The following is a 288,358-nucleotide window of genomic DNA, read 5'->3' as shown; positions in this document are numbered from 1 at the left end:
GATAATACCAGAAAAATGCTTCATCCGTCAGAATTGCAAAATAAATTAGTAGCAAAAAAACGTTCATCGACGATGTTGGACATTTTGGTTGGGAAAACGATTTGTATTTCTAATTAGCTAAAGATTTTTCAAATTATGTTACGCTTTCATTAAAAAAATTATAAACAAATCCAATTCTTGGTAAACCAAAAAGGCGCACAACTCAATTTCGGCGCCCCTCTCGAACCGGCGCCCCGGGCAATTGCCCGGGTTGCCCGGCCCTTGAGCCGCCCCTGGGGACACTTGAATGCCCGGGGTATTTACCTAAATTCCCTTTCTTTTCTTTCTATTGTCCATTCAACTTTCTCTCAATTTCCGCTCCCTTCCTCCCGAATCTATCTTATTGAGTAAACAAATTGATTTTGAAAGTTTTTTTTTCTGAAAAAAAAAAACAATAAAACAAATTTCTAGAGATAAAGAAAATTCATAAATTCAAATATGTGGTCTCTTAATTATAAATATGTGGCTCTTTTAATATAAATATGTGGCCCCTCTCAGAGATGCAGGGGGGGCTAAAGCCCACTTCAGCCCACCCTTAGCGCCGCTACTGAGACGAAAGTCGACCAATTTCGAACGAGATGACAACGACAAAGGCACGCAAATTAAAACAAACGTTTCTACGATAGGCTAGAAAATTCTTGCAGTAGGCCTAATATTTATTCAATGAATCGATTATGTTCTTTTGATTCCTCTAAGAATTCGTGATTCAGCTGCATGATTCCGTGATTCGACTAAGATTCCACTATTCGTAAGTGATTCTGAAATTTTTGTTATTTTTCTATTGAACTCTCGAAACAACGCTCCGATTCCGGTGATTCGGAATAAGTTAATCTACGCCTGTACAAGCTTGGATGAATAAGGAAGCTTGGACCACTTTAATAAACCATTTTTTCCAAGCCTGTAACATACATTCAAAAATTGGGCGGGAAACTTTCGGAGGCACAGAGTGACAGCGCTATCTAGATTAGATTGGTGGCGAACTAAAATTAACGAGTCTCTTGCCATCTATCAGTTATAAAAAATAATTGGTACGCCTGCCATCTGTGGCCAGCGATGCCAGACGTACGATAATTATCGTACACGTACGCGAATTCCGTTTCAGGTACGATGTACGATGTAAAATGTATTATCGTACGCGAAAGTACGATAATTTTGTCTATATTTTCCAAATTATTTTTACGCTGTTACAACACCACATATGATAAAATTAGGAGTAGAAAAGGCTTGGGCATATAATCGTGTTTCTTCTGCCGTTGCCGTTATTTTCTACGCGCGCAGTGAAGGATGGAGCCTGCAGGGGAAAATTCCATATGTCTATCGCGAACTCTTTCCCCATCTAGAAGCCGAATGCCGAAGAACTCCCAGAATACCTAGCGCTTTAGCTGACCCCTATGAAACGGTAATGTACGGATATTTCCGAAACGTGGCGCCACTTACACGCGCCTACCGGATACCAAAGGCTTATGGGTAATGCTTTGGCTTACACATCGCCCCACCAAATTCCCCAACTTCCATGCTTGGATCTTTATCCGGACTATTTTATTTGAGCAACGGTAAGTTAATCATATATAACGTCATAGAAGCCGTTTAAGAAGTAAAACATTTATTTAGATAATTAAACCAATAAGATAAACGTTATATTATTAGTTATTTTAACAATAACATTAAAATATACATTTACAATGCAAATCTCGACGAGCCTACGCCTAGAACGTTAGGCCGGCTTTAGTGTTCGCTAGGCCACGTGCAAGTTACCCTATAGAGGTAGAAAGTTTTATTTTTTGAAAAATTTAAAAATGTCACCCCAAAAATTTCGCACCTACTAATTTTCAATTTTTTTTCGAATAATTCCACTGGTCGTGAGTTTGAAACTTTCATACAAATCTGGTCTAGATGGAATCGAAACTCCAGTTCTATTATCTAATATTCGAGAGGGAACCTCTTCTAAATATTTTCCGTAATTTTTACTTGGCATGAGGTCGTCAGAGAACGTAGCGATTACTTTTTCTTAATGAAAAAAAAAATACAGTCATGATGGTCCTGTATGGGCAAACCTATGGAGTGGCGTCAACGTGGCCAGCCTCTTTGAACACTTAGAGCACCAATCGAAACTCCTGGTAGTGCCTTTCCTTTTAACAATGTTGAACGTGGACCACATATTATAGGTTAATTTACAGCCGAGTTCACACTATAAACTTAATTTGGACACTTTCGAATAGGCCAAGCTTAAAGGGCTCCACCGGCGTTTGTATTTCGTCAGTTTCCCGCGAATTACGGACATAGGGAAAGCTTCGACACGTCGTCTGCTACCTGATTTTCTGGGTGAATTTTTCAAACACCGGTCAGTGGGTGCCTGCACCAGTGTGAGAAATAAGGCACTATCACAGGCCAATCGCCCTGGTGACCACTTTATTAATTCAAAGTTTTTTCCCTTCAAGATTTTAGTTCATTATAAAAATTCTATATTAATCCCTAAAATTGTTTGGTCTTTGCTTCTATGCTGTGTGCTTGGCCTTATGTCAATTGTGTGTATGCATGGTTGACTAGGGGAGTCTGTCTACTCTACATTATAGAAGAAGCGAATGTAGCAGTAAGCAAAAAGAAATATAAACAGTCTCTCTCTCAGTAGGCTTGTTCGGGTCGGGTCTATAGCACATATTGTCAAGAATAGGTAATTTGACCATAAATTATGAAAGCCTGATTTTGCAAGGTTAAAAGTGGTAACTGGCCACAGGTCCAGTTTTAAAAAAATCGATATTTCTCACCCTGGACTGCACGATTTTACTACGCATACGCCCTCTTTTAGCTACAGTAAGAGCTAGCGTATAAGCAGACGTTACTGACAATCAAAGTTTTAAAACTTTCGCGGAAATATATGAAAATATATTTTTATCCGTTGAAATAACTTACTTTATTATTACAATACAATAAAGAAAAGCATTCACTACCCGATTTACGCATTTTCCATTCTAGCAGACGCTACACACCCAAGAAGTGATATGAAACCTTCAGCGCCACCTAGAACCGTTTCGGTTGCGAGCTACGCCATATACCTAGTGTACGATAATTTTTCATTATGTACGATATTTTTACAAAGTTCGTACGATAATTCATTTTGAGGCTTCTGGCAACGCTGTCTGTGGCTCTTTTTTGTCATGTTTTAGTTAATAATGGCTGACGCACGAGGGAAATAATTTTGTAACTCCTCCGTAACATCCCAGATGGTAAAATCTTTCTGAATTACTTTTCCTATTACCATCCATTAGTCATAATATTGCATTTCAGTCTGCTTTATTCAACTTTCAAAGCCTTCTAAGTGTGGTTCTCTTGTTAATTTGCACTTGCACCTACGTTAGGGCTATGACTCCGAGCCTAATTGATCGAAATAAGACTGGGTAAGAAACAGCAGCATTTGACATAACCTATTGTATTAATTTTTTGTATTATCTCAGATTTCTCGGTATATTTTGGAAATGTGCCAGAATTGGTTAGTAATTTTAATAGTCAATTTTAAATAAATTTTTTAATCATTCTTTCTGTAGGTGAAAGAAAAAGCCCTTATGTAGCTTTGTGTTGTTTTGCAATGGCATTTTCAGTTCTATTCTGGTTATGAAACTTTTTTGTTAACTTCAGTAACTTCCATTATGTGTATTAACAGATTAAAACGTATTTTCAGTACATTAAATTTATTAAATTACTTGCGACACTTTGTTAAATAATTTTTATCACAGGAAAATTTTTGTGCAAAGAAAAATCGAACTCTGGTTTATCCTAGAAATGAAAAACAATTATCTAAAGCTCTAAAGAAGTTTTAAAAAATACCTACTTTAGTTTGCTTTTTGTGTCCACTAAGAAGTAATTTAACCACTACAAAATTGGTTTTGGCCACTTTCATTAATGATGATATCTGAATAATATTTGTTATCATAATTTTGTTTTCAATATCCAAATGAAAAAAATACCAAAACCAACTTACTTCTTCAGTATGTTCTGAAATTGTTTCCAAAAGAACGCGAGCATGTTGAAAGCATTTGCAAGCTGCCACAAATAAATCTTCAGAAGATGGTCTTGGCATATATCGATTAAAATCAGTCATCTCTCGGTATTGGGTGTACTGGACTGGTGGTGGTGTGATTACGTTGCTAAATGGAGAAAATCTATGCTCATAACGAACGTGTTCATTATCAAATTCAACGTGAGGCCTCTGAATTTTGCCTTCCAAACCAAAACCAGCAACAGCCTACAAGGTTAAAACCAAATATAACATAAGAAACGAATCATACATAATTTAGAAATTTTTAAGTCAGGGTTGCCACAGTTTTTTCACAATCATATTCCCTGAACATCTCCGGAGATTTTCCCTGACTTATTTTGTATCAAGGTTTTGTTTTTTTTTAACCAATATTTTAGCAAAAGTTTCCTAAGCTATTTGCTACCGAAATTAAATTCCCTGACATTTTCCTGATTTTTATACCCATATTCAAATTCCCTGACTTTTCCAGGAATTCCAGATACCATGGCAACCCTGTAAGTTTAAAATAACCCACCTTATAATATCCTCCACAAAGATTTTGGAGGGCTTGGTTCAAAAGAAGTTCCCGACTGTGGGGTCTTCCTTTTTTTTTCTTTTTGTTCTTTTTTGTATTTCTACCTTTAACCTGTTGTTCTTTAAAACATAACTGTTTCTAAAACGAACAGTTTGATATAAAAATTGCAATGACAAATATACCTATTCTGGATTCTTGCTCCATTAGGAAATTGTCAGCCCTTGTTAAGGCTGACACGAGCCATCCATAAAGAAATTCATATAAATACCTATAGGACATGAAAATATAAAACAATTAACATTTTCTATTTGACTACACTCAAGATCACCCTGATAAACATTTTACGTTTCATTCATATGTACTTCAATAGATTTTATAGTTTCTTTAACTGCTCACACTCACTCGGAGATAGAAAAACTGATCCGCTAATTTTGACAGATCAACAAATCGCGATCGAGTTTTTTCGGGGTTTCTTTACAGCTTGAGAATAAAGTGCATATATCTTTAAAACATATGTCCCCTTTTTCTCAATAAGGACGGGATCAATAATGATGAAGTTAGAGAGTGAGTGTCAAAAATTCAAATGGAAAAAACAATATATAAATAATTGTAAATTTTCTGGTTTTTAAAAACCAATGAAATTGATTTGATAAACCTCTAGCGCCTTTCTCAAAAAATTTCTCATTATTATTCAAATACTAAAAAATGGTATATATTCCCAGTGGCGGACTGGGTCTAATATTTCGGGCTGCCAGAAGACAAAGGGCCCCAGCTTTAACAACTATAACGCTATCATGTTTGAGGGGCCCACTTCATGAACAGTCCGTGGGGCCCAACTGCCATCGGGCAGGTTCATTCTATGGCCAGTCCGTGGGGCCCAACTGCCATCGGGCAGGTTCATTCTATGGCCAGTCCGCCACTGTATATTCCTAATTAAACAAGTATTTGTAATTTGGTTTGTATGGATTGATGATTGAAAAGATTTAAATCAATTAATTAAAAAAAATATTTGATTAAATCTGACAACCATGATTTTTAAACCGCATTGGACTTACCAAAAAACGTAGGTATATTCGTGAGTAGAGTATAGCTCCAGTTCAAATCCTGACAAAACATATTGAATCATGATTTTTAGTGTATGATAAAGAATCCATGTCCCAAAACAGGCTAAATGTGGGAAGGGATTGTCCATTTTTAAAGAAATATTGTGTAGGAAGGCATCGACTTTATCAGCCTAAAAATTTTAATAAAATTATAAAAATATGATTTTAATTTTTTTCCACTGAATTGTTTAAAGCCGTACCTCGTCTTGAAGGATGGCAAAATCTTCTAATAAATGGGCTAGTTTGTCCCTTTGTCGGGCTCGGTTATGTCCGTAAATTTGCAAAAGGTCGCTATAAGGCCGAACGCAATGATTGAGGAAGGTTTCTACGTATTCTTTAGCTTGAGCATTTAAAAGTAATGGGGATCTAAGAGCATCAATACCGCAATTTATCATTTTCTTTTAAATACCACAAAAGAAAGTATTACATCATACTTGCTCATAAGAACGGGAGGTTTGATAAAAGCTTTGATAGCTTCACGAAGAACGTCAACCATTTTGGGACTTTGAGACTGATACAACAGCTTAAACAAAAAAAAATCATCAGCCAAAGATTAAAACTATGCAAAGGAGATTTAAGTATAACCTGCAAAACTGATCGTGAAAGTACACACGGACACGTTTTACTGAATTCCGTGAAGAAATCCTAAAAAAAATGATGTTATTTACAAAACTTCCAGCAAAATATCAGCACACCAACGCACGTCCGATTTTTTTAATTTGGATACTTTAGACGATACTGAACAAATATTTCTATGTCAAAATTATTTTGCGGAAATGAAAATTTGCAGAGATATTAATTTTGTCTGAATTAAGGGCTTCAAAAGTCGCATGATGACTTAGGCCTAAGGTGGTGCCTTGGGTATTAGCCTAGCTAATTATTAAAGGTAAGTGTGCGTTTGTTTGTTTGTGTTATGAAGGATTTAAAAGTCATGGTGAAATTAGTATTTAGTAAAATTGTATAAAAGAGACACGATACTTCATGACTTCTCGACCTAGAGGACATATTACTAAGAAAAAATATAAAATATTTGGTCCCCAGCCCAATATTGCACAAAACATAAAATTTCGTGTATCCTACTACACCACAAATGGAAAAGTAAAGCTAGAAAACTTATCTATTTTTATTTCCGCAAAATAATTTTGACACAGAAATGTTCAGTATCATCTAAAGTATCCACATGCGTTGGTGTGTTGATATTCACACAAACTTCCTTTCAAGAAGTCAAAATGAACTTACCAGAGCGGAATGAAAAGATGTGCATTCCGTGACATTACCAATATGAATTAATTTAAAAACCAAGCATTCTAAATACTGCGTAGACTCCTTTCTTGTTTTAATTTTAGTATAGCGGGGAAATGTTGGAGGTAATAGACGTTGATTTACGAGAGGCTCAAAGCCCATTATCGTTGGATAATCAGCTTGCAAAAAAAAAATTAAATAAATTTAAAAACATTTAATATTTTCAGAAATACAAATACTCAAAAGATACCTCTATTAGAACTTTCTATTGAAGCATCCGGTTGGATACCAAGTTCAATGGTACGACTTATAACTGGAAGTAGTTCTAAGCAATGATTCAGGTGAGTTTCTGCTTCTTCTATTCCAGCACTCTACAAGTTAAAACGTCTTGTTAATAAAAACCTGTCATTTCCGTTTACAAAATTGTGTAAATGCCTTTTTTTTGTTAAGTAATAGAAATGCTTGGTACAATAACCGACAAAATTTAATTCTTGAAAAGACTGCCAGTGAACCCTCGTGCTAGATTTAGAAATATAAAATTTTATTTTTTAAATAATGAAATTAACTAAAATGAAAAAAAATTACCTCGAGTTGTTCATCTAATTCTTGCTCTTCTCCCGGTCGAGCTCTGGTGTTTTTCACCTTCCTTTGTAAGTCTTCCTCAACTTCCCTCATCATACCAGCTGACCTAACATCTGTGACAGTATCAGCTAACGTGTAACCATACATTACTGGTTGACAATCTTCCTAAAATTTTAAATATCTTTCATACTAGAAATAATTATCTTAAAATTGGTTTATACCTCTTCAAAAACGCTAGCTTTGTTCACAAATTCTCTAATAACTTCAATCAGCTTCAAAACACAAATACTGAATGCTTTCAAGACTCTGTCTTCAATAAGCAGGGGTTTGTGCAAATAGAGATTCGTAAACACCGTTTGAGCTAATGAATGACCTTCTAGCCATGTAACCTGAAATTAGATATAGAATAAGTCAAATTAACAAGAAATATGTTATTACAAAACTTACTAGGCAAGCCAAAGTAGCATCAATTATTCCAATACGTTCCTCTGTGGTTAAATCATTGATTTTCAGCTTTCCAGCTTTAAGTGCTTGCTCAAAATTTTGAATCTTCTTATTACCCCGATTGCACATCATACCAGCATCCATTTTGGGATCCATCATTTCAATTGCGGACATTGCTTCGTAAAGTCCAAATCTAAGAAAAAAACCATATTTCATTCATCAGTACCTTTTAATAATACAATACATTTCACAAATTACTTACGTTTCCTCGTTCAAGAGCTCACCGAGATTAAGTTCTTTTGGGGAAAAAAAAAGGAAAACACAAGAGTTTAATTATCAGTTATAATACAAATCATTATGATTTTGGGACCACAATAAATAATACGAACCCTCAGTGGCTTTGAAAAAGTCTTGGGTTATTTCCATCCAGTCATAATTTTCGTTGTTAGAATTCATTTTAAATTAAAATATTTTTATTACACCAACTAGTTATAAATTCATTGAAAATTTATAGCGAGCGTTAGAGCAGACGATAGCGTTCCGCAACATGTGTGGCAGGCTGAGAAATAAGGATTTTTTTTAAACTGGACCTGTGGCCAAAGTATTCGTCATTATTCAATTTGACCAAAGATAATTTAAACTCGTACCCTAGATTCGAAATCACTCTCTCGCGCATTGCCGATAGCGTTTACCAACTTCCCGCTGGAACTCAGAAAAAATTCGCTCCATGGTTTGCGCCTTACCGAAACCGATGGAGCCCGATTTTTCTGAGGTCACGTGCCGGAAAAGGGTAAACGCTTCGTAACAAAGTTACAAAACCGTCAATGGGAAAGCTCTCAGTATTCGAATCTAGGGTACGAGTTTAAATTATCCTCTTCAGTGAATATTTCGGCTTTGTTCCCATTTCCTCTAAAATGAAAAGCTCGGTTCTTACTTCCGTTCAAATAACGCAGCAGTTTCTTCAATCCCATCCAGTGTTCGTTGGAAGGTTTTTGGTTAAATAAACTCATATACGTTGAGGCGAAAGCCAAATCCGGTCTCGTAAGGTTGGTTAAATATAGCAGGCTTCCAGTAACGTGTCTGTAGAACGACACCCTTTCTTCATATAGTTCTTGACTGTCTTCGCAATTAGTGTATTTTGTGCCGAGACAAACTGGTGTGGCCGCACTTTTCGAATTAAGCATCCACATTTCTTTAAGTAGTTCGGTCGTATAAGATCGAGTTTGGTCCAACGAATATACATCTTCGGTTTTTTAACTCTCATTGATAAGATATTTCATTCGTTCGATTTCTTCGTCCAGAGAACTTCGTCATCAAAATAGGTCCATCGTTATGAAACACCTGATTGCTAATAGTCACACGGATCCGCGCGAGAGCTCTTGAATAATTCACTGTATAATTGACTGACGACTAGATTGGTGTAAGCCATAAATACTCTTTCGTAGTCTGTGAATGTCCTCCTTCTTTTCTAGTTCTTGACTAGTTGGTACATTTGGAAACGTTTTACTTAATTCCCTTACCAAAATGGGAGTCTTACTTTAGTCGCCAATTAGTCTCAATGTAGGATTAAGGAGTAAGCATAAAAAACTGATACCAGAATTGTGGGTCCCAAATAAAATCTATTTTAGTCTCAATAAAAGAGTTTTATTATTATATATTTAAATGAAACTCATTTTAGTCTCAGTTAGGAAGACTCATTTCTGGAGACTTGAAAGAAACTTAATTGAGAGTTGATTATGAGTTACAATATTATATTAAAATAAGAGTCATTTAAGACTTCACTTTAGTCTCATATTTGAAGACTCATATTTGGGGACTTGAAAGAGACTTAATTGAGAGTTTACTATGGGTTAGAATTTTAGATAAAAATAAGAGTCATTTAAGACTTCACTTAAGTCTCATATTTGAAGACTCATATTTGGGGACTTGAAAGGGACTTAATTGAGAGTTTACTATGGGTTACATATATTAGATAAAAATAAGAGTCATTTAAGACTTCACTTAAGTCTCATATGGGGAGATTCATTTCTGGGGACTTGAAAGATACATAATTGAGAGTTGCTTAGAGGTAACAATTTGAAGTTAAACTAAAAGTAATCGTAAATTTCATGTTAAACTTTCGACTGGATCCTCTTATCTAGCTATTTTGGTAGTGTTATCTAAAATGAGTTTCGCTCAGGTGCCGCGCAATTGATATAAATATATGTACATTAGTCCAAACAATACACCAAATATTTCATATGATCTACTGTACTATACTTTTAAATTATACTTTTAAAATTATATTGTAGTAAAGTCCAAACAATGGAACTCATCATGAGTTCAACTATAATGACCCCTTAAGATTAATGGTAATGGATTTGCAACTTGAATCTTGAAGCTTGGTTACAAAATTGTCATACGGGATTGGCTGGCTATATTTGGTTAAGCTAAACTTACTTGAAACCCTCACATACTTAAAATTAAAATTTTTGTTATAAAATAAGTTTCAAAATTTTAAGTCTATTTACTAAATAATATACTTGAAATTCTTCAAATTGGATATTTCATTTCAAGTATAATTAATTTTAAGTATGAGTGTGTAAAACAACTGAACTGGGTCAAAAATAGCCTATCATCTAGCGCCATCCTTGAAGTCTGGAGATTTTAAAACTTGCAATCCAGCATGGCCGCTGAACAAAGTAGTCATTTTGATTCAGTATTTGAGTATCCAGATAGAGGGTCATTATAAAATAAGATATTTAGAAAATAATTTTATTTCTTTAAAGGACACCCGAGCGTAAAAACTACCAGCTATATAGCGATCGCCATGCAATAATTGTGAAGAATTTCGCTATAGATTGCAGTGGACTGCTCACATACAGAGCACCCTGGATGTATATTAGTTTTACTGATATCGGTAAATTTCCAATTACAGCTAGAGTTCTTTTACCAAAATCGTGACTGTCACTTTTAAACTTAAAGGGAATATAACCTCAGGTATTTGGTGTGGAACACCAACGTTTGCAGCTCTAGCCGCTCTGGCCTTGGCTTTAGAAATGTTTGGCGCCACTGTACAGGGTAATTTAAAAAAATGAAGGGGTTTTCCATAAAGATTGCTTTGCAGGTTATATTCCCTTTAAAAAGGTTTTATTTAAAACTGCTACAGTTCCAAATGCAGCCTCAAATCAGATTTAAAGGGAATATAACCTCTGGTATTTCTGTCGCCCTCCAAAGGTTCCAATATCGTCCGCTGCCTCCCATGGCTTTTCACACCGGCGGCGCTGATAATCGCTGATTGTGAAGGGAATAAAGAAAATTGATGGGGTCTTCCATAAAGAACGCGTTGGAGGTTCTATTCCCTTTAAATGAAGTCTTAAATGTGTTTATTCTTGCATACTTATTTAAAACTTGATTTTACAATATTTTTGCACCGTAATTAAGACTCATTTTCTTAGAATAAAGATGAATTAAATCTGATTTGAGACTGTATTTGGAACTGTGGCAGCTTTAAATAAACCTTTTTTAAGTTTAAAAGTGACAGTCACGATTTTGGTAAGGGTTCTTCCGACAATTCCTCGAAGTAAATAGGCACTTCCATCTAGGAGCAACAAACACAAGGAGAACGCAGCTAGCCTTTTAACACGCTAACGAAGGGTTGTGTACGAATTTCATTGGACGAGCGTCACGAGCCTTTACGTTGAACGTTTTAGGGGTGGGGGGAAGACAATTTCCGAATTTTCCCCTTCCGACGGCAGCAGGCGCTAAAGCATCTAGCCAATGAAAAACGTACACAAGAAAATCCACGACTTTTGACGGGTTACGTTCTCCTTGGGGGGTGTTGTGTTTGTTGCTCCTAGCTTTCATAGACACCTCCTCCAAGTTATGGATTTTCTAATTCCGGTCGGCCGCGATGCCGAATATCTATTTTCATCTGCACTACTGGCGCGTAGGTTGTTCATAATCCAGTCCGGGTCTTTTTGCATTACCCAAAGTAGCATAAATCCCAAATGTGTGTCAGAACGGTATAGAAGTTAATGAGAGTTTGTCGCAAAGTAGAAAAGGGAAACGAAGGGGGGGGGGTCAGAAAATACGTCATGGAAATCGAGGTACTCCCGCGGCGCCAAGTGAGGAGTTTTAGAAATTATGTCTAAAGTCGAGTAAATAGAAGAGAGAAAATTGCGTCAGACTATAGACTAAATATAATGTTTCTAGTACTATTCCAACTAGTAGGTTATGTAGTCTATAGTGCGACTAGGTCTCACTAGAAATTTTAATAGGCACGACAAACTTTTGGGTTTTATGCTACTTTTGGTATTTACCCAACGCTACTAGTCTCGCTCGGTATCCAAACCCAGACGTTTTTTGTAAGTGTAAAAAAAAACATAACGTTACGATGTTTTTTCCCCCAAGGTTATGTCAGTTAAGAATCTGCCTTGTTTTTTTATTGTACAGTATTATACTCGCCTGGAGCTCTTAAATCTTGTGTCACTTGGGTTCACGTAGCAGCTCACTACACTACTTTCATATTTTAGTGATTGTATCTGGTCATTTCATCAACTCAGCTGGTTATTGAAATTGAAAACCTCAATAGGTTATGAGCCTAGCAGGCTTCCACAGCGCAACTTGATGTCTTGACGTGAGATCACTGGATTCTTGTTACTGATTGCGACTCCTGCCTAGCTGTATCCTGAGTGCAATGGATGGTTTGCTACGACACGACGTTGAGAAGCTGATTGGTCCCGATAACTGGAGGAGCTGGAAGCGGCAAATCATTGACATATTATGATCCGAGATGTCTTCGACGTCGTCACTGGTGACAGAGTGGAACCGTTAGTTCAATTTCCTTTGGAAGCCGAATCAACGGTCACTTACGCCATGAGAAGAAAAAATTCAACGTAGCATTCAGTACATCCCGTACGGTCATCTGGTCAACCCTGTCGAAAAAGATCCAGGATATGATCACGAATTGCGACACGCCGTAGGAGATGTGGGACAAGATAAACCTGTCTTGATAGAGCTAGATAGTGCTGAAAGCAGGCAAATTATTCCAAGTGCGTCAGGTAGACTACGAACCAATCAAGTGCTGGAATATAGACAGGTCAGGCTTGCCCTTGACCGCTCTATTGAGGAAAGACTGTTCTACAAATTTCAACTATGGAAGAATAAACGTTTCACTAACTGTTTAAAATTTACTTGTTGAAGGTTGATTTATAGAAATCTCGACGGAAAGATTAATATTGACGATAAAGGTGTACTGGTTCAAGACGACTTAGGACCATTATTAATACAAAGACAAGGGATAAATTTAAAAAAATTCAAATTTATTAAGTGAAGCTATTACGATTCATTGAACACTGGCTATTTACAAATATTAATTAATATTTATATACTAAATTTAAAAAACAATATTTTATCTTCGTCAAACATAAAAAACTACAATGTCAAACACTAACAGAGTGAAGTCGCAGAGCGCCCCGTCAACGTTGGACAGTTGTGGAGTTGAGTCAAACCACGCTCCCCAGAGATTGCCCCCGGGAAGTCAAAAGACAGCAACATTGCCGCACTCGAATGTGCCACCGTTCCTGCCTTCGGGGAACCAGGTTCGGTAGACCGACAAATCACCCCGACCTCTGATTTAACCGTCTTCCATGGATCCCGAAGACGGTTTCACAAGGTAAATAGAGTTCTCTAAAGTTTTGTAACCTGAACATGCAAGTGTCCTCGCCAGAAAAGTGGATGGAAGTTACCACAACAATTGTTGCTAATAAATTGGACTTTCTTTGCCTGTCAGAAACGCATTTGACATTTGAGGGACGGCAATTTACCACCTACGCTTTCTGGTTTATCGTGGTTTGGTGTAAATCGAGTGGGTACCGTGAAAAAGGGCGGTGGACTTGGAGCTAACATCTCCCACTACAAAATTCTGCAGCTATTTATTTTGTACTGAGTCCTTGTATTTTTTTGTACATAAAATTTGTGTTGAGTCGAGGACTCAAAACGAGTGAGCCGCCTAGTATTTATTCCGAGCCCTAGTCTGAGCCGAGGCCTAAACGAATTGTTTAGGCAAGAAGAGCCCGAGATGAGCCCAAATTTGTTAACTTAAGAAAATTGAGCTCGAGACGAGACGAGGGAAAAAATGAAAAACAAATGAGACCGTGGTGAGTCCACAAGGAAAATAAAGCCTAACACGAGTCCGAGACGAGCCGTTTCAAATCCGGTCGTTTTTCCCGAGTCTGAGCTGAGCCTGTACAATATTTTTCCTTAAATTGAGCCAGAGACGAGCACTTAAGCGTTTGCGTAAAGATTTTGAGATGAGCCCGAGTACAAAGCTGTTAAGGATATGGTGGCTAGGAAAAGAAAGACAGTCAATAAGCGAATTGAGAACGATATTGCTAAGTCGGGAAAATCAATGGGAAAAATTTTTTGGAAATATTTGTCTAGGCTTCGGAAAAGTCCTTCTTCTATGGCGTCTAAGAAAACGGGGCTTTCGTGGAAAAACTTTACGAGAAACAAGCAATGATTTCGCGTATACAAGAATACATATCTGACTTGGAATACGACCTGTTGAACCGCTCTGTTGGTGCTTCGACCGCGAGGAATCCTGAGTCGAAAGAACCAAGGAGTTTGAAGGATCAGTTTAAAAGTTACAACGTGGGAAAGCTGCGGGTATTGATGGAATGTATGGTGAAAGCATCTTGTGGCTTGGTCCTCTGGCGTTAAATGGTCTCTGCTATATTTATAATGACTTTAAAGAGTCTGGAGACATCCCCGTCGATTTGAAGGTTTGCCGAGTTAGTCTTATCCATAAGGGAAAAGCCAAACCGGAAGACGAGTTGGAATCTTACAGGCCAATAGCAGTGACGGACCCGGATGTTTTGACCCCGCCGTTTTGACCCCAGTTGTTTCGCCCCCACCGTTTTGACCCGAGGACAGTTCGGCCCCGACCCTTTCGACCCCGACCACTTTGACCCAAGCTTTAATTTTCTTATCTTCTTATTTTAGGTTTTTTATTTTCAGGGATATTCTTTTTTAGGTATTTTTTTTTTAATTTTTGAGGTATATAAATAGTTGAAATTATTTCGATTTAGTCAGTGTTAAATGGAGGTCATTAAGTCTAAGCGGGGTGAAGTTAAGTTGTCTATCTCGATTCCCGAGGATTTTCGGCGATACCAGTTTGGTCCTAAAAGTTATGAGAATTTTCTTTTGGTTGACACCGGTGAAGGTGACACCCATCGTATTTTGATTTTCGGCCGCGAGTCTAATCTGAACTGGAGTCATTTGATGAAAGAGCTCTACGTCGATGGTACTTTCCGAATAGCGCCACTTCTATTTTCCCAAGTGTACGTCATAATGAGTGAAAGAGGAGGTTTCGTATTTCCAGTACTTTATATCCTGCTGCCAAATAAGAGGGAGGAAACTTATAGACGAATGTTCCAACTCATCAGAGAGTTGTGGCCCTCTCTACAACCATCTTCAATATCAACTGATTTCGAACAAGCCGTGCTGAATGCTATGCGTGATAGCTTTCCCGAAGCTCAACTTTTAGATGTCTATTTCATTTTGTCAAAAATATGCGGAAGAAACTATCTAATGAAGGGGTCATCGGACTTTACAATACTGATGCGGAGTTTGCACTTTCAGCACGACAAATCGTTTCTTTGGCCTTTGTTCCGCTTGATTCAATCGAAAAAGCCTTCGATGAACTTTCTGAAGATATGAGGGAAGATTTACAACCAGTTCTTGACTGGTTCGAAGACAGTTACATGGGTCGTACAAAATTTACGAATCGCAGTATGGATTTCTTTATGGTCATAGGATTGAAGGGTATCGCTTGAGGAACAGACCACTATTTTGTGGATTATTGGATTTAGAAAAGACGTATGATAGCGTTCGGCTTCCTCAATTATGGCAAACCTTGAGCGGTCTAGGCGTTGGAGATGAAATGATTGGAAAGTTGAAGCAACTGTAAAATGGCGCCACCAGCATATATATATCGCCAGGGTCTGTATTTTGGAGGTGCAAAATAGAAAGTTTTGATTTATGGAAAAGAAGCTACCAGTGATAAGTTCTTTCTACATAATGTACCAATTAATGATACCACAGAGTATACGTGCCTTAGCGTCCTCTTCTCTACGGTAGGAGACAACTAAATTCATGACCGCGAAAGGGAGTTGAGCCTAAAGTCCCCGCGGTTAAGATGGGCGGTGAAAAATCTGGTTAGCAACTCTTACAATAAGTACTCCGTGGGTCGTACTTTGTGGAAAACCATTGCTGTCCCTGCGGTGACTTATGCCAAAGAGAAGCGGGTCGTAATGACTTATCGGCGGGACCCTTTTCGGCTAATGCGGCTGTTCTGGGAGAAATGGGTTGAAGCCCAATGAAGGATCGTGAAGCGCTAAGCAAATTAAAGTGTTTAGGATGCCTTCTACTGCTACCGGCCCACATGCTTCCTGGTATAGTGTTCAGAAGCCTCCGACAGGCTGGAATTAGAACAAAGTTCCTTAAGAGAGTAGATCAGTTGTATAGAATCTATGGAAAGGGTACCCAGAGGGAAGCATCGGCATCAGAACATCAATGGAGCGTCACTGTAACGAAGGAGGTTCGGGATGCTGTGGAAAGACTATGGATAAATGAAGTTGCTGCAAAAAGTAGCATTTTGGTGCATAAAACGAAGATTTAGTGGCTTATTGTTTGACCCACGTTCAGGTGCTCTTCCAACCAGCCTGCGCCAATCCGAACTCCTGAATAATATCTCACCTTCGTTCAAATTGTGCGATATGATTTGGAGGATATCCGACTCATTCTACTAGATTGTCCTTCTTTAGATATAAAGGAAGACATCGTTGAATGGCGAGCACTTAACTATACGAAATCTACTGAGAAATTGTTAGGCTTCACCACCGACGATGTCGATGTTATCCAAGCTAAGACCATCCTTGGTCTATGGAAACGTGCTAAGGACACGTGGCGTCGCGATAACTTATAGCGCTTGTAAATTACAAATATATTCTACTATGAAATTTTATACGTAATATGTATTGTCTGAGCTCAATTCCTAAAAGTTGAGCCGCCCTGCTACTAAAGGGCTTTTTTGTACAAGACTAAGAATAAATCTTTAATCTTTAAATTCGGCCACTACCAACTTAATTAATCAATTAGTTGGTAGTGATTCTGCAGTGTTTTACAAAGTTTTATTTGTTTGTAGCTATTTTTGACTGTGCTTTCAATAAAAAATATTGAAAGTTAATAAGTTAAATTCTAAGAAAATATAAATGTCGAGATTTAAAGTTTGTGAGTATTTCAGTAATATAGAATAGATAGAAATTACATCCAAGGCTTAACTTTTGTTGTATTGATTATAGGCAATTAACTTTATAGCGTTTTCCATTTGACTGCCCTAGATCACTCTGATCAACGTTTTATGTTCCATTTGCGTGCTCGGATCTGCTTCAATCAAATTTCTCGAATTCCATTTCCTGTTATCGGGTGCTCCGAGATCGCCCAAAACCGATCTGCCGATTTCGACAGATCAACGGATCGAAGTTGAGATCGTATAAAATTTTTGCGTGTTCCTTTTAGATTTTTGGGCAAAATGGCAGACTAACCGGAAAAAAATTCAAATTACTAGCAGACGGAAAACAACAACGCGCGAGAATATGTTAATAGAGGTTCCATTTGCGGTTTTAATCTAGTCGATTGAGGCGAGATCTATAACGTCAGAGACAGATTGGAAAACGCTATTAGATTTTTAACAGCCAGGGGACTCGAGAGCTGTGGAAAAAAAAAACAGGTGAGAATATTCGTTCTAGAAGAGAGAATACAAAAGATATGACCGGTTAGGTCGGAGTCCGTAACCAAGAGAGTTAGTCCATTGTCCCGACGTCCCTTATATAGCGGGCCCCTCGGATGACGCTACCGGTCTCCAATCTAATTGGCTGGAGAAGACAACCTGCCAAAAATATTTGCGGACTCACTGTGGTGCAATAGTAAGCGTCACCGGTAACTTTACCCCGCTCTTAACCCTTCGGGTCAGAGGTCGCCACTTTCGGAGAATTCCAAAGGTGGACGACGCGAGCGAGGATGAGTCATCCCTACCTTCCCCAGCAGCGATGGCCCAAAACACGAGATAACTCTCAGAAGTAAAGGGAAATACTGTTAGGGACAAAGCCTACATTTGCGGATGCAAATGCGGGCTTTACAACAGCCAGTATACCACTCTGGGACGAAGGCCCCATGATTTACTGACTGTATTCCTAATTCTCCAAATAACTTTTGACCCATCTTGATAAAATAATCAAGATGTGGTTTCCATATTAATTTACCATCAAGGATGACACCGAGGTATTTCACCTCGGTTCTTTCCACTAGGTTAGTTCCAAATAAGGAAATACCATTGAACGATCCCTGGATCCTTTTACGAGTAAATGGGACCAGGACCGTCTTGCTAGGATTAACCGTGAGGATGACCTCTTTGCACCAGCATTCGACTTATGGCAGAGCCCTCCTCATTACATCCTTAACTGTCTTTGGGAATTTCATAGTGACAATGATGGCAATATCATCGGCGTAACCGAAACAGTGACGTCCCCCCTATTCAGCCTCCACGTGAGCTCATCTACTACCAGGCACCACAACAGGGGAGAGACCCCCCCCCCCCCCACCTGTGGGCTGGTGGAGATCATTAGGGAGTCATAGAGCAGGGAGGACATCACTTTTTGGTCTGTCAACATGGCTTTGATCCAAAGGCACAATGTGTCATTGACACCAAACCTCTTGGCCACCCTAATTATGACTGCGCTACAGACCTTATCAAAGGCCCCTAGCTTCGATATCAAGAAAAACCACTAACATATGATTTCCTTGAACCCAATTGCCTTTTCGAGGCAGTTGCTTTATGCCATGAAGGTTGGTATCGATAGACCTGAATTTCTGATAGGCAACTGGAGTTTGAGAGATAACCTCCTCTCTAATTTAGCTGTCCGCCAGCTTTTCCAAAATTTTTAAGAGAAAAGTGGTAAGACTAATTGGTCTAAACGCCTTCGCCTCAAGGTAACTTGACTTACCGGGCTTGGGTATGAATATGGCCCGAGACAGTATCCAAGTGCTTGGTATATACCCTAGGGCAATACAAGCCCTTATAACAAATATATAAACCATTAATAACTTTTTATTAAATATCATGGTCAAGCGGTTTTGGTTAGGCTTAAGGTAGGAAATATTCTTAAATAAGTGAGCGTATTGTTGAAAACGGAAATTGGTGTTTCCAAATAAAGGATGGTTTTTCCCTTTTACGCTGGTTCCCCGAAATCAATTCAAACCAACGTCAGAAATAGAGTTTTTAAATTACCGTAATTTAGAAAATCAGTAAATTACGCGGAAATTTACCGTGTTGCGGTAAATTACCGTAATTTTCTTTTTTAAAAAAAAGGTTTTTTTACTATTCAAATAAGGAATACAAAGAAGAAACGCGTTTGTCGGGTATAATACATTTTATAAATTACCACAATAGGTTATAAATGCCCAAAAATGTTCAATTATCTTAATTTTGAGATGCATTATCAGTATCATCATATTCCTCAGGGTACTCACTATCGTTTTCATCCTCGTCAGATTCATCGATAGTTAATTGAACCGGTATAAACAGGGCTAGACATAAGTATTCTTCCTATTAACCTTATCAAACTATTCTAACACGGCCTTCGACTCCATGGAAATTCGCAACTAAAACGAATCTAGGTGGCGCAGCGGACAGCGGTGTGTAGCTCTTCGAGTTAGTGCGTTACGCGGTTTACGCCTACGATCTCGTGTTTGCTGGATTGAAATTACATTATTAAACGACACAAAAATACACTAAAACGCGAATAACGTTAGGTTTTGAGTTTTGTAATCTTGTGCGACGTACTTTAGGTACATTTTAGCCCGAAAGATCAAAGAAAATTGAGAAACAGTGAAACACGAATACGATGGTAAATTACCATTTTCGTAATTTACCTGAGAAAATTGTAAATTACTGTTACCAGGGTAATTTACCGCGTAAATTACCAGGGTAAATTACCGATTCGTATCTCTAGTTAGAAACCTCGCACCTTCCCGAAATTTTCCATCGCGTGGTGCAACGGGCTCGACCCAAAACTTTCCTCAATACGTCAATGGGCCCCATTCTTTAGTCTCTGCTGTCTAGTCCAAACCTGAATCTGTTGGACATGCTCCTACGATTTAGAAGACGTTGAATTAGAATCATGGCTGATGTGGAAAAAGCATTCCTACAGATTTCGCTGGACCCGAAAGACTGAGACTTCATCCGCTTTCTTTGGATAGCAAACTTTCCTGATCAGGAGAAGCCGTGATTCATTCACTACCGCATGAAAAGAGTCCTCTTCGAAGTCACTTCAAGTCCGTTCCTACTAACAGCCACGCCCCAGTTGCGATCAACTACAAGAATAGTATCCAGAAATATGCGCCACTCTTCGTAACACGCTCTACGTAGATGAACTTGTCGTACAAAGACAGTCACGAGAAATCATGAGATTCCAAAGAAGTTATGGCCATATTGAGCAAAGAGAAGCAAGAGGAGCAGGTTGAGATGACTTCCAAAAAACTAAGCTCGTCACTAAAGGTTCTTAGAATTACCTGTCATTCTGAAAGTTATACCTTCTCCTTCGACATATCATGGTCGCTGAAATTCTTAACACAGGAGAAAGATACTAGAAGAGGACTACTACAAGTGGCGGCAAGAATTTTCCAACCCATTGGTCTACTAGCACCATTTGCCATAGTTATCAAGTGTCTCTTTCAAAGGCTCTGGAGGGAAGGAGTGGAATGGGACGATAAATTGCTACCGGAAATCAAGTGGAATGGGATCAATGCTGCATAGATTTACCGAACCTGCGAAATCTGTCTATCCCAAGGTGGTTCTTCGTTAACTCCGAAAGTCAAGTTTCCACAACCGAAATCTATGCGTTCTGCGATGCTAACAAAAAAAGCATACGTGGCTGTAACCTACCTACGTTATCACACAGATTCCGGAAGCTATGGAGTTTTAATCATCTCGTCGAAAACCAAAGTTTGACCTTTGAAGAAATTGAGTTTTCCGAGACTCGAGCTCATTGCAGCTCTCATCGGTGCTCAACTGTTGAGGCACACACTTACAAGGAGACGACCCGAGGTGATAATCACCGATTTTGTTCAAACTCGGGTATAATGTACACCTCCATGTAACTTGAAAAACTAGCAAGGGAAAAGTTGCGACGGGCTTTCGTTTTGCCTTGGCAACCGAAAACGTTTTTGACAACATGATTTGGAATTATTTCCATTGAAAATAACATGGGAATCTGAAAGATTTTAAGGATTCCCCAATTGACCAAATTGCATTTAAACTTGATTAAATTTTATTTTTAAAATCAATTTAAATGTATTTTTAACGTTTTTGAAATATTCAAAATTTTCATTTTTTAAAAGGTTTCACAGGGCCCTTAAAATCCTTCAGATTCCCATGTTATTTTCAATGGAAAAATTCCAAATCATGTTGTCAAAAACATTTTCGGTTGCCATGGCAAAACGAAAGCCCGTCGCAACTTTTCCCTTGCTAGTTTTTCAAGTTACATGGAGGTGTACATTATACCCGAGTTTGAACAAAATCGGTGATTATCACCTCGGGTCGTCTCCTTGTTAGTCTTTGAAGGCAAGAAAACTATATATCGTTGTTGGTTCGATTCTGAAATAGTCCTGTACTGGCTCCGAGGTCAAATAGTCTTGTATTGGTTCCGAGGTCAAATAGTCTTGTACTGGCCAGTGGCGCCGATCCCATGGGGGCGGCGGGGCCGAAGCCCTCATTGGGAAAAATCAATGGGGGCAGAGCCCCCATTGGTAAAACTGCCGAGGTTAAAGTCCATTTACTCCGTAGCATCCGTAGCAAGAAAGTGTTGCTAGCAGCCTCATTGCAAGTTTATTAGTGAGCTTCGGCCCCCATTGGAAAAAAAAGCGATCGGCGCCACTGGTACTGGCTCCGAGGTCAAATAGTCCTGAACTGGCTCCGAGGTCAAATAGTCCTGAACTGGCTCCGAGGTCAAATAGTCCTGTACTGGAATCACATCATACGGTGTATCGTCATGGCAGGATTACAGGGCTGCCAGCCCACCCTAAAGCTGAAAATTAATGGCCAATTTCAGTGCGCAAAAAAGAGCGAAAAGAGAGTTGCGCTTATTTTACCGCTCAAATAAGAGCGGAAAGATTATTTTACCGCTCAAAAAAGAGCGGAAAGAGAGGAACGCTTATTTTACCTCTCAAAAATGCATGAGCGTGAGCGGATATTATGCTAGCGAGTGCGAGCGGCTCTTGGACGAAAATGCCCAACACTGCTGTAACGTACTCTTTTAATGTATAATTATTTATATGTATGTAGTTGCGACACATCACCCCCAGAGTCAGTGAAGGATAATAATAATAATAATAATAATAATAATAATCAGCTAGGCTAATACCCAAGGCACCACGTTAGGCCTAAGTCATCAAGCGACTTTTAAAGCCAATAATTCAGGGGGCCGGGTTACAATGCGTAGGAGGGTGGTGGCAAACATATTATTTTGATAATTTTTAAGATAGTTAGCTTTCATAAAAGTACGATCAACGTTAGAGCAAAATGTATGTTTTATCCCAGTACCACTCGCTCGGCTCAACGAATGCAATATCAAATCTTTTAAAAAATTTGAGAGTAAGTGGCAAGAAAACTCTATTGATAGTAAGCCCGGACTAGCGACGCGCGAACGTAGAACGCTAACCGATCGGCCGTGACTTCTTTTAACAAATAGACTATACTAAGTTTTGTCCACTTTTGACCGCTGATACTGGACAAACTAGGAGCTAGGGAAAAATGGCAATGGACAATTTTGCTCCTTTGATCAATCTTAAAAACATGTTTCAAAAATACAAATCGATTAATACTACTTTGCAGAATAAAATATATAGTTAATAAAATGTCATTATCTACTTTAAATTATTGATAACTTAAGTTTACCGCCTTTCATTTTATGTAAAGAAGTGGATATAAACAAACTATCCTGGTTTTAGTTTATTCTGAAATGTATAAGAGAAAGGAATCAGACGCCAATGTTACTATACAAGGTTCTTTGTGATCTAAATATGTTCTTCGTCTTGCTTGGTGGTGTCAGCAGTCTAAATAGTAGCATTTTTAAATCGTCTTTAAATCGCGGAAACGTTTTCCGGAATTGAATTTTTGTTTACTGATTTTACATAAAAAGTCGCTTAAAATAGTTCAGTGCGTTTTTATTCCCTTTAAGCCAAACAGGAATCCATACCTCTACTGGGAATGCTTATCGCGGCAGATTTTCTTCTCGATGTGGCTGACGTTTTTTTTTGACGTCACTATGTTTGCTTAACAAACAACAACGTGAGAGAGGAGCGCGCGCAGAAGGGATTTTTTCTCTTGAAGGCGGGGCTAAAGCCGTCATAGTGACCTTACCGTACGAGATACGGCAGGATAAGCATTCCAAGTAGAGGTACGGATTCCTGGCCAAAATAGTTTAAAATGGAAGCTCTGAAAGCTTCAATCAAAATGTAATCAACTGGGGGGCGATTCTGTAAAAATTCAAATGGGAATTCGATCTCGATACCCTATACTATGTCGAAATCGACTTCGACAATTTGCATTGATTTATGCTTATTCGAAATCTTTACCGAGTACCATTCGTCGAGATCTCAAAGTTCGAAATCTAGTTTTCGATCAAAAATTGGATTTCGAATCTTTACAGAATAGGCCCCCTGGTACCTAAAAATTACGACAGGGACGTGCTTTTCAGAAGTGTGGGAAGCCCCCTCACCAATAATTTTGGCAAGTTGACTTTTTTAGAAACCATAGTTATTTTCAAGAAAAATTCGGAGAAACATTTCGACTCGGAAATATTAGCATAGAAATGATGAGTTAGAAATTAAATTAAATTTAATATAATATAATATCAAGAATGTATTGAAGTTACTAAGAATATTGAACTACAGCCTTTGTAGCTTAAATTCGTCTGCTTTCCCATTCAAGTTTGCTATATGGTATGACCTTGAATGCCCCTTAAATGCAGACGAACTTTCTCCACAAAAGCTGTGAGGATGGTACCAAGGGTTAATGCTATGCTGAAATATTCTTAGTAACTTCAATACATTCTTCAGGGTTGCCACAAAATTTTGAGATTCAAATTCCCTGACTATTCCCTGTTTTAAGAGATTTCCCCTGACTTTTTAAGGCCAAATTTTTATTTTATATTTGACTTTTATCAGAAGTTAATAAATTTTAATGAACTTATAATTCAGTAATAAGGTTATTGCAATGTTGAAAAAATTAGCCAAACTTTCAAGGAAATAAATAATAGTCATAGAATTGGTCATAGATCTGGTCTAAAAAATAACCTTAAAAAAGTGCCAAGATAAAATTTAATTCCCTGACTTTTTACAAATTCTAAAAAATCCCTTACATTTCCCTGACTTTTTAGGTCCATTCTTAAATTCCCTGACATTTCCCTGACTTTTTAGGTCCATTCTTAAATTCCCTGACATTTTCCTGACTTTTTAGGTCCATTCTTAAATTCCCTGACTTTTCCCTGATTTTCCTGTTTTCCCTGACGTGTAGCAACCCTGTTCTTGATAATATAATATAGAAAAAGCAGTTTTGTGGTATTCTGTAACCTGTTTTTATGAGCTTTAATTTAATTTAATTACATTTAATGTTGTGTAAATAAATAAAACACATTCCTAGAATATATACTTTCAAAGAAATTTTAATGGTTAATTAGAGGAACATACATAAATAGATGAATAAAATTAATTGAGCAATTTATTACACGAGAAACGTACTGACAAAAATATGGGGCGTCCCCTTGGGGGATAACGGTGGCGCTATCATCAACAGTTTCAGTCAGTTGGCAGAACAAGATCCAGTTGGCAAAACTTGAGATTTTTATATATTTTTAAAAATTTTGCGTATAGTGGGCAAAGTATTTCACAAATTTAGTAAACAACACTATTAAGGAGAGACACTGAACCATAAAATCTTTATAATTAATTAAACAGATATTTAAATTTAGTATTTCTTATCTAGAACAAGTGTGGCTTATCCACAGACCCCCATTAAGTAATGACCAGTATTCATACTTGGATTCAAAGTATGAACGAGGCTTACCTAATATCTATTAATACACTTCGAAAATAGGTATAATTATATTTTAATTAGCTATCGCGTTTCGGAAATGGACTCTTTGCGGCGAATTTGGCAGATTTGGGGGACACCGTTGATGCGTAGGGTAATCTGGAACGATTTTGTTTTCTACATGATGAACATAAATATCAAAAGATCTCATTCTCAATTTGTAGTTAAGTTGAGGGACCGAAAGTCTCGTTTTGGGGGGCTTCCTCGGTTTCAAACGGAGTAGAGGAAGTTGTTCCGAGAATCGGATGACGGAGACGACGATGAGGAAGACGAAGACGAAGCTCCCGTGAAAATGGATGAAATCCCCGTACCGATTCCTTGAACCGAAGAAATCAGACTAGCAGTACCGGTTCCGATGCCGCTGGGTGACGCGATTTGCGGGAGGAACCTAACCGGGACAAAAATCGTGGAATTAGTACGGAATTCGCTCCAGATTTTAGGTCGCCTCGAAGAGCCGAGGAAAGAAACGCGAAAACTCACCTGGAGCACATGCCGTACATGGGTGGCATTAAAGGCACGCACGTCGTGTTGCAACAGTACGCCTCGTTGGCGTATTGGGAACCAAACACACGCATAAGCATCGGAATGCACTGTCCAAAAATAAATACGGATGAGTGATAATGACGACGCAAATAGACCGATTCGAGAATTTGTTCACATTTAGAGCGAAACCCTTAGATGTTTGATATTAAAGGTTTTATTTAAAATTATACCTTGGAACGTTTCGGCTTCCCTAACACTCAAAAACACTTCTTCCGATTCCTTTCTCGACTAGAAAACGCGTAACGTACTCTACGCATGCGCGAAGGGGTCACAAGAAACAGGAGACCATTTCTTCAGTTTTTTAAACATGGACGCACCTTGTCATAACTTTGCACTTCCGCAGAGCTAGGAGCAACAAACACAGCACCCCACACAAGGAGAACGCAACCCGTCAAAAGTCGTGCATTTTCTTGCGTACAGTTTTCATTGGTTAGACCCTTTAGCGCATGCTGCCGTTGGAGGGGAAAATTCCCCCTTTCCGTAAAACGTTCAGCGTAAAGGCTCGTTAAATGAAATTTGTACACCACACTGCGTTAGCGTGTTTAAAGGCTAGCTGCATTCTCCTTGTGTTTGTTGCTCATAGGCGCAGAATGAGTTACGCTCCGGAGAAGCTATATTAGCTTTTACTATTTTTGAAATATGGACGCTCCATGTCATAACTTTACAGTGAGTTACGCGTATTTTTCCCGATAGAGGGATAGGAAGAAAAGTGTTGCTTACTGAAGAAATTCCGAGAAATTCACTGGCACCGAAACATTAGTCCAAGTTTATTTATTTATACTTAGGAAGAATGACCAGGTTTTTAACGGTTTTTAGTTTAAAAATTTCGACATTGGATTGTTGACGCCATCTAGTAACATTTCTGTGATTTAGAAATCTACCTCTAGTGGCGTTACCCCGTGAAAGGATCTTATACTTTTCCTTCGTTCTATACACTCTTTTACGCGCGTCTTTCCCCCCATCAAGGACCCTCCCACGATTTGCTCCACAGGCAGCTGCCATAGACGTACTGCACGTAGCTCTACCGTGGAAAGTTCTTTCCCCCAAAACCCGTTCTCTCGCGTGTAGCACGGTAATGGCGACTCCCAGGAAATACGCGCGTAAAAGAATCTATAGAAAGTAGAAGCTTCCGTCGTTCTATAGATAGTAGAAGCTCTTACCAAATCCCCGGACTTGAGGCAAGCGGGTTTCTTCAAGCCATTCGTGGCGCGGTTACTTTGAGACCAAACCATCACGAACAGGCAGGTTGCGACGATTGCCCTGAACAGCATTTTGATTTCTGTTTGGTATAGAAAAGTAAACAATTAATAAACAATTACCACTTCCTAAGTCGAGATGTACAAGCTAACGAAATTGCCTAATTCTAAAATTCGTTATAAAGTGTCAAATACTAGGTTGTTTCTGGCGACCCTATTTTTCAACAAATGCGACTGATATTAAAATCTCGACACCTTTATGTAGATATTCCACGAGCTAAAAAACGTACTTAATTTTGTTATAACACGATTGTGGATTCGCAAAGACTCGCTCGTTATAAACTGTAACCTATAGTATGTCTAAGACCACAGAAAGAAGTGTAAAATTTAGGCTTCGTTACGGCACTGTTCCTCAACAATTTATATTCACGGTTACAATCAAATCTTTTACAATGCCTACGTAGATAATAAACTTTTAGATTCACATGTTTTTCTCAGAGCTCTTCGGTTTCTCCTTTCCATAAAATCTTGTTGAGGTAAAGGGCAATACTAAGGGTAGGGAGCTGTTGGTATGAAGGGCTTTCTATTATCGTAACTGATTATTATTTAATAAAATACATACTCTAAGCCTCTAACATCGGGAAAATAAATTTCTGAGTTTAAATACATCCTTTAAAGTTAGAACGACGATTTTTTTAAACTAACGAAATAATTTATTCTTAGTAAATATTTGTACGCTGTGTAGATTTACATTTAAATTTGGTAATGCGTCTAACTTTACTGAAATTTTAATTTTAATTTTAGCACTTAAATACGAGATTCAAACTGTTTAAAATTAAAACGCGCGACCCGGGTTTTGATTCCCCAATATCGCGCTAAAAATAATTTGAATTTGGGGTTAATTCCAACTTGAAATTGAAGGACGGGTGCTACTTTTGAAGCTCGTTTTACGAGTTACAATAAGGTTATCCCGGGGATCAATTTGATTAAGAAATGAAAGATAGAGAAAAAATCGAAAGCTTACGTGATTTAGGACCTTATTTAGTAAACGTCCGTCAACGTGTTTGGGTGGATGCGGAGGCGGCAATGAAGCCCGGAACAAAAAGCGAGCGAAACGCGCTGGCCAAATCGACAACGTTTGCTTGTAAAGTAGACAGGTGAATCCGTGACGAAGAACCTTGAGCGAATGAAGCGTTCACCGGGACACCGCCTCCGTTTTTACTTCCTTACTCGCCCCACACTCCGACAACACGGATTCGCCATCCCGAAATGAGTTCAGGGCCGCAAACTTGAAATAACACCGGCGCTCCGGAGAATGGGTCATTGGCCTGCCCCCCCCCCCCCCCACACCCCCCTTACTACCTGCCGAACTACATTTTTTGACGACTACCCCTCCCCTCCGTGTCTCTGTCTAATTTTCGTTACGCGGTTTCCTTCCCCCGGGGCCAAACTAAGCTAAAGTTCGACATTTAGTACCTCACACCCTAGCGTTAAATTTGGGGCTTCGAGGGAAATCTGCGATTCGCCAGTATGTTGTAATTTATTTTTCAAAAATAGGAAGAGGAATCCACTGATCTCCCGAAGATATTCCGGAGAAATCTTGACCTGGATTCGATTTACGGGAATTTATTTATTGGAAAATTTATCAAGCATTTTCACAATCCGCTTTCCCATGCCGATAAATTTGTTTTTTGTACGTCCATCTCTCTAATTCAGTGGTAATTTTATCCAGGGCTGGACATAAGGCACTAGTCACGGCATTTGACTACTCCTACTAGAATAAATGCTCTGACTACTAAAATTAATCTAAATCTGGGGGCTCACTAGTCAATTTGACTAGTAACTACTAAAATAAATTAAGATCCTAGGCTCATTAGTCCGGCTGACTACTAAAAAAATTTCCTTATGTCCAACCCACTTTTATCCAAACTATTTAATTAAAGTTTAAGCAGCCGACATTACAGACTGTAACAGTCAGATTTTTGCGTTTCGTCCACGTAACTTTGACAATGAAGTATAGAAACAGAAACGTAACTAGGCTTGAGGGAAAGACCCTGGTCAGGGGTAAAATGTTAATTTCAAAGAAAGCGTACAAGTTGATGTTAAGAACTAATTATGAGGATTAATATTGCACGGTGAAGGTGTATATTAGTGTCTACTAATTAATTTATGACACAAAATGTGGAAGTAAACAATATTTAAATATTAACCAGCTAAGCTAATACCCAAGGCACCACCTTAGGCCTAAGTCATCAAGCGACTTTTAAAGCCATTAATTCAGGTGGCCGGGTTATATAAGAAATTACCTGGTTTTATATCGTAACGTGAATTTTGACTATAGCAAGGAACCAGAACATGGACAGTGTCAATTTTACCGATTTTACCGTAATTTACATAACTTTCTTCATTAACCTTTATAACCCTACCAGTTTGAACGATGAATTAAACATATTTTGTGGTAAAACTATCGCTTAACTTGTTTTAGTGTGGTTATTTCATAAAAGTATGGACTTAATATACAAGATACACTTAATTAACACGTTTTGGTAATTGTGTATACCCACATGTCCTTGACATCTTGTTTGCATGGTTTTACCTCAACCCTCGTTCGTGGAAACACATTAGCGGGTTCCATAGAAGTCTAAAAGTGACGTTTTAGTTTTTTTTTTTAAATTTCCATATCGTAAACAAAAATACAAAATGCTTTTTTCAAATTTCCTTTTTCATTAAATAGGCCGCCTAACTAGTCCTAGATCTACCTCGTATGAATGCTACGATACCGCAGTGGTAAATATTTTCCCGTTCCGGTTTAAAGAGTTTAAATGAATAATAATAACAATGGCTAATTGTATTTGTGTAATAATTTTAACGGCTATGTTCGAATTTGCGTTCATCCTGTGAATTCTCTATATATGTAACAATACTTTTTTGTTAAATTGAAAAACCCGACTAAAATACTAATTCAAATTCTAAAATAATAAAACAATCAATAATAATTTTAACTTGACCGAAAGGAAAATGATTACTTTCAAAAGCCCGATTATAACTTTAGAGCTGGCACGTCAAAATTCGCGTTTTATTCATTTTTATTATTATCACAATTAAGATCTAGAATCAATTTCCAGTTAACCTAGCGCGTTTGAACTCTGAAACATTTGAATAATGAATTCAAACCTACCATAGTGCGCCCTCGAATACGCGAAGTGTGTCAATACGCCACTGCGTCAAATAGAGGTCGCGACATTCCTACAACAGGAACAAGGTCGATCTTACGTAATACATCGAACAAGTTCAAAGTCGCCGCTTAAACAATTGGAAGAGGGCTACACTCTCTAAGAAACGCGATGTTTTCTAATCATTCGTTACAAATTGGAGCACTAGTGACTCGATAGACTAGGAAGAGAGAGGAGACGCCGCTCAAATTAGTTCAGATACGGAACGGGAATCTCTCGTTCGTTAATTAAAGCGAATGTCTGTCGGAAAAGACTCCCTATGAAGGATGTCCCAAATTCGACTGATTTATACGTCACTGATTCCGGCTTCTTACAGAAAAAAATCTAGGCTACGAGAAATCCGATATGCGAAAATGACTTATTCTCTTTCTAGATTTATTTTACAGCATTGTCGACCTTGACTGTCGAAATGTACAAACAGACTCGGTAGACAAAGATAATCAAAAGAGACCGTAGCTTCGCGTAACCTATTAAGCCAGTGTTTGGTCCCGCAAATTTCGCGGAACCCTCTTCTAATCGGATGTCCAAGTGACGGTGTTTGTTATCATCCGCGAGGCAAACGTATTCGGGCCATCAAAGGTACTCGGTAACCGCGTTCTCACGCTCCTTAAGCGATTTAGATTACCCACGAAGATGACCTAAACAAAATAGGCCATTCTCTATTCTCGCGCCATCTGTTAACGTTTGAGATGTTAAATCGACTTTATATTTTTCCGGTATTCTATAAACATTTTATTTTGATAACTGGGATTTAGTTGAATCTATTGAGCTAGCCTGGTGGAATATGTTTAACAATTGATGCGGAAAGATTCTCACTTAGCCAAACGATGGTAGAAGCTCGTAATTAGATTTCAAACAAGTTTCAAAAGTTTATTATGCACAAAACTAAATACTTTAGAGGTGCCTTTTTCACACCTAAATGTTTTATTTGCGTTTTTTAGAAGTATGTTACAGAATTACACCAAACAGCGTACAGCAAAGAAATGTATATCAATTGACGTATTGCTTAAAGTCAAATCAAATCAAATATTTTATTTTAAATTTGGTTTTGTGACAATGGCATTAGAGGGCCAAGTCATCACGCGACTTATAACCCTCAGCATTTTTGTAGAACTCTAGCATTAGTTATCTTGTTCCAGTACAAAACAAACAACTTTGAAATTGCCTGATTTTACTTTAACGATAAAGATGAACTCACGCGAAATTTAAGACCAAATTGTCTACTTACCCGATGTGGTTATCACCGATTTTGTTGAAACTCGGGGGTTAGGTAGACCTTATGGTAGTATGAAATTTGTCAAAGGGGAAATTTGCAATGGGCTTTAGTTTTCCCATGGCAACCCAAAATGATTTTGATCTCAAAACAAAAAAATCTCCTTTTAAAAAAGCATGGGATTTTCTCGGTTTCACAGGGTACTTATTTACTTAAAAATATTGAAAAAATAAAATTTTCAAATTTTACCCAAAAAGATGAATTTGACGTATTTTGGGTAAAATTGATCAAGGAGTTTGGGTAAAATTGATCCATTTTGGTTAAATTTTAACAAAATTTGGGTAACCGGGAAAATTCCATGCTTTTTAAATGGAGATGTCAAAAACATTTTGGGTTGTCATAGGAAAACTTTGGCAATTTTCATATTACCATAAGGTCTACCTAACCCCCGAGTTTCAACATAATCGGTGATAACCACCTCGGGTAGTATCCTTGTAAGTAGACCATGTTGTCTTAAATTTCGCGTCAGTTCATCTTTATCATTAAAGTAAAATTAGGTAATTTCGAAGTTGTTTGTTTTGTACTGGAACAAGATAACTAATGCTAGAGTTCTGCAAAAATGCTGAGGACTATAAGTCGCGTGATGACTTGGCCCTCTAATGCCATTGTCACAAAACCAAATTTAAAATAAAATATTTGATTTGATTTGACTTTAAGCAATACGTCAATTGATATACCTTTCTTTGCTGTACGCTGTTTGGTGTAATTCTGTAACATACTTCTAAAAAACGCCAATAAAACATTTAGGTGTGAAAAAGGCACCTCTAAAGTATTTAGTTTTGTGCATAATAAACTGTGTGGTGTAATTCTGTACCATACTTTTAGTTAGTTGTCTAAAAACTTTATCTTCTCTTGGATAATGTCATTTACCAATCTATAAATTTCAGACATTGGGTATCCAATCTTGAAAATATTCAATGTAAAAGTCAATGCCAAACTTATTGATAACCGAGGAAAAACAAATGTTGTTTTTCCCATTAACGGACGTTAGCACAATTCAAGGATTAACGCAAAAGATAACGAATTCGGTATAAAATGGGGAGAGAAATGACATTTTAACACATTCCATTGATAGATTCGACAACTTAACGTCTCCAAAGGTAAGCAATTAGGCGTCAATTAAAAATTAATTTAGAACCTTAATTACTAACGAACTTTTTCACGCGTGGTTTTTACGGTCAACAGATGAAGAGTGCATTGTGTTTTCTGGTGCTGGCTTGTATGGTGTGCCTGATCGCATCCGCCGTTGTGGACCAGAATGCCCTAGAGGCGGCTAAGAACATCCTCATGTCCCCGAGGTGTTCCGAAATTGGAGAGCCCGTAAGTAATTAGAGTAAAGGCAATACCAAAATTTATCCGTCGCGAATTAAATCGGGAACGAGGCTTAAGGGATCGGTCTCAAAATTGAATTTTATTTATGTATTGTTCCTGTATTATTTCTCTCCATAGTGTTTGCGTTTTGGTGATCTGCATTGTTGTTTCGGTTCGTGCCGCCTTACCGGTTCAATGGGAGTCTGCACCTTATAAACATTTATAAATTGTCCATTCCCTTTAGTGAAAATAAATTATTGAATTTTATCTCGACTCTTAATTAACCTAATTAGTTAGATAATATAAAACGGTGATTGTCAAAATATATTTTGCATCCGTGTATTATAAACCTCATCTGCGTAGACGAAACGCTACAATACCAGGTTACATTGATGGTCATATTTAAATTTGAATCAAGAAATCGAATCCAAGTTCCTATTCAATAATTGAATAGAATTTTGTCGAAATAAGCACTAAATTAGTTTGCGGCGTATGTGTGAACTATTTAATCATGTCTATATAATTTGTTTAGGTTTATAGGGCCTTTGAAGGAAGTATAAAATTTATTAATTTAACATTTGTGCCACTTGGTTTATTAGACTTTAGGGGTAACTGACGTTAGTTCAAAGGTTAAAACAAGTCGTAGTTCGTGTTAGCAGACGATGTTTCAATTAAGAATATAATCCTAAAAAATAACCAAATGGATTAAAGGAATATTAAACTTCGGTTGATAAGGGAAGAGGCAAATGATTTTTGTTACTAGGAAACCACTTTTTATAGGTTCGTTGAAGCAGAATCTACTGCGATTGCGTAGTACTATTTTATCATGGAATAATATTATAGTGTGAAAGTAGTATTGTATCGTAGATTTCATTTCAAACTTGGGTCATCATACTCCATGGTCCTTTCCTACTAACGAAACCCCCTGTCTTCGCTCCATTTGTCTACTGATGTTGCATTTCCTTTTAAAGGGAGTATAACCTTTTCAGGAATTTGGGGCAATACATAATTATCTCCCCTCAATTTTCTAACCACTTGTTATACGTAGTGTGAAATACAGTGGTTTTTGAGGAATTATCCCACTAAAAGTATCCCCGCTTTGGTAGTGTGTAACAAAATAAATACACATTCCCAAATATATTAGGAAAAATAAAACTTCCCAAAAATATTGAAAACCAAACATTCCAAATATACTCTAAATGGCTCTTGGAAAATTTCGAACATTTTGTATTCATTTCTTTTATGTTAAAAATTGACAAAGGCTGGTGATACCCCGAGCTGGTTTATCCTGTAGATATGCTACGCGTTCCTCGAATTTCACAGTGTTGCGAAATTTGGAAACCACACATCGCTTTCACTGGAATGTGTGACGTCGGAGGTTTTTTTCCGACCACGCTGACCAGGCCCAATATCCGACCCCAATTTGGAGGGGGCGAAAAACGAAGAAGACCGTTTTTCGGTTGTTAAACACTTGTTCGAGGGCCCTCTCTACAAAAAGCAGTTTTTCTGACCGGCTGAAGGCTCCTGCCTCCTTGTCCAATGCTTCAGACAACTCTCCGGCACCGTACTTTAAATAATAAAGTACGCGCTAAATAAATAAACTATGCGGAAAATTAAGTACGCGCTCGGTCACTGTTTTCACCGATCGCGGCTATTGTGACCTGATCCACCATTATCAACGAACTGGATGCTGACGCTACGAGCTGATGAACTCCAAGCCGCCGTATGCTGTTTTGTTTATGAAGACGACCAACGATAAAACCGTCGACGGTGTCGTAAGTGAAAAACGTATTTTAAAAGGGGTAAACCAGCCTTCGCGAAATTGAACTATTAGTTTATATTAATTGAGCCCATTGATTGTTGTTTACGCGAAATATTTGTTTTATGTTATTTAGTATTAATTTCATTTGTCTTAACTAATTGATAATTTCCCAATGTATATAATTTTATCCATTCATTAAATATTTTCCTACCGAGACCAACCCGTATTTAATTTTGATTATTTTTAATGATGACACTAAGCAATTAACTTTAAGTTTATCTTCCCCTAGACAACTGATTTATTATCTTTACAATTATTATTCCCTAGTTTTATAAACATGCTAAAGAAAGTGTCTCAAGTGCTTTAATTTCTCATATCTACTAGAACGCCTTTCGTGAATCTAAAACCACGTACATCATTATTAAGAAATTATATTTGAATAAATGTCCAAACTATAATTAAAATAATTAATTTATAGCTCAGATATTGTTGTTTATATGTTAATTAAGGGTGCATTTAAAAAATAAACACTAAATATGAAACAATAAAGGCTTCAAGTGAGAAAACCTCTTCACGGCGGGCTGGCTTCCTTTAATAGAAGAATTGGGTGTTTATACTATCGTTCTAGACCCTCCCAAACTAGGAGGGTTCTACTCCTTTTAATGGACAGTGTATTTACGTCTAAATTTATCTGTCATACAGTGCCTTCGTTTTGGGACTCTGAATTGATGCGATGGTAGCTGCGTAACAATGAGAGGAAACTTCGGAACTTGCCAATAAAACTGTCATTACCTCTTTTAAATTCGTAACGCGTTGTTTTGTATTTATGTCAATCATATTTATATTTCACGCAATTTATTGCAAATAAACGTTTAATAAAACACACTTTTTATTTAAACTAATTCGGCTTATTTTCTGTTTAAAAATCGTCAATTTTTCCCCGTTTATAATTATATCTCAAAAATTAACATTTGCAAAGTCTTTACACATTTTTGGAGGACTTCAGACATAAAATTTATTTATTTATATGTCACACGATAAGTAATTATTAAAAATATTATTCGTGGATCATAATTCTTCATGGATTTATGGTTACACAAGGAGAACGCAACACGTCAAAAGTCGTGCATTTTTTTGCATTTAGACGTTTTAGTGCCTACTGCCGTCGAAAGGGAAAAATTCGGAAATTATCTTCCCTCCCGCCCGTAAAACGTTCAGTGTAAAGGTTCGTCCAATAAAATTTGTACACAACATTGCTTTAGCGTGTTTAAAGGCCAAATCGTTATCCTTGTGTTTGTTGCTCCTAGGGTACACTAACTGAAACTAAATACAAAATAAGGGGTTAAGTTCAAACTCACTAATAAGCTATAAAAATGAACTTTCAAAAGCTCGATTTGGGGTGCTGGTTCCAATGGACGATAGTTTCTCGTCGAAATAAGGCAGAATCTGTAAAATATTACCACCAGGTGGGGTAAGAACTACCTAAGCATCGTGATGTATTGTTAGAGTATAGAAGTGTTGAAACTGTAATAAATACTGTAAACGCATAATCTGTAAGGCGCCATAGATATCGAAATCTATGATTTAAAAAGATAATTTTAAATAATTTTATGAAATAATTAATGGTCTAAATTGTAAATGTTCTCTGAAATTATTTAAAATGATTACAAATTTAATTTAACGAAACAAAACAAGCCCGATCCATTTATCTTGAGCTATTCTTACTAAAAAAATTATTTAAAAATTGTCAAAATGTTACTTCTCCGAGGGGACTATGTCGCCTAGGAGAGTTTTATAATCACCGTGTCTGTCTGTCTGTCTGTGTGTCAGTCTGTGTGCTGCGAACGCGTTACCGGGGCAAAGTCGAAAAACCGTGTTGGCAGTTTAAAGGTTGGCAAAACCAGCGTGTGACGGTGAGCGTTAACGGATAAATTTGCGGTTGGGTTGGGTTTGGTTTTTTTTTCGTTAACGCTCACCGTCGCGACGGTTGCAATTCGGTTTTAATAGTAGAGTAGTCTTAGGATGAAAAAGCACCTTAGTAGGGTATTCCTAGGATGAAAATAGCACCCTAGTAGGCTATTCCTAGGATGAAAATAGCACCTTAGTAGAGTAGTCTTAGGATGAAAAAGCACCTTAGTAGGGTATTCCTAGGATGAAAATAGCACCCTAGTAGGCTATTCCTAGGATGAAAATAGCAGCTTAGTAGAGTAGTCTTAGGATGAAAAAGCACCTTAGTAGGGTATTCCTAGGATGAAAATAGCACCCTAGTAGGCTATTCCTAGGATGAAAATAGCACCTTAGTAGAGTAGTCTTAGGATGAAAAAGCACCTTAGTAGGGTATTCCTAGGATGAAAATAGCACCCTAGTAGGCTATTCCTAGGATGAAAATAGCACCTTAGTAGAGTAGTCTTAGGATGAAAAAGCACCTTAGTAGGGTATTCCTAGAATGAAAATAGCACCCTAGTAGGCTATTCCTAGGATGAAAATAGCACCTTAGTAGAGTAGTCTTAGGATGAAAAAGCACCTTAGTAGGGTATTCCTAGGATGAAAATAGCACCCTAGTAGGATATTCCTAGGATGAAAATAGCACCTTAGTAGAGTAGTCTTAGGATGAAAATAGCACCTTAGTAGAGTAGTCTTAGGATGAAAATAGCACCTTAGTAGGGTATTCCTAGGATGAAAATAGCACATTAGTAGAGTAGTCTTAGGATGAAAAAAGCACCTTAGTAGATTATTCCTAGGATGAAAAAGCACCTTAGTAGGGTATTCCTATGATGAAAATAGCACCCTAGTAGGCTATTCCTAGGATGAAAATAGCACCTTAGTAGAGTAGTCTTAGGATGAAAAAGCACCTTAGTAGGCTATTCCTAGGATGAAAATAGCACCTTAGTAGAGTAGTCTTAGGATGAAAATAGCACCCTAGTAGGGTATTCCTAGGATGAAAATAGCACCTTAGTAGAGTAGTGTTAGGATGAAAATAGCACCTTAGTAGGGTATTCCTAGGATGAAAATAGCACCTTAGTAGAGTATTCCTAGGATGAAAATAGCACCTTAGTAGGGTAATACTAGGATGAAAATAGCACCTTAGAAGGGTATTCCTAGGATGAAAATAGCACCCTAGTAGGCTATTCCTAGGATGAAAATAGCACCTTAGTAGAGTAGTCTTAGGATGAAAAAGCACCTTAGTAGGGTATTCCTACGATGAAAATAGCACCCTAGTAGGCTATTCCTAGGATGAAAATAGCACCTTAGTAGAGTAGTCTTAGGATGAAAAAGCACCTTAGTAGGGTATTCCTAGGATGAAAATAGCACCCTAGTAGGCTATTCCTAGGATCAAAATAGCACCTTAGTAGAGTAGTCTTAGGATGAAAAAAGCACCTTAGTAGATTATTCCTAGGATGAAAAAGCACCCTAGTAGGCTATTCCTAGGATGAAAATAGCACCTTAGTAGAGTAGTCTTAGGATGAAAAAGCACCTTAGTAGGGTATTCCTAGGATGAAAATAGCACCCTAGTAGGCTATTCCTAGGATGAAAATAGCACCTTAGTAGAGTAGTCTTAGGATGAAAAAGCACCTTAGTAGGGTATTCCTAGGATGAAAATAGCACCTTAGTAGGGTATTCCTAGAATGAAAATAGCACCTTAGTAGAGTAGTGTTAGGATGAAAATAGCACCTTAGTAGGGTATTCCTAGGATGAAAATAGCACCTTAGTAGAGTATTCCTAGGATGAAAATAGCACCTTAGTAGGGTAATACTAGGATGAAAATAGCACCTTAGAAGGGTATTCCTAGGATGAAAATAGCACATTAGTAGAGTAGTCTTAGGATGAAAAAAGCACCTTAGTAGATTATTCCTAGGATGAAAAAGCACCTTAGTAGGGTATTCCTAGGATGAAAATAGCACCCTAGTAGGCTTTTCCTAGGATTAAAATAGCACCTTAGTAGAGTAGTCTTAGGATGAAAAAGCACCTTAGTAGGGTATTCCTAGGATGAAAATAGCACCCTAGTAGGCTATTCCTAGGATGAAAATAGCACCTTAGTAGAGTAGTCTTAGGATGAAAAAGCACCTTAGTAGGATATTCCTAGGATGAAAATAGCACCTTAGTAGGGTATTCCTAGGATGAAAATAGCACCTTAGTAGAGTAGTGTTAGGATGAAAATAGCACCTTAGTAGGGTATTCCTAGGATGAAAATAGCACCTTAGTAGAGTATTCCTAGGATGAAAATAGCACCTTAGTAGGGTAATACTAGGATGAAAATAGCACCTTAGAAGGGTATTCCTAGGATGAAAATAGTACCTTAGTAGAGTAGTCTTAGGATGAAAAAAGTACCTTAGAAGGGTATTCCTAGGATGAAAATAGCACCTTAGTAGAGTAGTCCTCGGATTCACCTTAGAATTAGTAGAGCCTAACTAAGGTTAATCAAAGAATTCACCTTAGAATTAGTAGAGCCTCCCAAAGGTTAATCAAAGAATTCACCTTAGAATTAGTAGAGCCTCCCAAAGGTTAATCGAAGAATTAACCTTAGAATTAGTAGAACTTCCCAAAGGTTAATCAAAGAATTCATCTTAGAATTAGTAGAACCTCCCAAAGGTTAATCAAATAATTCACCTTAGAATTAGTAGAACCTCCCAAAGGTTAATCAAAGAATTCATCTTAAATTAGTAGAACCTCCCAAAGGTTAATCGAAGAATTCATCTTAGAATTAGTGGAACCTTCCAAAGGTTAATCGAAGAATTCATCTTAGAATTAGTAGAACCTTCCTATGATTAATCAAAGAATTCACCTTAGAATTAGTAGAACTTCCCAAAGATTAATCAAAGAATTCACCTTAGAATTGGTAGAACCTCTGAAAGATTAATAAAAAAATTCACCTTAGAATTAGTAGAACCTTCCTATGATTAATCAAAGAATTCACCTTAGAATTAGTAGAACCTCCCAAAGGTTAATCGAAGAATTCATCTTAGAATTAGTAGAACCTCCCAAAGGTTAATTGAAGAATTAACCTTAGAATTAGTAGAACTTCCCAAAGGTTAATCAAAGAATTCATCTTAGAATTAGTAGAACCTCCCAAAGGTTAATCAAAGAATTCACCTTAGAATTAGTAGAACCTCCCAAAGTTTAATCAAAGAATTCATCTTAGAATTAGTGGAGCCTCCCAAAGGTTAATCAAAGAATTTACCTTAGAATTAGTAGAACCTCCCAAAGATTAATCAAGGAATTCACCTTATAAGTAGTAGAACCTTCCTATGATTAATCAAAGAATTCACCTTAGAATTAGTAGAACCTTCCTATGATTAATCAATGAATTCACCTTAGAATTAGTAGAACCTCCCAAAGATTAATCAAAGAATTCACCTTAGAATTAGTAGAACCTCCGAAAGATTAATAAAAAAATTCACCTTAGAATTAGTAAAACCTTCCTATGATTAATCAAAGAATTCACCTTAGAATTAGTAGAACCTCCCAAAGATTAATCAAAGAATTCACCTTAGAATTAGTAGAACCTTCCTATGATTAATCAATGAATTCACCTTAGAATTAGTAGAGTCTTCCTAAGGTTATGATATTACACTCTAGAATAGGACGAGGATTTATTATGGCGTGCTAATTATACCTTTTCTAGGTATGCTGGTAGGTTGGGGCTATGGTTTGGAAGTCATTTGAAAGTAAAAACCTGCAACTAAAAGCTAAGATAGGATAAATGTTTGCTATGGTGGTTTCTTACAAAATTCTAATTCCGTGGGCTTTTATTAAATAGAATAAGAATTGCCCTAATCAAAACGGGGATTATTCTGCGTTAATTGTTCTTACTTTCTTACGGCTTAGTTCTCACTAAAACCTAAAATTTTACGTTTTAGTTTTGGAACTCTAAATTGCTAAAGGCAGCTGCTTCGGAACTTATCAATAAAACTTTTAATTCGTAACGCGCTGTTTTGTATTTAGGTCAATCATATCATAAGTGTATGAGAAAAGTATTGATCTTCATATACTGCTGATGTTAATCACTTGAAACACACACTCCCGCTGATTTTCCACAATGAATTTGGGAGAAAAACATAGTGCGGTGCGAAATAATATGATATAGCAAGTTTGTAAAGCTATTGGAAAATGATTTAATTAGTGCATATTTATTTGAAGGTTTATTTTAACTTGTATACTTGTTTCATTTTTATAATAATCAGCTAGGCTAATACCCAAGGCACCACCTTAGGTATAAATCATCAAGCGACTTTTAAAGCCATTAATTCGGGTTACAATGCGTAGGAAGCCCTTACACCAAGCGAGCCAACAGCTCCCTACACTATAACTATTACCTTTAACCTCAAAAAGTTTTTATGGAAGGGGAAACCGAAGAGCTGAGGGGAAACCTCTTAAAGCAGAGTGGAGAGAATTAACTTGCAAACTCAACGCAGAAGATACAAGCTAAGATCGAACCCGGCTCCTCTTGCTGCTAGGCGAAAGTGCTAACCACTCCACCACCCCACCTTTTTGGCTTAGATGGTATGATATGGTTACTTATCTCGTAAGATATATATTGAACTATCACCTTATTTATGTTGTTCAACGAATTTATTATTTTGCCACTAACAAGGAGACGACCCGAGGTTATTTTCGACAATTTTGATTAAATTCGGGGGATAATTAAACCTTTATGTTACTTGAAATTTCCGAAAGGAAAAGTTTCGATGGGCTTTAGTTTTGCCATGGCAACCAAAATTTTATTTGATAATTTAAAACCTATTTTTCCATATGGAAACTAACATGAAGAAATCGCTGGTTTTGATTTAATTTTTTTTAAATATTTAGCGTTTACCAATTTTACTTCCATAACCAAAAATTTTTAAATTTAGTAACATTTACCTAATTTACACATTTTAATAATATTTACAGAAATGAACAGGCATTTACCCATTTTTACCATGTTAATTAATATAATCAAATTTACTGGTATTTAGCGAATTTGCTTATTTTCCCCCAAATTGGTTGTCATGGCAAAACTATAGCCCTGTTCCTTATGAAAAATTTCGAGTTACATAAAAGTCTACTTATCCCCCAAATTTAAAGTTTAATAGAAGTTAGTAGTGATTGGCGAGTGATATCTTGGTTTAGCACCTACACCCTATAACAGACGGAAATCCCGAGGGAATAGTCACTCGTAAATATTTTGTACACCTGATTTTCGTAAAATATTCAGTGATTTATCATAATCTTTCGGTGATTTAATAACAATCAGCTAGGCTAATACCCAAGGCACCACCTTAGGCCTAAGTCATCAAGTGACTTTTAAAGCCATTAATTCAGGTGGCCGGGTTACAATGCGTAGGAGGGTGGTGGCAAGCCCTGCATGCCACGCGAGCCAACAGCTCCCTACACTCACTATTACCGTTAACCTCAACAAGTTTTTATGGAAGGGGAAACCGAAGAACTCGGGGGAAAACCCCTTAAACCAGTGGTGGAAAAACTTTAAAACTCAACGCAGAAGGAGTAGTTCCGAGTTCTCACCCAGTGCCACAAGCTAGGATCGAACCCGGCTCGTCTTGCTGCGAGGCGAAACTGCTAACCCTACGCCACCCTACCCCACCCCACCTATTGCAGCGTTTACTCACAATTTTTCAGTGATTTTCGGTGATAATTTTAAGCGAATTCCCGTGATAACTATATGATTTGTACACCTGATTACTTAAGTGACTACCGCCTCGGGAAATCCCAATGTTAATAAGCTTCTCGGGTTGGCCGCTAGGTGGCTCTCTGTAAAGTGACAAGACTAATTCGTTGAAACTCGCTCAAAGTACAATCGAATTCAATAATTTAATATTTCGAAATTAAATTAGCTTTTTTTGCTCTGCCGAATGCTACAGAAATAAGCAAGCACGCGGCTATCGGCCAACTATTGTTATTCCCAAAGTGAGGGTGAAGAAATTTAACGAGAGTGGGGCGTAGGTGATGGGGTACAAACATCGATACACGACCAGGGATAGAGCAACGCTCCTGGGGATGGAAAAATACCCAAATATTGAAGTTTAGTAAACTAATGGATTTATAATGAAGCTGGGGTCATCTCGCCCGTACTGGGAACTTATTTTTACCACTAAAAGACTCTGGCAGTTGCATTGGCGAACTCCGCAGTTTTGGGGGTTGTAAAACGGGCGAAACTAGCGTCATCTATCGGCTTTTCGGGAAAGTGGCCGATGAGAGACAAATTTCCGCTGTCGAGCTTTGATTAATGAGAAGTCAATGGCGATGCCGGAATCTAGATATTCACCCTGCGTCAACGAAACTATCTACGAAGTAAAGTACAACAAAAACGGTTGCGGCTTGGTTGAACGAAAGAGTCGAGGGCGACGGATCACTAGACAGACAACTTCAGCCATCCGCTTGTTGTACACCGAATCTATAATAACATCTCCAGCCACGTTGATCCTTGTCCCCGATATGGGAATTCAGTCTACGTTATTTATTGGGAAAGAAACGTACGTTCGTTGTTAAAAAAAAGAGTTGAAAAGTATGGAGAAAATTTGGGGAACATTCTGGAATTTATAAGAAAGTTTTTGAAACTTTATTATGGGGAAACTCTGTCACATTTCCTGCCGACAGATGGCGTAAGGATTCCCTTAACATCGGGATCTATTGTGAGAGTAATGATCAAATTGTCTCTAACCAGATGCGAGTAAGAGCCTTTTAATGAATTCATATCTCAAATAAACAAATTAAAAGTATGAGTTGTGACGGGTTTAAAAATGTTGAAACTGTAATAAATAATATAAAAACATAATCTATAAATATCGAGAAACATTGGTGAAGTGTTACTAAAAACACTAATTTTAAATAATTTCTATAAAATAACAATTATTTGAAATGAGCCTGAGCTGGTTTGATTAATTTAATTTTTTTTAAATAACTTTTTAGGTTAATTAAAAAAATTATCCGAACAAAAATAATCCCCCGAGTTTGAACAAAGTAAGTAGCGCACCTTAAAATTAATTTAAATGGGTTGAAGCTTGTTGAAGTGTAATCCGGGTGACTCACTGAAGTAGGTTACAGCAGCGGTATGCATCCGAACCAAGAACCCTTCAAACGCTAATAAAATGGCTCATGGGGGGCAGCTAATAATAATAAGCTAGGCTAAAACCCAAGGTACCACACTAGGCCCAAGCCATCGAGCGACTTTTAATGCCTATAAACAGGTGGCCGGGTTACAATGCGTGGGTGGGTGGTGGCAAGCCCTTCATGCCACGCGAGCCAACAGCTCTCTACACTTATTATTACCGTAAAACTCTACAAGTTTTTATAGGAAGGGAAACTGAAGAACTCGGGGAAAACCCCTTTTAACAAGTGGGGAGAGAACTTGCAAACTCAACGCGGGAGGAGTGGTTCCGAGTTTTCACGAAGAGACACAAGCTAGGATCGAACCCGGTTCCCCTTGCTGCGAGGCGAAAGTGTCAACCACTCCGCCACCCCACGAGCTACCACGCAGGGCCCCGGGAAAACAATGATATCGGACCATACGAGAAGCTTTTGGGGTTAAACATGAGATAGGAATCTGCAACACGCAGTGGCGCACCCAGGCCTCCAGAACATACGGATTTACATAGTATTATTTTACTTAATACTTTCATCTCAGCCTTCCACAAGCTAGCGGGTCCCCCTTCAATTAATTTCTGGGCCACAGACAGCACGGGGGGGGGGGCATAATGCGCGGGCCCTGGTTATTCGAATCAGGCTGCAACCCTGTAACTGAGTGGCAAGCGGCAGATGCACCATCGTTAAAGAAAAACAAGACCAGAGACAGTGGTCAAAAAGTACAACTAGGCGGCTTTTCCGAAACGTGGGCGGCCTTTGGCGGGGTGGCCTCTTTCAGAGTGATGAACATTTAAAACGGGGGTGTCATTTCGTAAATTGGGTGCTATAAAACGACAAAGGGGAGAGCGCACGTGCGGACGACGCGAAAACCGGGCAAAGAAAAGACCTCCTCGAGAATTAATAATAATTTAGAGGGAACATTTTTGAAAAGGAGAAATTATTTTTCAGCCCAGAAACCATCAAAAGACGCGAGTTTTATACCTAAAAGACCTCGAAACTGGACACGACGGGTGGCGGCGGTGGTGGTGGTCTATAATAGGGACGCGGGAGAGCGAGTCTTGCCTGGTTTCTTTCAGAAAGGGGTTCGCCCCGGAGTAGGCCCAACGAAGGGGGTTATAAAGAAAACTGTTATAAATGACCGAACGACCAGAATTATTCTTTCAATGGAATTAATCCAATTAAAGGGATTCCAAAGTTTTGGGATGCGGGGGATGGCAAATCTATGGTGGGAGACAACAAACCGTGTAGAACCGCCTCCCTAAGAAATATTTTTGGCCGCCGACTTCTCCAATGGACGCGGCTTTTGTTAAAGGGAGGGTTACTATCTCTCTGCCCCCCCCCCCTCCGATAATCGTTCTTATTAAAATAATACAAAGGAAAGAGGGATAGAACTATTCGCCTCCCCCAAACCCCTCGAGTCCACCAGTTTTAGCCCAAAGACGGAAAAAGGGTGAAATTTAAGTTCAAACGAGTTAGTTCAACCCACCCTGCCTCTCCAGTTTAAAATTTATCCGTTAATGAAAGTTTTGTTTTTGTTTTTTGAAGAAACAAATTGAGAATGGGGTAAAAAATTAAAGAAATAGCTCGTTTTATTAGCTTTGGTCCTCTGGATCATTTAGCTCAACAGCTTTTTCCGATGGTTTCGAATTATTTTGGGATTCGTCTTTTCATAAGATTAACATCCTGTATCAAAAAGTCGCCATACTTTCCCGGAGTAAAATATTGGTTTTTTTCCGAATAGTTTATATTAGGCAATTTTTGAAATTTACATAAAGACTATAGGGTGTATTCTCGTGACGTCTTCATCGCTGTAGTGGAAGGCTAGTGTCATCCCCCTTTCCCCCATAACTATCTGCCTTAGAGCAATGGCCGCCATCTTCTCGTGAATTCCACCCATACCATTTTTAAAGGCCGATAAGTTTGGCCATGGAATTTGTCGAACTAATTGGCAGTTAATTAAACTATTTGAATTAACTATTTGAAATTCAGCCAATGAAATTAAGTGGGAACTTTGCTTTCTACATAATATTTCAGACAAATAATTTTGACTGGCTAAGCCAAAGTTATAAATTTCTTATAGAAAACATTATACCAGACGACGAACAAAAATGTGTTAAATTCCATTCGAAGAACCCAAATATATATAAACGCTTTGTTTGGTGGAAAATTAATTAAACTTCGGTTTCTCTAAGTTATTAATTTCGCTTCAATTAATTAAACTTAGGTTTCTCTAAGTTCTTAATTTTGCTTTAATTAAATAAACTTAGTTTTCTCTAAGTTATTAGTATTGCTTCAATGAATTAAACTTAGGTTTCTCTAAGTTATTAGTATTGTTTCAATGAATTAAAGTTAGGTTTCTCTAATTTATTAGTATTGCTTCAATGAATTAAAGTTAGGTTTCTCTAAGTTATTAGTATTGCTTCAATTAAATAAACGTAGGTTTCTCTAAGTTATTAGTATTGTTTCAATGAATTAAAGTTAGGTTTCTCTAATTTATTAGTATTGCTTCAATGAATTAAACTTAGGTTTCTCTAAGTTATTAGTATTGCTTCAATTAAATAAACGTAGGTTTCTCTAAGTTATTAGTATTGTTTCAATGAATTAAAGTTAGGTTTCTCTAATTTATTAGTATTGTTTCAATGAATTAAAGTTAGGTTTCTCTAATTTATTAGTATTGCTTCAATGAATTAAAGTTAGGTTTCTCTAAGTTATTAGTATTGCTTCAATGAATTAAAGTTAGGTTTCTCTAAGTTATTAGTATTGCTTCAATGAATTAAAGTTAGGTTTCTCTAAGTTATTAGTATTGCTTCAATGAATTAAAGTTAGGTTTCTCTAAGTTATTAGTATTGCTTCAATGAATTAAAGTTAGGTTTCTCTAATTTATTAGTATTGCTTCAATGAATTAAAGTTAGGTTTCTCTAAGTTATTAGTATTGCTTCAATTAAATAAACGTAGGTTTCTCTAAGTTATTAGTATTGTTTCAATGAATTAAAGTTAGGTTTCTCTAAGTTATTAGTATTGCTTCAATGAATTAAAGTTAGGTTTCTCTAATTTATTAGTATTGCTTCAATGAATTAAAGTTAGGTTTCTCTAATTTATTAGTATTGCTTCAATGAATTAAAGTTAGGTTTCTCTAATTTATTAGTATTGCTTCAATGAATTAAAGTTAGGTTTCTCTAATTTATTAGTATTGCTTCAATGAATTAAAGTTAGGTTTCTCTAAGTTATTAGTATTGCTTCAATGAATTAAAGTTAGGTTTCTCTAATTTATTAGTATTGCTTCAATGAATTAAAGTTAGGTTTCTCTAAGTTATTAGTATTGCTTCAATGAATTAAAGTTAGGTTTCTCTAATTTATTAGTATTGCTTCAATTAAATAAACGTAGGTTTCTCTAAGTTATTAGTATTGCTTCAATTAAATAAACGTAGGTTTCTCTAAGTTATTAGTATTGTTTCAATGAATTAAAGTTAGGTTTCTCTAATTTATTAGTATTGCTTCAATGAATTAAAGTTAGGTTTCTCTAAGTTATTAGTATTGCTTCAATTAAATAAACGTAGGTTTCTCTAAGTTATTAGTATTGCTTCAATGAATTAAAGTTAGGTTTCTCTAATTTATTAGTATTGCTTCAATGAATTAAAGTTAGGTTTCTCTAAGTTATTAGTATTGCTTCAATGAATTAAAGTTAGGTTTCTCTAAGTTATTAGTATTGCTTCAATGAATTAAAGTTAGGTTTCTCTAAGTTATTAGTATTGCTTCAATGAATTAAAGTTAGGTTTCTCTAATTTATTAGTATTGCTTCAATGAATTAAAGTTAGGTTTCTCTAAGTTATTATTTTTGCTTTAATTAATTTAAAAGCAGTTTCTGGTATAACGATTATATCTAGTTCTATTGGAATTAAAATGATATGAAGGTGTTTGGTGGTAAATTGGAGTTATTATTTAATAATTTAAGCAGTGGACCCATATTAAATTGGTACTTAGTTTCTGGTAAGTATAATATAAATAATATGGGAGTCACTAATATGCTTATATTATAAAAATAAATCTATTTAAGTCAGAATGAAAAAATTACTAAGCCTAATATAAAATTAATAAATCAAGAGTTTAAATTTTATATTTCTGTGTTTTTAGTAGACGTGTTAACGCTTGCTGAGGGAGGAATAAAATATAAAATACTTGACCCATAGCAGACCATTGAAATATAATATATTTGGGAACTTGTACAGATTAAATGGTCAAAAAGTTCACTTTTACTCGAAAAAGGTGATAAAATTATTTTTATGGGAAAGCTATCTTAATTTATTCATCACACATTTATTTCTGTAATTAAAATAAAATTATCTATCGCTTGAGACGATATCGTTCACTTTTAGAAGAATTATTCTCGAAAAACAGGGTTATTATGCGTTTCCCCCAAAACTAGAATTTTTTATGTATTTAATTTTGACGTACTAAGACTCGTTTGAGACCTCTGTTCACCTGATATGAACATTATTTAATTGTCAAATATTTTTCTAATTTAATACTATTTGATTTTAGTTTACCAAGAAGTTTAATTAATAAATCAGACTTTTTTAACCTAATATTATTTATTTTTAGTTTAATTAATAATTTAGTCTTAAAATTGCAAACCGGTTACGGATAGTCGGTTAAATTGTAACCAATCTAGTACTGACAAAATACGACAACGAATTTCAGTTGTCAAAGTTACCCAATGAGCTACTAAACCTTAAGTAAGTTTGACAACGCTTTAAGGTGTTGAGAGCCATTTTAGTAGTAGCCTAAGGCAGGCCTGGTGGTAGTCACCGCTCTATTTCGACGGGACGTCAAGGGATAGTTCCAAGGAAAGGCGCTAGAAGGCGCCAGCGTCGCTAAATTCCAATAACGGCACTGCCGGGAAGTAAGAGACAGACGCGGTACGTATAAAACAAGTCAGCAAGAAGAAAGTAGGAAATTTCGTGGGGTACAGATTCTCTCTCGTGTAAGCCAACGTAATTAAATCTTTCATCGTTTTGGAGCGTCGGGGAAACCTAAAATCCTTCCTTACAGGAATACAGAGACTAGAAAGGGAGGGGGCAGGGGGGGGGGGAAGGACGCGAAAAAATTGTTACGGATCTTTTATATCGCGCTAAACACGCGCTTTATTAGGCCCCGTCTTGAAAAATGAATATGGCCTTAAATTAAGTAGACGGGCCTTGTCAGTCGCTTTTTGTACACGCTATGGAATGCGGGCGGTCGGGTGGGCGGACGACGAAGGTGGTACCGGGATGAGGGTTCGTATACCGCCCTTCTTTGGCGCTGGCAAAAAGTCCCGTCGGGAGAGAGAGAGAGAAGATGAAATTAAATGTCAATCCGATCTGAAAGGGGTTAAGGAAGGGACGCTAATAAGAAAGGAACGAAAGAAAAATAGCAATCCAATGGAAGGGCGCTGGCGTCCACAAAAACCACCCGTTGAGATTTAGGGGCCGGGATTCCTCGCAAAAAGAAGCGACAACAGAAGTCGCGTTTACCGGGAGAAGGATGAGGCCGAGGGAATAACGTCTGCCTTTTTGGGGATTTTTGAGACACACTCGGACCGAGGGAGGGGGTGTTTCTGGCGTTGACAGCGATGTAGTGTGTCGCTGTCATCTTGATAGCGGCGTAATTCTTGGCCTAACACTTTAATTAATTGCTTATGAGAGAATTCGTCGCCGGGGCTTTTATAACGGCGTTCAGTCAGAATGGGAAGCGGAATGGACGCTGCTTCTTCCGCTAGAGGGCGGCCGGGATAAGAATGGCAGCGCGTAATGAGCAGCCAGTGACCCTTAAGTCCAAAAAGCGGGAAGAGGGAGCCCGGCCGAGGGTGGGCGGGTTTGGATGAACGAGAATAGCCGAGCGATGAAATTGTCTCTTCTTTCGTTCCCTGTTTGGGTTAAGACGTCGAGATTAAGACGCACCGGCGAGCAATCCCTTTGTCAGACAACTCTGAAAGACGCGTTCCTTGGCCGCGCGCCCTTTCGGATTGGACAATAAGCTCAGCCCCTGGAAAAGCGACTTCCACGCTTAGCCATTTCCCGAAACCGCAAGCTCCCCCCCCCCCCTCCCTCCCGGATCTCAAAAACAGAAAACACTCCACCCACTCGGGACGTTCCACTGACGTCGCTAATTTATTTCGTTTATTTCGCTTTTTCGGACACGGTCGTCCAAACTGACCTACGAAACAAAATGGTTTTAATTTATTATTCATAACGCGTTTTTCCCGTCGTTCGGTGCTATTTAATAATTAAAGTAAGTATATTCTACATTTGAAAAATATTCATAGTGGGGTGGCGGAGTGGTTAGCGCTTTCGCCTCGCAGCAAGAGGAGTCGGGTTTGATCCCAGCTTGTGGCACTGTGTGAAAACTCGGAACTACTCCTTCCGCGTTGAGTTTGCAAGTTCTCTCCCAATTGGTTAAAGTGGATTTCCCTCTAGTTCTTCGGTTTCCCCTTTCCATAAAGACTTGTTGAGGTAATAATAATAAACAGCTAGGCTAATATCTAAGGCACCACCTATAACAGACGGAAATCCCGAGGGGATAGTCACTCGTAAATATTTTGTACACCTGATTTTCGTAAAATATTCAGTGATTTATCATAATCTTTCGGTGATTTAATAACAATCAGCTAGGCTAATACCCAAGGCACCACCTTAGGCCTAAGTCATCAAGCGACTTTTAAAGCCTTTAATTCAGGTGACCGGGTTACAATGCATAGGAGGGTGGTGGCAAGCCCTTCATGCCACGCGAGCAACAACTCCCTACCCTAACTATTACCTTTAACCTCAACAAGTTTTATGAAACCAAAAAACTCGGGGGAAAACCCCTTAAACAACTCAACGCGGAAGTAGTTTCTCCGAGTTTTCACCCAGTACCACAAGCTGGGATCGAACCCGGCTGCGAGGCGAAAGTGCCAACCACACAGCCACCCCAGGTTAACGGTAATAGACAGTATAGGAAGCAGGGTTGGACATAAGGAACTAGTCACGGCATTTTAATACTAAAATAAATGCTATGACTACTAAAATTAATTGAAATCTGCGGGCTCACTAGTCAAATTAACTAGTGAAAAATTTACCTAAATATTCCTAAATCATGGCGAATAAGGCGTATCATAAATTCATCATTCATCAATCCCATTTTATTTAAAAAAATTGTGATCGGCCAGTCATGTAACTCAAGTGATAATAAATTCTTATTTTAATTCTGACGGGTCAAGCAAAATGTTTTTATACCCCCTTTTTACCCCCTAGTCAGTGACTACTAAAATTAAGTAAGATAGGATGCTCACTAGTCAGACTGACTACTAAAAAATATCCTCATGTCCAACCCTGGCAGAAAGCTGTTAGCTCGCGTGGCATGAATGGCTTGTCACCACCTTCGTACGCATTGCAACCCGGCCACCTGTTTAAAGGCATTATAAGTCGCTAGATGACTTGGGCCTAAGGTGGTGCCTTGGGTAGTAGCCTAGCTGATTATTATTTAAATATTTAAATGCTATTTTCTACCTCATTTTGTGTCGTCAGAAACTCGGGATGATTGGCGCTAGTTATTTTAAAAATAATTCTGGTTAAAAAACAATTTTTATTTTTGGTTCTGATTACCTGTAACGTAACTAACTAACTAAATTTCTCCTGCTAAAACCAGTCGCGGAAATGTTAAATTAAGTGAACCACTTTAAATTAATAAATCCATTTCACATTGCAAAAAGTGCAAAAAAGATAAGAGGGTTAAATCACGAGACCACCTAACCAAAGAAGGACTCGCATCCACCTCGAAAAAAGTTGCCTCGAAAGCGATGCGGCTTAGTTTTTTATATATTTAATTTTATTTTACGAAATTAAAATAAAAAAGTCGTGCGTGAGCTAGCTTCCACAATAAATGTTTTATTGTCGCGCGTGCTGGCCTTTGTACCTTTAAAACTGCCTCTACTTGCCGTGAGATGGCGCGCTCTTAAAAAAGCGGCATCACATTCGAGACATACAAAAATTTAAAGTACTACCTAGGACTCTAGGAGGATGGAAATTATGGGATATACTGGGTAGGTAGGCTTGGAAACCATTGAACCTAATACAATATAGACATCTAGCGGAAAAAGTTTGAACTTAAGAAAATATTTTCGTCTGCTAGTTGTTGGTACGCCACGTGTTTCTATAGTTTTTACAATGAAACAAGGAAAAACGTTCAATTTAATTTTCCAAGAACATAACTATACCGATTTTTCCAAAAGTAAAAAGAGACAAATAATGGTAAATATATATATATTGTTTAATTAGAGATTACAATATTTTGCTAGTACAACCAAACATTCAGCTTCCTCCACTAATTAAAATAAATTTCCACTACTTAACCTAAGAAAAACCAGTTACTACTTCTTATTTCGAACGTCTAGCAGACAAAATTATATGTACACGCATATATGTTAATTTAATAACACTGCCTGCCGTAAGATGGCGCTACAGGCTTAGGTTAAAGGTTTTGCTCGAGCTACAGTTTTCCATTCTAGGATACTGGTCATTCGTATTCCTAGCTACTACCAGTGATACATGTCCCTCTTCGGGTATGTGGTCTGTGGTTTAAGCAAGTTGCAACTCCAAAGAAAACCACTTGGATGCTTTTCGGTAACGCGCTACAAACATACAAGTATCGCCCACTATCGCTGCAGCAGCCCAAAATATTTTAATTATACCAACCTACAAAGAACATATTTGATTAAATTATTTAAAAATACTTAATCAACTACAATATATATTGTTAAAGGCCTGCAAATTTTTATATTTTAAATCTTTTCAGTTCAATTAAAAATATTTTATTTTAATTTACTAAAGAAAATTAACTCCATATTAAATAAGAAAGAAAGTAATAAACGACTTTTAAGTCAAATTAACAGTAGTAGTTATCTCAATCAGTCGTACCCAACACTTAAGGTCGAAATCACTGCCGAAATGTTTTTATACGAGTGTATACACTTTGCACGTTCCAAAGTTGAGAAACGTGCAGTTACGAGCAAGTGGAAAATCATTTTGAAATTTCACTCCACAGATGTTTAGCGTACGCTGGTGTAGGGTGGATCAGATAGGCAACGCTATGTTCGTGACATCTAGGAGAAACAAACAGCAGGAGAACGCAGCTAACCTTTAAACACGGTAACGCAGTGTTGTGTACAAATTTCATTGGACGAGCCTTTAGGCTGAACGTTTTACGGAAAAGGGGGAAGACAATTTCCGAATTTTTCCCTTCCGACGGCAGCAGGCGCTAAAGCGTCTAACCAATGAAAATATGAAAGCTGTTTGCTCGTTCAAAATTCTCTCTTCACAACAGCTGAAAGTTTCAACCGAAATTCAAAAGTCGTCTACTATTTCTTCATATATTTAGTTGACGGGTATTAAGGCAGATGGCGCTATATTTCCTAAGCTCGAAGGCCATACAAAACTTACTTTTATTATAAATTTTAATTACTTGAATTTTTACAAATTCTTAAAATTAACTAACTTTTTCCTGAACTGTAGCAACCCGGCCTACCTTCCAGGCAGGGTTGGGCTATGGGGCAAATAATGATAAACCCAGGACATGACTCTGGTACCTAAACGTACTCAATTGGTCGTCCACCAAAAGATACAGGCCACCATATTAGGGGGGGGGGGGAAGGAGCAAATACATAGTTTGCACCAAAGGGAGGGGCCTATGGTCTCCAAGGAAACTGGGAGGGCGATCAAAAATTCAAACCATTTCGCGCGTAGCTACTAAATAGGTAGCCATTTTGTTGGTAATCTCGTCAAAGCTACAAAACGTATTAGATTTATGCTTTAAAATTTTAAATGGGCCCAAACAAAGCTTGATAAGATTCTAAGGCCGGGTTATTTAAATAAAATATCAAATTACGACAGAAATATCTACGAAACGAAGTTGACAAAGCTTATCAAAGTTAGGTCTTTGCGGTCATCCTTTTTACAATTACCTTCGCTATCGAATAAAATAAACAATTTTCGCTCTCCGTTGGTAATTGAACTACTCGAACAATTTTTAACCAGGCAGATAACCATTTTTAACGTGAAACTAATTTCATAATCATTTGAAAATAATTAAAATCCGCAAACAGACGATTGAAACTGTTAACCCTCCCGTTTTACTAAGAAATCTACACCGGCAAAATGGCGGCATAGAACCGTCCATTCTTGCTCAAATTAAATTATTATTCTTGGTTCTTATATCTATACTTGGAACTGCGTCATTGATGACGTAGGGATGCAAACTATGTATAAAATAAAATTGGGAGCAAAATCCAGCAGAAATTTCCGGTTTCCCGAACGCCATCTTATGTTGACTAAGTCGGAATTCGGAAATAAGTGGCGGTTGATATTCAAAAATCCTGCCATATTGGTCCTTCATTTTTATATTAATTTTAACGATTCTAGGAAAGTATATGTTTAATATTATATAATTATATATATTATACTAATTATGAACTTAGTACGTATAACAATAAGTACTTACATTAATAACCACACTAGATATGATAACCGTGAATAAATATTCCAGGATATTTACTGCGACGACCACGTGTTTTATTTTTGAAAACTGTCCCTAAAATATTTGACCCCAAAATGACGTTTTTCCCAATGGGGGGCAATAGTGGTCGGGTGTTAGCGCTGTTGGACGCGTTCTTCGCATAGAGTCATGTCCTGGATTTATCATTAATTGGCCATTGGCCCAGGGTTAGACGAATAATCTACCAAGTCTGAATCTAGAATGCGCACTTTTACAGCAGTGCCGTTTGTAACGCCACGGTGTCCGATATCGGAAGGATTTCCAACCAAATATTAAACACGTGCCCAATAAAACGACGTTAGGCCTAATATCTTTACTTCGTTGGAGCATGGGCCAAATAATGATAAATCCAGGACATGACTCTGGTACCTTCACGCGTACTAAATCGGCCGTCCACTAAAAGACACAGGCGGCCATTTTAGTAGGGGGGAAAAGGAGGAAAAATAAAAAAAAATTGAGGGCAAAATCAAGCAAGTTTCCGGTTTCCCGAACGCCATCTAGTGATGACTGAGTCGGAATTCGGAAATAAGTGGCGGTTGTAATTCGAAAATCTTGCCATATTTGGCCCCTCATTTTTTGAAAAATTTTAATGGTTCTAGGAAAGTATATGTTTAATATTAAATAATTATATATATTATACTAATTATGAACTTAGTACGTATAAAAATAAGTACTTACTTTAATAAAAACACTATATATGATAACTGTGAATAAATATTCCAGGATATTTACTACGACGACCACGTGTATTATTTTTGAAAACTGTCCCTAAAAAATTTGCCCCCAAAATGACGTAGGTCCGCGATCGCGCGTTTTTCCCAATAGGGGGCAATAGTGATCGGGTGTTAGCGCTGTCGGACGGGTTTTTCGCATAGAGTCATGTCCTGGATTTATCATTATTTGGCCCATGGTTGGAGCTAGGAGCAACAAACACAAGGAGAACGCAGCTAGCCTTTAAACACGCTAACGCATTGTTGTGCACAAATTTCATTGGACGAGCCTTTACGCTGAACGTTTTACGGGTGGGGGAGAAGACAATTTCTGCAAGAAAATGCACGCCTTTTGGCGGTTTGCGTTCTCCTCGTGTGGGGTGTTGTGTTTGTTGCTCCTAGGTTGGAGCATTATATTTTCTGGAAATATATCTCATAGGCAAATGGAGGAATAAATAAATCTACTTTTGAAATGCCTTTGTGGACGAATACACTTCAAGAAATATATTAATTTTATATACGGTTTACAATAAATATTTTATTTAAAATAGTGTTGTTAATTTTCGGGAAAAATAAAATGCGGAAAAATTTCCAGAAAATTTTCCGAATAGCGGAAAATTTTCCGCCAATCGGAAAAGTAAACAATTGAGACTGAAATTACTTTTTATCGATATAAATTGTCTAATATCCGTAAACATACTACAAAACATTAATAGTGTTACATTGTTAATCAGTTTAAACTAGTCTAGATGTTTAATTTTACTTTCAGATTCGAAAAAATGAGGCGAAAAGGCCGCTTTATTTAAATTTGCAAACAAAATATTAGACTAATCATGGAATGAAACCCTTTTTTTATTTTTTCGGAAAAATACGGAAAATTTTCCGGAAAAAAGGCCTCGGTCATTTTCCGGAAAAATTTCCGACTTACAACACTAATTTTTATTTTAAAACTTATGTTTATTATCTGAATAATTTGATCGCTTCTCAGAGCCTAACACGAAGTGATATTTTCACACGCAAAATAATTATTGAATTCGCTCGAAAAAATGCAACGTTTCAACGATTTTCTCGGTAGGAGCGCTCGCGGACGATGCCATTTGAAGAATGGATTATTTTCCTTATTATTCGGATCCAGTAGTTTATTCGTCCAAAAATTAACAACCACATGAGCTCCTAAGCTAGGACCTACTCAGCCTATAGACTATGAAAGCTTGCGGAGTTCGCTAAATGCATTATGGAAGTTCGCGACCAAATTTGAAGGGCAAAAAAGCATTTTAAAATGTTAAAAATCGAACATTTAAAATTAAGGTTGTGGTGTCGATAGATGGCGACTAATTCTATGCAACTTGCCTATTGGTTAATGCTTGAACACTTTACACATGCAACGTATAAATTCGAAGACGAACATTTACAACGAGAAGCAGTTCTTACTTAGACGTTATCTTCATTTAGAGACAGAGCCACGAGACGCTAGGGACATCTTTCGGTCGTATTTATAACTACTATGGCGGGAATACAAAAATCTATACTTTGTAAGGTCAGTTCTAATATGGATGTTTTTGGTATAAGATTATCAGCGTATTAATAATATTAGTTATTTAATTTCGGAATAATAGACGGGTTAAGCAACCCCTCTAAAACGTGTACGTGAAAACTTATAGGAGTGTCTATTATAGATAAATACTTTCAGAATAGCTGTATCCAGGCAATAAGGGAAAAGCTGGTACATATTCCCGGGCCCGTTTGGCCTGCGTGAGCCCGCGTATGGCTTCATCGTAAGTCTGTTCAGAGGGGTAGCCTTGGGGGCCCAGGAGGCCCCCGAAACGTTTGGTTGTATGTACAATTGTGTTTCCACCGACCCAAAATTCTGACTACGCTACTGACAAGGGGAGTACCAGAGGGGTTTATTGCTGATTTTATTAAAAGTCGGGCATAATGTAGACCTATATGAGATATGAAATTTCCCAAAAGGAGACGTTGCACTACCCATTCGTTTGCCATGGCAACCGAAAATGTTTTTGACCACTTAAAACAAAAATAATACAATTTTACCGCAAAAATATTCCAATTTACCCAAACTTTATGAAATTTACCTAAATGTGGTCCAAATTACCCATTTCGTGATTTTCAAATTCTTAAAAATTTCGTAGGATCCTGTAAAACCGAGAAAATCCCATGCTTTTTTAAATGGAGATTTTTTTTGTTTTAAGTGGTCAAAAACATTTTCGGTTACCATGGCAAATGGAATGGGCAGTGCAACGTCTCCTTTTAGGAAATCTCATGTCTCATATGGGTCTACTTCGAATAAAATCGGCAATAAACCAGTGGCGTAGCCAGGGGGGGCACAGGGGGCACATGCCCCCCCGAAACGTATGGTCATACGTACAAATATTTTTATTTTTTTACTTTTTTTCAATGGCGTGCCCCCCCCCCCCCGAAACAAAATCCTGGCTACGCTACTGCAATTAACAGCTCGCGTACTCTCCTTGTGAGTCTATTAACCAATAAGTAAATCTTAAAGGGGAACGGCCAAGCTTATCCAAATATGGCTTTATTTCCGTATCAAAAGATTAACAAGACGTTCAATATACTAACACGTACCTTTTTGTCTTGAAAAAATAGCTTGTGGCCCAAAAAGTTGAAACGAAAAATAACGCCAGGTGTTTGGGTTTGAGCAGGGCCGGACTTAGAGATCCTGGGCCCATAGGCAGATAAGGAGTCTGGGCCCCCTTTACTCTGCATTTACTCTTATCCCTGGAACTAGGCTGTGCCTGAGTTTCACTGATTCAGCGTAGAAGTCTGAGCTCTAAGGTTATATTACTAAATAAAAGCTCTTAACAATCGTCGACTAAATATGCGATAATTATGCAACATTGCGATTTAAGGCTGCGTCCGTAAACTGTCAGGCAGAAAGTTTGGTAATTTTAAAACAAAATCTTCTACCTAGAAAATTCTCCAATATAAATTACGATTGATATTATAGATTTATGACTTCGAATACAGTAATTACGGTCACTGGAGGGCCCCTTCCAAGGATGGGCCCCTAGGCCACGGCCTAGGTTGGCCTAGGCGGAAATACGGCACTGGGTTTGAGTTTTCGCCGCCATCTTAGGGGCTGCCGCCAGCGCCCCTAACCCCGTATGAGCGATTTGCGAACTATCCTAACTTTTAAAATCGCGCAATTTAGGCTTAGGTCTCTTATAACTGGAACGCGCCGCGTGTGCAAAACAAATTTTTCGCGTCTTCAGCAGCGCGCGCTTTTACGTTGTTTTTCTGTCTCACCGACTTCTTACCAGGTGTCGCGGCGGACGCGCGCTTTTCAATTTCCCGAAATTTCTTTTTTTTTTAAATTAACACTCAATATTTTTTGATGCGGTTTTCGCCAAAAATTTTAGTTTTTAATGGGCTATAGGGCTATCTAACTGGTTAAAGCTTGGCCGTTCCCCTTTAAATATGTTCACTAAAAATATGGGTAATAAATATTTGAAACATCAGTTTTATAGAAAAAGCAATATTTTTATTTTTTCACAAATTTGGCCATTTTCGGGGCTTTCCTCGGCCCAAAATTCTTTGGTAACGCAGAGTACATTTGGCAAAGAGTATTATTACGTAAACAAACGCTTAATAATGTTTTATTTTATTTTGCATCATTTTCTTCTTCCGTTCCGCCGCGGTCAATATCCGAACCAACAATTTCGGTTCAACTTTCGTAATTTCCGTCTCCGAAATAAAAATGAATATGTACAATGTTTGGCACAATGAATTCTTAACTGGGCTTATTCTCAATTTTTTTTATACATATATTCGAGGTCTTTTTTTATATTTAATTATTTTTTTTATTTTAGTATACATTTTTCGAAATTTTTTTTACTTTGGGAGACAAAGACAATATGTGACAGTTCACTACTGGAAAACCTTCGGAACGAATTTTGAAACGAAATTTCGAAATATTTTGGGGAAAAACAGCCGAAAGCTCTATATTTTTAAAGGACACTGTCAATTGGCGAAAATAATTAAAATTAAGCGATAGATATATTGACTAAATAAATTAGAAAAAAAATTGCACATTCAAAAATTGAAAGTTATATATAGTTTGGATCCAATTTAGAAAAAGAGAGAGATAAGGGGTTCTAAGGTTTGTTCAATTTCTATAACATTATATTTCGTTAAAATTTAATATTATGGCACAGTTTTTTTTCATCAGGTAATTTGTTTTTTTCGTAAAGTCTACGAGATTTAGGCACAGTACGCGCATTCCACGCAACTCTTTTTGTAAATCGACACATATTACGAAAAGGAATTTTTATCTTTTGTTTTATTTTGTTTTGGCTAAGAATATTTTTTTTCCTATATTTCGTTGGAAGACGCGACGTAAAACTTACATTCGCTAAAATGTAAAATAAATTGATCGGGTTTATACGAAGGGAGAGAATGGATGATTAATTTCGACTCTAATTGGGGGTTTCTTATATTCGAAATTTATCCGTATTTTTTTGGATTTTACGTGGAAGAATAATTTTGTTTTCTAAATTTGGAAAAAGGTTTCATCACAGACCATATAGAGAAATTTTATTTTATAGATTTAAAATTCTTGGGTTTTCGGAAAAAAAAGTGTGGGGCGAGAAGTTTACGTAGAGATATAAGTTTTAGATCATATAAAATTTAAAAAGGAGAACTACGATACACGACTGACTAGCGGTACTCAATTTGAAAGGCTGACCGATGAGCGATAAAGCCTACAATATAAAGTAGAAGTTAAATTAAAACCAAAATTAACTTTCCCTATAGCGTGTTCTTCGCAAATATATTTTTAGAAATAGACAATAAAATCTATAGTTAGAGGAATTTTGCGGTGAAACTAAAAATAAATTCGTTGATTCGATAATATTTCTACTTCGTAATGTCGTTGTTACGGATTTACAAAATTGTTCCTATTTATTTATAGGAAATAAAATCTTTGGCTCGAAAACAATATCGGTTTTATCTTAATTAATAGAATCTGTTTAGTTTAAGGTTCCCCGGACGAGATTCTTATCGGGGTACAATAAAATGTTACACTTGAAAAACAAAATTAAAGAAATAAAAATGAAGCCGTTTGTGCTTACATCAATTCAGCATAGGTTTTGCCAAAACAATTTTAGCTCATATGATAAAAATAGTATATATATATATATATTTATGTATTTGAAGAGAGAAAAAAAATGGTGTAAAAATAATTTCTTTTTAAAAATTAAAGCCTTTAAATAATGATTTAGGAACCAATAATTGTTTTTAAAGTATATTTGGTTTTAAAGCGAAAGCGGCGACAAAATTAAGGTTAGCTATATTTAACTGGTATAAAGAAAATATAACATGTAGGTAAGAGTTAATTTGACAAAATAAAAGTAACGAAACCATTTCTTATTAAGGCGTGAAAAAAAATATTCGCTGCATCTTTTTATCTGTTTTTTTTTTATAAGTTATATATAAATTTGTTCCTTTTTTGTATTTTAAGAGCATTATATATAATAGTGAGAAATGTATCCCAGACACTTAGATATATATGTTTATATAAATCAAGAAATATATAAAAATCTCCCACGAAACAACGAGAGAAAATTCATCGAGGAGTGACCGAAGTGTCTCCATCTAGAGTTCGTTTTTGTCATCGACGAGAATGTATACATATTTTTGAATTTTATTGTATCGCTTTCTTTGGCGTTAATTTCTAGCGAGAATGTTGTGTTTGGGGAAAAGGGGAGCGCGTTTCAAAAATCGATCATTTGTGGACGTAATCGAGTAGAAACTCCGATTAACCGAAAAGAAGAGAACGCGCCGTTTCATTCCCTGTAAGGCTTGCAGTAGCTGTACCGATGGTTCATGTGCTGACTGTACGAGCCCGAGTGCGAGAACCGCTTGAGGCATTTTTGACACTGGAAAGGCTTCTCGCCGCTGTGCAGCCGCTTGTGCTCCGTCAAATGGTGTTTGTGCTTGAACGCCTTGTTGCACACGTCACATTTGTGCGGACGCTGGCCTGCATTCGACAAAAATACATTCACTCATTATTTACACTCTGGCGGCAATCAAAAAGCGCCAATGCCACACTAGCATCTTAATAAAAATCAGCTAGGCACCACCTTAGGCCCAAGTCATCTAGCGACTTTTAATGCCTTTAAATCAGGTGGCTGGATTACAATGAGGGTGGTGGCAAGACCTTCACGCTAGCCACATCTCTACAGGATGTTTCAAAAGGTTATGCAAAACTTTTAAGAAGTTGTAGTGGGTGGAGTTGAGAAGTATGCCTGTTTTTCCCCCATTTTCCTACGATGAGCTAAAAGAGCGGCAGAGAGCTTCAGTGTGTGGCCTCTGGAAGTAAGCTGCAACAAACGCTAAACCAAGCATCAGGGAAACGCGAACATTAAGGTTTGGGTTGGTGTGATAGGTAAAAAAGGACTTTGCAAACAAATAGAGTTAGTATTTAAAGTCCTTGCTGCTTGGGTTTGCGCTTGTTGCAGCCTACTTCCAGGGGCTAGTAGGCCACACTTTGAAGCTCTCTGGCGCTCTTTTAACTCATCGAAGGAAAATGGGAAACAAACAAGCATACTTCTCAACTCACCCCCTACAACTCCTTAACATTTTTGCATAACCTTTTGAAACACCCTGTATAACTCAATAGGTGGTTTTTTTTTTCGCCTGTTCTGGGTTTTTTGAGCAGGTTAAAAAGTGTAGCCATATGACGTCATTTTACTACAATTCTGTCTTGACGAAAAAAACGAGTTGGAGTAGAAAGAGAGTTTTTAAAGGTTAAAGGTTATTAATAAAAAGTTTCCCATCATATTTTCGTGAAACGAAATTTAAGCAGACGACAAAACTAGATTACTCCCTCTACACCTCCTTTCGAGAAGGAGTAAAAAGTGTAACCCTAATACTCCGGAACAAGCGAACAAAATTCGGGACAGGGTAAATCTTACTCCGAGAACAGGCGAATAAAACGTTTTAGGGTAAAAAGTTTACACTTTTTGTCCCCGGACAAGCGAAAAAAAACACCTAATAACGACGTAAGCGGTTGAATTTTTATTTTCGCTAGTTTCGGGATTTCGGAGTAGGATAAGAAGAGTAAGGCTATGACGTCATTTTACTCCGATTCTGTGGTGGCGAATAGTTTGAGTCGGAGTAAAAACGTTTTTCCAAAATGGCTGCCTGTGTTCTTTCCAGCGGATAAATTCTGGCTAGCAGACGACAAAATCCGATTTACTCATGTACACCTCCTTTTCAGAAGGAGTAAAAAGAGTAGCCCTAATACTCCGGAACAAGCGAATAGATTATGTGGCGGAGTAATTCTCGTAATACGTTTTAAATAGTACACTTTTAGTCCGAGAACAGGCGAAAAGAAACCACCTACTATCAACGAGTTTTTATGGAAAGGGGAAAACGAAGAGCTCTGGGAAAGCCCCTCTAACTCAACGCTGCGATCGAACCCGGCTCCTTTTGCTAACTACTCTACCACCAATTTTTCCCCGCGTTAAGGTAGTTTCACTAACATTGTAAGATAAAAACGCCAAAACGGTAAGGGTCGAAGAAAAAAAATATTAGGCCTATTACAATATTTTTTTATGTTTTCGACCTAATGAAAACCAGCTCTTAATGGTGGTTGTTCGACTAAATTTTCACAGATGGCGCTGTGTAGTTTGATTTAAAAAGTTATCGTATAAGACACGGTGAGGATATCGCTTGAAAACAGTTTCTATAGCCGAATTAAACTAGAGTTTAAGATCAATAGTGGCCGTGGTTGATGCTTGCTACTTTTTTTAGAAATGACCGATTGGACAGCGAATGGGATCAACCAATCCGAGAATAATCATTTCTACTTCCTTCATCCTTAAAACATCTAAATATCTAAACTTAAAAAGCAATTTCCGAGAAATAAACCTACTACAGGGAGAAAAAGCTATGAAAATAGGAACATAATTTAAACAATGCTACGCTATTTAAGCAGTAGTGATCGTAAATTGCTAAAGCTACAGTTCCTATTCTTTAGACAAAAGTCAAAAATTGTTTTTGGATATATTTAATAATTAAGAATCGCCAAACTAACTTACCGGAGTGTTCGTATTTGTGTCTGGCCAAAGAACTCTGTTTGCTGAAGGTTTTGTCGCACTGGTCACAACCGTAAGCTCCTTCTTCGGATTCCGCTTTACCCGCCGTCGAAGAAGATTTCCAGAGTTTCCGTCTCTTGGCGTTGACCGCCGACGGCGAAAGCTGACCATCGTAGGCTTCGGAATTGTCATCCAGTGGGCTACCGCTTTCGTCCATCTCGTTTTCCTGATAAAATATTGAACAAAATCGAAGAAATAGAAATTAGATTGGAAAGATGGGAATAATTTTTTCGAGAACAATAGAAAGAAAGGTGAAAAAGCGTACCTTCCAAATTCTTTTGTAGAGTTTTTTTGGTCCGCACGATTCCTCGTACTCTCCCAGAATGGGCGACGCGCTGGACTTGTTCCCGTTCCTGAGATCGTCGGGACTTTCGGAACCTTCTCGACTGGCGATGTCGCTACAAGAGGGCGGTCTCGGGCCCATGTCGTCGTGATTGTAGCCGTAACTAGCCACGTCCATCGCCCCTCGCAAACTATCGGTCGCCATCGCTCGATGGTAGCTTTGGTAGTCGATAGCCAGTTGACCAACGCCGTTGCGTCCCATATCTTGGAAAGACGAATCGTTGGTAGAATGACTGTCGCTGTCCGATAACTTGGGGGACGTCGAGCCTCTTCCGCCGCCGTAATGAAGGTGGTTGTTGTTGTTATTCGGACTAAATAGTTGACCGTAAATGCCCAGAGGAGCGTTATGAGGGCTGGCTATCAGACCGGCTCTTTGAAGTCTCTGGGTCAGCGTGTCCGCGTCTTTCAGTAGAAAGGAAGACGAAGACACGTTTCCGAATTTCTCGCCATCCCTGTTCGAATGACAATAAAAAATATTAAGAAAGTCATTAAAACTAACGATTGGTGGTAAAAGTAACGACCTTTTGGTAGTCCGGTCCGCCGTCCTCGGGGATGAAGACGACTCTTTGAACGGCGTTGAGATTCGAGATGATTTGTGGCTCAAGTTGAGGGCTTCACCTTCGCGCGAGTCCGGCGACGTGACCGTCGAAGTGGAAGCCGGCGAATAGAGACTGGACACTTTCTTCGTCTTGACGGAGAGGTCGAGCGGCTGTTCGGCCATTTCCGCAAAGTCCATTTCGACGCGGCGCGGGAATCGAAGCGACGGAGATTCTAACGGCGGAAGGGCGACGTGCGCCGACGGAGGGTTTCCGTTTTTAGTTTCACCGAACGTCAAGGTACTGTGCGGTCCGAAGGGTTTGTAAACAGGCACGTGCAGCGGGCTTTGCCCTTCGTTGACGTTGGCTCGCCTCTCTTTGGCGCGGGCCTCGTGGAACCACGCGTGAATGACCTTCAACGGGTAGCCCAAGTCCCTGGCCATTTTGATCACTTCGCATTTCTTGGGTCGAGGGTTCGCGTAGAAGATTGTTCGAAGGTATCTCTGGCTTTCCTCGTTCATATTGAGGTTGGCGAACTCTTTGGACTCGGAGAGAAGGTCTTCCTCTTCGGGGCCGCTGGTGGCGTCGCTACACGGCGATTTCCTCAGCGTCAATTCGTCCTCGCGCTTGTCGTCCATAAGATCTTTGACGAAACCGGCCAAATGTTCTCGGTTGCGTTTGCAAAGATAGCGTTCGTGTTGGTGAAGCTCGATTTTGCCGTCGCACAGTTCCTGGCAATGTCGGCAGCGATCTTCGCCTACCTCCGAAACCCGTTTCTCGTCTTCGCTCTCGTTTCCGCTTTCGCCGTTGCCGAGAATGTGTCCTCCTCCGGTTTTGCCAGCCGCCAGGATGGAAGGGGCGCTCAACAGTTCCGGCAATATTCCATTCTTGGACGATTTGACGCTTTGCTGTTTCGTGACGGTAGCGTCGACTATTTCCAAAATGCGCTTAACGGCGTTCATGCCCGGACCCTCGGACGCCGACGGGCCGGGGCTGCGCGAACATTCGGGCGGTTCCACTTTGACCACGACTCGCTCGGTTTCTTCGGCGGGGATTTCGGCCGCTCGTTGAGAATCGCGCGTCGACGGGCGGCTCGGATGCGGAGACTGAAATTCTTTGGACGGTCCGTGCGAGCCGTTGCTCCGCTGGCTTTTCCCCAACCCGTGAAGTCCGGAATGCTGATGGACGTCGGACGAGCCGACGAGGTTCGAGAAGTCTCTGCCCGACGAAAGCGCGTCTCTCAGGGACAGATGGCTCAAATGCGGGATTTGCAATAGCGTCGAGACGTCGGGGAAAGGTATGTAGGGCGGCGGGACCATGGCGTTTTGGAAATGACTGGCCAGCAGCGTTTGGATGTTCAGGCTGTAAGCGGCCGCGGCTTCGGCAGAGAAACCTTGAACGCCGGCTAAATTTAAAGAGCTGGTCGACGGATGCAACGCGCTTTGGCCGGATGACTGGCGGGAACTTACCAAGTCCAGAGTGTTTGGAAAGGCCGAGTAACGATCGTGACTCGGTAAATACCCGACCGAATTGGCCAAAGAGTTCAAGTTGGAGGCTTCGCCGTTGTTTCTTTCGGACAAACTGGCCGAGCCGTATTTCGGAATAATGGGTCGAAAGGCGGCGTTGGCCGAGTTCTGCTGAACGTTGTTCAAGTGGTGACTGACCGTGTTGGGGTTCGTTGCCCCGCGACCTCTGCCATTCTTCAAGTCGATTTTGCGCACCTGCCAACGTTAAAACAAAATCTAATTAGGGTTGCCAAGAACCAGCCAGACTGGTTTAAACCAATCCATTTTAAAAAAAAAATCCGTGGTTTAAGCTACTTTTTTTTATTTAAAAAATATTGAGAAATGAATTATAAATATTTTAAATTTTAAATACTATTTATTTCAAATAAAAAATTCAGAATATAATATTCTGCATTTTCTATTCCAAAACGAGACTAAAACTTTACCTTCACTTTTTGTCATTTGCTACGTCGTCTCACGAAGTAATGAGGGCTAGATATAAGCAATTGGGGGATCTTAAATTTCATTTTGCGCGTGAAAATACACCGCCATGTTAGGGTATAAAAGCGGGTAAATAAGTCTGCTATACCTCACCATGTAAAGGTACTGTCACGCGCAAAAACGTCATTTTAAAATTTGAGCATTTTCGAAGAAATGAGGGCTAGATATAAGCAATTCGAGCATGGTCGATTTTAACTATACTGGATTTTTAAGTAGGTTTTTTTCCAACCCTGAATCTAATACTCACTCACATGTCACAAAAATTCTAATTGATACAGAATGGAGATTATAGCGTATACGAGATAGAAGATTCGTTCATAGGATATTAAGTGGTTTCTTTCGACCGTTCTAGGATTTCGGAGTGGCCCTAATACTCCACCAAATAAGGGAATAGTTTATGGGGCAAAGTAATTCCCGGAACAAGTGGCTAAAGCATTTTAGGCTAAAAAGAGTACACTTTTAGTCCGAGAACAGGCGAAAAGAAACTGAGTGGTTCATTTAAATTAAAGGAATATTTTTCAGCATCGAAACTTAGTTAAAACTCATTTAAAATTTAATTTCCTAATTACTTGAAGAAAACCAGTTGCTAATCAAGTACTCGATAACACGACTCGTTAAAAATTTCCCCTTAATCAAGTACTCGATTAGTCGACTCGACTTCCATTGTACTCGACTCGAATACTCGATGAAAAAATATTTCGTACTCGATACCCGACTCGATTGCCTAAAACCACTACTCGCACAGCTCTAGAAGCCACCTATTAGAGGTAGAATTTTAAATAGGCAAAGTGATAAATAATAATAATAATCAGCAAGGCTAAAATCCAAGGCACCATTTTAGGACCAAGTCATCTAGTGACTTTTAATGCTATTAATTCAGATGATGTGTTTTTTGTGGATAATTTTCCCCAAGTTATTATTATTATTATCAATTTAATTTATTGGTGCATTTTCGTGGTTTTACGGATATAAATAAGGTATGCTACACCTCCCAAATCCACATAAGTTAAGAAGAAACTTGCGCGTGGTGGGGACACAATTAAATTACTTTAATAGTAGCCTTCGTAAAGGCAGTATTACCTAATAAGTTGAACATATTTTTTAAATAAATCAGTATTCATTGCCTTAATCCCTAAATGTTTAAATGGGCGCCATCTAGTATCAATAAAATCGTGAAAATCGAACCTCTAAGGGCTTCTTTGTATGCGTTTGTTTGGGGCGAAATGAATTTGGTCTACGGGCACGAATAGGCGAACGTGACGTACCTTGAGGTTGACGACTAGGCACTTTTTGCTGGTCATGTGAGAGGAGTAGGACCCGGAATGGGAGAACCTCTTCTGGCAGTTGGGGCAGGCGAACGGCTTCTCCCCGCTGTGGATGCGGATGTGCTCCTTGAGGTGGTGCTTGAACTTGAAGGCCTTCCCGCATTCCGGACACTTGAACTTCCTGAGGACGGCGCTTTCGTCGTGGCTGATCATGTGTCGCTGTAGACGGTAGACGTTGGCAAAGCTCTTATTGCACACCTGGCACGACTGTTGTAGCCGCGCAGGGTGGTGTTTTGGGGGGTCGAGAGTGAGTGGGGGGACCCGGGTCAAAGTGTTTCGAAGGTGCAAAAGTGAGAGAAAGAAACGGGGTTCGAGAAAGGACGGAGGAGGAAGAAGGGTTAAGAAACCAAGGTTAAGTTTGGATCACAGGAGGACATAGTGCCACGGTGCGACAGATACGACTACCATCTCGGGGTTAAAAGGCTCGTGTGCAAAGCGTGCGAATGAAGTAAAAGGTTTCGTGCCGGTACGATAGCTACCTTGTTTATACGGTAAAGCTATTAAATCTCGCGCGGTTGCGATATGAAAGGGTCTCTTAATATACATCTTGTTTCAATTTAAACTTGGTCAGTGTAAGTTTAAATTGAAACAATAGTAGGTAGGCCTCGGCTAGTTAAATAGATAAATAAGCGATTCTCAATTAACAGAAACGTTTGAAGCGTTTAATTTCTCTCTCGAAAATATAAATATCTGCAGGCAAAGTTAACAAACAAGAGAGAGATAAATGCCGTAATCATGCTAAAATAGCATCCGGCGGAAAGGTTTCGAAAAAGAGGGGAAGATCGTGAAAGAGGGAGTGGAGCGCGCGAAACGGTGCTACTATAGGTATAGGTATTTGTTGTCGAAATGACAGACTCACCTGATTGGCGCCGGTGACAAATTGATGGGTGAGTTCGTGCTTCTCCAGTTGGTCCTGATGAGCGAAGCCGGCGTTGCACTTGCTGCACACGAAAGTGGCGGCGGAAGGCAGCCCCAGCGGTGGCGGCGCGCTGGGCCCGCGCTCGAGAGAAGAGGCCTCGGGCCCTCTGGGCGGCGGGGCGACGGGCGTCGAGGGCGCAGCTGCGGGGAAGCCGGCGAGCGTCGGCGGAGGAGGCAGAGTCGCTCCGGCCAGAGAGTTCGGAGCGGGCGCGGCGGGCGGGAGAGGCCTGGGATGCTGCGTTCTCGCCGTGAGAGACGGTGAGAAGTGACTCTCTCCCTCTAGGTGGAGCTGACGGTGTTCGCGGACGAGGTGATCCCGCAGGCACTGGATAGAAAGGGGCCCCTCGAAGACGCGCGAACAATGAGGGCACTTCAACACGTAGTCCAATGGAGATTCTGCCACGGGGAGAAAAGAGAGATAACACTTTTTAAAAACTTTCCGACAATTTTAAGGGTCGCGCGGGTGGCCCCTAGATGACATATTGAAACGCTACAACAAACCCGATTAAAGAAATTAACTTTTCGGGAAATTTTACACTTTCGAAATCATTTTAAAAACCCCAAGAACGGACCTTATTAATACGCTAATTTTGCGTCGAACGAGGAAAAAATATGATAAACGAAATCCAATTTTAATATCAGAAGCTTATAAGGGCGGAAAATTACTAGAGAAATGTCATCTTATGGGATAAAAAACGTTGAAAGATGCTGTATTTGGTAATTTAATTAATTCGTTAGACCAAGTTTGAAAACAGATGCTGGAGAAAGTTCTCATTGAGGAACTTTAATGGGAAAGATAGGACACTTATTTGGCTTCCGAAATGTACTCAGGTGCCTCAAAGGTAACTAATTAAAAGGGATGGAATGAGGAAACCTCAAAATATACGTCGAGCTCTTACAAGTACGGTGACTGTTGCTCAGGTGAATACGACGACCTGATTGGTAGTTTTTCGAAAGCATATTTTTGTCGAAATGGTATAATGGGAAATTACATATTAACTGTCACTGAATTGGCGCAAGTCAACCGTGTGTGGTGTATTTACACAACTTTACTTTACGAATTGCAGGTAGATAATTTGATTAAACGTATTAATTAATCAGTATTTTGACCACAAAAAAATAAGTAAAAACCAGAGCTTGTTATGTTATCCTAGAACTTCTAGAGACTGTAGGAAATAATCTTATGATTCTTATATATTTTACCTTTTCCGACTAGATTAGTTGTCACTAGAATTAAATTTAAATATAAAGGTATTAAAATTAATTAATTTATTATAAATAAAATTTAAAGGTATTAATCAATTATAAATAAAATTTAAAGGTATTAATCAATTATAAATAAAATTTAAAGGCATTAAAATTAATTTATATAATTAATTAATAAATTTTAAATCAAATTGAAAGGTATTAAAATTAATTAAATTATTTAATTAATCAATTTTAAATAAAATTTAAAGGTATTAAAATTAATTTATATAATTAATAAATTATAAATCAAATTGAAAGGTATAAAAATTAATTTATTTATTTAATTAATCAATTTTAATTAAAATTTAAAGGTATTAATCAATTATAAATAAAATTTAAAGGTATAAAAATTAATTTATATAATTAATAAATTATAAATCAAATTGAAAGGTATAAAAATTAATTAATTTATTTAATTAATCAATTACATTAAATTTAGCATAATTAAATTTATTTATATTAGCCTAAATAAATACATTCAATTTAGCATATTTAAATTTATTTATAATTATTTAATCTAATAAAAATAAATATAAATTTGATTAATTAAATATGTGAAATTTAGCAATGATAAATAAAATTGAAATGTATTAAAATTTATGTATTTAATTAATCAATTTGAAAAAATAATAGTTCTAATAATAAAAGTATCGTGTTAAGAAAAAATATCAAAACCAGTCCCCCGACAGATGGCGTTACGTGAAAATCGCGACTCGTTCGTTCTTGGTAAAATAAATAGGTTCCTGGTGGAAGCCTATCTCGAATCGAAATTTCCCTGGAATAGTCTGATGGAAGCTAGATAGGCATCTTTTAAAAGTTGCAGTCTGAGCCGTCATTCCTTCTCCATAAATTCTACGCGGTTAAACAGATTTCGCGCCCGGCTTAAGCTTGTCGGCGCCAGGTAAGAGGGCGCGCTATAAAGAGGCTCCGGGATGGAGGAGCAAAGCGTTTATTTGGAAAGCAACCGACCTCTCGGAAGAGAGGACGCTCAATCTTCCAAATTAGATCGCCACCTTCCCTCTCTCTCTCGCACCTGGAGCGAGGTAATAAACTCTCTGGCACTGAGAGCTCTTGCTCCACCACCTCTCTCTCTCTCTCTCTGACTCTCTGGCGAAAGGATGAGGATCTTTTAGCCGTAAACGATGATAGAGTGGAGCTAAAGCGCTCTCTGGCGGTCGGGAAAAGAATTAAGACGCCGGCGCTGCGGCTCTCGGAAACAAATATTCACAACTCGGAGAAAACGTTTAATCTTAATTTATCTATTTTAATAACGAGCATTAGGTTTAAAGCGGCGAGAATCGCGCGTAAAGTTTTCCCAAATCCGGACTATTTATTACGACTGGGTGCGCGCGCAACTTCTAATTTCATTGAGAGTATTTAAACTTTCGGAGTACTCAACTTCCACTTTCAGCAATAAAATATGGAACGATATTTCAAGTAGGAACTAGGGAATTGTAGGTACGAGCCCCGTAATTTAACTTCTCCCTGAACATCGGATCATCGCGTGTGGAACACTTCTACAGGCGTATATACCTCTTATGGGAAATTATCTTTATATTCTTCGATATGAAATTGAGGAGTATGAATATTATCGGAGAAGATAAAGTAGTCATATGACCTTAAACCAAAATTGATATAAATATAAGTTTAAGTTATTCTTATATATTTATTTTGATTATTCTCAAATTTTTATTGCAGTTTATAATTTAATTTTTATTGCAGTTTTTTTTAAATTTTTATTGCAGTTTATAATTTAATTTTTATTGCCGTTTATAATTTAATTTTTATTGCCGTTTATAATTTAATTTTTATTGCAGTTTATAATTTAATTTTTATTGCCGTTTATAATTTAATTTTTATTGCCGTTTATAATTTAATTTTTATTGACGTTTATAATTTAATTTTTATTGCAGTTTATAATTTAATTTTTATTGCAGTTTATAATTTAATTTTTATTGCAGTTTTTTTTAAATTTTTATTGCAGTTTATAATTTAATTTTTATTGCCGTTTATAATTTAATTTTTATTGCCGTTTATAAGTTAATTTTTATTGCTGTTTATAAGTTAATGATTATTGCTGTTTATGAGTTAATGTTTATTGCTGTTTATGAGTTAATGTTTATTGCAGTTTATAAGTTAATGTTTATTGCAGTTTATAAGTTAATGTTTATTGCTGTTTATAAGTTAATGTTTATTGCTGTTTATAAGTTAATGTTTATTGCTGTTTATAAGTTAATGTTTATTTTAGTTACTCTTAAATGTTAATTTGTTTATTCTTTATTGAATTTTATTTTTATTATTAATTAATGCTTATTGTTTGGTATTTTAAAACGTTTATTTCGGTTATTCTCAATCGTTTATTTCGCTAATTTTCAAATGTTTATTTCGGTAATTCTCAAATATTTATGTCGGTTATTCTCAAATATTTATGTCGGTTATTCTCAAATATTTATGTCGGTTATTCTCAAATATTTATGTCGGTTATTCTTAAATATTTATTTCGGTTATTCTTAAATATTTATTTCGGTAATTCTTAAATATTTATTTCGGTAATTTTCAAATGTTTATTTCGGTTACTAATGTTTATTTTGGTTATCCTTAATTGTTTACTTTCCGAACATTAAATCTCTGAGTATAAGCCATATTTTACAGTATGAACTAGATCTCCGGCTGGACATTTACAAGCGAATAAATTCTTCTCATCCCTGGCAGAAACTAGTTGAATAGGCCTTGGTTACTCGTCGTGCAGCCCCGGGGGACCGTCCAGAAGACCCAGTAAACAGTCTAATAGCGCAGTATTCTTTCGCGTCTTCGTTTTATCCCGACTGTTGAGGAGCTTATACGTATGGACTTCTGGAAACCACGACGTACACTGCGATTCCGATATTAGAACTATAGGACACGCGGTAGGTATTAGAGAAAGCTCGCTCTCGGTCCGTAGCCTACTTCCCGCCTTTGACGGCGTTAGTTCCAATAACGGAAACTGAGTTTAGAATCGAGAGGGGGTTCGGCAAATATCCAGCGGGTGTATTCTAGTCACGAGGGCTTCTCTGTTTAGCGCGCAGTTCCTGAAATGGGGCTTCGGCCGCCAGTCGTAAAAATGGACTGACCAAATTTCACTCTTCGCTATCACGCGGCGTATCAAAGCGGGTCATAAAAGAAACCCCCCCCCCCCCCATAACGGACATTCATTGGGTATGCACCCTGATACGGACGTAATATAAACCGACCCAGTCTAATATCTAACGACCGACTCGCTCTCTTAAATTAATTTATTTCCATATCAATTAAACAACGTTAAACAATGATAATATGTTTTAAGTTAATAAGTTGTAATTTTCCCGAAAATGACCGAGGCCTTTTTCTGGAAAAGTTTCCCTTTTTTTCCCCGAGAAAAATAAAAACAAGTTTTCATTCCATGATTAGTCTAATAAGGTTGACAAATTTAAATAAAGCGGAATTTTCGCCTCATTTTTTCGAATCTAAAAGTAAAACTAAACCTCTAGACTAGCTTTAAACTGATTAACAATGTAACACTATTAATATTTTGTTGTATGTTTACTGTTATTAGATATTTTACATCGATAAAAAGTTAAAAACATTAAAAAGTAATATTTTCCGATTTGCGGAATTCGGAAAGTTTCTGGAAATCTTTCCGCATTTTATTATTCCGGAAAATTAACAACACTCCAATTAATCTTTCTTATCATTCGGATTTGAACGTAAAAAAAATCGACGTGAGTTGATAGGAAGGCGACTATCGGTTTCTGGTTGGGTTCTCCTACTTTTATCGGGAGGGGGAAAGAGCGCCAAATAGAGAAAGACCGTCTACCTTGAACTATTCACAAAGGTGTCTCGTCGATTGGAAGGTGGGGGACTATCGGCGGCAAAGAAGAACTTCACTCTAGGACACGGAGAAAGAGAGATTGGCCGATTCTTTTGTTCGATAAATTTTCACCTTTAAAAAGCGGGAGACTTTGAAATCGCCCCCGACGAGATATATATATTCTTCGTCGGTATATCGCGCCTATAGGCCGGTCTTTTGTTGGAATTGTCACGCGGGGCGCCCCTGGTTGGTGGGCTTCCTCTTCGGGAGACCTTTATAGAGGGCGCCACGGAAGAAAAGGGGAAGCCGGCGGCTGGAAATCAGCTCTCGGCTGATTAAACTATACACGACGGAGTCCTTTGTTGTAGATCTTCCGGACTGGAGACTCCTTATAGCTTTCTTTCTGGCGGAACACGGAGACATCGCGCGAAGGGAAAACTTCTTCCACTCGATTTAAGGTTACCTCGGGGAAACTTTTAAAACGAGAGCCCCGAGATCTCCTCCTATTAAAGGTTTTCTATTTGTTTTCCTTCTTAGGATCACCTCAACGATTCGGAAGGTATAAAACCACCAACCCACTCTCCTCTCTACGTTCTCGGAAGGAGGCTATCACCGCGCGAGGCATAACTGAACTATAATAACGTAAAGCGCGGGTTTTAAAGGCGATATAGTTCCGGCTCTCGGTTTGGAAGAGACGCGATGATCGAGAGAAATGAAGGTTTTGTTTGGATGGTCATTGAGAACGCAGGCGTCGTCATCTTAGGGCCAAACGAATCGCCACTTTCCGTTATTAGGGCGAAGCGAAACCCTTCGTATAAGAACCGCGTAACTGACACGTATCAGTATTAGTCACTGCCGTTAGCAGTAAGTTGACCAAGTTTTGGTCTTATAGAAAAGATACATTTCGTAAGGGAGGGGAGTAGAACGCGTCAAATGTCTCAAATACCAACAAGGGGCCATTTTTACGGGCCAAAGAGTACTTATACCCCTTTCCCGCAAAGAGGCGATTGTTGCCTGGGGAGGCGAAACGGACGTTTATTAATAAGGATGGAGAGAGAAGCTCGAACGACGGAGAGAGAGAGACAAAACAGGGAGACAGAACCGAAAACTCCTTATTCCACTTTCGAGGGTTACAAATACGTGAGCTACTCGGTTAACGACGATTAGGAGTCGAGAATGGCTCGGAAGCGGACGAAGAGTATAAGAGACGAAGGGATTTTATGGAACGAGTTACGGTGGAGCGTCCTCCTCCCAGCAAGCAAAACATCTTGGAAAGCTTGAACAGTCATCTTTTCCCTCACTACACCCAGAGAGAGGACCGCTAAAAGTCATATTTCAAGGCGAAGAGAAACTTTCTCGTCCGGTATAAAAGGGGCATTTATCCATCGGGAAACGTTGGTCCCCGAAAGGGCGGAAAGTACCAGCCCGAAACCCTGACAACGACGCTAAGAAGCGTTATCCATAATTATATATTATCCCGCAGTTTCTCTATCCGAGACGCCCTCACCAAGTCCCCGAGAACCCCCGAAAAAGGTAATCATTTATAGCGGACCGTTCTCCTCCCTTATATCAAGGTCTCTCGGTTCCCAAGTTGATCATCTCGAGTTTTAATAATAAAAAGTACCCGCGATCCCCAACGCCACCTATAGGTCTAATTTAATAAGACGAAGTAAGCCTTTGCCATTCTCTTAAACCATATTTCACTAGGAAAATAAATACACGGTTACCCGAGGCAAAAGTTCATTAGAAAACAGACCCTTGTTAGCGGGGGAAGTATACCTAACAGGCGGAAAATTTTGCGCAGTCAAAGGACACGATACCATTTTTGTCGAAAAATAGTTTTAATACGACAAAATTAATTTAGAGAGGAAAAATACGTTGAATTGTCTTTAAAAGAGTTGGTAGCCAACCTTGATAAGCCCTTTGTGTTAAATTGTTTGTTAGAATTAGCGGGAATATACTTGGTAAGGAGTTATTAAAGATTGAAACCATTTTAACCGAAATATATAATATTTTTTGAAGAGATATTTAAAGATAGTATTTTCTTAATTGAATTAAAATTAAGAGATATTTAAAGATAATATTTTCTTAATTGAATTAAAATTAAGAGATATTTTAAGATAATATTTTCTTAATTGATTTAAAATTAAGAGATATTTGAAGATAATATTTTCTTAATTGATTTAAAATTAAGAGATATTTAAAGATAATATTTTCTTAATTGAATTAAAATTAAGAGATATTTAAAGATAATATTTTCTTAATTGAATTAAAATTAAGAGATATTTAAAGATAATATTTTCTTAATTGAATTAAAATTAAGAGATCTTTAAAGATAATATTTTCTTAATTGAATTAAAATTAAGAGATATTTAAAGATAATATTTTCTTAATTGAATTAAAATTAAGAGATATTTAAAGATAATATTTTCTAATGGAATTAAAATTAAGAGATATTTAAAGATAATATTTTCTTAATGGAATTAAAATTAAGAGATATTTAAAGATAATATTTTCTTAATGTAATTAAAATTAAGAGATATTTATAGATAATATTTTCTTAGTTGAATTAAAATTAAGAGATATTTATAGATAATATTTTCTTAGTTGAATTAAAATTAAGAGATATTTATAGATAATATTTTCTTAGTTGAATTAAAATTAAGAGATATTTATAGATAATATTTTCTTAGTTGAATTAAAATTAAGAGATATTTATAGATAATATTTTCTAAATTTAATTATAATAAGGACAATCAGCTAGGCCCAACTCATCTAGCGACTTCATGCCACGCGAAACAAAAGCTCCCTTCAAGTTGTTTTTATGATAAGGGGAAACCGAACAATCGTATACTAGCACCAGTTATTTCTAGCGCTTGATAATCCTGATGGCGGAAAAGTGAAATTAGATCATGGAACTTTTAAAGGGGAACGGCCAAGCTTTTCCAAATATGGCCTTATTTCCGTATCAAAAGATTAACAAGACGTTCAATATACTAACACGTACCTTTTTTGTCTTGAAAAAATAGCTTTGGCCCAAAAAGTTGAAACGAAAAATAACGCCAGGTGTTTGGGTTTGAATTTTCGCCGCCATCTTAGGGGCTGCCGCCAGCGCCCCTAACCACGTATGAGCGATTTGCGAACTATCCTAACTTTTAAAATCGCGCATTTAGGCTTATTTCTCTTATAACTGGAACGCGCCGCGCGTGCGAAACAAATTTTTCGCGTCTTCAGCAGCGCGCGCTTTTACGTGGTTTTTCTGTCTCACCAGGTGTCGCGGCGGACGCGCGCTTTTCAATTTCCCGAAATTTCTTTATTTTATTAAAAATTAACCATTCAATATTTTTTGATGCGGTTTTCGCCATAAATTTTAGTTTTTAATGGGCTATAGGGCTATCTAACTGGTTAAAGCTTAACCGTTACCCTTTAAGGAAATTTAGGGATTCCAAAAAAAAAAAGATTTGAAAGGCTGATTTACATCCTCTGTGTCCGTTTAAACAGGTTATCTCGATACAAAAATCACAGAGCGATTCCTCCCCAAGAACGGCAAACGCTAAAAAAATCCTTTCCTTAATTAAAATTCTACTATCACCAGGGATTAGTTGGCTCCCCCCAGTCGCGGAGGACAGAGGATCTCTAACATTTACTATTACGCTGATAAAAAAGGTACACGTACGTGGCACTTTCGTAACGGAAGGGACGTTCTCCTGGTGGAAGGGAAGTAAGCATACGTTCGAGAGTTTCGAAGAACTGTTCTAAGCGGAGAGGGGGAGAGCCAGCCGCGTAATAGCGTTTAAAGCGAGAGGACGCAAAAAAATGCCAATTTTCCGGAGCGATGCTTTTCTGTTGAATCCTTTTAATTAATGAATCGTCCCGAGCGCTTCATTTTTTGACATTGTGACTCGCAAACGAACGCTACGAGAGGGCGACACCAGTTAGTGCTCCCCGCGACCCAAAAAAAACTACGAAGCTACAAAAAAAAACCCCTCCCATCGGGGGTACGACCCGAAAACGCGTAAATTTTTCTTTCGCTAATAATTCCGTAATGAATTTTTCAGTGGAAAATTTTTAATTTATCTCCGTATATTTTAATATAATTTCCGAGCACGCCACTAGCTCGGAACAGATGTTGAAACTCGGTAATTTTTAATTAAAATTTGCTACGCTACTCTTCCGAATTCCGCTGGTATAGACGGTGCAATTAGATGTTACACTTAGTAGTAGTTGCGAGCGTAGAGGAGGGGGGGTTGAAAACCTGTCTATCCCTCCCCCCGGTAAAGAGTATGTGTATACGTTATTGATATTACAACCCCGCCGTCTCGCGCGCGATTTCCCGCCCCCCCCGACTTCTTCCCCCTCTGCCCTCCGAGCGAGAAGAGAAATGCCCAGAAGGTGCCAATGTATCTGTTGGACCAGAATTGGAATGTCCAGAGATTCGGGAGGACAGGATATCGCCGGAGAGGTATTCCGCTAACCTGTCAATTTCTCGGCGACGACGACAATCGTACAGAAGCGCCGTTAGCGTCAAACGACGGAACTAAAGCTACACCCGTTTTGCTTGTCTCGCGAGGTCAAAATTGTCAACATCTTTCGTCTCGGGGAATCAGGTGCGTTGATGCCCGACAGTTATTATCATTTCATTCCCACCCCCCCTTCCGATTTGATCCGAGGCGAAAGGGGGGGGGGATGGGAAAAAATTCGATACAGGCTATAAGGCGTTATAACGAGAATGTCAAAGGCATCTGGGCTCCCTCAATGACAGACTAATATAACAAGACCAGATACGTGGCGCGCGCCGCCGCACGGACAAGTTCTTCCGTTAACCTGTTTAACATCGGCGCTCGTCGCCAAGACTTTTATTAACCATTTATTGCTTTGAATTTCTGACATAAACATCCGAGCAACGTCTGCCCCGAAAGTTATTGCTTAAAAACATAGCGACATCTATCGACTATCAATAGAACCGTTCCGAGAATCGACTCTTAAGAAATAGGAAAATCTATATAACATCCAATTTACAGAGTAACAAAATATTAAGATGTTTTCAATGAATTACATAATTTGGTATTCATTGAAAATAGGCGGTATCAACTATACGCGACTGACGTGAACGGGTACAAGGGTTTATACCGGGGGCGGATAAATAATAAGGGTCACTTTAAAAATAGGGTAAGCTAGGCCGATGTTACCACCGAAATTTTAGGAAAATAATTTATGTTAAAAATAAGGTAAAATAGGAACCAAATAGGGATCAATGTTAAAAAAAATGAAATTATTATTTGAATTAATTTATCTCAAAAGAAAAATTTTTTTGGTGTTTAGCTATCACAAAAAGTGACTTGTATACTGACTTGTAACTAATTTTTGATAATTTTGTTAACTGAAATTTAACAGAGAGTAGCAGCATCCACCAACCTATCCTGTGTCAACGGCGCTTTGGATACCGTCCCTAACTAAACCAATCCACTTATGTAAGGCCGTAAAAAATGTGGAGTTCAAAAGACGTTAAAATACCAGCGCGATACTCTCTTATCTAGAGCGAGCTTTTCGTGGCGTACAGAGAGATTATTTCGGAGAAGGTTTTTCTCCGTCGGTTTCAAAGTGAGCGAACTTGAAACTTGATCATGACGCCATAATACTCTCGGGAGGACTCCAATTACGAAGCATTCTGCCAATCAACATTCTTCTTCGGATATCCCCGAGAACCACCTAAGAGGGCTAAGGGAGAATGTAGTTCTACCCGGAGGAACAGCAAAATAGTACGAGCCAGATATAAGGACAAACCAGTAGGAACGAAGCCGCGGAATACAAGGTATACTGGAACCAGACAACGAGTCTCTCTTCTGTCAGCTCTCTCTCTCTATTGCCGCGGAGGAGAGAAAGTACTTGGCCAGGAGGATAGTTGTAAGCTTGACCACCGGAAACACGGGAAAGGTGGGTCTCCCGTAATTACTACCTTTGCTTTACAAGCAACGACGAAAAGAGTGGTCACCTCCTTCAACCTTCTCCGCTCAAGTCGCTTTCTCGTCTTGCTCGAAGATAATAGGGGCACTGTTACGACTGCAGCCAAGGACCAAATAAGCTGACTCCTGTCGAAGTTTCACCCGACAGGTCTTGTTCGCAGCTATAGGGGACATTTGCCGAGCTTCTAAAATGAATGCTCTAAAATCATGACTGAAAATTGGACCAGAATAAATGATAAAAGTGGATAGGCAATGAAGATACATTTATCGAAATTTTTAAGATTCTTAGTCGATGGAATCACCTTATTATAAAGAAGGTACCTAAGAATATGGCAGCTAGGAGCAACAAACACAACACCCTACACAAGGAGAACGCAACCCGTCAAAAGTCGTAGATTTTCTTGCGTACGTTTTTCATTGGCTGGACGCTTTAGCGCCTGCTGCCGTTGGAAGGGGAAAATTCGGAATTTGTCTTCCCCCCCCGCCCGTAAAACGTTCAGCGTAAAGGCTCGTGACGCTCGTCCAATGAAATTCGTACACAACCCTTCGTTAGCGTGTTTAAAGGCTAGCTGCGTTCTCCTTGTGTCAAATTCGAATATTTACTGGTGAAATTTCATCGGCTTTTATGACACCACGTATACATATGGCGAATGCAGACGTTTATGGTAAGGGTCACTAAAATTCGAAATCAGACGTAAATACACCAAGTACGGGAAGATGGGTTTAAAATCTCCGTTTCAACGCATTCTTAGGTACCTGAATATATTATTGTTAATACCTTAACGAAAGATTTTTCCGTATAACTACAGCCAGTGTCAATAAAAATCTGAGAATTGTAACGTTTTAATGCGAACGTGAAAAGCTTTTCGGAGAGTTGTTCATTGATAGAGTCGAGTCTGCACCATGGCTGTTCGACTGCGCGCGCGGGGGTGTATTAGTAAAAAAGAACAAAGAAAGAGCGTAGTTTCCGCGCTCACGACAGCGGAAAGCACTCTGGCTTGGGCGGAGCCCGGGACGCGGAAAAAGCCTCACCGCTAAGCGCACCACGGGGGTAAGAACACGCGAGCAGAGAAAAAGAGCCAATCCACTTTCCCCCCCTCTTTATCCGGCCAGCACGGTAAGACAAGGAACCGCGGTCGCTTTTTCTTCCCACAGGCGCCGTAAAAGGTATAAATGCAGGTACATTACCAGCGGAAAAACTGCAGAATATACTGGCCCCGAGAAAATATGTCTGGAAAAACTTTGTCGTGTTTTCGCGGCAGCAAAGTTTGGAGAGAAGCGCCGTTTAAAAGCTTTCAATTCGGAACAATCTCGTTCCATCTCCGCGATCGCCCGCACGAACAAGATTTATTAAATTGAAAACGTTAGTAACGAAAATTGAAGTGAGACAACCATTGTCGAGGTTTTCTTTGGGAGGCCCCCCCGAGACCGTACTTCTTAAAAAGGTAAAGAGGGTTATAGGAACTTTCAAAGTAACTTTTTACTTTGCCACTATAATACTAAAGAATAGGGCTTAAACCGTCATAGAATGGATATTGCTTTTAAAATGGAACCGTTGGAAGACGATCCGAACTTAAATAGGCCAAAAATAGGTGAAGCGCCTGAATACCAGCTATACACGCGGTGCATCGGGACTTTTCGGTTAGTTTACATTTAGGGGTAAAACTCGATATAGACGACGTTTTGTCAATTTTTGTAGGTTTAATAATATTATTTTTGTTATCTATGAGCGAATAGTTTTAATGACGTCATTACATTGAGTAAAATTAGAACGGATAACAGAGTTCCAGTCTGTGTTCCAACATTTACTCCCAAAATATTTTTTTCAAATAAACCCTAAGATTTGCATAAATCCGGTTTGAAATGAAATTCAAATTGTTAAAAGGATTTTAAGGCACCACACGAGAAAAATATATTACACCAAAATGAAAGAGCTCTACTAGAATTAGAACTATTTTAATTTATACTCATAGCTATAAATTCAGCTTTAAGAGTTGCAGTCTCTAACTAAATTTGGAGATGTTTTAAGGCCATCAAATACTTCGAATACCAGAGGTATATAATATCTATAACAAAAGAAGTATTGATCTTACTTTACACACAGGCTTCCGTTGATTTTTCAACATTCAATTCGGGAAAAAAACCAGTTTACTTTTTACACTTTTCAACATTAGGCGGAATATTGTGCCTATTGAAATCTATCTCAAGCACTCAACATTCTACGCATTGTAACCCGACCACCTGATTTAAAAGGCTGATTATTATTATTATAATTATTTTTATAGCACGGATTGAGACTAATTTCGTAAGAAAAATACTACGAACTTCTCCGTGATATTTCGTTATAGGCAAATACACCACAAATAAGCAATGATAGTCCCGAGTCGCGGAAGCAATATGAAAGAGAAATGGTTGGGCGATTTACGGTCTTATAAGAAGTGGCTATTTACGTAAAATCTCCGCACGTTCGAGGCAGGCTCTACCAACTATATTAAAAAAGGTAATTTGAAAAGAAGATATTAAACCGCCGAGACCGTACGGACCAAATATTCGTACCCCCTGGACAAAAAAATAGGAAAATAAGAAAATTATAAATTCGTCTCATGTCTTAGAGGAACGGTAGTGGGCCCCGACTGTATACCTTTTGGGGTCGGTCGGCACCCCTGCTTAAAATGCAACACCGGAGACGAGTCCTAATGGGATTTACGACTCCGGTCGCCGCGACACACTATTTCTACCATCAAATCTTCCGCGGTGGCACCGGCAGATGGCGGGTCGAGTCAGGGCGGGGGAAAACTTTATACGCTCGGTGGTAAAAGCACGTCAGTGAAAAAACCTGCCAGGGAAGCCCACCTTTTTAAAACGGCCGCTCTACGTTCAACGCGCGCATCCGCGGCTAAAATATGCAAATTGCATTTGCAGTATACTTTACGATTTTTCGGTTTAAACGCCTTTTATATTTTATAGCAGTTTTCACGTATAACTCCGCGGAGGCACTAACTATACGAAAAGAGAGAAAGAGTTTCAATATATTAAAGAAAATGGACTTTACAAAATTTACTCTAAATTATACGGAGAGAGGTTTACGTGTCTGTTAATTTCGTGTTGGGGAAAATATCTTATAATTTGGTGGTTGAGAAGTAAAAAAATTCAAAAAATTGAGAAATATCAGAAGTAAATGAACCGAAGTTATCGAAATAGCGCTCACAATCGGAGGGCGTTTTCCTAACGAAAATCGAGTAAAATAAAATCTAATTTCCATCCCCGTCTTTTAACGCGATAAAGTGCACTTGGGAATTGTGGGTATAGCTATTTCTATGTATAAAAAATGCTTTCATAAAAACAAAAACTTTTATTTTCGGTCTAAGAGCGCGCACTATTTCAAATTGGAGGTAAAAATGTAACTTCATAAGGAAAACGCCTCTAACATGGGGAGTAAAGCAGTCTGATAACTTCGGTTCATTTACTTCTGGAAATATATAATGTTTATTTTTTATTCGTTATCAAATTGCTAGTGTCGTTCTGGCTGCAGACAGAAGCAATTTGTTGGTAGTGTTTTCTACTAAAAGATGATAAATAATTTGGGAAAAATTAGGGAATTTTGTCACGATAAATATAGGGTAAAAATAGGGAGCGAATGTCTAAAAATAGGAATTGATTTTAAAAACAAGAAATACAAAAACATTTCGGAAAGAATTGATCACGTTTTCACCAACTTAACTTATGGTCGTTTTGTTTAATAGGAACAAATTCAGTTTTTCAATAGTTTCGTTTTGAGGCCGAGTCTTAGAATTTGCTCAGTGTCTCAATTTTACCAAACTTGTGGCGCCACCTTGTGTACTAAATTATAACTGCGGTGTATCGGTACGCCCCAGCTTTGAATAGAAGGTGAAAAATATTTAAATAAATGGTGCTTATCTTTGGATATATTGAAAATAGGGTTCTTTAGGGAACAAATTTCGGGTTATAGGATTTGAATTAGGTACGTTGAAGAAAATTAAGGGATTTTAGGTATTATCGGGAAGTTTATTTGTGGACAGCACCTTGAATTCAATAGGGACTTTTAGGTATTATCGGGAAGTTTATTTATGGATAGCACCTTGAATTAATTAGGGACTTTTAGGTATTATCGGAAAGTTTATTTGTGGACAGCACCTTGAATTAAATTAGGGACTTTTAGGTATTATCGGGAAGTTTATTTATGGATAGCACCTTGAATTAATTAGGGACTTTTAGGTATTATCGGAAAGTTTATTTGTGGACAGCACCTTGAATTAAATTAGGGACTTTTAGGTATTATCGGGAAGTTTATTTATGGAAAGCACCTTGAATTAAATAGGGACTTTTAGTGTTCTAGAGAGTAGGAACGTTTGGGATTCCAAGGAATCTGGACGGAAAATAGGAACCATTAGGTATTTTAGTGATCGGGTGGAATCGCTTCATATTATAAGAATTTTCATAGCGAAATAAAATTAGAATCGCCTCGCATCTCCAGACCTAAGTCCCTTCAAGTTGTAAAAGTAACAAAAAAGCCAATCAAGTAACCTTCGATATTTAACTAAAATATATATATATATATATATATTAGAGGTGCAAGAAGGCGTCACCAGGTTTTAATAAATACGAAATAAATCTATCGAATATCGGGTTTTCCGGAGAGCATTACGGAGACGGCGGGAAAAACATTTCGGTCGGAAATCGATGGGAGTTGACCTCACCTGATCAAAAAAGCGTCTCTGGGTGAAGGCAGCCAGCAGTGACAGGCCAGACAGACCTTCGACCCTACCTTCCTATACGCACCGGGAAAAAGTCGACATTTGGCGCTCGAGAAATACTTCTTTTCGTCATTAAACTACGGCGCCAGTGGGCCAGTAGCGAACCACCGTACCCCGCGCCCCCCATACGTATCCGCCACCGTAAGCCATCTGACGAGGAGACTACCCGAGGTGATAATCACTGATTTTGTGGAAACTAGGTGGGTATGTAGACCTTATGGTAACATGAAATTTCACCAAGGGAAAAGTTGGCATTAGTTTTGCCATGGCAACCGAAAATGCTTTTGACAACACAGTACGTATATTTTCTCATTGACACTAACATGGGAATCTGAGCGCTTCTAAGGGTCCCCCTGTGAAAATTTTCAAAAACTAAAAAATAGATCAAAATTGACAAATTAAATTAATTTTATGATATTTTGGTCAGTTTGATCAAAATATGTAAAAATTGATCAGAATCGGTAAAAATGGAGAAAAGCGAAATATAAAAATAAAAAGTTGTATTTACCAACTAATCGCCAAATCGACGGTAATAAATGAATTGTATCAAAATTAATAAAATAGAATTTAGTTGTTTGAATTTGATCAAAATTAATAACTTTAATTAGAATTATTATTATTATATTTTAGAAGTGCTCAGATTCGCATGTTATTTTCAATGGGAAAATATACATACTGTGTTGTCAAAAACATTTTCGGTTGCCATGGCAAAACTAATGCCCATTGCAACTTTTCCCTTGGTGAAATTTCATGTTACCATAAGGTCTACATACCCACCTAGTTTCAACCAAATCGGTGATTATCACCTCGGGTAGTCTCCTCCTTCAGAGTTCCCCAAAGACCCCGAGTCTCTACAACTCCGTTCTCCAGTTTCCCGAATAGGCGATACTATAAAGTAAATTTGGTATTAACCAGCTTGTTAAAATGGGAAAACAAAATCACGTGACTACCTTTTCACTGCCAACTTCAATTCGGTGACTCGTGTTCATAGTTGACCGTGCGACGTTAAAGTAAAATTATTCCTTCCAGATACTGCAGACAGCTAATTAACTTACACTTTTCTATTACAAAATGTTTTAAATAATAAAAATAAATAGATAATTTAGACGAATCGATCAAAATTTAAACCACCATTAGCAAAATAAAATAAATAAAAGTTCGTATTTCTTAGGATAGATGGCGCTCCACAAAGTCACGTGACTACCATCTATTCAGCCCCCTGGACTTTATAGTTTCGCCTATTGGAGAAAGAAATATATTTTTCCGCGGAATAGAGAGATATACGTACGAGTGGTCAATTCGGTAATGTATCTTTAATAAAGGAACAAAACACGTCTCTTCGCGGGTCATTCGTCAAAGCGCGCCCGGGGCTAAATCATACTCCAGCGCGATATACCTGTCTCTTCCGCTAGATGGAGTTAGAAAAAGGGCGGCTCTGAGCTCCGAAGCAGGAAGGCCACCAAATCCCCGAGTTTCCGACGTTTCGCTGCATAATTCAAGGGAGTCGAAGACTACGGGGATAAAGCTCGATCTCTCACTCATTCCAGCTCCCTCCCTCCTTGTCCGCGGACATCAGTCGTCCCTTTCATCAATCGAGGAGAAAAACAACCTTAGATACCCTCGAGTTATTCCTTTGACAGATATTTGACCATCATTTTGTCCTTACTAACGCGTCTCTTCGCGGAAGACAAAAAGAAGAATTACAAATCCTCGATTGATTTGTTCGTTTCCGTCTTTATATCTACGGATTGAAAAATGGGCAAATTTTGACGGCCATCTCTTACGCGAAAACAAAATAAAAGAGCCAAGATAAACAACTCGGGGACTCCCCCCCCCCCCCCGTTTCGGGCCGATCAAAGTCGCTGTTTAGTCTTTAGTTGGCTTTAAGAAATCCAAAGTGACGCTTAGAAACTCGTTAACGGTAACGGGCGTTTGTCCAATCTCTCCCGGAAACCTTTCGGGCCCGCTAAAGGTGTCAGACACTTCTCCCGACGACCGACAAGCCAAAAGCAGCGACATAGGCCTAGGGCTAAAAAATAGACGAACCTTCTTTTCGGGGAGAGGGCGACCTATATTGGCGTATCCATGGTCGAGCCCGCGAGTTTGAATCCGGGGGACGTCTCTCCGAGAGAGATAGCCGGTGTTTACCTGTCAGCCCGGCGGCGCTTCGATCGTCGATCAAGCTCTTCCCCGGCCGCGTTCTCCGAGCAAACAATGGAGGAACGTCATTTACAGGTAATTGCCGCAATTTCGGGATCACCTGAGTATTGAAGTCAGCCCTCCCCCAGCAGTGGCGCCATCTCTTATCGCTGGTTTCCGAGGCGCCGTCACTTCCTGGAAGGGGGCTTCTCTTTTCTACGCGGACACCCTATCATCCCCGCTTATACCTCTTTTTGCAGTAGCCGTCAAAGTGGGCGAGGGTTGATGCTGCCGCCTGGAGAGGGTCGTCATGGCAACGCGCGAGGCAGCCGCTTATTATCGTCTATTGAGAATCTTCGGCTTTCGGCCCGTTATAGATTTGACGTAGGAAAAAGGGGCTTCCAGAAAAGAGTGATTAATAAGGTATACTCCGTCGCCGCCGCCGAGCTGAGGTGGGAGGCGCGCGGGTGGCTGCTACGGTTATCCGAAGAGGGGTAAAAATAGGACGAACAACCGCCCAACGCCGGAGACTGCGGCGCAATACGCTATTCGTACCGACTCTTAGACAAAGATAAATCGAAAGAGACACGGCTTAGATTAATCGATAGATCCGGAATCGAAGTCAAACAAAAATTGCCACCTTTATCTGCAAGATTTATTTTCGCACGTCGACGTTCGCTAATAATTACGCCGAGAAAGATCGGAGCGCCATCTAACGCGCGTCTTCGCACCTCGTCGTGACGGGTTAAAGACAAAGCCTTTTTCTTCTTCGGAAGGGTCGCGAGAAATGCTTCGTATAAATTCAATTCCGGATCGCGCGACACGCTATTCAAATATTATTCCATTTCCCTCCGATCACTATCTCTCGCGACACAAACAGAAGGTGCGAACTGATTTTTCAATATCTTTCCGTATACGTAAATATTCGACTTATCTTTGGCACCCAAAACTATTGGTAATTTAAATTTAAATATTATACGGACGGAGATAAATATACTGACTATCGCGATGTCTATACAGGGTGTTTCAAAAGGTTATGCAAAATTTTTAAGGAGTAAGTTGAGAAGTACGCCTGTTTTTCCCCATTTTCCTACGATGAGTGAAAAGAGCGCTAGAGAGCTTCAAAGTGTGGCCTACTAATCCCTGGAAGTAGGCTGTAACAAGCGCAAAACCAAGCAGCAGGGACTTTAAATACCGTTTGTTTACTTTTTTACGAGTTGTAGGGGGTGAGTTGAGAAGTATGCCTGTTTTTCCCCATTTTCCTACGAAGAGTGAAAAGAGCGCCAGAGAGCTTCAAAGTGTGGCCTACTGGAAGGCTGTAACAAGCGCAAAACCAAGCAGCAGGGACTTTAAATACTGTTTAAGTTTACTTTTTTACGCTGGTTACCTCGATTTGTTTACAAAGTCCTTTTTTACCTATCACACGAACCCAAACCTTAATGTTCACGTTTCCCTGCGGCTTGGTTTTGCGCTTGTTGCAGTCTACTTCCAGGGGCTAGTAGGCCACACTTTGAAGCTCTCTGGCGCTCTTTTAACTCCTCGTTGGAAAATGGTAAAAACAGGCATACCTCTCAACTCACCCCCTACAACTCCTTCAAATTTTTGCATAAGCGTTTGAAACACCCTGTATAGATATACGATTTAAATTTACTCGGAAGACTCGAAAACTAACCCTTGCTATGTAAATTATAAGTACCGTATGCCATATTATTTAGAGCGTAATTGGTATAGATAAAACGAAACAATAGCGCAGGATTTTTTGTACGGCTCGTGGGTTCTTGCGCTAGGATTTGGCCATCCCCGAGTGGGAATCCTGGCCGGGAGTCGGGGATTTAACACGTGCATAATTGATCATCGGAGGCTCCCAGTTCCATCCCACGCGGGAAGGGGGACTTAATACCTTGGCGGGGCTCGCCTCGCTACCTTAGCTTCCCTTCACTTATCACGGGGCTTACGCTGACCTACATCGCTTTTTTTAGCCAGCAGCGTCAGAAGCTCAACCGGCGAACGTTGTTTACGCAAAGCTCCCCTACTTAATTACGAGTGACGTTCTTAATAGTTAAATCTCCCCGAAATGACTGAAAATGAGCGGGCCTCCCTTTTTACCCCGATAAGCCGTTCTACTACCACAAACGATACTTTTTGCTGGTGACACACGAAAAAATTCGCATAATCTAGAGCTGATTCTGAGATTCTCAGATCAATATTCTCAGAACAATATTCTCAGAACAATATTCTCAGAACAATATTCTCAGAACAATATTCTCAGAACAATATTCTCAGAACAATATTCTCAGAACAATATTCTCAGATCAATATTCTCAGATCAATATTCTCAGATCAATATTCTCAGATACCGATATTTATAGACCGATATTTACCGACCGATAATTTCAGGCAGATATTAATCGATAACGATATTTAGAATCATGATATTAATAATCAGCTATGTTTAGTCTCATTAAGCGACTTTATAGGCCATTAATTCAGGTGGTCGGATTAAAACGCGTAGGAGGGTGGTGGCTAGCCCTTCATGCCACGTGAGCCAACAGCTCTCTACACTAACTATTACCGTTAACCTCCTCAATAAGTTTTTGTGGAAATGGGAACCGAAGTACTCGAGGGAAAACATATTTACCAGTAGGGAGAGAACTTGCAAAGTCAACGCGGAAGGAGTTGTTCCGAGTTTTCACCTTGTGCCAAAAAGCTGGGATCGAACCCGGCTCCTCTCGCTGCGATACCGATGTATATATTACGAATTCCAATGTAAACCTATCTTTATATTTCTTTTAATCAAAATTTTATCGGTACAGATATTTCGCCGATACCGATATAGTGAAAAGCGATGCTAATCGATACCGATATTTAACCAGTACTGATTTAATTCAGCGATAGCATTTTGTTAAATAATAGTAAAAATATAAACTATATCATACATCGAATCTATTTTCTTTATTATAGTTTATTTATAGATAACTATCCATAATATCATACACACAAAACTAGTGCTCGGAATGTTTATTCATTATCCACAAATTTTCCGATTTATTTAAAAAACGTTGGTAAAAAGAATATCATTTTAACTTATTTAATTAGGTTTTTTACGTAACCAAGCATTTATTTGAATAAAAGTGGTATTTATTTAAATAATTGTTTGTTTTATTTAAATAATTGTTTGTTTTATTTAAATAATTGTTTGTTTTATTTAAATAATTGTTTGTTTTATTTAAATAATTGGCTTATTCACTTTCGATTATTTAAACATTTTACAATTTTTATTAAACTATTGGTTATTTAAATAAATATTATTAAAATATCGCCGAGCTTATTTTATCATGGATAAAAATTAATCGAATGCCGAGCACTACACAAAACTTCTTAATCATAGTGATAACCGACATTAATATATTATTATAGAGATAGAAACTTCGTGGTTTATAAATGGTTACTTTTAAAATTATTTTATTTTAAATAAACGTAACCATTTATAAATCATGACGTATCTGTTTCTACAATAATACTATAAGAATATCGATAAAACTTAATCAGTATCATCAGGAGGGTATAAATTTTGGCTAAATAAATTACTATTTGCAGAGTGCAGATTAAATAGACAAGATTATTCCTTCGAGTTCTTTCTACATGTCACATCGAGAAGGCGTACTGGATTAGAATACAATGATACTTTGATATTCTTCGGTGCTCGCGTTGTCTAATTGGGCCGGGTGAAAGTGCCTAACAAAGAGAAGAAAAATATGGGTGCTATAGAAAACGGACTTTCTAGTTCGTCCCGCCTAATTTGCCGGCAACATTCATAATTTATAAAGCAATAGAGGCGGGTTTTTTCAGTCTTCGAAAGCTCTTTTGACAACATTCCAGCCTTCAAAAGGACCAACGCTCTTTTAATATAGAATTTTACTCGACATAACAAAAAAAGACAAGAATGGATAGAAAAAATATCACCCTTCCAAGTTCCCCGCGTTTTCCCCTCCTCAGCCCTGGCTTCCGGCTCGTACGTAGTCGTACAAAAGGGCTTACTCGTAATTAAATGCAATTTTTATACCCTCGAATTCTAATATATTCTTTACCGAGCGTGTACGCGACGTATAAAAATAGCCCCCCTGTTTTTTTCCTCCTTCGCAAAGGGTATAAATGATAGGGTAAAAACGAGGGTGCACCCTGGCTCGTAGCCCCAGGCTCGAGTTCGGAACTTCGGGACGAAGATACTGTTCGCTTGAAAAATGAAATTAGCGGATAAGGGGAGGGAATGTGTACAGTATATTGCAATTACTTTCCGGTCGCCTTCGTTATGAGCATCAACAGAATCGGCCTCGTGTGGAGGTATGCTATAGCCATACATTTCTTTCTCAATTATTTATCGTTGAATTAAAAATTGGGCTGTATTAGAAACTTAGATAGCGAGGCGAAAAACGAATGGGTTTTAAGGTGGTTTAAGGCGCAATAAATGAAAAGATTAGTTAAAGGGTGCTTCGGTATAATATTTCCGTAGAAAATAGTTCTATGAGAACTATTTCCGTAGAAAATAGTTCTATGAGAACTTGTTTCACACGGATAATACAATAAGTGGACCCAAAAATTAGCGATTCTTATGAACCTTGCGATATTAAAAAGGTTACCATCATAATCGCCAAGTATACTGAGCTAAACCATAGAAAAGTAGTGGTTCCTAGCTAATTATTATTATTATTATTATTATTTATATACTTTAACTGTGTAGAAGGATAAAGTAAAAATTTAATTATGAAATGAAGTAGAAATAGTGAAGCTCAAAAACCAATATTTTCAAAAACATATCAAATACTTTGGGAGAGATTTCTAGTTAAATGCAAGTAGACATGTAAAATAATTTATACATAATAATTTCAACGTTTTAAGTTGTTTTTTCGCCTACAAGGTTTATCCAAGGTGACCAGGGAAAGAATTTGAAAATTTTATAGGAAAAATTGGAATTTTAGAGGATAATTATAGGAAAATCAGGAAATAAAATAAGCGAATCATAGGAAAATATAGGAAACTAAATAGGCGAATTATAGGAAAATATAGGAAATAAAATAGGCGAATTATAGGAAAATATAGGAAATAAAAAAGGCGAATTATAGGAAAATATAGGAAACTAAAAAGGCCAATTATAGGAAAATATAGGAAACTAAAAAGGCCAATTATAGGAAAATATAGGACATTAAATAGGAATATATATAAGAAAATAAAAAGGTAATTATTACATATCGGTATACTTTGACTCTAATCACCTAGAATGATATTTTTTGTACACTGCTTTCTTGCATTATTGGATCACATAGCGGATTTACAAAGCCCGCGCATTCAAGATTTTGTTCGAAAGCGGCAATGTTTTCACTAGATATTTTATGACACGTACAAAATTATTCTTTCATTTTCAAAAGACCGTGAAATTATAGGAAAATATAGGAAAATGGGTGAAAATAAAGGAATTTATACGAAGGCATTAAAAATATAGGAAAATATAGGAAGTCTGGCCACCCGGTTTATCGGACCTCGTATAATCTGAAAGTTCAGTTTTTCCTGGAAAGTTGTTCTTTTTTCCACTTTTTCCGCGTTGCTTTAAGTATATATTTGATAAAGTTTCGAGTCGGATGTTTAATCCCCACGCTCTCGACACCAAATTAGAGAGCAACGCGTGGGGAGAGGCGTCGAAGAGAGTTCTAGACCAGACGTGAGTAGCTTACGCAAGCCCAACCGCGCACGACAACGTCAAAAATACATAATACGCTGGGCGGAGAAGCCGAACTACCTGAAGAAGGTGGTTCTCTCTCTACTACCTTTAGCCATAGCGGATCGAAGGGGGTGGCGTGGCTAGCGTTAGCTTCTACGTGATCTCCTACCCCCCCCCCCTTGCTTCGCCCCAAAGAGAGAGAGATAAGATAAAAAATTCCTACATAATGTTATTTGCTTCGTAACTTACGCCGAAGGGACTTGTTCGGATCTACAGCAACCCTTTCACCCAGTGTTACCTAAATGTCACATTTTTAGAATAAAGTCCATGTCAGTGGCATAAAGTGGCAAATATGGCCAAAAGTGGCAAATATGGCAAAAAGTGACAAATAGTGACTAATAATCAATAAATGCATTTAAATGATGTAAATAATATCTTTCAGAGATGTAGCATCACTTACATGTGAGATAATGTTTCAGTTTTTCACAAAAGAACCATTAAAAACACCTTAAAGATATATAGCAGACGAATTCAAACTCAGGAAAAATCGTTGAAAAATAGCCAAAAGAAATTACTAGATTGGGCTATAATTGAGTATCTAGCCCAAAACCTGACAACTAATACAGTATATTTGTCTAAAAAAGCACAAATATATTTTTCCTTTCGTATGTTTTTTTATTTTTATTAAAATTTATTATTTCCCACTTTTTGGCATATTAGCCAGTAAAAGTATTATTCGCCATGTCGGTATTTACCACTTTTTGCCACATTATTTGACACCTGACATTTACCACTTCGGAACACTGTTTCACCGCAGTTGCCCGTCGTCAATCATCACGAATTGTCTTTGTAATATTTCCGACTAAATTTTCTTAAGAACACTAATTATAAATTAAGGTGTCATTTTTAAACGAACGAGTCTTATTATATAGATTATTTAACATTAATTTTTAAAATATTCGATTTATTAACGGTTGATTTTAGGTTAAGAACTATTTCCTAGTGTGGTTAATTTTCCGGATAATTTTTCGAATTGCGAAAACTTTTCCGCAAATTGGCAAATAAAAATTCAAACATAAAATACTTTTAATTTAACTTTTATCGATATAAAATGTCTAATATCAATAAACATACTAAAAAACATTAATAGTGTTACATTGTTAATCAGATTAAACTAGTCTAGAGGTTTAGTTTTACATTTATATTCGAAAAAATGAGGCGAAAATGCCGCTTTATTTAAATTTGTAAACATTATATTAGACTAATCATGGAATGGAAACTTTTTCTTATTATTTTCGGAAAAATACGGAAAATTTTCCGGGGAAAAGACCTCGGTCATTTTCTGGAAAATTTTCCAACTTACAACACTAGTATTTCCTAACCTTTTCGTTGAATTTTCAAAGGGTTTAAAAAAATCAAAAAACATATTTACATTAACTTAAAATTTTAAGTATTATTTGAATTAAGCAAGTGAAAACTGTTGACAAGGAATATTTGAAAAGGTACGAGAGGTTTTATTTTAAATTTCTTTTAAAAGTTCATCAAGATTTGTAACTTGGCTAAACCTTTCGAGTAGAATCAGTGAGAACGGGCTGAAAAAATATTGACGTCTCATTTTTCTGTAACACTAACTCGAGGTTCGAGCGAGGATGTATGGAGCAAAAAAAAAAGAAAGCTAACGATTCTATATATATTTTGGTATAGAAAGAGGTTCGAGCAGTCACCCCCGGGGAAAGAGAAGGACTACCTGCACGCCGGAATACCGATTACCTGGCTTCCGAAAACGAGTTGTATGGGCTCGGTGATACGGGGAAGGAAGGTTTTGCATTCCTTTCGCAAAGGCAACAAATATAGGGAAGAGGAAAAAAAGCTCTATACTGAGGAGGGATTGGCCCCTAATCCTATTCGCAGTCAGCGAGGAGAATTGGACGTATACGAAGCGATAGTTACCTCGGGGGTCAATCCATACAGAACCGTTTGATTACGATATATCTTCCGTTATCCTAAGATATTTATTACGCAAATACATCTCATTAAATGGAATAGTCACTGATAAACGTTCCTCAATGCAAAAATTTCGCCAAAATTAGTTACAAGATGTTCGGATGGAAAATATGGAATGCGAATCTTAAAGTGAGATCCCTGTAGGTATAAGGTAAGGTTCTTTTCTTGAGAGAGAGAGAGAGAGAGAGAGAGAGAGAGAGAGAGAGAGAGAGAATGAAGGTGTTATGAAAGAAAAGGGGCCAAATCCGCTTCCTCTATTTCCTTTTGGAATATATAAAAAATATGAGTGTGGGGGTACGGGCTATAAGCCGTCTATTTACGGATTCCTTTGGACGCGACTATCCGAGTATTATATCGAAAGAAGAGACGCTCCACAGAGAGAGAGATTCTCTTCCAAAACGAAAAGACGATCTATAAAGGCGAGGGCGAGAGTGAGACGAGAGGGAAAAAACTTTGCGGTCAAGGTAAGAAGTTGCCAAAAAGCCTGGAAGGTAAGAGGAAGTGCCGACGAAATAGGAGAGACTTTACGGGGAGGGCCTAACGTTGTTACGATCGTATTGAGTATTGCGGCGGCGGCCGAGAAGCTTATACTTTCGAAGGTAGAGGGCGCTACCTTAGAGCCGGATTCCCGCTAGAAAGATGGCTAAAAAAGGCCCGAGAGTTTCTTTATAGGGACGACGTGGAGCCCTGATTGCAAGGTCTCCCGAGACCGCTTCCATCGCCTCCCCCACCGCCCTATGGCGCCTCCTGTAGTGGATTGTTGCAGTGGTCCTCCCCCATTTATTTTCTCTACCGCCAAATTCGTACGTGAGAGGGATTCTTTGGGCAACGCACCTGAGGACGTGACTCGATTTCGAGTGGGGTTTCCAGCCCCTCTTCCCCGAAACTACACTCTCTATATCTTCTCGTCGTATTCTTAAATCAAGTTTAACGTCCTTAATCTCGAAAGACCTTTCGTCTGCGCTTATTTATAGAGTACATCAAGTTGTTAATTAGGGTTTCGGACAATGTCGCAATTTCGTGACTTTGCGATTACGCGGGGTAAGTTGGTCGCTTCTTATCAAAAGTATATAGTATACATTAAACGATAGAAGTATTGGTCTACCTAAGATGATAATGTTATTCGCGCTTAGCAGGATCTCGTTCTTTTCAAGACAAGACGTGCGTGGAGAAAAAAAATATCTGGTGATTTCCTAAAATTATGGCGTAGGATTTTTTTTTTAAATTAAGTAAATATCTTTAAAGGTCTAGGATTTCTTCCCGCCACGCAAATATCCTGGTGGTAGGCCAACGTGTTCTGCGGTTTCCCTACCACCAGGATATTTGCGTGGCGGGAAGAAAACTTAAAGGAAAACCGGCAGAAGAAATCCTAGGCCTTTAAGCAATTTAATTTCTATATTTTACATCGTTATGTGTCGCGCTGACGTGTATGCATTCGTGGGTTGGCGGGATTATTGTAGTAATAATATTAATACTAATAATTAGTGTTGTTAGTCGGAAAATATTCCGTATTTTTCAGAAAACAATAAAAAAAGTTTTCATTCATGATTAGTCTAATATTGTTTACAAATTTAAATAAAGCGGCATTTTCGCCTCATTTTTTCGAATCTGAAAGTAAAACTAAACCTCTAGACTAGTTTAAACTGATTAACAATGTAACACTATTAATGTTTTATAGTATTTTTACTAATATTAGACATTTTATATCGATAAAAAGTTAAAAACTTTAAAAAGTAATTCATGTTTAAATTTTTTACTTTTCCGATTTGTGAAAAATTTAATTTTTCCCGAAAAATTAACAACACTAATAAAAATCAGCTAGGCTAATACCGACCACCTTAGGCCCAAGTCATGTAGCGACTTTTAATTAATTCATGTGGCCGGGTTACAATGCGTAGGAGGGTGGTGGCATGCCCTTCATGCTATCAGAGCCAACAGCTCCCTACACTCCATATTACCGTTAACCTCAGCAAGTTTTTATGGAAAGGAGAAACCGAAGAAATCGGGGGAAACCCCTTTAACCAGTGGATAGAGAACTTGCAAACTAACGGGACAAATGTCCACTTTTGATAACCTATGAATGCACTAATAAAGATACGAAGTGATCAGTTCTAAAATAATAGTCTAAAATACCGAGTGAGCATAAACCTAGAAATTAAAATAAGAATTATACGCGGGACGGTGTGGGCGATTTATCGAATGAACAGGGTGAACATATCTGATGGCAGAAACAATGGTGATATTTGGGAAAATGAAAAAGGACCCCCACTAAATTATCCGCGAAAAGCGAACGTTGCGGAGAAAAAAGGAGCGTGTCGATTTTGGGCCTTATCGCGAACATTAATCTGCAAATGACTGTCCAGGTATTGTTCGTCCGTACCGCTTCGTGTATATAGAGATCGACTACGCCGATTTAGGAACCATTTTATCCCCCTGGGGAGATTTAGCCCCATCCCGAAAGAGTTTAGAGAAAGTAAAAAATTGCTCCGGAACAATGAATGAATTTTTTTAAGCGGCGCGCGCGTGCGGCGTTAATTCGATTAGAAAAAAAACCCGTTAAATAACGAAAAGGAATTTTTTAATAGAAGTCTCGTCTCGACAATAGATTCGGGGTGGAAAAAAAAATTGATTCGTTTTTGTTCTTAGACACCTATACGTTAAGTCGATTAAAAACGGGATAAAAAAAGCAAATGAGGGCGAGATAGGGGTTCCAGTCGGAGGGGAGAATTGAAAAAAATGTGAATTAATGATACGGAAACGCTACCGTACTTCGATATACATTTAAGCGATCTAGGCTCATTTGTCGGTTACCTGGTAGCGTTCGTTACACCGAACACTCCACCTGCCTCTTCAAAAAGAGACGCTTAAGTTAGGCTGATTTTTATTTGGTATTGTTCGCTATTTTCAGTCCTACCGCGATGCTTGCTTTTCGCAGATCATGAACAATACTTCGATTATAATCTTTATGTTGTAGAATCTTTAATATATTTAGAAATATCTTATGGTGATGAAAAAAATTACCGGATTTAAAATATTTAGAAAATGATGTTGGAATAACTGAAAAATCATTTAGATATTTAAAATATCTTGAGATTGAAGAAAACAATGCACCAGTATCCTTAACTGTATAGAACCACTATTGTTTATATCGAAATCTAAGTAAAATCTTCAAATTTATCGAGATACGTCACAGAGCACAACATTTTTTAGTAAAACAGCAATTCACAGGTTTGTGGGGTCTTTCACGGGTCATACCCGTGGGAAATTGTTGATAAATATTATTATAGCTGTTTAATTTTAATATTTTAACTTATTTTTGTCCCAACGAAAATATAAGAATGAAAATTATTCAATTTCAATATTCGAAACTAAACTTTGGTCGTAAAACCGGTCGTTTTGCAAAAGTTGTCCAAAAATGGTGGATTTATTTTTCCATTGTCAATCCGTGTTGGGTATTTTTTTAAATTGTTGGCAAGTATGAATGTGTATATTAAAAAATTTCCGTTAACATTACATAAAACAATATAATTAGTATAATACATAATATTTTTAAAAAATATTTACATGGTTATCAAAAGTAATACGCTTTAAGTAACCTTTAATGGGAAATTAACCCACATTGGAATCCGTGTCGAGTTTGCGGAAAAAAATGTTTAATTTTTATATCCTAGAGGAAACTTTTCTCGTAGGGCTGATACTCAGTGTTAGCCTAAATTTTAGTGCAAATTGTGACTAACCACTTTGAAAATAGTGACCAAAAAAGCAAAAAGTAACTAAAAATAAACAGTGTATTGAAGTAAAACTCGCAGCATTTGTAATAGTAACTTTCTTTTTCTAAAAGTAGTGTTTTCTTATATTTTCTCAAACATATTAGTAATTAAATTAAAAGGGTAGAAATAATATATTAAATATCCTATTTAAAAATAGAGTTATGATATATTTGAGTTAAATTAACAATTTTTGCTAGATTATTAGTAACGTTCCCTATGAAATTTCACTCTGAAAAATATTTTTTGTTGAGAAAACCTGCCAAATTTTAACAAAGGTGACGTTTAGTGACCAAATTTGAAAAAAAGTGTCCTTTAGTGACCAAATTTGAAAAAAGGTGTCTTTTAGTGACCAAATTTGAAAAAAGTGTCTTTTAGCGACCAAATTTGAAAAAAGTGTCTTTTAGCGACCAAATTTGAAAAAAGTGATTTTTAGTGACCAAATTTTAACAAAAGTGTCTTTTAGTGACCAAATTTTAACAAAAGTGTCTTTTAGTGACCAAATTTTAACAAAAGTGACTTTTAGTTAAAAGTATCAGCCCTGAGATATATTAAAAATTAATCCCCAAAAATTGGAAACACATTTAGATAAAAGTCTACTAAAAGCAACCGAAAGATACCTCTCATTTACGATAATTTCATTAGGTGGTTATCCAGGTTTATTTGAGAGAAAATCTGATTCGCGGTAAGACCCCTAAATAAACGTAATTTGGAGGAATTGGCGAAGAAGCGCTCGGCGAGGCGACAGATTGAAACCGACCCTCGAGAATCTCGACTAATCTCTTACGCTTTGGATATCTTTAAATTCGATACCGGAAACTCGGCAATTACCAGTCTCAAGAAGAGAGAGACGTGAGTGGCGGAGTTACAAGGCGGAGGGTTTGAATATCTCGCCAGGTTTATATCGCTTTTCAATTATAGAGATTTGGGCGGCTGCAACTACCACCCAAGAGAGAGAGAGACTACGCAAGGGAAAACGAAAAGCTCCCGTGGTTAGATAAAAGATAATAACGGTTCAAACCGGCCCGAACGATACTCGCGAAAGGCAACCGTGTTTCCAGGAGCGCGCTTATCGAGAGAGCATCAGTCATTTCCTTGTGAATGATTTAAATTGATGACTAACAGCTCCCTAGTCTGGTTAATTACTGGGGGAAGGCAGTGGCGCGCGTCCCCCCAAACACGGCAACCTTCCTCCGCCTTCGAAAACTCTTCGGCAAGAGTCGCTCTCAGAAAATAATAGGAAGTTTCGATGGGGAATTCGTGTATAATTTCTGTTACGCTACTTTTAAATTCTAAAAGTGCGAGGGCGCTATATACCGGGTTCGTAAGGGTGGGAGGTGGACGGGGGGGTTTTGTAAAACTTGGTTCTTCGATGCCCCCTCGTATCAGTTCACCCCTTCGTTTATACGCTTCAACGGCCTTTTAAAAATAGCCCGCGAGAAAACGGAGATATAGTTTCGGAGAAGGTGTTATTATAGACGGCGTGGCCGCCTGCTAAATATATCCCGTTAATAAGAGGTTGTCCACCGGGAAAGAGTTCCGAACGGATACAGGTATCCCCATTTGTATAATATTTTAGAAATCTCCGAAAGTGGACATTCTTGTATCGCGGAGAGAAAAGGACTTTCATAAAACCTTTAGCGCTGTTCCGGAGAAAGCGGCTTATACGAATAAGTTAAGATGTAGTGGACTCTCGAGAATATAGGGAATCGGACGCTCCGAATTTCAACGCTCCTGAAGAAGAACACCTTCGATTTATCGGAGCCATTTCTAATGGAAAGGTTCGCGAATAAAAATACGGGGGAAAGTTGTAAACCGCTCCAACATACCGGTTCTTGTCCTTACCCTAAAGTCAAAGGCTTAAGAGGAGAAAGCTCGCAAATTGGCCAGCAAATCAACAAGAACGTATTTAAATAACTAAGAACATTCGGATCTAATTTGGGGGTCCGCTAAGCTTTAACAATTCTCTCAAAGTCTCCATTTTCCCCAGTTTTATCGTGCCATCTAGTATCGGTCGTTGGAACAATTTATTTTTCCTTTTAAAGAACAATTTAACTATTAATAATATTTATATATGTAATAATATATATTTATTAATAATAACACCCAAGACACAACCTTAGACCCAAGTCATCTATCGACTTTTAATACCATTAATTCAGGTGACCCATAGATATATGAAATATCATAGATCACTTACGCTGCACACGGGCCCGTGGGAAGAACACGGAAGAGACCGCTAGCAGAAGACCCATATTTTCTGGATGCGCTACGTAATAGTGCCATCTATCGGTGACCAAAATTAGTATTTGAAAAAAAAACGCGGTAGCTTAGTTAGGCCTAATAATGTTGATAGCCCTAGAGTAAAGTGTAGTTGAAGTCACCAGGGGCGTACCGAAGAGAGTACGTTGGGGGGGGGGGAGGTAAGGGAAATTTGCCAAGTAAAAAACAAAGTTTGTCAAGTCGTCTAAGTTTGGATTGTTACGGTAGATTTCAATTTAAATGTTTTATTAAAATTATTATATTTCCTGAAACCACGACTACAGAACGCGCCTATGTCATTCTAGCGGTACTATTCCCAATTCAATGGCGAAAACGGTTCGGCGTCTAGTTATAGTGAGTAAAACATTTGCGTACTCTCTTTATATATAAAGCGAGATTCACGAAGAAGAAAAAAGAGATTGAACGATGCTACAGCAATTTAAAAACCCCATCAAATCCGCTTACTATTTTCTCGTCGTGTATCCCGCTGTAGTAGAAAATAGATACATTTCATCCTGACGAATACTAGTTGTTGTTTAACTGAACTGCTTTGAATAACTGGAATGGTTCATACCCAAATATAACATAAGCAATTCAAACACTTAGTACCGAAATATTAACGTAAGAACAACCGACACTGTATCACACGTTATCTTTACCCAACGCAACTTTAGGAATATTGGCTTGTAAAATTTTCACTTTCCTAAAGAATATCACCATAATATTCACGACTTACCTAATCTACCCTAAGTAAAGAAAAACTGTAACATCTCCTATAGAAATTAAAACTAGGTATTTTTATAAATTTTATACAGATTGCCAAATTTAACGTAGAAAATTAACACTGAAATAATAACGAACAACCGATATTCTCTATCACGCGTCGATCTGCCTCTCAATTTTATAAGGTGCTGAAGGAAAGATGACTATTGAAAAAGCTTTTACCACAAGGCTGAACTAAAGTTCCGACACACTAGCTGCCTAGCATAGAAATCCGGTCTTGTAAGTTATACATAAGGAGAAGCAACTACATAGAAATCTCAAACATAGTTAATGACTTTAGGGAAGTCAATTGCTGGGAAATTCTAAATGATTTGTTGCAACATCGTTTACAATCGATTTAGTAGTTTTTTATTTAACAAACTTGTTTCATAATTTTCATTTTGCCAAGTCCACCTTGATTTGGGGGGGGAGCCTACCCCCCTGGTCCCCCCCAAAGGTACGTCCATGGAAGTCACGTGTCATTTCTTTTGCTTTTGGCGGAAAGATGGCGCTAAACGTAGCGCATATAGAAAGGGGAAACACTTTTAACAAGTGAGGAGACAACTTGCTAAACCAACGCGAAAGTTGTTTACCCAATGCCACCTAGGAGCAACAAACACAAAAACACAGCTAGCTTTTAAACATGCTAACACAGTGTTGTGTACGAATTTCATTGGACGAGCCTTTACGCTGAACGTTTTACGGTCGGGGGAAGACAATTTCCGAATTTTCCCCTTCCGATGGCAGCAGGCGCTAAAGCGTCTAACCAATGAAAAATGTACGCCAGAAAATCCACGACTTTTGACGGGTTGCGATCTCCTTGTGTGGGGTGGTGTGTTTGTTGCTCCTAGGTGCCATAAACCGTGATCGTACCCGGCAACTCTTGCTGCGAGGCGAAAATGCTAGCCAAAAATAACACAAACATTGGCACATTCTCAATTACCGCGTCAAGCACGAAAATTATAACAAGTCCCCGACAGATGTCGTTGTCCATGCTTCGTACGTCCTCGGTGTACCTAAATACGTTCTTTCTAAGACCGATACTTTTAAAGGCACTTATGATTTTACGAATAATAATTAACGTCTGAGATTTGCAGACCTTTAATGAGAAACTTTAATTTATCTTCACCGATTCTCGCGGCTTTCAAAATTGCGTAAAAAGGCTAATTTCGTGCGAAAAGAAGAATAATATATCTGAGCGGGTTAGCGAGATTAAAGGGAGATGGCGCGCAACAATGGTTCCGCCATCCGAAAAATGGAGAAGAGAAAGATACAGCCGCCGTAACCGTAATAAGACGAAATAGGGGGAGACAATCCCGCGCGACCAAGGCCTACTTGAAGCTAAAATTAAGTGACGATTACCGGGGAGGGAAGTAGGATGGAAGAGGCTGAGAAGACGCACGCTCGGATGCTTCATTACAACCGCAAAAAAGACGCGGATGAAAAGAAACGAACATTCAGATACATCCAGCCAAAAAACAGTCGACAAGGGATGCGTCTCGGATAAAAAAGGAGGCCCAAGAGCAGCGGGATGATGAGGAGGATGAGGAGAGAGAGAGGAACATTTTTGAGGGCGGCGGCGCAATACATTGTCACTCGTGATAACAAAATAGACAAAAAATGTCCCCTCCATTGCGGTTAAGATTGGTAGGGAAAAAAATTAGGAACGAGGCGTGTCAACGCTGCTTCGCGGTAATGAGCTATGAACCGACCAATTTCTAGGACATTTCTTTACAACCGCGGAGAAAAATTGGGGGCTCGCGATATGTAGCGAGAGATGGCGCTGGGGCGGAGAAATGTAATACGATGAACATGTCAAAAAGTTGAATAGGAAAAAAGTCATTACCGCTAATACAGCTGGGCGAATAATGCAGCCATAAAAACGCTTACGCCACACTCCCCAAAATAAAGTTTCTGAATATATTCGAATTCAGAGCGCGGAAGGAAATGGTAGAATGACGCGAATTTTAACCTATTCTTCTCGGGTTTGTTTCACTCCATTGAAATTTTCTATAGTTAGCGACTTCACTTCCACTTTTCTTTGTTCAATTCTCAGCTGCTAAGACTGAAAAGGTCACTCTTAAAAACCGCGAATTTTTATTAATTCTATTTCTTTGTCAAGGCTTGACGCCTTTTGCTCATTTTTCAAACGTATATTTGGTTCTTTCTTGTTGAGTTACTACATCTGCCTGGGTTGAAAATAGTAAGACTCAAACAATTAAATTTCTTTGAGATTTTTTTTAAAATAAAGTTACTGTATTTTTACTGATTTTAGAACCATTTACGTATTTGAAATCGAAACAACCGTGTAAATTAACTTCTGCTTTCTAAATTTCCTGCTTTCTAAATTTTCTAAATTGGATTTTATGTATTATACGTATGCAAAAAGGTTTTGCAAATATTTTAAGGAGTTGTAGGGGGCGAGTTGAGAAGTATGCTTGTTTTTTCCCCATTTTCCTACGATGAGTTAAAAGAGCGCCAGAGAGCTTCAAAGTGTGGCCTACTAGCCCCTGGAAGTAGTCTGCAACAAGCAAAACCAAGCAGCAGGGACTTTAAATACTGTTTAAGTTGACTTTTTTACGCAGGTTACCTCGATTTGTTTACAAAGTCCTTCTTTACCTATCACACCAAAGCCTAATGTTCGCGTTTCCCTGCTGCTTGGTTTTGCGCTTTTTGCAGCCTACTTCCAGGGGCTAGTAGGCCACACTTTGAAGCTCTCTAAAGCTCTTAACTCATCGTAGGAAAATGGGGGAAAAATAGGCATACTTCTCAACTCACCCCCTACAACTCCTTAAAAGTTTTACATAACCTTTTAAAACACCCTATATATTGTAAATAGCCAATTCTTTTAGTTTTAATATTTGTTTTTTGTTCTAAAATTTGCCAACGATAGTTTAGAAATTATGTTTCAGTAAATTTTATTAGTTTTTTAAATGTTATATAGCGTACTCGTTGGCCTTTCTATAAAGTAACATTGGCCTTCTTGTTTATATGTATCGGGCGCGTCACTCGTGACGTAGAAGTGACGTTTCACTATGATAGCCAATTAAAATTCGACGAGTCGCCCTTTTAATAAAGATCTAAACTTCAAAACTGAATTGAATTCCTATACGTATCTCGTGACGAAACCGATACATTAAAACAAGTTCGGCAAGCGTAATGACTTTATAGAAAGGCTTAGTAATGGTTTCCACCCGGATCTAAAACGGATTTGTAAATTTACAAAAAGCGAATAAATATTCATTCTTTCAATTTCTAGTGGAATAGTTTTACGGGGGCGCGTAGTACGTCAAATTCTCCGTTTGTACAAATAACAATTCGAAATACCTACTATGTTTTTCCTACTACCAAACCAACTGAGTGGCGGATTGTAAAAAAGGACAAGTTTCAAAAATGGTATGACGGCCAATTTAAAGAACTTATAAACAAGGAACCAGCCAACATTTGGCAGTAAGCGCTGACGTTTATTTCGCACCAAAGACTGGACTTAAAAATAAATTTGGAACATTGAAAAAAATGTAAAAAGAAGATTGAGTAGGCGAAGGAAGTGGGAGGCCAGGGGAAACAAAAAAAAAGGAAATCAAAAGGTCGATAAAATCATCTGTTGTCCCCGGCCGACTAGCCGGGTCAGACGAACCAATGAAACGGCTAAGCAAACCCGACTGTCAATACGATAGAGGGGGGGGGTATACGGGGGAGAGAAAGACGACTAGAGATAAACTCAGACCACCGCGACGGAGACAGCGGAGGAGGTAAAGTCTACGAGCACTTTTGACTTTGCCATTTAGTTATACACTATAGCTAGTATAGGCATTCTGAAGGTTTGTTCCGAAAGTAAATCCATACGAAAGCGGAGTTTAGAAAACGATAAAGCGGTTGCATTCCTCCGACGGCGAAGATCCCGATAATGTTCACCCCAGCTTCCGGGACCGACTCGATTGCGACATTTTTATAGATAATCCAATTGGAATATTTTGTCACACCAAGTCGAGCGGGTTGTCACTCGTAAACCTTTTGTACACATGATCAATTATTTTTCAGTGGTTTCCGTGACTTTAAGTTATTTCTGTGATTTCTGTTATTTCCAGTAACGTATCACAATGTTTCTCCGATTTACAGTAATGCGTCACAATTTATCTGTGATTTCAACTGTTTTATCACAATTTCTGATTTCCAGTAACGTATCACAATTTGTCTGTGATTTCCAGTAATGTATCAAAATTTATCTGTGATTTTAATTAATTTATCACAATTTGAGATTTCCAGTGATTGGTCACAATTTATCTAGGATTTCCAGTAATGTATCACAATTTAGCTGTGATTTTAAATAATTTATCACAATTTATCTGAGATTTCCAATGATTTGTCACAATGTATCTGTGATTTCCAGTAATGTATCACAATTTATCTGTGATTTCCAGTAATGTATCACAATTTATCTGTGATTTCCAGTAATGTATCACAATTTATCTGTGATTTCCAGTAATGTATCACAATTTATCTGTGATTTCCAGTAACGTATCACAATTTATCTGTGATTTAAAGTAATGAATCACAATATAATCTGTGATTTAAATTAATTAATCACAATTTATCTGCGATTAAAAGTAATTAATCATAATTTATCTGCGATTTAAAGTAATGAATCACAATTTTATCTGCGATTTGAAGTAATTAATCACAATTAATCTGTGATTTAAAGTAATTAATCACAATGAATCTGCGATTTAAAGTAATTAATCACAATGAATCTGCGATTTAAAGTAATTAATCACAATGAATCTGCGATTTAAAGTAATTAATCAGAATTTATCTTCGATTTAAAGTAATTAATCACAATTTATCTGTTATTTCCACTGGTTTATCACAAGTTATCGGTTATTTCCACTGGTTTATCACAATTTTATTTCTATCAAAATTTCAACGATCTCCAATGATTTTATAAGCGACTTCCCGTGATTACTTAAGGTTTTTACACCTATTTAAATGACTAACCCTCGCGCAGACTTCAGACATTTAATAGTGAAAACATTCAAGTGAAATTTTGAGTTTGTTTGGTTCGAGTTATGACACAACAAAGATGATATAGGAGGGAGTACGGGGTGCAAGCGTGGGCAAAAGGATTTTGGTCAAACAAAATTGATATTCCGGGCGGTGTAATGGAATGAAAGATGGGAGAGAGTTACCATAGCGACAAGCAATCGAATCTCAATCTGTAAAGACAGCATCCTCCCAGATTTACGTGCTCGGATTTATTCTCGGTACACACGTACCGCGTGCGCCATTGCCACCCCCCTCAGCCCCGCCTACGCCGAAGTGTACCGCAACATGGCGCTGCAATAGGCGAAAATGATATTTACGGTCGCGGTAAAAACATCAGGAAGTGACAGACGGGGTTCAGCTTATCACTCTATACCCTGGAGGTGTAAAGGGCAAACGGAATGTTCGAATTAGTATTATTTTGTTTAGGCTCATCCAATAAATAAGTAAACGAGAAAATTAAACATATTGGAACGAGTAACTCAATCCGCGTATCTGTGGATTTTCAAAACACTTTTAAGGCGAAAAATAGTTCGTGGCGCAATACGTATTATAAGTTACTTTTAAATCTAATAGATAAGGAAAAGAGTTTATAAATTGCTAAATATCTCTAATTGTAACTTTTTCATTTTACATTGCCAAGTGGAGTAATAAATGTGTAAATTTTAAGCCGTAATACGGTGTGTCCACATACGCATTTTTGGCGGGAAATTCGCGTCCAATGAAAATGGAAGATTCCTCTCGAGCTTGCAAAGGTCATTTTTATGACACGACGAATTGTCAAATTTACGGTAGATAAGAATAATTATATTCGGAAATTCCAAGAAATCCGACAGGAAACCCGAAATCCAACTTAAATTTCTTACGAAATCTCGAAATCCGTAAATCCGACAGAAAATCTCGAAATCGGGCCAGAAATCCCGAAATTGGAAAATCACGAAATTCGACGTGAAATCTTGAAATCAAGAGAGAAATCGAGAAATCCTGAAATCCGACGTGAAATCCTGAAATCCAACGTGAAATCTTGAAATCAAGAGAGAAATCGACAAATACCGAAATCCGACGTGAAATCCTGAAATCCAGAGAAATCGAGAAATCCCGAAATTCGACGTGAAATCTTGAAATCCAGAGAAATACGAGAAATCCAATAAGATATCCGACAATAAATTCGGAACAAAAGTTCAGTAATCCGAAATTCAACAAGAAATCTTGAAATCCAGCGTAAAATCGCGGATTTCAAAATCCAGTACAAATTTTTGGTGAATGTCTGACCACTCCAGGAAACTGGGAGTACCGCGGTAATGGATGGGAATGAAATTGAAATTCGTTTAGGGAATGGTCCAATGGATGAAAAAGATAATTTTGTAGTTCGGGAATGGTCGGGAATGGAAAAGTTAATTTTGGAGTTCGGGAATGGTCGGGAATGGAACAGTTAGTTTTGAGTTCGGGAATGGTCGGGAATGGAACAGTTAATTTTGGAGTTCGGGAATGGTAATACTTCCTTTTTCGAGGTATCGTAACAAATATACAAACAATGTCGGCACTAGAAAATAAAACGTGTTCGGTCGTGGAGCACGTAGAACGAACGTTAAAGGGCAAGAGCTCTATTTCTTTTTTCGGGCTGCCAGCGACGCCATAAACCAATTCGAGGCAACTAGCCGATTCTTATTTATGGAACTTGGCCGTTAGTTCTATTTACCCAGCGCAGGGTTTAAGCCTATTTCTCCCTAACAACCGGCAGCGCCCCCCCGCGGAATATACGGAAAAGTAGAGCGAGCCACAATCGACCAATCAAAAGTCACTTTAGATAGGCGTCTAGCTGGCGCCGCCGCTCGCTCTTTTGAAGGTGCACCGGAAATTGGAAAGAAAAAAATCCTTCCCCTACTTTAAGAAAAGACGCCTTCGCTTACGAGGTGTCCCTTCTGATTTCTTATCCCCCCTGTCCCTGTCCCTACCCTCCCTCTCTTCTTATACACCCTTGCTCTCTCTACGAAACGTCTTCGGAAACCCAAGAGCCGACCGCGTTCCCATGGTAACCGTTCCTTCTCTATAAGCGATGTTTCTTTTCCGGTTCCTGCTCTATAGGTGCAAAAACTTTGCCGGGTCACGTTCCCACTGAGTTTCCCTTATCTACGAACGTAGGAGTGAAAAGAGTAGACATACAAACGCGATATTTGTGATCGTGGGCTTTTAAAATTAATTTGCAATCGATACTTTTTATTAAAATTAAAAATAAAACGCCATCATTATTGGCTTTAATAAATTATTATTCTTAATTAGACACATATTAAAAGTATACTTTTGCGCCGCTTACTTTCATTATCAAAAATTTTCAATACGGACTTGGCAACATGATGTCACGCCGTACCTACCAAGGCCATATTCCTATATATTTTCCATTTCCCGAGATCCGCCACAACTATTTTAGAATTCCATAAATAAAACACCATTATTGGCATGGATAAAACACTATTATTTCCATAAATAAATTATTATTATTTTTAATTAAAGATATGTTAAAACATAATAGACGCTTAAATAAAACCCGTTCAGAGATTTGCCTAGAAGTAGAAATATACAAAGAGCCAGGACATACTTGCAAAAGCGTTGTATTTTAAAGCACGGTGCTTAATATTTCAATGTAGAAAAGGCTCGTTCAATAAACTTAAGCCTTACAGATAAAACTAACATAATTTGACCGATTTAAAAATTAAGTTTTTGCGCGTGACAGTACCTTTACATTGTGAGGTATAGCAGGCTTATTTATCCGCTTTTATACCCTAACATTGCGGCGTATATGAATTTTAAGATCTCCCAATATGTGAATATTTTATTCCCTTATAGAGTAATATCGGCGTGACGTATGTCGACGTCACCCATGCTTTTTCCTATAGATACAAAACTGCCCTAAAAATGGCGGCCATAGCCCAAAGTAGAGGTCGGCGGAACGAATAAATTAACAGGCAAAATTTGGATTAACCATAAAAAGTTTGGTTAACTGTTTTTTATGAACGAATAAACAACGATTTAACATGTAAAAATTATCAGTTTTTCGTATATTTTTTGGATAATACGCGGTTATTAGAGGTCGGCGTTTGAATAAGAAATTATATGATTGTTTATATTTATCCATAACCGAGAATTATTCAGAAATATTCGAAAAAAATGATTAATTTTGCATGTTAAATCGTTGTTTAATCGTATAATTTATTCGTATAAATCAAATAATACTAATTTTAAAGATTAATTGAAATTTTTGCGATTAATTTATTTGTTCCGCCGACCTCTAGCGGTTATGAATAAAGATAAATAATTGTATAATTTCTTATTCAAACGCCAATCTCTAGCCCAAAGCTACAGACTCTCTACAGAGCGATACTACTCTATGGGGATTAAAGTTATTGTACCGACTAGTTTAATTATCAAGAGATAAATATTTGTAATTTCCGAAAATCATCACAGGCAATTATTTTCGAAGGGCACGTAAGAATGAAAATGATTCGAGTGTGAACGGGATCGGAACCTTAGTAGAGTCACGAAGTTACACGTGATGGCAAGGAAAGCGGTTCACTTTATAGAAGCGAGGCGGATTGAGGGGAGGGTCTCTCTCTTCCTAAAGGTGGCCATGTCGGTTATGATGGATAGCTGGCTATTTGCAGCTCCCCGAAGAACAGAGTCAGCTACTTTTATCGGTAGCTGCAGTAGATAGTACTGGATCAGTTCGCACACAGCGTGGTAAGCCAAAGGGAATTGCGTATATTTGAAAGCTACCAGGAAGGTTCGGAGTTAACAGAGGAAGTGTTTCGGACCAGGATGGGATGAAAAATAAGTTGGGTTTTATAAGAAAGGGTAATAACTGTGACAATTAATGGCTCAGGCCTAAAATGGTGTCTTGTTTATTATCCTAGCTGATTATCTAGGAGCAACAAACACAAGAAAAACGCAACTAGCCTTTAAACATGCTAACACAGTGTTCTGTACAAATTTCATTGGGCGAGCCTTTACGCTGTGCTGAACGTTTATGGAAAGGGGGAATACAATTTCCGAATTTCCCCCTTCCGACGTCAGCAGACGCTAAAGCATCTAACCAATGAAAAATGTACACACAGAAGATGCACTACTTTTGCCAGTTTGCGTTCTCCTTGTGTGTGGTGCTGTGTTTGTTGATCCTAGCTGGTTATTATTATTAATATTAAAGTGATCCCAGAAAAAATAATCTCAGATCAATTTTTTATCGGGCAATATCTGATGTTAATAATAAACAGCTAGGCTAAAACCCTTGGCACCACCTAAGGCCCAAGTCATCATGCGACTTTTAATTCCATTAATTCAGTAGGCCGGGTAACAATGCGTAGGAGGGTGGTGGCAAGCCCTTCATGCCACGCAAGCCAACAACTCCCTACACTCACTATTATCTCTACAAATTTTTATCGTTACGCAGCCTTACTCTATATTAACTTGGAAATATTATCGTCGATAATATGGGTATGAATGGAATTATTCAGGACAAAAAACTCCGTGGAAGGATTAACTCTCTCAACAAAGCATGTTTTTTTCGCGGTAAACATCACTGTAGATTATAATTCATTTAAAGACATATATGTTCGCTATTCTTGATCAAATTAATTTGTTCTAAGACGTAGTAAAACACGCGTATCGCGAGTCCATCTAAACAACGTTCGACCCACGCATTATCAAATCCGCAAAACTATGCGCGATATATTTTCGTGAATTATTTTAAATTTAACTCAATCCAGGCTAAATTATGTTTAAAGCGAGGAAGCGGAAGGCGATTGCTAGTAATAAGATTAATAATAAATACAAGACAATCACTTTAAACTCGTTAAAAGCCACTCTTAAATCAAACAATTTCTGCAAACGCTTCATTACCCTTTTCGGATTTGGGGAGGAAGTAAGAGAGGCCGAGAGGAAGAGAAATTCGTCGGAAGAGGATGCAGCGTAGAGGGTCGCCGGGGGGGGGGGGGGGGGGGCTGCGAAAATAACGGGGGTCAAATCCGATTTAAAACCGGTGGGGGAGATTTAAACCCACCCATGTCCCCCCCTCCCATATTTCGGGGCTCTCACCGCATTAGCGGGTGGGAGAGAAAAGGAAGAGAAACCCATAGAGCTCGTTTCGTTTCCGATAATAAAAATAAAACGACGCGGGAGGGAAAAAAATCGTGTAGTGGATGGCGCAGTAGGTACGGAGACGGGCCAATAGTTAAAGAGCGACTGTTCCTCTCGGTTGCCCGTTGAGAGGGGTTCTCCTTTACAACTAATAGGGGCCCATTCGGTGCCCTATGATTTCTATACTCGTCTCCGTGATTAAAACAATTTATTTCGAAGAGCGCCCCTGCATGGTCTCTTTCTCCCATCGCGCCGGCTTCGCGCTATTCATTCTCTCTCTAGGTCTATTCTCTGTATGGCCAGGAAGAGCATTTCTATATGGAATATTACGGAAGAAGAGAGAGAGATGGGGAAAGCTTCGTCGGCGGGGCTACCCTAAGGGTCAGACGATGAATAACAATAAATTTCCGGCCGTTGATGGCCGCTTCAAGGCTTTCGTGCCATTTACGAAAGGCCAGCGCTATTCACCCCCTACAGTTCCTTATATATCTGGCGATGGGGGCCCCACCATCGCATCCATATACAGGGCGCATCCCAGTCCCTCCGTCTCGCGGTTGTACTTACGGATTATTTTCTCGCGGGGAACGACGCCAGCTTTTAATTCAAAGCGTTGGTGTTCGTGGATATTTCCCGGTTCCTTTTGGCCCGACCGGGTGACGCTGCAGTTCCAACTTTATTTTCGAAGTTCCGAGCAACGACGAATCGGCTCCGAAACAGATACAAATTTGGGTAACTGGGCACTTAGCCCGATTCGTTTCGCGAATTGCCCGACGTATAAGCTATATATGGGGGGCGAGGGGGCGGAGTGGACAAGGGAGAGTGTAAGAGCAAACCTCGAAAACAGAGAATATATTAAGAGGGGCCCTTTTTGAAAGCAATCGGAGCGAGTGGAGCGCGAACGGAGGCCGATTGGACCGGGAAACGAGATTTTAACTTCCGGTCTCACTTGTCGACGATTAATGAACGCGGATTCGTGACGATTACGCTTGGTCCGTCATCGTCGCATTCAGTTTCTCAATGCTTAAAAATTAGCAATTAAAATGTACCAGCGCCCATTTCAAAAGAATTAATTTAAACGGAGAAAATAGTGGGATGTATATTTTAGCTATAATTTTATGGTTTATTACCGTTTCTACGAGAAGACATAGAAGAAAAATTTAATCTTGTCTTATTTGAGTTATGGTCACTGATTACGTCGTTTAAGCATTAGACTTTTGTTGACGTCATCGCGATGTCAATTAAAATTACTCTTTTTAAAGACTAAGCGAAAAATGAAACCACAAAAGGGATGTACGAGTTCCTAAGGTTGTATACCCTTCTTAGTAGATTAATATACCATTAAGCAAGACGTTTAAAATCGAAATATATCACTTCAGCTATACAGATCGTAAATAGAATCTGCTTTCTAAAGATTGCTGTAGATGGCGCCACAATAAAATCTGAAATTGGGTACTTAACGGTATTTTGTTGCACTGCGATATATCGCTAGATTTTTTAATGTTTATGTAAGATTTTTATACAAAAAGTTAAGTTAAAACACTTAATTCTTCAGTATTTTGAAATTAGTCCAGTTGAGGTAATGTAGCTAACCAAACAAACTTAACAACTAAAAATAACCTTTAAAATTTATTCACTCGGCAACATTAGTATTTAAGTACAATAATTTACATACACAGTCTTTTGATAAAAGTAAATAATAAACATTATTCACGTTAATTATAATATTTTGTAGGATTAGAGGTATTTATGTAATTCTCAAACAAATAATACTATACTACTACAAAATATGTCAACTTGAATTAACAAAGGTATATCATATTAATTTTATCAATTAATTTGTTCAATCAAAATGTTTTGTATGATAATTATAACATTAAAATACTAGAGCTCTCAGCCACAAAAAAATTATTAATTGAGCAACAAATTCGTGTGAAACACTGAGCAGTTTGCTTTCGCAACCCATGTTGGCCAACAATGTTTTGCGAAAATATTGGCTAGTGTGAATACGTCTTTTAACGTTAAGCCGATTTAAAGCATTCTTCTAAAAGTTTCCCATTTCTGGTATGTCAGTTTTCCCTTTCAAATTTGGTCGGCGTGGACACCAAGTTGACCCATTAGCCCGAGAATACACTCAACAACGAGAAGTGGTGGATCACAGCGACGCCCGGCGCTCATTAAACTAAAGGCTTTTACCGCTTCGCAACTACGTACGCTGTCTAGCCTAGCGAGTAAATTTCCCTAACATTCTTGAAAGCCCGCAGTCAAGGTAAAAAACGCGTTTTAATGTTTCGGGCGTAGCCGTTTATTAAAAAACATTCCGGCGCAATATGAGTGGCATAAAAACACGAATCTTATTGAAGCTTTTAAAAGTGAAAATGGAAACATTGGTTTTAGCTAGGGCTCTAAGCGAGAAGAGAGGGGAGTCTGATCATCAGTCAAACCCTGTCCTTTAACTTCTCCATAGATCACGCGCCCATCCTCCGCCAGTAGAAGCGGACCGCAGCTCCATAACGCGCCACTTTAGCCTTCTACGCGGCAGAATGGATGAGGAGTTGTACCGCGGAGAGTAGAAATAGCACTAACCTTCCCAATCCCACTAAAAGGGGAGGGCTGAGTCTTATTCAACTTCTAGTGGTGGTGGTCGTGGTAGTTGGGCTCAGTTTTCGTACCACTTCCCCGCGCTGCTAATAACCACACACCCTGGGGAAAGAAAATGCGCCATGGGAGGGGTAAAGCTCTACCAGGAAATCATCCGAAAACAGTCATTTGGAGGAGGACAATGATTTTAGTGCGTTTTCGATAGGAATGTTACGCATCACATTAATTAATACACGGATTATATTACTAATTAAAGAGGAAAACTTTTACAATAATATGTAAATTCAAACTTAGATTACGCTCCTTAGCAACTGTACTAATTTAAGCGTGAAGTTACGAGTTTACAATAATACGGTTATTGTGGGGTGGTGGAGTGGTTAGTACTTTCACCGGGTTTGATCCCAGCTTGTAGCAGTGGGTGCAAACTAGTAACCACTCCTTCCGCGTTGAGTTTGCAAGTTATCTCCCCACTTGTTAAAGGGGTTTTCCCCCGAGATCTTCGCTTTCTCCTCCCCCTAAAAACTTGTTGAGGTTAATGGTAATAGTTAGTGTAGGGAGCTGTAGGCTCGCGTGGCATTAAGGGCTTGCTACTACCCTCCTACGCATTGTAACCCGGCCACCTGTTTAAATGCATTAAAGTCACTCAATGACTGGGGCCTACGGTGGTGCCTTGGCTATTAGCCTAGCTGATTATCATCACTATTATTATTATTAGTAGATTAATTAGATTACACTTCTTAGAAACTTTATCAATTCAAGCGCAAAGTTACACTTCTACAATATTACATTAATTAATTAATTCGATTACTCTTCTTAGAAACTAATTAAAGGTAACTATGTGCACTAATACAATTGTGCTAATAGAAAGACAAACTTACAGTTGAATGTTTACAAGCGTCCTTATAGAGAACGGCTTAGATACGTCAAATCGTGTAAATTAACTTTTCCCTGAACACCGGTGTGCTGCGGGTCGAACACTTCTAAAGGCGTTTAGGTCTATTTTTGGTATATTTGACTTATGAGAAAAACGTACAAAATACCGAATTATTTAGTTCCACTATATATTTTAAAACCCAACCGACGCTACTAGCAGACGCTATTTGGAAAAATACGCCTTTTCAACTTGTCAGTTGTAACTTCATTACCCTTATAAGGGCCTGACATCTTTCTTCTAAAGGAGTTTTCAGAAAATATAATCCAAGAGTTTTTCCTCTCAGGACTTTCCCCCCCGTCGCGCCCTCCATTTATAGTTTGGCGAGGAAGGCCCCTTAATAACTGACCCGTGTCTACCTTAACCTTATAAAAAAGCGTCGAAGGGATTCTGCCGCGGAGGACAAGAAAGAGTGTCCTCCGGCGTCCTGCTCTTCTTTATTTCGCCGTTCCCCAAAGCGGCGATTCGACGCGCGACCCTCATAAAAAAAGTGTCGCTTTTTTTAATATCAGTCCACGGTAAAGTCTTTTGGGCTACTAGTTACAGGTATATACTCTTAGAAGGGAAAGAGAGAGTGTGTTGCAGCTGGTGGGCCTCATATTTACCGCGACCTGACAATCGGAATTCAGGAGCGGCGAAGGCAGAAGCGGGAGAGGGGAAAGGTGGTGGGTTTGGGGGGACACACACGGCGAGTCTTGTCTAACTGCCACGCGGTACTAGTTCTTGTATTAGAGCAACAGGACCCGCGAGACTATCAAGAGTTTTAGTGGCTGGCCGAAGAAAATGAGGCTCGGAACCCCGAACCTTTCCCCGGGGGCCCGCGTCGTTGAAAGGAAACTGGCCACGCTTCCGACGCGGGGAAGAGAGGTTTGGCCAACCTTTTCATTACGAAATACGATAAAACTAAGTCTAACCCGCGAAACGTCCATGACATTTATTTTTCCTCGGCCCAAATTCTATATATGATTTGATATAAAAAATCTTCCCGTCCAGTATCCCGGGTTGCGTGGGACGCGAGAGCCCGGAGGTGAAGCGATAGACGCGGGGGTAGGAGCCAGAAATTCCGTATCCGTAGCGGCTATATGGCCTATAAGAGTGGTTGGGATCGTGGAATCGCCATAAAAGAGCCGGCGGAGCATCGGCACGTAACAGCTATAGCGCACGTACGGTCGGGATTAAGTCATCTGCCCAATGGAATGTGCGGTCATTTTAAGCGAGATGCTCGGCCCGGGCCCAACAGACACGCTCGCCGCCCTCCCCCCGTGGCCCCCGCTGCTAGTTATAGCGCGCGGCGGGCCGATTTCTCCCCGCAGCGGCCGAAAACTGATCTTATCCCGCCACCGCCGATCCGAAAGGAAGCCGAGCGGAGAGAGAAGGCGGGCTTCTCCGCCGTACTCCATTCCCTCCTCGCCGCGACCCCGCCGAAAGTAAAAGCTCTTTCAGTTATATTCAAAGCCATAAGGCCCAATCTTTAAAGCTCGGACATCAAGATTTTACTGCTCGCCTATCGCCAACGCCACTCTCCCCGCGCGCCTCCTATAACTTTGGTACGCGGGCTATTTCAAAGCGAGGCCGGAAAATGGATAGATGGGCGAAACCCAAAACACGCGGCCAGTTACTTATACGTGGCTTTCGATCTTCAACCCATAACGGGACTTCGGACTCTCCCCCGACTTCGGTCCATCCAACGGACAATGCGATAAATATATATATATATATATACTTCCGAATAAAATAAGGTAAGAGCAAAAAAATAGAGGAAAAGGCATAAAAAGAAAATCCAGTCCATTTCGTTCGGGGTTCCTAATCCGGGCGGCGGACATTAAAGAGGGACTAGATTTGAGAAGGAAGGCACCCCGAGAGCTCTCGCTTCGAGCGGCGTACAAGAACGCTATTCCCCTTCATTTATTTCCCGATGGGATTGATTGGGTTCATCTCTTAATCCCGGGACCCGAAAACAATAGTGCCTATAAACTACTCTTTCTCCTCCGTACAGTCGTCCTATTCGAGGCCGGGAAATTATACGAATTAGTTGGGCCGGGTTGGCCTCGTCGCGAAGCCTCTTCGGGCTGAGGAGGGAAAACACGACCACCGCCTGAGGGATTAATGGAAAATGAGGGGATTTATCAATTGAAGAAGCAGATATTAGACGTTTCTCGGGATTAAGCCGAAGAGCTCTTGTACTTTTGAACCAAGAATGGATATATATATTTAGAGGATGGATATATATACATATATATATATATATATTTAGAGAGAGAGAGAGATGGAACAGGAAGAGGAGAAACGTATCAATAAACGGAGAAAAAAGTTTCCCGTTCGTGTAGTACATCCTGTCCCGGCTGGCCGGAACCGGACTATGCCTATTCAACCTTTCGCGGGAAAGGGTCACCGTGGAAAGGAGAAAAACAAGCAGAAGCGATAGATCAGTGCCATCAATACGCGAAGGGAATAGACGCAGCGCCCCGGGTGAGGAAGAGTCTCCCGACAAACGGAAGTCGCGATCGCGGGATGTGCGCCAAAAATCGTCTGCTCGCATTCAAAGACCGCTTCATTGTACCCATCGGGCCACGCTATGGAGATGACTACGAGTAAAAATCAACCACCTACGATAGGGGGAGGGAGGAGGTCATTGTTGTGTCGGGCGCGCGGGGGGGGGGAGGACTCACCCCCGCAGTCTTTTGGAAATGATCACGGTTGCGTGTCCGATGCCTGCCGTCGAAATCTTCGAGGCCATTACGGTGATGGGCAAAAGAGTCGGACACGGCTGATCGCTCCTTTCCGTGGACCGCTTAAGTTCCGAGACTGGGGCCGTGATTCACTCTCTACCTCCATCCCGCCGCGTCCCGTTCGCACCCGCGACGTCGTTGGCCCGCGGAGGTCGCGACTGGGAGCGCGGGGCTCAAATCGCGTCCTAATCTATCGACAATTTCTTTCCGGACGAACGAACGCAGCCAAACTTGTCACCCTCATCTACGGCGTGATACATCTCGGATACTCCCGAGCCATCTACTCGCCGTCCCGATCCCGATCCCGCGAGTCTCGGCTATTTTCCGACGAGCAAGGTGGCCGCCTCTTATCGGAGTTCAATCAAAAACCCTCAATCGCATCTGTTTCCGCAATTGGCCGAGTCCGCTCTAGCAAACCTCGGGAAAACGCTTTTTAAAAGAGACGCCGCCGCGACATCAATCGCGAGCGAAGGGATAAGACCATTGTCTTCCATTGTTTATTGAAAAACCTCAGAGTCGAGACCAAAAGAAAATGTTATTTTCTCCAACGGAAAAATAGTAAAAAAGCAAAACAACGTCGGAGTGAATTCGGGGGGAGGATACTAACATTGGTTCTTGGCCAATGACTGTGTTGGGAAATAAACGGGATGGGTTGTTGATTTTGAAAATCTTGTAATCTCTCTTATTTTCTGGTCCGGAATGGGCCGATATTGGCCTTCGAGGAGATCGAGAAGGCAGCCTAAAGGGGAAGATTTACGAGCCGGAGAGGGCGAATAAAAGAGGACTAGAGTCACCTTTCGATGGCACATTCGTCACGCTCAATTAGACGAATCGAAAAGATCGCGCTGCTTGGGACCGTCAAAAAAATATCTCTCTGTAAAGATAATCCAATTCCGAAGTCTGTTTATCCTAGCAAAAATATATAGGTCATTTACTCGGTAACTGGACCGAGTTCCAGTTAAACGGACAATAAAATTTAAATTATCGACTATATAAAGATGGTATTTTATTTCGTCGTACACTATTTAAATCTTATTAAAATTGAACTATGATATTTAAATTAAGATGTTCATTTTTAAAGCCTGAATTTGTTGGATATAAACTGTATTAGAACAAAATTACCAACGTTCTTATCGGGTAAACAGTAAAATAAAGCTATTGGAAATATTGGCATTCTTATTAAAATAAAGTACAATATTAAAATGTATTTGAAATAATACGCGCATAAACCTTTAGCTAATTGCTGCTTATAATTAGCTCCTAGATTTGGAATTATTTATCAGTGAGAGTTCTAACATTTTATAAACCTTTTCCCTAACCGAACTATTTTTAAGTTTCACTTTGAGATTTTGAAAACTGTGCATGATATTAAATATAAAAAAGTTTCGAGAAGTAAAATAAAAAAATCGTTTAAAATTTATCTTAAAATCAATCCTAATAATTATCGAAAAAGTGTCGAGTTTTATACCAACTGATAATTCACGTAACGTATGAAATACTGTACCTAAGTATGGAAATAAAACCAGATCAATTCAAACTTGGTCCAAAATTATCGAAGGACTTAACAGGATAACCAGAGAGTTTCATACCAAAACATTAAACGCTGTGTAGGCAATAGCGTACGGGTAAAATCGAAGAGCGCCAAAACCGGAAGCTGCGGAAGAAAAAAGTAAATGACACTTACTATCGTTAACGGCGCAGTGGTTCCTGGCGGGTTTGACCTCTTCCTGATCGACCGGTTCCGGGAAGATGACGGCCGTGTCCTTTCGTTTCATGTACTCTTCAATCTTTTCAGCTTCCGTCTTCAGCTCGTCACCGTTCACAATGTCCGCAATTTTACAGTTCGTGTCTTCGTCTCGCTCCGCCACTTTCTCTAACGTACCTTCGCCGGACTCTTCGGCCGTTCTATTGACGCCTTTAACGTCCGAGTCCTGGGTCGTGACGTCCGCCACTTCGACCTTCACGGGTTTCGCGTTCGTCACGAAATTCAAGTCGGCGATCCGCTTGGCTTTCTGGAAACCGTTCTTGGTGGACTCCCGCTTACTCGAGGGAGACGAATCCCTGGAAAGCGCGTCGCTCGAGCGATGGGCGGAAGGCGGCTTGTCGACCACGGTCACGGGGGCGCAATGGTCGCCGTGTTCCTCGCTGATGACCAGGCGATGTTGGTCGTCGTCGTCGTCGAGGCAAGTCGAAGCCATGCTTTCTTCGACGAATGAGGACGGAGTTCCTCGCAGGCTCAGTGGCGCGTCGCCTTCCAAAGGATCGAGCTGTCCGTCGTCCGGCATGCTGTCTTGATCAACTGTTACGCCATAGAAAGAAAAAGAAAACATATTATCGCGACAATTACCCAAAACTAGACGGTGATATATGAATTTTGATAAATTTAGGAAAAATAGGTCCCCCGGAGTGTTCAACAAACAAGCGAGCCATACGAAATTGCGCGGGGCCTATTTCTCGGGGGTCACGCGTTGGAGTGAAAGTCATTATTTCTTTTACAAGGTTGACGGGTTAAGTCCCAAATAATCGCGGACCGGGGGGTACCAGTTGGGTGGGGCGGTTGAAGTGGCACAGAAAATGCGTTTTTCCGCTCGGTTTCATTCCTTTTCACGGCGCCAACCCAGACTTTTTAAAGACAAGTAATGACCGCCTCCAAAAAATGGACCCCACAAACAATTCCACCGCGAAATTTACTTCACGATATATATAAAAAATTGATGACAGGCACGCTGTATCCTTCCCCCATGACGAAAAGCGGCTTTCAAAAAGCAGAAGTCAGACCCAAATCCTCAACCTCCCTCCAAAGTCTATTGTTCTTCGTAACGGGTCGCGACCTTTTGACATCCGAGATAAAATCTATCCCAGTTAGTTCTAATTTCGATGGTTAGCCGGCTTTACAAATCACCCCTCGATGGGGGTTTCGCGGAGTTAGGGTCGCGACGTTCGTAGTTTGGAGGTTAAGCCACGCCCTTCCACCTCAGAGTTAGAGTTTCGAAACACGAGCGTCAGCAGTTAGTATTTACCGCTTGGAGGGATATTAAAAAAGTGTATTTCTCCTCGAACGCCCTCGCTCTATAGTGGATACGTAGCGCGCTTGACTGAAGCCGCCAAGTAGGCCAGAAGGCAGGACCCACGACTCGAAAATGACTGCGCGGCTAATGCGTTGAGACAAAAGCGGGGATTTTCTTACGTATCACGAACTTGGAGCGAGAGAGAGACCAAGATGGAGAGAATTCGATAGAGTACTACAAACTGGCCGCCCGGATGAAACCCCTCCTCGGTATAGTTTTGGGAGAGTGAAAAAATTGTATACTTTCCCTTCGCCATCCCGTTTAGGAGGGGGTGGGGGTCCTGGGGACGGTTTTTGGGAGCGAGCAGCGGGGCGAGCAATCGAGAAATTTCGGCTTGACAAGCGGAGAAAAAAATCATCCGACGAGCACCCTGGCGATAAAAAATTGACCCCCCCTTTTTGAAAACAGTTGACAAAAACGTATACCAGAGTGAAGGGGGGGGGGGGTTGGGATCGTTCTCGATGAGATACCCTAAAAATCGCGACGGATGATGATAAGGAGGAATTTTTTCTCTGGGAGGAGGAACAACAAGAGGATGAAAAAGAGGAGGCAGGCTGATTTATAAGCGATGCGGTTTTTATCCCGAGAGTTCCACCCCGGACTCCTCCCCCCCTTCCAACCCCGACAAAACTCTTATTAAAGAAGTCTAGAGCAAGAAATGAAAAAAAAGAGACAAAACGGCGAAAAACTCCCCCAAATCTGCGGCGCGTATACCCGAAAAACTTTCTCCTCCTAGCCAAACCATGCTAGGTTAGATCTTGATCCAGAAGACCCACTCAAGAAAATAAGTCCCACGCGGGGGGGGGTCGTGAAGGGCACCCTTTCAACCCCCCCCCCCCCCGTCCTTATTGCACGCTAGATTCGAGTCGAGGAGAAAGCCGTAGCGCCACTATCATCCCGGAAAAATTTATTCTAGCGGAAAAGATTCTAGCGTTGAAAATTTCTAGCGAAGAATATATAGTAACACACGCATACACAGTGGAGAGAAAAAAACTTTGGCAAAACTTCTTATATCACGAACGAGTGACTTTAACAGAGGGTGGGGTCTTAAAATATCAAAGCTTTCCTATTGGGTTAAAATTTGTTTGTAAGCGAACGGGCGTACCACCCCGGCCCCGCTATAAAAACAAAAAAACACCGCCCAAACTTTCCGCCCAAAAAGTGTTTATGAAAAACTCTCGAGTGTGAAAATATTTCGAGTTCCTGAAATTGTGGGGGTCGAGAATGTATAAACGCGGGGTCGGGGCCGGCGCTCGTGATAAGGTTAAGAAGGGGTCGCGGTTTAGAGTCAAAAATATACTTCCCTCATCCGAGAACACTTTTACCATTTCTCGAGGCATCTCGGGAAAAACCGCGAATTGAAAACGTAAAATATTCCGAGAGAAAGAATTTGAAAACCGTGGCTTTCGCGCCAACAGCCTCCGACGCGATTTTCCAAAATGTAAAAGAAAATCGAGAGGAAAAACAACCAAAGAGGAATCCGTGGGTGTGTAGACACGCCGCGTTTGCGGAGTTCCGGCCAGGCAAGTGGCGCCCCCAAAGACAATAAGAAACGATTTCCGAACCAAATAACACTCGGCAATCCGAAATAATATAATCAGCGTTCGTTGGGAGCAGCCGACCGAGAGAAAACCAACCGACGAAATATCTTCAACAATAAAATATGTAACGCGTAATACTGACTACCTGGAAGTGCCTTCTTGTAATTCGAGTCGGTTTCTAAGGTCAATGTTTTATAAAGACCCAAAATTATACAATAATTTACCAAAAAAAAATATAGCCATAAAAAAGTCGAAAACGTTCTCAAAAACGGTATTAAGAAACGTTTTTATCGCTCAACTCTAAATCACCATTAAAATTGTATTATTAAAACATTATTTGTAAATTGTCATAATCACAATTTAACAAATGTTCTAGCTCTTTTTTGTATGGTTATGTTCTAAATTGATTTTTTTCTCTCTTTTTTTTATTGTTATTTATTTTGTATAAAAAAACACTTAATATAATTGGCCCTTACCACCTGGGCCTTTACACTCTTTTACGAAGTCGGCCATTTCATTACAGGCCTAATTTAAAATAGTACAGGCAAGGGCGCCTGCACGTGCTCAGCAGCTCGAGACGTCGCGTGCACTTGACCGCGTAAAGCGGCCTTGCACGCGCTATTTGAAATCAGACCTGTAATAAAATGGCAGCTCTCACAAATAAGGATATAAAAGAGTGTATAAGTCATCCCTTTATTTGTAAGACCTGAATTGGACAACCGAAATAAAATAATAATAATAATAATATTTCTGATAGTCTTGATGCTAAGAACAAAATTAACTTACCGCTGTCACAGGTGTCTTAGTTAGAATAACGCTCTTATTAAGGAAAGGTTGATAAAAATTTTGGTAAAGTAAATTTGATAATTTCGGGGGCAGAGTCCAATTTAAAATTTAGATTAGGAAATATTTCAACCATATATAAAAGCGAGTTGATAGCACCTGAGATAAAGTGATAGCCAGATGAAATTTGGACTTACACAGTTTTGACCTTTAGACCGTTAAATATTTGTTTTAAATTGCCCGAAATAATAGTGACATTGATGACAAATTATATTTGCACTCTCAGAGCGCTCTCGGGTCAGTTTAGATTAAATTACAATAGCAATTTAAGAGGGAGCACAGGTTAATCTCGGGGCTCTTTTACAGAGTTAAATGGGAATCTGCAAAAACTAGTTAAATATAGATAAAATCAAACTTCGAAAAAAGGTTTTACGCGAGTAGTGGATCCAAAGTCAAACGTCTATCTACGGAAAATCTTTAAGGTAACCGTCGTCTGCAACGGGAAAAACTGTCTGCTAAAATTGTCTAACCTCATGCACGACGAGATTGTTGTCGCTAGTAACGAGAGGGCTCTAAGCCTATTTATTTTAATAGAGCGATTCACAGAATGCTTACAGGAAAACGTACATTGAGAGGGAAGCCATTGGAGGTTCGATTTAAATGTGTTAATTTTTTTTAGGATGGAGCTAATTTGGGTGGAAGGAAATGAATTTTGTACCATTATTTAACAAAAAAAAACAATTCTAACCCTTAAAGGAGAACTGTCACCACCCTAAAATTGGTTAAAAACCATTTAAATTGATAGAGGACGTCCGAAAATGGTTATACAAAAAATTTCATGTTAATATTTCCAGTATTTGATTTATTATAAACAACCAAATTTCGTGTTTTGTCCCCCCCCCCGACTCGAAAATCTCAGAACCGCTTGGTTGAACCTACCTGCAGCGCCATCTCGTGAACGATATATTATTTTCCCCGGTTTTATCGTTTTTCGGTCGAAACTGTCGTCTGCTACGACATTCTCCTAGGCTTTTTAACCTAGTTATATTGGTAGATTGTAGTTTATCGGGTTTTTAATATGCCTTACACGCCGCCCTTTCTAAAATTTTTGCCGCTTCATTCTTTTGGCGCTGCACGTAGGTTCAACCGCGATTTCTAAAATTTTTGAAACCGTTTGATGTAGGTTGCGGAAAAAGTAGTGTAAATTTTTAAATACTTTTCCAATAACTATATAAAATTTCAGGGACATAATTATTAATATATTTTCTATCTTTCTGTAAAAAAACCTCGTAAATTTTGCTTTTGGAGACAGTTCTTCTTTAAGTGACGTTTCGTGTGAAAATTATAAACAAAACTCACTTCACCATAAAAAAACCAGAAAAAATTATATATTTTTTGTAGTTTTTAAAAAAAGTAATATTTCCACGTTAGCGCCATCTAGTACAACTTCACATTTTTAAAATTCGACCTCTAATGTCGTTCCCCAGTGAAAGGATCGTTGTATTTAAACATTTCCCTTTAAGTAAATAACACGTGAAATGGTAGGTCATTTAAATACGTGACACGAAATTGAACTAGTTCCGGAGAGAACTCTCGAGAGAAGTCAAAATAACGAAAACCCACACGCAAAAAAAGGCAGTCGGAAATTTCAATTTGGCCAATAAGGAGCGTGTAAGAACAAACGTGGAAAAGTCGTTGCCGATATAATGGAGTAGTAAAACGAGCGACTACGATCGTAATTAAGTGGGGATTTTTCCCTTTACTTTGCACGGCCACCAGAGGGGGCGAGTGACGGTGTCGGGAGAAGCGAGAATAAAGCGCGACTAGAGTCTGGAAACAGATGTCGCCAAAAGCGGAGCCTTAAAAAGTTTTGGCACTCGGCAAGAATTTTCCCTGTCGCCCTAGCCCCCCCCCCCGTTCAGGATCCGCATCCCCCCTCAATGTCTCGCTTCAATAGGCAATCGTGTATATCCTTATTAAAGCCAATTCTCTCTCTCTACCCGGGATGACTTTTTGTTTCCCAAATTTCTCCATCGCGGGGCTATTTTTCTCTTTCAACGAAAACGCGAGTGTAACTCTCACCTAGTAACGTTCTCCCGTCACACTCAACTGGCAGGTAGGCCACCGTGAACGGAAGAGCGCGTCCGTTGGTAGGGCGATTCGCCGGCTGACAGCTCGCGTCTAGGTGAGGGTTGTTCTCTTTTATAAAAAGGTGTTATTTCCCCTTCATCCGTCTTTTGGAAGAAGCTGATACGAATTTGCATAAGATGAAGGTTCTCGGTTCCCGCGCGGCACAGATGCGTCGTCCGATTCGCACGCTCCGTCGCCTCTTGTTTTTGTATTAGAGGTTTAGGTGCGAGAGCCGAGAGCTCCTCGTACACCTGCCAATTTATTGAACGGGACTCTCCGCCATATTCCCCGACAGAATGAGGAAGAGTGGGTGGCGGAGGAAGAAAAAAAAAGCTTTGGTAGTTCCGCGGAATGAAACGAAAGCGACAGCGCTGTTACCTATAATCTTCCGCCCGAGAGCCTCCGTCGCCCGAGAATCGAAGACGGGAGGGAGGAAAGGTATTGTACGATTTTTCCGCTCAAGTGGAAACACCTTGTTAAGTTTCTCGTAAGAGCGGTGAGAGAAGAAAGGAAGCTACTGTGGGTGGCCAAAAAGAATATTCTGTCTTAGAGGTGTTAATTTAGGTCTTGTAATATTCACCGCCATCTGGTGACGAGACAAAAATTCCCCTTTTCCCCCGCCATTGTATATCGAACCCAGGCATCGCTTATTTATCTATCAGCTAATACCTAAGCGTCTTGATTAGAATATCTGGAAAGGGCTGTTAAGGGTGTCTATAAAAACAAACTTCTAAACAAATAGTTTATTATAGAGAGGAAAATCTTACCGTTACAAGCAGTGGCGTAGCTAAGACCATCTGGGTATCTAGAATATTATTTGATAGGAACTTATGGGCCCCCTCAAAACCTGTGGCCCTCCTGCATTCCGGGTTCTGCGGTGGCCTTATTTACGCCACTGGGTGTTTTAATAATTAAGTTTATAAATTTAATATTTCATCATTCGATGGTCGAAATCACCCTGTTTATAGTACGTTACTTAACTTACTTTTTAAATATATATAATAATTATTATTATATTAATAATAATTATTATTAATATACAAATAATTAAAAATTAGTATATTTTTCGAGATGAACATTTTGAAGGTAGAAATTTTCATAAAAAATCGTTCATTTCGACATGTTACTTTTATATTTAAAAACTATCCGACTGAATTAATGGTATGAAAAGTCGCTAGCCGATTCGAGCCTAGGGCGATGCTTCGGGTATTAGTCTAGCTGTTTGTTATTATAATTTTTTAAACTAACCCTCGGGAAACAATTACGGAATCCTATCGAGAGAATCCATAACCTATAATGGCAGATGTTTCTATTGACACGATCGTCGGGCAGATATTCGAGTGAAGAGTCAGTCTCGAGTGAGTAAAAGCGGAAGTTCCTTTCAAAGCCAACTATCGTCCGCACGTGCGCCCTTTTAGAGGAATCAAAACATTTTTCCCACGAAATTTCGATCATCCATCCCGAACTCCCCCGCGGAACAATGGCGGCCATTTCAACTCGGAAGCCATCCGCCTCACCTCTCTCTTCGGCGACGGTGGCCAAACCCCCTCACCTCCGTCTCTCAATAAGTCAAAAAGAAGAGAATGGGATATTTTTACATAAGAGAAAATTACGCGGCGTATCTTTGGCTTAATGCTTCCAAGATGAGAGCGGCGGATGAGAGGGGAAAGAGGTACAATCAATCACCCTAGTTATGGAAAGGACGGAGGGGGCGAAAAAGCTCTTCCTAACCACCCGCTTTAGCACGCGCGCGTCGAGTTAGGCGCTCTTTTCATCGCCACCCGTTGATGGAGTAAAAATAGGAGCGCCACCCTCGCGGCTTGGCCGCCGTTTTCCTAATCGAGTTATACCGCGACGACTGTAACTGAAGTCGCGCGAGGTGACTTTGGCAAGTGGAAAAAAAGGTGGGACCCGCACGCGCTCCCCGTCGCGTTTCAAAGTCGTGGGAAACATTACCTTGGATCCGGCGCGTTCTCTCTCTTTTTTAACAACAAGGACGCCCCCTGTCGCGTCGCCCGAGAATTAAGTTAGACGCGCTAGGTTTAGGAAAACCTCGGAATCAGTTTGAACAACGTATTATCGCCGGTTGAGTCGGCGCGGAGTCGGTCATACCAGGATGGCCTTTTCCGGCTCTTCTACAGCCTGGCCGTCCCCGCGCCAGCCACGTCTGGTCGCTTCGCGTTAGTATCCTCTTCCACGGCACCAACGAGAGAAGGTGCGTCTAGATATATTCCAGCATCCCCAGCCCCCCCCCCTCTCTCTCTCTCTCGCGTTCAATTTCGGGCCGTAGATTGTCACTGAATGAATGACTTCGCTTAAGAAGCGCGGAAAGCGCCAGAGAGAGAGAGAGACACTAGATGAGGCAATAACATCGCGGATGGGTCTCTCTTCGAGTAATATTTCATAAAAAGGATCATCCAGAGAAAGGAGCTGGCAGCCCCCTTGGGTTGCTGGGTGGTAAGGTGCGGGGCTTTCCCCTCCACTTTTAGCCCCGACGGTCGGGATGTTTTTCACGGGGTATTCTTTTTCACGGAGACCACTGGGAAGGGAGCGGGGGACGGGGTAGACCCCATCCACTCTAGTCAGCCAATCGAATTAAGAACAATTAATTGCACGCGGCCTGAGAAACACATTTACGACGAAAAGCTTTTTATTAGATTAAGAAACGAGTGTGGGGCCGGAAAAGTGAATAGGACTCGTCACAATGGTATACGGCGTCGGAGAAGAGAAAGAAGCGATTCCCGGCCCGCTAGGATTGCCGCCAGAGACGGGGTGGGCTACGCTTAATATCGCCTAAATGGGAGAACACACACTCATCGCGCTCCACTAATAAAAAGAGACCTTTTCACCTTAGTCTTCCGCCGAAATAGGCACCCGGACCCATTGTGATGCACTCGAGGACAAGCGATGGTCAAGTCAAACAAGCGCGTTTAAAAATCGATGATTTTGAAAGCCAGACCCTCTCTCACTATTCTCCATCTACAAATACGAGCGTGGCCTGAAAGATAACCGCTTCGATTCGGCAATTACTTAAGAGAGGTTTGGTTCCGTCTAGCCCTCTTTGGGAAAACGCAAATATATAAATTGATAAAAAATGTCATAGTTTATTTTACTTTACCCAAGAAAAACATTTTGTATTAAAAGTTCGTTAACCAAATTAGCTTACGCGATTGAAATCTAAAGGATATATAATATATTATAAGGGGTTTTTTATCGAGAAAAGCTACAGAAATGTTATCAAAAGTATATACTATCTCTTACGATATTAGTATTCATATAGGCTATAAAATGTTACCTCCACCTGTTCAAAACAGTTTTCTAAGGAGGTAATTTTGCGCTAATTCTGAGAAGTAACCGACTGAAGATGTAACATGCAATAATTACTCAAATATTCCCTCTAAAATACGTTAAGAAAATCACTGTAAGAGGTATATATAGTGTTATTGTATTATACTGAAACGTATTTCAGCGAGAGGCTGCCAAAGGTACATTAAGATTAGCAGAATAGGAAGATGAACACTTCTCTATAAGAAAGATATTATGCACTTCTGGTAGTAATAATACTAGTGTGGGGTGCCGGGTACTAAATAGGGGGGGGGGACGCTCAAGTAGGGATCGGGGTATCATCAAGGTCCGATTAAGGAGGCTACTGTGTCGTCGTCAAAGCCATTAGGACGCAGCCTAGATGGAAAAATGCCCCCCCCCCCCCCACCCGCTTTGGTATTCCCCTATTTCGAAAGATAGCGCTCCAACAATTTTCGCTAGTCTTTCTCATCAGCAACGCCACTGCCTCTGCTGGAACAAAAAGCGCAAAAGTGTAGGAGGAATAAAAATAAGAGCAGTGATCAATATTCATCCCCGTACCGGTGATCATTATTAAATTAAAAGCAAAGCGAAAGATTTAATATTATTCAGAATTCAGGAGACGCGCCATTTAATTCCTGCTCCGCTCACGAGGGGTCGCTAAAAACGCGCAGCCGACAAAAAAAGAACTCCTCTTCTTTATTGCTTGTTAATGTCGCGTGAAATGGTGAAAACGTAATTAACGGCAGTATTCCCTTACTACGTGTCGATTTTTAGTCATTTCCGGCTACGGAAGTGTTCAAACCACCTCGGTATTACTAAAATTAAAAAGATCTAAAAACTTGGTACAATGTCTATTTTTGGCCTATTCGCGCCTGTAGAAGTGTTCAAACCGCCTCGCACCGATGTACTTACGGCGAGCGCTCTACCAGGGGTAAACTGCACGGCCAAAAGCGTTTGGATTTATTTTCGCGACAAAGTTAGAGAAGTAAGAGTAGCCGCGTCATTCGGCATCCAGCACCCTATAAGCTACCTGTCCAAGATTACCGACGCGGAAGGAGTGCAATATTTTCGGGGGGACATTCAGAGGGAGAGGAGAAAGAGCAGGGGTCCCATAAATGCCAAAATGCTTATGAAAAATGATTAGGAAGGTTGACGAGTTCAGGAGAGCGGACGGAATCCCGGGCAAAAAGGAGAGAGAGGAGAGCGAGGGAACTTTAAGGAACACCGTAATCGCTGAAGCGAGGGGCCATTCAGTTCACCCCATCTCTTTATTCCTCTATGGGTAGAAGATCCCCGCATCTCGGCTCTGTATAGCTAAGGTGGTAGCTTTAGAAATAGGAGATACCTTTCCCGGGTGCGCCTGGCCGAGATCCTGGTTCATCCCTTTAGCTGGCAACCGATACGAGAAAACCTGCTCGCTGCGTTGTGACGGATGCGTTCGCCTGTAAAATGGTCTTACGTGCGGCGCTCAGGACCGTGCTGCCTGTACGCTTAACGCTTTCCAAGTAGCCCCGAAGAGCCTTCGAGGTATTCTTAAGAGATACCAACGACGGATAAAAATTTACTGTTACTTTTTTAATTTTTACAGATTTTTTGACAATTTCTTTTGAATGGAGAATGGTCATAAGCAAACAGTATGAACAGGAGTTTATGACACTAGAATATACAAGTGTCGTATTGTCTATGCGGATGAGAAACACCTCAATTCAACTGCTCTAGCGGAAATAGTAAGAGCCTTGAAATGATAATACGAATGAATGCATGTTTTATTCCCTTTCCCAAATTGCCTCCCATTTACATCAGGTAGGAACTATTCTCACAGGATATTACAATTTTGTTTAATATTTTAAAGATTAAAAAAATATATATATTTAGAAAACACCAAAGCGGAAATTAAGAATTTTAGTCAAAAGAAAAATTAAAATAATTATTCTTATTAGTAATAATATTTTTTTTTTAAACTAAGTATTTTTTCTTTAAGCTTTACAGGCGGAATATTGCGTCCTAGCTCCAGGAAAAGATGTTCTTGAAGAAGTTTATTAATATGAAATTGTCACAAACGAAAAATTGCTCTAGCTTTGCAAGCCAACGACTACCATATCTAAGTTCTTACCCATTCGTTAAATTTATTTTCTAGCACCGTAGTTGGAAACACATCCTGAATCGGCAAAAAAATATTGACAAAAATCCTTCTAAAACCGAAACTTTTATCTCAGTACGGTAATTAAATGCACCTACATAGCTAGTGAGACGGAATAGATCTATGTCTAGAATAAGATCCACTCTGACATCACATTTTTACGACTAAGCTATATAATATACGGACGCGAGGCTTACGACAGGCGGCGAAACTATCCGAAATAAAATAAATCCAGTACGAAACATCGAAGAGTCAATCGCGATAGATTGCAGATAGACAGCGCTGAACCGAATCAAATCCATTTTGTTAAAAGTATTGACATTACTACCGTCAACCTATAAATTAAAAACAACCAGGGTGGAGGCCGGACTCTATTGGTTCAGCCAGTTCATTTTCTAAGTGGACAGGACGTGAATAAAAACAAACACGGGCTCAATCCCAATTTATTTACGACCTACCCACCACTCTCACCCATTGGGGTCATTTGGTTTTAGTTACAGACAACGCGGTGAAGTCTAACAAATGAGATTTCATTCGAGTTGATTTGCACTTGGGTAGAAGACAAACTTCATTTCAAATTAAATACTTAATTTCTATTAGTGGTCAACACGGGAATTAAGAGAAATCTAGGCAGGAAATCGAGTATCTAATCTTAACCGTAAAGTTAATGTTTTATCAGACACGACATATAATAAAGTACTTTTTTTCTGCCCAGTCAGGCTAGACACGGCAGTTACATTGATTCCTATATAGATCCCAGAGATGGGCATTTTTCTAAAAGTGACACTCAACTCAGGCTCACTCGTTTGGTATAAGCTTACGCACGTTCTCATTTGAGATGCGAATTATCAGGCTCGTTTGAGAGGATAAACTTAAGCTGTTCTTCCGTTTTACTCTTCGTGAAACTATAATTTACCGACCATTTCCACTCAAAACTACAAAATATTATCGAATGCCCATCGCAGATAGTAAACTGAATTTGTACCTGACAGGCTGCATGACATTTGCAATTGGGGGAATTTACATGGGATTATTGATTAGTTAGTGTAGTTGTAGATTGTACAATATGGTGCCTGTGGTGTCGGACATTAAAAGGCTTGGTCGGGTGCTAATTGTCGTCGAGGTTTCGGGAAGAGTCCAAGCGAGAAGCATTGTACCGCCCATTGTGTACCTAGGAAATAATAATATTTTGATTGACTAACAAAAGGGCCCGGAACACGAATATGTCACGAAAAGGGGCATTCTTTAGGAGAGCGAAAAAAAGTCGGGTTGGCGAATTGGGCGGCAGGGCGAAAAGGCGTCGTTGTCGTGGCCAACTCCAGACGGCGGAAGTCGAGTGAGCAGCGCCTCCTTGCGGATGACATCGGAGGAGTAGAAAAGGAAGAGAGGTGCCTACCAGGGAGAGGAGGACGACGGGAGGATGCCGAGCCAATTGAGAGTGAGTCATCTCTTGGACATTCCAACGCTGCTCAGGAAAATGATTCACATCCTAAACGCGAGCGTCTTTTCCCGGAGAACCATTAAACAGGGGAGAATTTCCCAGACAGAGATCCGAAGACAATTTTCATAATCCGAGTGCCTTTCCCACCAGAGAGTCACGTTTGACAAGAGGACAGGATGGAGAGTTTGCCAAATGGAACGTTTCATATTCATTTTCGTATATAGTTTATCGACGATAAAGGCGGCAAGAGGAGACGCGCGTAAACAAGTTCCCGACGTAAAGTAGCATCATTCTACGAAATAGAAATTGCGAGAGGACAAGAAATACGCCCCTTCTCTTTAATTAAAACCAAACTGGGCACGATTTAATTAAGAAATAGGAGTGGATTACGAACAATCGCTAATCATAAATAAGTTCACCGTCTTCGCTAATTTAACTCAAAGGGACTTTAGGTTAATTACGAAACGTAATTACTAAATCAACGGTTGAAGTTCGGGAAAATTTAGCGCTATTTATCCCTTACAGATCATTTCTATATAAATTCTATACAATATACAGGGTGTTTCAAAAGGTTATGCAAAAAAATTAAGGAGTTGTAGGGGGTGAGTTGAGAAGTATATGCCTGTTTTCCCCCATTTTCCTACGATGAGTTAAAATAGCGCCAGAGAGCTTCTAAGTGTGGCCTACTAGCCCCTGGAAGTAGGCTTCAACAAGCGCAAAACCAAGCAGCAGGGAAATGCGAACATTAAGGTTTGAGTTCGTGTGATAAGTAAAAAAGGACTTTGTAAACAAATCGAGGTAACCAGCGTAAAAAAGTAAACTTAAATAGTATTTAAAGTCCCTGCTACTTGGTTTTGTAATTTATATAGATAACTTGATCGTTTTCTATAGTCATTGGAATCTCTAAAAAAAAGTCGAGGTTTTTCTATGGAAGTATGGCATAGAAAACATAGATATTCTATAGACCTTAAAAAAATCTAAATATATTGTACCAAATAATATTATATTTCAATTTTTCTATTGCAATTTAAAACTCAATGGAAAAGGCGAGTCATTTTCTACGGAAATATTGTATAAGGCACAGAAAATCATACATTCATAGAAGGTCTAACGACAATTTTTATGAAGAATATATAGAACCAAATAAAGCGGTTAAAGGTCGACAGAATGATTTTAAAAATTCAGTCTCCATTTTATCGTGCTTCTCGTCTTTAGTACCACATGATAGCATACCCCACCCATCCCAATATGCCATTTTCCCAGCATTGAAATTAGCTCTGTGGAGAAGTTCTTCATCTGCTAAATTTTTAAAGGCCTAAGTTTTCTTCTGCCTGTCACCCTTTAAATTTACTTTCCTTCCAAACAAATACCCTGGTGGTAGGCCAACGTGTTTTGAGGTTAGCCTACCACCAGGGTATTTGTTTGGAAGGAAAGTAAATTTAAAGGGTGACAGGCCGAAGAAAACCTAGGCCTTTAACCTTTCATATTTGACACAAGTTTTAAAATTTAACCGAATGAGATACGCATTTATAGATAAATCTTCGAATTAACCAAAAACTAGTAATGATAACGTAACAAAAGGACCCGCGTAGTTAGAGGTCGCGATGGTGAGGTCACGGAGTAGAATAAGGGCCAAACGACAGCTCCGAAACTGGAGAGGCGAACTTCTCCGCCATAACCGATCTAATCTCGGTAATAAAAACGGCCAAATACGTAAAAGGACGCGCGGCAATAAGAAAAAAAATAGATAGACCTTCACGTAATATTCCCCAGCCGTATTATAAATACCCTTAGTCTATGGTCTCCACCCCTCCCCGCAACCACCCGGACTTCCACCCCTCCCCTTTATATAGAATCCGAAATAAAATACGGCGAATCCGATAGAGAGAGAGGGCATTGAGAAAAAGCGATCCAACGCGTATACACAAATATTCCAAAAGGAATATGAAGGTGGGAGAAAGACTTGGGTGCGCGGAGGATATTTTATGAAGCGAACTTAATGCTCAGGGGCGCTGCACTCGCGGCCAAAGCCCCCCTACCGCCACCGCCCGCTATAGAGTAAAAGGGTCCATATTATTCGCGACACAGAAAAGACTATTCGGTGGAAGGAGGTGGGTTTGGGGGATGGCTCTATTGGCGCCAGCACCGAGAAGGACTTAAGAAGATAAAGTTGGCTGCAACGGGAGAGAGAAAAGCCCGCAGTATCGTGTAAAAATATCCTTTGGCCCGAGTTTCTTCGGCTCGAATGGTCGGCCAGGGCTATTCCACCTTTCGCGGGTAATAAAATGATTCCTTCGGACTGTACCGCGCCTCCCCACACGCCACCCTTAAAGCCTATAGGTAGGATGCCAGGGGGAGGGGTAAGGGACACCAGATAGAGAACGAAAGCGTAAAAACCGAAGAGAGAACATTATTATTGGTGAGAGAGCTGCGGAGAAAAATATGGGTGGCGCTAACTTCGTATTTTGATGTCGTAAAAATGGCGACGATTTTTATGGACAAAGCTTTTAGACTGAATTAAATGGTCGTAAAAAAGGTTTTCCTTCTCTTTGCCTCGTAAATAACCGCCGTTTTTTATATCGGACACCGAAATAATTACGCTTTTATTGTGGGAGAATAATACGAGTTCAACAAATGATGTAATTAAAAATTAATATAAGTTGTAATCGGTTCTTTCATAAACAAAAGAAAAATAATCAGAATATTTTTTTGCTAAATGGCCAATAATTTAATGCTATCGAATTATTAATTCTGGTTTCTATAGACTGTCGAGTGCTAAATATTGGTTCACCAACGAATCCATAGATGGCACTAACACTTGTAAGTGTATTTACAAAATTTCGTCTGCCCTGACTTCAATTTCCAGTAGTTGAAATTTCAAGTTTGTTTTTCCAAATTAAAAATGGGATAGTGGACCAAGTAAGGGTACCTTTACTTAGTCCATGATGAGATCGCTTTAAAAAATTAGATAACTGACTGAAGGATAGCTTAAGATTATAATTATTAAGAACCACCTAATATAAAAACTGCCAAAACACGTGAAAATTTAGAAAAATTCAGAATAAAAAGAAGCTAAAAAGCTAAACCCTAAACAAATTTAAAGTAATTACAGAAGGATAGCTTATCCGCATTACATGAAAATGTTGCAGTTGGAACACTTCTACAGGCGTTTGACCTACTTCCGTTCATGAAAAGAGACGAAAACCTGTTGGATTAACCAAAAATAAGTGGTCCAACTTAATATCGTGATCGAAGGAGATTGAAAAAATTTGAAAGTAAATAAATTATAGCGAAATACAAGTTGGAAGATCAATTATTGGCTGATAAAACATCTTTAAATCTTAGTTAAAGCTTAAACAAAAACTATTAGAAAAACTACACCGAAATACCTTCAGATTTCAATAGGAATCGACACGCGAGAGCTTCTTGTACTCGATCGAGTCTATTGTGATGTAAATAAGTCGGATACTCGAACATATTGCTCCCAAAAAAAATCTATGCAAAGCCCCAGATTTGTATAACGATTTTTCTCCTTTTACATAATCCGCGCCCCAAAAACTACTCCATGTATATATTACAACGGCGTCCCCATCAATTCCGTACATTAGAGAATGTAGATCTCTAAAATGACACGGAAGTCTATCTCTCTCGTAACGTTTTAAGATGCGCATTCTTATTGATATTTCGATAGAGGGCACCCATAAAATGTTTCTGTTCGAGGCTAGAAGAAAAATAAGAGCTAAACGTTGGCCACCAAAAAGGAGGAAAAGAGCTCGATTTCCATATTGGTTCGAGATAAAGTCTCCCTCTGCTATCTACAAACAGTGGTTTCTCGGTTAAAAGACGGGGTTACATCGCGGAGCGGTGTGACAACCATCTATGCATATTAGGTCCGGAGAATGGGTGACAGGCTAGATTTCGCTGCAGATGCGTGCCCATCATTCACAACAGTCGCGATTATGATGGAAATTTAGCAAGAAGCAACGATACAAGGGAGGGGGGGACACGCGTTATGCCGAAGAGGTCCCCCTCTCTACACGCGAAATACGAAAAATCCTAATGTTCTTCCGCCCTCCAAACTCGCTTATTTATATTCCCTATTCTTAATATCATTTACAACTTGGCTCTCTTTTGACAGTATAGCGGAAACACTCCCCTTTATTTCTTTCAAACACTTTGAGTCACCCGGAGATGACCTCACGAGGGCCAATACGTCACTTCCGGGAAAGCGCGTGTCCCATTTTTCCTCCCTTCGACTTTTCATTCCTCACCCCTCCCCAAATATATCGCGATTTTTTTTTAAAGAAATTCCTTTTACGGAAGAGAAAAGAATAGTTCGTTTCGCCGGATGGAAAATGTTTTCCAGCCCGCGTTCTTTTCAACTTGTTGGCCTGACATTGTTGCACTCTTTATGAAGGATTACCCCCTTTACCGTTTTACCATTCTTTCTATAGTTTATAGCGAAAAGAGGGCCAAAATTTAAATAGTATTTAAAATAAAAAAAATATCATTTTGAATACTTATATGCGCTTTAATGGATTATGTTTTGATTTCGGTGAAATGATTTACGATGTCGTTCTAAAACATTACGATTCAAATTCTTGGTTCTTTTTTTTGTGTCAATACTGCGAGTGATTTAACATGGACGAAATTCCTTCGCTATACTTAAAGGGCGTTTGATATCAAGAACTTATTTAGGTTACTGAGAACGAGCGAATCTAACTTTCAAACAATTTTTTTTTCAATTTACCAATTAAATCGAGCCATCTCGTATCGGTCATAAGAACCTTTTCTTTTGCGCATAAAACGTGCATAATTAGTTAAATTAGTTCGAGTGACTTTTATTAAGGCCGAATCTAACTATTCAGGGTTCGTACAAAATTTCCGGAATTAAATTCCCTGACATTTCCATGTTTACCCTGACCAAATTGCGGAATCAAATTCCCTGACATTTCCATGCTTTCCCTGACCAAATTGACAAATTTTCCCTGACCATTTTTGTAGAATAAATGAATGGTTTGAGGTAAAAATCTTGAAAACATTTTCTTTCAAATATTTATTTGCCTGATTTTTTAGGGGTCATTTTAAAATTCCCTTACTTTTTGGGACCATTTTCAAATTACTTGACTTTTCTATGATATTTTGGAATCATTTTGAAATTCCCTGACCTTTTGGAAATCTTTTGAAATTCCCTGACCTTTTGGAAATCTTTTGAAATTCCCTGACTTTTTCCTGACTTTTTGGAATCATTTCCAGGTTTTCCAGGCCGTGTACGAAGCCTGCTATTTAATTAATTTCAACATAAATTGCTAAGTAGCTATTAGATTCTGAATTGCGGTGTTTAAAAACTCATTGACAGATGGCGTTACCGTTTCATTTTGAATTACGATTTTCAGTCAGTCTGGTCAAGGTAGTAGCTTCTAGCGAAAATGAAGGAGTACAAACTTACGCACTCGATAACCTAAATACATTCTCGTAGAAAATCGTATCGGATGACCGTGGGAGGAGTAGGAAGATCATTCGTCTAGCAAATTTACGAGATAATTCCTCGTATTTCGGGCGAGGAAATTGAAAATTCAGCCATTAGGTGAAAAGTAGTACAGCGATCCCGTCGGATGGTCTAAGTGATAAACGGTCTAGGGCGGCGGCGTAGAGCGCTCCGCGATCATCAGCCAAGATTATCGGAGCAGCCGCGGGATGGAACGTGAATTCCTTTCATAGCGAGAAAACGGTAAGGTGGGTAATGGATATCTCCGGAAGAAACGGAGGCAAAAAGCGAGATGGGAAATCCCTCCTGGCCAAATCTTGTTACCAATGCCAGCGAACAAATCCATCAAGCCACACCGACCGTCTGAAGGTTTCGTTCTCCGAAGGCACTACTGACCCCGGGCCAAGTTAAAGCGATGCGCTCCTCCCCCCGTTCCCGCGACGCTAAATGGTATTTAATGTTGGCCTTCCTTCCCTCCGATTCTCTACACCCTTGGCTCGCGTCCCCGTTATTCTGTAGCTCCAGCCTCCATCCGAGAGAAAAGAGTCGTCCAGCCGACAGTCGGACCGACCCCGACTCCCCTTTTGGCCTATCGCGTAAATCAAAAAGCGGTCTTCCCCACGCGTTTCTTTTTCGATTTCGCTCGACAAAAATTCATATTTGGCGTTGGGGTTCCAAGGTGTGGAAGCTCTACCCTCTTCCACTCGTTGTACCGAATCGAATAACTGATTGAATTTGTCACGCGAGTGTCGCGAATTGTAAGGACATTCTACTAGTATCAAAAGGGTTATAAGAAACCAAGAAATTTCAGTCTGTTTTCGCGGTACATTGACGCTGAATTAAGTTTGCAAAAGGGGAATTTTAAAATATCAGAAAATTATTGTACGCATTAAGAATGTATTTATTTAGATTTGGGGAGAATAGGGTGACCAGGGAAAAGCTTTGAAAATTTTAGTGTTGTAAATCGGAAAATTTTCCGGAAAATGACCGAGGCCTTTTATCCGGAAACTTTTCCATATTTTTACGAAAAAAAATAAAAAAAAGTTTTCATCCCATGATTAGTCTAATATATTGTTTGCAAATTTAAATAAAGCGGCATTTTCGCTTCATTTTTTCGAATCTAAAAGTAAAACTAAACCTTTAGACAAGTTTACACTGATTAACAATGTAACACTAAAAATGTTTTGTAGTATTTTTACTGATATTAGACATTTTAGATCGATAAAAAGTTAAAAAAATTAAAACCCTTAAAAAGTAAATTATGTTTCAATTTTTATTTATCCGATTTGATTTTTCCCGAAAATTAACAACACTAGAAAATTTTATAGGAAAATATAGGAAATAAAATAGGTAAATTATACGAAAATATAGGAAACTAAATAGGTGAATTATCGGAAAATATAGGAAACTAAATAGGCGAATTATAGTAAAATATAGGCCACTTAATAGGAAAATGTAGGAAAAAAACAAGGTAATTATTGCATCTCGGTATACTTTGACTGGAATCAACTAGAATATTGATAATTTTTTTTACACTGCTTTCTTGCCTTATTGGAACACTTAGCGGATTTACAAAGCCCGAACATTTCAAGATTTTGTTCGAAAGCGGCAATGTTTTCACTAGATATTTTATGACACGTACAAAAAAGTTCGTTCATTTTCAAAAGACCGCGAAATTATAGGAAAATATAGAAAAATTGGTGAAAATAAAGGAATTAATAGGAAAGATTTAAAAACATAGGAAAATATAGGAAATAGTCACCATGGCTTCGGATAATTTCAGCATAGTAACTCGACCTTATTATCGATAAATATATTCTTTAAGTAAAGATAGTCTAACCAATATGTCTCTACAAACAAAGCTATGGAATTTGACAAGCCATATTTAACAGCAAAGAATTTTAAAGTAACGTTAAATAACAGCAAATGTAAATATTAAAAAGTTCCATAATTAATCGGGTGATTATAGGCTAAATATAAGCTAAACCGTGGAACGATACGGCTAGTAAAAACGGTAATGTTGACTTTTCCTATAGGAAGTGAAATAAATGTCACCGAAGTGGGCGAAACGGTATAATAGGAACGGGGAAAAAACCATCTCCAAGCTCGGTGGCCGATACATTTTTTGGCCTCTTTTCAATCATAACAGGCTCCTAAAAGTCACATTTAATTAAATCGAAAAGAGCCAGCGCAACACGCGCGCGCGCACTCGGCGGGTATAACACCCTCGCCGCTGCGAAAAAACCCGAACCAGAGTATAAAAGGCAAGAGATCCTCCTTTTTGTTTACACACTCATCTATCAAATTTGGCAGATTCGTTTCATTCTCCCCTCTAACCTCCCGGCATCCACCTCCGTTCGGGCCGCCCTTCTTCTCCATCTTTGCCGGGGCAAACCATCCATCCAAAAACACACAGACGGCTTCCACAGTTTTCTCTCCCTCACTTCCAGACTATATACGGTGTTGCGGTAAAATGTTATTGGATTTTGCACCCCTCCTCTCGATCGCATTAGAATTTTTTCTCTTCCTAGAACACACTATCTCTCTTTCTCTCTTCTCGTTTTTAAGGAATGCAAAAATAGGAGCAAATACGTTTTGGTTATAGTTGAAAATGGGACATTGTTTGACTAAAGATAATCGTGCGGCGAAAAATATTCACCGGTTTTTATTCTTATTCGCGTAATATTAGTGAATGCTATAATCAAGAACTTATTAACAAGTTTTAAACGGAAATTGGCCACCCGATTTCCCCGATATATCCAGGTTTTCCAATCCAATATTTCCCTGATTTTTCCAGGTGCCAGATAAAATAAAACTAAGATTTACAGAGTAACTCATTTCGTGATTGTCATTTAAATTAAATTGGTTCAATATTATCATATAAAAGAAAAAATAAAGTCGAATCTTGAATAAGAAAAACGTATTGACGTAAATTGGTATTGCCAATTTACTGAACCCTCAAATTTCCCTAATTTCCCTAATTTTTACCAAAAAAATGGAATTTCCCTGATATTTCCTGGTTTTCAAGGTTTTCCAGGTGTGTATGAACACAGGGTTACTAAGAACGTACTAACTCAACAAATTGGAAACTACGTTTTCCCGATTGTATTACGGCCTCTGGTATCTCTCATAGCAACGTTATCTTGCTAGTTCAGTTCTATTTTAGTTAGCATTAGTTATATTAAGCTTTAATTAAAGTTTTTATCTTTTTTAATTCGTCATAAATAGTTGATAATATTCTCAATTACTGTGTCGAGATAAAACTTTTAATACAATCTGAATTGAAAATTTCAGTAAATCTTAAGATCTCCCGTCTCTAAACGGATCGACTGGTATTTTCTCAGTTTCCTAAATAGGTTGTTGCTTTAAAATATTAGATATGTTGACTATTTTCCACGTGCTTTAATACTTTTGAATTTTAGTTTTCGAAGAGATAATTTTGATTGAGCAAGTATATATGAACATCGGCTTCAAAATTTTAAATCGATGAAGTACCTAGCAGTACTTTTTAATAATGTTTTTAAATTTTACATATTTTACCATGGAACATAATTTAAAAAATTGATGATTTACGATTTAAAAGTCGTTCAACAGGCACTTCCGTTAATCCATAGAGCTAGCCCCATCTCTCGGTTGGCCCGGGATTCGAATATTGAAAATAATAATTAAAACTCGTAGATGACGCTAGCAGTCTACGACATAGTTAGGATTAGGAGAACCTCTCAAAAGCAATCTCATTAAAAACCAAAAACGATGGTAATTTCTTCTGCCACGGACAGGCCAAGATCGGCTCTGGGAAAACAGCGAGCCAAGAGAATCCTGAGAAGATGTGGAAAAAATTAAATCGGGCTGACTTGGCACTAGCTAGCGAGGGTGGGATCCTTTTTTTTCACTCCCCCCCACAATGAAATTCTATTAAAGAAAATTTCCGTGCGAAAAGAGAATTAGGGAAAAAAAAGAACGCGTTTGTTTAAAAAGCTTTTTGGCGCCCTCTTTTTTCATTTCTTCGCAACTCGTTTTTCGTTTCAGAGAGAGAGAGAGAGAGAGAGATGGCGATAGAAGGAGCTCGCGCAATTTCGTAGAAGTTTTAAAACGTTGGAAACGTATATTAAAAGCGGACAACGAAAATCATCCGGGTTTTTCCCCGCTGATGGGAAAAAGTACGGATCGGAATTTTTAAGGGGAGCTCGCTTTTCGGGGAATTAATGGGAAAAACCGACTGTACAAGGTAGATTTTAAAAAGTAAAATCTAAATCTTCCGTAGGAATGCGAATTATACCCGCTCATAGGTAAATAATAGTTGTCTCGCGCGGAGCTAAACTATTTTTACCCGTTTCAAACGAATGATGTAACATTTTTTTTTACCCTCGGAGTTATAATGATGAAATACCAGAGAAAATACCATTTAAATAAAGGAAAAGTTTTATATATTTGTAGTAAAAATAATATTTAAATGTTTAAATCATTAAATGGACTATTTCTAAAAGAATATTTTTAATTACTAAAAAAGTAATTTGAGTAAAACAATATTTAGATTGAAAAATAAATTATTACGAAATGTTTTTAAAATTGTAAAAAATACTTAACTTCAAAGGTTCAAAATTTCTAAAAACGCAAAAAAAGCAAATTATCTTAAATCCAGTTAACAGGTTTTGCAACTAAGGTAGATTTCTTCGGTCGAAAATTAACACAAATAGGTCAAAAGAACATGCATATTAACAGTATTTGATTTGTGGTAAAGTATGCACTTTAGAAACCACCAACATTATCTAGTGTGTATAGGGCTGTACGAGTACTCGAAAATCATCGAGTATTCAGCCTTTTTTTTCGAACTCGACCTCGAATAAGTAATTGGAGAATACTCGTCAATTCCGATTACTCGAATAAACTGCTCTCTCAACTCGTCGAGTATTTGTTTTTTTTATCATCATTGCTTCAAAGTTCCAAGAGGGGTTTTTACAACTTTTGGGGGGAAGGGGGGGGGCAATTAATGGTACCTACAAAGTGCTGGAAACTGTGGTTCATTTAAATTAAAGGAATATTTTTCAGCATTGAAAGTTACTTTATACTCCTTTTACATTTAATTTCATTATTACTTGAATAAACCCAGCTCGTAATCAAGTATACTCAATAACCCGACTCGTTAAAAAATATTACTCCAGGTATTTTTTAGTTACTCGACTTAAATAAGAGAAAGTTTCCTCGTAATCAAGTACTCGACTCGACTTCCATATTACTCGACTAGAATACTGGATGAAAACAAATCTGATACTCGATAACCGACTCGATTACTTAAAACCACTAATCACACAGCCCTAAGTTTGGAGTAATTTCCACCCAATAAAACACTTTTAAATTAGAACTAGACGTATAAACAACACCCTGTAGAAGTCGCCAAAACCTTTATAGGCCTAAAAAAAATGCATATCTGTAGTGATATATATAGTTAAAAGCTTATATACTTTTAGAGGGACGTCAACTTTTTCCGGTGGCGGCATACTGTCGTGGTAATCCAACGTGACGAGAGTAAAGGATACGAAAAGCCATCAGCAGGTTGAAGACCGAACAGCGGCGAACAATATTACCTTTTTGGGGAAGTCCAAACTATCGTTACAGCTTTTTTTTTCACCCGTCGCTGGGTGATAGGTATTTCGTGGGCGGGGAGGGTTGGGATTATATAGCTAGCGGGGGGATGGGGGTCGAGAGAGTCGGTCGGAGAGCGAGAAGGAAAAATACGGTAACCATGACATTCCAGCACTTTAGGGCGACCAGAACATAAAAGCCTATCGAACGGAACCGGAAGTAATGACCAAGAGAGAGAGAGAGAGGTGTAGCTAGCTTCGACGGATCATCCGAGTAGTAAAAAGGGGGTGGAGGAGGGGGTGGTAATGGTGGAAAGCGCGCTGAAGGGGGCAGGCCAGTCACAATGACACTCACCACAGGTATTTAAAGTAATCGATTGGCCAGCTATATATAAGAGGAAGACGATTACTTTCCCCAGCAGCGGGCGCCACTAGATATATCGGCGAGCCACCTGAGTTTCTCCCCACTTCCTTCCTCTCGAGTTGGCCGTCTACCTTCGTAATCTCCCCTCTCCGTTGCCAATAAACGAGGCTGGATAGGTAGAGGAGAAATATGCGCAATGACAATGCGGCGATTCCCGACTACTTCATCGCTCGATCGCGGTCTGAAAGTTTCCCCATTAAACGAAAGCGCCGACCGATGGACTCGCAAATATTTTCACCATTAAGGGGCGCGTCTACAAAGGTCAACAAAGTGTAAATATAGCCTTACGTCCATAATGTCAGATCATCCAGCCGGAAGGTCAATACGCCTGACATTGTTACCTTATTAAAACAGTCTTAATTCTAGTCTCGCGTGTTACCTTATAGCTTTAGGAAGCTAAGAATTATTAGACACGTTAAGCCGGTGCTAGAAAACGCGATGGAGTGTAGATTTCCGCTTTAACGCGCGCAGACTGTTTTATCCTACCGATCCTCCTACGCGATTACTGAAGATTATAATGCACTTCCTAAATTTAGCATTTAGAATAAAATATCTAGAAATGTCTAAAATTATATTAATGGTTTCAACTAGGAACGTCAATTTCAACAAACATGGGTACCCCGTTCTGTCAGCGGCAAAAAGATTGAAACAAAATGGATCGGAGCAACAAACACAAGGAGAACGCAGCTAGCCTTTAAACACGTTAACGCAGTGTTGTGTACAAATTTCATTGGACGAGCCTTTACGCTGAACGTTTTACGGAAAGGGGGGGGGAGACAATTTCCGAATTTTCCCCTTCCGACGGCAGCAGGCGCTAAAGGGTCTAACCAATGAAAACTGTACGCAAGAAAATGCACGACTTTTGACGGGTTGCGTTGTTCTTGTGTGGGGTGCTGTATTTGTTGCTCCTAGGTAGCAGGCAGAGTAGCTAGATTTTTAAATAACGAAACTGTTGAAAAAAAATGATGTAAACTTTTTATCTTATCTCTAATATCCATTAACCGTTGTTAATTAATTAGTATAACTCTGTCTCTCTCAGTGTTTAGTTAACTCTTGGTATCTTTATGTAACTTATACTATATTATAATAAATTAAGTCGCTTGATGACTTAGGCCTAAGGTGGTGCCTTGGGTATTAACCTATCTGATTATTATTATTATTAAACCAGTTTTGATTCTTATGAATTTGGCTTGATCAATTTTAGTCGCGATTTGTTTGCTAAGTTGAAAACTTCAACAGAAACATTGTGTCAGAATTTGATATATCGGCTCATCTTGGATATCGTACCATTTCATAGCGGACGTAAATTTCAAGTGTCTGATATCGAATTAATTTGCGTTATTTTTCATAATTCCATCCTTTTAGATTACAACAGAGCAGCTTACACAGTAAAATTAAATTATACCAGAGCCATCTCTCGATCAATATTTTTCACATAATGTTTTCGAACGCTGATTTTAATTTAACGTTAGTTAAAAAAGACCAAATAGATGAAAATAGAGACGAGTCGGGCCGACTATTTTTTAGGCCCGGCCCGAAAATAAATAACATTAATTTTTCCCTATCCGACCCGACCCGAAAGAAAATAAAAACATTTTACCCGGCCCGATCCAACCCGAAAAAAAATTATAACATTTTACCCGGCCCGATCCGACCCGACTAAAATAATAGAAGCAGTAAATGCTTACAGTGTGGTTAATGCCTAAGACACCGCTAAATTCTACAAACAAACGAAACACTTCCTGCCCGACCCCATTTCAAATTAAGCACGACCCGACCCAGTCCCGATTTCTTTCAACGAAAAAAAAAGTCCGACCCGACCCTACCCGCAAAAAATCAAAATTTCGGGTCGGATCAGGTCGGGTTTAAACAGCCCGACTAAATCGGGTACCCGATTCGTCCCTAGTTGAGAGTCACATCGAACTAGCTTCAATCGCTATTGTAATAGGGACAAAATTATCTACGAAGATTTCAAACAATTTTAAGACTCATTACGTTAAATAAAACCTAGAAAAGTGGAGGAAATTTCGTTAAAAGATAATGCCTGAATTTTAATGGAGGCAGATGATGGGGAATTTCCCGTAAAAATCTCGACGTAAACTGTCTTTTATAATCTCGATGAACATTAACTAATCCGCGGCCTTTCCATTAACACTTTTAGAAGATTTTGTCCAGACCCCACCGAATCACCTTTATAATTAGTCCCTATTTTAGCTGGCGACGTTGTGTCTAGCTCTCTCTCTCCTCCCCTCGTCCTCTATTCAGCCCCCACTTCAGTCAGTTCCTTCGAAGTTAGGGCTCGCCGCTCTTCGGAGGAAGATGCTCCATAAAAGGCCAGGACGATTTGAACGGGAGTTACCGACCAAGTTTGAACTATAGCTGTAAAATGCAAACGCGAAATCCGGCCTCTATTACCAGCTCGACTAACAACACGCCGAAACTTAGCATACGTATGCAACCGGGATAAGTTCCCTTCCGAATTTATTACGAAAGAGGTTCGCCAATAAAGCCGGACGGAGGGGGTTTTCAAAGAGAGCAGCCGCCCTGGCGGCGACACTAGGCATTAAAATCCCCGCGAAAAGGGGTTTCTATCGTCCTTTATATCGGTCGCGCGCGAAAGGTAGAACCGATATGAGAACGTATTTCTTCTCTCGGCGCGCGCGAGACGTCGGCGCGGAAAGAAAAGTCTGATGAGGGTGCGTCGAGAAGAAGCAGCCTTTAAAACCGCAGTTTCCAACTATTTCTATTCAACCCCTACTGAGACTTTTTGCGCAAACTTTTTTTTATTCAATCCAAAGGGAAGACTAGCGTCGATAGAGGGGGCTGCTTAACGGGTCGAAGGGAGCGTCGCCTCTTTTTCATCCTTATCCTCGCGTTAGATCGGTGAAAAAGAAAAGAAGAGAAAAAGGGTTTTAAGTTCTAGGGATGATAGTTTCATATATATAAAGCTAGTGTTACAATAAAGAAGATGTTTATCGGCAGCTTAAAAAAATAGCGTTGTTCTAAACGGGGCGAGGCTGCAACGCGCGAAAAGCTATTATGTCGGTGAAGATTTTAGCGACGACTGGTGGCGGGGTGAGAGCGAAAAGATTTCGGGATCCGTTAAGAATCTAAAACACGGGTAAATACTTTAGCGAATGGGGTCTTCCAGAGTGCGAAAAAACGACGGATACCAAAAAAGAGAGGATACCGCCTTTGGCCAGATCTCTTTTAATTTACTTTCGCAGGTTGAAACAAGGTACCCATTATCTTAATTAAAAGAGATAACCAATGAAAAAAAACTCGTTCGTTGTTTAATACGGAATCCACGCGCCTTTTTTTTGCAAATATTAAACTCTGACTCGGATAAAATAAAATTGATTTCTTAGTTAGGTCTACTTTTCACCTATTCCTGCGCCTGTAGAAGTGTTCCACACGCTGTGCATCGGTGTATACGGAGAAGTTTAGTAACAGGGTTCTTTCGTGTGAGAGCCTACATTCTACAACGTTCGGATGGGTTGGTATTTTCAGAAATCTTTTTATTTAAATTAGTTTAATTTATTGATTTTAAAGCAATTATTGACTTTTTCATATCTAATTGACTGATACTTAAGATTGTATCCGTAATTAAATTGACAAGTGTTATTTGTTCTTGTTTTAAATTAAGACAATGTAGAAACAACTTTAATGGTTTTTATAATTCCTTCATTGAAATAAATGACACGATTTAATTATTAATTAATTAATAATAATTATTTATTAAAAGATTTGCTCTATTTAATTAAGTCAACTTTTGTGTAAAGTTAATTTTTATTTAATTTTCTAAATAATTTCCTCAAATGAGTTATATAATTAAATTCAATTATTTATTAAAAATTACCTTAATTTAAATCAATTATTTATTAAAAATTACCCTAATTTAAATCAATTATTTATTAAAAATTACCCTAATTTAAATCAATTATTTATTAAAAATTACCCTAATTTAAATAAATTATTTATTAAAAATTACCCTAATTTAAATCAATTACTTATTAAAAATTACCCTAATTTAAATCAATTACTTATTAAAAATTACCCTAATTTAAATCAATTACTTATTAAAATATTTATTTTATTGAAAACAATTACTTATTAAAATATTTATTTTATTGAAAACAATTATTAAAATATTAACTTTATTGAAAACAATTATTAAAATATTAACTTTATTTAAAACAATTATTAAAATATTAACTTTATTTAAAACAATTATTAAAATATTAACTTTATTTAAAACAATTACTCATTAAAATATTAACTTTATTTAAAACAATTACTCATTAAAATATTAACTTTATTTAAAACAATTACTCATTAAAATATTAACTTTATTTAAAACAATTACTTATCAAAATATTTATTTTATTGAAAACAATTACTTATTAAAATATTTATTTTATTGAAAACAATTACTTATTAAAATATTTATTTTATTGAAAACAATTATTAAAATATTTATTTTATTGAAAACAATTATTAAAATATTAACTTTATTGAAAACAATTATTAAAATATTAAATTTATTGAAAACAATTATTAAAATATTAACTTTATTGAAAACAATTATTAAAATATTAACTTTATTGAAAACCATTATTAAAATATTAACTTTATTTAAAACAATTATTAAAATATTAACTTTATTTAAAACAATTATTAAAATATTAACTTTATTTAAAACAATTACTCATTAAAATATTAACTTTATTTAAAACAATTACTTATTAAAATATTAACTTTATTTAAAACATTTATTAAAATATTAACTTTATTTAAAACAATTACTTATTAAAATATTAACTTTATTTAAAACATTTATTAAAATATTAACTTTATTTAAAACAATTACTCATTAAAATATTAACTTTATTTAAAACAATTACTCATTAAAATATTAACTTTATTTAAAACAATTACTTATTAAAATATTAACTTTACTTAAAACAATTACTTATTAAAATTTAACTTAGTTAATTTATCCTTCACTTTCTAAATAATTTCCTGAATTGAAATAAGTAAAATATTTAAATCATTTACTTATTAAAATATTAACTGTATTTAAATCAATTACTTATTTAAATATTAACTTTATTTAAATCAATTACTTGTTTAAATATTAACTTTATTTAAAACAATAACTTATTAAAAATTAGTTTAAATAAGCAAACCCTAATCAATTATTAAAAAAATGACTAAATTTAAATCTATAGAAAACCCAGATATTCCGTAAAGTTCATTTATCTTTAACTTCAGAAATAATATATAACTATTACTTACAAATTCATATTTGAAAAATAGAGAAAAATGATTTTTACCAGCTTTAAGAAAAATTCCGAAATCACCTTTCGTTAATCCGAGAGAAATGAGAGAATCGGAATAAAACATTCCGTAGCTAAAAAAATGACCTGTCGACTTATGGATTTCGATAGCTGAGTTTCGGCGAAGTCGTAAGAGATACAAATTCGGGGAGACGGATTAAAGTGAGACCGGCGGGGGGGAAATACCGTTAAATTGGCTTTAAAAACGCGAACAAGAATTATGAAGAAAATCCGTTCAGGGTGGGACCCGCGTTTTAAATCTCTCGTACCAGCAAAAGAGGGGGTTCATATTTCGAATCCTTTACCGCGGCTTTAGCCCCCGCCCCCCACAAACCAGCCAAATTCGAATATAGGAGCACCGTTAAAAAAATGTGGAGGTTAAAAGTAGCCTGGCAATATAGCGGACGGGTTTCGGGGGAGTTTCTTATCAGCGCGAGTCACCTGCAACTGCATCAAGCGACGCCACTCATTCAGATTAGAAGGCTTTAGCCGCCATCTATACGGCCTCAGTCAAACGCAGACACCAGGCGAGAAAAACCTTCAAACACCGCCCTCTTTTTTGCATTAAGAACCTGAGACGCGTATAAAAAAATCGGCGAAAATAATCTGGAACGTGGTATTAAAGAAAGGAGCGCCGCTCCCCCGCCTAGATGACGCCGAACCTTTTTTGACTTTGATGGAATGACTTAGCAAATGGGGGAGAAGTTATATCGTACCGTGGTCACTTTCGTGGTCAAGGATTATCTATAGCGAACGCGATGACCAGCTCCGACCAGCTCCGAGAAGCGATTTATGAGCGAAAATAATCGTATTTGAGTTTCTACACTGTATTCGGAAAGTACTAAATAAATCCAATAGATGGCGCCACTGAATAGTTACAATGAAATATTCGCGAGAATGAGGGGTTCTTTCCGATACAGACACTGCCGCGAATGAGTGGGATATTTAAAAAGGGATTTTTTGATCAGGCCTGATAGAGGCGTCATCAGATTTTTTAGGCCTAAGAGAAAAAAAAGAGAAAACCACTATCAGGAATCATCTCAACCCTTTCCCGGGCCTTCAAATACAAACAAAGGAAATACTTCAACTGATATATAAAAAAAAACCCTCTTCCCCGCGAAGAGCCCGGAAAAAAAAAGATTTTTTTGCGCATTGAAAAAAGAGGGTACTTAAAAGCTGTCAGGGTAAGATAATATGGATTCTCTTTTTCTCCCCGGGGTTAGGTCGCTTCATTTGAGTCTAAAAACAGAGAAGCTAATATCGAAGCAAAAAGAGTCCTCCCCTTTTTTGAATAATAACAGACTGCCTATATACCCGGCTTGGGGTTGTTGATTTTGCAGCTCGTCTTAGAGATGCTTTCGGATAAGAGAAAGACTTGATTGGCATGGTCAAAATTAATCGCGAGGAATAGAGTCAGAGAGAGATAAAGATTCGAAATTAAAGAACTTGGAAACGAATCGGAAGTTCTAGGAAGAAGAAAGTACCGCCGGGTTGACGGGGAAAATATATTCCCCCCAAAAATTCTAAATAAAAAGGGTGAAACTAATGAAAAAACAAGTAAAATAAACTTTCTTATTTACGTAGGCGGGGAAAAAAAAATAAGAGCTCCCTAAGGATATCTCTTTAAACATCAAACTCAAACAAAATAATTCGAGAAAAAAAGGCCAAAGCTAAAGAGACTCCCGCACCTCCAATCCGAGGAAGGCGCGCGCAGTTTTAGTCTCGACAGAGGCAAAACCAATAAAAGCAAAAAGATCCGAGCATCTTAAATTAAAGATTCTAATGAGTGTTTCGTTTGACTTGCCTTTTTTTTGCCACCATCCTCTCCGTGGCCCGTCAGTCCCCCCTACACGCTTCGGTTTCTCTCATTCTATTACGAACCATCCGTACCCCTCACTTCTTCAGCGAGGGTTCCTTTCGCGTCGTCAATCCTCTAGGCTCCACCCAGCCGAACTCGACTTAAGGATATTAACGGAGGGAGGTTAGCAGTCTTGATTACGGCCTTCTCGATTTACGGCCATTGGCGGATCACGCTTACAAACCAATTAAGACTGATGCAGAAACTCCAGTCTCGGTTACTTGATTAAAAATCCCAGGGTAGCGTCTCAACTCCTCCATTTGGAACCAGAAGAGTTCGCCGGATCAAACCCTCCTCTCCGCATCTCCTCTTAATTTTCTTACACCGAGAGCATACCCCCCCCCCTAAGAATCTGCATTTCTATATTTACAAATTATAATATCAGTGTCTTCGGGGCCGAAACCCGGTCACGCTCTCACCATCTCGTGGACGGGGAAAAAAATCAGTGGTTCCTTAATTTGGGTACCAAATACTTTAGGTAAACACGAAAGGGTGTATTAAGTTAACGAAAAACTTTGTCGGGGAGCGCAACCTGAGGGATGCTGAAAAAAAGTGGTTGGAAAAATACAAACACGAAGGCAAATCACTCGGGACTTTTTCCAACTAATAACACCGTCACCCATGGGGGTTTTTACTATAACTTTATTCATTTTCAGCCCGCGCCCTTTTTGGGGACCCGAGAGGGGGGATTGTTCTTATACCCCGCTCGTCTTAATAGAATAGGTATGGCGAGATGATTGTGTTATGCAAAAAAAACGCGGGTTTTGATTTTCGTCACCCCTTTTCGTGCAATTTGCGCTTGTGAATAAACAAAGAAGGTTTAATGCTAATCCAATTTAGGCTACCCGCGAAACTCGCCTCTCATCCCAGCACTGACGGAAGGGGAAATCCCTCAGTACCGATTGGGTTAAAAAAAACGGCGAGGTTCCGAAAAAGCCCGTTAGATGGCGCGGGTGAGCGGGAGTGAAGCGCGAGATAAACTCTCCCCTCGCGCCATCTATTACGTATAAATTGAACTAAAAGATTTTTTTCTTCATACACGAGCGACAAAAGCAATTTTTTTTTACTATAGGCGAACGGTATAATGGACGCTTTTCTAAGGCTGACAGTAGCGTTGAAGAGGCGCGAAAAAAATTGAGATCCGTCGTAAGGCAGGCATTCGCACCTTCCAATTCGAGGGTGCGTGATGATGGGAAAAAATTGGGGAAGAGAAAAATCCAAACCCCGGGGCGGAGAGAAAGCTTCGTTCCAGCCAGGGATCACAGACAGTCTCCTAATGAACCATTATCAGTGTTTTTTATGTCAAATTGTTCTCCCACCATTTCTAAAGGGGGTAAAAAAATCTTGGGTTTATTTCAAAAACCTTATCACGAATACAACGAAGTATACGCTGCATGTACGTATACACGGCTACCTATTCAATGAAGTTTTGTCATTGAATTTGAACTGATATTCATTCAATGCCCAATTTCTTGCATTTAAAGGCCGGCTACATAAATCTTCGGTTTACTCTGTCTTTCACTGGAAGTAGGCTTACTGCAATACATTTGTGCCATGCAGTCAGCCTACTTCCAGTGAAAGACAGAGTAAACCGAAGATTTATGTAGTCGGCCTTTAAAGGAAGTTTTCTTATGAATATATATTTTTAGAAATTTGTAAGATGCCCAAACTAAAATAAAATATGGATGTAACAATTTCCAAGCTTTATCTTAAAAAAAAACTTTCTACTAACTCTGTACTATTTACAACGATCAAAAAAATATTTTAATTTAATTTATATTACGAAAGTAGTTTAATGGGAACGACAGCTTAAAACATTAACAGGAAAAATAGAAAATCTGTAGTTCAATTTATAAGAGTTTATAGAAGATTTTTTTTTGAAAAATAAAGGATGTTTAGTTTTGGAATTACAGAAAAATTGTGATTATAAAGTGAAAACATGGGTTTTAAACGGAATTTGGTATAATCTAAAAGGGTTAGAAAACATTTTGTTTTGAATCTTTATTGCCATATATATCAAAACCGGGTAAAATACGAAAAAATACCCAAAAATATGAAAATATATCAGAATAATGTAATTAAAGGGTAGTGTTAATTTTAGAAGACATTGAAAATATTATTATTTTATTATTAAATATTGGAGATGTGGGTAAGCAGATTTCCTTAATGAACGTCGGAGATAAGTGCAGCGCAGAGCAGTCTAAACTCATCACTCGTCGATGTTCAAGGATAAGCAACGTAAAAGGGCACTTTGCTAATATAAACAGCTCATTAACCCTTTAGAGATTCCAATTAAATACGTTACAAGGCAATGCAAAAATCGAGTGTACATATCCCCACGGACTGAATAGCAGCGCGCAGTCAAAGAAAATCAAATCGTCAATGTCTCAATAAAACTTTTATAAAAGGGGGAACTTTACATAGAAAAGACTAACGTTAAATACCGTTTTTGGAGAGTCGAACAGGGGGATTGCAATCCAATATTTCAAATCATCAGGCTGACTGTTTACGACTCGGAAAATGGCCTCCAACGAAATACGAGAGAGTACGTGAAATCGAGTAGTGGGATCTTCGCCTAGCATATTTACCCGGGCGCAGATCTCTCCTCGGTATAAGCAACCACGTAGTTTGCCTTCCTCCGGGGACCACAGCGGCGGGAGTGGCGGGGAAGCCAACCAGCGGGGACCCCTACTCGGACAACCAAAGTATAACCCGGGGTTCGACAAAATACTTCGCTATAATATTTGGATATAAAAGAGAGAGAAAAGCGAATACGAGTATAGAATATATAAATCTAAGCGGCTAGTCGGAACCCTCTTTTCGGCTATGGGGATTTAGATAAAACACAGAGAGATTGAACTACCAGATTGAAGGGCCTAAGTTCCATAGCGGGCCAAAATACGACAAAACATTATTTATAAACTTTGAATAGGACCCAAATTTACGCAAAACTTGGCGTTGAAGGTCCGTGGAGCAATCAACGTGTTTACTCAAGAGGCCAGAGCGAGAATAGTCGGGGGCCGTAGAGCGAAGAACAATCAAGATTTATCCCGTAGAAACTCTTTTGTTATATCCGACTACGGAAAGAAAGGGCTACACTCAAATGGTTCTAGCGCAATACGCTTAAGAGGACCCGCAATTTTTAGATAGAGCCGTTACCATTAACGAATCAGAGAGTAAATATATATATTTAGACGGGTACAGATTGCCTTATCTCGCGTATACAAAATATCTCACGGGAGACGAATTTTACACCCCTGATATATAAAGTTTTATAACATTACTTAAGTTTAAAAGATACGAGATGGGAGAGGGGGGGGGCACCATTCCCGACCCAAAAATCGAGGTAATTAGTCAAAGCGATGCGGGGAAAATGTCAAGTAGGCTTTAACTTGAGCGTAAATTGTTTCTTACCCCGGCAAACCCGAGTTACGACATTATATCGAGCTTTCTAAACTATTATTCAAAGTTTGCGAAGGGAACCGCGGAAGGATTGAATATGTGACTTTATAAATCGCAAACGTAATTTTTACATGTCCAAGCCAGAAATAATAGCGTCCAAAACAACTATCCGCGAGCGTAAAATTCGAGGAATTTCAATATATTTTTCGGACGTCAAAGTCGCTTTACGAAGAGGGAAAAAATGAAGCGTGTGGGGAATGGATACTTCGCTTATAGGTCTAGGACGGGAGGGGATATCGTGCATAATAAAGGGAGGGGGTGTAAGAGACCTCATACTTGTTTTTTATTATTTTATTCATGGGGCAAATGTCTCCCTCGGTCGGGGAGTGAATTTTTCCCCTTATTTATCGTTTGATGGCAAATGTCCATTAAGTCAGAATGTCCGACGAGTTTTAGCCTGCCAGGCGGAACTAAGTCGAGACGACAATCTTCGCCCGTAACACCCCAACCCCTCCTTCTCCTCAACGCGCGGGACTATATAAAAAAAAATACAAATCTTCGAAAACCTCTCCATATACAGTGTGTCGTAGAAAATTCCGTGTCGCGTCGGTAAAAAAAGAACTTTGTTAAAACCCATATTTCAAAAACGCCCATGCGCAGGGGGGAAGGGAAACCGGGGGGGTTGGAATATTTTGGATAAATAAAAAAATAAGGCACGCGTTTATACACAAACGGTCATCCTGGAAAATTTTCATTTGCTTGAAAATGTAAGCTAAAGATGCGACGGAGAAAAACTCGAGCTTAATATAGGCAGCTTTCGCGATTACTTACGTTGGAAACTAGGAGCGCTGGCAGCGTTACCATTTCGAATTGAATAACGCGCGGGAGACGAGATTTTCTCAGCGAAAACATTCGTCGGCACCATTTTTCATCCTCCATAATATATAGAGAGTAAGAAATCGGGGCAACGGGGGAGGAGAGGTATACAGAAACGTTGGCCTACCACCAAAAAGGAGTTCAATTTGAAAAAGACGGGGGACCCCCGGAATATATAGTGGCGTCCCTCTTGGTCGTTAAAGAAGGGACCTCGAGTGACGTCACCGACTGGCTATAAGGGTGCGCCCAATTCGCGAAGCTTTCAAGTAAATAGGTAGGGGCCAGCGTGATGCTTTTTCCTTTCAATCTGGAACTTCTTTCCTCTCTCTTCTTTTGCATTATCTAATGCGTCGATGCCCCTTTTTTAGCCAGGCGGGAAGAGAAGGTTGCCAACACCCGCGGTGAAAGCTTTTCGGGGTAACTTTGGCGAAATAAGAAGAGTTACGATCCGGGGCGTTATCCCTGGTTTCCCGAGCTACTTTTACAATCGTTAGGGAAAGGGAGAAAAGGACATAACCATCTCGTTACGTTTAGTAGAACAATTTCCCGCCCCGCGAATAAAAAAAAAAGAAACCGGCGTTATAAAGATAGACACTTCCCTGCAAAGTTCCAACTCGCGTATCACTAACATTTTCAGGGGCTGAATATTTGGAGATGGGTATAACGATTTATATTTCCAAAAAAAAAGAATTCCGCTCTTCTAAAGTTTTTACCCCAAAAGGAAGTCCCGAGTTTACCCTATAGAGAGAAAAAAATTGCCACTTAGTTTAAGTGGTTTTTACACTGACGAAAAGTGTTTTACGACACTAACTCGCCTTGTTGGGGTATAATACTCGGACGGCAAATTACGGGGAACATTGTTTTTGACGAAATTCAATTTCAGGAAACAATATATGATTTAGAACAATGCGAAAAATTAGACATAACGAGAAATATTCGAGCGGTACCCCAAAAACGGAGGTTGGGGGTGGATTATATGGAAACCTTTCTACTCTTTGGCGTTCGTTGAACTTAGGGCGTCGCGAACGCGATAAAGCAATTTGACGAAACTCTTAACAAGGAGGAGGAGTGCCGAAGAGAAATCGACGTTGAGCCTTCGAGGTAGATTCATTTAGGAGCTTATATTCGAGTTAGCGTTTAAAGAGAGAGACTAGCCACTTGACAGCGGCGTCGAAGTCAAAGGGGAGGGTCGTCGGTACGAGCCATTACCCGCCACGCCGAAGGAATATAGCTGTCAGGTGACATTCGCTAAGATAATAACGTACTAGGGTCTATAGGGTAGGAATTTTTTTTCATCTTGTCAGAGTTACGTTGACGACTGTGGGAGGCGAAAAACGCGAATCAAAGAGGTTCTTTGTAGCGTCCCAATCTACTCCGCCGCCCTCCCCTCTCGGCCAAATAACACACGCCACTATCTCATCGACGGTGGTGGAAAAAAAAGAGAACCTTTTAGAAAATTTCCATGCCAGAGAAACACGGTGTCTAGGGTAAAACGAGAGATAGACAATGAGACTTCTTTTCCCGCGATTTAGTGACTGGGAAACATTTACGTTCCATTCGACAAGGTGATGGAAGAGATTCAGACATAACTCTCACCGCGCCCATTCGAGCGATCTACCGAAGCGATTACGAATTATTTACGTTTATTTTCGCAACGAGTCCTTCCCCCCGAGGTTGTTCCGGTCGGTTTTCGGGGATATCGAAATGATGTTTACCTTCGACGCGATCAAGCCCGATAAAAACAACGGGCTCTAATTTAAGATCCTACAGGTTTTCCAAGTATCGGCCTCTCATCGAAGATAGGCCCTACCGGCAAAGCCAAACAAAACTTCCATTTAGTCGGGGCCAAAGTAACGGCGGGACTCGGGCGTGTTTATATCAGGGAGCGAATATCTGGGAAGGATGGATGACAGCGGGGCCGGCCGAAGATGGAACCCGCCGTATAGTATCAACAAACCAGAGGTATTTTTTAAGCCGGAGATTGGACTGGCTGATCGCGAAGGAAGTCAGGGTATAGAGGAGGAGGAGGGGACGCTTTTCGGGGAAGCCATCGGGCCATCACCTGTTACCCTCTTTCATCGGACGCCGACAATCAACGACAAGACGCCAGGGACGAAGGGGGAAAGAGGTGACCACCCATACAGACGGTACCGCCAGCGGGGGTACCTCCGGTTGGTGGTACGCTCGTCAAACGATTGGTCCATTCGCCAAGGTTCCCATTTTTGCCAGCGAGAAAAGGGGGCCTAGCTGGAGGAGTACAATCTCGCGAGGTCGTCACTCGCGAAGGGAGATGGCCCCTCAACACTGCTCCTCATTGTCTCCGAGCGCAAAAAACACCGTGAGAAAAGGGACGAACCTTCTACACGGTGCCTCCGACTTCTCCCCCTCCTCACTTTTACGGCGAGCACTTTTTCTTTTTCATTTTCGACACTGCACCTCTACCCCCCCTCCCCCGCCCAACCGCTTTCCCCCCAGTAGTATAACCAACCCCCGTGACCTCTCGAGAGCACCTCTAACTCACCGCCAACGCGTTCCCAATTTCACCCACTCGATTCGTCCCACCTTCACGGATGCAGTTCGCACCTAAATACGTTATAAACAAATCTTTGATTCTGATATCGTAAAATGGCGAAATCAAAGATTAATTACGTATCTTTCCAACGACATTTCGACAGTTAAAATCAAGAATTTATTTAGGTTACTGAGAACGTTTACAAAAGCAAGAAGTAATACCTAGGCAACAGTAACAACACCTGACTTTTTTTAAAACACTTTTCTTGACACTAGAATTGGTAATCTACACCTATTTTTCTAGTTATAACTAATTAAATAGGCCTATCTATAAAATAACGTGGCCTTATTGTTACGTGTTTTGGTCTCCCACTAAAAAGAGCTAATGAATTCGTCCATAGCATTGACTGCACAATTTCAAGAACATTTTTGGAAAGGCCCGAACTAAATTAAGAGTGAAATAAAACTTTTCCCTAACTTATCATAACTTATCGGAAGATAAAAGATCTCACTACTGATACCAGGTGGCGCTATACAATTGGGGGAAATAGAGATCTTAGATCGTACCCGGGACTCTGAAGACGCTAGTAAATTCTTGTTGAATATATACATTGAATGGGGGTATGGTATTTGAAAAATCATTAAAAACATAAGCCTTGGCCGAAATGGTAAGTGCGATCAAAGCCGATAATAATCAGTCTGAAAAAGAAGCTCGCAAATGAAGCAACGGAACACGGCCGCTGCCTACGCGACGTTCAAAAAAATCTCGAGTTCATCGTTTGGCCCGGGATTTTCGAAGCTTATAACGCCTATAAGGTTTTTTAGAAGCGTTCTGGTAATCGGATCTCATTCCAGGCTCGTATGTACGGCGGAGACATCCAGGTCGGCTCCCTCCTCCTCCTCCGAAGAAATGGAAAGAAGGCGGCTGGAGACAACGCGACGTTCCGCAAAGACGTTAAAAAAACCCGAGACGGTACCCTCAAGGTTCCTCGTCGTCGAGTGGGACTAAAAACGACAGCCCCCTCTTTAAAAATCATCGTCGACGTCCCAGCCCTCTTTCTCGAACCACCCCGACAGGACCCCCTTCTCGAACCACCCCGGCAAGTCCCCCTTTCACGAACAACAATCGGGGAGAGGACCGTGAGGTAAAAATCTGTCCGCCTTTACAAATATTTTTCAACTTGGCCGAAGAAATCTATTGGCCGAAGAGTATTTTCTTTCCGAAACGAAGCACCAGGTTCCTCCGGGCTGTCTTCTTATCGGAGAGGCAGGTATCGGGTTGCTGAAGAGAAGACAAGAGAGCCAAATACGCCCCCCACGCCGAAGAACCGTGCGAAATAACACTGAAAAAGGTGCACACCAGGGCAGTAAAAAAGACGGGATCGCCTCGGGTTGAATCGAAATGAATCAGGCTGCAGCGCGGATCACCAGCTGCGAATAATCGTCAACAGCCCAACTATTTTCTAGAAAACTTAAAATACCGCGTGTCTATTTTTAGATGTTTTTAAAGCTTTCTTTAAACGCGTTTATTACTCTATATTGGGGATTGGGGTGCGTGATCCACGACGGGAAAAGCAGTTAAGAGTGCAGTAAAATTACACAAAGGAATTGACGAATCGTAAATTTAAGCTAATACGCAGTTGGAGAGACAACCCAGTTTGGTGTCGTTTATCTGACGCAGGTGTTTGTGCTCTACAATTTAGATTGCAATTGGAAAACGGGTTTCATGCCTCGTTAGCAGGGTACGCGACAATTGGTCGAAAGATTTTAGACAATTTGACTGACGACATTTCGGAAGGCGCGTTTTTTAGATGGACGATATTCGGGGAATAACACATTTGGTTGTGTTGATTTGACCGAGGGGTAAGACAGTCTCAGATAATCTATACACCGAGTTCGTACATTTAGCACTGTTAAAGGTACATATTTTCAAGAGTTCGCGAGTTCCATTTAGCACTGTCAAAAGTACGGCAGTGTACACCGAGTTCGCTGAGTGTCTTACCCCTCGGATTTGACGGTAGAAGAAAATATAGATCTAATGCCAAGTAAATGTACACCAGGATAAAATCAGCACAACCAATCGTCCTCCATACAAATCAGATATTCACCCAAATGTCGTCCAAATACGCTTAAATGGCTGCATAGATATTGAGTTTACTATGCGACCATGAATACTATACGAAAGTGTGCTTAGTATGTTATTTAAATTTCTCCTGTTTCGACAAAACTTAAATTCTGAGTTGCCACAGTTTTTTCACATTCAAATTCCCTGACTTTTTCAGGTTTTCCCTGACCATCTGCGGATATTTCACCCCGACTTATTTTACACCAAAATTTAGTATTTTTAACCTACATTTTAGTAAAATATAATTTCCTGGATTTTTAGACGAAATTTTAAAATTCCCTGACTTTTAGACCTATATTCAATTTACCTGACTTTTAGACCAATATTCAAATTCAAGGACTTTTAGACCTATATTCAAATTCCCTGACTTTTAGACCTATATTAAAATTTCCTGACTTTTTAGACCTATATTCAAATTCCCCGACTTTTAGACCTATATTCAAATTCTGACTTTTTAGACCTATATTAAAATTCCCTGACTTTTAGACCTATATTCAAATTCTGACTTTTTAGACCTATATTAAAATTGCAACCCTGTAAATGGTATTTGCTTTCGAAAAACTGACGTAGATGGCGCCAAAATAACTACTGTCAATAGCAGGAGAGATGTATTGTAGGATTTGACTTAAGCTTTCCCAATAAATCAGGGTTTAAAAAAACCCGGGTTTTTTTAAAAACACCCAGCCCATTGGGCTTTTTTCGGTTTTATTGGGTTTTTTTGGGTTTTTTACCTAAAATGATACCCTAAATCGATGATTTACTTCATTTTTATTTTTTATTTTCAATTTAGCACTACTTATTTATCGCTCTTATTCTTATCTTTCGTAGACGTAAAGTATCGTCTGCTCCATGTTCTGCTAAATATTTATTGAAAGTTGCAGAAGTTTAAAACTTACTGTTTAGTTAACACTGTTAACTTGCTACTGTTAGATTAGTGTTTACCAAAACACTGGTAATGTATTTTGTGTAAATACGTTTTATAAAAAAGAAATATTTTTGTATTATTATAGAATTTAAAGAATTAAAGTTTAATTTTTTAAATTCTTTAATATAGTTTAATTTAGTTTAATTATTAAACAATAAATTTAAACTTTTTTCGTCATTTTTGAAACTATTTAAGGTGGGTTTTTTTAAGTGGGCTTTATTGTGGGTTTTTTAAGATGGGTCCAACCCAAAATAACCCGTGGGTTTTTTTGGGTGGGTTTTATAAATTCGAACCCTTCAATAAATCCATGACCAAAAACGGATTAAAGCAGTAATTAGTATTATTATTAGTCAGTGAATATAAACAAACTGCCAGTAAATTATTAATACACCGAAGCCTTTATCAAAAGAAACGCTCTTCGCGAATTGTGGCACGTACAGAGTGGTATAGTATCGAAAGAAAGAGAGCGACATCAGCAGACTGGCGGGGAGAAGAAGTCCAGATGCGAGAGTTCACCCAACTGTAATAAGATCGATATTCGGACACACCGCGTGGCCGGACCTTTAGGTCAATAAACGGACGTCGATATAGAACAAATGGATCTCTGTTCGGCCGAGAGGGAAGTAGTGTTGTTTCTCTCTACACCACCTTCTCTTGACCCACGCGCGACCTCCCGACCCCCGGATTTACCCCCAGGGACACCTTGTCAGGCGAAGTTTGTCCACTGACCGGTATACAGGCAGCTCGACACGCGAGGGACGACAATTCAAAAGACCGCTACACTTAATGAACGTCACGAGGAATAAAAACAAATTCCACGACAAAAATATTACTGAAGAATTTTTAACAAGGATTTCGATTTGTCAAGTAAATTGTACGCGAGACGTGTGAAAATATTCACATCTGGTTCCCATAAATATTTCGAGTATAACCGAGGATTTCAAAAACCGTTAAAGCTTTTTATCTTATAAAAAAAAATTATAATTTATAGACTGAAAAAAATTCGCTGAGGGGACTGAGAAAATATGAAATAAATTTGTTCCCGAAATAAACGACTCGGAGGAAGACGCTCCCGGAGGATTTTAAAACAAGCGCGAGTGTTTCACCGGGGTAAAATCCGAGACAGATATTTCCGGCCAATTGGTACGAGTAAGAAGGAAAATCCTAGAAAAATAGGTCCTAATGAATGCGAGAGGAAAAAGCTCCCAAGAATTTTGGAGAATTCCCCGAATTATCGATTAGTAGAATCTCTATGATGTAGCCAAAATTCCATTGGCGAGAAACGAAGCCTAGTATATCTCTGGCCAAAAGGATGGATTGTATACTAGCCCGCGTGGCTTTTAAGGCGATGGTATAGCCGCTAAAGCCGAAAAGGGGGTGCGGCACGGGCGCGTGTGCCGGGCGAAACAACCCCCCCGGGTGAATATGGTAACGAGTACATCTCGACCATTTTGCAGTCAAGGTTTCGAAGGATAAATGACCCGTCGAAGAGGCTACCCATCATCCATCTTACTTCTTCATCAGCGCCGGCCCGCGAAACCCCAGAACTCTATATCCGATGAGCGGCATCGACTTTCTTTGCCAGCGCCGGCCAACTTTTCTATTTGAGCCCTGCAGGGACTATACCACCGAAACTTACAGCGCGCATTAATGCTATCGGTAAAAAGAAATAATAGGTTCGTTGAAGCGAAAACAGGATGTCTAAACCATAAAACAAAACAAAAGATGAAATACATCATTTCTTTCCCTTCCTTCCACCGTATCTACGGAACGTCTCGCTACATTTGGGATATATTAGAGTCATTGAAATTCGCTGCCTAGGCTCGTGTAAACTTCGACAAGTTTGGGCGATTAAATTTATACTACAAATATTAATTGAATTTTAACTATAGAAGTCAAAGTAAATTCTACAATCTTTAAGGTCGATGGTAATAAGAAAAGTACTTTAATGGATGAATAAATTAAAATTTATTTAAATTCCGGCGTTAGGAAGAGCTTTCTAAATACAGTCACAAATATGCTTCTTAAGTTCAATCTACCTGTTGAAAATATCAAATAAGCTTGAATTTAGATTTTAACCTAAATTTACTTTTTAACTCTTTTTGTATCGTTAACCAAAGTATCATCCATGATCCCATACATAACCACCTGGTCTTTCTGTATTTTCAAATTTGGAAGTGCTCAAACTCAAACTACCTGTCGAAAATATCGAACAATACGAAGATAGGGCATTTCAGGAGGAAGATGTACAGGGTTGCCACAGATTTTTCAAAATCCAATTCCCTGACGTTTCCAGCTTTTACCTGGCCATCTCCGGAAATTTTCCGTGACTTCTTTGCGCCAAGATTTTGTACTTTTTAATCTATATTTTAGTAAAAGTTTCCTATTTGCAACATAAATTAAATTCCCTGACATTTCCCTGATTTTTAGACTAATTTTAAAAATTCCCTGACTTTTCCCTGATTTTTATATACATATTCAAATTCCCTGACTTTTCCCTGATTTTTATACCCATATTCAAATCACGTGACTTTTTTCCTGATTTTTATACCCATATTCAAATTCCCTGACTTTTCAATGATTTTTATACCTATATTCAAATTCCCTGACTTTTCCCTGATTTTTATACCCATATTCAAATCACGTGACTTTTTTCCTGATTTTTATACCCATATTCAAATTCCGCGACTTTCCCAGGAATTCCAGGTTTTCCAGGTACCGCGGCAACCCTGGATGTAGGTAAAAATGAGAGCCCCCGCAGAAAGCAGCCGAGAGAATTGACCGCGGGAAAATAGCTATTAATCTCAGCGGATTCCTTATAAAAGGGATGGAAACGAGTGTCTATTTATATCGAAGAACAAAGAAGGAGCGCGAAATAGCTACTCGGATGAAGGAGGTGTACATCAATAGGGGCATACATAGGCAGGGCGGCGCGCAGGTAATGGCACCCGCGAGACAGTCCCGCTCGCAACCACGCTGTAAAAAGGACGACGAAGCCACCAGCACCGGCGGAGAGAGGAATACCCGGCGCAACAGAGGCATCATTTAAGGAAGCCGAAAGCGATTGAAGACTTTCGTTTCCGGAAACCGAGAGAGGGGGGGCGGCGAGCGATAGGTAAGCGGCAGGGTGGGCGCGGATACACCTGCAATCAGAGATTTTTTTACCCGTAACTGGAAGGAGAAGGAGGCCGTGGACGTCGGGGCTGTACCGTGGGGAATCTGGAAATGAATGGGTAACGTCATTTAACCTTTCTCTTCCTCTTTCCGGCAAGCTACGGGCGCGTTGCGGGGAAAAAAACCTACTCGCGGAGAGAAATATCGTAAAACGCGGCGAAGCCATTTATTTGCGGGCCCACGATCCCTTTTCGCCAAACCCCAAAGGTGAAATGGAAGGTCTCCACCTCCCCGGCCCCGAGCCGCTAAGATAAGGAGAATATCCGCCGGAGGCGCACCTTTTTTCTTACGTACGCTTTCTTTTCTCGTTCCCAAGTTCACGGAGGGTTTTTAATTGAAATGTACCTCTTACTCCTTGTTGAGGGATGTCTTCGACCGACTACCATTACTTTTACATTTCAAGAGGAAGAGCTTCGGATCTGGCTGACGTACAACCGACCATTCCCTTACCGATGAGAACTAATTATCGACGTAAAAGTTTCAAAAGAAATATAGGAAGTGTTTCGAGTTTATTAAATTTTATTACAAAAAGAAACCGTTTAGGTTACCGAGGACGTACGAGTCTACCGCCCATACTCGTTAGCGCCATCTACTTTATAACCGACCCTCTTAAATGAACACTCAATTTTGGACAATTGCATAGCTCCATCTAGTAAAAATCACGCATATTGAGCAGGGCCGGATTAACCAATAGGCCGAATAGGCCTGGGCCTAGGGCACCAAGCCTACAAGGGGCACCAAGAGGGTTCGAAAAAAATAAAAGTACAAAACTTTAATCATTTGCTTTTCACAAAATATTTTCCGGAGTATTTTTAGTAAATTCGTCCATCCCTATGAACCAAAAACGTTTGATTGTCACATTCTCGGACGGACTGCCGTCTAGCCCCTGACGACATACTAAATCTGGCAGCAAAATGAATTTTCCTTCCATTTCTCAATTATAAATTGAGGAAGCGCCTAGCTCGCTATTGAAAGGGGGCACCAAAATTAACTTGGGCTTAGGGCCCCATAAAGTCTTAATCCGGCCCTGATAATGAGAAAGATGTTTACTCCGATTATGCGGCAGATGGCGCTGCTCAACACTAAGGGGTTTTCCCGCTTCTATTTAATAACGGCGCGCACGCCCGGTTTCGTCTTACAATTAACACGTGACACTATGCGTGCGTCGCGTGCCGTTATTAAAGATAAGTGGGAAAGCCCCCTAACGTAATGTAGCGCCATCTGCAGCATAATCGTAGTTAAAATTTTACTGTTAATTTTAATCGTGCAACTTTCAATTAAAGATTATTTTAACGATTTAATTTAATTAATTTCCTCATCATTTACAGAAAAATTATATTTTACTGTTAATTTTAATCGTGCAACTTTCAATAAAAGGTTATTTTAACGATTTAATTTAATTAATTTAATAAATAAAAATTAGAATATAGTTATCGCTCCAAGAAAACTTTTGGATTTTAATTGCCATTTCCAGTCTGGTGTAATCAGTACTTCTAGCTTCCGTAATCTAGTACGTTCTCAGTAACCTAGATACGCTCTTGGTTTTAGTTTTAACGTTATGAGCGCTATATTATATAAGTACCGCATTTTATTTTAATGACACTATTTCCAATCAAATATTTCAAATTTGGTTTTCTTATCTGATTTTTCATATGCATTTTTTTCACAGACAACGGAGCAACGAACTATAAACTAATCGCTCTACTATAGAAACCACTAAATTCTATTTTCCGAATATTTTTAGAATCTCGAGAAGGACACGAATCGTATTCCCTAAACATGTTCAATTCAATTCAGATCCCAGTAAATGAACCTTTCAGTATTCAATGAATAATAAAAAATAAAAAATAATTCAATGGATACGGTTCATAAAACCCTAACGCTAGTTTTCAAAAACTCTGACGAACCATCAATAAGAGGTTGGTGAAAACGCGACTATATAAGATCTAAAACTAAATAATATCAGATGGAAATCTTTATTTCAGCGAGAAGTATAAGGAACTAACACTCCTTAGCTTTGGTAGTGGCCGCCATGTTGGGCAGAATTTTTTTCAATAGGAAAAAGCATGGGTGATGTCGTTTGACGTAGAACTGTTAGCTCCCTATTAATCTTACTATCCTGCTAATGTAATTATAGCAGGTTTCCGCTTATTTTCAAAATAGTGCAGGAGGCGTTTCACTGATTTCCTTAAGCTAATTCATCGGGCAAGGCCCTACCTAAGACCTAAGTCATCGAGTGATTTTTAAAGCCATTAATTCAGGTGGCCGGGTTACAACGCGTAGGAGGGTGGTGGCCAGCCCTTCAGGCCACGCGAGCCAACAGCTCCCTACACTAACTATTACCGTTAACTTCGACAAGTTTTTATGGAAGTGGGGAGAGAAGTTTCACCCGACTTCTCTCGCTGCGAGGCGAAAGTGCTAACCACTAAATAAGTTAATATCTCTAGGCAGCGTAATTTTTAAATACAACGATAGGCGTAATAATTATTATTTATTTATTTAATACACCTGGTAAAAATTCAGCCTCAGTTTGAAGGAAAAAACGCCCCCATTGATACTTCCCGAAAGATTTCAGGTAATATTCATCTCTGAAGTGCAAAAGTCATTTGCGAAGTCGTGCTGGCCGACCAATCAACAAAAGGCAGCGAAGAGCGCAAGTTCTCTTTGTGGCTTCGCAGATTGGAGTGTCAGGGGAGCTCGGCCGCAAAGCACTGGTAGCTAGGTGGAAGGGAGGCAGGTAGGAAAACCCACCTGTAAGAGCGTTTTACCTTATCAGGTGAGAGAGATGCCTTCCCATCTAGGTGGAGGCCCCGCCCGAGATCCGCGAAATACTGCGCGTTGAAATCAACCAATCAATTTCGGCGAACAGGTGAGAACCGCCTTACCTGTTTCCGAATCCCTACAGATAGGATAGAAATACGAAAGAGCTTAGGGTGAACACGTAAACGGGGAAAAATCAAAGTATAGACATTACACGTTAAATATACTTTGAAATAATAATAATAATAAAACTACAGAGCGATACTAGTCTAAAAAACTATACAGGGCCAATAACACAAAATTTGTTTTAGCTAGGAATTTGAAATTTTCAGGACACGCAGAACGTGTAGGGGGTCACTTGACAACGGAAATTTCTATGACCTTGAACCATGTCTTCAAGGTTATTTAAATTTTATCTCGAGAACCATTATAGATACAAAGTTGGTTTCAATTAGAAAAGTGTTCCCCTTTACATTTTAGGTGTAAATAACTTGGATCCTTCCTTATTTGACTATTAAAAGGTTGAAAAAAATTGTCAAATACATGAAGGTCGTGACCAGTTTGAAGGGCTGATAACTCGATTAATACTCATGCTAGTTTGAACCTAAAAACAATGGGGTTTCTGAACGATTGAATCAAAAAAAAATTTCCCATTTTAAATTTTATTCAAACAAAGCAGTAGAATAATCGAGACTTTCCATTATTTTTAGCAATTCCAATTATATACAGCGAATTATAATTATTTTGTAATGAAATTTAGACAATAGCATGAAATGTTTTGTACAAAACTTGCAAATTTAAAAAGTCGAAAACCATTTTGGCTCTATTGTAAAAAATCTGATTCTTATATTTATAAACACCATCACATCTAAGCCACACATGCATTGCAAATTTGGTCAAAATCGATGAAAAAATGGTGACATGATTGGACAATTTCTCAGTAGTATATTAAACTCCTAACTGTTTATTTTCCCAAATTGAGCGCCCATCAGAAGTGGTTTATTAAGTTTCTTTAGATTAATAATTAAATTTCTAAACACTAGAATTATTCGAGCATTAGTTTTTTAAAGGAAATATAGCAACCGAGGGGCAGTTCACTCCTTCGCAGAGTGCAGAAGTAATCAAGGTTAAAAATTTAATCGGATTAAATTTAATACAGCCAAAGCTACAGACATCAAATTTAATCAGATTTAATCAACCAAGAGTGCAGATTTAATCATGGGAGTGAACTGAACCTCGATTGCAACAGACAAATTAGCCCAAAAAGCTATATTAAACCTAGGAGCAACAAACACAACACCCCACACAAGGATAACGCAACCCGTCAAAAGTCGTGGATTTTCTTGTGTACATTTTTCATTGGTTAGACGCTTTAGCGCCTGCTGCCGTCGGAAGGGGAAAATTCTGAATTTGTCTCTCCCCCCCCCCCCCGCCCGTAAAACGTTCAGCGTAAAGGCTCACGACGCTCGTCCAATGAAATTCGTACACAACCCTTCGTTAGCGTGTTTAAAGGCTAGCTGCGTTCTCCTCGTGTTTGTTGCTCCTAGATTAAACTAACGTGGCTGCTGTAGGCGAAATAGAAACGTTTTGCACCGGGAAACATTTGTACGAATTGGATTTATCAGAATAATATATTTACTCCGGATTTTTCCCAATAAATCGCGTCTTATAAAACAGATCGGCAGTCGAAAACTTCCCGGGTAAAAAAATGATTCCAATTTTAAATGGTAGATGGGGCTGTAGTCAATTGAAAGGATTATTTACTCGGCGAGGCTAAATCAGAAAGCGATACACGCTTCTCCATTAACGAGAAAGAATCTCGTTCAATTTAGGGCCAGGAGAATGGCCATATCGTAAACAGTGTGGACACTATTAATAAACACTCGAAATTCTCTCAAGGAAAATCTCGAGACTGGAAAGAGGGAATGCGATTTGGCGCCTCAGGTGGATATTAAGGTGGTCATCCGAGGCGGCGAAGAGGCAAATAGAGAGAAGGGAAATTAATTGGTGATACCAGCCCCGGTATCAACTTGATGATAATTGTCGGAGCGTGCTGAGACGAAATACTCATCAGCAACGTAGGCCCAATTTCGCCGAGGCTTTTATGAAAATTACAGCTAAGAGGGGGTAGAACCAAATACTTCATTTGGACTACCCCTTTTGCTTATATTCCCGAAATAGCCTGACCATTCCGTTAAAGGTTATATTATAGCAACAAGCGAAGGACTTTCTGGAGAAAAAAAGCTCTAAAATTCTCGTGAAAAATGCTTCCTAGTCCCTCAATTCAATCGGAAAAGGAGGAAAGGGAAAAAAGTTTAATTACGAAAGAAGACTTTTACATTCATAGTAACGGTAATCAAATTATGGCGGCCCTTATCCATTAAGAAGCGAAAGGGGACGCGACTCGAAAAAAAAAGGACATTTGGATTTCCCTAGCATTTATATTAATAGGTCTTTTTGGCGCTGAATCGTCGGCGAATGGCTGAGTTGTAATGGAAGGGGGACGTACGGGGAGGGGCGAAATGAGGAAGGGGAAAGCAGTAATATAATAGCGAGAATGCCCAGCGAAAGCCTAATGCGAATGAAAATAAGACGATTAGGGTGACGACGCTTGCAAGGAGAAAGAGATACAGCGGGACAGGCACGGGGACAGGGACAAGGGGAAGAGACGGTCCGCCATACCTTTTTTCCCCGTCGAAAAGGTAGATATAGGGAGGGGGTGGCGCGTTGTCTAATGGGCGCACTCGGGGTGCAGGCTGAAAGGCGTCCTCGCGAATTGATTTTCGTTCGCCGGAGTCCTCCATTAACACTGTTGCCATTTGTCTTAACCGTTAATCTGTCCTTCAGCCAGTCGAGTGTAGGCACCTATCGCCCACCCTGGCCCACGCCGGTATAGAGCCGAAGAGTATACCTTGATACATTAGGCCGTTCGCTCCACCGTGCACCCCCTTTCCCCCTTTTTTGATTTTTATAGCGACTCCTCCACTCCAAAAAAGATATTTTTTACAGATTGCAAACGTAAAAACGCTGCAATAAGATTCAACTTAAAAATCAGCGGTCGATAGCTTAGATAAAAAATGTCCTATCTCAATATCCTGTGAACATTTTCGATTTCTGAATAGAGTATATAAGATTAATTTAATATCCTTAATTACGATTAATTTATTATCCTTTGTTATATTTAAATAATATAAAAACCATTAAATAAATATTAAGGTTAATGCACTCTACGCAGCATATTTTTTGCAAATAAATTGGTTTAACAACCTCTTAAAATTGAAAAAGAAATTAACGTAAGAAAGAACGTAATTAGGTTACTGAGAAAGTCTACCTTCAAGGCCCCGATTGGGTGCTTGCCAGGGTTGGCAAGAGCCAGCCAGACTGGATTAAACCACCCTGGTTTAAGCCGGATTTAACCACCAAATAAAATCCATGGTTAAAACCACTTTTTTTTATAAAAAAAATTTAGAAATTAATTAGAAACATTGACAAAACTTAACCTTCACTTTTTGTCGCGAGTAATGAGAGCTAACATATAAGCAATTAGGGTATCTTAAAATTAATTTTGCGCGTGAAAATACGCTGCCATGTTAGGGTATTTGAGCAATGAGGGCTTGATTTAAGCAATTTGATCATTTTTTATTAATGGTTTTAACCGGTTTAAACCACCGGTTACAGCCGGATTTAACCATACTGGATTTTTCAATTTTTAAAAAAGCCGGTTTTTTGCCAACCCTGGTGCTTGCTCGACGCGTGGTAGGCTAAGCCCGCCTTGAAACGGCCGCCATGACATATTTCACGTAACAGATCACGAGGCAAAACGTCGACACGCGATCCTGCGAAAAGAGCACGTGACTACCGCAGGCGTCTTAATGTCATGGCCGAACTAAACGCGTTACCATGGCCACGAACACATACCACACTCTATTGTGTAGCGCTATCTAGTGACAATCGAAATAACCTTATTTTATATTTCGCGAAACGTGTATAATTAGTTATGGAAAAGTTCGATTTAAATCTAAATTTACTACGTGAAACTTGAATGAAAAGTGAAGTAGTGATTTAATTAATTTAATTAATCATAGTTTGTAAATAAAATACCCTTTAATTAAACCGAATGTAGGTTAATATTTAAATAATAGTTTGTAAAACTACAGTTATATTTTATAGTGAAAACTGTACAATAATTTGTAAATTATCAACTATCGTGTCAAGAAAAATTATTTTAAAACAAGTTCTCGTTGGATGGAAAAACTATAAAGTTTAAGGGGGCTGAAAAGATGGTAGTCACGTGACTTGGTCGAGAACTGCAACACCATCTATCCTAAGAAATACGAACTATTATTCATTTTATTTTGTTAATGGCGGTTTAAATTTATCTAATTATTATTATTATTTAAAACATCTTGTAATAGAAAGGTGGAAGTAGTAGCAGTATCTGGAAGGAATATATTTTTTCTTTACCGTCGCACGGCCAACTATGAACACGAGTTACCGAATCGAAGTTGGCTGTGAAAAGGTGGTCACGTGATATTGTTTTCCCATTTTAAAAAGTTGGTTAAGACCAAATTTACTTTATAGTAGTGTTGTAAGTCGGAAAATTTTCCGGAAAATTACCGAGGCCTTTTTTCCGGAAAATTTTCCGTATTTTTCCGAAAAATATTAAAAACGTTTTCATTCCATGATTTTCTAATATATTGTTTGCAAATTTAAATAAAGCGGAATTTTCACCTCATTTTTTCTAATCTAAAAGTAAAACTAAACCTATAGACTAGTTTAAACTGGTTGAAATGTAACACTATTAATGTTTTGTAGGATGTTTACTGATATTAGTCATTTTAAATCGATAAAAAGTTTAAAACATTAAAAACCCTTAAAAAGTAATTTATGTTTAAATTTTCCGCAATTCGGAAAATTTTCTGGAAATTTTTCCGCATTTTATTTTTCCGGAAAATTAACAACCCTACTTTATAGTATCGCCTTTCAGTTTGTCTTAGGTATTATTTCTGGCTCGTGTAAAAACCGACACGTCCTCAGGAATCTAAGTACGTTCTCGCTAGCTAACACCTCTGACAATGTATCCGCTTCTTCATATTCCCTTTAAACTTGGTAAGCGATTTACCAATGAAAGGGGTCCCTATCAGGAGCAGTAAGGATGTTACAACTTTTTTTCCGCGAGTGGCGTCTCTCACACGCCATTTTTTTTCTCTCTCTTTCAAACTAGCTATACGTAATCTCCATCCTTTTTGGATCTGCCTGTCCCCCGTCCGCCTCTATAAGCGTCATTGAGTCAGCCTATTGTATTCGCTTTTTCGAGGTACGGTGCTAAAAAGCGACGGGATGGGGACCATTTTTTACAACTCTTTTTTTTTTGTCTATCGCTTTCCCGCTTATAACGGGAGCCTGAAACGACTCATTGTCTTCCAAAACGATGATTATAATTCCTTAGGTGCACGGTAGAACAGTTCCACGCTGGGTTTTTTTCCCTACAAACCCCTTCAACGCGCGAGAGTAAAGAATCAGGTATATGGGCGGTGGGCCAAAGCTAAATGGATCAAAGAGATGGAGGGGAAAAAAACACAAGTGGAAAAAAAACGAACGCGTTAACGAGGAAATGGTTCCGATGCGACTCTGTTTTTCTCATTATCACCATCGTAGTAGACGAATCTCGTTTAGGGTTGAACGCGAAATCAAGCCAGCCAGCCATCGGGGGCCGAGCTATAAAGCGCAGCGACACGGCAATGGCACGGAATGAAAAAAAAACTCGTTTGCACTTATCAAATATTTTTTTTCCAAATGTTTTTTTTTCCTCCTAACTTCCACGTTAAGGAATTTGCCGCAGTTTTTGTTATAATTTCTATTTCCGCCGTCCGCTGGATATTTTCAATCTAAACTTATCTTCTGGAAAAACAGAATTAAAAACGTCTAAAACGGAGGGTAATTTAAGAGAAACATTACTATCTAAAATGGAATTTTCCGTCCCTGATGAGGGTGAAATGGGATTTCTACCCCCCGCTAAATTCTGAAGTCGTTTAAAATTTATTGGCCAACGGAATGGGGGGGAACCTCCTACGCAGGTGGAAATCTCCGAGGCTTCTTAAGGCATTTCCGAAAGCATATTTCTCGAGAGTAGGAGCCCGTGACAGACGTATCCGTTCTACGGTCGCGGGGACAAGAGGCTTTGCCCCATCCACCCACTGCCTCTAACCTTCCCCTCGTCGTCCGCCCCCCGTACAGTGTTGGCCTGTCTTTCTGGGCTGGAAGTCGCGCGGGATTAGAAGACCCACTCACCGTTTCCTTTCCATGTCATAAATCTAGCCAGCGAACGGCAAAAAAACACAGAGTTAAGAAATCTCAGGGACCCCACCGTCCACGGACGAAGTCAAAGAGAAATATATATAAAGAGAGGCCGTGTCAAAGCACCGATAAAAAAACAATTCTCAAGGTTAACTTCATTTACACGACAAAGGCACCAATTTCAGCCTGTCTAATATAATTTTTCAATTAACTTTTTTTTATGACCTGGAATAACGTTCACTATTTAAATCATTATAATGTAATACCAGAAGTATATAATTTCTAGGATGATATAATGAGCCTTTTACGAAATAAAAATTAAACAAATAATAATCAGCTAGGCTTAAGTCATCAAGCGACTTTTAAAGCCGGGTTAAATTGCGTAGGAAAGTGGTGGCAAGTCTTCATGCCACGTGAGCCAACACTAACTATTACCGTTAACCTCAACCTAATTTACGCCTTTTAATATGCTGAATGTAAGAATTACACTGAGTAGGGATATTTAGTTCTAAAACCATGTTTTCCCGATGTAATAATTTGTTAATCAGGAAACTAATTTGTTAAATCAATAAGAACCTGCAAAGGTGCAATTGCGAGAAGTAAAAAAAACTTTAAAAGTATAGAGAAATGGAGGAGTCTAGCAAAAATATATTATATGCTACCATAAGTAACATAATAAAATAAGTGTGACTCTAATAATTGTTTCAATACTATTTTTCTTACCAAACCGTTTTTCGTCTCTGATTTTTATCGTCTTGGTAGCAGTGTATTTCGTCTAGGCCATCTTTAGACACTAATAATAATAATAATAAGCTAGGCTAATACCCAAGGCACCACCTTAGGCCCAAATCATCTAGCGACTTTTAATACCTTTAATTCAGGTGGTCGGGTTACAATGCGTAGAAGGGTGGTGGCAAGCCCTCATGCCACGCGAGCCAACAGCTCCCTACACTAACTATTACCGTTAACCTCAACAAGTTTTTATGGGCCGCTATGCTGAATTACACCTTGATTACGCATTAATTCTTATAATTAGATCTGTGATAATTTTTGCTAATACTTATAGTTATTATGTTACTTATGATACTACTGGTAATACCAAAAGTTCAACAAAATATTTTGGTAATATTTGGTAATATGAGAAGTTGTAAATCAAAAGAATTTAAGGGTCAATATTTATAATTTTCATTCGCAAAGCAAACAAGTATTTTAAAACTTACGTGGACATTTGAAGAAAATATCGATAATGACACTATTCATAAGGTTAACGTCCAAATTTGGTTTTAAGTTTAGTAAAAGCACTGAAATAACTCATTTGGTAATATTTTCTTGGGAGAAAATTTTTTATTTCTTTGTAAGGTGATTCTGTAAGACTACAATATAGAAGAGCTTTAAAACGGAGACGGTCTTGGACAAAGCCCAGAATATCTATCTGGAACTGTAAGCAGCAGCGGCCAATTGGAATTCCACAGGAAACACGCGTTGGATAAGGGCTCTACTAGAGACACCTCCGGGAAAGGAACGCGTCAAAGAAACGGTACCGGACCAGGGCGAAAAAATGGCTCTTTTGACGATTCCAGAGAATATCATCAGGCGCTGACTCGCAGCCAGAGGTTTCCAGAAGGGGAAGGATGCGGCTGACAGTTCCTGATTGATGACGCGCGATAGGAAGGAAAAGGAAAGGTTGAAAGAGACGCCAACCTATAGCGAGGAGGTCCGATCGGCGGGGGAGGAAACGCGCTGGTCGAAACTGGACGAAAAAGGTACAAAAGGAAAGCCGGAGAGTAGTCAGAAAAGGAGAGCGTCTTCAGTCATTTTTGAACCGGTAGAGGTCTCAGACAGTTCCTTCCAGGGTGAAAGCGTCATTCGTCATGTTTTTAAAGCGACCCCTGGACGTGCCGAGCTTAACTAACAGACTTCCCAGACCCAAGGATTCACCGAGGAGAATTCATCTCTACCTACATCGAAGTTACGTATCGAGCCACTTTTTACGGTTTACATCCGCGGCTGCGATTTGATTTGACGTTACGAAATGGACCCTGTTCTTCCCCTTTTATCTACCCCCCCCCCTCCTATCCAATGATAACCGCGACTTAACTGATAAACCACCAATGGATCGTTATTTACAAACTTACGAAAAGTGTACCGATTTTGATGAAACTCGAGGGTTATGTAGACCTTGGGGTAACATGAATTTTCACCAAGGGAAAAGTTACGCTGGGCTTCCGTTTTGCTATGGCAACCGAAAATGATTTTGACAACTTTATATGAAAAAATCTACATTTATAAAATCATGGGATTTTCTCGGTTTCACAGGGGGGGCTACTTGATGAATTTCACCCAAAATTGTTCAAATTTAGTATTTTAGTTGAAATTTATATTTTAATTTTTTTTTGGGTTTTCAAAAATTTACCGAAAAAATCCCATGCTTTTTTAAATGTAGATTTTTTCATTTTATGTTGTCAAAAACATTTTCGGTTGCCATAGCAAAACGGAAGCTCAGCGTAACTTTTCATGTTACCCCAAGGTCTACATAACCCCCGAGTTTCATCAAAATCGGTGATTTACACCTCGGGTACACTCCTCGTTAGTTAAAGTTGTACAAAATAGAGTTACCATAAGTAATATAATACCTCTAAGCAAAAGTAGCATAAAACCCAAAAATGTGTCAGAACGGTATAGTAGTTAACGAGAGTTTGTTGCCAAGTAAAAAAGGGAAACGAAGAGGGGTCGGAAAATACGTCATCAAAATCGAGTTACTCCAGCGCCGCCGAGTGAGACGTTTTAGAATGTATGTCTACGGGCGAGTAAATCGAAGACTGAAAATCGCGCCATACTAAAGACTAAATATAATGTTGCTAGTACTATTCCAACTAGTAGGTTATGTAGTCTATAGTGTGACTAGGTCTCACTAGAAATTTTAATACGCGCGAAGATACAGCTGACACACTTTTGGGTCTTATGCTACTTTTGCTCTAAGTATGACATTATAATGTTTTTTACTACATCCTTTCTTCACAGTGAGACCAAAATTTTGTAAATAGCGCCACTCGGTAGCGGCGCCATGTACTAATCTAACCCAACTTCCGTTAACCTGATATTCCCAGAATTAGGCACCCGATTTTGTTTACCGCCATTTTAAGGCTTAATGCGTATTTAGCCGCACTATGGTTACGCAACAGACGAAATATTTTTGGGATACTATATAATTGGCTGAATTTGAACTCGGACTCCTGCTCGATGACCAATAGAAAAATTCAAATCACAAACAGGGTTAGACTTCCGGGTTACAGAGCTGCTAGTCGTTTTACTGATTTATTTTTGGTGAAGAAAGGATGTAGTAAGAAAATATGCACGAGCAAGGCTTCAAGTGTCATACTTACAAGGAGACTACCCGAGGTGGTTATCACCGATTTGGTTGAAATTCCGGGGTTAGGTAGACCTTATGGTAGTGTGAAAATTGCCAAAGGGAAAAGTTGCAATGGGCTTTAGTTTTCCCATGGCAACCGAAAATGTTTTTGATCTCTCAAAACCAAAAAATCTCCATTTAAAAAAGCATGGGATTTTCTCGGTTTCACAGGGTACTTTATTACTTAAAAAATTTGAAAAAATTAAATTTTCAAAACTTACCCAAAAAGATGAATTTGACCTATTTTGGGTAAAATTGGTCAAGGATTTTGGGTAAAATTAATCAATTTTGGTAAAATTTTAACAAAATTTGGTTAACCGAGAATATCCCATGCTTTTTTAAATGGAGAGATCAAAAACATTTTCGGTTGCCATGTGAACTTTTCCCTTTGGCAATTTTCATACTACCATAAGGTCTTCCTAACCCCCGAGTTCTAACAAAATCGGTGATAACCACCTCGGGTAGTCTCCTTGTTAGTGGTATTATGTTACTTATGGAGTTACTAACAGTTTTGTTTGTTTAATTTTAGAAAACATTTTGTTACGCCCATTTTAAAGGCCGAATTAGGGCTGTGCGATTAGTGGTTTTAGACCATCGAGTCAGTTCTCGAGTATAAATTTTTTCATCGAGTATTCGAGTCGAATAATATTGAAGTCGAGTCGAATAATATTGAAGTCGAGTCGAATAATATTGAAGTCGAGTCGAATAATATTGAAGTCGAGTCGAATAAAATTGAAGTCGAGTCGAATAAAATTGAAATCGAGTCGAATAATATTGAAGTCGAGTCGAATAATATTGAAGTCGAGTCGAATAATATTGAAGTCGAGTCGAATAATATTGAAGTCGAGTCGAATAATATTGAAGTCGAGTCGAATAATATTGAAGTCGAGTCGAACAATCGAGTACTTGATTAAGGGGAAACTATCTTATTCGAGAAGAGTAACAAAAAAAAACTCGAGTAATATTTTTAACGAGTCGGGTTTTATTCAAGTAATTATGAAATTAAATTTAAAAGGAGTATAAAGTAACTTTCAATGCTGAAAAATATTCCTTTAATTTAAATTAACAACAGATTCCACAACTTTGTAGGTACCGTTTATTGCCCCCGAAAAAGTTGTAAAAACCCCTCTTGGAACTTTCAAGCAACGAGGATAGAAAAAACAAATACTCGACGAGTTTAGAGAGCAGCTTATTCGAGTAATCGGGTACCCGAAGATGCAATTTTTTGGTGCTCGTTAATCCACGAATATTCTCCAATTACTTATTCGAGGTCCAGTTCGAGTACTCGACCTAAAAAAAAACCGAGTACTTGCACAGCCCTAAGCCGAATACTTTCAATTTAAATCATTGATATTCTTAAATAGGTGTTTCTATAAAATAAAACAATAAAAATTAGAAGTATAAAATGTTTTTATCAGTGTCACGAGCGCAAGTTATTTAAGTGCTTTACTTGCACGCGATTTTTGCACGCCGGTTTCGGATTCTGAAGGGTTCGCGACGGCAGCACGTGCTCTATACTTTCAAGAAATACAGCTTAGTGACGTAGACAAAACATTGTCACATGACCTCCCGTATTTTATAGAAACACATATTCAATAAAAATAATAATAGACCCATGATGAAAGTTGGGGGGCCGAAAATTAACATATTTACCTGGCAACTCAGCATTTGGACGGAACATCCGTTTCCTTACTTCCGCCTGTATATTTCAATGGCGGTCACGTGGTTCAAAACGTCACAAACAGGATGTTCCGTCCATAGGTCTCACTTAAGCCTCGTCTACGGCCCCTCTTTTGTTATGGGTCTATAAATTTAATAATTTATAGGCATGACGTTTTATAGGATTTGTTGGGAGTATAAACGAATTTATCATGTCTGCTACCAGCTATGGTTGATTGGTGCTAGTTAACTTCAAAACCAGTCGTGGTACGTATTAGCAGACGGTTTTTTGAAAATGCTAAATGAATGTGTAGAACAAAATATAGTAAAATGCTAAAAGATGATTGGTCAAACACGAAATAAATTATCGAGAAGATATAACTAGAAAATCAAAATTTTGGTGGATGGTGAATACAAAAATAAATTATCGATAAGTCAATTTGAGATATAACTAGAAAATAAAAATTTTGGTAGACCAAGAAACCCCTTCAGAGTGTAATTAAAAAAATGACTTTAAAGGGAATTATAGGTAGAATCGCGTACATAAAATGAAACTTTATAGACCAAAGTGTATAATTAAATACCATTTCGGGATGGGAGCCATAATTAAAACTGCGAATATTTCAAGGGAAAATTTAAAATCCTAATTACTCATTAAGGTGTAATTATGAGAGGGTCAAAATTTTTAAAATTAAACAAATACGGAGAACGGACCCATTAAAAATGGAATTAAAAGGAAACTGAGAGAGAGAGAGAGAGAGAGTGGAAATGGATAGGCCAGAGTCGGTAGAAACGCCCCCTCCCACCAAGAGAGTATCATTGTCCGGGAAAATTTCCCAAAGATTTGTATGAAAATTTTAAACTTTACGGAACAATATATTTTCCCCAGGACCCCAGCTATACGAAATTAAAATTGTTCGTCACATTTCGCCCCACCCTGCCTTTCTTCGCGCTATCTCTCGAATGATGCCCTCCCCCCTCGCTCACTGTAAAATTTACCAGAGTATTTAATTATATGCCAGAGCATTCGAATTTAATTTAGGTTCCCAAATAGGAAGGGGGGGACGGGATAATTAACGCAAAGGGGGCACATAGGGGTTTCCTCGGGGGTCATTATCCGGGACCTAGGATACTTTCATTTCGGTTCCCAGAATTAAAGAGTGCTATCGCGTCCCCGAGTATTAAGGCAAGCGCGGTGGAGGGGGGGGGGGCGCGTCTTAGGTCCGAAAAGGTTTTAATGTTTACACTAAATGATAGCCTAAACGCGAGATAGAAAAGAGACCAAACATAAAGTTGAAAATTTTCGGGCATTTCGCGTACAAGCTTTAACAGTCCTAATTTGTTTCACCCCTCTCCCGAGCCACCCCCTCCTTCGCCCGGAGACGGAGGGCAGGCGTACACGGTCATTCCGCCCGGATGGTAGCTCCCCCTAACGGTCATTAGTAGCGTAAACGGCTCTATAGATCTACATTTTAGAGTGCCGACAACTATATAGACAAACAAACTGACGGAAAACGCTAAAAGGTTGGGAAATCGTAATACCGGGTAACGGGCAATTGCCGAGGCTTAAATACAAAGAAGAATATAAAAGGGGGGAGGTCGCCGATAGGGGTCGCCACGAAGAGGATGAACGTCCGCGTTATTAAAGAGTTGGCGCGGCGGAGGAGAACAATTCCACCAAGACGACTCGGACTCGGGCTGATGGGGCATTTTTAATGGCGGCCAGAAAGCGCGTGACGCGAATGGGCATGGGACGCTTAATTCTTCAAAGTAGGAAGGAACGTATCTGTTAAACAAAATACTCGCCAGGGGGACGACGCGGAATTGGCGGCGGGAGGCTAAAAATGAAGATGTTTTAGTTTTAGCGGTGTTTCCAGGCCGCCCGACAAATGGGGACCGCTCTAAGACGGACGCGTTAATTGTAAGCTTACGCATTCTTCGCGAAATTCTCGCAAAAATGCTCGACGAGGCTAACTGCTCTTAAACGGTTTAAGAGTTAAGAGCGGGGGAATTTTTACGAAGGTATCCATGCGAGAGCGAAACATTTCAAACAATCGTTTTAAGGAATGGTTTTTGGCTTACCCAAATACTGGCACCCCCAACACCACCAACGGTTAAAGCGAGCGACTTACCTACGGAAAGAAAGAAACATTTATGACATTAGAATATTTAACGATAAAACAAATACAGAAATTAACGATTGAATTATAAAAGGGAAAGAAACTTGCGTAATTATTAGAAAAAATACTTAATTTTGAATTAATTAAATTCAGTATTATATTTAAACCTGTACTAGGAAACCTAGTAAGTATATGTTAAAATCTATCGTACACCATAAAAATAAAACTTTTAAGAATGTACCCTTAAAGCAGCTACTATATTTAGTTTAACTTTATTAAACTACAGCTACTTGACAGTAAAAATTACTTTATTTTTTAAATAAAACGCATAAGTTTTTATTTTTAATATTTAATTATTTTATTTAAATTAAACCGCGTACATTTCAGTTTAAACCAGCTCGCAATATCTTATTTCCTTCCCTTTATCGAGAAAAATAGGAATAGCCGCCACTACGCGTATAGAAGGAGCGGCCATGTTTAAAAATGACGTACGTTACGCCACCTTACGGCTCTTAGTGATATTACTTTTTCCGATTTAAAAAAAAGACGCAAAAAGTAGGGTGTTGTTTATTAATGCCAATAGGAGAAGCGACATAACAGAGTCGCTGCGTGTGATATCTTCGCACATGCGAATAGTGAGTTACGAAATTTTACGCGGGTAGAGGGATCGGAATAATAACTTATAATAATTATAGATTTCTTCAGCTGGAAGATTTCAAGCAATTTTGCAAATAGCATACGAAACGTGACAAAAGCTTGACAGAAATATGACTGTCTTAAAGTTTTAAAATATTCCATACCCAAGTATAAACGCGAAAACAAAACTGTAGGAAATCTTCAAGTGACTCTCGACTTTACCATTCAAAGTTCCTTACCTCTCTAACTTAGCTAAACTAATAAAAGGACAGTTCTTGTACATAATTAAGATATTGAAATAATTAAAAACCACTGTTGTACAATTAAATTAAATTGTACAACAGTGGTTTTTAATTATTTTAATCTCTCTAACTTAAAATTAAATGGGTTTTCAATTTATTTATTTTAACGAAACGTGATTCACTCATAGAAAATATAGAACAGGAGTAGCAGGTTTAGTCTACTTCCGGTTAATATATTTCATTATATAAGCGGCCCGTCAAAATTCTAAGAAGGAATTCTTCTTTTGAGAAGAGTTCTTCCTCAGATCGTCAAAAGTAAAAAGATTTTTCTAAAGATGGCGGCTTACGATAATGCCACGAACGTTGTAAACTAAGCCTTTGACAATAAATATTATTTTTACACGATCTCACGACAATATCTAAAGGAAGAAAACATTTATTTATAATTCAAAAGGAAATATTTCTTCGGAAATTAACTTAACATTCGGTTTTCTCTGAAATTAGTTTTCGTCCACAAAAATATCATACTGTTTATTTTCTTCAGCATCAAGTAAACTGATTAGAATATTAGCTGCCATTTTTATTTATAATTTCCCCCCTCCCCCCTTTTTGACCAAGTGAGAATGCCCCAGGCTTAAGTCCTAATATTACCGGAAGTTAATAGACAATAAGTCTACCGAGTTGCTATTCCTCTTTTATATTTTCAACACTTTCGAAAATTTGTGTCAGAAGCGAGTGTTACTTCTTTGTTCTAGTAGTTTTGTTGAAACGAACTAAAAGATGGCGCCAGCGTTATAGGAGGGTAAATACGTGTAGGACAATTCAGTTTAAGCCTCTGCCGTCTGAATGTAAACGTGTATGTTTCCAGAGGATTTTCATACAAGCGTGTACAAACACGACCTGAAATCGGGCTTAGTAAAAACCTTGAATTTAATTCGACGACGCAAAACGGATATAAAAAAGCCAAGACCTTATCATTTCGAAATTCAAACCGCAAACCAGGCCGTTACCAAAGGAGCAAAAAATTAATGAACTGGAGAGGATTTCAAGCGGTTCCGATCCAATTTATAATTAAGGTATAAAATATGCAGTAAGTAGACGTTATCAGTGACTTAGCAAATTTCCCGAACCGACCGCAAAATCTGTTAACTTTGCGGGGATGGGAGGGAGGAAGTCCCCGTCTTCGGCGTTCTTGACGCGCGTCAGGCTAAGGCAGCAAAGGCTTAGCAATACGTACTAGCGCGGCCACACTGAGAAGCGGAGAAAAGTAGAGAAAAAAATGCTAAGCCTTTTCTCTTTCGGTGGAAATCCCCGACGAAGGAAGACGAACCCTTCGTCGCCTTCGGAGGTAATTAGGCGCTGGCGTTAAGCGCCTTCTCTTCGCCGCCTAATCCTCGGCCGCCTTCCGCGCCGCTGTTTTAATCCGCGATAGTCAAAAGGGCGATTTTCGCGGGCAGCCGCGATCTAAATATTATTACCGCTGCTCGAGAATCCCTTTTCTTGTTTACCGTGCTCTAAAACTTTCCGCTAAATTAAACGGGGCGCGTTTCGACGCGGGGATTGCGGCAAGGTGAAGCGAGGAATGTCGCTCTCATTTGTATCTACCTAATTGAATAAAGTTTAAACATTACGCTAACAATATAGTTGAATAATGAAGCGACCGTTGTAGCCGTCAAGCGAGCCCGCGGCAAACACTATCAGCGCTAGAAGACAAGGGGTCCCTTTTCTCACGGCGAAACTGATGACCTTAAAACGTTGTTTACACTTGCTGGATATAATTGCGACCATACATTTAAAGCTATAGTCGCTGAGAGACTCGAGTGATAACCGTTTCTCAATTAAGACACGCCTATTATGTAAAATACCAACGCTACTGTAAAAAATATTATTCAAAATATGATAGTGATCAAAAGCTGTACCCAGAAAATATGATTGTGGACGTGAAACGAAAGTATTATTTATGCTTAGGTCGAGGGGGTAGTCACTTAAGTAAATCAGGTGTACAAATCATAGGTAGTCACTTAATTCACTTAAAATAATAACCGGAAATCACTGAAACATTTTGAGTGATCACTGGAAACCACTGAAAAATTATGAGAAAACACTTGAAATCACAAAATATTTAACGAAAATTAGAAATCAGGTGTACAAAATATTTACGAGTGACTACCCTACCCCCTCGGCTAAAGAAGAATCTCAATGTTGGAACGATCCAGCTCATGGTCTGACAGTGCGCTCCTCCCCTAGAGTCAGTCAAATCGTCGCGATATCTCATTGGTTCCCTACAGATTACGTCTTCCAACGTCATTGTCACACTCGCGGGTGACGATTTAACTTCCCTGCCTATCATGTCGGAGAAAACGCGGATCATCTCAACAAAGTCCCTTAAAATAAATAATTATCGGCGTCGTGTGCCTGTAATCGGTGTACCGTAACCTGAAATGGTTAGCCCCTTGGCACGAAATGATTGCACTAAGCAAATATCAACACCGAGCGTGGTAACATAGCGGCAAAGCAACAGGATAAAGTTAGTTCGTCATAATCAAGAAAATTAGTTCGTTCAGGGCGAGTGCCCGGAATCTGTTCGTGCGACTAGATTGCGTCTAATCAAAGTATATTTAGCGTCGAAAATAAAGGGGGGTTGAATAGGTGGACGTCTATAATCTTAAACTCAGGCTGTGGGCTGCGCTTATAGGCGGTCTCGGTCCCCGCTCGGGTGGCCGAGCCTTCCATGAATCAGGCTTTAGCCCTCTCTGTCTCTCTTTATATTCGCGGAGCAGGCCTCGAGTTGGCCGAAGCGAGCGAGCTGCGGGGTTACGCGCTCAGCGAGCTAATTAGTGCGGGCAGCAATCAAGGGAAAGGAACCTGATGAGGTAGAAAGGAGGATTAATTAACTCTGGGAAAGGTGAAACCGGGCACGTGCCACTCGCGCCCCCCTCTCTCCAATACGGCCAAACACTGATACATCCTATAGCTACCGTATAGATCGGGCCCGTTTTTCCCTTTACCGGTTTCCCGTTACTTCGGAAAGAATATACAGGCCGCGATAGACCAACGTACAACGTGCCACGAAGACATCGAAACCGCCAAATACTCGGATACTACGTTGATGGGTGTTTTTCCGGAGACGCCCGCTATTGCTCTGGTAAGTAACCCGGCCCGCAAAGACTCGGGGATAAGAGACTGTGTGGATTTATGACCGAACTCGGTTTCCCCCAATCTACCTCGTGACGGCCTCTAATTTTCCTCCCCGAGAACGAGCACAATTTCAGCAAATTTATGTTCCGAATTTAATTCCAGTATTTAAGGAACGGATCTCGGATCTCAATTCATTCGTATTAGAGATCGGCGTTTGAATAAGAAACTATCCAATTATTTATTTTTATTCATAACCGACAATTATCCAAAAAATATCAGAAAAAACGATTATTTTTGCATGTTAAATCGTTGTTTATTCGTATAAAATGTTCGTAAATAAACAGTTAACCAAACTTTTTATGACTAATCGAAATTTTGACGGTTAATTTATTTGTTCCGCCGAGCTCTAATTCGTATTCAACACTGTAATAACAGGTTATATTTTAATATATATACTTAATATTAATAAATTGTTATGGTTTTCGCTTATAGGAACCAATTTCTATGAAGCATTTCGATAAGTTACAAAGTTAAATGATGCGCAAATCGTGAATGAATAATATCATCACGTCGAAAATCGATCAAGATCAACACTTTTGATAACCTATGTTGTTTTTAATTTCACGTATGGTTAGATTATCTAATCTGTATTGAAAGTAGATAAAGTAATGATGGAAATAGTGTATTTACTCAGCAAAAAGCCAAATAAACAACGCGGGGATAATGACATAGCGGAATAGCCCCCATAAAACTGAAAAGAACAAAAACAAAACAGGCGGCTAAAGAAGTCGCCGCCATTTTGACGATTTCCGCCCCCCCCCCCATCCATTTCTTTCAGACACGGGGCCCCCAATGACGTCTATTCGTCGTGTAGTCTAGTGAAGTGAACGATTCCCAGGCTGCATCACTGGAAAGCAGGGGGGAGGTGCGATCTCTCGATGGTACCTCTCGCCACATGGCCCTGCAGTCGTCATTAGAAGCCAACGACTCTAAGCATTTTCTATTAACAGGCCAGAAATATATGGCTGTATTAGGGCCGTAGAAAACACCCAACGGGACGTCGGGTTATGACCGTACAATGTTTACTCTTGATGGAATAGACGAAATAGACGGCCGGGTTGTTTGTTATGGATTTCCCCAAAACATTTCATTGTAGTATTTTTGTCAGTGGTTGCGTTTCATTTGCAGTGGGTGCCGTCATCTTGATTAAATACTTGTCATAGCTAGGACATTTTTTGCATGCTTAGCGACTAATTTCAAAGACACCAAAGAAATTTCATGTCGTGTTATTAGGTTTACTCATTTCCGGTAATAATAAGACGTAATCATCGTCTATTGATTTATTACACTCTAAAAAATTAAGGTGTATTTCAACACCTTTTTAAGAAATTTTTTTAGGTCCCAATTTGTTCTGTTTAGAGGTGTTAAATTACTTCATATTTACACTATTACCCAAAAATTCAAGAAAAAAAGTTTCTTTAAAAGTAATCTTTAATACCTTTTTTACACCTTTTTCGTATATTTATCCTTCTTAAAGGCCTAGGTTAGTAGGTTTGCTTCTGCCTGTCCCCCTTAAATTAACGTGCCTGAAAAGCAAATACCCTGGTGGTAGGCCAACCGCCAGGGTATTTGCTTTTCAGGCAAGATATTTTCAAGGGGGACAGGCAGAAGCAAACCTAGGCTTTTAAGTAGCACTTTTTTACTCCACTAAAGGTGTAAATAACAGTATTGTTTTCTTTAAAGGTGTATAGTATCACAAAATAATTTTGGCATATATATATAATTTAAAAAAATTGTTTTACTGTTACACACCTTTATGAGAAAACGATAAATGTGTTTTTACATAAAATGTTTTTCCTGGAGTTAAAAAGGTCTAAGTTAGGTGCGATTGTAAAATGACGCCACTATTTTTACGAGTGTATTAACCAGACACTTATCAAGCAAAGCCAGAATAAAAGGGTATTTTGAAATTCAACCGAATATTAATCGTTGATTTTTGGCCATATAGGGAATCAAGATGAAACACGATGGTTTACCGGAAAGCCTACATAAACATCGGTGGAATGAAAGTATAGAGAGAAGCTATTACCAGTTCCGCGGTCGTTTCAGGAATGAGCTAGGCGCAAAATGGAACGTTCCTGGGTTCCTTATTAGCCACAATCAGACGAGGGCAACCAGCTACGATCCCAAAGGTCGTCGCTGACCCTTGGCCTCCCCTCTACGCGCGGATAAGGGCGCTCGCCTAATTTTGAAAGGCAGCCGAGCAAAAGGCCGAGCATTTGTATTGACGGTGACTCTCTATTTTATCTAAGGCCCGGCCTTCCGCTCCCTTAGGGACGCTCGCCATCTACGCCAACCAGCAAAAATACGTCGCTACCCGATACGTATAAGACCCTGCCTCTCCCCGCCAGTCAGTCCCTCTTCGCTTCTTGTCACCTTTAGTCTCTTTCCGTTTCGTCGGATCCTGATAGGGAGTTTCTTATCCGGCGGGAAAAACCGAGCATTTCTTGCCCGCGTAAAACCAGCACCAATGCCGAGAAAAATTCTCGCCACTAAACGCTGATAAACATCGACTAAAAAGCGTACTCAAATTTGCTTTTCAAGAGTTTCCTTCGTTTTGGGGGAAAAAAGCTAATTAGGTTTGTTCGAAAACTACAATGATTTTGACGTGCTAGTGGGGCGTGAATTTTATACTTTTTTTATCTTAATAAAATTTAAAAAAAAATTAGAACGTAACTAAATTTAATAGGGAACTTTGCCATAATTGAGCCCTTACTTTAAATTTTTAAAATAATAATAATAATCAGCTAGGCTAATACCCAAGCAGGGTTCATACATGAAAACTAGATTTCCCTGCTTTTTCCAGGTGTAAGATAACCACAATTAAAACTAAGGTTTCCAAAGTAACTCATTTCATGATTGTCATTTAAGCTAAATTGGTTCCATGATCGAGTCCATGATATTATCGTATAAAAGGTGTAATAAATTCAAATATTATTATTATTATACGTTTTGTATAAGAAAACTTAATGATGCAAAACTTTCTAAACCCTAAAAAAACAATGAAACTGGAGAAGATCACACGGTATAAATTTATTTTTTGGAGACGTTTCGAGCCGTGGCCCTTTATCAATCCACTTTTTTAAGCCTTTTCTAAACCCTCATAAATGTCCCTGATTTTTACAATAAAATGGCAATTTCCCTGACCTTTCTGGCGACAATCTAATTCCCTGATATTTCCAGGTTTTCATGGTTTTCCAGGTCTGTATGAACCCTGTCCAAGTCACCATCTTAGTCCAAAGTCAAATAACGACTTTTGACGACCTAAATACTGGTGGCCGGATACCTATTTGAGGTAAAGTTTGTAACGTGTACGTCTATATTGCGACTTATATTAAAAACTAGTGCCATCTAGATGAAATAAAATGCGTTTCCCCGTTAGAAATGTATGAATTGGTTATTTGTCAACCATTTTTGCCAGGCTCAATGTCCTATTGCTAAATATTTAGCCACGCCTCTGAGCTGGTATAGCAAACGCACTTATATCAGAATTAATTTCGATATTTCATTATGTTAATGCTGGGAAGGTTCGCAACAATAGCTTCGGAGAGACTATTCAGAGCAACGCTATATAATATATAGAGCGAGACAGACGTGCCACTAATCACGATCATTAATATGCCGATCTCGTACGGAACTGGCTGGCTTCGTCTCACGTGCAGGTGCCACAAGGGGGGGGGGGGTTACCGTTTTTGTCTCACCCGGACAATAGGGCCGAACCTGGCGCGGGTGTCTGCCATCGTCGGTAGGCCAGAAATCCAGGGAATTACCGCGGGCGGGTAGAGAGAGTCACGTGACTCAGGGAAAAGGTGAATCACGGGTAAGCAACAGCCCGAGCACGTAGGAAAAGGGGGACAATTTCAAAACCCCGCCAAAGAGGGGGGTCAATCATCGCCGACGGCTTTGGACGACGGTGGGCCGCCCGAATTTCTATCCCTCCAAATAATCTCGCTTCTAAGCCCGGGTATTATATTGGACTAGGCCGCGATAATAACACCCACGCCAAGCAGCCGAGTAGAGTGAGAAATAGGGTTATACCACACCGGGAGCGTTGGGACTTGGCAAAATCCCGTGCTCTCTCTCTCTCTCTTATCCCGGCGTGTTTTGACGGTAGTCGGATAACCAATCACCGAGAACAGGTAATTGCATTAAACCGACGGCGTCTGCTTTGCGTTACCGAACGAGAGTCCCGTAACGTATAATAATAATAATAAAACGCAGCCCTTTTAAAATTGAACATTACCACCTATAACCCATCTTATCCCCGCCAAATAAGGCCGCTAAGACCCGGGGTGGCGCCAAAAAAAAGGAGACGAAATTGGGTCGCGTATTTTTTACGGATTAGGCCGTTGAAGACTTGAAGGTGGTATATGGAAGTGATAGGTGGAATACGGGCGGAAGGCGATGGTTAGTGGGAGTCAGATCGCCGCCACCGACTGAGATGATAATACCTCAACGTTAGAAAGGCGATTTGGAACGCGCGTTCCCGCTATATATCTGGCGTGGCGGTCGTGATGGAACGGAGGAGGAGAAAATATTCCCGGTGTGTTTGGAAGAGACGCCAGGCAGGCCAGGGTGAGAGATGCGGGGAGGGAGACTTATTTCCATTGTCTGCAGGTGGCCCAATCATTAGCCCGCATTAATCACGAGGGGGACCTGGGGACCCCATACGTGTGGGTGACACGTGGGTGGAGGGGGGGGACGCGACTCCCACCTTTGTTGGCATGGCAACGACAGGGAGGCGACGCTCAGTCTCGAACCGGTGTCGTTCGTCGCCAAGCATCCGGGGCCGCAACATAAAGGTTGGCCCCTTTTACCGTAACGAGTTCTCTCTCTTTTTATCGTTGCCCAAACCGGTGCAACGAAAAAATGTCCCATTGACGTGCATCATTTATATCACGCAAACGCCAACTCTAGTATATGGAAAACCCTACGAAGAACTTATATTTATTTATATAGAAAATGATCTTGGATTTTTTTGTTGCAAAATTTAGTGGTCTAATTTTTAATAATAATAATAACAATAATAATCAGCTAGGCTAATACCCAAGGCACCACCTAAGCTTAGGCCTAAGTCATCAAGCGACTTTTAAAGCCATTAATTTAGGTGGCCGGGTTACGACGCGTAGGAGGGTGGTGGCAAGCCCTTCATGCCACGCGAGCCAACAGCTCCCTACACTAACTATTACCGTTAATCTCAACAAGTTTTTACGGAAGGGGAAACCGAAGATCTCGGTGGGGAAAACCCCTTAAAGGCCGACTACATAAATCTTCGGTTTACTCTGTCTTTCACTGGAAGTAGGCTTACTGCAATACACGTGTGCCATGCAGTCAGCCTACTTCCAGTGAAAGACAGAGTAAACCGAAGATTTATGTAGTCGGCCTTTAAACCAGTGGAGAAAGAACACGCAAACCCAACGCGGAAGGAGTTACTCCGAGTTTTCGCCCAATGCCACAAGCTGGGATCGAACCCGGGTCCTCTCGCTGCGAGGCGAAAGTGCTAACCACTCCACCACCCCACCCATAACCGAGACCCGTAAACTTATAAAAATTTAAAAAGAAAACCCAATTCGGATCATATACAGCGACTGGAAAAAAGAAGCTAATCTCATTATAACGCTTTAACAATGAAAAACGGCAAAGGCAGAATGAGAGTGAGGGGTGAGGGAGAGCGATAATCTGCATTTACCCGAATTAGCTATTCCGTTTAAAACGAGGGGAAACAAAGCGATTAGAGGAAAGGCCCACTTTCCGAATAGCCCTATATAGATTGCTTACAGCGAAAGGAGAGGCGAGTTGAGCGATGGAATCACCGTGGAAAGGGATACCCGTGATGAAAAGCGACGGAATCACTAGGTTGGCGTCCAAACTGCGGGGCGTAGAAAGAGAGAGAGGAGTTCCCAGGTGTTGCCATAGCAACCTGAGAGAGAAAGAGAGACCCGGAAGGTGAGCCGAGCGAAAAGGCAGAGAAAGAATCGGCTGGAAGATAATTGCAAATTCCTTTTGCGGGTTAAAGGTGTCGCTGCCTACCGGGAGTGGGGGAGGTGAGCGCGAACCGAAGAGAGAATGAGATACGTCACTACAGGAGAGAAAGTATTTTCACCTCCGCGAGTTACACACGCCGCGTCGCCCCGAGTGGCGGCTCCATTAAATGACTGGCCCACCGAAATTGCACCTTCCCGCGACTCGTCCGAACGAATAAATCAACCTTACGCTATTCGCAGTGACCCATTATTTTATCACCCCATCCATATATATATATATATATATATATATATATATATATATATATATATATATATACATATAATATTTAAAATATCACGTCACGTGTTAAACTTCGAAATGACGTTTGCCAAAGGAAAAAGAGACGTCATAAATTAAAAAACAGACGAAGGTTTTTCCGCCCCAAAACTATAAAAAGAGAAAAGGAAGTCATAAATTTAATCGCTTTTTCAATAGGTGATTTTTTTAACGGACAACTTTATATTCTAGGTTTTCCCATTCTTCGGCCGGCTCTCCAGGAAACTTTTGAAAGTTTGTTACGCGTATGTTCCCGCCTTCTATCGAATAAGGCCTACGTACGTGGGCGAAAAACCTTTGCCAGGAAGGCCCCCCCAAAAAAACCGCGTGTACGTCTCGAAGTTGCGGGTAGATAAAACGGTCTTTTACTCCGGAACAGTCGAAGATTTATTTTGTAAAAACAGAACAGGAGTATAAAAGGCAGAAAGAAAAGAACTGTAATGGAGTTGGAACGTTGATGGTTTTATTGAAAAGGGGAAAAAAATTGCTCTAGTCCGAGGCTTAGTGGAAAAAAATCTTGGAATAGGTAAGACGCGCCGTTATAGAGGCGAGGCAGGTTAAACGCGTTATTAATCTTCCTTCTTCTACGTGCTGCTTTTGACGTATAATTCGCTCCATTTATTGCCGCCGTTCCCAATCGACTTTCTCTCTCCTTTTTTTTTCCTGTTTTTCCTATATTTTCCCTCCCCCTTCGTCTTTTATAGCGGCCAGGATTTTCCTATACAGGTAAACGTCTTAGACGCCAGACGTTTCAAAACAGCCCAGGCCTCATATGCCTCCCTGTTGGACTTGTATACGCGGCCGCCAGTACAGCGATGTTTATTTTTTGTTTTTCTTTCCCTTAGAAGGCGCGCTAACGTAAGCCTCGGTTAACCATTAATCAGCAATTCAAGCCCGCGATTGCGTTCGCTTCGGGAGGGCAAAAGGGCCTGAAACGTGCTCAGAGGTCGGACTAAGGTATTTCGCGAGAAATTTACCGTCAAAGTTTGACGTGAATTATGGAGCCAACTGCGATTCAGGTGTAACCGAGGGGAAAGTGAAAAAAAAAAACGAGTAGGAGATTGCCCCCCTCTACCGGGCGGTACTGTCGAAAATAAGTTACTTCCTAATATTTTCTTAAATGTTACACTTCAGGAGGTTAGACCGTGCGATAAAAACTGACGAGGAGACTACCCGAGGTGATAATCACCGATTTTGTTGAATCTAAGTGGGTGTGTAGAACTTATGGTAATATGAAATTTCACTAAGGGAAAAGTTGCAATGGGCATTAGTTTTGCCATGGCAACCGAAAATGTTTTCAAAATATCATAAAATTAATTTAATTTGTCAATTTTGATCTATTTTTTTGTTTTTTAAATTTTTCACAGGGGGGGGGGGGGAGGGACCCTTAGAAGCGCTCAGATTCCCATGTCATTTTCAATGTGAAAATATAATACTTTGTTGTCAAAAACATTTTCGATTGCCATGGCAAAACTAATGCCCATTGCAATTTTTCCCTTGGTGAAATTTCATGTTAACATAAGTTCTACATACCCACCTAGTTTCAACCAAATCGGTGATTATCACCTCGGGTAGTCTCCTCGTGAGTTGAACCATAATTACTAGTCATTGAAACTGTTTAAAATTCACTTTATGAAGTCCACAATTACTGTAAAAGTTGTTAAATGACTTAGGCATAAAGTGTTACCTTGGATATTAGCCTAAATTATTATTATTACCTTTACTATTATTATTATATTAAATGACGAGAGGACGAATAGTAAGTGTGCTTCTCCTGAAGTCATAAGTAACGTGAGATTTCCCCAAAAAGGTTGCAACTTCATAAATTAATTAATTAATTAATATAACTTTCTTTGCTGTATAGTTTTTGGTGTAAATTTGTAACATGTATTTATGAAAAACCTAAAAAAACATAAGACGCCTATAAAATATTTGGTTTTGTAAATAAATCCAATTATAAGTTTTGTAGTAAGATCAAAGAGTAGTATCTTGATCCTAGATTCAACGAAATCCTAATAATACATTCGTCAGAAGCAAATGAACCGAAGTTATCAGACTGCTATTGTTGGAGGCGTTTTCCTTATGAAGTTACATTTTGACATCGAATTTAAAAATTTGCGTGCTCCTAGGCCGAAAAAAAAGGTTTTTGTTTTTATGAAACCCATTTTTTATACACAGGAATAGCTATACCACAATTCCCAAGTGTAATTTATCGCGTCAAAAGACGGGGATGGAAATTAGCTTTTATTTGACTCGATTTTCTCATCATTTTCATAAGGAAAACGCCCCCCGATTCTTAGCGCTATTTCGATAACTTCGGTTCATTTCCTTCTGACATTCGTGTAATGAAATAAACTTAAATTTTACCAATTTCAAAAATATACATTTCACTTTCTTAAATTTAAAAAAAGATGAACAATTACTTTTCAGGTAAAAGTATCAGAGAGAATAGCGGCAGAGCAGCTAAGGGGATTCACCGACATACCAGCGGTACAATATACCCAAGGAATTCCGAAAGGAAGGTTTCTTATTCCATTTTTTGCTCCGCCCCGAACATTGGTAGGAAAAGGGAGGGACAATCGGCTCGTTCCAAGACAGATGACTCGGTGGCTAACCCAAGCAGGCCACGAGCCATTTAGTTTGCGCGATGGCCTCCAGGTTCGCTCTCTTCGCAATAAAAAGCTATAGATAGCTATCCCCCCACCTTACTTTTCTTCCCTTTCTTTACCTTTCACCTCCCCCCTCCCCCCACCGCGGGTACCTCTTACGCGAGGACATTTTACTTCGCTTGGAAAAACAAAGCAACGGCTACCAGGCGCTCCACTCGGAATAAAAACAACATTACCGAAAACAACGCGCCTTCCACCGCGAAATAGACCCGTAACACTCCAACGTATAATAATACACTGATGGCACAGAAACACAGTTTTTCCACCGGAATTTGGCTCAGAAAAACAAAATATAAGTAGTCAAAAACGAAACACAAAAATATGGTTCGAAAAAGGAACACAAAAATATACTTCGAAAATGGAACATGAAAATATAGTCAAACTCTCCGAACAAATCACTACAATTTAAATTATTTTGATAATAATGTCATTATTTAAAATTTATTCAATGAAATGTGGTTTTACGTATATTTTTGAATTTTTAGGAGGGTTATTAAGTTGAAAAGTTGCATATATACGTATCAAATCTCCAGGTTCATTTCAAACTTAATTGCACTTCATTACCTAATTTAAACATTTAAAAAATAATGCACGACCGATCAATAGTTCCTCAACGATTTTTAAATACAATTTAAATTGTAAAGTAATTTTTTACGTTTGAGTATGTGTTTTTCACTGGCTTGATAAAAAATTTAAAAATAATTTTTGGAAATAACAATTTTAACAACTTCGATTTGATCTGGCCGCATTGAAGTTCACCGTATTACGTCATAAGATGAAACCTTTTATTTCACGGAAAGATTTTTATTATTAGAAAAACGAATTATATTTAATTTAATTATTTAATTTCCTCTACCTCTAACCTAACTATAAACGCGTACGACAAGAAAAACATTCCCATCCAAAGTATCCGACAATTTACGGCTTTATTTCCTACGCGAAGTTTTATTTCGAGTCGAATCCAATATCGAGCAACGTCACTTCGATGAAGCCCCATACAGCATTCGGATTTGCCTCTTTCCCGGGGGGATCGATTCCGGAGCTTAATTGAATGCGAAATATTCCAGAGGGGCATTAGAATGTGTTTAAAAGGCGGATATTAAAGTCGTCAAGCCACCCTGCACCCCTCCCCCACCATACCCCGAAAAACATTCCTCAAACTGGGCGCTCCGATGGCAATCTAAATGGCACGCGCAGACCGTTGGATGTCCAGATGAGGTGCGAAACAAAAGTTCTTCATTTCCTTCCAACGAGTCTTTGCCGTTTGGGAGTGCCGCTGCGAGGAATAAACAAAGATGGAAGGTCGCCGAAAGGTTAAACGTGAACGCTGCCAGACGTACGATAATTATAGTACACGTCGATAATTTCCGAGACCAATTTGGAACCCGTACGATAATTTCAACAACTTAATTACTACATTATTTCAAAAAATTCGATCAAAATTATAAAAAATAAAATTGTTTCAGTACGGCTATTTTCCATAGGTCCATCGTGATTTAAGCGTTATTTAAAAAATTCATTTATCATAAATATAATTGCGATAAATTTTTAGCTCACGATAATTTTTGGTTTTAGTAATGCTATTTTCCATAGGTCCATCGTGATTTAAGCGTTATTAAAAAAATTCATTTCTCATAAATATAATTGCAATAAAGTTTGAGCACACGATATTTTTTTGTTTTAGTAATGCTATTTTCCCTAGGTACATCATGATTTAAGCGTTATTAAAGAAATTCATTTCTCATAAATATAATTGCGATAAATTTTAAGCACATGTTTTTTTTTGGTTTAGTAATGCTATTTTCCAAAGGTCCATCGTGATTTAAGCGTTATTAAAAAATTTCATTTCTCATAAAAATAATTTCGATAAATTTTTAGCTCACGATATTTTTTGGTTTTAGTAATGCTATTTTCCATATGTCCATCGTGATCGATCGTGATTTAAGCGTTATTAATAAAAATGAATTTTTCATATAATTTCGATAAATTTTGAGCGCACGATATTTTTTTCTGAAATCGATATTCTTCAGGCCATGATATAATCTGGCAACGCTGCGCGGAATGGTAAACGGGAAAAAAGGCGTAGTTAGCGCCGTGGATAACATCCGCTCAGTAATGATGTCGCGAGTTATTACAGATAAAAAAAAGTGTGAGTGGGGGGTGAGCAAAGCGGTATAAACAGGCAGTTTCAGAGACGCAAGCCAGCGGTTAATGGCGGACGAAGTGAGAGGCTTAATTCCAGAATATCAGCAAATTAGTCGGCGCATCGATAAGATCGCCTTAAGCGGATCCTAACATTAATCACGACGACCGAAATCGACGTAGGCTCTGCGTATACAATACACCGACGATGTTGCAAACAGGTGTTAAGCTGCGTGGTTGCAACACTCCCCCTATATTTGGAATATTAGCACGTATCAGGTATAGATCGGTGGTTTCTACCGTGAAATTGCTATGTTGATCTATTGCCAAGATATAGAAATTGATTTCAACTTGGCAACAGCTAAAAATACAGTAAAAGAACCAAGAACGTAATCCAAGGAGAAACCGGAAAATTCTGGTTTTAAGATATCCACATTTAAAAAAAAAACTAAAAAATATCGGTAGAAAACGGGAAGTCTTATAACAAAATCTATTAAAATTCGGTAAGTTGGACGACATATCAGAGTGGATTTCAAAAATCGGAATTTAAAATAATTCAATTAATTCGGGGTTAATCACGAAATCCAACGCTATATAGAATTTAAGAAAATAGTTATATTTAAAACTTAACAAAAAGGGTAAAGAAAATCAGGAAATCCATAAAAAATGAGAAATCAACAACTTCGAGACGACCGGAAATCTGTGTAGATTTATAAAGTCCCAATAAAGTTTTTCGCCTTGAAGGCCTATCGGCCGAAGTACCGCATATTTTTCCCCAATAAAGCTTAGTTTTCTCCCCTACTTCTTGGTCTCTTTACTTGTTCGCGTTTTTACTCTATAAATTCAAAATAAATATAAAGAAATCAAGAATTCTGATAAGAAAATACCGTAATCTAAGAGAAAAATCAAAACCAGATTACAAAAGTCAAAGGAAAATCCAGGAATCCAATAGAGTTCGAAATCCTGTACACTTTTTTGAACTCACGTCCGACCCCCTCGTAAATCTCGCGCAGCCTTAATAAGACTTTTAAAATAAAGCAAGATGTCTTCGGTTGGGGGATAAACGCGACGGTGGGCGTCACAGGCAGCGCGACCCCGTTTCGGTAATCAAGGGCGGATATGGACGAAAGGGGAGTTGACAAAAATCGCGAGTTAGTGATAAATATACAGCCAGCAGCGTACTTCCTTTTCTCTCCGCGTGATGTAGTATTTTCATCGTATCCTCGAAGAACACTGCAAAATGAAAACGTATCCACAGATAAACTTTTTTACAGGATCCGGGTTTCTCGCAGCGGCAGGTCTCTTTCAACCCAGTTGCAACGAGATCCAACACACCACACACTCGCGCTGGACGAGTATAATATCAGTAGGAGGAGGTGGAAAGATTTAGGAGTTTTGTAAATTTCTGGGCATAGAGTGAGTGCGGGGTTCTAACGCAAGCGTAGCTCTGTGGCGGCGTCGAAATGTGTCAAACTAGATGACATTGGCAATAGTGATTGATGGGGAGATGTAATTTGCTCCCCGCTGCCCGACGCTCCTGCCGAGAGCGAAAAAGAATGCTGGCCCGATCAGCGGACCGGATTCGACCCTATTGTTTGCTTTACTTATAAAACATATCAGCATCTGGGGTTCGCTTCGACAAGATGATATTTTGGACTACCATTTCGGCTTACAATATTATTAATTTTGTCGCAAATAATTTACGACCTAATGTTAGTGTTGGTTGATAGTGTAATTGACCGATTTTAGGCATAATGGTTCGTGTATTCGGCACTAGAAAGGCGTGGGATAAATCCAAATTACGATCTACGCTACCTGGAGCAAATCCGACCAACCCACCTAACACCTACCACCTATACTACCTTTCGCCGTCTATACGAAGCACGCATTGGGGGATTTGAGAATAAGTTTCAGTTTTTCACCACCCGGTGGATTCAAATGTAGCCAGTTTGACCTGCCATTAGCCTAACCAAAGAATTTAGACCCCAGGAATGGAAAGAAAAACCGTTAATGTCTCGGTTTCGAGTTGACGGGAGAGCTTCCGGCTAGGCGAATCAATAGAACCGGAAATAAGCCTGTCAACCTAGGTTTGCCTTTGGAGGCTAGGGACAAGCAAATTATACTAGGTGGAGCTGCAGTTTCCATTCCTGGGGTCTAAATTCTTTGGCCTAACGTGAAAATCCCATTCAAACTTATCGGGCCTTGATAGTCTTATGACCGAACTGATTTTCAGGGCTATCGCGCAATCTAGGTTTAGTTCTGAGCACAGAGCCCCTAGTGTCCAAATATGCCTACAACCAAGCGAGGGGTAAGACAGTCTCCGATAACCTGTACACCGAGTTCGTGCATTTAGCACTGTTAAAGGTACATAATTTCAAGAGTTCGCGAGTTCCATTTAACACCGAGTTCGCAAAGTGTCTTACCCCTCGCAACCAAGTCTGAGATTGATACGAATGTCAGTGTCGAAAAAAGGTTCGGTCAGTAAAAAAGCATTAAAACCATAGGACGTGCCATACTTATCATTATTATGTTATTTATGCTATCAGTAAATTAGCGTATATAATTATAGAATAACTTTTTAACTCGTTACATTTGATCAAAAGTACGAAAACGCTTATCGCAAAGTGGACAGGTAGTTACGAAGATAAGCGTTATTTTAAGAAGTAACAATGTAAGAGAAGAGCCGAATGAAAAACGATGTTTCATATAAGCCAGCGTGAAGGAATCTATAGAGTTTAGGAGGGTAATTAAAAATGGTGAGGCAACACGTCGTCCGCTTTCAGGCCACGGGGGGGGGGGGCGGTAAAGCAAACAAAAGCTTGACACCTACAATGGGAAGCGAGCGAAACTAAAGTATAAAGAGGCATAATGGTCCGATGACGGCGGGAGCATGTCTAATGGGATTTGAACTAAGCCTACATTACGAGCCTTACACCGTTCATCAACCTCGAAATAAGCTCAGCCACGACATCAACCTCTCTCTCTCTCTCTCTCTGCAGCGCGCCATCTAGCGACACCAACATCTCCTTTTCTCTTTATCCTTCTCGACGCTAGCTAATAACACACAGGCGCGCGGAGCAATTTACAGCGAGGCGAAGGCTATACAACGTGTATAAGGTGGATACCTTGAAAGAATCTCTTTTATTCGTCGCGATAAAAGTCGCCGCAGTCTTTAACAACAAAGTCGACTTTATTAGAAGACGCTTACTCCAGACGAAAAGGAAGCCGTTTCAACTTTACGACGTTTAAACGCTTTACTAACAGATTCTAAATCGAATTGACGTATCGATACTTATAAAGAAATTAACGGAATTGTTCTGTTGAATGAAATAATTTTGTTAACGAATTAGTTTTGCTCAATGATTAATTTGGCTCAACGAATTAGTTTGGCTCAACGAATTAATTTGGCTCAACGAATTAATTTGGCTCAACGAATTAGTTTGGCTCAACGAATTAGTTTGGCTCAACGAATTAGTTTGGCTCAACGAATTAGTTTGGCTCAACGAATTAGTTTGGCTCAACGAATTAATTTGGCTCAACGAATTAGTTTGGCTCAACGAATTAGTTTGGCTCAACGAATTAGTTTGGCTCAACGAATTAGTTTGGCTCAACGAATTAGTTTGGCTCAACGAATTAGTTTGGCTCAACGAATTAATTTGGCTCAACGAATTAATTTGGCTCAACGAATTTGTTTGGCTCAACGAATTAGTTTGGCTCAACGAAAGAGTTTGGCTCAACGAAAGAGTGTGGCGTCTAACGAAATAGTTTTGTTAAAGTAACTGTAACGTATATAATTTCATGGACCATTCCCGGAAATTTTCTTATGTAGCTACATTGCTATTAGTAGTGCTTGCTCAAATACACTTTAAGACCGACTACATAAACTGTAATCTGGCTGCTTGCATAGCACATGTGTCTTGCAGCGAGCCAGCTTCCAGTAAAAGATAGAGTAAACCGAAAAATTATGTAGTCGGCCTTTAACGCAACCCAATAAAACACCCGATTTAATTAATTTAATTATTAATAATAATAGTAAAAATTCCTATACATTTTTAATTGAGGCTAGAGGTTTAAAAAAAAACCAAAATATTCAGAAAATAAAATAAAAGGTATTTTATAAATATTCCGAGCGCTAAACACAGCCAATCAAAATAGATAATTTGATACATATTCTTCAATTCAATTCTCGGAATGGCGTATAAATATATATGAAAGTCTGATATGGGTGAAAATTTCGAGGGAAAACTCCGCTAAAAAGGCGGCATTGTTAGTAGACAAGCGGGCGCCATAATTCATAGAGAGCGAACGCGCGTTTTCGAAGAAAGCATTACGGCTATTTAATCTTTCTGACAATTGCAAAAGCCCCCAATTCGAAGGAAGAAGAGCCCGCCGGCATTCCCAAACCTAACCGTAATACCCTTCCAAGGCGGCTCCGGATACGTTTCGGAATTACGGATCGCGGCTGCGGAGGAAGATGGCATCGATATCGGGGTCCCAACGACCGGCAGTCTTCCCCTAATAAGAGTTACGTGGAATCTGTATTTACAGCTACGTAGATACCAAACATAATGGCATCGTCTATAGAGGAGGAAAAAGGCGGGGGAAGGAACGGGGAAAGCGGGAAGCCTTCTTGGAAAGGGCCTTTTACACAAAACACGCGCTCTCTCCCTTCGCTATATAAACTGCGGGAGAGAAGGCAGTAGCGTCAACGTGTCGCCAACCGCAAAAACCTGCCCTCCCCCCGGTTCACTTTAACCCCCCGCACCATTTCCAACTTACTCTCCAATGTCCTCCCTTTCCGCTCCCACCCAACTTCTTCTTACAACCTTCCCTTCTTTTAAGAAAACGGGGGGACAACGGTAAAGAAAACGCATTCCTCAAATATGCTAAAAATATTCGCTTTCACCTTCCTCGGCCCATCCCGGTATCAAGGTTATACCTGTCATTCACCTGACACAGGTAGCTTAGATGGGGGTTTCGAGATAAGAGTATACGCAAAAACGACGCTCGGGATCTACGTGTGAAATATGGGATGGAATAACGTTTTTACGGTTTTCACCTGAGAATTCAATGGTGAATTATATAACTTTTCAATAAATGTATTACGTACTTCCCAGAAGCTTTCAAAACTGTATTTCATTTCTTATTTTGAGTTTAATTAATTGAAAACAAATTTAAGTAAAACCATCTTTAGCAAATTTACTAATTTACTAAGATATCTAAATACAATTTATATTGAAAACCAAATTTATTGGAAAAAAACTTGTAAATTAAATCAAGAAAATTTCCTATATAAATTCTGCTAGTGTTCGAACGAAAATTATTGTAGTAATAATTTTATACAGGATCCCGCGGCTAGGACGAAAAGGGAGGGGGGCGGTAACTTTCTGGGAGAAAGCGGTGGGAGACGAGGCAGGGTAAGGCGACTGACTGACGCCGAGAAGATCAGCGCTTATAAAGAAAGAGCCGGCTTTAGGGCTCTACCTAACGTTGGCGGCCCCCGTTCGTCTCCCCCGCGTTTGCTTAGGTTTCTACTTTCATTCGCGTCCCACCCGCCCGCCGTTTCCAACCAAGTTTTATTTTGCCTTTTTCTTTTACTTTTACAGGTTGACGTGGCGGCGCCAGAGACACTTGTAGACAGGCCTAGAATCTTTATCGGCCGTTCCCATTGGCTAGTCACTCGCCCCCCCCCTCTTCGATACATCCTTAGAGTAGCCCAGGCAGTTTTCTTTCTATTAAAACCGACAACGTTCTCTAGCACGCGTTGCAAAAACAAACTGTCCCTGTAATATCAAGCCGGGATTTCCGCGAGAACGGTATAAAAAAGATGGGGTGAATATTGCAGTGGGGTGAATGAAAAAAAATGGAGTCGACGATTGAGTCCATCGAGCGTCTCTTTGTAGGGTATCGGGGAATTTGCCCACTCAACGGGTTTCCCGAATAAAAAGGGGGTCCTCTTTAATAAAAGACCTCGCCAAGAGACGGATCCCGAAATAGAGTCTGCCATAAATTATTCCAACGATAGCTCTAACAAGGATTCTCAAACAAACTAGGGAAGATGGCAGGCCTAAAAACAACCCGAAATTCTTACCCCGTATTTCACCTTTTCCGCTCCAAACACACCGTAGATCTTTCAACTTTGAGTCGTTTTAAAATTATCATAAGGGAAAATATCTTTGAGATAATTTTTTTGGTTTTAAAATTTTTACAATTACCAACTAGTTCTTTCAAACTCAAATTGATGATTCAAAAGGTGTTTCCGTAAAATAAATTAAAATTTATTTTCCTAAATTTCATAAATATTTGAGACAATATTAAAGCTAAAATTAATTTTCTTAAACAACCGAAATTTCACAAATATTCGAGACAATATTAAAGCTAAAATTACTTTTCTCAAATAACCGAAATTTCATAAATATTCGAAACTATATTAAAGCTAAAATAAATTTTCTTAAATAACCGAAATTTCAAAAATATTCGAGACAATATTAGAGCCTAAAAATATCTAATTTCAAGAAGGTCTAGATTGGTAAGAGTCCCGTATCGCGGTTATACATATAATGATAAATATTTAAAAACAAAATGCCATAGTCTTTTATCTCCGACTTCAAGGCAAGATGGATTAGTAACGTATTTTTTGGGGCGACTGGCTTATTTTTCAAGAGAGGAGCGGGAAAAAAAATGGGGACAGCGTAATCATAGCTCTAAAAAGGTCGCTTGCCATCCTCATATCGAGGTCCAAAACAGGGTCGACCCTGCGAATGTATACATCGCCTTAGTACGGCTCAGGTGGTTTCCCAGGGAGAGAAACTAGAACTGGCGGATGGGGCACTCGCGTGTCCTGCCAGTTGAAAGTGACAAGTCATTAATCGTCGAGAGGAGGAAGCGGATGCTGGGAACCAAGCCAATAGTCGACCGAGAGAGACAACCACCCCCAACGGGCCTTCGTTGCAGCGACCAACAATCTCTCTATACAGGGCCCCACTTCGGAGACGATAAAGCGAATGCATTTCGGAGAAATCGCCATTAGCTTTAAGGACAGGTAGGAGGGACCGACGCTAGTCTCACCTGAGCCAACGCCCTCGCACGATTGGTTTAACCGGATAAATTTTTACCTCCCCTCGCAATTCTTTCCCCCAGTAGTGGTGTTTCGTTGGGGGAGGGGAGGGGAACGGCGCGGAGAATCACCTGTAGGCAGCGGTCACAGGTGAGACGATTTTTCCCACGCAGAAAGGCGGGCACGTCCTGGAAACAGCCCTCCCATCCCGCGCTTACCGGAGCCAGTCGCGGATCGCCAAATCGACTCTTTTTCGCGTCCTATCGCCGATAACGACTATTAACTGAAAAAAGAAATCTATATCCGCGGGTGCAGACCTCCTTATTTCCCTGCAGAGAATAGTTATAGAGTGGCTAAACATTGTCGCTTGTCTCGTTCTCAATCGCCGCTAGCCCCCCCCCCTCCCTCCCTTCCCCGAGTTGTAGCTAGTCACGTGTCAACCGGGAAAGAAAACGTCGTAGGGGAGGTCTTAAAACGGCTCTTACCTCAGCGACAACTACGTAACAAGCTCCGATAAATACAATTAAGCAAAAAAAAATAACGTCGACGCGAAGTCGCGGGGGTTTTCTAATATTTCTGAATTCCCAGGCAAGGTTGACTACGTCCTGGAACAAAAGCGACGTCGAGCGAAATGTACGAAGGACCCCGACCTTTCTCTTCTTGGCAGGTAAAAAGCTCGCGACACGAAAATCTCATTTACGACGCCAGAAGTCTCCGCGGGAGAGCCAAACCCCCACCCCCAAACCTCCGTCGTCTGTCGCCCCACCTCCACCCCCGTATTCTCCGAAGAAGACAAGGAATCTTGCTCTATTATACAATCTCTCGTTAGAAACCGCGTACAAGTTTCAATTTTTTTAGGGGATTCAAAGTGTCGCCTACTAGTCCCTGGAAATAGGCTGCAACAAGCGCAAAATCAAGCAGCAGGGACTTTAAATACAAATTCAAATTCAAAAAAAGTTTTATTTTGAGCTTTTTTTCATTTAGTTACTGTTTACGCTGGTTACCTCGATTTGTTTACCAAGTCCTTTTTACCTATCACACGAACCCAAACCTTAATGTTCGTATGTCCCCGCTGCTTGGTTTTGGCGCTTGTTGCACCCTACCTCTAGGGGCAACACTTTGAAGCTCTCTGGTGCTCTTTTAACTCATCATAGGAAAATGGGGAAAAACAGGCATACTTCTCAACTCACCCCCTACAGCTCCTTAAAATTTTTGCATAACCTTTTGAAACACCCTGTATATATATATATCGAAGGAAGTGGAATGAACCGGGAGGGAAGGGAGCAAAGGAAGAAGGGGGGGGGCGAGAGAGGGGTGTGGAGACGATCCTTACAAAAACAAAGGGCGGCCGTAGAATGGGAAAGGAAGAAAGGCGATTATCGACGGCCCAAAAAAGGGATTTGGAGGAATAAACAAAAGGAAATGTTGACCCAGCGACGAAAGGAGGTATAGGTCGCGGGGAATATCATTTTCAAGGCTTCCATTCCAAACCTCGCGTTCTAATTAAACCGTGTTTAGCTAACTTAATTAAGACAAAAGATATCGCTTAATCACCCTATAAATAGTCATTCCTGTTGCCTCGGTCGAGCGTTATACGCTAAATAATACTGTGGAAATTATATGTAAATAAGTAAGGTAGCGGAGTGGTTAGCTTTTTCGCCTCGCAGCAAGAAGAGCCGGGTTCGATCCCAGCTTTAGTCACTGGGTGAAGACTTGCAAACTCTACTCTTTAAAGGCCTAGGTTTTTTTCTGCCTGTCCCCCTTTAAATTAACTTAGCGGAGCACAAATACCCTGGTAGTAGGCCAACCGCTGAACATGTTGGCCTAATTTCAAGGGGGACAGGCAGAAGAAAACCTAGGAATTTAAGTCTCCCGACTGGTTAAAGAGGTTTCCCAATAAAAACTTGTTGAGGATAATGGTATTAGTAAGTGTAGGGAGTTGATGGCTCGCGTGGCATGAAGGGCTTGTAACCCGGAAACCTTAATTAATAGTATTAAAAGTCGTTATATGATTTTTTAAAAACTTAAATATATTTTTCAGTATATTATTAATATAGGAACGTTTTGGTTAACCTAAAAGCAAAAGTGTATCCACTTTTGCTAAAACGTAAAACGCACTTTTTCTAAAAAATACGAAACTTACTCCGCGCATGTGCGTAGGTATCACAAGGAGGGGTCATGTTTAAAAAACAGGATTAGTGTCTACGGTTTTACCTTCGCACTTGCGCAGTAGCTGTTACGCCTATTTTCGCGGTTGCTAAAGAAATTCTGAAGCACTGAAATCTCTATATTATTTAGATTAAGGATTATTTGTATACATTGTGTGTATTTCGTGCTAAGAAACATACACAGTGCTTATTATATAACATAAGTATTCATAGATTATACCTGCGTATATGTACACGAGTCTGACAGGCGGAACTTGCAGTTTTTCCCAGGAATCGAATTTGTTTTACCAATAGAATCGAATCCATATTATATGAAGTGAATTACCTTTCCCAAATTTAAATGGAAACCATTTCTCGATCTGCCAGTAGCGAACGAGCGACGGTAGGGGGGGGGGGGATGGGGGAAGAAAACGCGGTCCGTTAAGTTGGTCCAAAGCGACGGATAATTTGTCATTGGAAAATGAAAACTGTCATTCTCTATCTGATAGGCGCGCGGGGAAGAGCGGGGGATACGTATATAGAGTCACGTCGTCCGCGTATATAATGTTATTGGGATGTGTATAGTAAAATCCCCGCAACTGGTCCATATCTATAAAGCGGAATGAGGAGGATGCGCTCTAGAGATAAAATTATAGATGAGCTCATCGAGGGAAAGAAATGGAACGTAGATTAGAGTCGAGTTCTGCCGGAAAAGACACGTGGATATCGTCCGCAATTGAGAGACAATTTTGACCCTAAAAGGTCGCTTTCAATTCGTTGGGTATCGGCATGAAATGAGATAAGATTTACCCCCAAAGAAACGGGGGGAAAAGTCAATATAAAATATATTTCATAGGAAACCAATGTAGGGTCTTTTCATTCATTAGCTGCCCCACACAAGGAGAGCGCAGCTAGCCTTTAAACACGCTAAGGCAGTGATGTGTACAAATTTCATTGGTCGAGCCTTTACGCTGAACGTTTTCGGGAAAGGGGGAAGACAATTTCCGAATTTTCCCCTTCCGACGGCAGCAGGTGCTAAAGCGTCTAACCAATGAAAAATGTACCCAAGGAAATGCACGATTTTTGACGGGTTGCGTTCTCCTTGTGTGGGGTGCTGTGTCTGTGGCTCCTAGATGTAACAAACGTGTTAATACTGTGGAAATAAAAATAAACTTCACTATTTTGATATCGTTTCAATTTTGTTTATAACAAAATGTTTTAACACTTTAAAATTAGTTTAAATAATTAAAATTTTTACTAGTAGTTCTATCCTTGCACTGTTACATTCAATAAGATTAAACTACACGAATTATTGCGAAAGTATAACATTTATTAAAACAGTTAAAATACAATTAAAAGGTCGACTAATTTCGGCAGTGTTCTAGTGCCATCATCAAGACTAAAACAACTTGCATAGCGACTATTTTGAGGATAAGGTTTAATTTGTTTGTCTTTAAAAACTTTTTCCATGCGGCTTTCAAATAGGGACTTTCATCAAAATTCATAAGGTTTTTTCTGTTACATATTTCGATACTTTCTTTAGTATTTCTACGTACATACGTATTCGGTTGGGCTATAATTTTCGATTGTTCAAAATCTATCTACCGCTGACTTATCCCATTCAAGTCTATTTAAATGCCCATTATGATCAGCTAGTCGGTTTTATAAAATTGCGTTTTGTTTGTCCTATATAAGTATGATTACAACCTTTGCATAGAATTACATAGATACACACATATCGTCTTCGGTTATTTGTATACCTAAACTTGGTTTCCTTTTCATATGTGAATTCTATTTCAGGGTGAATTTTAATATAATATCGTCATCATTATTCTCAGGAAGCAAACCAACTAACTATATGTCGGACTATTAACTTTAGGAATAAAAGGTCTAAATTTAAAATTTAATTTAGCGACTATACGAAGTTTCATTAGCTATCGTTTCCGTCATTTTTGGGAACCGTCAACACGTAACCCCACAAACCCTCGATTACTAACCCTAAGTAATTGGCCACGCGCAAACCAAAGACAATTTGAATAACTTACCATTGTGATATCGAATTAAAAATCAAAACAAAAAATCAGGACCATTTGCAAGACCTTTCGCGGTAAATAATGCCATCTATAATAATAAATAATAATAATCAGCTAGGCTAATACCCAAGGCACCACCTTGGCCTAAGTCATCAAGCGGCTTTTGAAGCCATTATTTTATCAATAAAAGACCTGTTTCTTGGGATTGAAAAAATAAAAGCTATTTCTACACCCAGAAGGTCTGTTCATTGAAACCAGCTACGATACAAAGAAATACCAAAATCTGCCGTTGCAGATCGGTAAAAATTCAAACGAATGTATTTCCTATAGCAATGACTAACGAAAATCGGGTACTGGTCGGGGGTACTACCCCCACCCAAAAAAGTGAGCGCCACTTCCGAATAATGGCAGCCCCCCACTCAAAGGTGGAAGTAGAATTACGGAAAGTATTGTGTTTCGTCGCGAACCCCCAGGTGATTTGGACGAAGGACGCGCGCGCCGCAGCTCGGATTTTTTCGCTTCTTTCTTCTTCTGGCACAGAGCCGTGCAAAATAAGCGCTTGTTTCATCCCTATTGTGCTCTCAAACGGATGGGATCCCACCTTCCAGGTTTCGCCGTACGCCCGATATGGCTTGGTGACAAAGCTATGCCCCTCTCGGCTCTCCGCGCAGTTGCAATTCGGGGGTTCCTGGCTCCCCGGCTCGCGACACCCCCGACCTAACACAAACAAGAGCGTATAGAGCGACCCCCCTCGGCAGCAGCCGAAAACTCAATGGGCCCGTGCGCTCTTTATTCAAATTTTCATCTTTCTCAAACGAGGTAGACTTTTTATGAAAAACTCTCCATGGGGGAAATACCTAAAGCGACCGATAATACGTCGATAATAATATTAAATACGCCGATGCCACCTTAGCGTCATAGCTGCTAATACGAAAACTGGTTCGGCTACGTATAGACAGATGGCGTTGCGACGTTCATTTTTTATTTTCAAATCCTGGTAGGAAATACCAGTTAATATTAGTTTATTCTGGGATATCGCGCGTAAATTACAACCGCAATGACAAATAAAGGGTGAAAATAGGTCTAAAATCTAAAACAAAAGTCATACCGAGATAAAAAATAAAGCATACATTGAGAAAATCAAATTATTCGAAACCACATATCATTAAAATGGAAACCTCAAAAATAAAACGGAACACGTCCGAACATCCACTATACAATGATTTCAGTATCACGTGACACGACGTCACTTATGCTTTTTCCCATAGAGAAAAAAAACCCGCACAAAATGGCGGCCATAGCTAAAGCTACGAACTGACTCTATTGAACAATGAAAGCTAAATTGAACAGAACAGCGCACGAGAACAGTTTTATTCTCGGTCCCCATAAATATCTCAACAATGGCCCGGGGGGAGAAATATAGGTTCAGGAAGAGAGGTGAGCTATTGGGGTTGAGAGCGAAAGTCTGGGAGGCATAGACGGGCGCGTGTGCGTCAAAGCAGGTATCGAATGAAAGCGAAAAGGAAGGTGAAAGCGACACGAGTCGGTCGCGTGGCTTACATCAATGCTTAAACGAAACGGCGCGGGGAAAGGCGCATAGAGGTAACACCGGGCCAAATCGGCCACCCTCAATAATACATTGACGCACCGGTTACCATCGCCTAAGGGGCACGCAAACCCCAGCCCGTCCGCTCCTCATAGCCCGAAGGCTGCTGATCAGTATATACCGAGAAGTTGAATGGGGGTTAGCGGGGTGCTAAGGGTGCACTCGGGTCGCGGGGGGGATGGGTAATGTCCCGCGAGTGGCGCCCGGGCCATCCAGATTTACCAAATCCCCGGAACAAAAAGAGGAAGCCTTTCTTCGTGATAAGGGTGCGCGAGGACCTTGATGAGGTAACCGTAGACCTCCCGACCAAATCCTTCCAAGGTTTCCCCCGTAAATCCGTGAAAGGGAACGAAAAATGCTTAACGAGCTGGCCAGACGTCGTGGGAGTGGGCAACGACCGCCATGTCCAATTTCTAAATAATCTATGTCGTTGGTCTATTTCAACCCGGAAAAAATTGCAAATATAGTACCAAACGTATAAGGTAAACGTCAATAATGACCGAACAACATTATTAGTATTAAGCATTAAATCAATAAGGTTAGAGAGAATTGTTTTCGATTAGAGGGAGGGGGGAAACGGAACTACGGACATCAAATGGATCGACATCTTTCTTCGCTGTGTAGATTGAAGAAGTAGCAGCGGGACGTAACGAGAGAGAAGCTCAAGAGCAAAAAATAACCGGCAGCGGCGGACATCAATAGATATACGGGACTGGTCAAAATAAAGGTGGGGTGGAAGAGCGTCTGCGAGAGAGGGAGCCAAAATGGTCAGGGTAAACATCAAACTCTGTCGTCGGGGGGATAGAGAGAAGGGAGGGAAGCATAATATATCTGGCGGGCAGCTGATGGAGTGGTCATCCCGATTGAGTCGGCTATTGTGTCCAAATATTCCGTCGGCGTCGGAGATGGAGAAAAACCTTTTGCATCGATGGACACCTTTGCGGAGTTTCGTACGTTGTTGATGGCCAGCCAGGACTGTAGGAAGCAGGGTGGACGACCCTAGAGTTTCTATTATGTAAGGACATTCCACCTTTGAGAAGAGGGGGTGTGGCGTACGAGGTCTGGAAATAGGTTCATGGTCAGTCGCCTAAGGTCTGTCCCGCTTCCCTCCCGGAAGGTCAGGTGGTCGCGCTATTGTATGAAAAAGAGGCGTAGATCGATCGGAGTTGGACACAATGCCATAAAGGTAAATCGAACGGCGGAAACCAAGAACGTCAACGCGATGGCTATGACCATGATTAATTACGTCTATTGCAAACATTTTTAATTTAAAGAATATCCTTATAAAGATATTTTTCACTTTGTACTCGATTGATATTTCACCTTCAAAATAATTATAACCAGTTCTAAAACTTCCCCGACTAATTTTACCAGCTCTTAAACTTCCCTGACTTATTTTACCAGCTCTTAAACTTCCCCGACTTGTTTTACCAGCTCTTAAACTTCCCCGACTTGTTTTACCAGTCTTAAACTTCCCCGACATATTTTACCAGCTCTTAAACTTCCCCGACTTATTTTACAAGCTCTTAAACTTCCATGAACTGTGGCAAACCTTAATTTGGGTTAAGTTTCACAATTCTCCAGGTGCAGGTTAGTAACGAAACAGAATAACGAGCGTTTTTCAACGGGTCATCCATATTTTCTAAATTGGTGTTGCGTTCTATTTTAAATATCGTTTTTCTCCTAATAATAGCGACCCAGCGTGTTAAAAGTCGCGCGTCGGCAGAATGTGCCGGAAAAACTTAAGTTATAAAAATCGTTGACCTATTTAAAGGCAAAAAGGGGATCTTGACCCAAATAAGTTTTTGGGAAGGTATTTAAGAGTTGCGACTACAGTGCAGGCGTTACAAAGGATGTCAGCCGCTTATTGTCGGCCTTAATAAATGCTATAAGCTTGTCAAAAGGAAACGATTATATTCACTGTTGGTAGAGGTTAAAAAGAAAATTAGTTTAAAGTCAGCTAGGCTAATGCTCGAGCTCAAGTCATTTACCGACTTTTAATGTATTTTAAATCATGCCACACGAGCCAACACCTCCCTTTAGCCTCACTATTGCATTTAACCTCTACAAGTTTTAACTCGGGGAAAAACCCCTTAAACCAGTTGGGAGAGAACTTTCAAACTCAACTACGAAATTGTACTAGGTTGCCACAATATTTTCAGATTCAAATTCCCTGCCTATTCCCTGTTTTCCCTGATAATTTTAAGAGATTTCCCTGACTTTTTACGGCCAAAATTATAATAATTTTGAAGTTTATATTTGACTTTTATCAGAAGTTAATAAATTTAAGATCACTTATATTTCAGTACAAAAGTTATTGCATGGTTAAAAGAATTAGCAAAACTTTCAAGGAATTAAATAATAATCACAGAGTTTGTAATAGACTTAGAGTAAAATTACCTTCAAAAAGTGTCAAGATAAAATTTAATCCCCTGAATTTTTACAAATGCTTAAAATATCCTGACCTTTTAAGCCCATTTTTAAATTCCCTGACGTGTGGCAGTACTGTAGTACCTCCGAGTTTTCATAAGCTGGGATCGAACCCGGCTCTTCTAACCAAGGACAGTAGATACTGTTCTTGCTCTAACTGCGAGACGAAAGTGTTAATTTCAAAATTGATTATCAAACTTTTCCATATAAAAAGTTTAAATTTTGTTTCTAACGTTGACAAGATCGTAAGACGTATGGGCAGTTTGGTTTCGCCATAAGTTTATAATTACGTTTTACGTAAGTGCGTCAGTTACTTATCTTCAGCGTGTTAAATATTTGTCGAAAGTCATTTCTCACGATGATGCAAGTTAAGTAGGATCGACGATAAATATTTTTTTAAGTTGTGTGTTTTTTAAACTTGAAGCGCTTATGTTTTTGTGTATGACGTGAATTATACGTCACTAAACACCCGGCTATCTGACACACTTGTAGAACATAATTATGGTTTCGCTATATGCTCGAAGAAATGAAGTTACGGAGGTCAACTTATGCGCAATTATAAGAACTGTGGTGGGTCAGCAACCAAACAGCGCCGTAATGAACTCTCGTAACTCGTTATTTTAATGCACCTAAAGGAATACTTCATAATTATGAAAGAAATTAATATAGTTTTAACGTGGGGGTAAAGTCAGAACCTAAAAGTTACTCTACGAACAGGAAGCCAACCTAGAGTTGCACGGGGCCGCGGTATATATTTATGAGTCTGGATCCTATTTACTACTAGAAGTACATTATATATTTCTGAGATAAGTGTCTTTCTTCCTATAGTGTGTATTCTTGTGACGTATTAGTCTAAGACACGCCCCTTATACGAATGACGTTTGATGACGGTGAACGACCGAATATTTTTATCGCGAGTTGTGCCAGTGGCCATTTTGTCTAACACAATTTTGGAAGTTTAGCTGTGTTGCTAAGCCTTGACAGATAACTGGTGAAAATGTCTAAATGTGCAATACAAGGTTGTGGTAATAGAAATATTTTTCGCATATACCTAATTTTATTACTCCCAGATATGCCTTCGGCATATCCAGCACAAAATTTATCCTTCTCGTAATTTAAATTAATTTTAATATTAATAGCACCACGATTAGCGATTGGCAGATATCACAGACAATATGGCCGCCCGACTTTTTTTAAAACCGTTCCGATCCGAGATGGCGGTTTGGTCTTTACGCGGGAAATTCGAAATTGGGACTAAGCCCCGCCTCGTGAATACACACTATACCGTTAATGTTGAAACAAGCACACTGATTTTCCGCAAAATAATGGGGTGTCATTATGGTTTATAGGGAAAATATGGTTTATAAATCGGCAATTTAATATTTTACATCGTCAGGCGGAGGAATACACGAAGTACATTTTCAGGGGTGATTCGGTGCATTGGCGATAAATTTGCTCGCATTAAAAACTTCATAAAGGTGGCGAATGTTTCATATTTATTGCCAAGATGGATACTTATCTCGTAAAGAAAGATACGATATACTTCTGATAGTAGACAGTGGCTGTAATAAACGTTCTGAAGAACAGGCCCGGGGTAGGAAAAAGTTAACAAATTCCAGATTCTTCCATGAATATTAACGCAAAATATTTTCCCCAGGATAATTATTTAAAAACAAATTAGGTAGAGTGTTACAACAGCGCTAGAAACTTTTGGCAAGCGGTTTCTCTCTTCGTAATAAAACGCGTCTTCTTCGCGCCACTCGAGAGTTTCTAGGACGTAATATACTCCGTATTACGTAAGATATGGCGGCGAGGCTATAATGAAAGAGGGTTAAAATCGTACCTGCTCGGATGACGAGGGGGAGAATCCGGCTCGCCAAATCCCGGACGCTTCATCATAATTATTATTCCGGAGGTTTTTAAGCCTCTCGGCCGAGACTGGCCCGCGCTCTGGCGGAGATGGCGAGAAGCGGCGATAGAGGCGACGGGGGAGGACATTCGAGATCGCGAGGGGAGATGCAAATTTTAACGCCGCTATTCTATATGAAGGCGAGAAGTTGGCCGGCATACCTGCGCCGCTCTTCGCCACGCCAGATGCGAGCTTTATTTGCATATACGAGAAACGCTCTCGTCTACCTAATATAGTTTTCTCGGTGATTAAAAGGCGCGAGCGTCCACCCTTTAATATGGAAAACCGTAATTTAGATATGAACGGTAATACGTTTATAAGCTGAACGCTTGAGCATGCTGAAAATTAGATTTCCGGAAGGATGCTCGCGGATGAAGAGAGAGACAAAGAGAGGGAGATAGTTGTCAAGACGCGATTCCAGACAATCGGCTTAATGCGCGACGAATCTAGCTAAAAGACGCCCGCGAGAGAACAACTAGGTATTTCTAATTGTTCCTCCCTACTTAATGACTTCAAACTGATTCTCCATATTTAACGCCCATTAGACGGGATATCCGTCAATCGAACAATTCGTCGAAAAACGTTTACGTTGTCGTATCCTTTTCTTAGAGTGTGCGTGCAAAAAATAAACATAATTAAAATCTAATTTCAACTAAATTTAGGGATGCATCGATATATCCGGCCTATTTATCTAATATCGGTATCGGTCAATATCGGCCGATATTGGTTAAAGAAAAATATTTTCCGGAAAAACTTAAACATAAGAAAATTCTCGATTAGCTAATTATTTGAGATAGAAAATGCTCTTGCAAACTTTTTTATTGAAAAAATAGAATACAATGGTATGACAGTGCACCGAATTGTCTTTTATAATGATTTTATCATATACACTACTGTTAATATCGGTCGATATATCAGCCACGAATAGCCTATATGGGTGCGTTCCCTAATTAAATTCAAAGTAGTTCGTTTTAAAAATCCAATTATTGTTTAAATCACTTGATATTCTTTAGTGTATTTAAGAATGAATAAAAAAATTGGTTTTGTGAAAATTGACAGAAACAAATAGGCAAATAGTAATTTAAGTTTAATTAAGATTAACTTAAAAATACATGCCAGCCAATTGAAATAATAAATTAAATTATATTTAAATTTAAAATAAAAATCTTTTAAATTAATTTAAGAAATAATATTTTACTTTAAATTAAAAAATCATTAAAATTGAAAAAATTAAATTTAAAAAAAATCAATTTGAAATTTTTGAAGATAGAAAAGACAAAATCAACAACTCTTGTTTAAATTCGAATAAAAATATGAAAGTTTCCTACATACCTTATACACTTTAAGTTTGCAATTTCTGAAGGCGCAAAAACACGAAACAAACCCTACTAAAAACCAACACTTCTTGACAGGCATTTTCGAACCGGTAAACGGTGTACGAGCGAACCACCGAACACAAACCAAAAGCTAGACCGACTTCAATCGCTATTTTCACCGCAGGTATCAACGCGTCAGGGTGACCCACTGGCCTGATGAACGTCGAAACCAGAGTATCCTTACCCAAAAATAAAACTGGGGACCTTCCAGTCCCAACGGCACGATCAGAAATGGTCGACTTCAAGCACGCGCCGCGTGTCGCGATGCCAAAAAAAAGGTAGGAAAAAGTCCCCCCTTTGAAAAGAAAAGGTATACGGATTCACAAAAGAAATGTTCCCTGCACGCGCGTGTACGAGCTGATGTAGACTAGGAATAAAATTCTTCTCCGGTGTAAGATGGAAAAAAAAGCGCATAGGAAGTAAGGAATCATGCCGTCTGGTTGCGTCATCAAATAATCGCGCCACGCGCCCAAATACAATACACGATTCGGGGAGGGGGGTTATGTCCCCTCAAACTCCGCGACTTATAAGAGTGCCGTACCCGCAACAAGAATTTTTTTGGAGACTCTTGGAGAGGTTAGCGAAATTTTCGGGTGCCTTAGATAGAAAATGAACCGAATTATTCAATAAAGCGGAAGAATTGGACAAGGAAACAGCGGCTCTATTATAACAATGAAACTTTTCTCGCCTATATTCACTATTCCGAGGGGTAGAATCGGAATCAAATGACTTAAAAACTAGTAGGGGGTAGTAGTATTAAAAAAATGGGGGCCCCGGTACGACTCGATGCTATTTTTTTCACCTTTTCTATCATTCCTCAAATTCGATAGTATAAAAAAAATGGCACAATGCGATTCTAGGATTCTATTTCTTTTGAAATCGGGAGAAAACGCGAAAAATGATTGACTGCGATAACCTACGGGATAAAAGAAATACGTTCGCTATAGATAGACTTATATATTTTCGGAACTGGGCCAGCCTTATATAATAGAAGGTATACCAGCTTTAACCCCCGGAACAAGTAATACTGGCGTGTATATTACGTAAGAGAAAAAAATCCCTTAAAAGTTAGCATTTTTACCTCGGAATGAAGCTGGAGGTTTGCCCCAGTCGGAAGAATCACCATTTACAGCCCCGCGCGACAAGGAACAAAAAAAAACAGAAAATGTATATAAAAAAAGCAGTGACGACTGGTGACAATATTTCTCTTTCTGTCACTTCTTTTATACGCGAGAAGGGTCAATTCGGTCCATAGGTAAGAGGTGGTAGATGAACTGGGGCTCGGGGGGATGTCAGGCTGGTCCGATAAACCAAGGAAGCGCGTGGAAGGGGGGGATGGAGAAGCGACGGGGAGAGAGGGATTCGGAGCGGAGAAAGTCAGCTCCAGATGGTGATTTCCGCTGGATTCGCGGAGACTGAGGATCAGAAGTCTCTCTCTTCGCCATCAACGCGCGCCCGCATCACCTGGAAACAGCTGTTGACCCGACTCTCTCCGCATCCCGCGCGCAGACTGCCATCTTCCCGGCCTGAAATTGGCTGGGTTTAAAGGTGCTTACGGGTGGCGGGAAAAGCGTTTCTGCCTAGTCTTAAGTCTATAATTGGAAGCAGCCGACTAAGAAGGCATCTAAGAGTTAAAAAAGCGTTAAAAATCATCGTCGGAGGAAATTTTTGAAAGTTAGAAGCGAGATAGAGAGCCCAGTCTGGAAATCGTTTAAAATAAACCGTTCCGCGGTATAACGTTGTTTACGCGACGGAGACTAGGAATCACGGCCCGTAAAAGATGCCCCCCCCCCCTCCTGCCAAGGTGGAGAGAAAGATTATTTTGCTTCGGTCCTGTATGGATATCGTTACGCGAATATCCGAAGGTGCCGCGAGGAGGAATAAACGGGGACTTTAAATTACTGCCGTATGTATCCGGGAACGAAATGTTGCTTCAATTAACCGAGCGCGTCACCTCACCCGACATCGCTTTCAAAGCGACGAGGTAGCGTCTCTATGGCTAAGGAAAAATATCCGATAAGCCTCTCCCCGCGAAACGAAAGGGCGAAAGCTGGAGACCATCTTGTTGTTATTAGCCCAGGAATATTTCTTAAATCTATTTCGGCAGGGTTAGGAAATCCCCGAGCGCGGATCAGAGAGGGTCTTCGGGGCGAGGATGGTTTTGAAGGTTGGGGGGAGGGATAATATCCCCCCTTCTCTATAAAGACGAAGGAGGGAGGGGGTGAGAGGGAGAAGACGGCGTCTAGGGGTCGTTATCGGATGCGGATTAACTGGCAACCGGATTAAGGGCCACGGAGTTGTGTATAAGAAAGCCACTTTGGGCTGTATATATACGTCGGGAAGAATGGCATTATTTGCTTACCCGCGTCGCCATCTACCAGCGGACGCGGTAAATGAAAAATCCCCGATTGTCGGATCGCTGCAAAGATCGTCTGTCCGTGGCGCGAGGGGCTTAATTTCACCCCGTGGATGAAAAAAAATGAATTATATCGTCGCGGGCCGTTTTTAGCCGCGCTTACGACAAAAGAGATGGATACCCCCCCCCCCACAGTGAAAGTGAAAGTAAAAGGGAGCAATTGGGGGAGGGGGAGACCACTTTTTATCTCCCCCCTGCTAGGAGCTTTCTTTTAAAGAGAACTTGGCAGCGGGGATTGAATTACCCCGCCCGCAACCGCCAAAAAAGAAACTATTTGAAACGGTTCAAGGCTAACTTGGCCCCTGGCCGCCCCTCCACGCTGGGGAGTCGTAAGAAGATATAATATTGGCCCAGAAAAGCGCTTCTCTCCGGATAAACCACGCGGTCACCCGGTCTTTTAGTCAATGGTGTGACCATTATTGTAAAAATACGACTTACAAAAATACATCATTGAATTATCGTTTACAGCTTCGAAGGGGGACCGGGGTTGCTAAAAGGTCATCTATTTTATAAAATCGGGGTCAACCACCACGGAAAATAGGGATATTTATAAGGCCGTGGTTTATTTAACTAGCTTAGCTTAAGTACGTACCTCAAACCGTAGATCTCTATAACGAGTTAACGTTTGTATTTCTATCACCATGGTACCTCTGGACCTAGGAGCAACAAACACAAGGAGAACGCAGCTAGCCTTTAAACACGCTAAGGCAGTGCTGTGTACAAATTTCATTGGACGACTCCTTTACGCTGAACGTTTTACGGAAAGGGGTAAGACAATTTCCCAATTTGTCCCTACCGATGACAGCAGGCGCTAAAGCGTCTAACCAATGAAAATTGTTCGCAAGAAAATGCATGAATTTGGACGGGTTGCGTTCTCCTAGTGTGGGGTGCTGTGTTTGTTACTCTTAGATCTGGACCTAGTCGAACTTGATTTCAAGCGGTTTATGTTCGTAACCATAGTGATAGTTTCGTTGGGTTCAGAAAACAAAAATAACTTTTTCTTTCCTTTATATAGCGATGTAGGTTAGTTAAATCCGCGTTAACAACGACCATGATTTGAATATTACTAAAATAATATAGAAAATAACCTAACTATAATTATCCTTAAGCTTCTAAATTGATAAATTCATTAAAATTCTACTGAAATGATTTATGGAAAATCGCCCAACGAAATTCACGCACTCCATCCTTCTATGATAGTACGAATTTAGTTTCTAATATATATTAGCAAGTTTAAATAAGTCATCAAGAGTCTAATGATGTTTCGGTATTATCAGAAGGCTTTCGAATATAACAAAGTTTAATAGAATCCAACAACAGAAAGGTCGGTGCGCGGGGATATCTAGCGTTGGCGGTTTGCTCTGATTTATTCAAATAAACGTCTCCATTTACAGCACTATGATTATTCCCCAGTGAAAAACGGACGAATAAGGATCCCTAAAATTTGGAAACGATTTACGGAGAAAGAGAAGAGAATTCCTGCAGCTTGTATATCTTCTCCCATAGGTTGAAAATCGATTTTTAAATTAGTTTTAATTAGTGGGAGAGAGTAGGTTCGACCACGGATAGAGAGAGACGGGGCTTTTATCGGGCTCCGAAGCGGAATAAATCGATTCATTTTCCAGTCGATTAGGTAATCGTTGGTTTATTAAACCTCGGCCCGATGACGCTCCATAAAATCCCCGAATTATCCCCTCCTGGCTGCTCATATCATTAAAGAGAGCTTACTTAATAATTCAACCCTTAATCGGACCAAATTATACCGGCGGACCCCCGCACACCCAGCCTGACCAACGAAAAAAACTTTCCACCAAGTTTAGAAGACGAAATATTCAGTTTAAAATTTTAAACGAAACTTTTTTACTCGTGTTAGAGTGTGCAACCAGGCTTGAACACGCGTCAGTATACTAAAAATTGCGTGAGCTATCCCTTATGAAAACTTTCTATGTTTTTCTATAGAACATTATAAAGTGCTTTAAGGGGTTGTAAAGTTTTCTAAGTCTAGTGAAAAATTCTAGAGAATTTCTATAGAATTTTTTAAAGACACTTCTTACTACACGTTTAGTAAAATATTTCTATAGATAACTTGAGAAAAATCTTTTGAAAATATTTTTAGGGCGTTAATTTTTTCTTTTGGTAGAAAAAAATAAGGTATTTCATAATTCACCTGAATTACGATTTTGTGTTATTTTTAATTTATTTCTAAATTTAGTTAGTCTATTATCTTTGAAATTTTTAATACATGTGTTTGCCTTATGACCTTAAGTCTGGTTATACTGTTCGCCAATCGATACGTTTTTCGGTCATATTTGCTGCACACAATTGCGAATATTTGATAGAAATTGTCTAAAAATGCGAATTGATTGCATTGTTTTACAAGTTAGGTAAACAAAAAACGGTGAAAGATTTCTGAACGTTGCGCAGCTTTTCTAGTTAATTTCCTTCTAGAACACAATTTATGTCGCAAAGAAAGAGTTTATTTTCGAGTTTGACTTCCAAACACTTATTAACACGTTAATTTAAATTAAATATGACGTCCTTGGTCGTTTCTTCATATTCCAGAATATATGTACACTAATATTTCTAAAGATATTCTTTCGAAAAATGTAAGGGTATTCCTAGTGAAAATCTTTATAAAATTCTATAGGAAACCCAATATTTTTCTTAAGAAAAAGGGGCCAATATTCCGAAATATTCTTTAGGATAATCTAAAGGAATTCTTTAAAAATTTACATTTAAATTTCCTTTAGAAAACCCCAGAAAATTTTCATAAGGGATGCTAAAGGTAAGCTTGGGTTTAAGCTATAGCCTACCTGGAGCGTTCTATAAAATCAGTGTGGTGTGCTTTCCCCCTTTTGAGTTCGAAGGAAGTGAATGTTTGGCCGGTTTTTCGTGTAAGAGAAAAATAATTATCTGGCAAACCCCTAAGAAATTGAGAGCAGTCGATTTTTAGGAGTAGCGTAGTTGCTAGCCTAAGCTTCACTAATTTCCGGCTTTCCGCGCCGTTTTTCCTATTTTAAAGGATTTTTGTAATAAATGTATGATGGCAAATAAGCGAAATACTAGTCCCAAATCCACGGGTTTAAAAAGAAACTTACATCATGAAAATATTCTTAACACCAAACATACTTCAACACCTAGGGTCCCTCCTACAACTCCTAAAAGGTACGTCACTAAAATATTCATATAAAGACAGGAAATAAGCCGAATTCTCTTAAACCAAAGAATAACAAAGGTTGTCTGTCCTGCTGAACTATCTCTATAGTTTGTATGAAAAGTTTGGCCGATTTTATAGAACGCTATATTTTCAAAGATTTTTTTAAAAGGAATCGCATTTTCTTGAAATTGAAACAAGAACTTCCGAATTTTTAAATATAAATATACAGATGGTAGCGTGATAAGTAAAAAACTTAAGTTTTCCTTTGGGTTACAAATTACTAAAAGCGTTCATAGAAATCCACAATATGTATAACCTACTTGCGAAACCGCTACTACATTGAAAATAGCTCAGTTTGGGAAATCAAAATTGCGGATTATACGACATTTGGACAAATTTCAAATTATTTTCAAATCGAAACGACTCCTAACGATGTTCTAACGCGAATTAGTAACACGAACTGTGGAAACTTCTAAACTAAGTAGTTATATTCTCAGCTGATTAACTGGGGTGAGCCTCTCAGGATTTCAATTATCTCATTGCTAATGGCTGGGCGATAATTAAAAAGGCGAGAGCAAATCCTGAATGGAGATATTGTTGAATAACAGTCTCGGATCGGTGGCTTCAAGTTTAAACATGCCCTTCAACGAATATCATTTACGTATATATAATTATCCATCGTGGTGGCATATCGCCCCGCTAAATCCGGCGCGATTTGTCACCACGATACCCCCAAAACCGCGTTAATAGAATCCCTCTCTCTTTAATATCATCCTAATTATTCCTTATCTATTGAATTAAATATTCCTTTGGCGCATCCCGACGCCGATAGTAATAATCGCGATGGGTGCGCGGGAGCCCAAAGCTCCTTTCTTTCATTGTTGGAAGCTCCTCAATAGGCCAACTTTAAATTTATACCGAACCCGAGTCCTTTTACCCAAGACGAAGCCCGGCCTGGTCGCTAATAAATTCCAGTCAACGGTGTCCCAATTTAAACGGTATAGAAGCGCCAATTTAGCCGCCATTGAGTCGGGCCAGCCAAAAAACACTCCAAATTGGACGGGATAACTAAGTCCCATTTGTCCTAATACGGTTCCCATTATACTGGCCGTCTACCGTATAAATACAATACGTATTATATCGGAGTCTCTCACTCTCTAGCTCCGGCTCTCTAAGAGGTAATTATAATTCTAAACGGTGACTCACGATGGCGCGGATAGTCGTGCTAAGCAATAATAATCGCCAAGGCCTAAATACCGCTCCTCTATATTCCGCCACTTTACCGGTGAGCGGAGTTAAATTGAAAGATAAGAGTATAATGTCGGGCCCGTTATACGAGAGGGGGATTCGACAACCTCTCTCTCCTCTTCGACGCTATATACGTGGACTTATTACGTATAACGGGCAGGGGGGGGGGGGGCAGGAGCAGACGCGGAGGTGACTGATTAACGCTAACTAACTCCAAGGAGGAAACGGACAAAGAACCGGAAGTCACTTCTACATTCAACACCCACCCCCGTTTCTACTTCTCACCCATGAAAGTCGCGATAAAAACCTATGAAGTGTGCCTGTTTGTTCTTTTAGCAAACCTATGACTTATTTCATAAATTGTATGAAGATAAACTTAGTGATATCAGAAGTATATAATATCTTATTCCGAGAAGTATTCCTTCAGGTTACAATAATGAGTCGAGGCTGCTTCAATGTTAATTTCCTGCCACACCGCGCGGAAACACATACCGCATCATGGATGTAATATTTACCGCGCGTATTAGTCACGAGTGACTATGTACTGGGGCGCACCCAAGTGGGAGGCAGGGCAAATGTGGTTTCCTCCATAACGTATATTTTTTTAATTATTTAACTACTGATGCTAAATTGAAAAATACAGTGCCCTTTAAGAGTTGTAAGTCATATGAAATAAGTATGTTATTTTCTAAACAGTAGTGTTGTTAATTCTCCGGAAAAATTAAATACGGAAAATTTCCGGAAAATTTTCAGCAAATCGGAAAAATAAAAAATTTAAACAAAAATTACTTTTTAAGGGTTTTTAATGTTTGTAACTTTTTATCGATATAAAATGTCTAATATTAGTAACCATACTACAAAACATTAAAAGTGTTACATTGTTAATCAGTTTAAACTAGTCTAGATGTTTAGTTTTACTTTTAGATTCGAAAAAATCAGCCAAAAATTCCGCTTTTTTTCGGAAAAATACGGAACATTTTCAGAAAAAAAGGCTTCGGTCATTTTCCGGAAAATTTTCCGACTACAACACTATCTAAACACATTAAATTTTTACGGTAACCGATCCAGTGTCGTTGCCAGGATTTTGGTTCACACCATTGAAAGTAATATTTGTACGTTTCGGGAGGGCACCTGCCCCTCTGGTTACCCCAGTGAACCGATCCCTATAGTAGACTAAATTTGGTAATTTAATTAGCATGTTTCGTAGATGAACCAGTAAACGCAAAAAAGGCAGACATGACATTTTGATGTAGAAAGGGGAATTTCAGTACTAGAAGAAATTAATTTAGGAGCCATTTTCCAACAATACGGGAAGCCAGGAAACCAATAGAAAATCAGATTATTTATTTCACAACAATGAGTGTACAATATTCGCTATTTTTAATTTCTTAATCACCGTCTAAACTTCCTGCGCGGAAACTCGTGGGTTCTAGTTTAATTTTTAATTTACGTATCTTTTAAAAGTTATTGCAACACGGTGACTTCCTTTCTTCCGCCACACAGTATTACTAATTCCATTGAAATCAAAAACAAACCCCCTTTAAAAATAACGTTTATGTCACCTACAAGACAGAGTGAAAAAAAGGAATTTCTGCCGCATTCCCATAGCGGATATATCCCAGAATGCTAAGCAGCGCGCGTTAAGTTAAAGGGCCAGAAAAACGAGAAAGTGGGCGTCATTTAACCGTTCACAGGATTAATCCAATTTATAGTGTTTACCGACCCATTGCGCCTCCTACGAAGATTGAAGTCCCCCGACCGGTACCCGGAGTTAAGGCGAGCTACCCCTCTAAAAAAAGGGGGCAGAAGGGTGGGCAAGGGGTATCCGAGGGGGGAGTGCAAAAACTCCCGTTAATTTAAAACAAAGACTGTTCTAGTCCCCACGGGGATTTATTCCCATTTTTTTCCCTTTCATTCTCATTTAGAGAGATCCGCGCGCCCCCTACCAATGATCTCTGGCATGAAAAAAGGTCCCCCCAAGAAAAAGAGGGTTCGCCGGTAAATAGAGTTCAAGATTCCCGTGCAATTAGCCAGCCCAATGAGCTTGAAGTCGAAACTCCCCCCACCGGCCGTAAGAGAGGCGCTTAGGGTGGTTTCCGTCCGTGCCACCCAGATTAAAGGGAAGAGGAAGAAGCGAAAAAAAACCCTTCCAGAAGCTTACCGTTCCTGGCAACGGGGGATGAAAAAAGGGGGGATTTTTTACGTATTATATTGGCTATATTAGAAATCGGATAATTACTCTGATTGGACTAAGGAATTATTTACGCAGCGCTGCCTCGGATCTATAAAGGCTGGATTTTCGGAGGGTTTTAAGCCGCCAGTCCATTCTAGCGTACGCTACCCTCCATTAAATTTAAAACATGTGGATAATTTAATACTTCAATAATACGAGTCTATACCGCGAATAATTTTGCCCTATCTAGTTAGACATAGTAATATCAGAAGTCTATAATATAAGTCTATAGTATTCGAAATAGGTATTCATCGTTGTAATTAAAATAAAATGTGTATCTTAGCAGGCTCGACGAAGATTTCAATGGTTAGATAATTTAGCGTCAAACTGCGGATGAATACACCGTATCTCGGGGAATAATTCCCACCGTGTGTTAGAAATGATTTTGAAAAATCTACTTGAGTCTGTCCATGTACATTAGCAGTAAACGGAGATGACTAGTTGTCTATCGTAAGATATAAATTGTTTACTTCTAATAATTAAAGGATCTACTTTTTTACGAAGATTACGAAATTATTCAAACTGTCCTATCTCCTGTAATTATCGTAAAAAAGATGCTATTTTCGGAAAACCGAAATAGGGAGTTAGATACTTTCCCCAGAAAGGTGTTATAAACCAGGGTAGCTTGAATCTTAGACTAAGAAATCATTGATAATTATCGATAATTATCCGATCGAAAACATCATGATAATTATCTAACTAAGGTTTCAGGCATTAACGGTATAGTAAGTGTGTTGTCCCGCGTGGCATGAAAGGCTTGCCACCACCCTCCTACGCATTGTAATCCGGACACCTGAATTAATGTCCCTAAAAGTAGCTTGATGACTTAGGCCTAAGGTGGTGAAATTTCCTACATAAATCCGCTTAGAAGACACCGAAATTGGTTGTTTTTGAAAAAAAATCGGATAGTTATAAAAAAACGGATTACTTTGATTTTTTAAAAAAAATCATAATTTTATGAAAACTTATTATAAACTTATACTAAGTAAGTCTAGTAGTGTCTTAAGATTAATAATAACGTAACACTCTTTTAAAATTTTCAAAAGTAAATGAAGTAGACTTTATCATAATATTCATTATTTGAGCATATTGAAGAGTAAAAATTTAGTATCCATATCTTTGTCTAAATTCTTATAATTCTTAATAAATATTCAATTCAAAATAAATAAATGAGTTATTAATATTTAATTTGTTAAGATTTAACTTGGTCAGTTTAGAAATTGTTGGAAGTTATTTCACCAAGTGATCCGAAGATTATTTTAGAGGTGGTAAATATTATTTAAAATATTATTAACTCATTAGGCTAAATGCAACACTTTTCGGTGCGTGTGAATTTTTGTTAATATGCCATAGCCCCAACAACGATGGCCATTGCTTCAATATGGTTAAGTATATCTAAAAGAGCTATTAATCTTTTGTAGTATGTTTACTGATATTAGACATTTTATATCGATAAAAAATTAAAAACATTAAAAACTCTTAAAAAGTAATTTAGGTTTCAATTTTTTATTTTTCCGGAAAATTAACAACACTACAAAAATCACAATTTGGTCATCGTTCACACACGGAGGAGGGTAAGTTACGTATGTATGAAAATTCTTTGAGAAAGAGCGTAAAAAGTATTATTTCCTTAAAACCGAATATAGGGTACAACCAGAGGGTTATAAAATTATAAGTCAACGTAGGCCTTTTAAAATTTAAACAAAGCACCATACTAAATTTACGCTGTACGTTTAACTTTCATTCGAAATATTTTACCATAGACGAAACAAGGAAATTTTAATTTTAATTTTTGGTATGTTTAATATATTTCGGTTCCCGGGTGTCTACTCTATATTTTCACCAAAGCTGAATCTTTGATTTTATCCAAAGCCCAAGAAGCTATTACTAAGTGGATGTACTCTCTCGTAGGACATTATGAACTTTGACCTTAAAAATCTCACGTCACAATTCATAAATCCTTTTTTCCGGAAAATTTTCCGAATTTTTAATTCCATGATTAGTCGAATATATTGTTTGCAAATTTAAATAAAGCGGCAATTTCGCCAAATTTTTTCAAATCTAAAAGTAAAACTAAACCTCTAGACTAGTTTAAACTGATTAACAATGTAACACTATTAATGTTTTGTAGTATGTTTACTGATATTAGACATTTTATATCGATAAAAAATTAAAAACATTAAAAACGCTTAAAAAGTAATTTAAGTTTCAATTTTTTATTTTTCCGGAAAATTAACAACACTACAAAAATCACAATTTGGTCATCGTTCACACACGGAGGAGGATAAGTTAAGTATATATGAAAATTCTTTGAAAAAAGTATTATTTCCTTAAAACCGAATATAGGGTACAAACAGAGGGTTATAAAATTATAAGTCAACGTAGGCTTTAAGTCAAAGTACACCACCGCTCAAAACGAAGAATAGAACAGAGGAAATGAAAAACAGATAAGGACAATGAAAGAAGGGATAAAAACCAGACCAAACACATTTAGTCCTTTAGCTCGGAAATTTCGTTACCTTCAAAAAATTCGGTAAACCCGAAAGTGGTGTAAATGGAAAGTCTATCTTCCCTGTAGAGCAGAGATGCCGTGCGGGGGGAGAAAACAAAAGGAAGAGAAATATTTCGGGGGAAGACGGTGAGAAAGTGGAGGGGGGGGGGGGGCACAGAGGCAATGATACGGACCGAGGATGGAACCGAAAAAATCTTTCACGCTCAGTTTGACATTCCAACAACTCGACCCCCCTTGATACCTCCACCTTCCAAGATTTTGGTCTTTGCTCGTAAATATTCTGTTACTTCATCGGACCCCCCCGCTTGTACTGTCCCGATAGATGCCTTTCACACAATGCCCCCTCTCCAACCGTGATCGATTCCGTACGTGACTGCTTCATGTATGGAGTACATATCGATTATCGAGCAATCCGTATATCTACTTTTATATAGACACCCATTGGTGGGTGGGGGGTTTCTCTAACCCAATTTCGCCACCGCTGATGGAAAAGGCGTCGAAATTCTACCACTTTCTACTCCGATTGCTAAACGCCACGTGGTCAAATGAACAATCTTGGAAACCTTGACTACCATTCCTAATCGACAATCCGAGCCGATAAAGTCTTGGACGGAAAAGACAAAGTTGGATAAAAATGTAAATGTCAAGATTTACCAATATTTTATATTTATGCCAACATTCCAGCAAATACTTTCAATGTTCTCGACCTCCAAATCGAATAGCGGTCGAACCAAATATAATATAATATAATACTTGATTTCGAAAGCTAAATGACTTGATTCCGGAGTTCGAAACTATGACTTGATTCGAGAGTAATCGATTTTCGGTGTAAATTCATGCGACAGATTTCCGCAATAAGGTTTCGAAAACTTTATGACTTCATTCTATTTGACTTGCTATACAAGGTTTAAAAACCTACTTGACGATTCGATTTGATTTTCGGTGCAAAGTTAGAAATCTATACGAGTTCATTCGATTTGATTTCCCATGCAAGGTTTCAAAACCCTACATGGCTTGATTCTATTTGATTTCCCTTGCAAGGTTTCAAAACCTACACGCATGGCTTGATCTGATTTGACTTTCCATGCAAGGTTTCAAAACCTACAAGCATGGCTTGATCTGATTTGACTTTCCATGCAAGGTTTCAAAACCTACACGCATGGCTTGATCTGATTTGACTTTCCATGAAAGGATTCAAAACCTACATGCATGGCTTGATCTGATTTGACTTTCCATGCAAGGTTTCAAAACCTACAAGCATGGCTTGATCTGATTTGACTTTCCATGCAAGGTTTCAAAACCTACAAGCATGGCTTGATCTGATTTGACTTTCCATGCAAGGTTTCAAAACCTACAAGCATGGCTTGATCTGATTTGACTTTCCATGCAAGGTTTCAAAACCTACAAGCATGGCTTGATCTGATTTGACTTTCCATGCAAGGCTTCAAAACCTACAAGCATGGCTTGATCTGATTTGACTTTCCATGCAAGGTTTCAAAACCTACAAGCATGGCTTGATCTGATTTGACTTTCCATGCAAGGTTTCAAAACCTACAAGCATGGCTTGATCTGATTTGACTTTCCATGCAAGGTTTCAAAACCTACAAGCATGGCTTCATCTGATTTAACTTTCCATACAAGGTTTCAAAAACTACATGACTTGATTCAATTGCTATTCAATTCACGAAGGGGGTGATCGTTTGAAAACTATATGTCTTGATCGGAGCCGATTTCCCCCAACACAAAGGTCATAAGTTATTCAAGATGGGTCATGTTTTCCGGAGAATAAGTAAAAATCAATTATTTTACTCGTCCCCATCTCCGCAACATCCACTCACAATGTCTGTGATTCCCAAGAAAGGAATGACAAAGATCCTAGTCGTGAGTCATGCACCTTTGTGACTCGGCGAGGAAAACCGTTCGGAGTCATCGCCTCAGAGAAAAATATTACATTTCGACCGCATTGTTCAAACAGGCTATAACAAAGGACGAAAAATTAGCTAATTACGAAAGACAAATAGGTGAAAATCAGAAAATACCGTTAATGCTAGAACAACAAAAAATACGCTGTACTAATTCAATACGAATTGGTAAAATAAACGGTATAGAGAAACAACACGAGTGGATTTTTGGAAAGCAAAAATGCGGGGAACGGAAGAAAGAGAGCGTCAGCTATAGAGGCAAGAACCATAGTGGCATTTGGAAGTAATGGGAAAAAATTGAGAAATTGGAATTCGATTCTCGGCGTCGCGAGGCTTAAAAGAATATACTGCTATATGGTCTTCCGGGGTGAGAAGCGGCCAAACACGTCTACCGACAGAAAGCGGGAGAAATCAAAAGAAAAATATATATTTCAGATATTACGAATCTTTTATTAAAAAGTGTCAAAATGGCTGTGACAGAATTTACATTCGCCAGAAGAGAGTGTCTTTTCTCACGGAGCGCCCACCCTTCAATCTTCAAAGTCGCGAAATTAAAATTAAAGAATACCTGTCCAAATGTCCCGACACTTGGCTGGCTGATGCTGACGAAACGAACGCCTTTTAGAAACATTATTATATTATCAGCACCATTGAGTTATACGGAAACTAATTAGAATGATGTTGAAACGTGTTATATCAGGAAACTATAGAGGTATACACTTGGAATGTCTAAGGTTCCATTGGGACGGTGATACGAAAGCGTGTCGAGAAAAGGCGGGGCTTAACTATACGTCAAGTGTAAGACGTATCACGATATTTCAAATTCATGGGCTCGAGGTTTGACGCGAAAATAATGTGTCGCCATGGTAACAAATAGGCGATCTTCCCGCGCAAAAAAAAGGCTTCTAAAACAATGGATTTAAAAACCCCAATTTTTTATCGTACTTAATATTTTGAAGTAATTATAATGTTCTTCGCGAAAGAAGTGTAGTGATACCTAATTTCAGGTATTGGTATGGTTATAAAAGAGATAATCAGGTAAACTAATAATATAATAAACATGACGAGTTTTCGTCGAATTAGGGTAGCGATGCGCGAAAGTTTTTCCCCTTTAAGACACGCCCATTTCTACGGGCTTCATCACTGCCGTAAAAATCTTCCTTAGACATTCCAAGTGTAGTTTCCTGGTTATATCCATAACATAATTTGAGGTAATTTTTTGGCTATTTGCAAATATAATATAATCCGAGCCATTACGGTAGTTAATTTACTAATTAGAATACTGTTACAAGTTGAGGTGACCGTGTTATCCCCATTACGGAATTTGTACGGTGTTTTTGACAAATAGGTTATCGTTAAAACTACGTATCGCGTTAAGTAACATCAAGAACGTGTTCAGAATTAACGGAGAAAATGTAAGAGCTCCCGGTTAACTTCATGATTTCTTGAAGATAAACCACGCCCCCTCGTCTTTCCCAGCTTTCTTTCGGCAAGTAGGGAAAGACAATCGGTTTGAAACAGAGGAAATAGTGACGGCAACATATTCTCAGTTACAGTGAATAAATTCTTGGTAACATCTAATTTGCTTATCTAAGTATCGAGAGGTGACTATTAAGAACATAAATTCAGATATCTAAAGCACCGTTGTCAAATTTGAGGGGCCCTGCCTCTTCATGTTTGTCTAGACCAAACTTCATCGCTGTTGGTACAATAGAACTAGTGCCAATTTTTATCTCGATTTCTATTCGAAGACTGGGTCAGGGGGACAAGGTGAGTCAGGCAAACACAATCCAAATGTAAACATTTTCTTCAAAACGGTTACCACGCCATTGGATTGCATTCTCCCAGTTGATGAAAACGTATTCCTGATCCGACTCATTATGACAAAACATTTTTGAATAAATAGGCAGTGAGCCAGCCATTAACACCATAAGTAACGTAATAGCCTTAAGTAAACTAATGAACATAAGGATGACAATTGGTTACAACGTTTATTACAACCATTCCTTACAGTTACAACAAAAAATATCGAAATAGTATTTTGGAAAAACAGTAATTAATTATTATTAACTTAAAATTGATTAATGAAGAGCTGATATTTTTCGAATATCAGGAAAAACACAGACTACTAAATTTCCAGAATATGGATTAGGCTAATCCGTAAACCTATTTCTCAGTGGTTGGAAATTATCGAAACTGATTATTCGTTTCTTTTTAAAATATTACGTTTTAACGTTTAATTAACAATCAAATAAAATATGAAGCAATATTGAAACTTAAATTTCACATACAGATGACACTGAAAATTTTCAACTACTTCAAAAAGTTGATAGCAGTGTTGTCATCTATTTCGATTATTTACAAAACACCTTAACCAAAAACCTTTGAAAAATGGTAATGGTCTTTTAGATATAATATTTTAACCTCTTCGATTCTAGAGACATCTAGGACAAAGATTTACAATAATCAGAACGCTGTGCTCTGCGCAATAAAAGGGTAACATGGCTGCCTGATTAGGAATAAGCACTTGATATAAGAGTAAACATGATTTCTAAGGTGTGCGAGACTTGAAGAGCGGATTATTTTGAGCACTGAAAGCGTTCAAACAAAAACATCGGTCAAATTTAACGAGGTTTGAAGCAGGATGTTCGAAAATATTGTTTCTGACACTAAGAGCACTGGTTGATACTTTTAGGTTGCTCATAATATTTGGGTGATTTGCAGTGATTATTCACAATTTTTCGGTGATTTCCACTGATTTTTTTAAGTGAATTCCCGTGATCACCTATGATTTGTACACCTGATTACTTAAGTGACTACCCCCTCGCTCCTATCGTAGCATACAGCCGTGTAGAGTTGACCGATTGTGAAATTGGCATTTGAAATTAAACTTACCTCAAAATGAATAGTCAAAATCGTTGACTGAAAAGCAAATCCACGTATCTTGATACAGAAATCTTAAAAAGATACGTGGGTTTGGCATTCAGGCGACGACCTTTTCTAATCACATTTTACTCCTTTTAAGTAGATCTTTATAAAATATGTTTATCGCGATATTTAAAATAGTAAAACGATAAAATATAAATATAAAAAGGATAGGCCCTATCATATTTTATCGGTTACAAAACACTGCGCAAACGATTTGGGTTGAGGCCATAAAAGGGGTAACTAACTTCATTTAGCGGCCTGAAAAAAAGACGTAAAGGTACAAGCGTCGGGACGTGAGAACGAATGAAAAGGACCAACTTAAAAAACGAACATCATATCCAGGTGAGAGTAATATTTCAGCGGATAAAATATCATAACAAACTTCGTATCCGGTACCGGGCCAACGCCAAGCTACATTCGGCGTCGGGGAAAAAGGAAAGCGATTCTAACACTTTTACCTTTCAAAAACATTCTGGAACGGTATTCGAACTTTGAACCAAGTTGAGCCATAACAAGCTGGCCCCTCGTAAGATAGGACGAAGCTTAAAAATGGCAAAAAATACATTTTCGAGGGGAATATTTTTACGTACTTTGAAACCACGCTAGTTAAGGTGAGCAAGCGCCAGGCTGTAAGGTAAATCGCACCCACGCGCTTAACAACCCATCCTCTTATATTTGGGGGGATTACATTTATAAAATTTATACGGATTTTTATAAAAACAAACAAAAAATTTTACGGCGTTCAACCAACTCTTTAAAATCATCAACATTATAGCAAACTAAAAAAAGTTAATAAATGAGGCTCACCTTTGACCTCTGGTTCCTTGGTGGGGTACATCGGTCGCGCTTGGTACGGATAACGATTAGGTTCAAATGTTTACGAAAATCGCGTCGCGTTGCTCGTTCGTGTCAGTGTCGAATGTCGTCTTACAGGAATCGAACGTTTATCAACGTACTTCTAAAGTATTTTGTTTCCAGAGCACCGCGACCAGTGTCATCAACTTAAAAAGACTGGAAAGTCACCGCGGCTTTAGCGTTCCGAGAAGAAACATATCGCGCCCCCTTCTTCTATATCCGCCTGATTCCAGAGTTCACCTCCGATATCTGCGCGAAAACAACAAGAGTAGAGAACCTCTCGACCTCTATACCCTACACGGGATCCGAAATACGAATTTTAAAACCTCTCAGGTGGCCGGTTAGATATGGCAACCCGGCGCGATAATGCGAACGGAGGGGGGGGGACCTTAAGGGGGACGCCCCCTTGGCCACGTGCTGCTCCTAAGAGGGGGAGGGGGACCGGAAATGAACGTGGTGGGGGGAGGGGGGAAAGTATCGCTAAGACAATCGGGATGGTCGTCCAACGAGCGCGTGCTTATGATTTGGAAATCAGAAAGGGATTTCCGGCGCGAGGGTTCAAAGGGTAGGTGTCCGTCGTCGTCGTCGTTGGCGGCGGCGGGACAGTGTCCGGTTGGCGAAAGGTGTTCGGGGGCCTTGAGGGACTGATCATCTGGAACACGGAAGAGAGGAAGAGCGGGAGAGAGAAGGTCGGCCCGCCGTTCGAGCAGTAGGCTACGGCGCCCGCTTCCGCATGCCTTCGGCGATACTCTGAAGTCCGGGCGGCGACGCCGGGCTGACTTGAGGGAGAGCGCGAGTGTGGCGTGCAGGGGACGCCAGTGGAAGGAAAAAGGGGGGGATGGAAATGGATCCCGGCAATCAATAAACTTGTTTCCGTCCCCCATTTAGTTCGCCCAAAATGTAACGTTCGAGCGTCGTCGACCAATAACTACAAATGGCCCCCATAGGTAACGCGCGCTCCTCTCGCTTTATTCCGATCGACTAAATCGAAACGGCCAAAGTCATATTTGCATTTTGCATTTAGATAATATATTTCGCTTCATTATCTTGTAAAGCGAAGAGTATCGTAATTAGCGTTTACTGTTTACCTTCCAGACTGAGCGCGCCTATAACGATAATGTCATCGGTTCGTCCACCCGCTCAATTTTCAATTATTTGTAAATTAAGAAAAAAATTATTGGCTTAATTCATTGTAAACATTTACCTGTTTTCTTTAAAAAAAATTCAGGTATGGCGATTGAAATTAAATTTAGAGAGGTCACTAAATAATATAATTTTAAAGAAATTTTCTACATTTTGTGATGGTTAAAGATAATAATAATCAGCTAGGCTAATACCCAACGCACCACCTTAGGGCTAAGTCGTCAAGCGACCTTTGAAGCCATTAATTCAGGTGGCCCGGTTACAATTAGTTAGTTAGTTTCAAAATCATTATATATATATATATAATTTAATTTTTTTTACCAGCGAATTTTTAAATTTAATAAAATCTAGTCTAAACTAAATATTCTGAGGTGTTTTAAGCAATGCTCTTGGAAAGACTTGGGGTATCCGTAAGACATTTTATTGCCACGGGTTAAAACAGGGTTGCCACCATATTTTCTGATCATTTAAAGGGTAAAATTATACTATATTTTACGTTATTCAGACTTAAATGAACATATTAATATTATATTATGCAGGTGTAAGTATCTGTTTTAACTTTGAAGATAACTTTAATACAATTTCAAAAGTAAATTTGGATACCCTGACTTTGCTCTGAAGTTTTACACTTTAAAAATCCCATGACCTTTCCTGACCTTTTGGGTTTGTTTTAAAATAACCTTTCTTTTCCCTGACGCGTTGTAACCCTGAAAATTCAATGAGGTAAGGGTCTCAGTGCCCCCACTCAAATCTTCAATTTTTTATAGGAAAAATAGGATTATATTTCTAAAAATATAGGACTGTATAGGACAATTTTTACAAAATTATAGGATTTTATATATGCTATTTAATTTACTAACTATATGCATTTTAAAACAAAATCTATATTTAGTTAAATAAATCTTTGATTTTCACTTAAAAAATTTAAACTATTTAGCCATTTTATCACAAAAATATACTAGTAGCTAACCATGTTAACAATAACAAAAGTATAGACTTGGTATATGAATTTATCCTATAGCTAAATCTAGCAATTTAACTGACAAGGAGACGACCCGAGGTGTTACACACCGATTTTGTTCAAACTCGGGGAATTGGTAGACCTTCATGTAACTTGAAAAATCCTAAAGGAAATTTATTCAATGGGCAACGGTTTTACCATGGCAACGAAAAATGTTTTTGACAACATAAAATGGAAATTTTCCCATTGAAAATAACATGGGATTTGGACCGATTCCAAGGGTCCCTGTGAAAGATTTTAAAAAATTGAAACATTTTAAAATACCAAAATTATAAAAAAAATTTAAAAATTCACGAAAAAAATCAAAATTGATCACATTTTGATCAATTTGAACCAAATGGGTGAAAATGAACCGATATGGCTTAAATAGGAAAAATTTCAATTTTATGTTGTCAAAAACATTTTTCGTTGCCATGGCAAAACCGTTACCCATTGAATAAATTCCTTTTAGGATTTTTCAAGTTACATGAAGGTCTACCAATCCCTCGAGTTTGAACGAAATCGGTGTGTAACACCTCGGGTCGTCTCCTTGTGAGTGGCTGGATTTGAAATGGGCAAAATATAAAAATTATAGGATTTTATAGGACTTATGGGGGATTTTGCTAAAAATATAGGATGTTATCGGACATTTTGGAAAATATAGTATTTTATAGGAATTATAGGACCTCTGGGGTCCTATATTATCCCTTTTAATTATGGACTAATCTACTTTTTCGCGTATTTTATCATCCTTCTCACAGTCCATAGGTGGTTTCTTCTAACTTAACTTATCGTATATTCTATTCTCCACCACACTCCCCCCTTTTCGGCTTTCCGTTGCTATATGCAACGCGTTTTGAAATTTTAAATGTTTAGGCTTAGTTTCTCCTTTAGATTTGACAGTCGCCAGCCAGATTTCCCGCACGGTACTGATGAGTTCCAAATAGAACGAAACCGGTCTACCGTTGGAATTTCTGGCTATTTTATTTAATTTTAATTTAGTTTATTACTCGAAGATCTATTTGATCCGAGTTTCGCGTTTTTTGCTCGAAGACCTATTGGGTACGAGTTAGTAGTAAGTTTTTTAATTTCTTCAAATTTGTTTAGGATTTAGCTATATTATCCCTTTTAATTATGGACTAATCTACTTTTTCGCGTATTTTATCAGCCTAGGTAGGTTGGTTGTAAATCCGCCACTGTACACACTGATCAAGACGAATGATCCGCGATAAAAACAGGACGCAAAATTTGTATATTAATAAAGACGGCTTATTACGGATTTACGAACCCAGTGCCCGCTTAGATTAACCATCCGCAGAGCGTGATAGAAGCGTGAGATGACTAGACAGCCAAAATTTTATATTCGTCCCCAAAAATCCAAGACTCAACCCGTAACGTAATACCGGAACGGAGGCAAAAAAAAAACTCGAGTCGCAGTTTTAATTAAATCTATATAAAAATCTTTAATAAAAACAATCCCGAGAGGCGTCAAAATTATAAAACTCTCTCAAAAAGTAAGAGAGAAGGAGTGCAAAAAAATCTCGGATGGCTCTTCAATCATATTTTCGGCCGCCTATCTTCGGGTATACGAGAGCGAAAAAGGGAAGAGAGCGGACCCTTTAAAAGCACCCCTTTAAAAAAATACGCCACCACCTTCGTTCGCCCCCCTTACCCGCCCGCGCGCAGCCCCTCAATCTAGGAAGTCTCCCCACAATGTTTCCTTAATCGATCACCTCTCTTTTTATTCTTATTGATTGGCTAATGCACTTTTGGGGGGTACCCAGAGGGAGAGCGAGTAAGGATAGTCTTTCGTTTCGCGCGGGAATCAAGATATACCTTACTACCGCGTCGCCCGCTTCGGGGCTCGGGGCACTCGCCCCCGCTGCCAGCGCTCTCTCTCGATTTCTCGTCATAAGAAACCGCGTCTTAGCCTTAAAATAGTTTGCTATGAAACAACAAAAGGATGGAAAAATGGGGAGGAAGGAGAGGAGGATGCCGATAACCTCATTCTGGCTCCTCTCTCAGGTATCAGGTGTCAGGCCACCGGGGCTGGTTGGCTGCCCAGCGAAGGCGCTCTGCGTATACGGCAGAAACCGTTCCAGGAAAGAATCGCGGCGGGGTGGGATGAAGCGGTTATGAATAAAGTAATTTATCGTTGCCGTAACCATAAAAAGCCTACTAGAGACCTCTACCGGGCTTTTTTTTATTTCATTATCAGAAACGCTTCCAAAGTGCTTTATCCTTAAATTAATGCGTCCTACTCTCTAGCGTCCAGCCGCGGCCAAAAGTAAAAGAACGGATAGGAGACGTTTTTAGAGACCATCAAAATGGTTTTAAAAGCAGCCAAAGAAAGGCCTCCGTCTTCAATTTTTGGATATTTTAAATACAAAAGGAAACCGCTAAAACGAAATACTAAAAAAATAACGTAAAGAAAAAAATAAATTCAATTTCATACTTATATTTTATTATATATATTTTTTTCTTAGTCGTTGGACGGGGAAAACTACGGCTTGGAGAGTTAAAATAATATTTGATAAGTGTAAAATTTCCAGTTGTGGGAAAGTCAAAAATCATCCGCGAGTCGAGAGAGAGAGAGAGAGAGACGTCGAATTAAAAGGGATTTTCTTGAAGAATCGCGAAAGTTTTCTAGAAGTACACGAATACGGGAAAAATTTCGAGTGCACTATAAGCGAGAAGAAGGGATAAAAGCAACTTAGGAAAGTTGTAATAGGCGTTGAAAGATATGTAAGTCGAAAGAATAAATATTAAATTAAAACCGGGATGGGGGTGGGGGACGGACCAAGATGTGGGGGGAGGGGGTGAAGAGACGAGGAAACAACCCTCGAACTCTTTAAAAGATGCGCGGAGCCGGCGGGGGAGGATGGATAGGATCGGATCGAGGGTGCGGAGGGAAACAAAAGCTTTAAATCTTATTGTAAAGAGCGGAAAACGGCCATAGAAAAGGAGTTAATTCCTTAAAACAATCTCTGGCCACGTGCCCCGGGCCCTTAAAAGCTTCCATCGCTCTTTAGGAGTTTGCGCCGCAGATACGAACGAAGGAGAGCCAATTTTTCGCCCGGCAATTTGCGCCAAGAGGGCGCGTATATATACCCCCCTCGTAAAATTGGTGGCGGCACAACGCGTAAACACTTGAAATTCCTTAAAACAATTCCATATCCACCCGCTCTTCTTTATACTTTAGCACTTTTGTTCTAAATATACACGCGACGATAAATCCATATAACCTTATTCGTTTGCTTTTAATTCTCGCGGGTGGCGTTCTCGCTGCCAGGGTTGGCTAGCTTGTTAGGCCGGGAAAGAGAGAGAATTATTTCCAAAATAAGTCGCTTTATTAAACGGAAGCAAACGGGGAGCGCCGACTCGAGAATGTACAGTGCCGTGTACCGTCATATTTATCCCCGCGGGGGAGTTTAAAACGGTCGGCACTCAGGTGTGACGATATCGGGGGATTTCATACCTCACTTTCTTCCGACCTGCCCCGAGCGTCTCAGCCGGCAAGGTTGCGAACCGGACGAGATAAAGGCGGGGTCGACCGCCCCGGGGATGAATTGAGCTTGCCTTTTTAACCTTATCCGTTACCCGATTACGTCGCTTCCGTCTACCTTGCCATCACGGCCCGCTTAATCGCTCGCCCTCGACGTGCCGGCTCCCCTTTTAGCCGCCTAAATTGCCAGGTACAAACGCTTACTTTTCCCCGGGATGAATCTGCCCTTTCGCTAAATACACCGTCGACACGGGTCAACTGACCCGGTGAAATTAGCCCGAAGTAATGACCCCACCGAGAGTGACTGCGGATAATAGGAGGGAGTCAATCTCATTTATCGTTGAAATAAGTCGTATATTGACAAATAACCAAGGATTCTACATGTTAGAAGGATATGAAGGCCGGAAAATCATCAATAGCGATAACCGTACGCGAGATATTCATAATAGAGTCAATTTCCGTCGTAAAATTGAAAATATAAACCAGTCTCGTTCGTTGTCAAATAGACTAAAGCGGCAATGCTGGAGTGGTAGAGGCTCTATTACAGCGGGGTTTATCACCGAGTGTATGAAACCATCGGACGTTCCCCCCGATCTTTATTGGCTCAATTACGAAAGGTTACGTCGTTACCTGAACGACACGGAGACGGAATTTATCCCGTCCTCGTCCACTTTTGCCTTCGTCGCTTTCCCTCCCCCATTCCCGTTGCACTTTTAGTTGGAGCTGGTTCCGTAAGAGGTCGCCTTAGGCGTTGGTTGGTTCGGGGGGGCTCGTAATTAATAGCGACACTAAAGGCGAAAGAGCTAATTAACCTTAACTGGTTCCGCGAGCTGATCCAGATTCAGCCTCTCTTTGACTCCGCGATTCAAATTCGAGGCGGTTAACTGCTTGCGGTACGCCTGACAGCGGAGACACTCCTATTGCCTGGAATAAAATTAATACAATCCGTAGAAAAACGTTCATCCACCGTCATTTCATTTGAAGTAGCGGCCTCTAGTGATGGCAGTCGCAACTATATTCGACTTAGGAAAATTCGTTTACTGAACGACCACTTTAGAACGACTTACCTGAAGTTTCAAAAAAGAAACGTAGTTATAAGTTTAGACACGAAATAAAAACTTTAAAGTTGCATCTTTGCTCTCAAACTATTAAACTATACAGTGTAACATTTCATTAATTATTAATTGTTCATCGTAATATAATGTTAAACTTGAATTTTCGCAACTACAAGGGTTTCGAAGAAATTTTAAAAATACGATTATGGTCTATTTCTAACAAATTTAGAATTAATTAATACCCAACCCTAAAACACTTTAACCAACGGCCAAATAAATACAAAAACACAAAACAAGTAGGGAAAGTCACTAATAATACTTTGAAAATGTAAATTGTATTCAAAGGTTTTCGTTTTTAACGCAAAATCGGTAAAAGTAAGAGGAGACAAAAATAATAATGATAATATTTATTTTGCAAAAAGACAAACTTTGCAGGCAACCACAGAGGCAAAGCCTATACGTGGTAGTTACCATTTAGGGGAAACTAAACTTTATTAGGGAAACAAGCGCGGTATTTCAGCCCATAGGCCTTCTGGGCGAATACAAAACTTAACATATTAAAAATAAAAGTTTATAAATAAACAAGTTGAAAATATGAATCTCAAAGTATTCGTTAATTTCCGATAAGTTCTAACAACAACACTGACGTCTTTTACTTTAAAGTAACGAATCACCTTCTCGTTAAGACTAGTAACATTAACACGGCAATCGGGATCCGGCTTGCCAGTTGCTATCAAATAATAACTTTTGAAATCGAAGTTTGACATTTCAAAGTAAAAACTACGTTGTCTCCGAGAGCAAATGAACGAGAAGTTCTCGGACAACTTTCGATATTAAAAATTAAAGTGACGGTTCCGTTTATAGGAAAAGGATGCTAGTCGGGGAAGCGACTGTACGAGGGTGAAGAAGACGTTAATAACACGTTAGAATTACAGCATCCTTTCGGCAACTAGGTGTCTATCGATGGAGTAAATTGCCAGAGAACGGTTAATACCATGATTTAGGTTCCGTTTGTCAGAGAAATAGCCCTCAACACGGAGCTAGCCACCGGCCGGCGAAGGGAGCCGCTAAAGAGGAACGGACGTTAATGACCAGTCGCGGGGTGTGTCCCAGGGCGAGATCTTTCTCCTATAATATCGAGACTCGGTAGCGTCGCTAGATACCATACCGTGTATCGGAGGATGGGAGAAGCGTCAGAGCTGTTTGTCTACGATAAATGACCTCCAGTCTTCGTTGCAAAAGGGGCAATTATTGCTATTACCTCGCTCTTCTCCCTCGTTATACCGTATCAACCTACCCCCCTCCATGCCACCCCCTCCTCTTCTAAGCATCGCGAACACCGAGCCACGATGGAAAATTGCACGGTTAACTATATAAGCGAACTCGATATCCAACTTAATCACCGACGAAGGTTGCTGTCCATATACGATTCGGGAGATGGGGGGGGGGGGGTATTGTCTTCCCTTACCCTCCCCCATTCCTCCTACCATTCGCTGGTAATTTCTACGTCCTTACCTAGCCGACCAGAGCTACTCCTTAACGGGTATCACCCACACTTTCCACCTCGAACGTATAAGTAAGCGCGTTGAAGGCGAGGATGTTTGAGGTTACAAAGGTGCAACGATATCCACCGGACACTAAAGCTCTCTACGTTATATTTTATTACGAGGATATTTAGGTATCGATATGTATTTCCGATATTTGGAGTTTATTTTATTTTTTTCAACGACGGAAATAACTTGGAAAAATAAACGTGTTTTCTAGGAAACGGTAAAAGTCAATAAAACGTACTGTAATTGCGCGGATGGGGATGGGGGTTTGGTTTGGTCTCCCGACTGCGCGTAATATAGCGAAATTGGATTTCCACTGGCGGGCCATTATATAAGTGAGGCGCTAAGCACCGACCGAGGGCTCGCTTAGAGGAAAAACAACTGCGCCAACGTGAAGCCTAATAACAGTGTAAAGAAGTCGTCGAGACAATTGCTGCCCATTTACTCTCGCAACACCTTCTCGGAAAGGATCAGAGCCACCCTGCTGGATTCGCCTGTCAACAATATCTGCGACGCTTCCTTTGAAGATTATAAATTAATAGGTGTTGCCTTGTAGAAGACGTATAAACCATTTTTTATCTTAAGTGTACATACGTTTCTATACGTCAAATTTAACAATTTAACAATTGTATTTAAAATTTAACAATTGTATGTAAAATTTAACAATTGTATGTAAAATTTAAGCATTGTAGGTAAAATTTAAGTATTGTATGTTGAATTTAAGAATTATATGTAAAATTTAACAATTGTATGTAAAATTTAACAATTGTATGTAAAATTTAACAATTGTATGTAAAATTTAACAATTGTATGTAAAATTTAACAATTGTATGTACAATTTAAGAATTGTATGTACAATTTAAGAATTATATGTTGAATTTAAGAATTATATGTTGAATTTAAGAATTGTATGTAAAATTTAAGAAAAAATATAATTTTTCTGTAAGTAAACTTTAAGAATGTTTGCGAAACTGCAGAATTTATAGAAATATAATATTTATATTTTTAAAATAAACGGTTTAATTAGGATTTGGGCTTATTAAGGCTTATTTTGCGTTACATGTGTTATTAGCCTGGTCAAAAGATCAAAATTGTGCATGGCTAATTTTTCTTAGCTCCTATAGTTTGTCTAGTAAAAGTGGTCAAAGTTGGACAAAACTTACAAGGAGAGTACCCGATTTAGTTCAAAGTCGGCCGTAATGTGGACCTATATGAGATATGAATTTTTCCAAAAGGAGACGTTGCACTACCCATTCGATTTGCCATGGCATTCGAAAATGTTTTTGACCACTTACCACCAAAATAAGATTTTTTGCTTATTTTACCCAAAATTTGTTACAAATTTACCCAAAATTTGTTACAAATTTACCCAAAATTTGTTACAAATTTACCCTAAAAATGTTTCAATTTACCAAAACTTGATGAAATTTACCTAAATGTGGTCCAAATTACACATTTCGTGAAACCGAGAAAATCCCATGCTTTTTTAAATGGAGATTTTATTGTTTTAAGTGATCAAAAACATTTTCGGTTTCCATAGCAAATCGAATGGGTAGTGCAACGTCTCCTTTTGGGAAATTTCATATCTCATATAGGTCTACATTACGCCCGACTTTGAACAAAATCGGCAATGAACACCTAGGGTACTCTCCTTGTTAGTATAGTCTTTTTGCCAAAATTTGTTTTTATATTGGTTCACGTTGTAGTTTCGTGCGTCGCGAGCTCAGGACATATTATTAACTTTTGCATATTTTAAGTACAAAGTACGTTACTTATTATTCGTTATTATTCGAAAAATTTTTGAACGTGGCATTATTTGTAAATATTATCTAAAAGAAATGGTTTAAAAAATATAATAAGTAAGAAATATTAAATGAATCGGAATATGTGTGATATGTGTCCATTTATCAAACATATTTCGATTTATTGATTTCTTACTTGTTATATTTTCTTTATTAAACCAATTCTTATGGAAAATATTGACAATAATTCCACGTACGAAAATTCATCGAATAAAAAGTTAAAATGAATTAAAAATAAGCAACGTAGTTTGGAATTTAAATATGAAAAATTTAATACGTCACTGTATAACAATACCTTTATAATTGGACATATAAAAATTCATAATTTGTCTACGTAAGAAAAACATGTAAATTTGCAGTGACGATTGAGAAAATCGAGAAAAAAAAACTATGACGTAACAAACCTAAATATTTCCTAACCAAGTTACTACATAAATTAAAAGAATTAATCGGTGACCGTAAACCCTTTTTCATCAGTTGTAGCTGGGCCTTTTAGGCGTTAAATTAAAAAATAAGGTTCCAACTAGAAAAATGTGCCTCGAAAGAGACTAAAAATTAAGTCAAGGTATCGGATTATTCGAAAACAAATGAAGGGAAAATGGTGAAAGGCTTAGTGGGATAATTAATCAGGCTTATCGTTAAGTTAAAACCATTAGCAGAAATCCCCGCGCTATACAACCCGTTAACTGAAACAATTCCGCGACATTTTTGCGAGAAAATTTGAAATTAATAAAAAAATAAACGGTATAATTCGTCGCAAAACCATATTTAAAAATATACCTCGTTCTCTCGGTCGCTGTCTTTCGGGCGCCAAAGCCGACTTCATTATTAAACTGGCTTTAATAAAAGAGAGAGAAATGGTAGGAGGAGGGTTGAAATTAATAGTCCCGTCTTATTGGAGAAGCGACGAGATTCCTGGGCCAGAGGTAGAAAAGAGAGATAGAACATTATTCTGGCTAGGTAGGTTCATGAATATTAATTAGGTGTGGCTGCAGCCGTGTCATTCTTCTTGCCAAGATTAGAGCCGAGAAAACCGAGAAGAGCGTAGAGGAAAAAAGGGCTAATTTGCATTTATAGGAGTGGCGCGAGGGGGCGCGACTGCGGGATTTCATAGCTGCCTTTGACCATCATTTTTATTTAAATCGGACGAAGCCTCCCCGAGTTTTCTCAGCTCGCCTAATCAAAGTAAAAATGCTAAATCTACTCGCTACCTTTTCGTCATACCTTGGGCTCGGCGAAGTCGATAAAAAGGGCTGTAGTTCCCTCCTCTATAATCCGAGATTCCCCCGACTTGGAAAAGTCTCTACAGGTATGGTTTACCCTGATGTTCGCGTTAGGAGGAGCGAAATTATACCACTGAGATTTCACCTTTCGGGGGAAAAACTGCGTTATACGGTCATGTCCCAAAATCTAGATCTTGTGCAGATTTATTCTCAAGTTAGTGAAGTTTTACCCTAATTTATTCTTGCATAATTTACTTAATATTAAATAATAAAAAGTGTCAAACTATAGGGCAAATATTAAAAGTTTTGCATATCCACGCAGTCAATTTGAGTAAGGCCAAGCGCTCACTGCTCTTCGTAACGTCTCCGTCCTACCTTCCACAGGCCTTTGCCTCGTAACGGAGACAATGCCCTGTGGAAGGCAGGACGGATACGAAACGGAGAGCCAGTGGGCGCCTAGCATTAGAATTAATTTTTCATAACTTCGCACAGTTTTTGAATAATTTCTCCAAGCAAGTGATGACCTTTTCCAACTACATCAAAAAGATTCCGTCATTGGAGTAATTATGAAATATTACGATTATATAATTGGAGAAGAAATTTACTAGTAAAGTTGTAATTCTTTAAATTAATACATAATAAATTATGTAAATTTTAAAATTTTAGCTTACTTTTGTTCAATCGAAAATATGTTAATAATTTATGAAATAAGATTTAAATACGAGAGATAGAAGCTAAAAGCTACGCCTCCTGCTCCCTTGTACGTAAGCTTCAGAATACTCAACCAATCGGACCTAATATACTAGGTCAGACTCACCGGCGCAAACGACATCTATTGAGTCATCGTGGTACTACACTTTAGCTGCCAAATGATAAAAATAATATTGTGCATAAAAATACCGTTGTTTTGTTCATTTTGAATTTGTTATTATATGCACAAGTAACCACAAATAACTTACAAGGAGACGACCCAAGGTGATTCTCACTGATTTTGTTTAAATTCGGGGGATAAGTAGATATTTATGTTAAAAAGGAAAAGTTTCGACGGGCTTTAGTTTTGTGATGGCAACCAAAAATGTTTGATAACTTAAAACCTACTTCAGGGTTTGTACAAAATTTCCGGAATTAAATTCCCTGACATTTCCAGGTTTTCCTTGACCAAATTGCAAAATTTCCCTGACCATTTTCGAAGATTTAATTATTGTTTTGAGGTAAAATCTTGAAAAAATATTTATTATGTATTTTTAATACATCTTTAAAAAATTTATTTGCCGAATTTTTTTGGACCATTTTAAAACTCCCCGACTATTCCCTGACCATTAGGAATCATTATCAAATTCCCTAACTTTTCCCTGATCTTTTGGAAACATTTTGAAATTCCCTGACTTTTCCAGGTTTTCCAGGTCGTGTACGAACCCTGTACTATGGAAATTAACATTCAATGGTCTGAAAATTTTTTAAATATTAAAAAAATAAATTATATTAAAAAAATTGTACATTGGGTAAATTCAGGTTAATTTGTGTAAATGCGTGTAAATTTGGGGAACAATAAGCAAATTGGATAATTACAAGTAAATTTCGGATATATTATTTAAAATGGGTAAAAATGGGTATATGCATGTACATTTCGGTAAATATTAGTAAAATGTGTAAATTAGGCAAGTAAATTGACAAAATGTTACACAAATTAACCAGAATTTACCCAATTTTTTAAACATAATTTGTGTTAATAACATTTAGAAATATAACACTTTCATTATTTGCATAGTAAAATTTAATTAAAATTTATTTAAAAGGATTTCGCGTATACAATACGCAGGGAAATTCGAACATTAAGGTTTGGGTTCGTGTGATAGGTAAAAAAGAACTTTGTAAACAAATAGAGTTAGTATTTAAAGTCCTTGCTGCTTGATTTTGCGCTTGTTGCAGCCTACTTCCAGGGGCTAGTAGGCCACACTTTGAAGCTCTCTGGCGCTCTTTTAACTCAACGTAGGAAAATGGGGGGGAAACGGGCATACTTCTCAACTCACCCCCTACAAATCCTGAAAAATTTTGGCATAACATTTTGAAACACCCTGTATATTTAAAAATATATAGCAAATTCTTGGGATAACATTCGTATCCACTCACGATTCTAAAAATAATATACTATTTGGTAGCAACACCGGGATATTTCGTAAGGTGAAGTTTGAAGGCGAAATATACGTAAGAAGAAAACGAATATAAGGAAAGGGGTCATTTTTGCGATATAAGTCTTAGTTCTACGTTGGGAAGGGCTATGGCGATAGGGCTGAGGTGAATTAGGTTTCTGGAATCGACTGTTTAGGGCTGATCCGTGAAGGAGGTCTGTGCCGATGCCAGATGCTAGCACCATTACGGCAAAACAGTCGATATGGCGCGCTCCTCCTTGAAGAGTGGCGCGCCATTATTGCTTAAGGGGAACAAATTGAATGCATTTCCTCCCGTTCACTCACTCACTCGGGACGACTTCTGGCCAATACACGGCGCACTATGGCGCGCCTCGTACACCTTGCGCGCCTCAATACCCGTTTTCACCGGCCCAATCACTAATTCAATACAGGTACACACACGCGGGTATACAGGCGCGGGGGGGGGGGGGGGCAGCTAGCGGCAATTATAGATTAACCAGTACGCAATTAGCTTTGTGACGAATCGATGATGAACGAGAGAGCGAGCGGATGAGCGACCTAACGCTGGCCGAGATGATGACGAATTGATAAACACCAAACACAATGTAGATTTTGACCATATGCTCGGAATACCATCCCACCCTTAGTACGCCTCTCCGGATCTGCGTTTAATATCGTGCATTAAATAATTATAAACACTATAGGTTTTGCTAATTTAGGCCTTTTCACATTGAGGTTTTTCAAAAAACATAGTAGGTCAACTCGGAATTTTTATACAACGTGTTGAGAGCGTTAACACTGTCTTTGACTCACGTTTTGAAGCTTAGCTCCATTGAAATAAACAGAGGTTTAGATCCATTCCAGCTTGTTTTTTATTTTAAATTATAATTTCATTTTTATCGATTCTAATAGATTTTTTAGTTTATTTTATTGATTTATTTAATGTTTTATGCTTGTTTTTCTTGACAAATACATGAATAATTTGAGTGCACCAGTAATTTAAACGAAAATTTAAATTAATATGAATAAATTGAAATATTAATTAACAATTAAAATTAATTGACTTTGCTCTGATTTAACATTGCTAGAGAACCTACGTTCTTACATAAATACATTGAAATAAAACATATGATTTAAATCAAATTGATTTAACCTGGCTGCATTATTTAAATCTAATAATTTTCACGTTAATCTTTTGTACATTAATATTACCATTTTTAGTAAGGCAAATTGACACATTTTGTAGTAGGAGAGGAATAATTTTAGTAGTTATTATCTTCGCCGATTCCCGAGATAACATTACGTGGAGCGTGTGAAAACTGTATTCACCAACCAAAATAATTTCTTCCAGATCTTTTTTATGTAGAAGATTCATACCCAAGTGAAAGGTTAAGCATTTGCAACGTTGATGCACCGTATTTTTGTAAAAAAAACAGATGATATAAAAATAATGAGAAACATGTTAACACGTTAAAAATGAAATAAACACGTTTCCAACAAGACCACATTTAAATCATTAAAACCACGTGAACATGTGTTAAGATTCAACAGAAACGTTTTTTTTCACTTCGTCCCAAAAATAGGGTAATAACGTAAGACAGTATACCGGTAGAAATTGGCCAGTAAAAGATCAAAGGAAGATGCTCCGAGTCAATCGCCGGCAGATACCTTCGCAGCAGCGCCGAAACCCCCCGAGCCATTCTTGGGGCGCTGAATACCCCCGTTTTCAACCTTTCCGCCTTCGCATTGACTGCAGGCACCGAAAAAGAGAAAGAAGTGAAGAAAAAAACGTTTCCATCAGGGCTAAAAAACCATTTAGAACAGCCGGGCGTATAGATGGCACTGGGGTGGAGAACGGGCAAAAAACTCGGAGGTAAGGGCGAGCTAGCAGTTCTTTTCTCTCGCGGACCAAAGATTTCCTCCCCCCTTTTCCGACATGTTCCAAGGCCCTGTTTTCTCCTTCCAGTTGTACAAAACCAAAAACCATTTACTAGGACCTACTCTTTTTAGAGAAAAATGATCCTAAAACGGCAGTCAAAATTTGGTCCAAAAGGTGGGGGGCGAGCCATACGGCGAGAGGACGAAAAAAGGAGGTAGAACTCTCAGATACACGTGGCCGATAAAACGGCGAGGGGAAAATGAAAAAAAGAATACCGCTGTGGAAGTTAGGGGGGAAAAAGAAGGGGGAAAGCACACGACTTCTTCTCCCCCCCCCGGGGGTTCTTTTATTTTTACTTATATGAAAGCTTTTCTTTCTTTGGGATTTTCACGCGCGCCTCTTTCTCATCTTTGGCTACAGGCGACGCGGGAGGTAGCTCCGAGAAATAGGTGCAGATTACGACTTCAGATATCGTTTTATACCGCTATAGCAAAGACAGACTAGTCGTGAGGGGCAAAAGAGGGCGGAGGCTTTTTTTGCAGGGCAAGGATTTTTTGCATAGCGTTCCTTACGAAAGAATTCAGACTATTTTGATTATCGTAAATATTTGGAGAAATGTGACTAACTAGGCCCGTTTGGAAGAATGAGTTAATTGTTAAAAATAGATATTTTTCTTCGACGATGTTTTATTGTTGAACTACGAATTCGCGGTAGGGTATGTAAAAATTGTATAAAATCATAGAATTTATGCCTTATAGATTTAAAACCTTAAAGGCTGAGGTTTTCTTCTGCCTGTCCCCCTTTAAATTAGGCCAACATGTTCAGCGGTTGGCCTACCACCAGGGTATTTGTGCTACACTAAATTAATTTAAAGGGAGACAGGCAGAAAAAAGCCTAGGCCTTTAAAAACATTATTTTTCATAAAAAAATATTTATCAACCCTGCTTCTCGTTATCCTTTGAAATATAAATAATGTATTTATATACAGGGTGTTTCAAAAGGTTATGTAAATATTTTAAGGAGTTGTAGGGGTTGGGCTGAGAAGTATGCCTGTTTTCCTCCCATTTTCCTCCGATGAGTTAAAAGAGCGTCAGAGAGCTTCAAAGTGTGGCCTACTAGCCCCTGGAAGTAGGCTGCAACAAGCGAAAAACCAAGCGGCAGGGAAACGCGAACATTGGGTTCGTGTGATAGGTGAAAAGGGATTTTGTAAACAAATCGAGGTAACCCACGTAAAAATTAAACTTAAACAGTATTTAATGTCCCTGATTCTAATTATAAATATTGTAAAATAAATTAATGAAATTATAAATATTGTAAAATAATTTAATGAAATTATAAATATTGTAAAATAATTTAATGAAATTATAAATATTGTAAAATAATTTAATGAAATTATAAATATTGTAAAATAATTTAATGAAATTATAAATATTGTAAAATAATTTAATGAAATTATAAATATTGTAAAATAAATTAATGAAATTATAAATATTGTAAAATTAATGAAATTATAAATATTGTAAAATAAAAATAAATGATTGAAATTATTATTAAAAATATTGTAAAATAAAAATAAATGATTTAAATTATTATTAAAAATATTGTAATACAAAAATAAATGATTGAAATTATTATTAAAAATATTGTAAAATAAAAACAATTATTAAAATGATAAATATTGTAAATTAGAAAACAATTATTAAAATTATAAATATTTTAAATTAGAAAACAATTATGTAAATTAAAAATATTGTAAATTAGAAAACAATTATGTAAATTAAAAATATTGTAAATTAGAAAACAATTACTCAAATTATTCAATAATAACAACAAACTACTCATAATTACCCCTCCCTTGTAACAACGAGTGAAAAACTGGAAATACCACGCTCCTAAATTACGTAACACTGTTAATACGATTAAACTACATAGAAAATTAAGGTATTTGTTTTAACAAAAATACAAATACTTGTATAAATGAAGTTTTTGACTAAGCCACGGTACAAAAAAAATATACATTCGATAGATATGAGGAAAACTATTATATTTAATTTAAAAACACTCAATAACTTCACGAAAATAATCTTCATTTAATAACATAAAAACCTGGCGGAATAAAGGGCCGGCTGAAACCAGATCTTAAAGACTTAAAAGTTTTTTTCCCAACCCGACCCTTAGACACCCCCAAATGTCAGACCCGACCGCGAATTATGGAACTTTAAAAGGAGTGGGGCTAAAAAAAGGAGGACATAAACCTATAAAAAAACTACAGCGCCTACACGTAAACCGGAAATTTCCCTTCAATATATGGCTCGTATATTTTTTTACATCATGCACGGGCGATCCCAAAAGGTATAATAGCCGTCTTCTCCCGCGCACTCCGGAACAAAAGCAATAGCCGAACGTAAAGGGGCAAAAAAATACCTTTGGAAGGAGAAGGCAGGCGGATCTCTCACCTCTCGGGGGAACTACGAAGTTTATTAGGACCACAGTACAACAGAGTTCGTAAAAATTCACGAAGGGTAAAAAAAAATTCCAATTAGCGAGGTGGAGTTTATAGGTCTCTCTACCTTCTAACATAGGTATTAATTAAGTTACCCTCATTATACACCCCCCACCTCCAACTATACCCTCTCTCCCTCCCCCGATACGTTTTTATGGTATTTTTTACTCCACAAAGTAAAAAAAAACACCCAGGAATAATTTGATAATGGGCGGAAGTCTGCCCGAATTAATATTTCAAATTAGCCGATCTCTGGCTAAGCAGCAGGTAAAAGATAAACTTTAATTTGCCGCGGCAGGGTGAAATTTGTTTTCACTATGATACCGCCTACATACGAATATATATAGATTTGAAGGATGCTGGTTCGGGTTTGTTTAAATTGTTAATTAGCGCCAAGCCAAACCAAACCATATACGTGTTTTGGTTTGGGGATATCTACACACGTGCGGATAATTGCGAATCCACCCTAACGGCTTTACCGTAGATTAGATTCTGGATTTTCGTGGCCGCCTTTGGTAATTATACGATTTGCTTGTTTCCATAGGTAACATAATTAGTTTACGCTTGCTTATAGTGTATAGATGTCTAATTTTTCGCACCTGAGGAAATATGAACGGAATTAAACTAATATTGTTTCTGGATAAATTATTTACAGTGGCGTAGCGAATGGGATGTTTGATTAAATCAACTAATGTTTAAGAGGGGGTTTGATTAGGTCAACTAATGTTTTGGCGTTATTTGAAAATCAATTTTTTATTTAAAACCTAAAATATTGAACAATCACAAATTCATATAAAAGTAAAGTACTTTTTCATTAAGATTACAAGTCGGAACAGAAAATCTAATTTAAAAGCTTCACTTTACTCTGCGTGTAAATGTAACTTGATAAACAATTCTTTAAAAACATTATTGGGAAAATTCTTAAAATAAAACATGTTTAAATTTCTTTGAAACTGCTATTTCAAAGTTTTCAACAAATTGCAGTTTTTCTGAAAAAGTTGTTTAAAACAGGTTTCATCATAAATATAAAATAAATGTAAATATAAATAAATAAATATAAATAAATAAATAAAGTCGAAAAACCCTAATTTTAAGTGTTTTTAACTCTCCATCATACTTTACCACGCGTACGAATAGAATTTGAATTAGAAACAATTCTTGATAAATATTCTTGGAAAAATCAACTTAAAATAAAAACACGTTTAAAAATGCATAGAAGCATTTAATAATAATAATAATAATCAGCGAGGCTAATACCCAAGGAACCACCTTAGGCCTAAGTCATCAAGCGACTTTTAAAGCAATTTAACACTCTTTAAAACGTTTTAAACCAATTGGAGCTTTTTAAGATGATTGTTTAAATTATATTTGAAAATAGTTAAATCCATAAAGTCGATGAAGATGACGTTTCGACCTTCCAGTCAATTGCAATAAATATATTTACAGGGTGACCACAGAATATTTTAAAATCCTTTAAAAGGAATTATAGGAAAATTATCAGTGAAATATAGAAAGGAAATTTGTGGGGAAGATTAAATAATAGGAGATAATTAATTATACAATAAAAGAAAACGGTTCTCAAAATTGTTTAAAAGGGGGTATAACATTCAAAATAAAGTTGATAGCCGATATAGATAGTCGAATTAACACTAAGAGTGTTGGAAATAAGCATCTTTAAAAACTAGGCTGTTTTAAAGAGTTTTAAGTGTAAAATATCAACTATTTTAATTTCTTCAGACTTTTGAGTTAAAATATAGGGTATTTAAGTAAATTTAATGAAATTATACGAGACAAAAGGTAGGACGTTAAATTATAGGAAAAAATAGGAAATTTAAAATGAGCATCTTTAAAAATTAGGATGTTTTAAAGACTTTTAAGTGTAAAATATCAACTATTTTAATTTCTTCAGACTTTTGAGCTAAAATATAGGCTACTATAGGAAATTTAATGAAATTATAGATAAAAGGTAGGACGTTAAATTGCAGGAAAAAATATAGGAACTGTGGTCACCCTGCATTTACTAACAGACAAAATACAGAATTGCTATAAACCATAACAGGAATCCATACCTCTACTTGGAATGCTTATAATATCCTGCCGTATCGCGTATGGTAAGATTACTCTGACGGCTTTGGCCCCGCCTACTATATAAAAAAATCCCCTCCGCGCGCGCTCCCCTCTCCCGTTGTTGTTTGTTAAGTTAATTAGTGACGTCAAAAAAACCGTCAGCGAAAATCTGCCGCGATAAGCATTCCAAGTAGGGGTATGGATACCTGACCATAATTCGTCAAAAATTGAATGCGAACGCGCCCGTTAATACCTTAAGAACGCCAAGACGAGAAAAGTACAGTAAGAAATAGCGCTGGAGGCAGGTATAAAGAAGAAGGGATCAACGTTATAGGATAGAAGGTAAACGAAACGAACCCGGGGTCATTGCGAGATAAAAAAAATAGCGTAACGTTTCAATAGTAGGTAGTAGGAGGGAGTAGGAGGGAGGAATAACGGAATCGAGGAGGATGCAACAAAGGTAAAGGTAGCCGGCGAAAGCGGAGGCGCGAATAACGACTGGGCGCCCGCCCACCTTCCTCCTCCTATCGGGCGATCTTTCGATAACCTTACCGGTACCTCGCGCCCTCGAGTATAAAAAGAGAGGATGTGGAGGAGAGGGATGCGGAGATAAAAAGGGATGAAACAGACGAGGAGGAATAAAATTTGGAGAAAGCTCTTTTCTCTAATGGGACCATTATGTAGGAAGAAATACAACGACGGGGGGTAGCGCCCCTTCCGATGCGAGAAAGAAAAGGTGATCATCGATTGAGACTTTATACCCCCTCCCCCCTCCCGAGCACTTGACTCTTAAGTCACGGCGATGGTACAGTCTGCTGGTAAGAAAGTATCCAGAACTGTCTATGGTTCCGGAATACGCAATAGGACGATTCCAACAAGAAATAAATTTATTTTATTTCGCAGGTAAAGAGGAAGGAATCTGCCGCGGAAATTTGAAGGTGTGAAAATAAAACTAGCGCGTGGAAAAAGAAAAGGAAGACTCAACGACTCTTACGTGGAATGCATCGAGGAAAAGTTGACTTTCTTTTCAGACGCGGTTTGCAATACCCCCCGAAGGTATGGCGGAGGGACGTACCGCGTAATCGCTCGTTGGGATAAAGTAGCGCCTACGAAACGCGTGAATGAATGAAGGTATGCAGAAGCGGAAAGAAACTCGGCAAGAAGAAGTTTTAAAAATAGCAGTTGGGGAAAGAAATTGTTTCGGATGGTGATGAGATAGAGCGATGAGGAATTCCCGCCGCGCGTCACTTTTACCTGCGCGCGCTGGAATCTAACGACGTTTCACCTGAGACGAGAAACACGCGGTGGAATCGTGCCAGAATGTAAATATACTCCAAGCGCGCCACTCTCGAGGAGATAATTTATCCAGCTTACCCCGACTCGACGGGGGAAAAACATCACCAAGATGGCCAGGGAGGTAACGCGCCGCACCTAATATTTCAAAACGGGTTGCGGTTAAGTGTTACCAGAGGTATATATAATATATCACTTATGACTATTGTATCCATCATCCCAGTTTGTGGCACTGGGTGAAAACTCGGAACAACTCCTTACGCGTTGAGTTTGGAAGTTCTCTCCCCACTGGTTCAAGGGCTTTTCCCTCGAGCTCTTCGGTTTCGACTTCCATAAGAACTTGAAGTTAACGGTGATAGTAGTGCTCGGAATTTTTTATTCATTATCGACAAATTTTCCGATTTATTTAAAAAACGTTGGTAAAAAGAATATCATTTTAACTTATTTAATTATGTTTTTTACGCAACCAAGCATTTATTTGAATAAAAGTGGTATTTATTTAAATAATTGTTTGTTTTATTTAAATAATAGGCTTATTCACTTTCGATTATTTAAACATTTTACAATTTTTATTCAACTATTGGTTATTTAAATAAATATTATTTAAATATCGCCGAGCTTATTTTATTCATGGATAAAAATTAATCGAATGTCGAGCACTAGGTAATAGTTAGTGTAGGGAGCTGTTGGCTCGCCTGGCATGAAGTGCTTGCTACCACCCCGATCCTACGCATTGTAACCCGGCCACCGGAATTAATGGCTATAAAAGTCGCATGATGACTTAGGGTTAAGGTGGTGCCTTGAGTATTAACATAGTTGATTATTATTATAATTATTATTATTATTATTATTATTAAATTAACAATATTCACGATACAAACTTTATAGCGTGTCAAAATGTAAAAACTATGTATTTATATTTATAAACCATATTTTTCCGAATGAAATTATTTTAGAAAACTACAGAAATAAAGAATTTTCGCCATACTATCTTTTCTACTGAAATTTTGGGTTTCAAGCCAATTGCATTAGCGGGTTAGGGATAAGAATAATTATATGAAGTGACATTTTGGGCCTCATGGAAAAATATGTGGTCACGGGCTCTGCTAGTGCTGGTGAAGGTCAAAGCGATGGGCCCTAAAAAGCTAGGCTGATAATCAACTAGGCTCATAACCAAGTCATCTAGCGACTTTTAATGCCTTAAAAGCCTGTTTTTGAAAGCATTCTTTCCGATTACATCAACATCTTCACGTGGCAATTTAATTACTATTCGTTCGTACGCGTAAGATGGGGGTTGATGAGAAAAAAAAGGGATTCGCAATGGAAACCAAAATTAGCTTTCTTACCTTCGTTAAATCGGGAATTTAAATTATTTTTACGGCTAGAGCGGAAAGGGGTTGGAAGGATGGAGCACGGCCGATGATGAGTCGGGAAGAATCCACCATAGAAAACCCTAATGAGTTTTCGCCTTTCGACGAAACCAGGCACTTTATTTCCACGATTGCATTCTTCAAATGTTACACTTCTCATTTGCCAGGTTTTCCTCGCGCCGACCATACACCGACTATAAAGTTACTATCACTCAAAACAACAGGTAAAAACTTTAAATTCAATTCCAACTTTTACAAGCCACGCTCACACCTGACCATAAAACTAAACCTTGCGAATATTTAGTTACGTTTTCTGCCACCTGATGGGATAAAACGTTTAACAGCATCCCGCAAATAGTTCAAATTAATAATTAAATGATTTAGGGTCTAAATTGGACATGTACTCTGAACAAAATTTGTTTTTACCAAACTATCAAAATAAAACAAACCCCATCTTACGCCATTCTCATAAAACCTGTACTTAAAAATTGGCCAAGTTTAAGATTAATTAAACCATTACTGGATGTTTAATAAAAAAATTATGTGATAAATTCGAGAATATATATCATACATTTCTCCAAAAAATAAAAAACCAAACTGCACGGAAACAAAAAAATAACAAAAATGTATCACATTCTCAGGCGTTCAAAATTTAAATCAGTTTGATTAGAAATGAAGAGAAACTCCCTATAGAAACTTGTTTCAAGCGACCATCGCGATAGAAAGGTGGATATCAAGACTAGATTAGTGACTTATTATACAATCTTATCCTTAAGTTGTTATAAGTCGGGGGCACTTCTAAATTACAACGTCTTTAAAATTTTGAAAATCTACAGATCCGGGAGAATCTTCAGGCTTTTCCGCGGTCTGGAAACTGAAAACTCTTTGAAAGTCGTGGAAGGAAAACAGTTAGACGTCATCAACGAAATGAAAGCGAGCAGATTCGACGTAGTAGCGGCTTTCGCACCTCTCGCCATTATAGGAACTTTAATATTAAATCACCTCAAAAATAATACGATATGTAAGCGGCTTCGTTCCACTCAAGCGCGTCTCTTGCGCTAGCATCCCCCAAATCCAATTAATTCACCTTTGGCCCCCGAAACAAGCCAGGTTTCTATACCTTCTCTCTCTTTAGCATAAACACGGCGGTCCATCCTCTCAGCGGCGGTAATCCAATTGCATTATACGCGCGATAGGGGCGAGATGGTCGGCCCATCGTGGATATACGAGTGCCGGAGAGGATATAACCGAGAGGGCCTAGAGAGTCTGAGAGTCGGGGAAATCGAGGGAAAAGTCTGAAATGTGCCGATAATAAAAGAAGGAGACGCTCCTGGCGGCACTTTTATGAACTATATTATAGTGGAAGAGGAACTTCCAATGACAGGTAAGACTCGACAAATATTTGCACAGTCGCTAAGTGTGTGTTCGAGGAAGAAGTAGCGCCGGCGTAAGGGGAGCGCGCGACGTCCTCAGATTTCCTCCCCCCCCCCATAATACTACACACCAAAGAGCGCCCTCTACGGAGCGGAAGAAGTACGACGAAAAAGAGGCGGAAGAGTCAATAAAAACCTTGGCGTCCTAAGGTTAAAATTAGGTAAAGCGAGTCAACCGGTTTTGGGCGGAAAAGTACAAAATTCTCTTCCTAGGGGGCGTTGGGCGTACGAAGTGGCGCTCCTAAACTGATGTAGTGGTTAAGATGTGTATTAATTCCGGCAATTAAAAATGGGCGCAGAATGAAAGCGTGTCAGGAAACTTTTCCGCCAAAAAATATAGGTGGGCTTTGGGCGTCGGTGCGGTGCTGGCGGTCTTTGTATAATATTTGGCGGCCCAATATTCCGTAAACGTCATCTCAAGGTGTGGCCTCATCAATCAAAGCCCAACTCCGGGGCTAAAGAAAAGAGCAGTCGCCCCGACGGCCACCCCGCACCCCGCCTTAAAATAAAAATGGGGGGCTCGAGCGATCAAGCGAGCCAAATGACGGCCTATAAGGTGAGTTTAAGGGTCAGGTGAAATGGGATCCATTGGCGCCATTAAAACGGATGAGGGGAGGTCGCGAGGGGGGATGAATGAGTTACTTAGGTCTTAATTTTAAAAGCTTTTCCATGAATTACCACCAAGATTTACTGGGGGTTAACAGTAAGTTTGGGATTGTGATAACGTATAATGAGATACGTATAACAGGGTGACCACCGGAAACCCACAAATTTTTATAGGATAAATAGGAAATAGAGAGTCAATATATAGGAAATTATAGGAGTAATTTTTATGGAAATATAGGAAATTATAAGAGTAATTGGTAGGTAAATATAGGAAATTATAGGAGTAATTTTTAGGTAAATATAGGAAATTATAGGAGTAATTTTTAGGGAAATATTGGAAATTATAGGAGTAATTGGTTGGTAAATATGGGAAATTATAGGAGTAATTGGTTGGTAAATATGGGAAATTATAGGAGTAATTGGTTGTTAAATATAGGAAATTATAGGAGTAATTTTTAGGGAAATATTGGAAATTATAGGAGTAATTGGTTGGTAAATATGGGAAATTATAGGAGTAATTGGTTGGTAAATATGGGAAATTATAGGAGTAATTTTTAGGTAAATATAGGAAATTATAGGAGTAATTTTTAGGGAAATATTGGAAATTATAGGAGTAATTGGTTGGTAAATATTGGAAATTATAGGAGTAATTGGTTGGTAAATATTGGAAATTATAGGAGTAATTGGTTGGTAAATATGGGAAATTATAGGAGTAATTTTTAGGTAAATATAGGAAATTATAGGAGTAATTTTTAGGGAAATATTGGAAATTATAGGAGTAATTGGTTGGTAAATATGGGAAATTATAGGAGTAATTGGTTGTTAAATATAGGAAATTATAGGAGTAATTTTTAGGAAAATATAGGAAATTATAGGAGTAATTTTTAGGGAAATATTGGAAATTATAGGAGTAATTGGTTGGTAACTATTGGAAATTATAGGAGTAATTGGTTGTTAAATATAGGAAATTATAGGATTAATTTTTAGGGAAAAATTGGAAATTATAGGAGTAATTGGTTGGTAAATATAGGCAATTATAAGAGTAATTGGTTGTTAAATATAGGAAATTATAGGAGTAATTTTTAGGTAAATATAGGAAATTATAGGAGTAAGTTTTAGGGAAATATTGGAAATTATAGGAGTAATTGGTTGGTAAATATGGGAAATTATAGGAGTAATTGGTTGTTAAATATAGGAAATTATAGGAGTAATTTTTAGGTAAATATAGGAAATTATAGGAGTAAGTTTTAGGGAAATATTGGAAATTATAGGAGTAATTGGTTGGTAAATATGGGAAATTATAGGAGTAATTGGTTGTTAAATATAGGAAATTATAGGAGTAATTTTTAGGTAAATATAGGAAATTATAGGAGTAATTTTTAGGGAAATATTGGAAATTATAGGAGTAATTGGTTGGTAACTATTGGAAATTATAGGAGTAATTGGTTGTTAAATATAGGAAATTATAGGAGTAATTTTTAGGGAAAAATTGGAAATTATAGGAGTAATTGGTTGGTAAATATAGGCAATTATAAGAGTAATTGGTTGTTAAATATAGGAAATTATAGGAGTAATTTTTAGGGAAATATTGGAAATTATAGGAGTAATTGGTTAGTAAATATATGAAATTATAGGAGTAATTTTTAGGGAAATATATGAAATTAGAGTAAATTTTAGGAGAATATAGGAAATTAGAGTAAATTTTAGGAGAATATAGGAAATTATGGGAGTAATTTTTAGATAAATATAGGAAATTATAAGAGTAATTTTTAGGTAAATATAGGAAATTATAAGAATAGTCAGCGCATTTTAAGGAAATTATAGGAATAATTTAAATAAAGATAAAACAAACGCTTTTAAAGGAGCTTTGGTTGAATAGTAATATTACATTTAATATGAAAACATCACAGACTTTGTAACTAGATGTATGTTATGTAGGTAATATTTCCATTTTCAAATACCAGCCAGCCGTAAAAGCCAATGAAATATGTGTTTTAGTAAAACGCTGTCTGTTTTGAGCGCCTTCTATCGGACTTAAGAATTATTTTGAAAGCAAAGCGCGAAGTACGAAAAATAGGAATATATAGAAAAAATGTCAAATTATAGTTAGATAATCGAAATATAGGAAATAAATATAAAATACCGGAAGAAGAATTTGTACCTAGAATGGCTGTTATGGCCAAAGGTAGGCGAGCGTTACCAGTATATACAGGAATGTACTATATAACTCAAATTAAGTAATTTATGTCGGTGGTGACATTTCTTAACTGATTATTTAAATCGAAAGATGGCGGTGATATAATGGGAGGAGCAAAATAAATTAAAAGTTAGTCCCAGTCTCACGTTACCACAATATTTTCTTGGCATGGCTGCCATTGGCCCTCACTATGTCCGCAATTCTCGCTGACTTGGCAATGATTGTAGGTGGTATTTTTGAAAAATGCCTATTATATTTCTACAATCATCCTACAGACTTCTGCTTATCGGTTAACATTTCTAAGACAAACCATTGTATGCAGTTAAATAACGATATATCAATATCGAATGTGTAATATTCGCAAGTATTTTTAAAAATATCTTTACACACTTTTCATAAACGTACAAATGGTTTGACTCTTATATTTCACTTTTTGGCATATTTCGTTTAGAAATATTTGTCATGAAATTGGTCAGCTAATTGACAATGTATAAAAAAGATTAAAGGAAATTTACCTATCTAAGTTAAAAGAAAGAATAAGAAATATATATTAAAACCGCATCTGTTTTGACTCCGTTCAAATAGAATTGAGGTTACAAATAATTAGAGCATTACGTACAAAGTGTTTAGGTATACAACATTAGCTGCAGCTCTTTCAATTTACATACACCGTGTCGAAAGGTTACTCCAGAGAGCAAGTTAAATTAATAATTCCTTTGATCTATAATCATAACTAATTAAGTGGTACAGACCTATAACATACAAATCAGCATTCCTACGCCAATGAAGCGCACGTCGGTGACATTTCACAGGGATGCCACAACATTTTCTGATTCAAATTACCTGACTATTCACCGTTTTCCCCCATTATTTTAAAAGATTTTCCCTGACTTTTGAAGGCCCAAATTAGACAATTTTGTATTTTATATTTTACTTTTATCCGAAGTTAATAAATTTAGATCAACTTATATTTTAGTACAAAATTTATTGAAACGTTAAAAAAAATTGCCAAACTTTCAAGGAACTAAATCCCAGAATTTAGAGTAAAATTACCTTAAAAATGTGTCGAGATAAAATTTAATTCCCTGACTTTTTATTAATTCTTAAAATTCCCTGACCTTTCCCTTCTTTCTACTAATTCTTAAAATTCACTATCTTTCCCTAACTTTTTACTAATTCTTAAAATTCACTATCTTTCTCCGAATTTGTACCAATTATTAAAATTCCCCATCTTTCCCTAACTTTTTTCTAATTCTTAAAATTCACTATCTTTCCCTAACACTTTTTACTAATTCTTAAAATTATTTCTTCCCTGATTATCCCTTGACTTTTTAGATCCATTTTTAATTTCCCTGACTCTTCCCTAATTTATTTTCCCGTGTAGCAGCCTTATTTTACCTCCCCCTTTAATCGTGCTGGGGAGAAATTAGAGCATGAGGCCCACCCTAAGCGTAAACAAATGCATTCTTCATACTGCACCAACGGTACAGGTACGCTGTCAAATGAAGTAATTTGGTTACCATATGGCAGCACACGTGGCTCATACGCTGAAAGAGGTACGGAAGATGATAAAAGTGGACCTGTTTTAGCGCCTTATCTCCGGGATTTTCTGCCTAGTTAGGCTTTTCCACGGTTTACTCCGATTACATTGGCTAATTCCCATTCTCGTCCATCATACGCTCCATCGCATTTGAAGAAGCCGCCGACACACGCGCACTGAGACAGCGAGAAATATTGACCAACTTCCAAAATATACCAGTTCTTCTTCCTCCTTTTGGAACCAAAATAGGATCAACAAACAGAAAGAGGGAAAACAGAGCGGCGTTTCTACCTTTGAGACGTGTTCGCCAGCGGCAAAAACGATTTCACTTTTTTTTTAACTTAAGACGGAACCCTAAAACGGTATATTTATGGAGTGGAGGGAAATAGTTCGAAGGCCCGACACTTTTTAGCGCTACCGAATAAAAATTTCATAAAACAACAGCGACTTCATTTTTTCGTTAAAAAGTTAAGAGCCATCAGCTAAGGAACACTACAGGAAGGAGTTTCTCCCCTCAGAAACGTTCCTGAAATAATCAAAGTAGAAACTCCCTGAAATAATCAAACTAGAAACGTTCCTGAAATAATCCAACTAGAAACGTTCCTGAAATTATTAGGTCAGATAATTATAAAAAGTATCGAACTACCAAACTATCAGAGTATAAAAGTTTTAAAAGTATCAGAGTATAAAAGTTTTAAAAGTATCAGAGTATAAAAGTTTTAAAAGTATCAGAGTAGAATATATTCTCAAAAGTATCAGAGTAGAATATATTCTCAAAAGTATCAGAGTAGAATATTCTTAAGTATCAGAGTAGAATATTCTTAAGTATCAGAGTAGAATATTCTTAAGTATCAGAGTAGAATATTCTTAAGTATCAGAGTAGAATATTCTTAAGTATCAGAGCAGAATATTCTTAAGTATCAGAGCAGAATATTCTTAAGTATCAGAGTAGAATGTTATTAAGTATCAGAGTAGAATGTTATTAAGTATCAGAGTAGAATGTTATTAAGTATCAGAGTAGAATGTTATTAAGTATCAGAGTAGAATGTTCTTAAGTATCAGAGTAGAATGTTCTTAAGTATCAGAGTAGAATGTTATTAAGTATCAGAGTAGAAAGTTCTTAAGTATCAGAGTAGAATATTCTTAAGTATCAGAGTAGAATATTCTTAAGTATCAGAGTAGAATATTCTTAAGTATCAGAGTAGAATATATTCTCAAAAGTATCAGAGTAGAATATTCTTAAGTATCAGAGTAGAATATTCTTAAGTATCAGAGTAGAATATTCTTAAGTATCAGAGTAGAATATTCTTAAGTATCAGAGTAGAATATTCTTAAGTATCAGAGTAGAATATTCTTAAGTATCAGAGTAGAATATTCTTAAGTATCAGAGTAGAATATTCTTAAGTATCAGAGTAGAATATTCTTAAGTATCAGAGTAGAATGTTCTTAAGTATCAGAGTAGAATGTTCTTAAGTATCAGAGTAGAATGTTCTTAAGTATCAGAGTAGAATGTTATTAAGTATCAGAGTAGAATGTTATTAAGTATCAAAGTAGAATGTTATTAAGTATCAGAGTAGAATGTTATTAAGTATCAAAGTAGAATGTTATTAAGAATTATCAGAGTAGAATATTATTAAATATCAGAGTAGAATATTATTAAATATCAGAGTAGAATATTATTAAATATCAGAGTAGAGAATTTTCAGAAATGATCAAACTCGGAAATTCGCCCACATTCAGGTACTTAACCACTTTGATTCTGATCAGGATAATAAAAATTCGTAATAAATTAAATTACCATTATGTTAACGAAAAGTCGGCCATTTTTTCGTTAGCGCGTAAGACACAAGCAGGTTTTAACTTTGGGTGTTTGGTTACTCATAAAGCTCTGAAATGTAGCGCGTGTCCTTGGAAGGAACAACGGCCCACGAGCGTAGCCTTCGAAATCGGGGTTCTTCTGGCAATCCAGGTTATATATTTAAAGATGAACAAAATTGTAGAAGAGCCTTAGAAGACACTAAACTGACGCGACTTTATTTTGGGAGCACCGAAATATTTACGGCCACCGTTTAAACGCAACCGAAATTCAGACGCTTCTAAAATAATGTCCCACGCAACAGGGATCGCGACACCAAAGAAAAACACCAAACTCTTTCGAGGTGTTTCGAAAACCGGGGCTCGGAGGGAAATGCGTTCCAAGAACAATACCAAACTTGAGAACGTAAGTCGAGAAAACTAAAATAATTCTTTAGACAAGCAGTTGTTCGCTAATGAAACATTGTATCTATAACGTATATAGTTTACTGAGAACGTATACTAACGTAATCTATTCCCTTAGTAGGGTGGCGGAGTGGTTAGCACTTTCGCCTCGCAGCAAGAGGAGGCGGGTTCGAACCCCACTTTTAGAAAATTTTAAAAGTATCAGAGTAGAAAAGTTTTAAAAGTATCAGAGTAGAAAAGTTTTAAAAGTATCAGAGTAGAAAAGTTTTAAAAGTATCAGAGTAGAAAATTCTCAAAAGTATCAGAGCAGAATATATTCTCAAAAGTATCAGGGTAGTTGTTCGCTAATGAAACACTGTATCGATAACGTATTTAGTTTACTGAGAACGTATATACTAGCGTAATCTACTCCCTTAGTAGGGTGGCGGGGTGGTTAGCACCTTCGCAGCAAGAGGAGCCGGGTTCGATCCCAGCTTGTGGCACTGGGTGAAAACTCGGAACAACTCCCTCCGCCTTGAGTTTGCAAGTTCTCTCCCCACTGGTTTAATGGGTTTTCCCGCGATTTCTTCGGTTTCCCCTTCTATAAAAACTTGTTGAGGTTAACGGTAATAGTGAGTACAAGGACCTGTTGACTCGCGTAGCATGTAGGGCTTGCCACCACCCTCCTACGCATTGTAACCCGGCCACCTGAATTAATGGCTTTAAAAGTCGCTCGATGACTTAGGCCTAAGGTGGTGCCTCGGGTATTAGCCTAGTTGATTATTATTATTATTATCCGTGTTGTTCGCATACTTTGGAACTTAAATGTTCACTTTTAACTTTAAATAAAGGCAAAAAAGTATTTATACTTAGGGATAATAACTATGTCGAAGCGATATGCGGGTATCATGGTTGAATTTCCCCTGGAACGAAAGGGGGGTAGGAAAAACGATACAGGCGTGCACTTCAATCGGGTTGGAAGACGTCAGTATTAGGGAACTAATGGCCGATTTGATTCTTCGAACAGACGAGGGAATCGGAGGGAATCGGGGGGAATCGGAGGGATTTGGAGCAACGATGAAAATTTCCAGGTACTTCAGATATGGTGGTATGCAAAGTCGTTGCCATCTGCCTTTTACCCAGACTATATGTTACACCTAGGAGCAACAAACACAAGGAGAACGCAGCTAGCTTTTAAACACGCTAACGCAGTGTTGTGTACAAATTTCATTGGACGAGCCTTTACGCTGAACGTTTTACTAAAGTGTCTAGCCAATGAAAATTGTACACAAGAAAATGCACGACTTTCGACGGGTTGTGTTCTTCTTGCGTGTGGTGCTGTGTTTGCTGCTCCTAGCTGACACTATCTTGAACAATTTCCAATAAGTTAAATTTAACTATTAATTCAGTTCGTGCAACTTTAATTAAAGCAGAATTTAGAAAATTATTTTTAATATATCATGAATAGCAAAATAGTTTTTGGATTATCAACTGTAGTTTTGAAATATTTTTGTGGACAATTCATCCACAGATGGCGTTACTGTTACAATCTAAATTACGATGGTGGTAGTAGTGTTTACTTATCTAAACGGGTCGACTAGAACGTTATCATTAACCTTATTAGGTTCCCCACTGTAACCGTTCGATGAAGTTACTTTGAGATATTTTGCAAAAGGTGAACTGGAGTTCAAAACAACTGAGAAAATCGCGTAAATTACTAAACAGAATTGGACTAGTGCCAAAAAATACAATTTCGCTGATTCCGTATTCCCAATCGAAGCATTTGGTATAAGTCGTGCGGGTCTATATATTAACGTAAATAAGGCTAATCGCTTTAAAAAAGTTACGCCCTGAAACGAAGGTTTAAAGAGTCTAGAAGGATTCTGAACTTTAAAAAAAATACTTATTTTTTTAACGTTTTCCAGAAAAACACCCCACGGAGAATTCCGGAGATTAACAAGCTTAATTTTTTTTCACGAATTAAACTAGGGTAGACGAAAAATATTCTTTAAGTTTAGAATTAAAATAAGATTTTCTCGGAAAACTGGTGTGTCAATTTGACGTGACCAAGACGGAATATGTGGAAATAAATCATTCCTGATACGTAATTAATCCGCTCCACGAAGCCATTCCGATTCGCTTTCTGTCCTCGGCATTCCATCCGTGTAGTTACAATTGCGAAAGACTTGGGAGTTAATTCGGGATAAATTTCGTCGAAATTTACAGTAGTGTGACACGAGGAAAAAAGATTCTATATACTTCATATAAAACAAAAAGCTATAGATAACGAAGAACCTATCGAAATATTTCCAGAAAAAAAAATATATTTATACCGCGAACGTATCGGATAACGTCGTCTTGAGCCGCGTTCACACGTAGTGTTCGGATTTCAATTAATTATTATCCATGAATAATACAAGCTCGGCGATATTTAAATAATATTTATTTAAATAACAAATAGTTGAATATAAATTGAACAATGTTTAAATAATCGAAATTGAATAAGCTTATTATTTAAATAAAACAAACAATTATTTAAATAAATGCCACTTTTATTCAAATAAATGCTTGGTTGCGCAAAAAACATAGTTAAATAAGTAAAAATTATATTCTTTTTACCAACGTTTTTTAAATAAATCGGAAAATTTGTGGATAATGAATAAACAATTCCGAGCACTATTCACACGTGCTCTCGCAACGTTTGTATACCGTCGTGTGAACAGTTATCGTCGCGCGTCCCAGCGTTTCTGATCGCTCCGACTGAACCTCGTGACGTCATCGAGTCGGTTTTGGCGAACTACGAGCCTTTTTTACAAAAATCGTCAAACGTGATTTTTTTGCGCCTAATAAAATTTTAATGCCTTTTTTAGAAGAAAATTTCTCGCAACTTTTTGTCTATTTGTTTAAAAAATACAACAAATTTCTTCTGGGTGCCTTCATTTTTATTTAGAATGTTATGAAACGTCACTCAAATGCGTGAGCGGACGAACTCCTAATTATATTTCTATACTACGGGTTCCCAATTTTCTTCAAAACTCGCTGGAAATCAAACGTGTGAACAAACAGATTTCCAAACGCTAAGAATCGCAGCGAGATCGAAACGAGGCAAAACGAGGGTACGTGTGAACGTGGCTTTGGAATATGGCAAGGCGTACTTTCCCAGAAAGGAAGAAATAATGGGAGGATAAGGCATTTCATTTTTCAATTGGTAGCGCGCTTTATCTAGAGATAATTTTTTTTCATCTTCGGTGCAACCTATCATTTGTAATAAAACAAGATCACCAATGAGGTGACGAACGCCAAAATGCTAGATGGAAGGGGGGGGGGGGGAGATAGAAAACACGGATAAATTGCGTTAGAAATAGGGGGGGTATCAAGTTGAAGAAAAAAAAAGAGATGCTACTCTTATAAGAAGTATAAGGGTGAGGGGGGAGGATGGGTTGCCACTATACCCACACATTTTGACCCTAATAAAGGAACCAGATGCCCCGGTTCCTCGTAAGACGATATCCCTTCTTTTCGGTGGGAGAGAATTGATAAGAAGAGAGCTCCGGTTTGAGGTGCACCCACCCCTACCCTCCGAACGCATCCACGCCCCAGAAATGGGAATATATACGGGAAGATGGCAACATTTAGCGCCGAAAACAAAAACCATCTTAGGTCCGTCTGATAGTTGTCAATATGCTACTAATTAAGAGGGAAGAATACAGTAAAAACCTCTTTTTCGTTCAAGCTGAACGTTTCTGTTTTAACAATAACATAATTAAATTATAATTTTCTTATTAGACTGAACCTTCCTCTAATGCTTAAAATAATTTTGATAATTATATTATTAATAGTTAACTAGATATAAAGTCCTAACTAAAGGGTGGCTTGGGTGCTTGCCCAGGGGTCCGTTTTAAAACGAAATAACTTAATTACTTTTAAATTTAAAATTGTCAAAATTATTTTAAGCACTAAACAAGAGGCTGTTTTACACATAACTATTAATTTTATAAGTTAAAATACAAAATTAAAAGAGTTCAGCTTCAAAGTAGACATTGGCCACTGTAGTCTTCCCCCTTAAGCTCTTTTCGTGTTACACGGCTTTTGTTGTACGACTAAAATTAGTCCAACTTGTTGGGTGTGGTATTAACATGTCGTCAGATATTTCATCGATCCGTAAATGATTCATGTTGGGTTAGTTTATATCAGCTACCTAACTTTCTTGACTGAACCAAAGTTATTTATCTATTAACGATTCTATAATATTTTCAATTGATAAATTTCTACATAAATTATTAATGTTAAATACCTTTAAATTTATTTTTTGTTAGAAAATTATTTACAATAGGCTCTACCAAAATAGTATCCCGTGTCAAGTGCCATCTTAGTATCTTTCAATTTCTTTTCGAAATTAATGATCACGTTAAAGGTTTTTAATTAATATTTTACTGATTAAATCAATATACACAATTTTAAATTTTTCGCCAAGGCCTAACCTAAAGTCGGGTTCACGAAAACATCAAATAATTTGAAAATAATACATTTAACTAATTTTTTACCATAGTTTGCGAGTTAGAAATTGTAAAAAGGTAATTTCAATGAAATTAAATATTCATAATAAATTATTAATTTAAACACTAATTTGATAACTTCAAATTGTTGTTTTCAATCTATATAAACACATTTATGCGTAAAATTGACCTGAAAGGGTTAAGTGTATTTTTATGGGTATTCGATAGGATGCTCTACAATTCTTAAAATTTAGGATGTTGACCCGGTGGTAAACTATTGTAATTGAAAAAATTTACATTTTTTAAACGTTCACTTTGATCTTATATCATTAAAAAACTGTCAACAATTTAATTTCTTCCAAAATACATGGCCCATCATTTTAGAACTTCATACGTAGAAAATAGTGTCAAATTTGAGGCCGACCATGTGTATGAACACGTGACAGGCGGGCCAAATCTTAGATCTTTCCCCCGCTCCCGTCGGTTCTCCCTTTCAGGGCGCTTATCGGAGGAAGCGACCGGATCAGGGTCAAAGGAGGAGAAAATCAGGGCTACGTATACCGCGCTCCTCAAAGAAGAGAGTAATACGGGAAAAACTGATCTAACCAGAAAGTATTACTTCATATATATTTATTCCAGGCTAGCTATCTCTTAATTGAGAAACGCGTTTCATCACTTTTATCGCGTGTATAGTTTACGTTCACGAATAAGCCGCCTGCCAGGCGACTCAGGTTAAAAGTCAGCGATTTTTTCCTACGTGTCATTTCTTAATCGTCGGAAAATAAGCTGTACGTACCCGTACCCGTAAGTTTTAAGAGATTGTCGACGATATCGAGTGGAGGAGGTTTCTTAGAATAAATATTTCCTTTCTGGTATATTATTTGAAACAACATATCCTTGACGATATCTCATTTGGAAATATATTTAATTGGAACCGATAATTAATGGGGATTTTCCACAAGCGCTGATTGCACATAGTAAGATAAATTCACCGGCAATGAATACTCGAAATACTTGTAGTATAAATGTCACGAATGCCAATCGATAGACATCTTCAAAATAGGACCCTCAAAATTATACCTTTTATTACTAAAATTATATATTTTTTAAATTAACTACATTAAAATTACCAATTTATAGTATAATTAAAATAACAAAATATAGGAGTTCAAAGATGATTTACAAATAAAGACATTAAATATATCCATCTTGTTATCTAATTAACTGGCGTTTAGAAATATTAAATGTATGTTTATCGATATACCTAGATATATCGAAAGGAGATTGAAATTACGAAACTTTAAAAGTAATAGCCGATTCAATAGAACCGATTCAGCAGTCTTTTTTACTAATACCTACTTAAAAATATAAAATATAGGACCACATCGGATTTAAAGGATCGAAGGGTGCCTTTACACAATTTAGGTTGGATATTAAAACCCTAAATTTATACGTAACTAATTCAGCGTGGTGTAAAATATTTTTTTAAAACGAAGATCTATAGTTTAGCTCGTGCCTGGTGATCACGAGATTTGGATTCCATGGTAACCTTTACAATAACAAAATGCATGATTGAAATTTTCAATAACTCAGTGTCCACAAATAGACGCTCCAATAAATTGAACTCTTTTTCTTTCCTCCCCTACGCGCATGCGTGAGCCACTGAATAAAATAGTCACGGGTTTATGTTAGTTTTATTGGGTTCCGAGTGATTGAAAATGTGATACGTTACGTATGGTAAAAGTAAGTAAGAGGTCGAATATAATATCATCATTTGATGGTCTGCTTTTAAAGAAATGCCAAAATATCAGAACGAAAACACGACGGCGCGTCTCACCGATACCGAGAAAGAATTTCTCCCTTGACGAATATAATTGCCATCTTATAACCGCGTGTCGTCATCCACTAAAACGAAAACGAGAGGGGGCCAAACAGTTACACACACACACACACTAACAATGGCGGCGTTCGGAGACATTCCACGACCCACCATGTATACACATTCGCGGTTGGCTAGTCTCCAAGACATTCGAACCCATACGCGTACACACAACTCCGCTCGGTCTAGATCTTTATCTCGACAGAGGAAAAAAAAAGAATATGCCTAAAAAAAAGGAAAGAGGATTGCCATGGAAACTCGATTCTCAAATATCGAAAGTGGGAAAATTCTAAATAGCGCGTACCTATCTAATAAATAAAATTTTGTTGTTTTCGTTCACAGGGAACCATTTTTCGACGAAAAACAGCTAGCGCGCCAAGTTAATTAATCTTTTTCGTGCGATTCCGGCGAAATGGAAACGGGCAACTAGAAGCCGTGGCGGGGTATTTAGCCGCCTCGATATTCCAGCCAAAATAGTATATTACACCTTACGGGCGTAGAAGCCCGAGAGAAACAAATTGAAGTCGACGCCGCCGTGGGTCGAGGCACGGTGCCAACAACGAGCCGAAGAGACGCGAGCGAGAATGAACCTGGCACGTCTGCAGCGCCTGATTACTCTCGAGAAAGAGCCCCGATGTTGATGACCGACAACGAGCTCTTAACAAGATCCCAGCACTTATTCCTTACCACCACGCTTAGAAGTCGACTTTCCGTCTCTTCGCGCGACCTAAGGACGCAATTGGAGCGGCAAAAATACCTTAAAAAGCGTCTCTGAATTCGCGACACCGTGGTCCATTTGTTTACGACTATGGTTCTCGGCGAAGAAGGTGGATCCCTACGAGCGGCGGCGCTGGGACAAATTGAGAAACGAATTCGCGACGTATAGAGGGGGCTGAGAACGTTTAGACATCGATTGGTTCCACCTACCAGCGACCGGGACTTATATCAGTCTCGAAAACGGAAAAAGTTGCCGTTGCAGCTGTCATTAGACGTCTCTGAAAAACCTCCGGATCGCAGTCTATCTCCGATACGGCCATATTCCGAGCTGAATCCCAAAAATGTCCCGATCCCCGTCTGACGGCGCGGGGGGACAGGCGTCGTCTGTAAGCTTGCCCATCCAAAAAAAGGTCCACTAAACGCCAGAGAGAGAACTGGGTAACCTTATAGTCGAGATGACATTTTAATCAAACAGCTGTCATTTCGGTCAATATATAGCGTCGGCGCACAAAAGTCCCCGAAAAAAGGTGTCCACACTGGCATGGCGTGGTATGTCTATATAGACGCGTGGGATACTAGGAGACTGTCGCGCGATTACGTAATTTCACTCCGGAGCGATATTCTACCTTGGCGCTTATGCTAAAAATGGCCGCGACGGTGCTGCCCCCTCTCTCATAACGGCGTCGCTAAAAGCACTTACGCACACTTTAAGGGGGTAAATGGCACACATGTTCGTTCTCACGGATTCTTCCCGCCAGGACCAACCCCGTAAGCGACGAAACTGGGTTGAAAGAACCATCTTCGTATTTCCTCTACGGACCAAATTTCCGAGGACAACCTTTAGTAGTCGTAGACGCGAAGGTACTACCATGATCATTTATGTGGTATAAAGGATTTGATTTAGGTGGTATAAAGGATTTGATTTAGGTGGTGTAAAGGATTTGATTTGGACCAAATACCAGCACCTACGAACTGGAGTCAAAATTAATTTTGAAAATGAAATAACGATACCCACGCATTCACGGTTTCTGTAGAGACTCTTACACAAGCGTGTAGTGTCCACTCTCATGTCCGGCCGGGCTTCATACAGGTTGAAGACACCGACCCTCGTTTCGCTTGGAAGAAATTAAACTACAGTAAACCCCAGGATCTCAATATTGCTGCGCCAAAGAATTTAGACCCCAGGAATGGAAACTGCTGCTCCATCTAGTATAATTTGCTTGTCTCTAGCCTCCAAAGGCAAACCTAGGTTGACGGGCTTATTTCCGGTTCTATTGATTCGCCTAGCCGGAAGCTCTCCCGTCAACTCGAAACCGAGACATTAACGGTTTTTCTTTCGATTCCTGGGGTCTATATTCTTTGGCTGCGCCCAGTAGAAATCTACCATTAAAGACTGTATTGTAATGAAAACCGTTCCGAAAATTCCCAAGCCTATAACCCCAGTGTTTGGAAAACTATGGAAGATTCGGCTATTTTTACTTTAAAGACCGACTACATAGTTATTCGGTTTACGCCGTCTTAAACTGTAAGCTGGCTGCTTGCATAGGACATGTGTCTTGCAGCGAGACCAGCTTCCAGTAAAAGATAGAGTAAACCGAAAAACTATGTAGTCGGCCTTTAAGCCATTATAATCATTCTAATAATAACACTAATAATCAGGAACCACGCAATTATCGGTGGTCGGGTTAATCATTAGTTTAATTTAAAAAATAATAGCTAATAGTTGATTTTATAAAATAAAAAGTAGTATTGCCCAACTTGTTAAAATGTTGCTCTTACGTTACAAGACACAGGTTTATTAGTATATTCTTCGCAAGAGCGATTTGCACGCGCGCTAAAAAACCTATATTCCTCGCGACTGTAGCGCGAGCTCGTAGCCTTGTCAAAGTAAGAGACTGTGACGTAAGAGTCACATTTAAACAAGAAAGCCACGTTGCTTTATAAAAAGAACTATTAGAAATTAAGCCAATTTAAAAAAAAACTTCTTATAAATAAGCCAATTTGAAGAACTACCTTAAAGTCTAGCAAAGTTTTCATTAATTTATTTTGTTTACGCGGGACTTATTTTCTAAGCTCTATTTCCTGCCAAAGTTTCCGTACGGAAAACCCGCGGATTGAAGTTCCGAACTTCTAGCAGGGAATAGTTCTTGGCCATCTTGTTGAAATGTTGCCTCCCCGCTTCAGCTGTGGATCCGTTTTCTCTCCCACTAAAGAGTTTATGAACTCATTCTTAGGCATTGGCTGAACTATTCCAGGGCAACATTTCAACAAGTTGGGCAAGCGTAAAGACATTTTATAAAATCAACAATAGACGCTAGCATAAACTCAATTTATGTCTTATTCAACTTGTTAAAAAGTTCCACGCGCGTCTTGAAATTTTAGCGTAAACGGGCTCGAACGATTTCGCGCGTGCTCCCTGAAATATAAAAAAATGCACGAGCCTTTTACGCTAAAATATGAAAGAGCGCGTGGAACATTTTAACAAGTTGAACAAGACATGAATAATTTATGCTAACGCCTATTAGTTTGTATTGGGCATCGTATAGGTAAACGCTGAGCGAAGAGTCTTATCAAGTGGATCTAAAACTACGTATATATAGTGAAAAGTAAAAGAAAGTTGGGATAGAATCATTACTCTCTCTTTCGTTCAGTCGCTTTGCTTCTGACGAGTTAAAGAGCGTCGATGGGCCGCGGTGTATAAATTTTAATTTTGGAAACGCTTTTTAAACATCCGTTTGACGCGTGTTTTGCTTGTCGCTTTTCAACGTATCCTTCCAACTTCGGGATCCGCTCGCGATTCGCACTCTACGCGGAGAGAGACAGCAGCCAAGAAGATAGATATAAGCGGAAAGAGGGCAAACGGCGGGAAAGCCAAAAGCAAAGAGAAGGTTTTTAGGGTTTTAGAGAGAGAATGTCGCGCGCGCCTTCAAAGGTGCCAGCTGAAAAGCCATCAAAACCTGAAGCGACTCTCGGATACGCGAGCGCCTTTCCCGTTCGACGCCAATCTCACGGAAGACTTTCCGTCTTGTCTAAACAAGAGCGCTCAGATAAAAAGTTTTGAAGAACGGCGCTTGCCTTTGCGCCGAACTAAAAGCGGTGACGCCGACGCCGCTAATCGAAAGAGAGAAACGCCTGCCTATATTTAAAAAGCGGGGGAATGCCTTATCGTGTCGGAGGCACTGGGACTATCTCTGTTTACTAAAATACTCTATAGACATTCTATAGAAATGTACACGAAATTCTATAGAAATGTAAACGAAATTCTATAGAAACGTTTACTAAATTCTATAGAAACGTTTACTAAATTCTATAGAAATGTAAACGAAATTCTATAGAAATGTAAACGAAATTCTATAGAAACGTTTATTAATTCTATAGAAACGTTTATTAATTCTATAGAAATGTAAACGAAATTCGATAGAAATTTATACTAAATTCGATAGAAATGTATACTAAATTCGAAAGAAATGTATACTAAATTCGATAGAAATGTATACTAAATTCGAAAGAAATGTATACTAAATTCGATAGAAATGTATACTAAATTCGATAGAAATGTATACTAAATTCGAAAGAAATGTATACTAAATTCGATAGAAATGTATACTAAATTTGATAGAAATGTATACTAAATTCGATAGAGAAATGTAAACGAAATGCTATAGAGAAATATAAACGAAATTCTATAGAGAAATGTAAACGAAATTCTATAGAGAAATGTAAACGAAATTCTATAGAAATGTATACGAAATTATATGACTCACTGAAATATCCTATAGTAATCTATGGAAAAGCATTCGGAATCCTATAGACAAACTATTATTTTACTGAAATATCCTTTAGAAAATTGATTATCGTAGAGAAGTACTCTATAAGAATGTGTTCGGAATTCTATAGAAAAATGATAATCGTTCAAAAATACTATAAGAATGTGTTCGGAATTCTATAGATAATCAATTCCTTTACAGAACCATTTTATAGGAATGTATTCGGAATTCTATAGAAAATCGATTACCTTACAGAAATATTCTATAGTAATGTATTCGGAATTTTAAAGAAAAATTACTCCCTTACTTAAATATTCGATGGAATGTATTAGGAATTATTAAAATTTCTATAAAATCTATAGAAATTCGGTCAATTTTTCTATACACCTTGAAAACCAATCTGAAGTATTTTCCATAGAAATATAGAGCACTCTATAGGATATAGAGAACCTCACAATTTCTATATAGTTACATAATATATATCAAATCTAATTGTGGAAAGGTTTGTAAGGGCGGCTTACATATGGAAGCCAACCTATCGGAGATGGCTCACGCCTTTAAAATTTACACTTCCAAACATAATAATACCGACCGAAAATGGTTAACCCTTTCTTTGAGATGGGTATCACGGCTTTTTGAACATAATGATGTCAACTATTTAGCGGGTAGAACATGAGGAGTGAAGTGATTTAACGAGTATATTGGTCTGTTTCAAAGACGACACCTTCGCATTTTTCCAAGAGAAAATGCGGAAGCGAAATATATTTTTAGAAATTTGGCGAAAAGTAGAAAAACATAACAACCTAGTGAAACGATAGCGGAGCGGAGTTCCGTGCGGCGCAGGTACCGAACAGGAAAGAGGTTGATCATCACTTAGGAAGCTCGTTTATTCTGTTTAACTTGACGGATTTAGTCCGGAGCTGTCATGTCGTACGATCAACAGAGAACGTTCTTCTTCGTAAGAATCAACACAAATTCCTGCAGCGAAACTACGCCGATTTACCAAAATAACAAAGGTGGCTGCAGAGCCTCTAAAATAGGTACACCAAGCAGAATTTTAAAAACGGCTATTTTTAATTTGAAGTTATTAGATAGGTTTATCCACCCCTGTAATACGTGTACGGGGAACTTATATAGGCAGGGTGGGCACTTTAGATTTTTTAAATGAAAATCAAATCGATCGATTTTTTTAATTTAAAATCAAATCAATCAATTTTTTTTATTTAAAATCAAATCAATCGATTTTTTATTTAATACCAAATCAATCGACTTTTTAATTAAAACCAAATCAATCGACTTTTTAATTAAAATCAAATCAACCAATTTTTATTTAAAATCAAATCAATCGACTTTTTAATTAAAATCAAATCAATCGATTTTTTATTTAAATCGGATTTTTTATTTTATTTTATTGAATTTATTGATTTTTAAACAATTAATTAACGAATATTTTACTTTTATCAGTTAGCTAATCTTCAATTAAACGAAATCCTAATTAAATTTAATTACTATTTAATATTTTAGTTGCTCAGATTTTCTATGAATTTTAATTTTCTAAGAACATTATTTTTTCAATTTTATAATCATCCATTGAAATGCATTGTGTAATTTAAATCTATGATTCTATTAAAAAATCACTTGATTTAAATCAAATTAATTTGAATCAGACAACCAACTAAGACAAATCTGATTTCTTATTTCAAATTAATCACTTTATTATAAAAAGCCATTTAAATTTTGTTTCTAAATAAAGGGATATATTTGTAACAAAATTTCAAACTAACAACAGTATGAAATTTCAATCTTATTTAATAATATATCGAAATAAATATTTTTAAATGATTTAATTTAAATCATATTTATAATAATATATCGAAATAAATATTTTTAAATCATTTAATTTAAAACATATTTTATTTAATTCAATATCTTACTAATACGATGTGCTATTTTTTTCTAATCAGCGAATCACATCCGTATTAAGACCCATTTATCTGCTAGGTTTTGCAAATTTAGTGGTCGGGGTCTGTTAATCATTATCCATGTTTAAATTGATTTTTTTCGGGAAAAAAATGTAAACAAAGAAATTTACCGGTTAATATTTCGGAAAATTATTAAAAAAACATGTATTATTCGTAAAATTTGAGCTTTTTATCGTAAATAACGTCGTTTTTCCGAATAATTTTATAAATTTATCAAAAAATTAATCGGATAATACAGAATTATAAATTACTTGATCAAAACATTTTACGAATAATTTTGATAGCTTTATCTATTGAATAAAAGTTAACCATCCCCGACCTCTATGCAAATTGTACATATCAATAGGTCTATACTACATAATTTAAATATTGTAAATTTGAAATATCGAACGCGGATAGCAAAAGTCATAAAAAAAAACCTATTATAAAAATAGAACTCGAAAATTCATTTCGGCGAAAAACCGTTAAACAGTAGCTCATTTATAACCATTAATTAAAAGCAGGGGGATAGGGAGTAAAATGTTTCTTCCCTCAAATAGTTTCGTTCCTGGCTGGGATGAGGCAGCTTCCTGCGCCAAGCGAGACGAGCGGCTCAGGAAGTCTAGCCTCTCGCTGATGATAAAGTACGATGAGAAGGAAAAAACAAGTCGCCTTCGAGACAGAAAAAACCTGCTAAGGTGGTATGTCGCCATCGCGAGGTGAGAAAACTGCGAGCCATATGAATGCGGCAACGGGCCGGTAGAGGGAGCGACGAGAGGGGGCGTTGTAGCCCCAGTTTTCTTTGGCTTTTTCACGCAACAACGGTGAGAGGTCCTTCCTTATTGAAGGTACCGGTCGGGTGGGGGGCATAAACTCATTGCGCTATATTTCATTGCCCCTGGTGGTGAATGCGATGAAGAACGGGGTGATTCTCTAGACCCCATCCAGGCTAGGTGGCGCCACCGATGATGCCTTCGAAATGGCTGGCTGCGGTTCTTATTTGCCTTGCCAGGAATTTCCAAAAGGATGTCGATTTAGTCCCATACCGGGAAATGGTGCGCTTTAAAATTTAGCCTTTTCCGCCAAGTGTCGTATAAGCAAAATCGAAGATTTCTTATAGAGTAAAACCACTCGGTAATTTTTTTCCATTGCCGCCATTTTGGGGGTCAATTTAGCTCTATTTAAAATGCGCGTGGCTGACTTAAGCCTTAAGTGATGCCTTGGGTATTATCCTAGCATATTTTTATTATTAGATTGTGTTATAATTTAATTTTAAAACGAAAATATTAACCAGAAAAGATTATTAAAACTACAAATTCCTAGCAAAATTAGCCACCCTTTGGTAAAATTAACGTTTATGTTTAAAGGCCTAGGTTTTCTTCTGCCTGTCCCCCTTTAAATTAGGCCAACATGTTCAGTGGTTGGCCTACCACCAGGGTATTTGTGCTCCACTAACATGTAAGTTAATTTAAAGGGGGACAGGCAGAAGAAAACCTTGGCCTTTTATCTATTTTGGTTTAGTATTTTCTAAATCGTCACACATATGGCTAAGGTACCCTACGTGAAGATAGTATTTATTTTAATACCTAAGGTAGCCTACGTGAAGAAAGTGTTTATTTTTTATAGCTATGGTAACCTAAGTGAAGATAGTACTTATTTTTTAAAGCTAAAGTAACCTACGTGAAGATAGTATTTATTTTTTATAGCTAAGGTAACCTACGTGAAGATAGTACTTATTTTTTATATAGCTAAGGTACCCTACGTGAAGATAGTATTTATTTTTCATACCCAGGTAGCCTACGTGAAGATAGCACTTATATTTTTAATAGCTGAGGTAACCTATACTATTTACAAAATGAATGAGGCATCGTTATTATACAACCGTTTGTTTATTAATTTATTGGTTTTTATAAAGTTAATCCAGCTAACAGATAAGTTAACGGTTTACAAGCATCCATGATGGTTAAGAAAAATTTAGAAAAACGCTCACCGCATCATCGAGGTATTTTCATACATAACATAATAATAAAATATAATATGACACTTTATATATATATTATACTTTCTATTGTTTTATGGTATTTTAGATTTAATAAAATAATATTTTATATTCATATTTAAACGAATTTGATATCAATACCTTGTATATTACTCAGTGAAATTTCGCCCACCGTAGATAAACAAAATTGGTGGGAACGCCGGTAAAAAGAAACATATTACCGCATTATTTTTCTGCTTTGTGAAAAGTAAAATACATCTTTATCCTTAATCCGGTTAAAAGGGTTAGCAATTCCAAGAATGCTCTAGTGAGTTGACGCAATAAGGTCGTTTTAACACTTCGAAAACAGAGCGAAAATAATCAGGGGGGAGGAAGAAAGAAAAGGGGGATATACACTATTAAATAAATACAACTGCATATCGCGGCGAGGACTGAATTAGGGATAAAACTGCGATATGACGAGGAAAGTTGCTATACGCTTTTGATAAATGAAAAAAATGGATGATCAGAACGAAAAATACGCATTTTTTCCAGCCCGAAAAAGTTAATTACAACTACTTAAGTGATGGAAATACGTAGCGTACTCTGGCGGAGCAAAAAAAACGAAAACAAGACGGGAATTGGTGTATGTAGTATAAAATTATTGGGAGCGCCTATAATGGTGTTATTTTTTAGAGCGTTTTGATTGGCTGAATGGGGCGAAGTGTAGGCGTAAAAACGCGGCTCTGAAAAGTGTGTGATAAGAGGCGCTGCTGAGGAAGAAGCTCATTAACGGGCCAGCACCTGAACAGGAGCCAGTAATTTCCTGTTCGACGCCCGATCTGTTTTCCTTTCATTTCCTGTTCATTACAAGCGACCCCGCAACCGTTTTTTGGGAACACCCCACATCCCTTTAGCTGCACCTCCACCCTCAGCGTCTACCCCCCGCGCACGCCCTCCCTGTCCCCTCAGCAACGCACTTACGATACCGCGTACTTCTGATCCTAACGTTTTCTACACTGGGTCTTCCATAAAGATTGTCTTACTGCCATCTAGGAGCAACAAATACAAGGAGAATGCAGCTAGCCTCTAAACACGCTAACGCAGTGTTGTGTACAAATTTCATTCGAGGAGCCTTTACGCTGAACATTTAATGGGCGGGGGGGGAAGCAATTTCCGAATTTTCCCCTTCCGACGTCAGCAGGCGCTAAAGCGTCTCACCAATGAAAATTGTACGCAAAAAAATGCACGACTTTTGACGGGTTGCGTTCTCCTTGTGTGGGGGGCTGTGTTTGTTGCTCCTAGCTGCCATAAATATAATTTTATAATTTAATTACTGGTTGCTAATTGCTATGTATGTAGTGACGCAAAATTGACTCAAATCTTTAATTTTATTTATAGGAAAAATAGGAAAATATTTCTAAAAATATAGGACTTTATAGGACTATTTTTTCAAAATTATAAGATTTTATAGAACTGTATACGCTCTTTAATTTACTAACTTTATGTATTTAAAAACAAAGTATATCTTTAGTGAAATAAATCTTTGATTTTCAATTAAAAAATAGAAACTATTTCACCATTTTATCACAAAATATACTAGTAGCTAACCTTGTTAACAATAACAAAAGTATCTATACAGTATAGAATGACTTTGTATAAGAATTTATCCCATAGCTAAATCTATCAATTTAACTGAGTGGCGGGATTTGAAATGGGCAAAATATCAAAATTATAGGATTTTATAGGACTTTTGCTAAAAATAGAGGATGTTATGTAATATTTTAGAAAAAAAGTAAGAAATCAAATTCTGGAGACTAACGCGAATAACTACTGAAATTCAAAGGTAACTGTGCCCCTAAATGATTTAATTTTAAGTCCATCTAGTCATTCTAGAAATGGTTCTTAGTAAACATTCAAGGCTCTGAAAATAGGTAAGTGATACACTTACGCGAAAAAAAGTTATGAACTTATGTCATAACTAAATAGGAATTTTCACAAGATCCAAAACGTTTTTATTGTACGTATTGTTTTAATCTGAAACATTAAACTGCACCCATTTTAACACTTTATAAATTGTTAGTATAGGTCTAATCATGTTTTCAAGGCTTAAACGAGAATATTAATATTAATATTAAGTTGTTATTAACAAAACCGTTAACAGCAAACTCCATGAGGGAAAGTCCCCCAAAACAGAGGGGAACTTCGACGGTTAAACAGTCTCTCTCACTCGAAATGCGCGCGTGTTTCAAATACTTAGTCGTTTTAGGGGAGGGGTCTAGTCCCTTCTTTCATCGACTCCTTAATTTTCACGGCGGTTATTTAGAAAGAGACTTCGACATGTAGTATGGCCACCCCAAAAATTGGCCTTAAAACAATAAAACAAGGCCCCAAAACAAAATCACGATTTCTGATATTTTAATGGCATTCCTAAAACCAATAATGACCTTTGAACGCCAGGTTTTGAAAAACGACCAATTTATCTGACCAAGGCTTATTTGAAAATCTAATAATAGGTCAATTTCAAAAGTAAGTGGCTGAAAATTCAGGGTTAGTAGAAAATTTCCGGAATTAAATTCCCTGACATTTCCAGGTTTTCCCTGGATAAATTTATTTTTGTAGAATAAATGAATGGTTTGAGGTATAATCTTGATAAATATTTATTATGTATTTTTAATACATCTTTAGGGTTATTTTAAAATTCCCTTATTTTTTAGACCATTTTGAAATTCCTTAATTTTTTCTGACCTTTTGGAATCATTTTCAAATTCCCCGAGTTTTCCCTGACCTTTTGGAAATATTTTAAAATTCCCTGACCTTTTGGGGTAATTTTCAAATTCCCTTACTGTTCCAGCTAGGTTTTCCAGGTCGTGTACGAACCCTGAAATTTTGTTCCAAACATAGGATTTTAAGCGTAAATTTCAGTTTAATATACGCAATAACGATAAGCAAAATTACGAAAAAGGTATTTTATTTTATTAAGTTATATTACTTCACAATTTTAATCATTTGTTATGCCACTAGATCGATAATTTTTGTTCGCGAATTATGTCGTTAAATAACTATAGGCATTTTGAAAACGTACTAACCCAAACTTATAGAACTTTATAGGGTATTTCAAGAATTTACAAGCTAATATAGAATATAAAGGGCTACTTGTTCCTTTCTTTAAGCTTAAGGGAAGGCGATGTTAAGGAAATGAGCCGGGGTACAAAATATTATCCCACTTACTTTCGAATAGATCTATTTTTGATTAATTACAACAACATTACTGCTAATATACTGAGTTTTAAACCACGCCTACTAGTGTTAAATAAAGTAGGAGAAGCTAGTCCCTTTAAAGTTTTGCTCGATGTCTGAAAACTTTAACAGACAAAGTTCGCGTTACAAACAAAAGTTAACTTTTTCACAGTGAACAGCGCAGATTTAGTTCAGATAATAAACCAAACAAAACCATTCATTGTATATTTCCAACAGAGAAAAAAATTTATTATATATGAAGTACAAAAGATTTAACGTACAACTATGAAAGACAGAACAACGTGAAATGGTTTTCTGGCGTACCGGAAGTGAGCTCGCACCCCCCTACACCATTTCACGGTGCGTTTTTTGGTCCTTATAATGAATCCCATCTGGAAACTATGAGAATACGTTTTCTGAGAAAACACCGCGAGGAGGTGATAAAAAAAAGTTAATAATGCAAAACATACTAGTTTCGGCTCTCACAGACTCGTTAACGATAACTGAAAAGAGCTTTTTGCGTTGGTACGGAAGATGGTGTTTCTAAGAATAGGTATATATCGAATGTTTAAAAAGAAGGTTGAATGTAAGGCTAACTGGGTTTTCAGAAAGAGGTTTTTTTCTCGCGAAGAAAGGATTGAAAAATCTTTGAAAAACGACTTTTTCGGTTTATAGAACGCCGTTAAATTTCGAATTGGATTCGATTCCGTCGTTTAGTTCGGGAAAAAGAGCCGATTTCCCGTAAAGCCGTAAAGAATGGAGAGACCTGTATTTCCTTTTTCTTTATTTCACTTTGAAATGTTCGGCATAAATTTCTCTCGATGGCTCCATAATCAAGTTCAAAAGATCGCACCTTACTCTCAGTTTCCGCTATCAGAACTAGTACTGTTAAAGGCGGGATAATATGAAGACTGCTTTTTCTCAAATCTTACCTCTTTCTATCATTCTGAAAGCGGAAATGTAATGGAGTTTTCGTTATGTTAAAGTTAGCAAATTTTTCGAAAATTACATAAATTTAATTTAAGTAACGAGTATTAAGTTGTGGGTACTATAACAGTGTTTACCAATTTTTTAGTTATATAGCACCAATTTTGTACAATAATCGGGATGATCAGTTTAAATAATTCTGAAACTTGTGGAAAAATACTCGAAAGAAATTCTACAGAAATGTATTAGAACTCCAACAGAAAAATAATTCAAACTATAGAATACATAGAAATGTATTAGAAATCCTACCGAAAAAAAACCCAAACTATAGAATAAAAATTATTAAATAAAATAATGATTCTATAGAATATATAGATATTTGGGTAATTATACTCCATTTCATGGTTTAGAAATGTTTTTTAGTATCTCGGTTTCAATTTTAAAAATATTTAGTACTTTATTATATCATATAATGTTGATTTTAAAATGCACCAATCACAGTGTTCCAAGGTGGATAATAACAAAAAATTAACACAAAGTTTTGGGAGTATAACCTTTTCAGGAATTTGGTGCAATACATAATCCCCTGCCCTCATTTTCCTAAGCACGTGTTATACGTAGTGTGAAATATAGTGGTTTTGATTTGTTATCCCACTACTAGAATGCCTTTCGTGCATCTAAAACACCACGTACCTCATTATTAAGAAATTATATTTGAATAAATATCCAAACTATAATGAAAATAGTTAATTTATAGCTCAAATATTGTTGTGTATATGTTAATTAAGGGTGCATTTAAAAAAATAAACACTAAATATGAAACAATAAAGGTTTCAAGTGAGAAAACCTCCTCAGGGCGGGTACACTTCCTCTAACAGAAGAATTGGATGTTTCTACTATCATTCTAGACTAGCGCCATGAGCGAGAAAAGAGAGAAGCTATGGCGCACCTTATCAAACAAGGAGGGTTATACTCCCTTTAAGGAAAATATATTTGAATAGGAATGTCCAGATTCTGATTAACATTAGAATAGTCTGTCAGTGTTAATAATTTTGGAATAAATAATTCTAACATTGTAAATTCAGTGTAAAAATAGGAGCAACAAATACAAGGAGAACGCAGCTAGCCTTTAAACACGCTAACGCAGAGTTGTGTACCAATTTCATTGGACGAGCCTTTACGCTGAACGTTTTACGGGCGGGGGGAAGACAATTTCGGAATTTTCCCCTACCGACAGCAGCAGGCGCTATAGCGTCTAACCAATGAAAATTGTACGCAAGAAAATGCACGACGTTTGACGGGTTGCGTTCTACTTTTTGTGGGGTGGTGCTGTGTTTGTTGCTCCTAGGTGTAAACTAAAACATTTTTAAAATAAACTTTTTTAAGCTTTGAAATGCAATTTTTCTTTATTATCCACTATTTGCCACTGGCCAAGACTTTTCTCCGAAAAAGTGGCTTTTTAGGAACATTGACCAATCAGACTATCAATCAGTGTTTTTATTTACCGAGACCACTGTACCGTATAGTAGCACCCGTGATCTAAATAACGGTAAAAACTCTCAAAAGTGTCACCGAAAAAAGTTGGAACTATAGGGGTCGCGGCCAACAATGATTCAAACGGAATACAAAGTTAAAGAGCCCACTACAGGGGTTCTCACGGGGTCGCAATCGATTCTATCTATTCTAAAGAGGTCCTAAACTTCACCCGGGCCACGCGACCCATTGTCAGAGGGAAGTCTCGCAAAAGTAGACTATTTCAATACGGAGCCAACAGTGACGGCACCGTACCTTTAATAGGGAACCCCGAACGGACCCGACAGGTTTCGGGACTATCCCGTAGCCCCAGGATCTCGCCAAAGGGTCCTTATGAAAGAGGCTGATCCTCACCCCCGCTTCCGTGCATTCTCTATTGTCGGCTGTCACCTGGTCCGCGCGTGCCGCGTCCAAGGTAAAGCGAAGTCCCTAGGGCATGGAGGGAATTACCCGCGACCCTGCTTTTTGGGAGAATACGTACCGCGAAGCCCGACATCAGGGGTGCTTCATACTTTATCACGAAACAACTGAAGAGAGCCTTCTGCTACAGGGACCCAGAATTCAGTGGCGCATCGAGGGGGGGGGCAGGACGAAGAAGAAAATAAGCATGACCGAAGCCTTCCTTCATAAAACGTTTTTTTGTTTATCATTACCTGAAAATGTTTTGGGACTCATCACGTACCCCCGGGAAAAAATCCTGGATGCTGCATTGCCAGAATTTACTCCAAATATAAATAATATTACAAATCGGTTTTTCGTAACAGTAAACGAAACAAACTACTTTTAAAATGGAAAGTGTAGTTAAAGGCCTAGGTTTTCTTCTGCCTGTCACTCTTTAAATTTACTTTCCTTCCAAACAAATACCCTGGTGGTAGACCAACAGCGGAACACGTTGGCCTACCACCAGGGTATTTGCTTTTCAGGCAAGTTATCTTAAAGGGGGAGTTTTTACCACCATATTGAACAATTTATTACGGTTGTTGGATAGTAATATTTATTTGCACTAGGCCTTTAAGCTGTAGCTAGTTCGAACACGTGTGAAACTAGAATAAAATTTAAAAAATTTCACTTTTCGTTTTCATCAGGTTGAAACGAGTCAGATTAAATGCAAGTTTAAATTAATTTAATTATAAATTTAAAAAAAAATTCCTTGGTTATTTTAAAATTATTAAAAGTTTTATAAAAGACTGATACTTCATGGATTAAAATTAATTAATTTGATTTGATTTAAATCCAATTTTTTTAAAGAATGCGTTTATTAAAATCAAATGCTTTTTTTAATGGATTAATTTAAGGATTAAAAAATAATTGACTCGGTATTAAAACAAATTACTAAATTGTTATTAAATTTAATAGTCGGTATATTATGATATATTTTATTTTTCTGAACTGGCAGAAGCCAAATCTGCCTGATTTGAATTGGAAAAGATTTATGTACAGACTTAAAATAATCCGATTGGTTATCTAAATAAATACAAAAAAATGTGAGATATATATAAAATAATCCTAAAGGTGTATATTGAAAAATTAATAACCAAAAAATTGAATATTGCAATAATGGTGACCACAAGGAAAAAAATATAACAAACCCAAATTTCCGTTAGAGAACTGTAGAATCGCATAAATTATCAGGGGTGCGAATACCAAATAATATATGTTCAATGAACAATAACAGTTATGAAAATCACAAACCGACTATTTTATCGTGAAAAATGGCATTTTCCAGGGTCGAACTGTGTGGGGGGTGTGTGCAAGAATAAAGATTTAGAACGCCGCTGTTCCCCCCGTTATAACGACGCTGTAGCTGACAAAAGGGGCTCTACCCGCGTACCAGACCGTAAAGGTGAAACGGTGCATCACCTGGACATAACACGTCTATTCTTCCCAAAAAACAGGGGTTATCAAAAAGAAGACCCCCCGAAACAATTTTAATGTTCAGATTTTATACCACCAACAGCTGTACCTCATACGCCAAAAAATATACCGCACTTTCAATATTTAAATTCTATTACGAAATCCTAATATAAAATTCAGGGCTCCCAGCTAGTAGTGCTAAAAATTATACAGGAATTATATGATAAAAATTTCCAAATTATATGATAATGGAAGGACTAAATTTCAAAATTATAGGATAATTGAAGGACTAAATTTCAAAATTATAGGATAATTGAAGGACTAAATTTCAAAATCATAGGATAATTATAGGACTAAATTTCAAAATTATAGGATAATTATAGGACTAAATTTCAAAATTATAGGATAATTAAAGGACTAAATTTCAAAATTATACGATAATTATAGGACTAAATTTCAAAATTGTGGGATAATTATATGACTAAATTCCAAAATTATAGGATAATTGAAGGACTAAATTTCAAAATCATAGGATAATTATAGGACTAAATTTCAAAATTATACGATAATTATAGGACTAAATTTCAAAATTGTGGGATAATTATATGACTAAATTCCAAAATTATAGGATAATTGAAGGACTAAATTTCAAAATTGTGGGATAATTATATGACTAAATTCCAAAATTATAGGATAATTATACGACTAAATTTCCAAAATTATAGGATAATTGAAGGACTAAATTTCAAAATTATAGGACAATTATAGGACTAAATTTCAAAATTATAGGATAATTATAGAACTAAATTTCAAAATTATAGGATAATTAAAGGACTAAATTTCAAAATTATACGATAATTATAGGACTAAATTTCAAAATTGTGGGATAATTATAGGACTAAATTCCAAAATTATAGGATAATTATACGACTAAATTTCCAAAATTATAGGATAATTAAAGGACTAAATTTCAAAATTATAGGATAATTAAAGGACTAAATTTCAAAATTATAGGATAATTAAAGGACTAAATTTCAAAATTATATTATAATTATAGGACTAAATTTCAAAATTATATTATAATTATAGGACTAAACTTCATAATTATAGGATAATTATAGGACTAAATTTCAAAATTATATTATAATTATAGGACTAAACTTCAAAATTATAGGATAATTATAGGACTAAATTTCAAAATTATAGGATAATTATATGACTAAATTACCAATTTCAAGGAGTTATGAAGGGTTCAAATATTAAAATACGCAAGTTTTATAGTGTTTATTTAAAAGGAGTCATATCAATGTAAAACAGATAAGAATTTTTTTTTAATCTGCTCCTTCAATTATTACCATTTATGCAAAGGATCATTGCTTTAAAAAACAGGACACATTAAATATATTTATTGTTGGCGCCGCTGGTAAATCTTTTAGAAATTTATATTTAGGAAATATAAGATAAAAAAATTACAGGATTTAATAGAACCATTTCAGAATTATAGGAATTATAGGATCACTGGGAGTCCTGAAAATTACTCTTAAATAACATGTATTTATAATAGTTACTTCTTAAAAATAAATGCTAAAATAGCGTTTCTGCGAATATTTCTTCAACTATATCGTCCACGGGGAATTAAAGAAAATTGTCAAACTGCGGAAGACGCATCGGTTTGAAACTCAGCCAGATTTCGTTAATTAATTGGACGCGGCGCGAAGTTCAAAACTCTTTCACTTTGAAGAAGTGAATTTCCCAAGATGTTTTCCCTTCCATGCTGTTACGCAAATACTGTTAGTATTGGGTCATACGATAAATCGATGCGTTAAATTTCAATAGACAAAAGCGTGTTAGAGCCTTTAATTTTTAATTTCAACTTACAAGGAGACTACCCGAGGTGGTTATCACCGATTTTGTTGAAACTCGGGGGCTAGGTAGACCTTATGCTAGTATGAAAATTGCCAAAGGGAAAAGTTGCAATGGAGTTTAGTTTTTCCATGGTAAACGAAAATGTTTTTACCTCTCCATTTAAAAAATCATGGGATTTTTTCTCGGTTACCCAAATTTTGTTAAAATTTAACCAAAATTGATAAATTTTACCCAAAATAGGTCAAATTCATTTATTTGGGTAAGTTTTTCAAATTTTTTAAGTAAGTAAGTACCCTGTGAAACCGCGAAAATCCCATTCTTTTTTAAACGGATAATTTTTCGTTTTGAGAGGTCAAAATCATTTTCGGTTGCCATGGGAAAACTAAAGCCCATTGCAATTTTTCCCTTTGGCAATTTTCATACTAGCATAAGGTCTACCTAACCTCCGAGTTTCAACAAAATCGGTGATAACCACCTCGGTTAGTCTCCTTGTTAGTAAAAAAAATTAATTTATATTTAAAAATGCGTGTTGAAACCGTCGCGATAGTGACTGTTGACGCAAAACAATTGCATTAGGCCTAACGGCGATTTTTTGCGTCAACGTTTACCATCATAGCGTTTTTGTCCTAGTGCCTGTCCCCCTTAAATGAACTTGCCTGATAAGCAAATACCCTGGTGGTAGGCCAACCGCTGAACATGTTGGCCCACCACCAGGGTATTTGCTTTTCAGGGAAGTTATCTTAAAGGGGGAGTTTTTGCCACCATTTTTAACAATTTATTACGGTTGTTTGAGAGTAATATTTATTTGAACTTACAATTTTAGTTACAACAAGAAAATTACCATTTCATAATTAGATATGTTCTTTTTATATCGCCAACCAAAATTAGATTTTTGGTATAAAGCTAAGGTAGTGAAGACTATGTTTTTCCAAATTTAGTAATATTACAAATATAATTTTTATAAAATTAATAAGAATGCGTTATTTCAGTGTATAAAAATGTAACCGATAAATCAGTAGTATTTAGCAATAATTTTAAAACGAATTCAACTGACACCAGAGCCATCTTTCGGAATAAATTCTAAGCTCAACAAATTCTTTGTACGTTTTTCGTTTGTGATTTGTAACCAACGAAATATTATTAAAAATCGAGCTTGTAATTTAATCCGAGATATGGCATTTAAGTCAATTTAAGTAGTTTAATGGCTAAAATTTGTAATTTTTGAGTACGTGTCACTTTATGAACTAGCCTAAAATGGCTACTTGTAAACATCAAGACCTACAAAAGTATAAATAACACTAATAATCTAGCCTGCAGAAAATGTTAAGATTAATTTATCTCTAGCCATTAAAAAATTCTGATATTGATAACCCTCCAGTATTTCAACGTAAATTTCAAGCTACAGGGCAATGCTTTTTACACCTATTTTTTATTCGCGTATATAGCTTTATCGAAAAACCTAATTCAAAAGCACCCCTCCCCCTTTTAGGTTGCCCCCCTTTCCTGGACCAGTTCCTTGCCTTCGTGGGGCATCTGTTTTTCGTCAACTTTCTGGCATGACAGATAGATTTCCTCTAGGTTCCCTCCCCCCCTCACCGTGTTTATAAGAATTTTTATCCCCCCCCCTTCCCTTGATATTTAAAAATATTCTTACAAAGGCCCCCCGCGCAAAAAAGCTTTTGGAAAAACTTATTGAAATCACTGTACGTCAAATTAAGACTACAAGGGTAAAATATACAAACTGATAACAAAAAATAAATAATATTTTTTCCAGAAGTAATCAGTAGTTAGTTCGCTTTGGGTTGGATTTAGAAAATTATTTTATCAGTGAAGTTTGCACTTGAATAAATAGGTATTTTTTATAAATACCCGTTCTATCAATTCATGTGACAATACGCCACCCGTGAGCGAAAATCAAGCAAGTCTTGAGGCCCTTATTTGGGTAAATTAATCGACGATTCTTATTCAGACATTAATTTAAAAAACCCATATCTCGACTTGCTTGATTTTCGCTCTCAGGCAGCGATTTATAGAACCGTATGTAAATTTCCGCAACTTTTAAAATTTAAAATTCAAAATGTGGTAAAATCCAATTTTCTTCGTAATATAATAATAAAACTGGTTCAAACCTTAATTTATTTTTCATTACGCGTGGTATTTTTAGGCTTATATAAGTAACGGTTAAACCATGAACACGTTGTGGGGTTGATGGTTTGAACTGGCGCTTAGGGCAACTTCAAACTCTTAACTTGAGATGAAATAAAGATAAACTGTAATTTGTTTTAAAATTACCAATCAGTGTAAAGGACGCAAAAAAAATTGGTCGACTCACCGTTTTTCCGGCGAGGTTTGAGTTGTTTCCTCCTGCAAGATGAGTACTTGGAATTAGACTCTGCCATACTTTCATCCTCTCTTGGGAGAACGATCAGTCGCGAATTTTCAGCATTGGTTCGAAGTCAAGTTCATAACATTAAAAAATTGCCACGTTTAGGTCGAAATACCGCAGAATTGAAGAATATCTTTACCGACCGCAGTTATTGTCAAACGCGTAGAAAAATTAGTCACGATACAAAACGCGTTCTTCGGTGACTCCAGCGGAACGTTTTCAATCTCCACTCGGGACGATCGTTGAAGTTTTGACAGCTTCCCTCGGCGACCGCGTGGTGGCGCTAGGGACGCGGCGAGATATCTGGTTGAGTTTGGCGGGGAAGGCGATGGGGGCCGCGCGGAGTTTGTAGATGGGGTAAAACTCGAAAACGGCCGGTACGAGAATAAAACGCGAAGGATCTTCTCGGCCCGTCCCCTCTTTTCTTTCAAAGCTCTTGGAAGGAAATAGGCGAACTACGGCGATCACCTCACGCAGGCCAGGGGGAAAGTTTCCAAAGAGGTGTATGCGTAAAAGTTCTCTTCTACCCGCCGCCACCCACACCTACCAGAGGCGGTGGCGGCGTTCAACGTTTCCCCAGGAGCCGCCGACAGCCATTGGTCGTTGAGTTCCTTCTGCCATTGGACGGAACTTTCTCACCTCGCGCAGGTTGCCCCGCCTCGTCCCTACGACGCTTGAGTCACGCTTTGCCAGTCGCCGCTTTCTTCTTACGAGATGATGAGAGCACCGTTTAAAATTCCTGCGAAATGCTAGATCATCAACCGCCGCTCGCGTTTTACGCGATTCCCGCAATTTCGTCGAGTTAGAGTTATTCACCTCAACATAAACGAAACAAATCACAACCCGTTTCATAAATTGTGGGATATGATCAATAAATTACTAAGTAAAATATATGT

General features: G+C 38.5%; 3 protein-coding genes and 1 long non-coding RNA gene across 6 annotated transcripts; 2 read left to right on the top strand and 2 right to left on the bottom strand.

Moving 5' to 3' along the window:
* Positions 1-3,176: 3,176 nt before the first annotated feature.
* On the top strand, positions 3,177-3,741 carry ksh (transmembrane protein 167A-like protein ksh). The gene is made up of 4 exons (XM_090162969.1): positions 3,177-3,263; positions 3,325-3,434; positions 3,492-3,526; positions 3,582-3,741. Exons 1-4 carry the CDS (start codon positions 3,261-3,263, stop codon positions 3,650-3,652), a joined length of 219 nt encoding a protein of 72 aa, XP_090019095.1. The 5' UTR covers positions 3,177-3,260; the 3' UTR covers positions 3,653-3,741.
* Naa35 (N-alpha-acetyltransferase 35) lies at positions 3,659-8,482 on the bottom strand. The gene is made up of 17 exons (XM_090162968.1): positions 8,347-8,482; positions 8,220-8,253; positions 7,961-8,150; positions 7,735-7,902; positions 7,517-7,678; positions 7,367-7,450; positions 7,182-7,302; positions 6,929-7,110; positions 6,275-6,334; positions 6,124-6,212; positions 5,890-6,055; positions 5,642-5,820; positions 4,769-4,854; positions 4,587-4,705; positions 4,016-4,279; positions 3,866-3,946; positions 3,659-3,810 (listed from the first exon to the last, which is right to left on the bottom strand). Exons 1-17 carry the CDS (start codon positions 8,411-8,413, stop codon positions 3,751-3,753), a joined length of 2,112 nt encoding a protein of 703 aa, XP_090019094.1. The 5' UTR covers positions 8,414-8,482; the 3' UTR covers positions 3,659-3,750.
* Positions 8,483-32,447: 23,965 nt separating this feature from the next.
* LOC149922458 (uncharacterized) lies at positions 32,448-32,971 on the top strand. The gene is made up of 3 exons (XR_016477225.1): positions 32,448-32,493; positions 32,579-32,713; positions 32,843-32,971. It is a non-coding gene; the product is annotated as an uncharacterized LOC149922458 (long non-coding RNA).
* A 27,140-nt stretch (positions 32,972-60,111) lies between these two features.
* On the bottom strand, positions 60,112-287,969 carry zfh1 (Zn finger homeodomain 1). 3 transcript variants are annotated; one of them, XM_090164318.1, is made up of 8 exons: positions 287,409-287,969; positions 118,651-119,265; positions 68,024-68,478; positions 67,105-67,323; positions 63,819-65,554; positions 63,221-63,749; positions 62,899-63,121; positions 60,112-60,833 (listed from the first exon to the last, which is right to left on the bottom strand). In XM_090164318.1, exons 1-8 carry the CDS (start codon positions 287,473-287,475, stop codon positions 60,640-60,642), a joined length of 4,038 nt encoding a protein of 1,345 aa, XP_090020444.1. In that variant the 5' UTR covers positions 287,476-287,969; the 3' UTR covers positions 60,112-60,639. The 3 variants fall into 3 exon arrangements, with proteins under 3 accessions (XP_090020444.1, XP_090020445.1, XP_090020446.1); XM_090164319.1 differs by lacking the exon at positions 287,409-287,969 and adding an exon at positions 230,296-230,458; XM_090164320.1 differs by lacking the exon at positions 287,409-287,969 and adding an exon at positions 122,362-122,494.
* Between the last annotated feature and the right edge of the window lie 389 nt (positions 287,970-288,358).

This window comes from Leiobunum rupestre, chromosome 11 (assembly GCF_980474605.1).
Source record: "Leiobunum rupestre chromosome 11, qqLeiRupe1.1.hap1, whole genome shotgun sequence".
In the NCBI taxonomy this organism is placed as follows: domain Eukaryota; kingdom Metazoa; phylum Arthropoda; class Arachnida; order Opiliones; family Sclerosomatidae; genus Leiobunum; species Leiobunum rupestre.
This window is presented reverse-complemented; position numbering and strand designations above follow the sequence as displayed.

What these genes read in the sequence shown, in the direction of transcription:
- ksh (XM_090162969.1), top strand. An exon ending in ATTGATCGAAATAAGACTGG is followed by an intron (nt 3,435 to 3,491) that starts GTAAGAAACAGC and finishes GTATTATCTCAG; the next exon opens with ATTTCTCGGTATATTTTGGA. An exon ending in TTGGAAATGTGCCAGAATTG is followed by an intron (nt 3,527 to 3,581) that starts GTTAGTAATTTT and finishes TTCTTTCTGTAG; the next exon opens with GTGAAAGAAAAAGCCCTTAT.
- Naa35 (XM_090162968.1), bottom strand. Translation starts at nt 8,413, where the DNA reads ATGAATTCTAACAACGAAAATTATGACTGGATGGAAATAACCCAAGAC. An exon ending in CTTTTTCAAAGCCACTGAGG is followed by an intron (nt 8,254 to 8,346) that starts GTTCGTATTATT and finishes TTTCCCCAAAAG; the next exon opens with AACTTAATCTCGGTGAGCTC. An exon ending in AATAGAAAGTTCTAATAGAG is followed by an intron (nt 7,111 to 7,181) that starts GTATCTTTTGAG and finishes TTTTTTTGCAAG; the next exon opens with CTGATTATCCAACGATAATG.
- zfh1 (XM_090164318.1), bottom strand. Translation starts at nt 287,475, where the DNA reads ATGGCAGAGTCTAATTCCAAGTACTCATCTTGCAGGAGGAAACAACTC. An exon ending in CCACTGCGCCGTTAACGATA is followed by an intron (nt 68,479 to 118,650) that starts GTAAGTGTCATT and finishes TCCCCGTGGCAG; the next exon opens with AATCTCCATTGGACTACGTG. An exon ending in GCCTAGTCGTCAACCTCAAG is followed by an intron (nt 65,555 to 67,104) that starts GTACGTCACGTT and finishes TAACGTTGGCAG; the next exon opens with GTGCGCAAAATCGACTTGAA.